The 265,475-nt window shown below is 43.4% G+C and overlaps 1 protein-coding gene and 2 gene segments (V, D, J or C); all 3 read right to left on the bottom strand.

The window, feature by feature from the left end:
* Window positions 1-121,356: 121,356 nt before the first annotated feature.
* On the bottom strand, window positions 121,357-121,908 carry LOC136393966 (immunoglobulin lambda variable 1-40-like). The segment is given in 2 exon segments: window positions 121,357-121,751; window positions 121,863-121,908. Coding segments are annotated over 2 exon segments (441 nt in total).
* Window positions 121,909-136,639: 14,731 nt separating this feature from the next.
* LOC136391869 (probable non-functional immunoglobulin lambda variable 5-48) lies at window positions 136,640-137,169 on the bottom strand. The segment is given in 2 exon segments: window positions 136,640-137,019; window positions 137,124-137,169. Coding segments are annotated over 2 exon segments (426 nt in total).
* Window positions 137,170-142,998: 5,829 nt separating this feature from the next.
* LOC136391870 (uncharacterized) lies at window positions 142,999-238,248 on the bottom strand. The gene is made up of 4 exons (XM_066363754.1): window positions 238,175-238,248; window positions 146,251-146,585; window positions 146,000-146,119; window positions 142,999-143,199 (listed from the first exon to the last, which is right to left on the bottom strand). Exons 1-4 carry the CDS (start codon window positions 238,230-238,232, stop codon window positions 142,999-143,001), a joined length of 714 nt encoding a protein of 237 aa, XP_066219851.1. The 5' UTR covers window positions 238,233-238,248.
* Between the last annotated feature and the right edge of the window lie 27,227 nt (window positions 238,249-265,475).

The following is a 265,475-nucleotide window of genomic DNA, read 5'->3' on the forward strand; positions in this document are numbered from 1 at the left end:
GGACTTTCAGTCCTGCTTATGCCATTCAGCTGGTTAGAAACTAGATGTGTCATCTCTCTGTGCTTCCGCTTTCCCATCTGATAGGACGGTTACACATAAACAGTTACGTAAGGTCAGAGAGCCTGTGACCCAGTCACGTGGACTCTCTCCACCAGAGTGTGGAATACAATTTGTGGCCAGACTAGATGGGATTGAGACCCAGGAAAGAACAGTAGCATAGACAAATGCATAATAATGTTCTTTCTTTCACCAGCATGCCAGGTTCAAATTTTAGCTGTGCCTTTATTTGGCTCTGTGAAAATTTTGGTCCTTAGACCTCCACCGTTCAGTATGGTCTCCACTAGCAGAATGTAGGTATTTATGCTTAAATTTAAGTTGATTTAAATTGAGTAAAATTAAAATTCTATTTCTCACTAACATTAGTTGCGCTTCAACTGCCTAATGACTTTCTGTGCCTCGTAGCAGCCATATTTGAGAGTGCGGCAGTAGAACTTTCCCACCATGGCAGGAAGTGCACTGGACAGTGTTGACTTGGACAATCACTTACCATTTTCTTTACTCTGTTTCCCCACCTGTAAAATGCAAACATGTAAAACTCCACCACTCTTCACAATCTCTATCACATCTCTCTGTGGGGGTATTATATTGTACCTCCCCACCACACTGAACTCAGGTTGATGTGTGACTAGCATTGGCCAATGACATGAGCAGAAGTGACCAATGTCATTAATGAGCAGGAGATGAAGAACTAGCATGAGCTTTGCCAAGTTCTCTGGTCTCTCTGCTGTAAGGGCAGCAGCGTTTCTGTAAAATCTTCTTTGTCAGCTCCATCCTGGGATGACAATTACGTGGAGCAGAGCCATGACCAGCCAGGGGTGGTCATGGTGCGTAGTGAGAAGTAAATTTTTGTTTTTGTACGTCACTGAGATTGGTGTGAACTGTCATAACAGTACAACGTAGCCCATCCTGACTGCTATAGGGATTAGGATCAGAAAATGGGTGATGTAGCTTCAAAAATAATTAAATAGATAACGTTGACTTCTGTGCTGGACAGTGAACAAGGAGTAGATGTCTATGGAGGTAACAGATATGCTTTTCCATTTTATTCATTGGCATATATTTAATTGTTATCACCTGTAAAACACAGGAGAAGAAAAATAACATCAATGAGCTGATGGCTGTGGGTTAAAAGGTTGGAAAACCATCTAGAACCATGAGTCAATCCCCACTGGAGAAATTTTATAACTTACTACTCTTCAGAAATGTGCTTAGAAAAGAGCTGCTTCTTTCCCAAACAAGAGAAAAAGCAAGAGAGTCCAGAAGTGATACAGCTGTGAAGACATATTATTCTCAACCCCATACATGTAAAGATCAATGGGAAATGCTGTGTGTTAAACATTCACTGTCCAAAGGGAGGTGCATGGACATGCCTGAGTTCACCGGGCAGGGAGCTGTGTCCCACGTGTTCGCTGCTGTCCCCTGTCCTGTGCTCTGCCCCACTGTGCACTCCTTATCTTCTTACTTCCTCACTCCAGGGTCCACTGCAGGCAGAGTCTACCTAACAGCTCTCAAATCCACCCTTTCCTATGATTTTTCACCTAATTCTTACCTTCTACCTTCTTCTCAGTGGCCAGCGCCCTCCCTCCCCGCACCCCTCCTCCTCCTTCTCATCTCCTCAGAGGCTCTGCATTCTGGGAACCTCCTGTGCTCTTTCCTGCTCTGAGACAGGGTCCTTCTTTCTCTTCTTAAAATGCCCCTCCTTCTCTCTCCACTATGATGAGAACCACTCTCAGCTTCCTTTGAAAATACTTTGAAAAAGCCCCTTCTATGAGGATTTTCCTAAAACTCCAAATTATGGGAATTTCTAAGGCTACCCTTCTGCCCTATGGTACTTTATATATTCACCGTGTTATTGATTTCTTGTAAGATTTTCTTTTGAATTGCAATGCCCTCAAAAACATGGACAATCAGCTAGTCTTTGTCATAGTGACCCGAACCCAATGCTTGGCTCACGATGTCTCAGTCAGTATGTGTGGAATCCCAGGTGCAAGATGAATGACAGAGACTCAGGCCCTGGGGAAGAGACTGAAGTTTTTTTATGGTTGTCAGGGGGCATCATGAGACAGTTAGTGGAGGCCCATATAGGGTGAGCACAGATGGAGAAGTTCCCCCAGGGCTGCAGGGCTGGGTGGAGGGAAGCAGGGCGATGGACCCCAAACTTACAGCTGTGTCCTCTCTGTGTGTCCCAGCACTTGTGCTATTGCAGCCCTGCCCATCAGAGAATTCACTATCTATGGGTCACAGACCCTGTATAAGGCATATCAGGGTGGTGACACCTTTGCATGAATTACTCCTCCATTGTGATGCCAATGGAGAGGGGATAAAAGAGGCCTGGGGCAGCCCAGCCCCACTGAGGGCTCAGGGTTGTGAGCACCATGACCTGACCTCTCTTTTCCTCGTGCTGCTCTCTCACTGCGCAGATAGGGACAGGTCAGAAGACCAGGCCTCAGTTCTGAAATTTATTCCCTTCATGCTCACTCTCCTGAGAAACTTCCTCTGGTCCCTCCCCATCACTGACAAGTGTCTGTGTCTGCAGGTTCCCTGTCCCAGCCTGTGCTGACTCAGCCGCCCTCCCTCTCTGCATCTCCTGGGGCATCAGCCAGACTCACCTGCACCCTGAGCAGTGGCTTCAGTGTTGGGGGTACTGGATAGTCTGGTTCCAGCAGAAGCCAGGGAGCTCACCTCGGTATCTTCTGAGTTACAAGTCAGACTCAGATAAGTATCAGAGCTCTGGGGTCCCCAGCCGCTTCTCTGGATTCAAAGACGCCTCGGCCAATGCGGGGCTCCTGCTCATCTCTGGGCCCCAGCCCGAGGATGAGGCGACTATTACTGTGAGACCTGGCACAGTGGTGCTTCGCACAGTGACACACATAGATGGGGAAGTGGGACATAAACCTCCAAGCACCATAGGTGTTGGCTTATGCTTCTTAGTTTGTTAAAGTTGAAATATACCTCTTATTATAAAAACCAAACCAATTTTTAAAACTCTATTCAGAAATCTCTCCCATTTTTATTTTCAAGTAAATATAAAGGCTCAGAACAATAGTTTTAAAGGAACATAGTTAGTCCATAGCCCGAATCTGAGCAGGTTATCTGCAGGTGGACGAAGGCGGTGCTGCACGTGGAGAGCTGCCTGCAGTGTTCTGCACAGTCAGTGAGTGAGTGGCCACCGGGCCTCCCTCAGGCCTCTGTTGCAGAGTCCCCAGTCAGCCTCAAGGACAACTTCCTGCCCTTCCAGGGTCCCCAGAGTGACAGCAGCAAGGATGGCCTTGCCCATGGCATTCTGGGAAATGGAACAGTAAGTACCAAAGTTTAATTTTGAGAATGGGCATAGGAGGCAAAATAAAAACCAAAACCAAAAAACAACAACCCTCCTCTTCAAAACTGTAGCTGTGGAGGTTGGAAATGATGGATGTTGACACCCAAGTTTACAGAGTTAAGGAGAGTTCAGGGGTCCGAGGAGGGCCACTGTAGGTGGAAGATTTTCATGTCTAGTTAAGCATGTAGGATACCAGCGATTGCACTTCACCTGTCATCAACACTTGCTGTTAGTTATTGAATGGAATTTAAGTTTAAATATATCATGCAAAGAGGAGAGATACTGTTTACTTGTGTTGTAAACTTAATTATACATTAAACTTAATCACCACAAGCCTGATCAGGAGGTGGTGCAGTGGATAGAGTGTTGAACTGGGATGTAAAGGACCCAGGATCAAAACCCCAGGGTCGCTGGATGTGTGTGGGCTCACCAGCTTGAGTGTGGGGTTGCTGGCTTGAGCAAGGAGTCACTCACTCTGCTGTAGCCTCCTGGTCAAGGCACAGATGAGAAAGCAATCAATGAACAACTCAGGTGCCGCGATAAAGAGTTGATGCTTCTCATCTCTCTCCCTTCCTGTGTGTCTGTCCCTATCTGTCCCTCTACATGTCTCTGTCAAAAAAAAATTAATCACCATGGAAAAGTACTGAACTTTTGCTCAATAAAGTGAGGAGTGGTCTTAAAACAACAGGTTATTTTCCCATTAAGTTTATTCTTTTTCTTGATTTGAAATATCCAAGAAGGATGAAGGTAATATTTATTGTACATAAATTATGATTCTAAAATGTTGTAGATTTCCCCCACACTTAACTAGTGGTGGAGACTGTAGTAGTTGGACTTCCAATCTCTAATTTCCTAACTCACAGAAACTATGGAATCATGTAAGTTATTTTAAGGTTCCAAGATTTGGAGAAATTTGGTGAAAAAGAGCAGTATGATGAATACTTTAAGAGAGGGGAGGCGCAACGTGGAGGGTGTAGACATTGGTGGGGTTAGATCTTGATGTCTGCTTTTCGTAAAACGTGATGAGACCACACAGGACTCCCTCCCTATGCGTGATTTCAGTGGACCATATAAGTCTTACGAGGGTTTCTTATGATTTATTGCTTCTTTTTGCATTTTCCACAGGAATTATGCACATTCATTATGTTTTGTCAAGCTTTCTTGTGTAAATCTTTGACTATAAATTAATCGAAGGACATGGGTGTCTTCCAAACCTTGATGATGTTCAATATGGAAATCCTTAACACAAGGGACTGCCCTCCCTTTTATTTGTATTGTTTACGCTCTATCTTTATCAGAAGTAAAGACTCATGTGGACAGTCAACTCTTATGTTCCTTTGAATAATAAACAGTTCCAATGTACATTCTGCCCCTTAACTAAAAAGCTAGAGATGCTGCTTTAACAAGAAGGCTGCCTGATAAAAATGAGATGAAAAATCTCTACAGCAGTTCCTAATTCAGTAAAGTATGGAGTGAAGTGAGCGTCCCATACTACATTTTAGAGGAGCAGTCATTTTTGTGATACCTAATGAAGAGAAATTCAAGTGTTGGACTTTGACCGAATGTCCACAATAGGAGGAAACCTAAGATGTTAGAGCAGGGGTCCCCAAACTATGGCCTGCGGGCAGCATGCGGCCCCCTGAGGCCATTTATCCGGCCCCCGCCGCACTTCCAGAAGGGGCACCTCTTTCATCAGTGGTCAGTGAGAGGAGCATAGTTCCCACTGAAATACTGATCAGTTTGTTGATTTAAATTTACTTGTTATTTATTTTAAATATTGTATTTGTCCCCATTTTGTTTTTTTACTTTAAAATAAGATATGTGCAATGTGCATAGGGATTTGTTCATAGTTTTTTTTTATAGTCCGGCCCTCCAACGGTCTAAGGGACAGTGAACTGGCCCCCTGTGTAAAAAGTTTGGGGACCCTTGTGTTAGAGCTCTTCAGTGAGTGTGGTGTTGAAGCCCCTCTGCAAGCTGGGTTGCCAGGGGGGAGGAAGCAGGAGAGAGCCTGGCTGTTGGAAGTGCTCCCACAGAGACAGTGGTTAGCTTTCACCTGGTGAACATCCGGGGACTGATGAAGTGAACTAATGAATGAACTGTGTCCTCAGTTGACAGAGCCTAGTAATGCCCCTGGGACATCTCCTCCCCTGTCCTCTAACCCCTGCCTCAGCCTGAGCAGGCTTTTATCGTCCCATCTTTCACATCTCTGTGGTAACAGCTTGTCCTGTGCTTTTCATCGATAGCTCTGAAACGCTGAAACGATGGAAGTATTTTTGATAAGAAGTAGCCATTATGCTGAACTTTCAAGGTTCTTTGTCTAGGATGTGCTGACCCATGGTGTGTGTCAGGGTGTCAGGAATAGCGTCTTCTGATCAGGAGAAGCAGCAACAAAGAAGCCTGGTGTGACCTGACAACCAAGGCCTCCAAAAAATGTGAGACCCAGGAATATGAGAAGTGTGGAGGAAAAAGAATAACCTCACAGTGTGATCTGATCATAAAATCCTAACTCTGCAGGTCATGGTGGGTTGTCACTCCAGTCATATAAATTCTGTAGTGAATGGATTACCTTTGCCTTGAGCAAGATCTCTCCATTTTCCATTGTTTCTGTGGCTCTAGGTTAACACACTTAGAGCTTCTATTACCTCTCCTATTACTCTCAAGAAAGCACATGTCATAACTATCCCATAATCTGATCCCCACCTTGCTTTCTCCCACCTTCATATAATTTTCCTTACATCTCTCTTGAAAATCAAATGCATAAAAGAAACTGCAAACTGTTATTCTAAGAAGCATCTGAGACCTTGCTTCCTAGCAATTGCCATCAGTTTGGTGCAAATAAACTCTTATACAAATTCTGTACAAGTTTGGATGTTTCTTACTTTCATAGAAGTTTTACCAGTTCCCAACACTTTACACTATTTGATGTCTCTGAATATTTGAACACTTTACCACATCTCATTTTCTTTATTTGTCCACCAATAGGACCATCAGTCTTTATACAAACCTAGATTACTGAGTCACCTCTGCCTGTTGAATGGCTGCTCATGTCTGTTCCTAGAGTCCTCTGTATACTCGCTTCACGGCAGCCTTGGTCACATGGCATGGTGCTCAAAAATTTCACATTTTTTTATGTAAAAATCTACAAGTCAATTACCACAAGACACTAAAGTTCATGGTCAACAGATGTTTCTGGAATGACAATGACCAGTCTCCCTGGCCAACGCCATTAACATTGTTTCTAGGGAGAAACTGAAGTTCTTCCAGTGGACAGCAGGAGGCGCTGTGGGTCTCTCCCAGGATAGGCACCGTGGGTGCCCGCTGCTGTGAAATCTCCCAATGCCCCAGGTCTAGGGTATTGATGCCTGTATTTTCTGGTGGGGACTCAGCAGCTGTTTCTTCTCTGGGTGGGGCAGTTTCTGGTTCACAGGTCTGTGTAAGGTCCCAGCAACTGATTCCTTTCGAGACCCTCCCACGGGGCAAACTCTGAGACACACCTATCAGCCTCCTTTGTCTAACGAACCTAGTTGCAGACTTCAGCTAGTTCTGTAGGTGGAGCAAAGATCTCTAGTAGGGAAAGCAAATTTACAGGAACAGCCCCTCCTCCCTGAGGTCACTGAAGGAGATAAGAGGTGCCTGGGGCAGCCCAATTCCAGCTCAAGAGGACTGTTCTCACCACGGCCTGGACTCCTCTCCTCCTCATGCTCCTCTCTCACTGCAGAGGTAGGGGCATGCCTCATAAACTCAGAGCAGCTATGCAATCTGTGTTAGTCTCTCTGGCTCAGAATCTCAGGTCAGCTCTGGTCCCTACCCCAGCACCCACATGTATCTGTGTTTGCAGGTTCCCTGTCCCAGCCAGTGCTGACTCAGCCGGCCTCCCTCTCTGAATCCCTGAAGGCATCTGCGAGACTCACCTGCACCCTGAACAGTGGCTTCAATGTTGGTGACTTCTGGATACGTTGGTTTCAGCAGAATCCAGGGAGCCCTCCCCGGTATCTTCTTACATTCCACTCAGATTCAGACAAGCACCAGGGAACCGGGGTCCTCAGCCAATTCTCTGGATCCAGTGATGTGTCAACCAATGCTGGGATTTTGCTCATCTCTGGGCTCCAGCCTGACGACGAGGCTGACTATTACTGTGCTACATATCATGGCAGGTCAAAGGCTTTCACAGTGCTGCAGACTCATGCAGAACTGAAACAAAAACCTCCTCATTGCTTTGCTCTGCTCACAAAAATGCCTGGGAGGTTTCTCCACCTCCCTCAGCGCTGATGGGCTCTCAGACCTTAACAGAGTCTCATAGACATTCCCCAGGCCTGGGAAAGAGACCCGTAGGCTCAGCCACATCCAAATCAGCGGAGATGCTGGCCCCACAGACTTTATCCCCTTGATGACCTGAGTTCACTTCCCAGTTCCAATAAGCACTTAATCTTTGAGTCCTCACCTGTGAAAGGAAAATCAGAACATTATTTATTTCACAGGGTTGTGGGAGGATTAAATTAAATTATAATATCTATTCATTATAGTGTGTGCCTAAGAATAGCTGCTGTGATCATTGTTACCACCAACTCAGCTTATTCTAGGAACAGATACCTCAGACATTATCTTCCTCTTTCTTCTCTAGCTCTTGCTCCTCCCCTTCTTTCCATTTCCAAGATTCACCCATTGATGGAGAAAATTTAAAGAGACCTTGTTTTCCATTTGAAAAATGTAAATCGAAAACCTGGATGTTTTAAGTACTAGATATACATCATGGACATGTTTTGGAATTTTTCTGTGTCAGTATCATTACCTGCAGCACTGGACATACAACATTTACCTTATCAACTGTAAAGCCAGTAGCCACGGCCAACATCACAGCCTCCTGGCCCATGCAGGTTCACATTAGATTTGAACAGACGTTAATGAAACAATGGAGCCAAAAACTGGTGGGCCATTAGCTTTAATCCTAGCTTGCACCCGGTGGGCAAGAAATACACACAGTGAGAAAACACTTCCCTTTACATTCAGGGCTCCCAAAGCCACTGACTTATCCAAGTTTCCTAGAATCAAAGGTTTCTAACTCACCAGTCTTATTCACCTCTGTTCCTCATCTCCTTCTCTCTGCTCAAACTCTGTATGTACTGGCTTCTCCTTCAGCACTCAGCCATCTTGGCTGCCTCTCCTCTCCTCCACGTGGCCTTACTCTGCTCTCGTACAGCATGGGCTCCTCCTAGAACGTAATCACTCTTCTCACCAAACAACGAACAATGTGATCTCTCTTCCTTTTAAAACATTTTGGTGCGAAAGCCCTCTCCCAACACACATTAATACAATCACACCCATCCCAAGCAATCACCTGGGCAACGGGCTTCCACGTGGGCAGTGCCATCTTTAACAAAGTGAGCATAATATATTTTATCTGCCCAACATTAACCTTGTGGGTACAGTACATGGGATGAAGGAAACAACTCATTGAGTGCAATCTGTGTTGTAAGGTACCAAAAAGCTAAAAATTAATATTGATATTCTAGGAGGAAAGGTCAGGTTTTTATGTCAGGCTTTCCTGTCCCATCCTTCCTTTGGGGAGGGGAGGGAGAAGAATGTAGAAGTTTCTGGTTTGCAAGAACAATGGGTCATTTACTTTTAAATCTAAAATAAAGGTTTACCGAGAAACTTCTTCTCTTTCAATGGGAAACAGAATTGCATTGACTGTAGTTCCACCCCCTTCCTGGAATCTTGAGAGTAAAATACCTCTAGGCTAGTGAGGGAAGATGAACCCTAAAAGATTTGTAAACATCTTTGATTGTGTTACCTTGAAAGTCTTAATGTTTCTGTGTATCCCCTACACAAATGTTGTCAGCTTGTGCTATGACATCATGCTCTCTCCAGCCCATGTGTGATCAAGGGTATATAAACCAGCCCCTGAAATATATTGGGGACTGCACGATTTGGGTCTGCTGCCCTGTGTCAGCCATATGTGGCTGACATATTTAATAAATCTCCTCCTTTAATAAAACTCTTCAAAATTCATCTGGACTGGGTGTCTCTACATAAACCCAATGGAGTGAGGTACGCTGCCTTTCAGAATCTGGAGTATGGTACTTTATAACATCTAGGCATAAGGCAGTGACAAGAATGGGCTATGCTGTCCCCCTTCATGACCACAAAAGGTTGCTGGACGCTTATGTTTAGCCTGAGTAGCCCTAGCTCTGTTATACAGAGAGCCTGGAGGAAGTAATTGTCAATAATACATTTTGGGCTCAGAAGGGAGGTTTATTTGAATGGATAGAGGAACAGAGTAGACATTTGTGCAGATATTGATGAGGTTCTCATATAACCCATGATCTCCTAGGGGAATTCTTTTTTGTATTTTTCTAAAGTGAGAAGCAGGGAGGCAGAGAGACAGACTCCCACATGTGCCCGACTGGGATCCACCCAGCATGCCCACTAGGGGGTGATGCTCTGCCCTTCAGGGCATTGCTCTGTTGCAACCAGAGCCATTCTAGCACCTGAGGCTGAGGCCATGGAGCTGTCCTCAGTGCCCAGGGCCAACTTTGCTCCAGTGGAGCCTTGGCTGCTGGAGGGGATGAGAGAGAGAGATAGAGAAAAAGGAGAGAGGGAAGGGTGGAAAAGCAGATGGGAGCTTCTCCTGTGTGCCCTGGTCAGAAATCAAACCCAGGACTTCCACATGCTGGGCCAACACTCTACTGCTGAGCCAACTGGCCAGGGCTCTTAGGGGAATTCTAACAGGTGCAAATACAGATGAAAACCCACAGACCCCGTTATCTCTGGAAAGATAGAAAGCCATCTCATCTTCTACAATCTATGTCTTTAGTGTCCACTGTATTCCAGACCTTCATCTGTGGCGGGAGTAGTGGTAGTGGTGATGGGGCAGGAAGGTCTGGTTACTTAATAAGGAAAATGGTTCTTACTTTGAAGAAGATAGACTATTCTGCAACTGGAGCAATGAGATTTCTTAAGGGTTTTACCATTTTTAAATGGGTGGTAGAAAGTAGAGAAATGAGATTTGCAATATATTGTTTATTTGTATTTATGTAACTTCCTGCTTAATAGTCCCATCAAAATGTTACTTAAAAGACTTTCAGACCTGACCAGGTGGTGGCACAGTGGATAGAGAGTTGGCCTGGGATGCATAAGACCCAGGTTCAAAACCCCAAGGTTGCCTGACCAGGCGGTGGCGCAGTGGATAGAGTGTCGGACTGGAATGCAGAGGACCCAGGTTCGAGACCCCGAGGTCACCAGCTTGAGCGTGGGCTCATCTGGCTTGAGCAAAAAGCTCACCAGCTTGGACCCAAGGTTACTCAGTCTGCTGAAGGCCCCGGTCAAGGCACATATGAGAAAGCAATCAATGAACAACTAAGGTGTCGCAACGAAAAACTGATGATTGATGCTTCTCATCTCTCTTCGTTTCTGCCTGTTTATCCCTCTCTCTGACTCTCTCGCTGTCCCTGTAAAAAAAAAAAAAAAAAGTACACAATGACAAATGTGTTTAGAATCTCTGTTTGTCTCTATGATGATGTGTTTGCCCTTCTTTTAACAAATGCTGAAATTTGACAATCCTTCCATCATGAATTCAAGTTGAAGACCATCTACTTCAAATAGCCTGAAGAAGACCTAATAGGAAGCTCCCAGAAGAGACAGAGCTCAGAGTTTCTGAGAACAAAGGAGGAGGGAGGGCAGGGGGCGGGGCTGCCAGGAGGGTGTTGAGGGGCGGGGCAGACCATGAAAGGGCAAGTTAGTAGGCTAATGTGTTGGATTTTATGCAGAAAAAATCAGGAGCAACTGAAGGATTTTCAGCCATTGAATAACCCTCCTATATGGACAAGAAAGATCTCTCCGAAGGTTCTGAGGAAACAGTGTATTAAGGAGCAGATGATTCCACTCATACATTATTGCTAAAAGTTCTAGAAGTCTGCAAGCATTTCTACAGTTTATGCAGTGTACATACTGGGCACATCAATGAAATAGAAATTTTACGCAGGTATATTCAGGCATCAACACATATGCTGTATGACCAAAGAATATATACTGATATTCCTAATAAACTGAAAATAACTAATAAGAAAAATGATGATAAAATTACAACATAAGCAAATTGTATAATACTTAAGATAAAATCCTAATAAAGCCCTGGCCGGTTGGCTCAGCGGTAGAGCGTCGGCCTAGCGTGCGGAGGACCCGGGTTCGATTCCCGGCCAGGGCACACAGGAGAAGCGCTCATTTGCTTCTCCACCCCTCCGCCGCGCTTTCCTCACTGTCTCTCTCTTCCCCTCCCGCAGCCAAGGCTCCATTGGAGCAAAGATGGCCCGGGCGCTGGGGATGGCTCTGTGGCCTCTGCCCCAGGCGCTAGAGTGGCTCTGGTCGCAACATGGCGACGCCCAGGATGGGCAGAGCATCGCCCCCTGGTGGGCAGAGCATCGCCCCTGGCGGGCGTGCCGGATGTATCCCGGTCGGGCGCATGCGGGAGTCTGTCTGACTGTCTCTCCCCGTTTCCAGCTTCAGAAAAATGAAAAAAAAAAAAAAATCCTAATAAAAAATATATGAAACAATTATGCATAAAGTTGCAGATTATACTTAAAGATAAAATTAACTTCAAATTAGAGGGGAAAATAAATGTTACACAGTTCACTGGCAAATGTTAATTTTCCTAACTTAACTAATTCAAATTGTGTGTTTACAAAACTTACCAACAATTGTGAATCTTTGGCAATTTTTGCAGAACTGTTATTTTTTGAACATGTGTATTTTACATTGTTCCCCTGAAAAGCCCTTGCATGACATTGATAAACAGATCATCTGTCCCCTGGTCTGTTCTCTGACACCTGGCCTGAGGTAAAGGTGAGCCATTTCACTTTTCTGAGAATCTACTGTGTGTGGGATACGGGAGGGAATAGAGCTGAGGATGACAACTTAAGTGTTTATATATGCATATATTTACAAATCTGAATGAACAGGACTATTTCTAGGAGAGAGAAGATACAGAAATTACTTACAGTGTATCAGAATCATAGTTACTGTAAATCAAACAGATGTGTAAACAGAGACAGGATCCTGGTGAGCTGCAGAGATCATCTGGGCTTTCAAAGCTTAGGGCCATTGGGAGGTGTGTGCTCTGTGATCAGCAGGGGGCGCTGTGGGACTTCTGTAATGCCCCCACTCAGCTCTCAGTGAGAACAATTGACCAGTGGAGCTGGGGCTGCAGGCTGGGCCATGTTCTCCCTGATTGTAATTCAGCAGCTGTGTCCTCTCTGTCCTGGCAGAACCCCTAGAGCAGGGACCTTCGTGTTGTATCAGCAGGTGCTTCCTCCCAGGGTTCTCCCAAGGGGTGAAGCCAACCTCCATCCTCCTCAGTGTGGGGTGTGAGCTGAGCTCAGCCCCAGGGTTCAGGTAGGGACTAGGCAGTCACTGAGGAACACACATTTACATGGACAGCCCCTCCTCTGGCAGAGCGGGGAGAAGAAAAGGAGGCCTGGGGCAGCCCAGCCCCACTGTGGGCTCAGGGCTGTGAGCACCATGGCCTGGACCTCTCTCCTCCTCGTGCTCCTCTCTCACTGCTCAGGTGGGGACAGGCTTTGAGGATCAGGCCTCAGTTCTCAAGTTTATTCCCTTCATGCTCAATCTCCTGAGAAACTTTCCCTGGTCCCTCCCCATCACTGACAAATGTCTGTATTCGCAGGTTCCCTGTCCCAGCCTGTGCTGACTCAGCTGCCCTCCCTCTCTGTATCTCCTGGAGCATCAGCCAGACTCACCTGCACCCTGAGCAGTGGCTTCAGTGTTGGCAGCTAAACTATAGCCTGGTTCCAGCAGAAGCCAAGGAGCCCTCCCCGGTATCTCCTGTTCTACCACACCGACTCAGATAAGGACCAGGGCTCCGGGGTCCCCAGCCGCTTCTCTGGATCCAAAGACGCCTCGGCCAATGCGGGGCTCCTGCTCATCTCTGGGCTCCAGCCTGAGGACGAGGCGGACTATTACTGTGCTACAGCTCATGGCAGTGGGAGCAGCTACCCTTACTCACAGTGTCTCAGATGACGAGGAAGTGAGACAAAAACCCCTGGACCAGAGACTAAGGCTCTGAGCCTTACCGAAGTGAGAAGCTCTTATGGAGGCATCTGCAGGGGAAGCTCCTCTGCAGGAAGATACACCCATGATAGGGGGAAAGGGTAACACACTGTGACAGGTGACAGCCCTGGGTGTCCCAGGGGAACACACACTGATGTGGTAATAGAGCCCAACTAACTGCCCATAGTGCCAGGAGTAAATTTTAACAAAAATAAATTTATCTAATAAAAATCTCAGTTTTTTCCTACTCTTGTCTCTTTTCTACTCACACAGATCACTTCTGACACTCCTGGTACTAAATGTATGAGGATCTTTCTTCACAACAAGCAATGATGCTCTGCTATTCCAGCTGGCTGTCCTACAACATGACTCAGTTCTAACACTGTCTGCTCGGAGGGTCAGATGCACAGTTTAAGGCCTCAGGCCAAAGAGACTTGTGCTCTGCAGGTGCCAAATGCAAGTGGAAGTCCCCAGGTTTCACACAATTGAAGGTTACCATGATCCCTTCCTTGGTTTTAATTCATTTGCTAGATTAATTTGTTAATTCCACCTGAGGCCGTCTCCTTGCTGAAGAAAATGAGGGGACGGTTTGAATTTCCAAGTTTCTATTGACGCCTTGGTCTTTCTAGTGTCCAGTCCCCATCCAGGAACCTACCCAGAGTCACTTCATTAGAATGAAAATCAAGCAGAAAATCACCCAGGAGATTACAAGGGTTTCAGGAGGTCTGTGCCAGGAATCGGGAGCAGAGAACAATATATATTTTCTATTATCTCCCAGTACTGTGTGTGCAACTACAAACGATGACCAAGATAGTCCTGGTCACACACTAATTAATGCTGGAAGTGTAAATCTTGTGTTACTAATGATATATCATATTTGGTATATTAATATTCACCCCGGTCATAGATACAATTTCTTCCTCTGAAGAAACCTAGGAAAAGTTGGTCACCAGAGCAGAGTGTGGCAGTTGGAAGCTGGTGAGGCAGAGCTGTGATGTTCAGATTCAAGGGCCTTGTGCTGAAGCTGGAGCCCAAGGAGATGAAATGGAAGATGTGCATGGATGTCATCTCCTCCGTGGGGCACTTCCTCAGCCTTGCAGCCCCGCCAAGCGTGACTGCTTTATCTTAAAGAAACCGGACAGCATGTGAAGATGGGACACCATTTGTGATCGCAGGATATGAAGAACCTGGATACAGTCTCTACTCTTCAAATGAATAGGCCTGGAAATATGTAAGAGACTCTTTGATTGAATAGACATTCAACTTTTTATTTGTGAAGAACAGGTTTGGTCGTGGTAACTGACCTTCACAGCTAAAATAGGGAACTATTTGGGAAGTATGAAAAAGACCTCTTATTCTCTCGGTACACCCTTATTCCTGTGATACTCAGCCTCCATGAATGTTGGTGTAATTGTAAGTAATGTCAAACTCCATTTTCTAGCAAGTATCAGTTATATAAGGGAATATGTCTGCAGTGAGCCTGTCTTGTCAGTCATTTCCATTGACCTTCTTGCTTCTGTTGGACCATATTTGTTGAAGAGCTCCTTAGGATTAGTTAGGTTTTATGGGAGCCAGCACACATCCACAACAGCCCTTAATCACAGGATCATTAATCTAAAGTTTTAATAAATATACCAATTAAGAAAAAGAAGTTGGTCACAAATACTTCAGACTGTCACTGACAACACCCCCCACTCTGTCCCTCCTCTTCTCTCCTCTGCTCACCCTCTTGATTTTTTTCTCTGGCTCTTCAGGGACCAGATGAAGCGTCCCCTTGCCTGTGACATCACAGGTCACTGTGCATTTACTTTTGTAATATCATCACTGGAGGGGAAAACTACTGAATTTGTCATTTATGTACATTTTGTACCTCCCACAGATGGGGACTCCTCCTGGGAGTGAGATACGACAGTAATCACTGCACTGTATCAGAATCACCGTGTCTGGGAAACAGACTAGAGGTAGTGATCTGCTGAGCTGCCCAGACCAGCTAGGCTCTCAGGGCTTTGGCCATGGGGAGGTCAGTGCCCTGCCATCAGCAGGGGATGCTGTGGAACTTCCCTGTTTTCCCTCCGTAGCTACTCATTAGGGACCATTCATGCATAGGAGCCTGGGTCAGAGGGCTAGGCCCTGTGCTCACTGATGGGGACTCAGCAGCTGTGACGTCTGTGGCCTAATAAAGTTCCCAGAACAGAGACCATTCTGCGGCCTCGGCAGCTGCTTCCTCCCAGGGTTCTCCCAAGGGATGAAGTCAAGCTCCATCCTCCTCAGCGTGGGTTGTGAGCTGAGCTCAGCACCTGAGCTCAGGGAGGGGCTGGGCTGTCACTGAGGGACACACATTTGCATGGACAGCCCCTCCTCTGGCAGAGGGGGGAGAAGAAAAGGAGGCCTGGGGCAGCCCAGCCCCACTGTGGGCTCAGGGCTGTGAGCACCATGGCCTGGACCCCTCTCCTCCTCGTGTTCCTCTCTCACTGTGCAGGTGGGGACACGCCTTGAGGATCAAGTTTATTCCTTTCGTGCTGAAACTCCTGAGAAACTTTCCCTGGTCCCTCCCCATCACTGACAAGTGTCTGTATTCACAGGTTCCCTGTCCCAGCCTGTGCTGACTCAGCCGCCCTCCCTCTCTGCATCTCCTGGATCATCAGCCAGACTCACCTGCACCCTGAGCAGTGGCTTCAGTGTGGGCATTTATACTGTACACTGGCTCCAGCAGAAGCCAGGGAGCCCTCTCCAGTATCTCCTGTACTACAACTTAGACTCAGATAAGCACCAGGGCTCCGGGGTCCCCAGCCGCTTCTTTGGATCCAAAAATGCCTCGGCCAATGTGGGGCTCCTGCTCATCTCTGGGCCCCAGCCTGAGGATGACGCTAGCTATTCACGTATGATCTGGTTCAAAGATGTTGTCACAGTGACACAACACAGACAGGGGAGAGAAACAAAAACCTCAGCCTGCTTATGGCCTGAAGTAGGAAGGAAGGATCATTACAGAAGGAGGAATAAAAACAGCAGGAGAAATGCCTCTGCTGAGCGCATGCCCAGTAGAAGTAGAAGTGAATGAAGATGGCACAGGGGGAGGTAGCCAAGATATTGTCCATAGAGGGCTATCTGTCTAGCCTGGGGAAAGGACTGAACTGGATAAGAGACCCAGAAACCTAGACTATCGAGGTTATGGGTTGGTTAGGGGGAGGATTCAATGCAAGCCTACAAAGATTGCAAAGTTGATTGGTTATTTTGAAAGGGTGGCTTGTCCTTACCAGCCGGAGATAGTATAAACAAAGGTTAAAAATGAGCTCGAGTACTCTAGCTTCCTGTTGCCCGGTAAAATGCTCTCACCCCTTCATTTGTGTGCTCTCTCTCCATAGCGGCCACGTTGACTTCAAATGCTGGCTCCAGGCGAGGACCTGGGTACTTCCCCAGTGAAAGTGCCCCTGGGAAAACAGAAGCTAAGCTGGCCAGATGGGGACACACAAGGACGGAACCACGGCACTGAATTAATGGACACTGGTCTTCCTCCTGGGCCTGATGAAGACAAGGCTGGACTTTTCCCATAACAGGACAGACAGAGATTAGATATTGGGAACTGGGGGGGGGGGGGCAGCCTTCTATTCTACCACATTAGAACATACCACTAAGCCTCAACCTCCGAGGTGTGAGACTCCTGAAATGCTTTTCTTGTGATTCCGTGAAAGGACCTCATGTCCAACAACATCAGTTATGTGAAATCTTTAACGAGACCTACACACTGGTATTATGTTATGATGCCAAGAACCAATGAGGTCACAGTGTGGCGTTCTGTGAGGCTGACACAGGCTTCTCCGCGGGCCTCCGCCCGGTCCCATCACTGGAGCTCTTATGCTGGACAGCTGGAATGTGTTTGCCCTTTGTAGGGCCAGGGACATAGTTTGTGGGCCCATGAAAGTAATGTGGGACCCCTTAGGAGAAGCGTAAGGAATAAAGAGCTCTTAAATGTAATACAGGGATTTTTCCTTTAAAATATTTTATTACAAAGCATTAGAGTGAGAGTAAAGATACATAAAAACATAAACTCACACATCACAAATTAATACTTATGGTGTCATACTATGTAATACAATAAATATAACACTATTAATTTTATATCTGATTGATCATACAATTAATTTTCTTTTAATGCATTAAATTTTTTTTTTTTTTACAGAGGTAGAGAGTCAGAGAAAGGGACAAATAGGAACAGACAGACAGGAAGGGAGAGAGATGAGAAGCATCAATTCTTCATTGCTGCACCTTAGTTATTCATTGATTGCTTTCTCATATGTGCCTTGACAGCAGAGCAAGTGACTTCTTGCTCAAGCCCGCGACCTTGGGTTCAAGCCAGTGATGTTGGGCTCAAGCTAGTGACCTTGTGGTCACATTTATGATTCCACACTCAAGCCAGCAACCCCGTGCTCAAGCTGGTGAACCTGTGCTCAAACTGAGACCTCGATATTTTGAACTTGGGTCCTCCGCGTCCCAGTCTGTTGCTCTATCCACTGTGCCACCACCTGCTCAGGCTCTTTTAATGCATTTTTTACCTTAAAATTTTATAATTCTAGTAAACTATATTTAATAATATAATTAAAGCCAATGCTTGTGACTGTTGCTAATACAAGATTTCAAATAATCTTTAAATTCAAGAAGGATGCAACTGTTATTAAAGCTCATTAGAGCATGCTCCAAGCTGTGAAAATATTGTGATGAATTTCTGATAATTCTTTGAAATGTAAAATGTTTACAAGATTTGCTGGTTCTTTCTCTTTTTTCAGAGACAGAGAAAGAGTCAGAGAGAGGGACAGATAGGGACAGACAGGAAGAGAGAGAGATGAGAAGCATCAATCATCAGTTTTTGTTGCGACACCTTAGTTGTTCATTGATTGCTTTCTCATATGTGCCTTGACCATGGGGCTACAGCTTTTGCTGGTTCTTGGCGAACAATTTTTTTCTAAAACAATTTAATTCTTCAAACACATAGATTGCAAGTAAGTCTAAATTTAATTTTTTTAATAGCATTTTAAATGAAATGTATTGTGGTGAAGTTGGTTAAATTCACAGTGGCCAAGACATGGAAACAACTGAAGTGTTCCACAATAGATGATTGAATAAAGATGTGAGTTTAATTTTAAATATGAACTTACAAAAGTGCATTTTATTCTCTTGACATTTTCTGTAACTTGTGGAGGTTGTACAGGTAACCAAGTTGGAATCTGGATTTGCGTATAATGCAAAATACCTGTTTACTTCTTAAATCACTGTTATCTATAATTGTGACTGAAATATTGTTTTCCTCAATTGGTCCGAATCTTAACATTAAAATAAATATTCCTGTTTGCTTACTACATTGATCTTTATATTTACAATACTGTTTATTTTTTATTGAAGTCATTTTTTATTTTCATTTACAGTTGACATACAAGGTTATATTTGTTTCAGGTATCCACCTCTATAATTAGACCTTATGTAAAGTACTAAGTCTTCTGTTGCTAGCATTACCTGAACACTGTGGGTTTGGTCACCGGGCCTAACCACTTGCTAGGGACCTGCAGTCCCTGACATGACCAGGGATGCACATACACACCAGGTAGCCAGGCCCAACCCCCTGCTGCAGGATGCCCTCTGCCTGCTGTGCCTCGTGCCTGCACTCACAGGTACACAGAATGCTACCTGGATCTCTCCCTTGCTCATGCACATGATCTATATATAGTTCCATCATATTTCAATGCAAAGCAAGAGTCCACAGATGAAAATTAATGTATAGATGCACAATTTGCATATCCATGAAGATAGCCCCACCCATCGGTCCCACAGGCTTCCTACTGTAGTTCTAGGAGAGAGACCTGATGTCACACCCACTGGCCTGCAGATTTATAGAGAAGGATGGCCACATACTCTTGTCCTGGGGCCACTCAGGACTCAGTCTGGGTGGATGAGGAGCAGGTGGAAACCTCGCCCATCATTGCCACCTCACCCTTCACAATATATATACCACCTGATTCTTGGCCCTAACTCTTCTGTGTATTAAGTTCAGAGGTTTCATGCTGATCAAGGGAAGACATACAACCACAGCACAGAGGCAGTTAACACACAACAGAATTTACGTGGTGTCCTCTGACAGATTTGCATGGGGGGATGGTCCCTCCCAGCATGACATCTTCTACATCAACAGAATGAGGTCCCTATCTGAAAAGGAAATGGGCAGGTAGCTCCAGGAGAAGGGAATTGGTCAGGGGCCTGCGGTGTCTAGTGATTTTGCTCAGCAGCACGGTGAGGGGACTCTGGGTCAAGGAACCCAGAAGGGCTGCGTGGGTCGACTTTGCTCAGACCGCTGGGTCTGTCTTATCCATGGTCAGAAGATGGTGGGGCAGGTTTTACACTACACAAAGCAGGCAGACTTTAAATGGCTAAAGTGTGCTTACTTCAGTGACAATATAAACAACTGTTTAAGAATTGAAGTTGGGTTGGGTAGTTTTTGAACAAGTGGTCCAGCCTGCTGTACAACAAAACACCCAGGACCAGTGATCAGGGCAACTTTGGTTCATTTATGTAAAACTCTGCTCAGATATACTTCATCTAGTTTATCTTTCTCCACTGAAGAACCAATAATCTGTTGTCCTTGTCACTGGTTTACCTACCTTGGGGCAATCAAGACCACCAGCCTAATATTTGCAAAAGAAATGCAGGCAAAAGGCCAGAGTCAGGAAAAATTCTCCAACCTGACCAGTCTCCTGCTCACTTTCCTCGACCAAATCTCACTGAGGTCCCCTGGGAAAAACAAGCACTCAGGCACTTCCCCTTACACACACACACACACACACACACACACACACACACACACAGACGTGTATTCAGGGTCGGATCATGAGCCCTTTGCATGATCAGGGGACCGCATCAGTGACCAAACTGTCTGCTTGGCTCTCAAAGTCTCTCAGAACCCAGAACATTCCAAACCAACTGTCACCAACTGTCACATGAAAGTTCTGCCAAGAATCAGCAGTTACTTCAACTGACCAGCCCTGGATGAGCAACACACTGGGAAAGCAGCTACTCGGGCAGGGGCTTTGGTGGCTTCGTGAGTGAAGTCTGCAGGCCCGGGTGTGGGGCTGGCCCATTAGTTCAGCTCCTGTTAGGTAGGGTCAGCCTTGTTGAGACGTGCCAAGCCTAGCAGTGGCTATATTCACCCTTGTCTTTTCTTTTTTTTTTAAATGTAAACAACTTTTATTTATTAAAATATAGCATGCCTTGGAAAAAAAAGATAAAATAAGAAAACCACACCTAAGAGCTCCTTCAAAAAAAAGAATGAAAAACACCCCCCAAAATATCACCAAATAAAAATAATAAAATAAAAATTGAATCATGACATGGAGAAAAGAACAAGATAACTTCAGAAAATAAAACCCAAAGGTTAAAGAAGAGAGTTAAAACAGATTCCACCGATCTCACAGGGACAGCTGGCCCTGACCAATTAATTGTCCGGAAGAGGCTCCTCTTCTCTGGCAGCGATCAGCGTGGGGTTGGCAGAGGGTTCTTGAGGCAGTGGGTCTAGGACCTTAGTGAGGTCGGGAGATGCTGCACAGACCAGCCCTGGCTCCATAGCTGCAGTTGGAGTGTCTGCCAGAGGCGGCATGACTGCTGGATTTGGGCACAGCACCCCCTAAGCACCCCCCGCCCCAGGTCTGCCCTGGCAGCAGCTTCTTGGGAAGTACAACAGGGTTTGAAGCAGGGGCTGGCTCTGCCTCCTAGACTGGTGCTTTGGACTCTGCATCTTTGGGCTCCAGGTCCTCTGGCCCGATTTGTTTAACTTGGGCAACTTGGGCACAGTGTTCCAGGGTGGATTTGGAAATCGTGAGCTGCCTGTGGTGCCTGGGTGGCTTCAGAGGAGAAGTCCCTCTCCAGCCCACCACTGGCCCTGCTTCCCAAGACCCCTTAGTGATCACACTCATTGTGACCTGTTCTGGCCCTCGGTGGTGTGGCGCACCTTACCTTTCCTCAGAAGATACGTAGGGAGTTTCCTTTGACCAGCTGCTGATTTTAATGTCCTGGCTTGAGCTCTGCAATGACAGTGACCTGCAGCAGGTTGGGAGGCCTCAAGCTTTGCCCGTTTCTAGTTACTGCTGCTTCTGCCCATTGCACTTTCTGCTCTATATTAGGATTAGCCCTGTGACTGCACAGACTTCATCCGGGGGAATGCGAGTCACCTGCAAGATTCGGCATAAACCTCAGGCAGAGGGCATTGCCCACACTTCATGTCTCTCAACACACCCTCATTCTCATTTCAGGACCCAGAGTTAGGGTGGCTATAGAAACAAAAGCCCACACACATTTTCATTCAGCGAGTGAGAGATCCCAGAATATATACAAATATTCCTGATGCTTGAGGCATTGACATGCAAATTTACAAGGTTCTGCTTCTCACAAATTATGAATTTTAAAAAAGTGGGTTTAGGTGTTGACTTAAAGGTAAAAAACTCCCAAAAGCCAAGTTTAGAAAAATGCACTTAAGAGGTGGGAGCCTTTCCTGGAGCATGTAGCTTGAGAGCATACTGGGATACCAATTACACAGTTCCTAAGCCGAGGAGAGAAATTGGTCCTGAGTGGGGCAAAAATTGCCACCCAGCTTATACAGGAGGCTCTCATTTTAAGATGATTTCTATTAGCTATCAGGTGGTCAAGACCCACAGTGAAGACCAAGCCACCACATTATGGTTGCTTTGTATGTCATGTATACCAAACATTGTCAGATTCTCACATCTGAATTGAATAATTAAAAAAGTACATAACATAAATAAAGGGACATTGCTTGGGCAGCAGATGTTTTGATTTCAAAAAGTGCCTTTAGCAGGAACTCAACTGTCAGCACATGGGTGGGTGCTGTCCACAAATTAGTCATGAGTCCTTTGGGAGACGTGGCCAAGGGGCCAGAGGGCGCGGAGCTGGTTAGTTCACAAGGATGGACTGAGCCCCTGCTGGGCCATCCTGCTGGGGGAAGATAGGTGACAAGGGAGAGGAGAAAAACAGAATACAAAGTATCTGTACAGTTTTTTCTTACATATCAGAAATAGAAAAATATGCAATTATTCATTGTGAATCGAATTAATATTTGAATTTTTACAGTGCCTTCAAACATAGGTTGAGTGCATTGTGTTGTGTGGCAGGGCATGAGTTTAATAAAACCACTGCTGCTGTTTTCTGTCTGCTCCTGGCAAGCCTCTCAAATTGGTCCTACTTGGAATGCTGCCATCCAGCAAACCAGGCGTTGTCACTCACGCTCTCCAAACTCTTCTCTTTTGGGACACAGACTTTAGGAAGAAAGTTATGAGGGAAAGGAAGTCACTCTTTTACCCAGAGGCCAGTGAGGCTGGGGTGGCTGATACCAGCTGACATTACTCTTTCTTCTTCAATTGTAGCACTTCTCTAAGGACGTGGAGGTCAAAGAGCTATACTTTTCAAACCCTTTTCCCTCACCACACTTCTCACATGACCAGTTCAGGACCCAGAATGAGGGTGGCTGCATAGACAGAAGCTAATTCTTTTCTATTTTATTCAGTTAGAGAGTGATTCCAGAATTCTTAACAACATCACCAATGCTTGAGGCATCTGCATTTATATATACACAGACACACACACGCACACACACACACTCCTGAGCGTCAGGTCAAACTGTGCAATTTTACACAGATCTGTTTTTGCCCTTGGTGAATTAAAAGAAAAATAACACACCTAAAACAAGTTTTGAATCAAAGATCAAAGACCAAAAAAGCAAGTATAGATAATGACGCCTGCTAAAAGGGCGGTTTTTTTTCCTGAGCATGTACTTATCAAGTTCACTGGGAAGCCAATTAGGAAACACTTAATTCAAGGTGTGAAATTGCAAGGGAAAGACTCCTCCATCCAGTTTATAATGGATGCTGTCTTTTTACAAATGTCAGATATCAAGTAGAAAAAGACACAGGTCAATCAACGTCAAGCTAGAGCATCAAGGGCATCAGACGATTAGATTTTTATATCTCAATTGAGAAGGAAAGAAATGGTTAGAACATTTCTATACACCCTCAATAAAGAGGGCTTACCTGAACCACAAGTGTTTTGACTTCAAAAGTTGCATTTAACAGGGTTCTAAATAAAGCTAAGGTGGGGGGGGGGGACACACAGTAACTGTCAGGACCTTGGTGATTGCTAATTCTGAAATGTTCGTGGAGCTCCTCTTGGTTTGGACAAGGGGCTAGAGGGTATGAAGGTGGTTAGCAAGTATGGACCGAATTGCTCGGTGGTCCTACTGGGTAGAAGATGGATGAGAAAAGCGAGGGGCAGAAAGGAAATGACAATAAGGGTCTTTGCACAGTTTACACTTACACATGGAAAATTGAAATGCTGGACTGCATAGGAAGGAGTGCCAGTTTCTGTTGGCATCATCTGACACCTAATTCCATTCTTGTCTCCTTGGGATACCGTGTTTTCCTGGTTTCCCGCCCAGCCCCTAGTGGAAGCTCTCTTACCTCTGCCCATTCCACATCTGCCCCAAATGCTGCCACTTGACCTCAGCACTTAATTCTTTTAGAATTCACTATTATAGTATAATTAACCCTTATTGTCCTTGTAAGCATCACATGCATTATCACATATGCCTGTCTGCCTGTTGAAATCACATGTACATGGTCTAACAGGTGGGATCCTGGATGCAGATGGTTGGTCCCTGCGTCCTCACTTAAGAGAACCACTGGGGTCTCCATCTGTGGCACACGGAGATCCTTGCACCCATGTTAGCAGCGGCTCAGCTTCACTCCTCCATGTGACTCTGGATAAATATAATCCCAACCTCTCTACATAAATATTAGCGTTTCTTTGCCAATTCCTGGCTATTTCACCAGTGCTCTGAGAACCTTGAAAACACATCTTTAAAAAATTGTGAAATTGTACTCGTGGGGTATCGCCCTAGGGGAGCTCTGCCAGGGGACGGTGGGCACGGTGGGACTGGGATGGGCTCTGCACGTTGTCCTCCAGAAGGCGGGGCCTTTCCTGCTGCCCTGCAGGGGACCTGCTGGCCTCTGTTTCCTCACTCGGGTCACCTCCTCACTTGAAGCCTGCCGGTCAGATCCACTTTTTCAGTGTGTTGTGTTCCATAGAGGACTTTCCCACTGGTGAGGTCGGGCGTCTCTGACATGTACTGGCGTGTGTCTTGCCTGTCATTGAGGTACACGTGTTTGGCCATTGTCCCTTTGTAAAACATCGACCTTCGAGAGTTTTCTGCCACACAGAATGTTAAGCCTTTCTCTGGCCTTGGGGTTGTGGGGAATGCTTTCCAGTGTGTGGTTTTTCTTTCCTTTTCATTTTCAGTTACTCTGCAGTTTTCTTATTTTTGTTTTGGGCACAGAGAGAACCAGCCGTTCCCTGTCTGGCTCTTGGCTCCGTGGTCACGCTCATCACAATAGTCTCTGCCTGGAGATCACACACGTGCTAACTAAAGTCTCCTTTCTCTCTCTGTAATCTTCATCCTGGATTTCCCTTTCAAATAACAAAAATGCTGGTTCAGATAAAAACAGAAAATGAATCAGTGCTGTTTAAAAATATGTGAGCAGCCACAGAAAGGCAGCTGTGGTAAGATCCCATTCGTAGGAAACATCCAGACTGGGTAAAGAAACACAGAGGCTGCCAGGGGCCGGGGTGGGGAGGAATTGGGTGTGAGTGCTTTTGCTAAATGATTTCCTTTTGGGGAGATTAAATATTCTGCAAATATATTTTGGTGACGTTTGCACAGCTTTGTGAATGTACACAATTCTCATGACTCGCACAATCGAAAACAAAAACATTTTATGATATGTCATTGACAAGTTGAAAAAAAATGAAAACATATATAAAACAAAAATATAAAGTATAAGTAACACCAAAACAAAAAGCTCAAAGAGGGAAGGCAACAGAGTTCTGGTGGGGGTGCCGGTTGAAAAAGAGGCTTCATAGATGGCATTGAGGAATTTTCTAAAAGTAGCTCTTTCTTCAAAGGTGGTGTGTAATGTGCCAGTTCCTGGCCTCCTGCAAAATCCAGTGTAGGTGCCGATGATGTTTGTACTTGTGAGGAGTGGGGGCTGGGTAATTTTCCATCTCTTGGTGTTGTGAATGTGCTAGCTCTTAGTCTCTTGCCGAAGCCATTGCTGGTGCAAGAGATGGCTCTGGCAGAAGGGATGCTGGAACCCTGTGCCAAACCCGGTCTCCTGCAGTTCCAGAGCAGTGGCAGGGGATCATTCAGTTGGCAAGGGCGCTGGTTCCTGTGACACTTCAGGGTACAATGGAGGGGGGGCCAGTGCAGGTGCAAGTGGTGATTTTATCAGCAGGGAGGGGCGACAGGTTCGAGGCCAGCTCCTGGTCGCCTGCAGGAGTTATGGCATGTGCTGCCTCTAGCTCCTGAGCTGCTGTTGGATTGGATGTTGGTGTTTCCTGCAGCTCTGGAGTGGCCGGAGGTGGACTTCTCTGGTTTTGGAGCAGTCAGAGGTGGCCATTCCTCTGGTTTTGGAGCAGCAGGAGGTGGCCATTCCTCTGGTTTTGCAGCATCCTTTACTTCTTCCCTGATTTCTGCACCCCCTCCCCACCCCTCAGAGGCAGAACACAGCCAGAGCCTTCTAGAGAAGCCTCAGCCCGGGACGCACCACAGGACACCACTTCCCTGCCTGCAGTCCACCAGATGGGTGGTCTGAGGCCAGACTTGGCCCCTGGCCCGGTGCCAGCCTCCAGGCTCCTCTCTTGTGTCCAGCCCTGGCCCTTTCCTATTTGCTCTCACATACCCCGCCCACCCCTGGCTCCCCATGTTTGGCCTTTGCTTCTGAGGGCTCCCGGTTCTCCAGCAACTCCACGGGAACAGACACAGTGTCCAGGTCAGGGCTGCATGTGAAGAAGTGTGCACACAAGGCAGCCAGCCTGGCACTCTCTGCTGCCTCTTCATCTTTTCTCTACCATGCAAGCCGTTCCTCCAGGAAAACAGAACTGGCTTCACTGTCTATACTTTGCCCAAAGCTCACTTTCTATACTTTGCCCACTCTAGCAGTACTGTGGATCTTGCCCAGATCTTTGTTCCGATGTGGTACCCGCAATCTCTGTCTCCCAAGCTGCTCCTCCTCGGGGTGGTGGAGGAGCCGAAGGGTAACATAGCTGCCTCCCCTGGAAGGTAAACGACTCCTTCAAGGAAGAGAGTCTGTAGGCTTCAGAGAAACCTCTCCTTTCCCTCCATTTTTCACACCTCCTGAGTACAATTCTTTCTTTTTATATAAGCCAACCAACTAATGACACAACTTTCTAGGTGGACAGTTGTTAGTTTAGTATCTCTCTGCCCAGAATCATTAGTAAGCAATGTCGCTAAACACAAATGTGCATGTACCTGCCCCTGTCTCAGCTGCTGACAATATTGCACATGCTCACAGAGGCCCACTGGTACCCAGAGCGCATGTGCCAGGCCCAAGGGTCTCATAGCTCTGTGGTTGCTTGTGGGCAGCACTGGTGGGAGACGGCCAGGGTTCACAGACCTTTGGAAGTTAGACTCACCCCAGTGGAAAAATGACCTTTGCCTAGAACTGGGGCTAGAGTGGCGTGCAACTTCAAGATGTCTAAGCCCTCATCCCCAGAAAGCTCCTTTTTGTCCCTGAATTCCTCTTTCCCTCTGGACTCAAGCCAATCTCTAGGGAACTTAGTGGATGCAACACAGAAAGATGTTTTCATAGTTTCAGATTGTGGCAATATGTGTCTACAAGTGCAAATTTATGAGAAACCAGTGCATGTTCTCCAGATGAAAAGAGCATGCATGTTTATATAGTAGAAGAGTATGGAACAGTGAAATAGAATAAATGGATATAGCTATATATACACATTTGTAGGCATGAATATCAAGGTCCCTCTATTATAAGGGGGAGGTGTTGATTGCATTTATAAAATATTTCAGAAGTCAAAACTAGAAACATTTTTTTTTAAGATACAGATATTAAAAAAAGAAGAAGAAACAGAAGTTCACATAGACCACGGATGGGACCCTGGGAAGCGGCGGGGCAGCATCTGAACCATGTCCAGCCACACCCGGACCCTGTTTCTGGAGACTCCTCAGTGGTCACAATCATCCCAAGCCTTCACGGGCCCTTGTTAGTTGTGTGGCGCACCTGTCTTTCACTAGGGGAGAGAAAATGGTTGTTCCCACTGACCCATTTCCTGGAGGATATCTGATGGCAGCATTGCAATTGGAGCCCCTCTGAAAGCCTCAAGCCCTGCTGGGCCATCTGTCCTGCTGTTTTGCCCATTTGACCTTCAGCTCCCAGATTAGATCCTGCACTTTGCTCGCTTTGTCCCACCTGGGGGACATGAGATTACCTTCCAGGGCTCAGGATAAACTTCAGGTAGAGGGCACTGCCCCTACTCCACATCCACCCAGCCAGCCTTGACTTGTTGTGTGAACATGACCAGCCTACCATGCTTCTGCCACCTCCTCAGACAGCCCTTTTTAAGGGCAGACCCTCCCTGTGTGAACCCTTCCCCCTTCACACACATACGGGGATGGACATAGGGATGCCTAGGTAGAATCTGAGTGGTGGCCTGGCCTGAACGGGACCACCCTGGGCCTCTGTGTGTTCCCTGTGGGTCCCTACAGGAAAAAGACCAGAGAGTTTTGGGGTGTGATCTGACCCCACATCTGCAGCTTCTAAAGAGGCTGTCCTTATAGGCTTTCCTGAGGTAACGGCCGTGTGGTATGGGCATACAACAGGAGAACATGTTGCTCTGTCAAGTTCTCTAGCCAAGTGAGCTTAGTAGTTGCTTATCTACAATGTGGCTGCCTGGTTACCCGGCTTCCAAGCTCTATTGAGGTCCATCATCAGAAGAGAGGTCACTGCCTGTGGTTCCTCCTCAGACAAAGGCTCCCTGAAGGGCTCTCTGGGTTACTGATTACTCACTCACCTTGCAGCTTGGGCCATACACAGTTACACCATAACTGTCCATACGCAGAGTGTGACAAAGTGAAGGGCTCAGTTTATTTCCTTCCCTTAGTTGCTGTCGTTTGTGCCCTGCCATTAGAGAACCATGGGGGCTCCTCTGTGACACCCTTGTCAGGGTGACAATGTTGAGGGATGCCCCTCAGCCCCAACCCCAGTGCCATCTTTCACGCTTCAGAGTGAGAAGCTCATCAGGCAAAAGCCACAAGAGAATCTTCAAAGGGGGTTTGCACAGCCTCCTCCTTCACACCTGTTACTGCTGAGGCCATTGCGGGGTGTTCTCAAACCAGTCTGCAGATTAGCTGGAGCCTTGGGAAGTGGGCGCCTGCCCCCTCCTTGAGACACAGTGTTTCAGCGATTAGAAATCAATTACCTCTCTGTCCCTGCATCAGTGAGGCTGCTCTTCCGTGAGGTCTGCTCCCCACGGAGGCTGAGCTGACAGGCAACGAGCCAGCCAATGGCTGCACACCCAAAGACAAAAGGAGATGGCCACGCACACGGGATAACAGAGAGTTAGATAAGCATCCCTAGATAAAAGCATCTTAGATTTGCATTCAAAATGGAGAGAGCTGGCATAAAGAATGCTGAATGTAAGGCATGGTTAATTCCATTTCAGACTAGCAGGCCAGTGGGGAGGATTTAGCCATCCCAACCTATCACTCCGGCCTCCTCTCCTGTCTCCGCCCTACAGTGTTTTCTCCTATTATCTAAATTCGACCACATCAACAAGGACAATGTTCTCAAAATTGTAATGCCTTTGTTTTCCTTTCTTTTTTTTTTTTTAGTGGGAGAAGAAAGCATTCATTTACTTTTCTGACCTTCCCTGAAAAAGCAGGCCTTCTATAATTTAGCCTTATTTTGAATTTTCAGCCTCTTTTCTTACTCCCTCAGTATGGTCATATATGTTACATTTTAGCAGCACTGAGCTACTTGCAGGAGCCCAGACTTCACGCTGTTTGATGCACCCATGTTCCCTTCTTTCTAAACTCCCTTAAATGCACCATCCTCCACCCTGGTGCTTGGCCACCTAAGAGGAGTTTAAAGCTAGAGAGATGCCAAGTTCAAGGGCCTGGCAAAGGCCTCAGGCTGTCCTCTGAAACCTCATAAGTACCAGGGCTTAAGGAATAAAGACAGTTTATCCTGACTAGGAAATATTTTCTAGGAAACACAGACACAATGGAAACAGCAAAGTATAAAATTGAACCTACAAAATCAAGCTGATTTGCCGTTATTTTAAGATGAAAACACAACTCTCCTCATGGGAACATAACAGAATGTCAGCTTTTCTTTCTTTCTCTTTTCTTTTCTTTTCAGAATCCCAAGTCTTTATAATGTAACATTCACAATAAAAAATTCAGAGATATGTGTGACAAAAAAATGTAATCCCATAGTCAAAGATAAATAAATTCACAGAAATAGACCTACAAATCACCCAGAAAATGGAACTGGAAGGCCAGGACTTTAAAATATGAATGCTAACTACATTTAAGACTATCCAGAAAAAACTATATACAACGGGCAAAGAACTTGAAATTTTTTTAAAAAAAATGTGAACACTGTAAAATAAAAATAACCAAGTAAAAATTCTGCAACTGAAAATTACAATCTGAAATTTAGACAATACATATTGGTTTATATTAACAGGTTGGATGTAATAATAAAAACGGGACTGGTAAAAAACAATTTTTTAAGTCATCCTCCGTTCAAGAAGCAGGAGACCTATTTCTTGTTCTCTTACGTGTTTTGTATATTGCAGCAAGCATGCCCTGTGTGACTCCACAAGACTTAAGAATTGAGCATGGCTCATCTCTAAAAGCAATCTGACTTGTGTGCTTGAGTTTCTCACAGAAGGCATCTGGGAGTTTGGTCTCTGGTACCCCCTGCCCACCCCGGGACTTAGTGTCCTTGTCTGTAATTTTTCATGGTAGCCTTGGTCTCTGATGCATGCTCTAAAGCAGTGGGTGCTTAGCTCTAGAAATGCTGCTGGTGCTCATTTGATAGCATCAGTACCATGCTGCTTTTGCATAGAGAAACCACTAGGGACCCGTCTGTTGCTCCAAACTCCTTCCATGCTCCGCGGAATTTTGGAATTTCATTGATCGCACCTGGGATCAGTATCAGAGTTGAGTCAAGTTCTTTAAGAATGGTGTTGTCGTAAGGGCTGTCATTTGCAACCATGCGAACCTGGGCCAGACCTTTACTTGTGATGATAGTGTATCAACTAGAGCCTGATGTGCCCAATTGCATGCTGCCATTTAAGCCATAGAAGCAGACATTTCTAATTGGATGTTTGTAGCGTGTGCTCTATTTAACCCAGCAGCTGCTTTAAAGGCCCTGAACCTGTTAACGGTGGTACATATGTATGAGTTGTCTCATCAGTCACTGTACAAGGCTACCATAATGAGCATGGCGGCATGGCACAAGCGGAGTCGATGAGGAGCATCATCGGGTGCCACAGGCACTGAACGCAAGTTTGATCCATAACCTGGTAGTAACTAGGAGTCACTTGTTCCTTCTGTTATTTTCATATACCTCTCTCCTCTGAAATGTTCACGGAACCCAGGACAACACTGCACAGTATTGTAGTGCATACTGTTAGCGGGGTAAGCCTCTCACGAATATCGTTATTATAAAGGAGTAGTAATGCAGGCCCATGGCCCCCGGAGGTCAGCAGAGTGACACACTGCGGCTGCAGTCTGTAATTGGGAGACTGATATGTCTTACTGACCTGGCCTTTGGCTCATCCCCTGATGGGTAGCCTTGAAAATACATCATTAAAAAATTTTGCAACTGTTTCTGTGCATTATCACATACGCCTCTCTGCCTGTTGAAATCACATGTACGTGGTCTAAACTCGGGCCCGCCCACCAATTTTGTGCGGCCCGCAGACTGGCCCGCAGACTAATCCACGAAGTTTGATTAGTCTGCGGGCCGCACAAAATTGGTGGGCGGGCCGCATGTGGCCCGCGGGCCGAGAGTTTGAGACCCCTGGGTGGGATCCTGGATGCAGATGGTTGGTCCTGCGTCCTCACTTAAGAGAACCACTGGGGTCTCCATCTGTGGCACACGGAGATCCTTGCACCCATGTTAGCAGCGGCTCAGCTTCACTCCTCCATGTGACTCTGGATAAATACAATCCCAACCTCTCTACATAAATATTAGTGTTCCTTTCCCAATTCCTGGCTATTTCACCAGTGCTCTGAGAACCTTGAAAACACATCTTTAAAAAATTGTGAAATTGTACTCGTGGGGTATCGCCCTAGGGGAGCTCTGCCAGGGGACGGTGGGCACGGTGGGACTGGGATGGGCTCTGCACGTTGTCCTCCTGGAGGCGGGGCCTTTCCCGCTGCCCTGCAGGGGACCTGCTGGCCTCTGTTTCCTCACTCGGGTCACCTCCTCACTTGAAGCCTGCCGGTCAGATCCACTTTTTCAGTGTGTTGTGTTCCATAGAGGACTTTCCCACTGGTGAGGTCGGGCGTCTCTGACATGTACTGGCGTGTGTCTTGCCTGTCATTGAGGTACACGTGTTTGGCCATTGTCCCTTTGTAAAACATCGACCTTCGAGAGTTTTCTGCCACACAGAATGTTAAGCCTTTCTCTGGCCTTGGGGTTGTGGGGAATGCTTTCCAGTGTGTGGTTTTTCTTTCCTTTTCATTTTCAGTTTCTCTGCAGTTTTCTTGGGTTTTTTTTTTGTTGTTGTTTGTTTGTTTGTTTTGTTTTGTTTTGGGCACAGAGAGAACCAGCCGTTCCCTGTCTGGCTCTTGGCTCCGTGGTCACGCTCATCACAATGGTCTCTGCCTGGAGATCACACACGTGCTAACTAAAGTCTACTTTCTTTCTCTGTAATCTTCATCCTGGATTTCCCTTTCAAATAACAAAAATACTGGTTCAGATAAAAATGGAAAACGAATCAATGCTGTTTTAAAATATGTGAGCAGCCACAGAAAGGCAGCTGTGGTAAGATCCCATTCGTAGGAAACATCCAGACTGGGTAAAGGAACACAGAGGCTGCCAGGGGCCGGGGTGGGGAGGCATGGCGGTGAGTCTTTTGAAAAATGTTTTTATTTGAAGAGTAAACTATTCTGCAAATTTATTTTGGGGGTGTTTGCACAGCCTCGCAAATGTACATAATGCTCATGACTGGTACAATTTAAAAAAACTTGTGTTATATGTAAAATACAACTTGAAATAAATGAAAACATACAATGTAAAATATATAAAATAGAGATAATATCAAAGTAAAAGCTCAAGATAGAGCAGAAAGGAGTCCTGGTCAGGGAGGAGGAGGACGAGGAGGCTCCGGACCTGGCGTTGAGGGGGGTTCTAACACCTGCTCTCCTCTCAGGGGTGTCACACAAGGTGCCCGCTCCCCCTTACTGCACATCCGCTGTGGATGCAGGTGCTGGCTCTCCCCGCAGGGAGCTGGGAGTTCTCTGGTACAGGTGCAGGTGATGGCTGGTTCAGACTGGGTGCTGTGGAATCTGGCAGCTCATGGTCCTTTCCAGGATCAAGTGCAGTTGCAGGTCATGGTTTTCCAAGCAGGGCTGGTGGGTCCTGTGTCAGCTCAGGGTCCCCTGTAGGGACAGCTCCTCATACTGGCCTCAATCCAGAGCTTCTGATGGAATCGATATTGGTGTTGCCAACAGCTCTGGAACAGCTCCTGGAGGTGGACATTCCTCTGCTACAGGAGTAACATTTATTCCTGCACTTGTTTTTGCCCCTGTGCACAGCGCCTCAGGATGTGCGGGCACTGCAGCTGCAGCCGGCTCTGCTTCCTCGGCTGGTGTTGGAGCTGAGAGGAGAGAAGGTTACCCATGTGCCTACCTTTCCATGTGGCTCCAAAGACAGAACACAGACAGAGTTGTCAAGAGAAGCCACAGTCCGGGACCCACCAGACAACATCTTCCCTGACTGCAGTCCACCAGATGGGTGGTCTGAGGCCAGACTTTACTTGTGGCACAAAGCCAGTATCCAGGGGTCCTCCCTGTGTGTCCAGGCCCAGCCCCTCCCCATAGTCCCATAAGACTCCCCAACCCCTACTGCCTTTCCACCATCAGCCTCTGCATCTAAGGACTCCAGATTCTCAGGCCAAGTCCAGAGGAATAGACACAGCACTCCAAGTCAGAACTGCATATATAAGAGTGGACATAGACTCTGGATAGGACCCTGGGATGTGGCTGGAGTAGTTTTTGGGCCAACTGAAGCCAACCCTGGCCATTTCTGGAGAACCCTCAGTAGTCATCCTGAGCTGCACGGGCTCTTCCTGGTGGTTTGGCACACTTGCCCTCACTCAGGGAGATGGAGTGGTTGTCTCGATCACCATCACTGATCTTCTGGGCGGAGCTCTGCAATGACAGTGATGGGCAGCGATCTGGAGGCCTCAGAGCCCTGCCAGTTCTCCACTGCTGCTGCTTCTGACCATTTGAACTTCTGCTCTTAGATTAGCCCCAGCCCTTTGTCTGTAAATCGTCTACCTGAAGGGAATGAAGTTCACCGCCAGAGATTGGGATCAACCTTAGGTGGAGCGTGCTGCCCTGCACTCCTCGTCTATCTACCCAGCCAGCCTTGATCTGTGGCGTGAGCACAGCTGGCTCACCAGACTTCGACCCCTCATCCTGCTCTTGCTCATCAAAGGCTCTCCCTCCTCACTCACAAGCACAGACATTGGGTGGGGACAGAGGGATGGCCAGGTGGGATCAGAGTGGTGGCATGGCCTGAACTGGACCACCCTAAGCCTCTCTGTGGTTCCTTGGTGTTCTTGTAAGAAACATATCACAGACTTTTGGGGTGAGACCTGACCCAATATCAGCAATGTCTAAAGAGACCGCCTTTGCCAGTTTTCCTGAGACCACAGAATTGTGACGCTGGCATACAGCAAGCAAAGATCTTGTTTCCAATGTCTGCAATCAAGTGAGCTGGATAGGAGCTTCTCTGGAAAGTGTCTGCTTGGTTACCAGGGTTCCAAGTTCTGTTGAGGTCTGTACTCAGGAAGTAGGGTCATGCCTGGGCTTCCTCGCCAGACAAAAGCTCTCCAAGAGCCTCTCTGGTCTGCTGATGCTCACCCTGCACCCCACATCATAACTGTCTCTGCAAAGAATCTGTTCAAGTGAAGGGCTCACTTGACTTTTCTTACTTTGCTGTCCTTTAACCCCTGCCATTAGAGAACCATGGCCCTTCTTCTGTGACACTCTTCTCAGGATGACAATGTTGAGGGATGTGCCTGCATCCCATCCCCAATGCCATCTTTCATGCTTCAGAGTGAGAAGCTCATTGTGCAAAAGCCATAAGTGAATCTTCTCACACACTGCATAACAGAGAGTTAGATAAGCATCCCTAGAGAAAAGCATCTTAGATTTGCATTCAGAATGGAGAGATTTGGCAAAAAGGATATGGACATTTGCATTCAGAATAAATGCTGATGTCCAGTAATGGGTAGTTTTATTTTAGATAAGTAGGACAGGGGGGAGGAGTTGGTCATCCTGACTCCTCACTCCAGCCTCCTCAGCTGTCTCTTCCCTACAGTGCTTTCTCCTATCATCTAAACTCAACCACATCACCAGAGAGAATGTTCTCAACATTGTTAGGTTTGGGTCCAGGGCCCCTTAACAAAAGGCTCAACTAGCCAGGTTGAACTTTAGGTGACTCGATGCCAGGGCAGCTCCTGTGGCTCTCCACTTGAACAATTCTGATTCATGTCTCAATTCTGTCCGACGCTCAGACATTCTGCCAGCTAGTCAGCCCCTTTCACTTACAGGGGGTTCTTGGCCATTAATCAGCATCCTCTCCATTGTTTAACCGCCACAGGTAACAGAAGCTTTTGCCCTGCAGTGAGAAATGCAGCCAAACTCAGTCCTGTATAGGCTGAGGCTTTTCATCCTCTCACTGCTGACGCCACTAAGGTCTCAGCCAATCTGTGCACAGATGCATAAATACATTTCTTAAAAACTCATCAGAAGGCCTTGGCCAGTTGGCTCAGCGGTAGAGCATAGGCCTGGCATGTGGAAGTCCCGGGTTTGATTCCCTGTCTGGGCACATAGGAGAAGTGCCCATCTGCTTCTCCACCCCTGCATCTCCCCCTTCTCTCTTTCTCTCTTCCCTCCCTGCAGCCATGACTCAACTGGTTAAGCAAGTTGGCACCGAGCTCTAAGGATGGCTCCATGGCCTTGGCCTCAGGTGCTGAAATAGTTTGGTTGCTAAGCAACGAAGCAGTGGCCCCACATGGGCAGAGTATAGCCCTGTACGGGGCTTGCCAGATGGATCCTGGTTGGGGCATGTGCAGAAGTCTGTCTCTCTGCCTCCCTGACTCCCCACTTCTCAGTAAAAAAACAAACAAAAAATCTCATCAGAAAAAAAAATCTCATCAGGCCTTGTTCATCCCACCTTTGGTGACCTAACAAACATTATGCCATCATTTCTTTATCTTTTTTCTTTTTTAAAAAGGGGGCCAGAGGACATTCAGTCGCTTGTGTGAAAACAGCCCACCAAAATAAGAGGCTTTTCATAATTTAGCCGTTTTCTGCATGTTTCAGTCTCCTCACATACTCCCTGAATATGGTCACGTATGTCACATTCCAGCAGCACTGAGCTAGCTATAGGAGCTCAGACTCAAATCTATGCTCCCTTCTTTCTAAATTCCCTTAGAAGCAGCACATCCAAGCCTGGTACTCGGGGGGAAAACTCTAGGTGCCAAACCTGACTACTCTTACCTGCTAACCCAGATTCAAGCCATCTGTTTGAATCTGGTCCTGTTGATGCTCCTGGTCTATTTCAAGCCATCTTCCCTGCTGACAGCCGGATCCACAATCCTGCCACCGACACAGGACCAGTCACTTCGTGACACTGCACTGACTCTCTAAGGAGTCTCCCCTTTGCCACTGTTCTCCCTAGAATCCTCTGGGCTCCTACAACTGGATATCAGATCATATTAATCCTCTTAAGACTTTCCAGTGGCTTCTCTTGTTCTCATACTGAAATCTTTTTTTTTTTTTTTTACCATGTTTCACAATATTCACCTCTGCTCCCACCATGCAGTCTTCTTTTGTGGCCTCTTCTTTGGCTTCAGAGTCAGCAACGGTGGTCCGCATCCTTATTCTTGAAATCTTTCAATGCCCCGAAAGTGGTGTCCTCATGGGCTGGGAGATGGTCTGTGGAAAGGTGTTTGACGTGGGGCCCCAACACAGCAACCTCTCCTACATCAGCCAGGGTGTCTATGACATGGTGTGATGAGTATGCATGCTGACCTAGACACCTCCCAGGGCCACAGGCCATGCTTGGCCCTCCCACGCAGGCCCCCTCGCTGGGGCTCCCCATGTTCTCTGCTCTGGGACTGATGGCTGTGGCTGATTGGTGGAGGTTTTGGCATTCCTTGAGGACTTCAAGTTCAATGATTTTTCTTCAAAACACCCCTTCAAACAAAACAAGAGAAAAAAATCAGGAATTTTAGTGAAAAGTCACAATTATTCTTCTTCCTTCTTGATGAAGATAAAAAATAAAGGCTTGCCTGACCTGTGGTGGTGTAGTGGATAAAACATCAACCTGGAAGGCTGAGGTCACTGGTTTGAAACCCTGGGACTGCCCGGTCAAAGTACAGACAGGAAGCAACTACTACGAGAAGATGCTTCCCGCTTCTCCCCCCTTTTTTTTACATTCTCTCTCTCTCTTTCTCAATCTCCCCCTCTCTCCAAAAGTCAACAAAATCTAAAAAAAAGAAGAAGAAATATAAAAGGCCTGATCTTAAATTCAACATTCTCACAGCTAGATTTAAGTCTGAGCTCCTATAGCTATCTGGGTGTATTTCCAACACCTATTTGTTCAGGAGAAGGGTGGGCTCAGGGGCTGCTCTCCCTGGGCCTGACACACCGTTGTACTGTTGATGTTCACACCCTGTGCCCTGACCCAGGCCGAGCTTCCCTGTGAATGTTTTTGTATCTAGATTTCTGAACATGAGATTTAATGTTGTGAGGTAAACAGGCTATTACTTATGTTACATAATATGCAGGACTGAGATTTTTGTTATCTTTTCTGTTACTTTAAGCTTTTAAAAATATTGAGTTTTTGAGGGGTGACATTAGTTAATAAAATTATATAGGTTACAGGTGTACAGTTCTATAATACATTGTGTATTGTGTGTTCACCACCTACGTCATCTTCCATCACCACTGGCCCCCCTTACCCTCTTCTACCTCCCCCATCACCCTGAGGAAATGTTAAAGTATTTAGTTTTACTGAGAAGTTAGCGGGAGTGGAAACACATACCCTATATTTTCTGCTCAAGATACTCTTTTTGAGTAAAACAGTATTTCAAAAAGATCAAAAAATGGGCTTTAAATTTAAGAGGACTAGAGTCTAAATTCCTATTGCCTTTTTTTTTTTAATTTATAAATTAGCCTGACCAGGCGGTAGCGCAGGGGATGGAGCGTTGGACTGGGATGCGGAAGGACCCAGGTTCAAGACCCCGCGGTCGCCAGCTTGAGTGCGGGCTCATCTGGTTTGAGCAAAGCTCACCAGCTTGGACCCAGGGTTGCTGGCTCAAGCAAGGGGTTGCTTGGTCTGCTAAAGGCCCGCAGTCGAGGCACATGTGAGAAAGCAATCAATGAGCAACTAAGGCGTCGCAACGAAAAACTGATGATTGATGCTTCTCATCTCTCTCTGTTTCTGCCTGTCTGTCCCTATCTGTCCCTCTCTCTGACTCTCTCTCTGTCCTTGTAAAAAAAAATTATAAATTAAATTTAATAGGGTGACGTTGAACCATAGGAGTACATAAGTTTAGGGAAACATATCTATAGCATTTGAACTCTTGATTGCGTTACGTGCCCCTCACCCGAGGTCAAATTGTTTTCTGTCACCGTACATTTGTCCCTCTTGATGCTCCTTCCCTTTATCCCCCTCTCCCTGGTAACATTTTTATCTATGACCATGAGTTTTAGTTTTATATCACACCTATGTGTGAAATCATATAGTTCTTAGCCTTTTCTGATTTACTTATTGCCTCTTGACAAATAATGGGTGAAAGGAACAGAGATAGTAAACTCATCATTTGTCTGCTGCTAAAATTCGTAATAGGCAACTACTCAAGAACAATTAAAAATTAAATGCACACGGTGCACGATAATCATTGCAGCATGCATATATTGCAAGAGTAATAGCATGTTTTGAATACTTACTAAGTGTGCTAGGCCTTCAAAACACTTCACTTATTTTAAGTGATTAAGCTTTAAAATAAACCCATAACACATCCTCATTTTATAGACAGTCATCATGATGCTATTAAATAGCAGAGCCAGAACTAGGTCCCGGCAGACTGACTCTAAACCCTATGTTCTTCAGCATGATACTTTGTATAAACATACTTCCTAAAAAATATAAACACCATACAAGTGTGCTCTATATATTTACACACTTTAAGTAGGATCAGGACTCGTGGCTTATCATGACCAAAGCTGAGATGGATTGTTTGTTCTATGAATCAAAAAAAGATGCATTTGTTACCCTAGATAGGTAAACATTTACACTTCTCACTTGGGTAGGGAAAAACTTTTCTAATTTTTGTTCACCTGGCCAATGCCTTCTTACCATTAGATATAGGAGTAAAACAGCTGCAATCAGAGGCCCAAGGTGGCCAGAAATAGATTTTATATAATTATACAATGGGACCATTGTCCACTTCGCAATGACGCTATTCAGGGATCCCACATAATGCTGACAGTTGGCATCGAGGAAGGTTCTAAAAGCAGCTCTTCTTTCAGGGGTGGTGGGCAATGTGTCAGCTCCTGGTCTCCTGAACAAAGTGCAGGTGTAGGTGAAGATCCTTTCAGAGATGGTGTGAGTAATATGCCAGGCACTTGTGTCCTGCAAGAGCCAGTGCAGGCGCAGTTGATGGTTCTCCCTCTGGGGTTACTGAGTAATGTGCCCGCCTCTGGTCCCTTTCAAAAACCAGTGTGTGAACAGGTGATGTTTCTATCAGAGTGGATGCTGGGGAATGTGCCACCTCCTGGTCTGCAAAGAGCCAGTACAAGTGCAGGTGATGGCTTTCACAGCAGGAATGGTGTGTCTGGTGCCAGCCACCTCCGGGTCCCCTGCAGAAGCTGGTTTGGGGCCAGGTGATGCTTCTTGTCACAAGGGTGGTGTGTAACAGCTGCTGGTTCCCTGCAGATGTTATTCCTCATGCTGCCCAGGCTTCAGAGCTGCTGATGGAATGGACATTGGTGTTGCCGGCAGATCTGGAGCGGCTGCTGGATGTCTGGATGTGGCGATGTTTCCAGAGAAGACTTTACTTTTGCACTGGCTTCTGCACGTGCACCTGGCTCGTCAGGATGTGCGGGCACTGAAGCTGGAGCTGGCGCTGCTTCCTGGGCTTTAGCTGGAGCTGTGAGAGGAGAAAAGATCACCCTCCTGTCTGCCTTTCCATGTGGCCCCCAGAGGCAGAACCCAGCCAGAGCCCTCCCATGAAGCCACCGTGCAGGATGCACCACAGAACCTCTTCCCTGCCTGCAGTCCAATGGATGGGTGGTCTGAGGCCAGATTTTGTTCCTGACCCAATGCAGCCGTCAGGGGTCTTCCCTATTTGTACAGGCCTCCCCATCCCATCCCTTCTTTCTCACTGCTGATTTCTGCCTCTGTGGGCTCCAGCTTTTCCAGCCCGGAGGAGTTGAACACAGTGCTGCAGACCAGGGCTACATATGCTGGACCGCAGGTGGGAACTGGATGGGACCCAGGGAAGCGGCCTGCCAGGCCTGTGGGCATCTGGCCAAACCTAGACCATGTTTCTGAAGACTCTTCAGGAGTCACACTCACCTCAAGCCTGCACTGACCCTTATTGGTGACCTGGTGTACCTACCCCCTCTTGAGTGTCCCCATGCACCATCTCCTCGATGTCCTCATTGGATCTCTGAAATGAGAGTGACCGTTAGCTCATCTGGAGGCTGCCAGGCCAGCACTGATGTCTCTTCTGTCCACTTGACCTTCTGACTTCAGCTCAAGCCCAGCTCTGCCTCTGAACAAAGCCCTACCCAGGAGGAAGGGGGTTCCCCTGCAGGGCTCAGGGCCAACCTCAGGGAGAGTGCAATGCCCACGCTCTGCATCTACCCAGCCAGCCTTGAACCTTGATCAGGGGTTTGAACAGGCTCGGCCCACCCTATTTCTGACCTTTCCTCTCAGCCCGCTCTCGGTCAGGGCGGTTCCTCTCCTTGTGAATGCTGCCTCCAGGAGGTTACATAGGGCTGCTCAGGTGGGGTGAGGGGTGCCCCGGCCTGAACTGGACCACTTGGGGCCTCCTTGTGTTATATTTAGGTCCCTCTTGAAGGAAATGTTCAACTCATGTTCTATATTCTTCAACTAATTCCCAATTCTTTTTATTTGGGTTCCTCTGACCAGGGACTAGAATGAGAAATAACTGACTTGTTTACCAATCCCTCAGCCCCCTTTGCTCTTGCCATCTGAGCTTTTTTTCCCGACCATTCCCCAATCCCCTTACCTAGTTAATGGTATCCCCATCTCTCCCTTCCACCTTGGCGTGGCCATTTAAACTAGCCAATTGAAAAAGAAAAAGATTGTATGGTAAACACTCCAGCTAATGGAGCGAGACCCAGCATCCTAGGGCCTGCGTTAGGGATAAAAACAGAACTTGCCCTCTGCTCACCTGCTTGCTGGCTGGTTTTTAATAGCGGCAGCATGCCTTCTGCAGAAGTTATTAAAGTTGACTTGCCGAGGGATTTTGTTTCCACAAGTCTCGCTTAATTCCATCTCTAACATTCTGAGAAAAGGGCCAGAGGCATCTGGGGTACAACCTGACCCAACGCCTTCAGCATCTGAAGAGCCTGTCATTGTGGGATTTCCTGAGTCCGTGGCCTGGCTAACTGGGGAGACAGCAAGTAAACATGTTACTCTCTCTAGTGTTGCTAACCAAGTGAGCTGGGTAGAGGCTTCTCTGGAGAGTGGCTGCCTGGTTACTAGGGTTCCAAGTTCTGTTGAGCTCCATCACCAGGAAGTGAGGTCACTGTCTGGGGTCCCCTACCTGGACTCCTTCCTCAGATAAGAGCTCCCCAAAGACCCCCTCTAGGCTGCTAATTGTTTACCCTGTACCCCACACCAGACAGAGTTATACCACAAGTGACCACACACATTTCCCCCGACATAGACCTCCCTTAGCCACGGGGAGACCTCAGTGCGCCAGGACCCCCGCTGTGAAGACACGGAGCTGGGTCAGACCCAGTGCTGCCTCCTGACCAGTGATGAGACTGTAAACAAGCCATGTTTTCTCCAGGTTTCCCCAGTGTCATCAACTTCACATGGGGGTCTTTCTAGCATTTACTTCCTAGGGCAGGGGTTGAGAAACTTTTTGGCTAAGAGAGCCATGAATGCCACATATTTTAAAATGTAATTCTATGAGATCCATACAATGACCCATGTACATTATGCATTATCCAATAAAAATTTGATGTTGTCAATTGGCTCCAGCCACCTGCAACCATGAACATGAGCTGTAGGAAATGAATGGATTATAATACATGAGAATGTTTTATATTTTTAACATTATTTTTTTTATTAAAGATTTGTCTACGAGCCAGATGCAGCCATCAAAAGAGCCACAACTGCCTCACGAGCCATAGGTTCCTGACCCCTGTCCTAGGGTATTATCTGTGGTCACTGGAACAATTAGAATGGGGAAGGACAGGCAGGAGTCATTCTGGGCATCCCCCTGCCCTCAATCAACACACCAGCTCCACAATGTGAGATGCTCTGTGGCAGGAGGACTCCGAGACCCTCATTATCCACTCAGCTATGTGCATCAGATCTTGGTTCTGAAGCCGGTTCTGATGTGGTTCGTGTATGGTGTCACAAAGAAAGCATTTTACTGGTCCTGCACTTGGATAAGCTTAGGCTCTTGCAGTAAGATTTATTTGGGGTTGAAATAGAATGTTGCTTACTGGCTTTCTGTGTCCCATCTCCTGTCTCTCCAAGGAAAAAGTCCTGTCTTATCTTCATTAAGCCCAGTATAAAGACCAAATCCAAATAGTTTGCACTGTGGTTTAACCTATGTCAAAGCTCCATCTGGTCCAGGTGCTGCTCAAAGCCCATACTTGGGAGATCTTCAGGTTGTCTACCCATGCAACATGGCTGCTGCTTGGAGACCCCGTGAATGAACAAGCAAGAGAGCAAGCTTGTTTCCAAGCAGAAGAGATCAAACTTTACTAAGCCTGTGTTTATATTTTAGAGCTGGAAAAACCTAGTCTTAAGTTAACCAATCAATTTCTTTAAAATGTTGTGGCCTTGCTTTGGTTCCGCCCACTAACCCATTCAGTCCTGCTTTTAGGCTAGACTGAGAAGCCCCAGTAGTTCCCGTTCTGGCTTCCACTGTGCATGCCTTCAAGTGGAAATAAAAACAACACTTTCTTTCCTAAACAGCTGGCAGTGTCTTGGAGAGATTCCTCCCAAACCTGAGTCTGCAAGGCTGAGGCACAAAGGACCTGAGGGCACAATGAATTCCTGAAATGTGCAGTTGAACCAATGAATTCTTTGGTCTTCTAGCAAAGTAAGACACATAGGATATTGCGGCTTCCTACTGAAGCAGGCTTCCCAGGTTCTATGGAATATTATGTCCAGCCTCCTTTGTTTTCTTTCCCTATCAATGTCTAGCTACCTCCCTACATTAACACATGCAGAGTTCACCCTGAGCAGGGGCCGTGCTCAGTCTGGAGTTGATGCTGGCAGGACTCACAGGGTCCCTGCCCTCTAAGAGTTCATCCTGCAGGGGCAGGTAGACAAAAACACAATAGCAGACTCACGTGGGAGAGGGAAATGAAGTAGGTGCTAGAGAGAGGGAGGGCAGGACCCTACGTGGGGTCCACGAGACCTCCATGGTGCCACTTGTGCTGTGAGCAGAAAGATGAGTGCGAGAACACCTGCACGCGTCTGGGAACGGTGTGTCTGGGAAGCTCAAAATTGCAGAGATTCAGGGGCAGAAAATAATTCAGCCAGGGACTTCAGCCAGCTCTCTGGAGAGACCTGGGGATGGGTGAGGGGAAGAGTGGGAGGGCCCATCAGAAGCTGGTTAAGCAGTCTTACATGTCATCTACATAATGTAAACACAAAGTTGTGATTCAGTGGCCACCAGGGGGCTCTGTGGATCTGTGAAAGTTTGAGAGACTGGTTCTCTATCTACCCTTCCCTCCACCCTCACCACCCTCTTGGGGGCAAAGGCTGAGCCTGCTGTAATGGTCCTGGGAGCAATAAACTTCACCCATTGTGTGACTCTCTTGCAGTCGTTACTGCTCTAACTCCATCGAGAAACAAGATGGTCTCCTTCAGCCCAAGTGCAAAACCTGGGTCCTCTCTGCCTTCTCCACGTAACAAACACCATCACACAGCCAAGTCATTCAGGAGCTGGCATGGGGAATGGCAGGAATATATTTGCATGGATTGTTTCCATTTCCCAAAATTAAGAGGAATAATAGGAGAGGCTCAGTTTCTCTGGTTTCCATGCAAAACACAGGAGTCATTACTGTGCTTCCTAAGTAGTACCAGCTTCCTGTAAAATAAGCGGTCCCCATGAGAACACTGCCTGCTATGCAAGTGTGGCTCAGAGATAAGTTCTCACTCACCTGCAATGAAGTGGCTGCCCTCATGACAAAATGTCAGGGAGGGTAGATGGGGACAGGGCTCCTCTTTTGGGAAGGTGAGCTGTGTTCACCTGCGACCCTCAGTGGTTGTTCCCCAGGGTCACCAGCAAGCAGCCTCCCCCTTTCTGGCCATGTCACCTGCTCTGACCTCTGACTCAGGGCTCTTCCCCACTCTGCCAGGGGGATCATCTGACATCCTCCCGATCTGACTGACGCGGCACAGCTTTGATTGAGCCTCTCGGGCCCGCCTCCCGCATGCGCACCCCCACATGCGCCAGGGAAACCATCACCGTATGTGTTCCTGTTGCACCTGTTACCTGTCCTGTTACCTATATGCTCAGTGCCTGGCACAGCAGACAGTGTTGGAACTGTACGGGTACAGTGGACAGAGATCGACATTTTGAAAATATTTTTCCATGGAGATAAATATCCAAATGTGAGCATATCTCTGTTCCCACAGTGACTTAGAAAGGTCTTTTCTCATCTCACTTTAGTGAGAGGAACAGCAATAAAGACTGCTGTAAAAAGACCATTCTGTGTGGTGTGTTTCAGGACATCAGCGTGGCTGGAGGATGTGGGCCCTGTGACCAGTAGGGGGAGTCATACAGTGTGTCAGAGTGTGGGTGCTGGGCCAGACAGGTGGTAAACAACACATCACCTTCTAGAGAAGTTGGGCAATCAGTGTTTTCACTCAAGTGTGACCCCCCTCCCTTTCTCAGACCCCTTTCCCCATTTCTCTATGAGCTCCTGGGTCTAGCTCCCACTCCTCAGCGCTTCAAATTTGGGTCAGCTCCCTCTTTTTCAATTTGGAGATTTTGGCCAAATCTGGGACAGGTTGGAGCTTAAAGACATGGAGAAGCCAAATGCCTTTCCAGGAGGAAGTCAGCTTCAGAAAAATCTACTCAGAAGGTAAGACTCAGTTGCGGGTTGAACCTCACTATGGAGCCCCAGGAGACAGAGCTCTGAAGTGTCACCATCCTGTCCTGGAGCCCCTCCTTCTCAGTGCTTACAGAGTGAGCCTTTGTCAGGTTAACAAAAAGAAGCCCCTGAAGACACAAAGGACCTGGATTCTCAGTTCCACAAGGAGCAGATACTGTGACACCAGACTCACAACCTTCATTCTCAGCACGTTGGTCACGTGGGCAGAAAGTCACCCCTTTCGTCACTGGAAACCTTTGCCATGGGGATTATTCTGGACTGAAATAGAAGCTTCATAAATGTCATGCTGACGTCACACAGGGTGCAGCCTGATTGGGAGGCAGGTTGTTACTTCAGACCTGGGTGACGGCTCAGACTTACATCATGCTCCTCACCCATGGGCACATGGGCCAAGCCCTTTTCTCTGCTCCCTTGACTCTGCCCATTGCTCCATTGTCACTGACTGTGACCAGGACTAGTCACAGCGAGTAGCTGGTTGTTCACTGGGGAATCTCTGCTGTCACTTCTGCGCCAGCACCAGAAAGTCTAAGGCCATATTGTGCATTTGGATCTTTAAAAACTTTGACTGGTTCGTTCTCATCAATGCCAAGTCCCAACTACTATTTTCACTTGTTTGTTGAATTGTCTGACACTCACAGAGTAATTTTGAATAATAATAAAGGTAAAAGTCACCTTGCTTATTCTTGATTTTTGTGAAAATGTCACCCTTCACCATAACATTTCTCAGTTGTTGTCCTAAGAATGAAACTCTGTAAGATAGCATTATCTAATTTTAATGTTTTTATTTTATTTTTTTAGTGAGAGAGAGAGAGATAGCAGACAAGGATAGTCAGGAAGGGAGAGAGATGAGAAGTATCAACTCATAGTTGTGGCTCCTCAGTTGTTCATTGATTGCTTCCTCATATGTGCCGAGACAGAGCACAGGTCAGGGTGAGTGACTCTCGCCGAACCAATGACCCCTTGCTCAAGTCAGCGCCCTTGGATTCAAACTAGTGGTCTTCGGCTTCGAACCAGTGACCTTTGGGCTCAAGTCTATGATCACACCCTTAAGCTGGCTACCTGGGTGCTCAGCATCCCAGAGTGACGCTCTATCCACTGAGTCACCGCCTGGTCAGGCTTTAATCATGTATTGTTATGTTGTATTACATAAAGCAACATGTTATAATTGTACATCAACTTAATCTGGCATTGGAATGTTTTAGTTAATATTTAATTTAGGACATCTGAATCAATTTATTGGTCTGTAAGATGTTTTCTATAATTTTCAGGTGCATTTGACAAAGTGAAAACAGCTTTTAAAACAACTTGGACCATTTACATCATTTAAAATGTTATAGAAAAAGTAGGATGACCTGACCAGGCGGTGGTGCAATGGATAGAGTGTCAGACTGGGACATGGAGGACCCAGGATCGAAACCCTGAGGTTACTGGCTTGAGCATGGAGTAACTAGCTTGAGCCCGGAGATGCTGGCTTGAACATGGGATCATAGACATGACCCCATGGTAGCTGGCTTGAGGACAAAGGTTGCTGGCTTGAAGCTCAAGGTAGCTGACTTGAGCCTACGGTCACTGCCTTGAGCAGGGTGTCACTTGCTCTGCTGTAGCTCTCCTGGTAAAAACACATATGAGAAAGCAATCAATGAACAGCTAAGAAGACTAAGGTGCTGCAATGATGAATTGATGATTCTCCATTTCTATGACTGGGATCAGGGTGTATGGTTATACCACTAATGATAGCAACCCTGTAGCCATGTCTTCATCCCTCATCACCCACGTGTTAGGGAGGGTGGATGTACACTCTTTTTTTTTGTATTTTTCTGAAGTTAGAAGCTCGGAGGTGGTCAGACTCCTGCATGCACCAGACCGGCATCCATCTGGCATACCCACCAGGGGGCGATGCTCTGCCCACCTGGGGAAGTGCTCCATTGTGGCCAGAGCCACTCTAGTGCCTGAGGTAGAAGCCATGGAGCCATCCTCAGCACCTGAGCCAACTTTGCACCTATAGAGCCTTGGTTGAGGGAGGGGAAAAGAGAGGTAGGGAGGAAAGAGAAGGGGAAGGGTGGAGAAGCAGATGGGTGCTGACCAGGAATTAAACTGGGGACTTCCATATGCCAGGCCAATGTTCTACCACTTAGACAACTGGCCAGGGCTGGATGTACAGTTTTAAAAATATGTTTAATGAATTATTTATATTTCCAATCAAAAATACTTTTTACTGACTACTAAGTGCCAAAACTCTCCATGGTGTGGGTTCCACAGCCGGGAGACTATATTGTAAATGTCATGGACATCCTGTGAGTTTTAGTCTGACTCAGTGTTAGAGACACTGATATGATGTCGTCTGTGAATCATTCAGATGAACACACGAAGTCCAATAGCAATGAGTGCAGAAGTCTGAAGTGGAAACGCAAGAGTTTAGCTAGAAAGTGTATATAATTGATTACAGTTTACTAATGCCATGTGAGTACATGTGTGGATTAGGTCTCTGGGGAAAAGAAATGTTAATATTCATAAAGCAAGTAGAATAATACCCACCAGAAATGCACAATAGATAAAATAGTTGACTATGATTAGTTAGTGGGCTAAGGCAGGAATTCTGGAACTCTGTCATTTCCCTTGTTGCTTTTCTTGTCACTCCAGCCAGTTTGCACCCCCAGACCCAACAGCACCATGCAGCCCACCCCTCCCTGTGTGGAGACCCATTCCCCTGGTGTCCACTCTAGGGCTGTGGATTTCGGCTGCATCCCGGAGCGGGTGTTCTTGATCATCTTCCTCATCTTTCTCCTTTCCTGTCTCTCTGTCTCTGTATGTCCTTCTCTCTGTCTGTCTCTGTCAAACACACAGAGAAAATGTTAAAAAAGAGAGTTTTCAGATGGTTACTCTTCCACAAGCAGAGACTTTACATTGAGGACACAGATTCCTTCTGGATAATACATGGAAGGGTCAGTGGGAGGCTGATGACAGTGTCCTCAGCTCATAAATTCAGAGACTTTCAGAATCTGACCAATAGGGAACCATGTAATCTGATCTCAGGGCTTTGTCATTAGCCCACAGCTGTGAGTACTTACCCCCATCTGCCCCCAACCATGGCCTGCTGGCCTCTTCCTGTCCTACTGAGGTCATGCATAGCCACCTTCCTTCCTGGCATGTGGGGTACAGCTCCTGCTCTAGGAAAGTGTGCTCCCTGTACACCCCCCCCCTCAGACAGCAGGCCCTGCTGGAAACATAGCTCTTCCTGCAGAATCGGAAATCCAGGGGGAGGCGTGTCTGAGAGTCACAGGAATCAACTCTGCTGGAGGGAGGGACCATGATGACTGTGGGTCCATGTCCTCAGTGCTGTGTGCCCCAGACCTCACACTCAGTCAGAGTCACAGTGTATGACTCTATCCAGAGCAGGAGATGTCGGTGACAGCTTATGAGGGCAAGAAGTGACTGTGAGCTCAAGAATAGACTCCTAGGGGGACCCATTGCTCATGGTATGAGGAGAGCTATGGTTTTCTGTGGTTGAGGACATTCACAGACAATAAAGACATGAACAGCATGGCCACCAAAAATATTTCTTTTAAGGCTAAAAAAAGTGAACATGGTGATCAAGTATATTTTGATAAGATGCATGAGGAAATGGTTGTAGAATCTGAGGGGTCTTCTTCTGATGCCAAGCAGTCATTAACCCCTCAGCAGTTTAGCCAAATTAAATGACTTAGTAAAAATTACATAAGAATTGTCCTCGACCTTCTGAAGTATGAGGAGCATAACTGGATCATTTGTGTGGATCTTAAAATGGTAAATTTCCTGCTAGGACAACAGAGGTTTCATGAAGTAGCCTTGCTTTCTGTGTTTGTGGGACAGCTGAGCTCAGGAGAAACACTGGACACAGAAGGAGTGGCCAAAACGTGAAGCTCTGGAATTAGGGATGCAAAATATTGTGAGTTAACCTGTAGTTAATCAAGACAGGATCATTTTCCCCCCACTTCCCATCAAACTTGGCTTAATGAAGCAGTTTGTTCAGGTTTTGAATAGAGAACGTGAATGCTTTCAACATATCATTTCTGCTTTTCCTGCCGTGTCTTTCGAGAAGATAAAAGCAGGTGTATTTGATGGACCTCAAATTCAAACCCTCATACGTGATGAAGAATTTGCCAGGAAGATGAATAAGGAGGAGAAAGCAGCATGGCAGTCTTTTGTAGCAGTTACAAAGAACTTCCTTGGCAACAAAAAAACAGAAAACTATGAACTTCTGGTTCAAAGGATGCTGTTGGCTTTCCGTGACATTGGATGTAACATGAATATTAAGATTCACTTCCTGAACAGTCACCTTGACAAGTTTCCCAAAAATCTTGGAGCAGTTAGTGATGAGCAGACTACTGCTGAAGCATCAAACAAGATTTCCTCAACAAGTACACAAATGCAAGAGCTACAAATGCAAATTTTAGCCTGAATAGAATTTAACTAAGTTTTGCGCAAATTTTATAATTAAAATAAGTGTTTTAATATGTTCCATTTTGAAATTGAAGACAAATTCTGATACAATCATATCCTTTAGTGTATTAGTGTATTTACTGCATAATATAAATTATTATATTTTCACAAAGATGATGCCCAAGAAGACATTCTACTTCATTATGTTAAACTAAATGTTAAAAATTTTACAATAAGAGGAAAACATAAAATCTTGAATTGCAATAAAACTGTAGCTTACAGAGAAAAACTAATGTTAGATTTGAGATCAGCACACTCAGATTAAGTAAGAACAAGTGTCTTTGTGGATGCAACAAAAATTTTGTTTCCCAGTGTTATTAAAGACAAAGCACCTCGGTGTGAGTACTTGTCTGGAAGGAAAACCCCACATCCATCCTGCTGCCCCTGGTGTCACCCCGTCTGCTTCATAGGAGGCTCAGGAGAGGGTAGAATAGTCTTGGATTTTGTTGAAAACTTTCCTGTAATTTTCCCCAGTAAGCCAGATGGGGGACAGAACATGACATTGGGGTGTTGGCTTTTGCACATGGTGCCAGATGAGGATGATCACCCCTCCTTAATCTTGGGACGGGGTGGAATCTTACATCTGAGGTCTTTGAAGAAGGTGTAACAACTTGGGAATTAACAGTCATTTGCCAACCTCAATCCACCTAGCAATTAGTAGCTATTAATTTGATTTTTATTTTTACATCTTTACCTATATTGTGTATTTCACATAAATAAAGCTATATAAAATGTAGTTCTTTGTGAATATTTTCCTTCACTTAGTGCTTTCACACAATAATTTTTTAGTCCACCATGTTGTGGAGGGGTAATGTGTCTCTAATATGAGCACACACTAACATTGGGATATAGGTCTCAAATAAATCATACAATTTGTCTTGGTTGTATTCAACTGATTAGAAGGGTGGGAAAGAGTTCCAGGAGGTGCCCCTCGAGATGAGCTGTGCTGTCTAGAGAGGCAGGTGGAAGCCAGATAATCACAAAGACACTTTTGTTTTGACATCAACTTTCCAGAAAATTCTGAGAGATGTGTTAAAGGTAAAACAGAATGGAAAACTTTGACAGGGATAGAGGGTATTAGACTGTTGTCATATTCCAGGGCAAGATGGCAGTGTCTGACCTCAGGATAGAGTGATGATGAGGAGAAGAAAGAAGAGTCAAGATCCGTTTTGTTGTAGAATCAGCAGAATGAGGGATTATTGGAGATTTGGGTGAAGAAGGTGGGTGTCTTTTGCATGACTCCATGTGTGTTGGGGGCGGGCTGTGGGCAAGCAGAATCCTTATAGCCTGGGGCTTGGTTTTAGGACTAAGCCTTTCCCACTCTTTTTGATGTGGGGTGGTGCAATCCCATCATGTCTCAGATAAGTGACTTTGTATTAGAGACTTCCCTATTTTGTATATTGGATTAAAGGTTTTGGTTTCTACACTATAAAAGTGGGGCAGACCAGGAGCTCGCTCTCTCGGTTCCTGAGATTAGCAATAGAGGAGAGAACAGAGAGGAGAGCAGAGAGAGGCCATGTGGAGGAGGCCAGGAGAAGCAGCCAAGATGGCGAAATGCTAGAAGAGAAGCCAGTTTGTGCAGGGAGAAGGAAGGAGATGGGGAACAGAGGTGAATAAGTCTGGTGAGCCAGAAACCTTTGATTCTAGGAAACTCTGATGAGTCAGTAGCTTTGTGAGCACTGAATGTGAGTGGGTTTTGAAGCCCAGTGTGTGTTTTTACTTGCCTGCTGGGTACAAGCTAGGATTAGAGATGATAGCCCATCAGTTTTTGGCTCCATTGTTTCTTTACCGACTATCCGAATTCAATGCAAACCTGCTTGGGCCAGGCTGCTGTGATGGTGGCTGTGGCCACTGGCCTTACACCCATACACCCGGTTTCAAAAAATCCCTCTGGGTTCATGGGTGGCAAGAAAATGAGAACATGTTTCACATCTGTTACCTGTTTCCCGGGGCCATCTGCTCCCAGGTGAGCACTCAGAGACCACAGGGTATAAGGAAATACTTTATTGAATGTCAGTGCCATGTTTGAGAAAATGTACTTAAAATTAAATTTGAACAGCCTCTTTTATTTATATCTTAAAATACATCACCTTAAATAAAACAATGAATTTGTTTCTGAAGATGAAAACTCCATTTATTTAAAATCTACAATGATATGTATAGTGCTAACTTGCTATTTTGTATATTTTAAATAATATCTAATGTTATAAAGTATCATACCCCAGATTCTGAAAGGCACTGTACCTCATTTCATCAAGTTCACGTAGAGACACCCAGTCCAGATAAATTTTGAATAGTTTTATTAGAGGAGAAGATTTATTAAATATGCCGGCTGCATATGGCTGAGAGGGGGCATCTGCAGGCCTAAATCATGCAGTCCCAAAAATAGTTCAAGGGCTGCTTATATACCCTTTGTTAAGCCTAATTCGGAGGGACTCAAAACATTTAAGACATGAACAAAATCCATCCATTTCACACCAAAGCTTGGCCAAGCGGCAGCAACTCCAACAGAAATCTGAGGGAGAGCATGCTGGCCCTTTGTTCTACTTAGTTTTTATAGTTTTGCAAGCAGGGGTGTGGGGGGGGTGGTATAGAAGCAAAAATTGCAATTAGGTGCCCTTTACCACTATTGGTTATAGTCATATGCCCTTTAACATGATAGGACCATGTTCAATTTGCAAGTCATACATCATTTTGGAGAAAACAAAATTCATAAGTCAACACAATGATATAAAGATGTCTCTTTACATATTAAGAGACATTCCTATATTTTCTAATGTTTATCTGCCATCTCTTTGTCCAGAGTCACACATATTAACTATATGCATTCATATGGGAGGGGTAGTTTCTGTGGGGACAAATGCCCGCAAATGGCTTATTACTATAAGAAAAGGTTTATTTTGGCTTTTCTCTTCCTGCACCTGGCTAGCCATTCACCCCTTTCCCCACAGGTGTGGTGGAATGTCAGGGAATCCATGTTTTTCTTCCCTTTGCATTTACAATACAATGCCAAGGGCCATCCTGGTTTTATGCCAATCACACAATACAGAGATTATTCACAAAATTTCTCTGCACACCTTAATCCAAATTAATAAAATGTTCTTTAAGCCTCTTAAAATATTAATATCGATTCTGTAGCTTTTGGTACTTTACAACACCTGCGGGTGAGGTGGCGCAGTGGCTCCTCAGGGCTCCTCACTCTTAATCACACACAGGCAGGGGGGGAGGGGGGAGCATGACATCAGGGTACAAGCTGGCAACATTTGTATATGGGATAGACAGAGACATTAAGACTTTCAAGGTAACACAACCAAAGATGTTTAAAAATATTTCAGAGTTCATCTTCCCTCACTAGGCCAGAGGTATTTCACCCTCAAGATAACAGGGAGGGGGAGGAACTACAGTCAATGCATGGTGGTATGTAAATTCTGCCTCCTATTCAAAGAGAAGAAGTTTCTAGGTTAACCTTTATTTTAAATTTAAAACTGAATGACACATTGTTCTTGCAAGCCAGAAACTTCTACATTCTTCTCCCTCCCTTCCCTAAAGGAGGGACAGGACAGGAGAGCCTGATAGGAAAGCCTGACCTTTCCTCCCAGAATATCAATTTTTAGCTTTTTGGGACCTTACAACACTAAGAAGCTGAGACATAAATTGTTTATTCCAATGTTTGGTATTACATATTTTAAGTACTTTATTGCTGTATTTTCAGACTTTCCAAAAACATAAATAGTGACTCAGGTTGACTTTGTTCATCTGAGCTAACATTTAAGTGGGAAATAATAATTATTGTGCACACAGTTTTGATTTGTTTTGATTTTTAGTGTGTGTGTGAAAGAGAAAGATGGAGAGACAGACAGGGACAGACAGACAAGGGAGAGAGATGAGAAGCATCAACTTTTAGTTGTGGTACCTTAGTTGTTCATTGATTGCTCTCTCATATGTGTCTTGCCTGGGGGTCTCCAGCTGAGCCATGACTCCTTGCTCGAGCCAGCGACCTTTGGTCCAAGCTGGTGAGCTCTGCTCAAACCAGATGAGCCCGTGTTCAAGCTGGCAACCTCAGGGTCTTGAACCTAGGTCCTCTGCATCCTAGTCCAACACTCTATCCACTGTGCCACCGCCTGGTCAGGCTTTATTTTTATTTTTTGTGTGATAGAGACAAAGAGAGGAACAGATAGGGACAGAAAGAAAGGAAGGGAGAGAGATGTGAAGCATAAATTCTTTGTTGTGGCACCTTAGTTGTTCACTGATTGCCTTCTCTTATATATTTTGATGGAGTTTGAGGGTTGAGGGGGGGCTACAGCAGAGCTAGTGACTTTTTGCTCAAGCCAGTAACCTTGAACTTAAGCCAGCAACCTTGAGCTTCAAGCCAGCAACCTCTGTGCTCAAGCCAATGACCATGGCGTCATATCTATGATCCCATGCTCAGGTTTGCGGCTTCACAATCAGTTGGTGACCCCGTGCTCAAGCTGGCAATCTCGCGCTCAAGCCAGTGACCTCAGGGTTTTGACACTGGGTCTTCTGCATTCCAGTCCGACACTATTTACTGTGCCACTGCCTGGTTAGACGAGTTATCCTTTAATATCTGGTAACATAGCATATAATTGAGCTGTCTAGAGCTCATTAGTGACCTGTAAAAATTAATGACTCAACACCAACATCACAGCAGGAATGTACTCATTCTACTGCCCTGGGTAGTGACATTGGAAAGATTCAACGGCAAAGTCAGGGCCCTTCCAAGAGAGCTGGGTAGTGTGAAATGGGCTGCAAGATATGCGTTCTCAGACAAGCAGGGGGCGCTGGTGGACTGCACCTGAAAGCTCAGGGTTGTGGTCCAAGCAGGCTAGGAATGTTCTCAACTGGCTCTTGCACACTTGGGCAGGCAGTGGCCTCACTGAAGTGTGACTTGTCTTCATCTGGTGCCTCAGAAGTCACGTGAGCACTCAACTCTGACTCACATATTTGCCTCATATTGTATCTTCTCCTTTTATGAAGTCATTGCCCCAGTTGTATTTACAGGAATGATAGAAAATGACCCACTAAAACTAAACCTTTTTGTAAAGCCAGGAGCCGCCATCATGGCCATTCACATGCAGGTTCGCATTGGATTCGGACAGTCGGTAAAGAAAAAGCGGAGCCAAAAACTGATGGGCCATAGACTTTAATCCTACCTTGCACCCGGCGGGCAAGTAAAAACATACACTGGGCTCCAAAACCCAGTCACACTCAGTGCTCACAAAGCCACTGAATTATCCGAGTTTCCTAGAATCAAAGGTTTCTAGCTCACCAGCCTTCTTCTCCTCAGTTCCCCATATCCTTCCTTATCCCAGATACAAACTCTACACAAACTGGCATCTCACTCAGCACTCCGCCATCTTGGCTGCTTCTCCTGGCCTCCTCCACATGGCCTCCTTTAGCTGCTGGCTCTACTCTCTCCGCTCTCTCATGCTAACCTCAGGAACCAAGAGTGCAAACTCTCGTTCCGTCCCCATTTTATAGTGTAGAAATCCAAACCCTTAATCCAATATACATAACAGGGAAGTCTCTAATACAAAGTCACTTCTCTGAGGCATGATAGGATTGTACCACCTCACACCAAAAAGGGTGGGACAGGCTTAATCCCAAAACCAAGGCTACAAGGATTCTGCTTGCCCCTAGCCCACCCCAACACACATTAATATCACCTGGGTGACTGCCTCCTCGTGTTATCTTTAACAAAGTGAGCATAATACATTTTATCCGCCCAACACTTTTGAAGAACCATGATCCACAGTCCTCCGTAGGCAAAGGAGGAAACACCTAAGGAGGGATTTTCCCAGTGACAACATTAGGCCTCAGCAAGCAGAGCTCTGGGCTCTGTCATGGCCCGGGTTCCTCGCCTCCCCTCCTCACTCCCTGCACAGGGAGTTTCCTGTGGTGGAAAGTGAACCTGTATGGGGGAGGGACATCGCTTTCTCCTTCCACCAGCTGCACACAGTGGGGCTGTTCCATTAGCTATGAGGGTGCTCAACCTGCTTCCAGGTCCTTGGGCCAGAAGGTGCTGGGGCTGTCACTGTCATCCTCAGTGTCTAGATCTCTATATATAATAGAATATAGATATCTATAGTTATATAATTATATATTTATACATATAATTATATATGCATGTGTGTATATAGTACTAAATTTTAATTAGTACCTAACTTTCTGTGAAGTAAAACTATACATAAATATATAATAGTGTTGACTTAATTATAAAACACAGGGATGGCCTGACCAGGTGGTGGCACCATAGATAAAACATCAGACTGGGACTCAGAGGACCCAGGTTCGAAACCCTGAGGTCACCAGCTTGAGCTGGGGCTCTTCTGGTTTGAGCAAGGCTCACCAGCATGGGCCCAAGTTCACTGGCTTGAGCAAGGGGTCACTCAGTTTGCTGTAGTCCCCGTCAAGTCACATTTGAGAAAGCAATCAGTGATCAACTAAGGTGCAGCAATGAGGAATTGATGCTTCTCATCTCTCTCCCTTCCTGTCTGTCCCTATGTGTTTCTCTCTCTGTCAGCCACATATGGCTGACACGGGGCATAGCAGACCCAAATCGTGCATGCCGAGTATATTACATAGGCTGGTTATATACCCTTTGGCCACATACAGGCTGGGGAGCATGACAGCATGACACAATCATTAACAGCATTATAACATTTGTCTAGGGGATTTACAAAAAACGTTAAAACTTTCAAGGTAATACAATCAAAGACATTCACAAATCCTTTTAATGTCTATCTCTACTCCTTTGCATAGAGGTACACATTAATCTCAGGATTCCAGGAAGGGAGGGAGAGCTAAGATCAGTGTAGGGTGGTATGTGAATTTTGCCTCTTATTGAAAGTGAAAGGGTGTTCCTCAGATAACCTTAATCCTTTCAGAGAACTAAAAACCAAATGACCCTAGTCATCCTTGTAAGTCAAGAGACTTCTATATTCCTTTTTCTTTTCTTTTCTTTTTCTATAGAGACAAAGGGAGAGTCAGAGAGAGGGATAGACAGGGACAGACAGACAGGAACAGAGAGATGAGAAGAATCAATCATTAGTTTTTCGTTGCGCATTGCGACACCTTAGTTTTTCATTGATTGTTTTTGCATATGTGCCTTGACGGCGGGCCTTCAGCAGACTGCGTAACCCCTTGCTCGAGCCAGCAACCTTGGGTACAAGCTGGTGAGCTTTTTGCTCAAACCAGATTAGCCCGTGCTCAAGCTGGCGACCTCGGGGTCTTGAACCTGGGTCCTTCGCATCCCAGTCCGACGCTCTATCCACTGCACCACCGCCTGGTCAGGCTTCCATATTCTTTTTCCTACATTTTCCTAGAAAAGACAGGAAAGCCTGGCCTTTTCCTCCTAGAATATTGTAAAGCCAGTATCCAGGGCTGCCACTATCAAAGCAGCCTGGCCCATGCGGGTTCGTATTGGATTCAGACAGTCGGTAAAGAAACAATGGAGCCAAAAACTGGTGAGCCATCTTCTTTAATCCTAGCTTGCACCTGGCGGGCAAGTAAAAACATACACTGGGCTCCAAAACCTACTCACGTTCAGTGCTCACAAAGTTACTGACTTAGCCGAGTTTCCTAGAATCAAAGGTTTCACCAGCCTTATTCACCTCTGTTCCCCATCTCCTTCCTTCTCTTTGCACAAACTCCACACAAAACTGGCTTCTCACTCAACACTCTGCCATCTTGGCTGCTTCTCCTGGCCTACTCCACATGGCCATTCTCTTCTCTCTGCTCTGCTCGCTCCTCTAATCTCAGGAACCAAGAAACCAAGCTCCTGTTCTGCCCCCATTTTATAGTATAGATTCAAAACTTTTAATCCAATGTACACAATAGGGAAGTCTAATATCATACAAAGTCACTTATCTGGGGCATGATGGGATTGTACCACCCCACATCAAAAAGGGTGGGAAAAAAAAGGGTGGGAAAGGCTTAATCCCAAAACCAAGCCCCAGGCTACAAGGATTCTGCCTGCCCACAGCCCGCCCCCAACACACATTAATATCACCTGGGTGACAGCTTCCATGTGGGCAGTGTCATCTTTAACAAAGTGAGCATAATATATTTTATCTGCCCAACAAATATCAATACTAATTTTGCTGCTTTTTGGTACCTTACAACACTACTTTTTATTCTTTATTAATTCTCATTAGTGCTATCAACAAGACCTCCCTCAGATGCCATTAAGAAAAAGGAAATCAAATATCATGGATACAAAAGAAATAGAAGTAACACAGATAGATGTGGAAAAATCTATAAAGAAAAAATTTAATATATTTGAAACATTGGAACTAAATGGCAGAGAATTTAAAATAGAAATCCTAAAAAATACTCAGAGATAAACAAGAAAACACAGAAAGGCAATTTAGGGAGCTCAGAAAACAACTCAATGAACACAAAGAATATATTACCAAGAAAATTGAAATTATAAAAACAAATCAAACAGAGATGAAAAACTCAATTCATGAACGGAAAAACGAGGTAACAAGCTTAGCTAATAGAACAGGCCAGATAGAAGGTAGGATTAGTGACGTAGAAGACAAGCAACTTAAAGCACAACAGAGAGAAGAAGAGAGACACTCAAAAATTTAAAAAAAAATGAGAAAGCCCTAGGAATTGTCTGACTCCATCAAAAACAATAACATAAGAATAATAGGTATATCAGAGGGAGAAGAGAGGGAAAATGGAATGGAGAATTTATTGAAACAAATAATAGACGAGAACTTCCCAAGCCTGTGGAAAGAACTAAAGCCTCAAATTCAATAAGTAAACAGAACTCCGAGTTTTCTTAACAATAACAAACCTACTCCAAAGCACATCATAATGAAAATGGTACAAGCCAACGACAAAGAAAAAATTCTCAAGGAAGCCAGGGAAAAGAAGAATACAACATATAAAAGAAGGACTATTAGATTATCATCAGATTTTTCAGCAGAAACTCTATAAGCTAGAAGAGAGTGGACCCCGATATTTAAAGCCCTGAAAGAGAGAAACTTTCAGCCAAGAATACTATACCCATCAAAGTAATCCTTCAAGTACGAAAGAGAAATAAAAACATTCACAGATACAGAAAAGATGAGGGAATTTATCATCAGAAAACCCCCACTCCAGGAAATACTAAAGGGGGTTTTCCAACCAGATCCAAAGAACAAAACAAAACAAAACCACAAGTAAAAGCTCCATGAAGAACACAATAAAACTAAATTTAAACTGTGACAACAAAAGCAAAAAAAAGGGGGAGAGGACGAAGATTAACAGTAGCAAAGGATAATGAACTGCAGAAACACTCACAAGATAGGGTACTACAATGAATATGGTAGGTACTCTTTTCATTACTTAATGGTAACCACCCTTGAAAATACCACCACAGAAGCACATGACTTAAAAAAGGTAGCAACAAAGGAAAGAAGTATGGAACACAAACAAACAAAAACAAATGATAAAAAAACAAAAGAAAAGAATCAAACAAGACACAAAACTAACAGAAAGCAATTTATAAAATGGCAATAGGGAATTCACAAGTGTCAATAATTACACTAAATATAAATGGATTAAACTCATCAATAAAAAGACACAGAGTAGCAGAATGGATTAAAAAAGAAAATCCAACTGGATGCTGCCTACAAGAAACACATCTAAGCGACAAGGATAAAAACAAATTCAGAGTAAAAGGCTGGAAAACAATACTCCAAGCAAATAACATCCAAAAAAAAGGAGGTGTAGCAATACTCATATCTAATAATGCTGACTACAAGACAGCAAAAGTACTCAGAGACAAAAATGGTCATTTCATAATGATTAAGGGGACGCTGAATCAAGAAGACATAACAATCCTTAATATATATGCACCAAACCAAGGAGCACCAAAATATATAAGACAGCTACTTAATGATCTAAAAACAAAAACTGACAAAAATACAATCATACCTGGAGACCTCAATACACTGCTGACAGCTCTAGATTGGTCATCCAAACAGAGAATCACTAAAGATATATTGGCCTTAAATGAAACACTAGAGAACCTAGATATGATAGACATCTACAAGACATTTCATCCCAAAGCGACAGAGTATACATTTTTCTCTAGTGCATATGGAACATTCTCAAGAATTGACCATATGTTGGGCCACGAAAACAACATCAGAAAATTCAGAAAAATCGAAGTTGTACCAAGCATATTTTCTGATCACAAAGCCTTGAAACTAAAATTCAACTGCAAAAAAGAGGGAAAAAATCCCACAAAAATGTGGAAACTAAACAAACATACTTTTAAAAAATGAGTGGGTCAAAGAAGAAATAAGTACAGAGATCAAAAGATATATACAGACAAATGAAAATGACAGTACAACATATCAGAATCTCTGGGATGCAGCAAAAGCAGTAATAAGAAGAAAGTTCATATCACTTCAGGCCCACATGAACAAACAAGAGAGAGCCCAAGTGAACCACTTAACTTCACACCTTAAGGAACTAAAAAAGGAAGAACAAAGACAACCCAAAAGCAGCCGAAGAAAGGAAATACTAAAAATCAGAGAAGCTATAAATGAAATAGAGAAAGAAAAACTATAGAAAAAATTAATAGAACAAGGAGCTGGTTCTTTGAAAAGATCTACAAAATTGACAAACCCTTGGAAAAACTCACCAAGGAAAAAAGAGAAAGGACTCATAAACAAAATTCAAAATGAAAGAGGAGAAATCACCACAGACATCATAGATATAGAAACAATTGTTGTAGAATACTATGAAAAACTATATGCCACCAAATTAACAATTAAGAAATGGATAAATTCCTAGAACAATACAACCTTCCTAGACTGAGTCATGAAGAAGCAGAAAGCCTAAACAGACCGATTAGCAGGGAGGAAATAGAAAAAGTTATTAAAAACCTCCCCAAAAATAAAAGTCCAGGCCCAGACGGTTATGCTAGTGAATTCTATCAAACATTGAAAGAAGACTTGGTTCCTACTCTACTCAAAGTCTTCCAAAAAATTGAAGAAGAAGCAATACTTTCAAACACATTTTATAAGGCCAACATAACCCTCATATCGAAACCTGGCAAGGACAGCACAAAAAAAGAAAACTACAGACCATTATCTCTAATGAATACAGATGCTAAAATACTAAACATAATATTGGCAAATCGAATACAATAACATCTTAAAAAAAAATACATGATGATCAAGTGTGATTCATCCCAGAATCTCAAGGATGGTTCAACATATGTAAAACGGTTAACATAATACACCATATCAACAAAACAAAGAACAAAAACCACATGATCTTATCAATAGATGCAGAAAAGGCATTTGATAAAATACAACACAACTTTATGTTTAAGACACTCAACAAAATGGATATAGAAGGAAAGATATCAACATAATAAAGGCCATATATGATAAACCATCAGCTAACATCATATTAAATGGCATAAAACTGAGGATTTTCCAACTTAAATCAGGAAAAAGACAGGGTTGTTCACTCTCTCCACTCTTTTTTTTTAATAGGGTGACATCAATAAATCAGGGTACATATATTCAAAGAAAACATTTCCAGGTTATCTTGTCATTTAGTTCTGTTGCATACCCATCACCCAAAGAGAGATCGTCCTCCATCACCCTCTATCCAGTTTTCTTTGTACCCCTCCCCCTCCCCTTCCCCCTCTACCCCTTCCCTTCCCCCACCCCCCGTAACCACCACACTCCTGTCCATGTCTCTTAGTCTCGCTTTTATGTCCCACCAAAGTATGGAATCCTGCAGTTCTTGATTTTTTCTGATTCGTTTAGTTCACTCTGCATAATGCTACCAAGACTCCACCATTCCACTGTAAGTGATCCGATATCATCATTTCTCCTAGCTGAATCATATACCATGGTGTATATGTGCCCCATCTTCTTCATCCAGTCTTCTATTTTTTTTTACAGTGATTAAAAGCCTTTAAGCAAACTCTTGGCCAATACAGCAAGAATCCATAAAAGAGTAGTGTCCTTAACATGTTCACCAAGTCCAAGTTGGCCCCATCACCATGCCAAATCCCTGAAAAATGCAACCCAACCACAGTTCAGTCTGTTAGGAGCTGTCACAGGGAGCAGGAGTACAGGACAGTTCCCCACAGGAAAAGTCCACATGGCACTGGAATTGTTGTCACCATTCTATACTTTGCAGCTCATGTCCAAGTCCCAATGACCGCTGCTTCTAGCTGGTAATGATTCAGGTAGACTGGAAAAGCCATTTGCAGCATGCATGGATATGGAGCTTCTGTTCTCCTCTTCCTGGAGAGTTGAGACCAGGTTGCTTTTCCCTGGAGCTCTGTGACTGTGGCATGGTAAAGAGAACCTTGGGATACACTAAGCTGGGTGGAAAAGGTAAATTCATAATACAAGTTGGCAAAAGGAGGAAAGAGAGCTCTAAATTAGGAGTAGGACCCAGCCTGAAATATGAGTGGGGCATTGAGGTAGGAGGGATAAAGGAAACACTATATATTAAGCAAAGCAGCAGAAAATAGGACTATCAACATCCATAACAGAGATCTTTGAGGGAAGAATAAAAAACCTGACTATTCAGGCAAAACATAGTTAAGTGGCCCTTGTGCAAATGAGATCAGTTTACCTGCTTCTTGGAAGAAATACCCTAGACTCGTCCACAGTGTCGTAGATGGGGCCGACAGCCCTGGGCACCTTCAGCCTTCAGTGGTAAACCCCAGTATTCTGGGCAAGGATAGGTCATAGGTGGCTGGAGCAGGGCTGGAAGAGACTGAACCCTCCCTTAGAGGAGCAAGGGGGAAGCCCACCTTCCAGTGTGCCTGTTTCCTCACAGCAGAGGCATGTAAGCCTGGCAGGCTTTAGCTCAATGACCTTCCTTTCCACTATTGAAGCAGGACCCAGATGGCATCCTATGAGATGCCTTTGGGGCATTGGAGCCTTTAAGGGTGTATTCTAAAAGCTGGTAGTTCCCCTGATCTCTATTGGGTTTTTTCTGCCTCTAGGTATCTTAAAAGCCATTCTCAGAAGATCTCACTGAGGAGTTTGAGGATCCCCATTTGCCTATATAAATCTTTTCCATATATCTGGAGCTATTTGGAAAAAGACAAAACAGTGTTATTAGCTATATCTAATAAAGAAGGTAGTAGTTTGCAGGCGAAAAAGATTTGGTGTCTCCTGTATATCAGCATTCAAAAGAAATGTAAATTTTTTTTTTTAAGTAAAAAGCATGATATGGTAGACCCGTCGGAGTCATTGGCCTGGTGTGCAGGATTCCCGGGTTCGATTCCTGGCCAGAGCATACAGGAAAAGCGCCCATCTACCTCTCCACCCCTCCCCCTCTCCTTCCTCTTCATCTCTCTCCTCCCGCCCACAGCCAATGCTCCACCGGAGCAAAGCCACCCCGGGCACTAAGGATGGCCCCATGGCCTCCACCCCAGTCGCTAGAATGGCTCTGGTTGTAACAGAGGAACACCCCAGATGGGCAGAGCATTCCCCCCTGGTAGGCATGCAAGGTGGATCCCAGTCAGGCACATGCAGGAGTCTGTCTGACTGCCTCCCCACCTCCATCCTCAGAAAAATACAAAAAATAAATAAATAAAAGAAAAATACTACAAAATAAAATTAAAAAGGGGGGGGGCATTCCCTTGTGCTAAAGCTCCAGGGAACATGGAGTGAGCTTGAGTATGTCCTATGAAACATGGAGCTCTATGTTGACATATAAGTCTTTGAAGAAGGAGGAATTTCTGAAATAGTTTATCAGCATTTGTCCCTAAGACAGCAGTCTTTATAGTGGGAACACCATAAGTAAATATTTGCTGTCTGTCTATAGATTAATTGGGGAATATGGCAAATGCTGAAAAGCCATGATCATTGTGCCCCTCCCCTTCCCCAAACTCCTCCCTCTCCTCCCCCCACCCTGTAACCCCAACACTGTTGTTCATGTCTCTGAGTCTCATCTTTATGTCCCACCTATGTATGGAATCATATAGTTCCTAGTTTTTTCTTATTTACTTCTTTCACTCAGTATAATGTTATCAAGGCCCATCCATGTTGTTGTAAAAGATCCTATGTCATTATTTCTTATGGCTGAGTAGTATTCCATAGTATATATATACCAAAGCTTTTTAATCCACTCGTCCTCTGATGGACACTTGGGCTGTTTCCAAATCTTTGCTATTGTGAACAATGCTGCCATAAACATAGGGGTGCATTTCTTCTTTTCAAACAGTGCTATGGTGTTCTTAGGGTATATTCCTAACAGTGATATAGCTGGGTCAAAAGGCAGTTTGATTTTCAATTTCTTGAGGAATCTCCAGAATGTTTTCCACAATGGCTGCACTAGTCTGCATTCCCACCAGCAGTGCAGGAGGGTTCCCTTTTCTCCACATCCTCGCCAGCACTTATTCTGTGTTGTTTTATTGATGAGCGCCATTCTGACTGGTGTGAGGTGATAATCTCATTGTGGTTTTAATTTGCATTTCTCTAATCATTCGTGATGTTGAACATTTTTTCATATGCCTGTTGGCCATCTGTGTGTCCTCTTTGGAGAAGTGTCTATTCATTTCTTTCACCCATTTTTGGATTGGATTGTTTGTCTTCCTGGTATTAAGTTTTACAAGTTCTTTATAAATTTTGGTTATTAACCCCTTATCAGACGCTATGTCAAATACATTCTCCCATTGTGTAGTTTGTCTTTTTATTCTGTTCTTATTGTCTTTAGCTGTGCAGAAGCTTTTTAGTTTGATAAAGTCCCACTTCTTTACCCTGTCTTTTATTTCACTTGCCTGTGGAGACAAATCAGCAAATATATTGCTGCGAGAAATGTCGGAGAGCTTATTGCCTATGTTTTCTTCTAAGATGCTTATGGTTTCATGGCTTACATTGAAGTCTTTTATCAATTTTGAGTTTATTTTTGTGAGTGGTGTAAGTTGGTGGTCTAGTTTCATTTTTTTGCAGGTAGCTGTCCAGTTTTCCCAAAACCATTTGTTGAAGAGGCTGTCTTTACTCCATTGTATTGTTTTACCTCCTTTTTCAAATATCAGTTGACCATAGAGCTGTGGGTTTATTTCTGGATTCTCTGTTCTGTTCCATTGATCTATGTGCCTGTTCTTATGCCAGTACCATGTTGTTTTGAGTACAATGACTTTATAATATAACTTGATATCTGGACGTGTGATACCTCCGGCTTTTTTCTTCCTTTTCAAGATTGCTGAGGCTATTCATGTTCTCTTTTGGTTCCATATAAAATTTTGGAATATGTGTTCTATGTCTTTGAAGTAAGTCATTGGTATTTTAATCGGTATTGCATTGAATTTATGAATTGCTTTGGGTAATATAGACATTTTAATGATGTTTATTCTTCCTAACCATGAGCACGGTATATGCCTCCACTTATTCATATTTTCCCTGATTTCTTTTATCAATGTTTTATAATTTTCCGAGTACAAGTCTTTAATCTCCTTGGTTAGATTTATTCCTAGGTACTTTATTTTTTTGGTTGCAATGGTAAAGGGGATTGATTCCTCAATTTCTCTTTCTGACAGTTCATTATTAGTGTATAAAAATGCCTCTGATTTCTGAGTATTGATTTTATATCCTGTCACCTTACCAAATTCATTTTTCAGTTCTAGTAGTTTTTTGACTAAGACTTTAGGGTTTTCTATATACAATATCAAGTCATCTGCAAATAATGATAGTTTTACTTCTTCTTTTCCAATTTGGATGCCTTTTATTTCTTATTCTTGTCTGATTGCTGTGGCTAGGAATTCCAGAACTATGTTGAATAAGAGTGGTGAAAGGGGGCACCTCTGCCTTGTTCCTGATCTTAAGGGGATAGCTTTTAATTTTTGCCCATTGAGTATGATGTTGGCTGTGGGTTTGTCATAGATGGCCTTTATCATGTTGAGGTATGTTCCCTGTATTCCCACTTTGCTGAGAGTTTTGATCATGAATGAGTGCTGGACTTTATCAAATGCTTTTTCTGCATTTATTGAAATTATCATGTGGTTTTTCTCCTTTCTTTTGTTTATGTGATGAATCACATTGATTGATTTGTGAATATTGTACCAGCCTTGCCTCTCAAGAAGAAATCCCACTAGATCATGGTGTATGATTTTTTCCATATATTGCTGGATCCGGTTTGCTAATATTTTGTTGAGAATTTTTGCATCTAAGTTCATCAGGGATATTGGCCTATAATTTTCTTTTTTTGTGTTGTCTTTGCCTGGTGTTGGAATCAGAATTATGCTCGCCTCATAAAAGCAGTTTGGAAGTCTTCCTTCCTCTTGAATTTTTTGAAGTAGCTTGAGAAGGATAGGAGTTAGTTCTTCTTTGAATATTTGGTAGAATTCACTTGTCAAGCCATGAGGCCCAGGACTTTTCTTTTTTGGGAGTTTTTTGATAGCTGTTTGAATCTCATTTGTTGTAATTGGTCTGTTTAGGTTTTCTGATTCTTCCAGATTGATTTTTGGAAGATTACATGATTCAAGGAATTTGTCCATTTCATCTAGGTTTTCTAGTTTTTTTGCCGTACAGTTCTTCATAGTATTTTCTTACAATATTTTGTATTTCTGTTGTGTCAGTTGTTATTTCTCCACTCTCGTTTCTAATTTTATTTATTTGAGTCCTCTCTCTTTTTTTCTTGGTGAGTCTTGTTAAAGGTTCATCGATCTTGTTTACCTTTTCAAAGAACCAGCTCCTGGTTTCATGATCCTCTGTATTTTTTTTTTAGCCTCTATGTCATTTATTTCTGCTCTGATCTTTATTATTTCCTTCCTTCTACTAGCTCTGGGCTTTACTTGCTGTTCTTTTTCTAGTTCTTTTAGATGCCGGGTTAAGTTGTTTATTTGAGCTTTTTCTAGCTTCTTGAGGTATGCCTGTAATGCTATAAACTTCCCTCTCAGGACTGCTTTTGCTGTGTCCCATAAATTTTGAGTTGATGTATGCTCATTATCGTTTGTTTCTAGAAATTTTTAAATTCCTTCTTTGATCTCAATGTTAATCCCTTCATTGTTTAATAACGTGCTATTTGGTTTCCAAGTGTTTGAATGTTTTTCAATTTTTCTATTGTGGTTGATTTCTAGTTTAATGCCATTGTGATCAGAGAAAGTGCTCGATATGACTTCAATCTTCTTAAATTTGTTGAGCCTGCTTTTGTGCCCTAACATGTGGTCTATTCTAGAAAATGTACCATGAGCACTTGAAAAGAATGTATATTTTGCTATTTTAGGGTGAAAGGTTCTGAAGATATCTATTAAATCGAGTTGATCTAATATGTCCTTTAAGTGTGCTGTTTCTTTGTTAATTTTCTTTCTTGAGGATCTATCTAATGATGTTAATGGGGTATTGAAATCCCCTACTATTATAGTATTGCTGTTGATCTCGCCCTTTAAGTCCATCAAAGTCTGCTTTATATATTTAGGTGCTCCTATATTAGGTGCGTAGATATTTATAATGGTTATATCTTCCTTTTGGATTGCTTCCTTTATCATTATATAGTGACCTTCCTTATCTCTAACTATGGTCTTTGTTTTAAAGTCCATTTTGTCTGATATAAGTATTGCTACCCCAGCTTTTTTTTCATTTCCATTTCCATGAAATATTTTTTTCCATCCTTTTATCTTCAGTCTGTGTGCATCTTTTGATTTAAGGTGTGTCTCTTGTAGACAGCATATGTATGGGTCCTGTTTTCTTATCCACTCAGCTACCCTTTGTCTCTCGGATCATTTAATCCATTAACATTTAAGGTTATTACTGATATGTAATTGTTTATTGCCATTTTTTTTCTTTAAGACTGTATTTCTCTTTTGCTATATTCTTTTTTTCCTTTGATCTGTTTACAACATGTCCCTTAGCATTTCTTGCAGCCGTGGTTTGGTTGCAGTGAATTCCTTGAGTTTTTTTTGTCTGTAAAGCTTTTTATTTCTCCTTCAATTTTAAATGATAGCCTTGCTGGATAAAGTAGTCTTGGTTGTAGGTTCTTGTTCTGCATTACTTTGAATATTTCTTGCCATTCCCTTCTGGCCTCAAGTGTTTCTGTTGAGAAGTTAGAAGTCATCCTTATGGGGGCTCCTTTGTAGGTGATAGTCTTTTTTTCTCTATCAGCTTTTAATATTTTCTCTTTATCATTTAGCTTTGGTATTTTAATTATGATGTGTCTTGGTGTTGGTTTCTTTGGATTTCACCTTAATGGAGTTCTCTGTGCTTCCTGAACATGTGAAATGTTTTCCTGCCTTAATTGGGGGAAGTTTTCTGCTATAATATGTTGGAACAAAGTCTCTATCCCTTGTTCTTTCTCTTCTTCTTCAGGAACCCCTATGATGTGGATGTTATTTCTTTTCATGTTGTCACAGAGCTCTCTTAGAGTTTCCTTAGACTTTTTGAGTCTCTTTTCTTTTTTCTGCTCTGCTTACATGCCTTTATTTATTGTGTCCTCTAACTCAGTGATTCGATTCTATGCTTCATCCATCCTGCTTTTAATTTCTTCCATTGTATTCTTTATTTCAGATATTGTATTTGTCATTTCTCACTGATTCTGTGTTATTATTTCAGTGTCCTTTTTCATATTTATTATCTCTTTATTTAGGTTTTGGTAATGGCCATCTATGGTTGTTCTAATATCTTTGAGCATCCTAACAATCGTTATTTTAAACTCTGCATCTGGTAATTTGGTTATATCTGATTCACTTAGGTCCTTTTCTGGGGATTTCTCTTGGTTTATTTGTGTTGTATTTCTCTGCCTCTGCATTTTCTCTTCACAGGAGTGGCTGTGATCATGTGCTCGGGTGCACAAGGGTTGGTGGCCTTGGCCTTTGCCCCGCCCCCGTGTGTGAGGTTATGCTCGGTCCTGAGGACACTGGCGAGCACCTTTGCTCAGCTGCGGGTCTCCGCCTGTTTCCAAGCTTTCGCCCTGCCCTTGCAGGAGTATCCCACTCAAGGAACAGCTGCTAGCCTTGGCTCTATCGCCAGGCAGGACTCACTCTCTCCACTCTAATTTAACATGGTGCTAGAAGTTCTGGCCAGAGCAATCAGACAAGAGAAAGAAATAAAAGGCATCTATATCAGAAAAGAAGAAGTAAAAGTATCACTTTTTGCAGATGATATGATCTTATATATCGAAAACCCCAAAGACTCCACAAAAAGATTACTAGAAACAATAAACTAATACAGTAATGTCGCAGGATACAAAATTAACATACAAAAGTCCATAGCCTTTCTATATGCCAACAATGAAATATTAGAAAATGAAAAATAATCCCCTTCATGATTGCAACAACAACAAAAAAATACCTAGGAATAAACATAACAAAGAATGTAAAGGTCCTATATAATGAAAACTACAAAGCATTGTTAAGGGAAATCGAAAAAGATACAATGAGATGAAAAAATATTCTTTTTTTGTGGATAGGAAGAATAAATATAATCAAAATAGCCATATTACCCAAAGCAATATATAAATTTAATGCAATTCCCATCAAAATTCCTTTGACATTCTTTAAAGAAATGGGACAAAAAATCATCAGATTTATATGGAACTATAAAAAACCCGATTAGCCAAAGCAATCCTAAGGAAAAAGAATAAAGCTGGGGGCATTACAATACCTAACTTCAAACTATATTATACGGCTACGATAATTAAAACAGCATGGTATTGGCAGAAAAATAGACACTCAGACCAATGGAACAGAATAGAAAGTCCAGAAATAAAACCACATATATATGGTCAAATAATTTTTGATAAAGGGGCCAACAACACACAATGGAGAAAAGAAAGCCTCTTCAACAAATGGTGCTGGGAAAACAGGAAAGCCACATGCAAAAGAATTACACTCGACTACAGCTTGTCCCCTTGTATAAAAATTAATTCAAAATGGATCAAAGACCTAAATATAAGACCTGAAACAATAAAGTACATAGAAGAAGACATAGGTACTAAACTCATGGACCTGAGTTTTAAAGAGCATTTTATGAATTTGACTCCAAAGGCAAGAGAAGTGAAGGCAAAGATAAATGAATGGGACTACATCAGACTAAGAAATTTTTGCTCAGCAAGAGAAACTGACAACAAAATAAACAGACAGCCAACTAAATGGGAAATGATATTTTCAAACAACAGCTCAGGTAAGGGCCTAATATCCAAAATATACAAAGAACTCATAAAACTCAACAACAAACAAACAAACAATCCAATAAAAAATGGGAAGAGGACATGAACAGACACTTCTCCCAGGAAGAAATACAAATGGCCAACAGATATATGAAAAGATGCTCATCTTCATTAGTTATTAGAGAAATGCAAATCAAAACTACAATGCGATACCACCTCACACCTATTAGATTAGCTATTATCAACAAGACAGGTAATAGCAAATGCTGGAGAGGCTGTGGAGAAAAGGAACCCTCATTCACTGTTGGTGGGACTGTAAAGTAGTACAACCATTATGGAAGAAAGTATGGTGGTTCCTCAAAAAACTTAAAATAGAACTACCTTATGACCCAGCAATCCCTCTACTGGGTATATACCCACAAAACTCAGAAACAATCCCTCTACTGGGTATATACCCACAAAACTCAGAAACATTGATACGTAAAGACACATGTAGCCCCATGTTCATTGCAGCATTGTTCACAGTGGCCAAGACATGGAAACAACCAAAAGCCCTTCAATAGAAGACTGGATAAAGAAGATGTGGCACATATACACTATGGAATACTACTCAGCCATAAGAAATGATGACATCGGATCATTTACAGCAAAATGGTGGGATCTTGATAACATTATGCGGAGTAAAATTAGTAAACCAAGAACTACATGATTCCATACATTGGTGGGACATAAAAATGAGAATAAGAGACATGGACAAGAGTGTGGTTGTTATCGGGGTGGGGGGGAGGGTGGCGCTGGAGGGAAGGAAGAAGATGAAGGGGAAAGGGGAGGGGCACAAAGAAAACTAGATAGAGGCTGACGGAGGACAGACAATCTGACTTTGGGTGATGGGTATGCAACATAATTGAATGACAAGATAATCTGGACATGTTTTCTTTGAATATATGTACCGTGATTTATTAATGTCATCCCATTAACATTAAGAAAAAATTATCTGTTAAAAAAAAAAAGAATCTCCAGACCAGTTAGAGATCTATATGATGAGGATAATCTTTAACTGGCTGATCCAGTCATTCCTGCAGAGTCCGTCTGCATTCGTCTGGTTTCTTCCCTCTCAGTACCATGATCCTTTAGGCCTCTTAAGATTCCTGGCAAAACCAAAAACTAACCTCACTTATTACTAAGCTGATACCACCCAGGAATATATGTCCTTATATTTGTTTTACCTCCTTTCCTGAGTCATTCTGTGTTTTCTTTGAGTCTGACCCACTAAGATTGTATTATCCAATAAAATATGGCCAGATGTGCATTGTTTCCCAGGAAAACACAGAGCTAATACTATGACAGAGTAAGCACTTTTCTAAATGATTACATATTAGGATATATATTAATATCTGCTATATTCATACATCAGAGAGAAGAAAAAATCCATAGTAATCTCTCAGTGAATGTCAAATTCAAATTCAGTAAAAGTCAATATATTTATGTATAATGAATTACATAAATAATTTAAAATTCTATCAAGAGTTTTATTTTTATAAATGAAAAAAATTGTAACTCTACTGCCAGCATAATTTTAAAACCAGGACATATTAAATCATTCTTATTCAAATAAAAGCCAACACTGGATTGCTTGCATGTATAACCATGTAACATTTTAACATCAGTTCTTGCTAATGAACTCATAAAGAAAAGCAAATGAGTATGGCTGTATAGATTATAAATTATATACTTCATAATATTTAACAAAAATCACTAAATTTATAGTATCACTTAATCAATTAATTCTATGTTTGGGAGGTTATCATTTGGATATAAATAGATTTGTTGCCAGAGATGCACAAGCCAGTAGAGTTTTTATTCCATTAAGGCAGGGATTTTTATATTTTGTTAATGGTGCATTGCCAACACCTATCATCATGCTAGCCAATGACTTTGTTAAAAGGCCAGGCATTTTTCTAAGAACTTTATAGAATTAATACATCTGATTTTTAAAACAATCTTAATGCTAGATGTTATTATAAATGTGAAACTGAGGCTAATAATAATTATACGACTTGTCTAAGATTAAACACAGTAAGTGATAAGACAGCAATTTAAATTCAGACATCTAATTCAAACCTTGTATTGATCACTGACCTCTAATGTTTTTTAGATAGTGAAATCACATAGTTGTTCTAAGGTTGTTTTTTTAACTATTGCATGTGGAATTAATAAAATTATGTATTAAAATTATTGAATGGATATGCTAATTGTTACTAATTTACAATATTGAAAACTAGAAAACAAGTTAAATACAGCAAATGCTAAGAGATAGTCTGATTAATTAAACATTGGTACATTCACATAAAGGAATCCATGAAATCATTAATGATGAGTGTGAATTAGGTAAGGGAACATATAGTGACAAGCAAATACCAAGAGTGTTATGCAGGCCTGACCAGGTTGTGGAGTAGTGGATAGAGCATTGACCTGGGATGCTGAGGACCAATGTTCGAGACCCTGATATTGCTGTCTTGAGCGAGGGTGCATCCGACTTGAGCACAGGCTCACAAGTTTGAGCATGGGGATTTCAGTTTGAGCAAGGGGTCACTGGCTCAGCTGGAGTTTCCAGGTCAAAGGTCAAAGCAGGTATAAGAAAGCAATCATACTACTCAGCCATAAGAAATGATGACATCAGATCATTTACAGCAAAATGGTGGGACCTTGATAACATTATACGGAGTGAAATAAGTAAATGAGAAAAAAACAAGAACTACATGATTCCATACATTGGTGGAACATAAAAATGAGACTAAGAGACATGGACAAGAGTGTGGTGGTTACCAGGGGTGGGGGGAGGGAGGACGCGGGAGGGAAGGAGGGAGAGAGTTAGGGGGAGGGGGAGGGGTACAGAGAAAACTAGATAGAGGGTGACGGAGGACAATCTGACTCTGGGCGCGGGGTATGCAACATAATTTAATGACAAGATAACCTAGACATGTTTTCTTTGAATATATGTACCCTGATTTATTAATGTCATCCCATTAACATTAAAAATAATTCATTAAAAAAAAAAAATCTGGCCAGTTGGCTCAGTGGTAGAGCGTCAGCCTGGCGTGTGGGGGGACCCAGGTTCGATTTCCGGCCAGGGCACATAGGAGAAGCGCCCATTTGCTTCTCCATTCCCCCCCCCCTTCCTCTCTGTCTCTCTCTTCCCCCCCCCCCCCACAGCCAGGGCTCCATTGGAGCAAGGATGGCCCGGGCGCTGGGGATGGCTCCTTGGCCTCTGCCCCAGGCGCTAGAGTGGCTCTGGTCGCAGCAGAGCGACGCCCCGTAGGGGCAGAGCATCGCCCCCTGGTGGGGCGTGCTGGGTGGATCCGGGTCGGGCACATGCGGGAGTCTGTCTGACTGTCTTTCCCCGTTTCCAGCTTCAGAAAAATACAAAAAAAAAAAAAAAGAAAGCAATCAATGAACAACTACAAGTTGATGCTTCTCATCTCTCTCCTTTCCTGTCTGTCTGTCCATCCTGTCTGTCTCTCTTGCTAAAAAAAAAAAAAAAAAAAGAAGTGATGTGCAGAATAACAGCCCCTCAATGCTGTTAGCCCTCAGAACCTATGCATACTATTCTTTATGACAGTGTGGAAATTAAGGTTGTAGGTAGCATTACAATTGTGAATCAGATGACCTTAAAATGAGGAGATGGTTGTGGATTATCCATGTGGACTCTATGTAATCAAAAGGGTTCTTATAAATAAAAGAGTTATGCTGGAGGCAGAGAGAGAATGATCTGAAGATATCACACTACTGGCTTTGAAGATGGAAGGGCCCCAAGCAAAGGAATGTCGCTAGCCTAGAGAAGCTGGACAGGTCAGGGGAAACTCCCAGAAAGGAAGTAGCCCTGCCAACAACTTGGGCCCAGGGAAACCCATTTTGGACTCTGGGCATCTAGAATTGTAAGATAAATTTCAAACCACCAAGTTAGTATTAATTTGTGACAATGGTTATAAGAAACAAATGCACCAAGTATGAGAGGTATAATTTTATTTTTATATAGAAAAGCACATATAGTTAAGGGTGATAATATTATAGGCAATTTTAAAATTCTACTTTTTTTTAGGTTTATCTGTATTTTCTCATTTTGTATATTTGTAATACATCTACATCTCTGTAGTATAATGTTGGGAAATAAAAATTATGTAAAATATTTATGACATTCAGATAGAAAAGTGGACACAAAAACATTTATAATTGCAACATTGAAATGTGGAGAGATAAACCTAGAGAAGTTTAAAGGTGTACTAAAGTTAACTAATTTTTTAGTAATATCTTCAGATAAACTATATTTTTAATCCTAAATAACTTAGTTTTTTAAAATTTTCAAAATTTCTACAGTATGCCTGTGATACATGCAAAATGCTCAGAGAAAGTAATAAAAATTATTATTTCAACTCTAACTTGGAATTCATAGACTATTTACAGATGGTGATGCAAGAAGCATTAATAAATAACTTTTAAAATCAAAGAGTGAAGTTGAGCCTTAGTAGGGAAGACACAATATCCCTTCATGGCAAGAAAGTTAAAAAGGGTAGCTGTGTGTCTTCTTGAGGCAGACAGGGAGGGACTGCAGAGAAGTAGGTCATCTACACATTGTAAGAGAGTACTAGTCTCGAGATCGCATGCAGCTAAATCCCGAGCCAGCGCCTGTCCAAACAAGTGTGGGCTGTCTCTGAACCCCTGGGGCAGGATGGTCCACATAAGCTGCTGGGCTGCATTAGTGCCCGGATCAGTCCAAGTAAAGGCAAACAGAAAGTAATAGTCAGGGTGTAGAGGAATGGTAAAGAAGGCATCCTTGAGATCTAGGACTGATGGAATGTGTGAGTAGTGTCTGATGGAATGTGTGACAGTAATGTGTAAGGATTAGGGACTACTGGATGGAGGGGAACTACTGCCTCATTGATTAGGCGTAAGTCTTGTACGAGGCGATAAGCTCCTGAAGGTTTTCGAACAGGAAGGATGGGGGTATTGCAGGGAGAGTCTGTGGGGATGAGTAAGCCTTGGTTTAAGAGGTGGGTAATTATGGGTTTAAGGCCCTGGCGGTGACTTGCTGAAATAGGGAATTGGGACCTAGATGGAAATTGGGAGGGATTCTTTAAGCGGATGTGTACAGGTGGGTGGTGGGTTGCTACCACAGGGGTAGAAGTGTCCCAGACCTGAGGGTTGACAACATCTGGTGGAATAGGAGGTGTGACTGGGTTAGGGTGATCTGTGGTAGTGGGAGAGTCTTTAGTCAGGAGTGGTAGGAGTAGGTGGGAAAATGCTGTCAGCTGGATAGTGGCTCTGAGACTGTGTAGAATGTCTCGACCCAGAAGGGGTACAGGGCACGATGGCATGACTAAGAACAAGTGTGAAAAGGGGATTCCATCCAAACTGCATGTCAGAGGTGGTGTGCAAAGAGGAGAAGAAAGGGTCCCATCCACTCCCATAACCGAGACCTGTGAAGGAACTAGAAGTCCAGAGTATGAAGGCAAAACAGAGAAGGTAGCTCCCGTGTCCACAAGAAATGATATGGACTTACCTGCTACCTGTAGCATCACCCTTGACTCAGAGAGAGTAATGAGGGTCTCTGAGTCCAGACCGCATCAGTCGTCTGCGAGGCCTAGGAATTCAAATGATGGCCCCCGCCTGGCTGGCTTGGCCTCCCATCTGAGCGGCCTGTCCTCCACATAGAGACATCGAGGATGAGCCTGCTGCCAAAAGGGGACAATCGCTCCGCCAGTGACCGGGCTGCTTGCACTTAGGGCAGGGCTTAATGAGCGGCCTTGGGCAGGGGCACTGCCAGGACCAATGACCCTCCTTGCCACACTTAAAGCAAGCTCCTGGTGGGGATCCTCTTGGCGGCCCGGACCTAGGTCGAGCACCCTCTGTGCCTTGCCCTTGTTGCTCTGGCCTTAGGGCTGCCACAAGAGCCTGGGTTTGGAGTGAAACCTTCTGCTGCATGCAGGCCCAGCATTCAGCCTCAGCCTGTTCCTCTCGACTGTTAAAAACTTTAAATGCCATGTTCATCAGGTCTTGGATAGGGGTCTGGGGGCCCTCTTCTGCCTTTTTAAGTTTCCTCCGAATGTCTGAGGCCGATTGGGAAATAAAGTGGGTGGCTAATTCAGTGGTCCCAGCATTGCAGGTAGAGTCTAAACGAGTGTGGAGGACCATAGTGTCAGTGAGGCAATTTAAGAAGAGAGCCGGAATTTCCTCAGGTCCTTGAGTAACTTCCCTTAATTTGTCATAGTTAACTACCTTTTGTGCTGCATCCTGCATGCCAGCTACAAGACATTCAATCATTTGGTCTTGTTGTCTCCTACCTGTTTGTTCTGTCTGGTAATTCCAGTTAGGGTCCATGTCAGGGACCACCTCTGGGCCTACAGGCATTTGAGGGTTTGAAGCGTGGACCTTATCTGCATGAGCTCACGCCGCCATCCAGATTTGGTCCCGTTCATTGGGGGTAAGGGTAGAAGACATAATAATATAGAGATCATGCCAAGTGAGGTCATATGCCTGAGTGAGATATTGGAATTCCTTGGTATAGTTGGTAGGATTAGAAGAATAAAAGCCCAAATGCTTTTCGATTGCAGACAGATCAGAGAGGGAGAAAGGCACAGGAACCCAAACAACTCCTTCTGCTCTGGCCACCTCGCAGAGAGGGCATAGGAGGTTGGCTTCCTCTTGTGGCCTGGAGTGAGATCGGGTGTGAGCGCTGACTGGAGAGGAGAGAGAGAGAGCATCATCTGCAGGTGGGGAAGCAGGATCTAGCAAAGAGGGGGGAGGAGTCCGATGGGACCGAGGGAGCTGAGAGAGTCTTGCAGGAGGGGAAGAGAGTTCCTCGGGGGAGTCGGAAAAGGAGGAGGAATCTGGAGTGGAGGGTTTAGCTGAGGTTTCTCTGGCCAAGAGGACATGCATTGTAGAGCAACCAGCACAGAGTTTAGGACGGGAACACAGATGCCAAAACCCCTGAATATAAGGGATTTCTGACCACTTTCTAGCCTCCTGGCAATAATTCCATAAATCAGTAAGGATATTAAAATCGAAAGTCCCTTCCTGAAGCCACCTGGTCTGGTTATCCAGCAGGTATTGTGGCCAGGCTATGCTACAGAAGAAGATTAGTTTCTTCTTTTTCAGGGAACGATCAATGTTTGAGAGATTCCGGATTAGGCACCCCAGGGGTGTTTTAGAGTCAGGTTTGGATCCCTTTGCCCCCATGGTCACCCTCAGTTCTCGGAGTGTTCAGACTTGAGTATTAGCATCCTAAAAATTCAAGGTCTGGCCACGAACAGAAAAGGTAAAGTGGAAATGCTCCAGATGTCTCCAAAGCAAATGCACTCGTTGGAAAAAGAAGTCCCTGACGCAGCTGCGGTTTCAGACAGGGATTCTCGGAGGAAAGAACTGAGGTGGGGGGAGGCTGGAGATGGGGAACTTACCACACCATGCGCTGAAGTGGGTGGAAGGTCGGAGGTCCTGGTTCTTTCTCGGAGGGAAGGGGAGAGGAGCAGTCTTTGCAGACTTTTGACCCTCCCAGGTTTTCGGCACCAAAATGTAAGGTATTTTTCCCCACCAAGAAGGAAGGAACAGGTCTCGGAGCCACCAAGTGTGGTAAGTTCAAAAGGCTTTATTTAGTACAGTGTTCCTCGGACGAGACTCACTGACCTGGCAGATGGAGGTCAGGAAAATCACGCACTGAGAGACCGCGTGGGTAAATTTAAAAAGGGGTCCCTCTAGGGAAGTCGGGCTAATATGATGTAATGAAATCTCACTGGCTGTCAGTCACTTTTTTCCCAAGGACTCCTAGGAAGTTTCTTTAGGTGTGTTTGGCTGTGGGCAGTCCTAGCCAAAGTTCGCGGGCCTAGGTTCCCCACGTGACCATCCCTCATTATCCACCAACCTTACAGTTGTTGTTGTTGTTATCATAGTTTGAAGAACTAATATTTAAGATATTAACTTAAATTCTTGGGTTGATTCCTTCCTAGAACAAAATATATTTTGTTTTAATTATCTGTACCTTTTAAGTGAAATTATTATTTGACCTTAGGTATCAAGATCATTGCTTTAAATACCATTTGAATCAACTAATTTGTTTTTCAGGATAGCTAGTATTTTCTAGCAATTTTTTTCCCAAAACAATTAAGATCCCATGGGGCATAATACAAGGCACTTCTTTCTCACTGCCACATCCACATTCCTTGTTGTCTGAAATCTACCATGTCCTTTCTACCAAAAACTTCAATTTTTGCATCTCAGTCATGGCCTCTTAGCAGGAAATTTAAAAGGTTACAATAGTTTTCTTTTTCCCTTTTGTACTTCAGAAGTATCAGACACAGAATGGATTTTACTTCAAATGATTAAAAATGTGATATTTAATCTTAATTCCAGGTGAAGTCACTCTAAGTTCTTGACAAGAGAAACTATATCTTTGTAATTTAGCATTGCCATTTAATATTGATGTTTTTCACAATGCCAAATTTTAAGACAGTATCATTACAGTTAATGTTTAAGGATATTTGAGTCTCATAAAGAAATATCAACTGCTATTAATTATAATAATAACAGATTGTACGGTGGCATGAGCACTGGAAAGGAAGTCAGAAACCTGAGTTATATTTTCAACTCTTTCAGGAATTGATAATACTATCTTTGGCAGGACATTTAATTTTTTAAGTGGTGTCTGACCTCTCACGTGCAGAGGAGGAACCTGGACCATATAATCTCTAGATGCAGTCCTGAAATTGAAAGAAAGAGAGAAAAGAAGAGATTGAAAGAAAGAAGAGTGGGAGAAAGGACATGAGTAGCATTGATAAAAATCGTGGTTTGTATTGCAATGTATTAAGAATTAGATGTACCATCAGAACCCTATTCTTGTTTCTTCTACTTCTCCCATGCCTGCAATGCCAAATCAGCCCTCTTGCTTTGTTTCTTTAGCACAAAGAACATAAGAAGAAAATCTTACCAGTGTTTGAGCAATGGAGTTCCTTAGGTGCTGCCCTTTTCTCCTTTGCTCTCCTTTTGCTATTTTTTGGTTTGCTGGTTTATTTCAATCCCCCAGCCAGTTTCCCTTCTCTTTTTCTTCCAACATAAATAGAAAGAGAACTCAAACACATATACTTGGGTCCTCTTTTCTCCCAACATAAAAAGATCTGAAGAAGCAGGCTGCTGTAGTGAATAGTGAGTGGCTTTGCTCATCAACATGCACACTCGTGTTCCTCTTTAACTCTTTGCACACTGAATGCTGCTCATCACAAGGCATTGGGTGAGTTCATGAAAGCTAATGGAAGCAGGCAGCATCAATCATCTGGCTTCCAGCTCCCTGCTCTGTTGCAATGAGCCACATTTTTCTGCTGCACTTGAGAGACTCAGTTTTTATTGACTAAAATTGTTCTTCGCATCAGAGCATGCTAAACTGCCTTAGAGGGGAAAAGTAGTTTGATTGTTTTTCCCTTTTATGCAGCTTTTAAAAAGATATACATGACTGGTTTTTCTTTCTTCATATCTTTTTTCCAGGGGAGTCCATTAAAAATGTATATAATCTATATAGATACTAGGTAGTTACATGTTACTTAAAAAATAAAGGAGCCTGACCTGTGGTGGCGCAGTGGATAAAACGTCGACCTGGAAATGCTGAGGTCGCCGGTTCAAAACCCTGGGCTTGCCTGGTCAAGGCACATATGGGAATTGATGCTTCCAGCTCCTCCCCACCTTCTCTCTCTGTCTCTCTCTCCTCTCTCTCTCCCTCTCTGTCTCTCTCTCTCCCTTTCTCTCTCTTCTCTAAAATGAATTTTAAAAAAAATTAAAAATAAATAAATAAATAAATAAATAAATAAATAAAGGAAAGAAACAAATTGAAAAGACAACAGAGCCTTTATAAGTACATCCATTAACAGCAGTTCCCAACCCCTTAAAATCTATCAGTTAATAATGGGCACTGCATCGATTTCAAATATGCAGAACAGAAAAAGAAGACAATAGAGTTTTATGTCCTAATTAAGTATTGAAGGTGAGAAAGAAGAGTAACATAAACAGTGGTTCCTTTTTGATTAAATGGAAACATTTTTCATCTGAAGAAGTCAAGTATTTCAAAATACTTGGAGATAAGTAAATCTCTATCCTAGAAAAAAAATTTGCTTAGTGAAAGATATTCTTCTTCTGTGAATGATGATGTTGTAAGCTGCATTAGTCAGCCTGTTGTGTGATATTGATTCACATTCAAAAAAAAAGGAGAAGAGGGGAGAAGAAACTTGGAAGTAAAGGAAGACTGTATGCCTGAGCCAGAGCCACTGAAAAGCTTGAAGCACAGCCAATATGTATGCTATTTCCAGATTTCTCATGCAAAAAAACAAGTTATGAAAATAGGATTTATTCACCAGGATGAACATGCAGATTGTCAGAAAAGCAATAACTTCATTGAAAGCCATTGCTACAGATGAAAGCTTCTAATCCAGCTCTCATATTTTTCACTGGGATCCATTGACACCTAAATGAAAATCTATTCAATAGAAACTGTCAACACTTTTTATCCTGAAAAACAAACACATGGGCATCATAATAATTGTTTCTAAAGCAGTTTCTTTCCCTAAAGTGAGAGAAATCCAAACTAAAAACACAAAGAATATCAGCACCAAAATTATTATGGTCTAGAAACCTTTGACTTATTTCTGGGTTGGTTAAATATGGTTTATTTTATTAATTTATTCACTCTGGTTTCCACAAATATTCATTAGCCCTTACATTGTGTCAAGAATTGTTTTAGTATTGAACAATTGTACAATGCTTAATAAGACATGTTCCTGTCCTCTTTTCATTCTAATAGAGGCAAATAAAAAAGAAACACCAAACAAATAAACAAACAATAATTGCTCGGTGTTCACTGAAGTTAAGAAAAATGCTCTAGGTACTTTAAATAGAAGAGGTATGAGACAGACTTAATAGAGAAACTACATTACAAAATAGGTCAAAAGGCTAAAGAAATGAAGGTCAGAGTCCTGCCACTGGTGTTCTTATGTTCAACAGCACTTCCCTGTTGCTTGACTGCACTCAAGAAGCAGGTTTTGCATCACTGTTATCTCTGACATTCATGAAAATAGAGAGCATATTCTGAAACACAAAATGTAGTCTTCAGAATATTGTCTGGGCATTTTCATCTCTACTACCTTGCTTGTCAACAAAAGCAGCAAGAAGATATTCTGTACCTGACTTCTACTTCCCAAATATCACAAATTTAGTTTCATCTAAAATCCTATTGCAAAAGATCCTAGGAACTGTAAATGTCAGTGTACCAGTCTCTGTGGTATCGGAAGGTGAGCTAAAGGGAGGCTGAGTGGACCAATCCATAGAGCCCATCATACTGCAGGTTGAAATAAATAATTTGAGGTAACTGAAGTGATGTGAGAGAGTATAATGTTAGTATTAGTAGTTTACTATGAAAGACTGGGTAGAGAGGACTCTTTGAGGACCTCATACCCGATCAGAGAGCTGAAGAAACATGCTAATGTCAATCATTTGAAGAGCTGGTAAAAGAAATGCAAAATAATGAGCAAGCGCAAAGACACTGTTGGGAGGCCGTATGTGCAGAAAGAAAGAAATGCTGGTGGCTCAAGTTAATGAAGTGGGAAAGTGAGGCACACTAGTATGAGAGGAAGAGGGAAAGGCAGATATTAAAGTGAAAGGATGTTGGACCTTACAAGCCATAAAAAAACAACTAACAAGTACTGAACATTTCAAAGCAGAATAACAAAATGATCTGGTTTACTTTCTAAATATACACTGAAAGGGCTGTGTAGACCATGTACTGAGATAATTCAATAACAGAGTCTGAGAAACAAGGCTCACGTGATATTCTTTTGTGACTTGGATTGATAGCTTTGTAGGTCAGTTGGAGAAAAACAGTTGTATTTGAGACATAGCCCAGAGTGGACCTGGAAGAAGATGATGATGTATTTCATGGAGTGAGGTGGTGGTATTGAAAAGAGGGGATCAAATAATGGGTGTGATAATGCACTTCACTTACCAGTTTGGTCTACATTGTTGCTCCTGACCTTTAGGACTCTTTCCTTCTTTTCTTTCCCTATACTCAGCCCTTGAACCTGACACCTGATATCTATCTCTCCTTTCATTCTGTCCTTGGTTCTCTTTCAGGACTACAATTGTACTTACCCTTTGGATTGAAAATGCTTCTAAGGTATGACAATAATGACCTAGTTTTATCTAGTTTCCCACTTCCTCTCACCCTACCCCCATGTGAACCCATGTGAACAGTCATTTGGCCAACCAGAATTTTCATTCTAACTAAAGCTGATGAAGAAAACAGATATTATGTTGACCTCAATTCATCCAAATGAAATAACTAATTTGCTTACCATCTTATAATACTTTCAAATGACCCCTGAGGAAGCCAGGAATGGAGTGAATATGTTAACCAGGTCCTTCCCCATTTTAATGAGTGCCATGGACCAGCACAGCTAATAACTGTCCAGGTCTTGGGTGAGAATGGTGCAGAATGAAAAAATAAACTCAAAGAGAAAAAAGATGGGATCAGAAGCAATGCCTTTAGCTTGCAAAAAAATGAGTCTTCATCCCTAAATCGCTTTATTTATAGGGCAGAGTAAAGTCATTAGCAAATCAAAGAGATCTTTAAAACAAAGTTACATTTCCAAGGCAACCCAAGAATTCTCCCAAGTGCAGAAAACCCTCCACCCTGGATAATATCTTAACTTCACAAATAAAGAATAAAAAGGAAACTGCCTCCAGTCTCTCCAAGGGACGAGGGGGATGGGACAAGTAGAAACAATTCAGCATCACAGCTAACATGGAGGTGTGGGGAAAAACTTAGCCTTTAGCAACTTAAAACAAGCAAGTGAGGTGGGGGTTGGGCGACTGTCAGCTTACTGCCAGTCCCCCACACCTCTGTCCCCCAAAAATCTAAACTGCAAGGACCCTGTCAGCTTGCAGTCCCCAACAAATGAGGTACAGTTTAATAGAACAAAAGCACTCCCCCTTGAAATGCAAAGAAAACAATGCTGCAATAACGTTAGCATAATGCATGGTCCCAGATGTCAGTATTCCTAGGGAGCAAACTGATATGGGGAATGACTACATTCATTTTTCTCTTCACTTCACTGCTTGATTGAAACACATAGCCACTGGAAATTCAGCTGACAGGCTGGATGGTTTTCCATCAGTTAGGTTGGGTTATGGCATTATCAGTTATACACACGATTCAGATCAGAAGCTGAGGGTCTTCAGAGTTGACACTCTTGCAAAAGGTCTAGATCCTCACATGCAAACCTGTAGAAGTTTCAAGCAGTCATAGTCTTCAAGTTTAAAAAACATATTAAATTACTTGTCTGGAAAGAAGTAAATGCCAGGGTTTTTGTGATTTTTGTCTGTTCATTTAAACTCCTGAGTCTTAATTTCCTATTTTGTATAAATTATATATTTAATAATTTTTAAAAAGAGCAACTAACAGTAATATATGTACTGTGTAACGATTTGTTAGGCAAATAAGTTTGGGAAATCTGTATTTTTAGGGTTTACTCATTTTTATTGTTAAAAATGGCCTCTGCTAACGTGATGATGCTCCCACGTGATACAGCTACTTATTTTACTGCTTGGAAAGGGCTTGGTTATGCTAATGTGTGCTGGAGGAGGGATTGTCCCCCAGAAAAGTTTTAAAAGGAGGAGCTAGGAGGCCATTTTGGGAGAGAGGCCACATGGTGGGTGGAGGAAGAAACAGCCAAGATGGAGGCGTGCTGAAGGGGAACAGAAGTGAGGGGCTTTGTAAGTTCCGCTGAACTGGTGAGGGCCTTTGATTCTAGAAAACTCAGATGCATCAATGGCTTTGGGAACCCTGAATCAAAAGGAAAGTGTTTTCCGCGCTGTGTGAATTTACTCACTTGCCGAGTGCAAGGCTAGAATTAAAGGTAATGGCTCACCAGTTCTTGGCTCCATTGTTTCATTACAGTATATCCGAATCTAATGCAAACCTGCATGGGCCAGGCAGCTGTAATGGTGGCCACGACTACTGGCCTTACACAGTTCTTGCTACCATGATAGGCACATAAAAATTTAGTGTCTTTCTGCCTTGGTAGGAAGCACAAGTTTGGGTGAAGGAGCAGGCATTTTAGAATTTAAACCACCAGTTTACTAAGGGTCAGACCATAGCCAAGCTATTTAAAGTACTAACCTCAGTTTCCTGAAAGGTAATTTTAACTTCTGAGCTCTTACAATATAGAAATATTTTAAGTATTAGTTAAACTGATCTATACAAACTTAACATTATACCTGAGTAAATATTCAAAAAAATTTTGTTAAAAGAATAAATAAATGAATGAGTACATGATACCAATATTTCAATTAGAATTTATATTTAGCTATTTGGATCATGCTAACACTTCTGCTCAATAACATGTATTACCACCTCTGAGCCTCAGTTTCACCATCTATAAAATATGGGATTTGAACTAGATGATGAACAATTCTCAAGCTCTCGTGAGTAAAAAAGCCATCCAGAGACTTCATGAAAAATTAAGATTCTAGGCCCCATATCAGAGGAGAGTTTATTAGAAGGCCTATGGTGAGGCCCAAGAATCTGCATTTTTAAAAAATATCACAATTGATTGTGGTGCAGAGAGACCAAAGACATATATTTTAAAAAATAAAATCTAGAATAAGGTGTCTTCTGACTCAAATATTTCCTGATTTATTTTCATTTCCCCAACTACTGAAAGTTCTCACCAATGTATTGGTAGGTTCTTGGAAACTGTGACTTTAAATGAAATAATGAGTAAGGAAATCAATTTTATGATAGGCTAATTACCAAAATGAGAATTAGGTTCCACAACATATTTCTGGTCACAAAAACATAACCAAACTTCCAAATAAACACCAAAAACTTTTAAAATATTAAAATAAATGTGAGCTATACATATATTTAAGAAAGATGAATAAAAATAAGTAGGATAATTATTTTCCAACCCACTTATTCCAGTTTAGGGTCTCAGGTGTCCAGAGCCTATCCTGAAAACTCAGAGCACAGGGCACACCCTACACACACCCATAAACACACACACAAATCACAGAGGATGCCATTTCATCACACGGCAAACTTACCCACACCCTCCGTCAATGAGACTGGGACAATTCTGACATGCCAACTCTTCCCAGTACACATCTTTGAGATGTGGGAGGAAACTGGTGTTCCAGGCGAAAACGCACACGGACATGACAACGTGCATACTTCCAAATAGACGGGGGCCCCTCTGGGAACTGATTGTTTTTTTCATCAATGTTGTAACATGAGGTTAAATAAAATGAAATTATTTGAGAACCTCCTGTATATAAAAAAATCCTTCTGAAATAATTTAAGATTATTTCTTTATTCCTAAAATAATTCCACTATCATAGATATGTATGTATATGCATATGCGCACAGGTACATACTCAGCTGAACACTGTTGTGGAAATTCCCCTCTTAGATTTTGTCTATTACTCATTAAAATAATAAATTTTGAAAGATGGAAGAGTAACTATGATGTTGGGTTGCCACATTGGAAAATTTCTGGAAGCATCATTCACATTGGTCTGCCAGTTTAGTCAGCTCAGATAAGAAATCTCTGATTCCAAGTGCCTAAATGATTTTCTTAAAGTCACGCAGCTGAACTGAGACTACAACAAAAATTTCAAGATTTCTAACCTTATTACATTTACCTGCCTTCCAGAATATGAATTCTGTAAATCCTTAAAGAATTTGTGAGAAACCTAATGCTTGAAATCATACATACTCATCTTTGTGTCTCCAGAACCAGCCCAGGTTTGTGGTTAGGGCAAAAGGATGTAATTTCATGAATATTTCTCATACCTTTTAAATATCTTCAAATGTTTTCCATAGAGAGGCAGATATCTGGTCATTGTAAATTGAAGCCACAGCATAGACATGATTGGGAATAAACTCCAATCACTTCACAATCAGAGCATAAAGAATTCCATCACCGCAACAGCAAACTGCTTCACCCCTTGAGCATTTTTCTGTAGAGTTATTTTGTGAATAAATCTTACCCATTGGAGGAGCATATTCCATTAGGTCGTGAGGCTGAGGAATGAGAGGAGTCAGTGCTGTGTGAAGAGCACTCAGTTCACACAGCCTCGCGACTAGCACCTTCTCTGTCTTTCCTTAATGGTTCCTTCTGGGGAAAGTATCTACCTTTTATATAGAAACAAGAATACATTCCATTTCTTCTATGATTTTGACCCTAGAAATAGAGAATAGAAAAACTATACAGTAAAATGTGTTTAAGTGGAAGAATGAAAAGGAATACCAGGTTCTCTGTCTAGTTCTTATAATTGACTTCAGGGTAATTTTCAGCCTCCACAGTTATTGGGTACAAAGTTTTAACCTAAAGTCAGTAACACAAACTCATACATGCAAGTACATATTGTTACAATATAAATGTGTGATGCTCATGAGAATGGCCCTTTCAAATCTTCAACTGCAGAAAGTGCAATTGACCAAGGACTCCAGCTGCCGCCTATAAACCTATGGCAATGTTTGTGTGGCAGTCTCATTACCTTTCCATGACTGCTTTCAGCCAATGACTGAATATGGTAGAGATACTAATGCAGGCCTATCCCTGGAGGAGCTGGTCTTCTTTAATGGCAACTTTGGTTCTAGGATTCACCAGTTGATTTGCCACCATTTCTTTAGAACAACACTGAAGCCTCAGATGCTTCCATCCACACTTCTTTCCTGCCTTCTCTATCTTTATCACTCAAGGTCATGCTTGTGAGATGGTCTGATGGATTGCTCAGTGTCTCCCAGATGCCACCCTGCTTTATCTCACCGGGTTTTTTTCCATAAGTTTTTCTACAAGTAACTCCCTCTTTGTTTCTGCTTAGCAAAGAACCTATAATGACATAAAATATTTCTTTATACATACTTCATTAAATCCATCATTCATTTATTAATCAGAATAAGAGTGTGGTTTTAGTAGGAGAAGGATCAAAGAAGTTTTGTTCTATACATTAGATCTGCCTACTCTGTACAAATATTAAAGTAATTCCCCTCCACTTCTCGTTCTGGTATTAGCAATCTTTTTTCTTTTAAAATGATAGAGAAAAGCCTGACCAGGCAGTGGTGCAGTGGATAGAGTGTGGGACTGGGATGCAGAGGACACAGGTTCAAAACCCTGAGGTCATCAGCTTGAGTGCAGGCTCATTTGGTTTGAGCAAGGCTCACCAGCTTGAGCCCAAGGTTGCTGGCTTGAGCAAGGGGTCACTCAGTCTGCTGTAGCTCCTAGGTCAAGGCACATCTGAGAAAGTAAGCAGTGAACAACTAAGGTGCTGCAACGAAGAATTGATGCTTCTCATCTCTCTCTCTCTTCCTGTCTGCCTGTCCCTATCTGTCCCTCTCTCTGTCTCTCTCTGTCTCTGTCACCAGAAAAAAAATTAAGAAAAATATTTGAAAATAATAAGGAAAAAGCAGATGGGATGGTTTGGCATGTGGGGGTTTGTGATCTTATATACTTATATTTAAATTTGATTACATGTTTTTTACCTAACATGTATGAGGAGGTTTCATAGATAAATTGCTACCATTATTCATTGAATTGCCCAGTGTCACTTTTCCTACAACAAATATGGCATCATAAAAACATAATGGTGTTACTCGGCCATCTAAGAGGAAATCAGGATGTGAACTATGATGAACTGTTTTCAAAATACAAAGTTTCTTATAAGTAATACATTTTTAAATAAATTTCTGGGGAAATTTAATGTACTACATTGATAAGCCAAGTGAATTATTCATTGTACTCTAGATTAATTCCTTTTTTAAAAGATTAAATAACAGTTGAAGCTTACACAATTTACTTTTAATATTAATGAAGAAGAATCAGTGACGAATGAATAGGAATAACAATTATCCTCTGGAATATCTCTTCTTTAAAAACTAAAGAAAATCTACTATACAATATTATTATAAAAATTTAATGAAATCACATTTGAAAATAATTGTGTAAATTTGTTACTATTATTGCTATTGTTATTATTATTATTAATCCTATGCTGTTAATGTTTGCTAGAAGGAGCAACAAATAATTTTTAAAAAACTAGTTGTGAATAGTAGTAGTTTCCCATCTCCATCAACAAAAAAGATTCTCTAAGAGTGAAAACTTTAAAGTATTATCCTAATTAGTAAATCAATAGAAGAATTCAAAGTCACATTAAATACCTAATTTGAATATTTCATAACTCATTGCTCTCAATACTTGGTATTATATTTGAAATTGGCCAATTTTAAATTCAAATGAAAATTATATATAAGTGTCTTAAGAAAATACAATTCCCACAGTGAAATATAGTAAAACCATGGAATTTGGCATTAAGTAAATTAATTAGTATGGTGTGATAATGGAATATCCATCTTAGAGGATGATCAGCAAGACAAACATAAGCAAAAACTATCTTATTATTTATTAACTCCTGTCATGCCTCAAATGGAAATTTCCTTTTTAAAAAATTATTATTAGAAAGAAATATTAAAAATTGTTAATATAAAAGTTGCTAGTAGAATTCATATATGTTACTCATGTTAATGGTACATAGCTTTACACCCATGTCAGGTGTCATTCATATGCAATATTTTTGGATCACAACCTGAGAGAGCAAAAACTGGGTCCTAGAGAGTCCACTCTGTTGGCTAACAGCATGACAGGAAGATATAAAACCATTCACCTCAACAAAATAGGAACTCATACTTGTGAAGAAGATAATTCCCCCAAGATAGTAAAGAAATGAAAGTGTCTGTGAAATTAGATGACATCCAAATATAGCAGAGGTGAGAAAAATATGGTTAGCAGAAAATTCAAATTACATTTATTTCTTAAATATCTCAAAGTGCAATGTACTTTTATTTCTGGGATACTATCTTCTGAAACAGTTATAGATTATCTGCAAGGCAGAGACTAGCACAAGCTTTTAGTCTTTTAGGTCAACAGTTTTCAAATAAAAACATGACAACAGCCAACACAACAATAGCTATTTAGTGTGAATAAACCAAATTAAACTATTTTTTTGTCAGATAGGCAAAAAAATGTATTTTTTGATGTGCCACAGAATTTTAGTAATTGGTTTATATTTTCAATGATATGAAAAAGGTTGAAAGTTGCTGGTTCAGGTTATCTGCTTTGAGAATAATTAAAAAGTATTGACCTTTCCAAACCAGTACATTCATATAAGAGTTTTAAAATATTATGTCTTAATTATGCATTAAATATTTAAGATATGCAAAGCTGCTCATTAAAGTAAAATTTCATGTTAATTTATTTTTTCTGTAGTATTTTGAGAAACTCATTTAAATATACAAGGTTTAATCTGTCTTACATATTAAATTATCTTCCTTTCTCAAAACAATTTACTCCCTCTGCAGAAATCTTTCTTAAGTGTACACAGCGTTGTACTAAACACTATTAGAGTAGGGCAGTCTGTAAGAATTGCCTATCACCTACAGCTTGCAGCCCAGTGAAGAAATAGGAATAACATCCCAGAAAACAAAAGCAAACTATGAAGGATAGTGTGTTAATAAATAAATAACAAATTAGTAAGTAAATTCTGTTCCACAAAGCCCAATTCAAGGATCCAAAGTTAATGAGATAAATATCTCACAGTGACTCCAGGAGTTTACTCGCTATTTGGAGAGATAGATTGATATGCAGATCATTCTGGTGTTAGGCAGTAATTTACATGACAGTGGTGATCACCATGTAATAAATCTTCTATTTACTGGATGCTTTCTGAGGATTTATGAAGATATAGCTCTAATTTACGCACTAACATTTGTGAACATCTTAAAATGAAAGCAGAGTGTGTTGTTAAGATCGCTGGCCTTGGTAGGAGAAGATGGGATTTCTGTTAATTACAATGCTTCCACCTAAGATTTATGAGGTACTGGGCGTGCTGCTGTAACCTTCTATCATTCCTTCACACCTTAAAGGAAAGGTCTCACCAGATAAGGTTCTAAATCTGAGATCCATCAACATACAGGGAGTTTTGTGGAATTCACAAGGCCTGTGAATGTGAATGGGAAAAAATCTCATTCACTAGCTTCTAACACAAATTTAGTATGTCCTTTATGAATATAGAAGATACATGGAGATAATTATAGATATAAGACAAATATATAGATACACATAAATAATTGCAGAAGTATTAAAGACACCTTCAAATCTGATATCATGAGAAATCACAGTTATGGATATTTTTATATTACATTACAGGTGTTTCAGATATCTCAAAATATTATTGACATAATATTGTCATTGTCATACATAATCTCTAGGATCTAGTACAGATATAATTATTTTAAGCATCTGTCAGAGCGCATCCTGTTCATGAAGCGAGTTGTCAGAGCCCACCTGCTCTGCAAGGGATGATTCAGGCAGTGAGATTCCCAAAGTGAAGAAAGCATGAGGAGTCAGAGAAATATGAAACGTGCTGCAATGCTTTATTCCATGCTGTATTCCAAGCAATCTTGCAGTCCTGCAGTCCTGCAACTGCATTCCATGCTATCCTCACCCCCAGTGATGGTATGGTAGATACAGTGCTTAGGAACAATATTGCCATGGGTCCAACATCACATCAACGCAATGATATCAGTTGCTGAGTCAGGCAGCCTGAAAAGGCATGTATGGCTGCCTTAGAAAAGCATAGGAACCAGAGCTGAGTCAGGCACCCCCAAAAGGTGTTGGAGCTGGAACTGAGGCAAGCAGCCCAGAAAAGCATGGGAGAGAGACTGCCTTGGCAGTCTATGTGGTTAACCAGAGCTCACATCCTGGGTCTTTCTGTCAGGCCCCCAGAGCATCTAATTATTATTTAGGAAATTTACAATGTTTTATTCTAACATTGCAATGATTTCTAAGTGTATGAAGGCAAAAAAGAGATTAGTAAAGACAGAAGCATAGCAGGAGTTTTTCAGTACCTTTAATACACTCTAGGGGACGAAAACGTCTGAATAAGGAAATTGCAAACAATGGCAAGAAAGACTAGCAAAAAGCAACTTCAACTGCACTTTGTGGGGGTCCTTTGTGGGCTTTTCATAAGCTTCTTTTGCTGATTTAGATATTTGTTTGTCTTTAATATATTTTGTTTTTCTGACTCCCAGTCCTGGCTTCATCAATGTTCCTGTGACCACTTGCTCAATTTCACCTTCGGAACCACTAGTTCTTGACACTAATTCTCAAGTCGTTTGACAACAAACTTAAATAAAAATAATAATACAAGAGAGTTTGAGAGTTTTATACCATCTGAGAACTTGAAAGTAGAGTCTTGAAAGAGCAGTAGTATTTGGAGAACTGAACAATAAAGTACAGATATCCCAGCTGAGAGGACCAGAGCTAAGGAGTACATATATGTTGAAAAGAGTAAAAACAATGGTTTACCCTGAGAATATGTTATGTGTGTGTGTTTTTGAACACAGGTATGCGTGTTTGGGGACAAAGGAAAATTATCAAGGTAATCATGTAAGCCTATATTAGGATAAGTCAAGAAAACAAAAATTTAGAAAAGATGTAGAGAGAATGAGACCAAAAGAATACTGCTTTAAACAAATTAAATGAGAAATTATAATTAGAATCATTCTGTGTTTTATATTAGATTTTTCTTTCATACTACCCGTCTTTTCTCTTAGAATCAAAGATTCAGAAGACATTTTCTTTTCTGTATAATTTGAGCCTACTTTTCCATTATTTGTACAGTTTTTATTCTGACCATTAGAAAGCATAGTGCTGTTCATAGCTCTGCTCCACAAAAGCCAAAGAAACGGAAAATGGGAGAAGGATCAGATAGATTATATTCACAATACACTTGGGGAAATGGTCTTTTCTCTCTACGGATCCTTTGGGAATGTGTTTCCTTCTTTTTTAGTCAGCCTTAGTTCACTCAGCTCTTTTCTTCTTTCATATCCTTTATTTACTCACCAATACAGTAGATAAATAATTTTGTTGGATCCCCATCGGAAACTTATTGAGCTTTGAGAAAGTAAATTTTTTAGAGGTTGTCTGATAAAAGTAAATAAACAAGTGCATTTCTGAATGACCCTAGCAGCTTAAGTTACAATATCTAAATAAGTTTTACTAAAATAGAACAAAATTAATGCTATTCCTGAAAAATCAAAAGTTGCAATATAAAGATAAGTAAATCTAAAAATATACCTCTTCTAAAATTACTAAGGAATCTGGTTAAAAGATGAAAACATTTACAGAAAGTTTTGATCATATCTCATTACTTAAATGCTTCATAAAGTATTTAGACCACAATTTGATTTCAGAGCAGTAAAAAGAAATTCTAATTCCTACAATTTTCAAGTTTTTTTAATAGTTACATTCAGGGATTTCCTGGACTCACAAGCATTGCATTGATTTGCAAGACACCGACCAAAGGCCTCAGGAGTTTTTTTCATGTTTACAGAAAACTCTGTATAGAGATCTTTAGATTGGCCTTTAAGAATAGGAATATAGACATGCTTTAAAATCAAAGGATCATCAAAAGGAATCTGGCTATTCTATGACTTGTATAGTCTTTTCAATAACAACCTACTCCCTAAAACCTCAAAAATAGTCATGGTATAGTAAAGATTCTAAACAGAGGGAATGTGAGAGAAATAACAAGAATGGAAAGAGTTTGTTTCTGAGCTAATGATGAGTTGTACAGTTGCTACTCACAGGTGAAAATAAACAAAATGTGGCTAAAAGGAATTGTGTCTTTTGTAGCCAATCCACTTCCATGCACCAGGATGAACCATCTGAATTGATTAATCAAAGGGTATACCAGAATGATTCCAGAAAGAATCCTGTGTTCACAAATAAATATTTACACTATTGAGACATTAGAGTATTTAGACTAGATCTTGATATCTAGAAGTCTTAGAAGTCATGTCAATCTTTACTGGTAGTTCTGCTTCTATGAGTTGGTAGCTTTCTAGAATAATATTGACATAGGTAAAACTTATAGTAATTTAAATCTTTGCTCCTTTTGAGGATTATGACCAATTTTCATTTTTACCATGTTAGAGTAATAGAAACATTTTTCCTGGGAAAATAAATGCTATAAACAAGGTTTACATTGCACACTGCCTAGCCTGCTTAAGATTCTAATTGCTTCAAAATCTATTGAAACTATTACAGTTTACTCATTTAAATATATAAAATTTTCAATTTAAGAAATATATATACCCTATTTTTAAAATTTTTTTAGAATACCTACTTGATTATGAGTTTATTAGCTGGTAATCTCTTAAAATATAGAATAAAAAATGGCAAATGTATAATACTTGAAAGTAGAAAGCTGGCTTATAATGTTGGCATATCACTAACTTTATGAAAAACTGCCAGATGTTTTTCCAGGTAGGTGCACCATTTGACACTCTGCAAAGAATAAAAATTGCTCCATATAATCATTAATACTTGGTTCCCTATGATATCTCTATTTGAACCATTTGCTTGGTTGGAGCTGTTATCTTCTAGTGAAATGACATCCATCTGATGAATAATGATGGGTAACATCTTTTTATGTGATAACTGATCATTTTTATACATTTATTTGGGAGGTACCTTATCAAATATGTGTTTCTAATGTAATTGGGTTGTTGGTTTTCTATTATTAATTTACACTGTTTTTTATATATTCTAGATGAAAAGTCTTTGTTAAATATATGTACTGAGAATAGAATCTTTTCTTCCTGTCTGGTTTGCCTGATCATTTTTTATTGTCTTTTTATAGGGTGATATATTGTTTTGATGAATTTTAATTTAACATTCGTTTCCTCTATTATGGATAGTGCTTTTTCATTCTATATAAGACATCTTTATTTAAGCTACAGTTGTGAATCTATTCTGCTATTTTCTTATAGAAAAATTATTACTGTATCTATGATTCATCTGTCTATTACTTATCTCAAATTAAATTTTGTCTATCAAATAAAATAGAAGGCAAAATGTATTTCATTCCATATGGATATCTAATTGTTCCAGTAGTGTTTGTTGAAAAGACTCTCCTTTTCTCATTGAATTTTATTGTCCCATTTGTCAAAAATGAATTGCCTGTATATACGAGATTTTCATTTCTGAACTCTCTTCTTGCCCTGTTTCTGATCTTTGAGGGAAAGCGTACAATATTTCAGCATTAAGTACAATGTTATCTATAGATTTCTTTTTATAGAAGTCTATTATAAGATAGAAGAAGCTATAATCTATTTCTAGTTTACTAAAAGACCATTGCAATGAATAGGTAAAAAATTTTATTAAATACTTCCTCTGCATTTATTGATTAATCATATGATTTTCTCATTTAGTCTATAATGTGATAAATTCATTGATTATTTTTTTAATGTTAAAGCAGCCTTTTCATCCTGGGAAAAATATACTTGTTTATCCTTTTTATGTTAATAAACTCAATTTTTTATTAAGATTCTGTGCACAATTGTTATGTTGATGTTCATGAAGCATACTTGTCTGTTTGTTGTTTTGTTCTTATAATGTCTAGTTTTCTAGTTTTGGTATTGGAGACATGGTAACTCATAAAATGAATAAGAGAGTGTTTCTTCATCTTTATTTTCTGTAAGAATTTGTGTAAAGTTGATATTATTCCCCCTCTTTAATTTTTGATAGAGTTAATTGACTTTATTTTTTTTCTTTTTCTTTATTTCTTTATTTATTTAATTGTGTTTACATAGATTCTAGGGTCACCCCGAATGCATCCCCCCTCCCCCCAATTCTCATCAACATCTTCCTTGCCCTGCTCCCTACTGTGCCCTCCCCCCTTCCCTTCAGGTTTATCCCATCCTATCATCCCCTTTCCCTCTTTCCTCTTTTCCTCTGGTCCCTTTGATCCATCCTCTGTCTCAATTCTATTCCTCAGTTCTCATTATTCCTTGGATTCCTAAAATGAGTGAGGTCATATGATATTTTCTTTCTCTGCCTGGCTTATTTCATTCAACATAATAGTTTCCAGGTCCCTCCATATTGTTGCAAAAGCTAATATTTCCTTATTTTTCATAGCCCCATAGTATTCCATAGTATAAATGTACCAAAGCTTTTTAATCCACTCATCCACTGACGGTCACTTGGGTTGTTTCCAGATCTTTGCTATTGTGAACAATGCTGCCATAAACATGGGGGTGCTTTTTTTTTTTCAGTTGGTGATATGGTGTCCTTGGGATATATTCCTATAAGTAGAAAGGCTGGGTCAAAGGGCAGTTCCATTTCCAATTTTTTGAGGAATCTCCATACTGTTTTCCACAGTGGCTACACCAGTCTGCATTCCCACCAGCAGTACAGGAGGGTTCCCCTTTCTTCACATTCTCGCCAGTACCTATCGTGTGTTGTTTTGTCAATGAGTGCCATTCTGACTGGTGTAAGGGGGTATCTCATTGTGGTTTTAATTTACATTTCTCTAATGATTAGTGATGTTGAACATTTTTTCATTTGTCTATTGGCCATCTGTATGTCCTCTTTGGAGAAATGTCTATTCATTTCTTGTGCTCATTTTTTTATTGGATTGTTTGTCTTCCTGGTGTAGAGTTTTATAGTTCTTTATAAATTTTGATTATTAATCCCTTATCAGATGTATTTTCGAATATGTTCTCCCATTGTGTGGTTTGTCTTTTTATTCTGTTCATATTGTCTTTAGCTGTGCAAAAGCTTTTTAGTTTGATATAGTGCCATTTGTTTAACCTGTCTTCTATTTCATTTGCTTGTGGAGATAATTCAGCAAAGATATTGCTACAATAGATGTCAGTGAGCTTACTACCTAACTTTACTACTAGGATACTTATGGTTTCACGATTTACATTTAAGTCTTTTATCCATTTTGAGTTTATTCTTGTGCATGGTGTAAGTTGGTGGTCTGGTTTCATTTTTTTGCAGGTAGCTGTCCAGTTTTCCCAACACCATTTGTTAAAGAGACTGTCTTTACTCCACTGTATGCTCTTACTTCCTTTCTCAAATATTAATTGTCCATAAAAATGTGGGTTTATTTCTGGGTTCTCTGTTCTGTTCCATTGATCTATATGACTGTTCTTATGCCAGTACCAAGCTGCTTTGAGTACAATGGCCTTGTAGTATAACTTGATATCAGGAAGTGTGATGCCTCCCACTTTATTCTTCTTTTTCAAGATTGCTGAGGCTATTTGTGTTCTCTTTTGGTTCCATATAAATTTCTGGAATATGTGTTCCATATCTTTTAAGTATGTCATTGGCATTTTAATTGGTATTGCATTGAATTTATAAATTGCTTTGGGTAATATAGACATTTTAATTATGTTTATTCTTCCTAACCATGAGCACGGTATATGCTTCCACTTGTTTGTGTCTTCCTTGATTTCTTTAACCAATGTTTTATAATTTTCTGAGTACAAGTCTTTAACCTCCTTGGTTTAAATTTACTCCTAAGTACTTTATTTTTTTTGTTGCAATAGTGAGGGGCTTGTTTTCTTAATTTCTCTTTCTGACAGTTCATTGTTTGTGTATAAAAAAGTCTCTGACTTCTGTGTATTAATTTTATATCCTGCCACCTTGCTCAATTCATTTATTAGGTCCAGTAGTTTTTTGACTGAGATTTTAGGGTTTTCTATATACAGTATCATATCATCTGCAAATAATAATAGTTTTACTTTTTCTTTTCCAATTTGGATGCCTTTTATTTCTTCTTCTTGTCTGATTGCTGTAGCTAGGACTTCCAGTACTATGTTGGATAAGAGTGGTGAAAGGTGGCACCCCTGCCTTGTTCCTGATTTTAGGGGAATTGCTCTTAATTTTTTCCATTAATTATAATGTTGGCTGTGCATTTGTCATAGATGGCCTTTATCATGTTAAGGTATGTTCCCTGTATTCCCACTTTCCTGAGAGTTTTGATCATGAATGGGTGCTGGATTTTATCAAATGCTTTTTCTGCATCTATTGAAATTATCATGTGGTTTTTCTCCTTTCTTTTGTTTATCTGGTGAATCACATTAATTAATTTATGAATATTGTACCATCCTTGCCTCCCCAGAATAAATCCCATTTGATCATGATGTATGATTTTTTTCATGTATTGCTGGATCCAGTTTGCTAATATTTTGTTGAGGATTTTAGCATCTAAATTCATCAGGGATATTGGCCTATAATTTTCTTTGTGTTGTCTTTGCCTGCTTTTGGAATCAGAATTATACTTGCCTCATAAAAGGAACTTGGAAGTGTTCCTTCCTCCTGAATATTTTGAAATAGCTTGAGAAGGATAGGAGTTAGTTCTTCTTTGAATGTTAGGTAGGATTCACCAGTGAAGCCATCGGGCCCAGGAGTTTTGTTTTTTGGGAGCTTTTTGATAACTGTTTTGATCTCTTTTGTTGTAATCAGTCTGTTTGGGTTTTCTGATTCTTCCAGATTGATTTTTGGAAGATTATATGTTTCAAGGAATTTGTCCATTTCATCTAGGTTGTTTAATTTTTTGACATACAGTTCTTCATAGTATTTTCTTACAAGATTTTGTATTTCTGTTGTGTCAGTTGTTATTTCTCCACTCTCATTTCTAATTTTATTAATTTAACTTTTCTCTCTTCTTTTTTTGGTGAGTCTGGTTAAAGGTTCATCGATCTTGTTAACCTTTTCAAAGAACCAGCTCTTGGTTTTATTGATCCTCCGTATTGTATCTTTAGCTTCTATGTCATTTATTTCTGCTCTGATCTTTATTATTTCCTTCCTTCTACTACCACTGGGCCTCACTTGCTGTTCTTTTTCTAGTTCTTTTAGATGAAGGGTTAGGTTTTTTATTTGAGCTTTTTCAAGCTTCTTAAGAAATGCTTATAGTGCTATAAACTTCCCTCTCAGTACTGCTTTTGCTATGTTCCATAAATTTTGAGTTGTTGTTTGCTCATTATCATTTGTTTCTAGGAATTTCTTTTTTTGTATTTTTTTGAAGTTGGAAACGGGGAGGCAGTCAGACAGACTCCCACATGCGCCTAAATGGGATCCACTCGGCATGCCCACCAGGGGGCGATGCTCTTCCCATCTGGGGCATTGCTCTGTTGCAACCAGAGCCATTCTAGTGCCTGAGGCAGAGGTCATGGAGCCATCCTCAGTGCCCAGGCCAACTTTGCTCCAATGGAGCCTTGGCTGTGGGAGGGGAAGAGAGAGACAGAGAGGAAGGAGAGGGGGAGGGGTAGAGAAGCAGATGGGCACTTCTCCTGTGTGCCCTGGCCAGGAATTGAACTGGGATTCCTGCATGCCAGGCCAACGCTCTACCACTGAGCCAACTGGCCAGAGCTGTTACTAGGAATTTTTTTATTTCTTCTTTGATTTCATTGTCAACCCATTCGTTATTTAATAAATGCTATTTAGTTTCCATGTGTTTGATTATTTTTCAGTTTTTTTTTGTTGTGGTTGATTTCTAGTTTCATGCCATTGTGATCAGAGAAAATGCTTGATATGATTTCAATCTTTTTAAATTTGTTGAGACTTCTTTTGTGTCCTAACATGTGGTCTATCTTAGAAATGTACCATGAGCACTTGAAAAGAATGTATATTCTGCTGCCTTAGGGTGAAAAGTTCTAAAGATATTTATTAAATCCAGTTGATCTAGTGTGTCCTTTAAGTCTGCTGTTTTTTTGTTAATTTTCTTTCTTGAGGATCTATCTAGTGATGTTAGTGGGGTATTGAAATCTCCTATTATAGTATTGCTGTTGATCTCACCCTTTATATTCATCAAAGTCTGCTTTATACATTTAGGTGCTCCTATATTAGGTGCATAGATATTTATGATGGTTATATCTTCCTGTTGGATTGCTCTCTTTATTATTAGGTAGTGACCTTCTTGATCTCTTACTATAGTCTTTGTTTTAAGGTCCATTTTGTCTTATATAAGTATTGCTACCCCAGCTTTTTTTTCATTTCCATTTGCATGAAATATTTTTTCCTTCCTTTTACCTTCAGTCTATGTGCATCATTTGTTTTAAGGTGTGTCTCTTGTAGACAGCATATGTACAGGTCCTCTTTCCTTATCAAAGCAACTACCCTATGTCTTTTGATTGGATCATTTAATCCATTTACATTTAAGATTATTACTGATATATAGTTGTTTATTGCCATTTTATTCTTTAAAGCTGTATTCCTCTTTTGCTATATTCTTTTCCCACTTTGATCTGTTTACAACAGGGCCCTTAACATTTCCTGCAGCATTGGTTAGGTTGTAATAAATTCCTTGAGATTTTTTTGGACTGGAAAGCTTTTTATTTCTCCTTCAATTTTAAATGATAGCCTTGCTGGATAAGGTAGTCTTGGTTGGAGGCTCTTGTTCTGCATTGCTTTGACTATTTCTTGCCATTCCCTTCTGGCCTCAAGTGTTTCTCTTGAGAAGTCAGATGTCATCCTAACGGGGGCTCCTTTGTAGGTGATAGCCTTCTTTTCTCTAGCAGCTTTTAATATTTTCTCTTTATCACTTAGCTTTGGTATTTTAATTATGATGTGTCTTGATGTAGGTCTTTTTGGGTTTCTCTCTAATGGAGATCTCTGTGCTACTTGAACTTCTGAGACCCTTCCTTACATCAATTTAGGTTAGGGAAGTTTTCAGCTATGATTTGATTGAATAAAGTTTCTATCCCTTGTTCTTTCTCTTCTTCCTCAGGAACCCCTTTGGTGTGGATGTTATTTCTCTTCATGTTGTCACAGAGCTCTCTCAGAGTTTCCTCAGACTTTTTGAGTCTCTTTTCTTTTTTCTGCTTTGCTTTCGTGCCTTTGTTCATCTTGTTCTCCAATTCACTGATTCAATCCTCAGCTTCATCCATCCTGCTTTTAATTCCTTCCATTGTGGTCTACATTTCTGATATTGTATTTGTTACCTCTGACTAATTTTTTTTTTAATATTTCAATATCCTTTTTTATACTTGCTATCTCTTTATTTATGTGTTTGTAACGACCATCCATTTTTGTTCTAAAACCCCTAAGCATCCTAACAATCATTATTCTAAACTCTGCATCCAGCAGTTTGGTTATTTCCATATTACTCAGTTCCTTTTCTGGAGGTTTGTCTTGTGGTTTCATTTGGATTGCACTTCTCTGTCTTCTCATTATGTCTGTGTGTTTGGGTGTGTTGTCTGTAGGGTTGGTTGAGTGTAGGTTTGGTGTTGTCTGTCTCCAATTTTCAGTTGTTTTATTTCTAGGTCTTCTTGAGTTGGCTTCAGCTGTTATTTGTAATCCACTTTCATATTTGGGCTGCTTTGATGTCTTGATTTGTTTGTTTTTTTCTCAGGTGTAGTCTTGTTTACTGATCTTAGCAGGGAGCTTATTTGAAACTGTATCCAGGAATGGGGTGGGTGTAACCTGAGACTCTGAAGGCCTTATCTGCCAGTTACTCTCTCTAGGGGTGGGGTGCTTTCTCCACTTCAGTAGGGGTAGGTGTATCTCAGATCTCCATGGAGACCTGAGTTACTGCCTCTTCTCTCCACTTCTTGTTTTCAGCTGTGTCTTGTTGTGCTGATTGGAGCTAGAGATGTCTGGAGATGTATGATCCAGAAGCACTTTAGTCTTGTGTTATGTGGAAAGATCAACCCCTCCCCCAGCTATGGCCACCTCCAGCACTGGATGAGTCAGCTTCTAAGGTCCTCCCATGCATTCCTCTGCCAGTCACTGTCTGTCTCTCTCTCCCCTCTTTCCTTTTGAAAGATAAGCCAGCCCTTTCAACACACCTTGTTTCCAGGTCCCCAGACAAGTGGCTGTGAGCAATATTTACTACTCTTTTCCTTGGAATGAGAGGCCTTCTGGACTCTCAGCCTCACACCCCCTTTTTTCCTGTAAGAAGGGGAGACTCACCACTCCTCGGCACTCCCTACCAGGCTCAGTGTGGCTTCTTTGCTCCTTGGGTTTTTTTTTTTTTTTGTATTTTTCCGAAGCTGGAAACGGGGAGAGACAGTCAGACAGACTCCCGCATGCGCCCGACCGGGATCCACCCGGCACGCCCACCAGGGGCGACGCTCTGCCCACCAGGGGGTGATGCTCTGCCCCTCTGGGGCGTCACTCTGCCGCGACCAGAGCCACTCTAGCGCCTGGGGCAGAGGCCAAGGAGCCATCCCCAGCGCCCGGGCCATCTTTGCTCCAATGGAGCCTCGGCTGCGGGAGGGGAAGAGAGAGACAGAGAGGAAGGAGGGGGTGGGGGTGGCGAAGCAAATGGGCGCTTCTCCTATGTGCCCTGGCTGGGAATCGAACCCGGGTCCCCCACACGCCAGGCCGACGCTCTACCGCTGAGCCAACCGGCCAGGGCCGCTCCTTGGTTTTTGAGAGCTGGTCTTGTAGTCCAGAGTTGGTTTTTCATGCTGATTGTTCATAAATTAATTTGTAATCCAGTTTGATGGTGTGAGCTGGGAGTCTGTGCATCTGCCTACTCTGCTTTCTAGTTCTCTAGAGTTAATTGACTATATAAGCCACCTGAGATCTTGTTTTGTTTTCCAATAGTGAAATTCTTATTAATAATGCAGTTTTTTTAAATAAGGAAATTTTCCATTTGTTTTTGACATTCAGTATATTGTGATAACTTGTCCTTAATATATTTTTTTATCTGAGGTCTGTGTAATTTGTAGTCATGTCCCCTCTTATTGTTGATACTGCTATTTATACTTTCATTTTTCATTATTTGATTCATTTTACAATGAGTATAAGAATTTTATGAATATTTTCTATTGTATTTTACTTTTGTGTATCTCTTCTCCATTTTATTGATTTTTACATTTATATTTCTTCTTTCTTCTATTTACTTTGGACTTAATATGCTTTTTGCCCTCTAGTTTTTTAACCTAAAAGCATAAAATTTTGTATTTAAAATAACATCTTATATAACCTTTTAAGATAAAAATGTACTTTATAAACATGCTATTAAGGACTGAATATTTGTTTTGTTGATGGAGATCTCTGGAATCCTAAGAAATTATGACAGTCACAATTTTATTTCTTCCAATTTAATAGAGGCCATCCTCACCATTTAGAGTAGCAAGTTGTTGCCCTAGAGTAACAGCTGAAAATTTATACTTGTTTATAGAAAGCAGCAGTCAATTGAGATACCTAATTTTGGAGTTTAAAACCGCAGTTCAACAAATTTTAGCTAAGTCTTTGTATGACATATATTTATAAGTAGGCAAAGATCGTGATGGGTTGACACTGTGCTATGAAAAATTGGAATGGTATTTTAAGTATTTTGGTTATTTCTTAGGTACAGAAACAACTGGAGACCCCTGAAGAATAATGGAAATCTTTATTTTCTAAATCTTAAGGGTCAATATATTGAGGCTTTAGCTTAAGTGCATTGTCCTGAAAGCCTATGCAGGGTAAGGCTTGCTGGGGCTGCAGTGCATCAAAGAGATCTGCAGCAAATGAGAGGTAGAATAAGTGACAGTAGTTTTGAAAGAGACAGAATGCAAAATTAACCAACATTTTCATAAAACATTTTTTCTAAAATGGCAAGAAAGAAAATGATTTTCTTATGAACATTGGGATGGAAACCAGAGATTACCAAGAAGCCAGCATGTTAAAAGCAGAGAATAGGGACTGATCAGAATGTGGTGCAGTGGATAAAGCATTGACTTGGAATACTGAGGACTCAAGTTTGAAACCTGAGGTCCTGGATGAGTGAGGGCTCATTGGCTTGAGCACGGGGTTGTCTGCTTGAACATGGAAGTATAGACATGACCCACAGTTGCCACCTTGAGCCAAAGGTCACTGGCTCAGCTGAAGTCCCCTGGTTAGGCCCTTATGAAAAAGCAATCAATGAACAACTAAAGTGCCTCAACTACAAATTGATGCTTCTCATCTCTCTCCTTTCCTGTCTCTTTTTCTGTCTCTCTTTCTCACTGGGATGAATGCTAACAAATTTGCCATGTCTCCATGTTCACTGAATGCATCATAATCTTTCTACCTTCATGCCTGTACTACTTCTGCCTAGAATAGCTTCTCACCTTACTTAACCCTTACCCTCACCAACTTCTTTTCAACTGTTATAATTCTGCTTAGATGATGTCTCAAGGAGTTTCATTTGATTTGGTGATTCTTATTTGTACTTGCTCAGTTTTCAGATTCTTTTACTTTCCCCTATAGGATAAAAAGTACCCATACAGCAAAGTTTACATCTTATTTGATTTCTCTCTTCTTACCCATGGTAAGGTCCCTGATACATAATGAATGCTTAGAAATATTTGTTGAATGAATAGAATAATGATTAAATTAATGGAGAAAGTAATTGTGTGGTTACGTGATTTTCCCCTCTCAGAAAAGTTTCTTTTTAAAGGGAAGAACTGTCAAGTTTCTTCTTCAGAAAGAAATGAGAGGCTTAAAGCAAGCAGAAAGAATTAGTCAAGAGTTGTGTTACCTCAAAAGTACCTACCCCACAGGCCTTTCTCTGCAGGACTCTTGCTCAGATCAATTTGTTGTTATAGGTACTTTAGTATCCCCATTGTGAGGATGACAGGACACACCAGATCTAGGTGAGGGGAGATCCCTATGTCCTCTTCTCTCTTTCTGCTATTTATGAAGAGGAACTTCAGTGCAACAAGCCAATTGTTTCACCAGTTATCTAAATATTCTCCTATAATCAAAGTCATGTGAGACAATATGAATCTCCTCTCTGTGTATAAGCCAAAGATTTATAACTCAATTGCCTGATATTCTCAAAGACTGGGAGATGTTTTTCCTCATCACTTTATTATGAAAATTTTCAAACATACAGAAAATTTGAAGTGAGTATAATATGCATTTTTGCAGGGGGTGAGGAGGAAGAAGTCTGGGATCAACTTGGGGAAAAATTTACGCTCAAGAAGGTGATCTCTATAAACATTGAAAATAACTATCAAATGCAATGTATCTCACTGCTTATGCTCAGTTAAGCTGGGAAAACAAGTAAATTCTTTTTTTTTAAGCTTATATCAAAAAAGATCCTGAATCGCATAGATATATTTTTTAAAAATAAGGAAAATTAAAGCTATAAATGCCAAACCAGATAAAATTGGATATAGAGTGATGAAGCAATAATAGTGAATTTAGTAAAACAACAATGTCCTCTCAACAACTTATTATTTACTAATATTAATACTCATAAAAAAATCTTAGGAATGCTGGTTATTATTCCTATTATATACTCAAGAAATCTAAGATTCCAAAAAGCTAAACAAGTTGTCCAAGGTAACTCAAGAAAGTATATATTTATATTTAGGTTTATTTGTTTTTAATACTCATTCTCCTTTTTAAATATTCCTTACTTACTGCGTTGTGGGTTACTTATTCCAATCACAGTGTATATATGTTCACACTTGAGGAGTTAATAATGAATACATAGTATAGAATGGTGTGTTATATACATTTGGATTTCCAAAATTAGTAAGATTCCTATATAAGATATATTTCTACATAAATATATACAGTGGTACCTTGAGATACAAACAGACCAACATACAAATTTTTTAAGATACAAGCTGCAACTCGGTTTGTATTTTTGTTCAAAATCCAAGCGAAATTTCAAGATACAAGACATGATTCGGGAAGCTGCCACCAGTTGGCGCATTGGCTCACGGGTCCAGTATCAGCAGTTTGATATACGAGTTGACTGACTTACGAGCTCATTACAGAATGAATTAAATTTTTATCTCAAGGTAACACTGTATATAAAACAATTCTATTAGTGACATCCCTTTATAGAAAAAAGATTTATTTTCAACAGGAAATTAAAAAAACAAAATACATTTGTCAAAAAAAAAGAGTGTCCTTCCAATGGAAAAAGAGTCACCTTATAGATTCATTAAGAAATTTATTCTATACAAAATATACAATGGTAAATATTATACACTTAGCAAAATATTCTCTTTCCACTTCAAAATGTCTCTGAAGCAAGGGATGAGATAACTTTGTTTCCATGTTTGGAATACTCTAGAAATCAGTTCTCTGGTCCTTTTTTATCAATATTCAGTTGCTTTATGTCTCAACCAAACCTATGGCTTTAACAGCTATATATCAATTGCTTTCAAATTTATATCTTCAGTTCAGATCTCACTCCCAAATTCCAGGATCATAGATCCCATGTCACCTCAGCTGCTCCTTTTGAATATCTAATTAAAAAGTAGCCCCAAACTAAACTCCTGATCTCCTGCCAAAATATCATATTCCTCTTATAGCTATCCTTATATATTTTATAACTGATTAGGTTGGATCAAAAACATTAAATTGCCCTTAATTGTTTTCTCTCAAATCTCATATTTCTTTAGAAAATCTTATTGATTCTGACTTAACAATATGTTCAGAATCCACTTATTTCTTGTCATCTCTACTGCTACTAACTGAAGCCGCCATGATCTCTTCCCTGGATCATTGCATTAGCCTTCCAACTATTCTAACTTTTTACTCCTGAGTACCTCATTTATTCTATACACAGAAGACCAAATGACCTTTGTATTCTCCACCATATGATATCACTACTCTGCTCAGAACGCTGCCATTGTCAAAGTCCATGAAACAGGGAAGATGTTTATAGAATCTGGCCTCCTGGCCTCTCTGGCTTTGCCTGTTACCACACCCTCCAGCCACACTAGATGCCTCCTTACAAGTCAGCTACTGTTTTAGACCCCTGTTCTAGCTGTTTTTACCAGATGGAAAATTTGTCAAGATACATGAAGTGGCTAATTTTCTCACATCTTATAAACTTTTCTTCAAATTCCTCTTCAATGAAGCTTAATCTGATGCTTTAATTTAATACTGAAACTTCTGTCTCTTAAAATTTTTTTCATAGCACTTAGCAACTTTTAATAGATTACTTAATTTATTTTTCTATTGTATTTCATTTTATTATCTACTCCCACTCCAAAATATCAACTCCACAATGAAGGTCTCTGTCTGTTTTGTTCATTGTCACATTCTGAGTACATAGAACAGGATCTGGTACATAGGAAGGACAAATGAATACTTGATAGATTAATATTTCATTGTCTCAGGCCTCTAATGATATGACATTCCAGAGACTACTTCAGATATAACTACACATCTCAGTCTTTATAAATTAAACTTATGTCAGGTTGATAAAAATCTCTAAATTAGCATACAGATGATAAGGAAGGTATATATTAAGAATTAACCAGTCCAATTACAAAACTAAAGATAAAAGAAAATAAACCTGTTATTATTTTGTCATTATTCACATCTGAATCTAACTACCAGTGTGTAACTTCATTTCAGATTCTGGTTAATTTCCTTGACTTAAATCAAACTTATTGCTTCAAATATGTTTTTGAAACAGATAACTGTAAAAATAAATAACTGTAAAAATTCCTGTAATTTGGCAATATTTATAGCAATGTCGCCTTTAAATGTGTTCTAGTAGCCTTTAAATCCCATCAACAACTGATCAACTGTTTATTTTAGTTCTCTTTGTCATGCTCACTCACCTATCTTCAGAAGTACAATATGAATTGTCTCCTACATGTCCATCATCTCCAGATACATTGATAAAGTCTCTGTCTCAACAAAAATATTGTTCCATCCTGAATGTCTACAGAATACAAAGTCAAGAGAGCATAATTATATTTATGATAGTACTACTGTACTGCCTTGAGCAATTCAAACAACTTTTCAACAAAAATAAAACAGCTATTGAATGCATGTTATGACAGTACTTCATAAACCCACCTAATGGAGTGCCAGCATTGTTTTAAATACAAGGCCCTATCACTATATCACTCATTGTCATGTAATACAGAATTCATTCAATACTTCTTGAAAAATATCTGTTAATGCTACTGAAAAAAAATTTAGTCACTTTCCAAGTATCAGACACAATTCTATTTTCCTTTATATATTATCTTAATCACAATATCATTGCAAAGTGAGAATTCTTAGTCACATTAAGAAAATTAAATATCAAGACATTATTACTTTACCAAGGTCATGAAGCTAATAAAGGACAGATAATCTAAGACTTGACCTCCAGTCTCTGCCTCAGAGCCTTGGCTGTATTTTAAATCTACTTCCTAACACTTTGGTGAATGACAGAAATATTGTATTAAATCTTTTTAAAAATTTTTGTTTTTTAGACAATCACTGAGATTTGTTTTTGTACCAGACAGCTACATAGTAAAAGAGGCAATGATAGTAGACTCTGTGGTTGTTCTCCATGAGGTTATAAGGTAAGAATTTAGAGAGTCAAGGTGTAATGTTTACTCCAGAGTTCTGTTTGTCAGAACTTACTATTTTGTTTATCCCCAGGGACATACTGAGTCCTAACTATGTTGTAGACATTACTTGCTAAACTTATAAAATGAAGTAATAAACATGATTTCAGACCATTAAGCACAGAAGAGTTAGAACACTACTGCCAGAAAAGATATGAAAGTAGAATATTAGAAAATCCATTTGGGTCAGTATCTGTCCCTAAATAAACACTATGCAGAGGCATGGATAATATGTTTCAACATTTTAAGTCTTATAGTAATCACAGAATCATATTGTTCATATGTTTTTATTCATTATAAATCAAAACAACGTCGTGATAATACTTTAAAATTTCCTTAAGTAATGATCTTTCTGTGAAATTGTTTATCTTCATTGTCAGTTTCCTTTGCATTTGCCATAAGTTGTTTATTTTCCATTTCTTCCTGCTTGCCTACTTATTAAGATATAGCTTTGTTGATCTCTGAATCTCAATCATCATCTGATACTGTATTGCTTCACACCTCTTTTGAACTTCAAAAAGTTTTTCCTATTCATTTTTATGACATTCAGTGTGTCTTTACATGATGTCAATAGAGTCATTTTAACAAAAACTAAAAGTTTTATAGCATCCTGAGAACAACACACTTAAATAACTGGTTTAATTTTTATCACATTTAAACAAGTATTTTGGTTTCATGTAGGCATAACCAATGAGTTATAAAAATAAGAATTTTTAATTTAAATAGTTTTTAGTCATTAGTTTTATCATTTTTCTAGCTTTCAGTGCTACAGATGAGAAATCAATGTCCTGGGGTCTTATTTCTCAGCAAACAATGTATTATCTCTGTAGCACATTTGTAAGTTGGCAAATTTTTCTCTTTATTTTTAAGAATCAGAAGTATCTCCAGCATATACACCAGGAAATTTCACATGATATAGACTCAGAGAGAGAGTTTTAAATTGGTATTTAAGTTAGGAAAATATTTATAATACATACTAAAATTGTAATAATTCATTTTCTTCTATTTTTCCCTTTTAACATTTAAAATTTTTAATATTTAAATAGTTTACATGATATTTCCTACAAGTCTTTGAGTTTTTACTTCCTTTTTTTAAGTGATCTGCTGTGCTTTTTTTTTTTTCATTTGATATTCTTGGATTTTAATTGGTTCTCAGCAGTGATTCTCTCTCTCTCTCTCTATGTAGATATGTATGTGTGTGTGTTTATGTGTATGTATATATCTAGGTGTATATATCTATATGTGCATATATATGTAAACATTGAATATACACATATTTAATGTATACATTTGAAAATGTTTTTAGACCTACAAATTAAGTTTTGTGTTCTAATTGCATCACTTTCATGGTTTCTTTTTGTTGTTGTTGTTGTAATTTGTTTTGGTCTTCTATTAATTTATCATTAAATGTCCCACCTGTTCTAGTTGGGCATCTTGAATTTGATCCTTTAATAGTTCAAGCTTTCTAAAATAATTATACATCTGTGGTCCAGATTTAAGAATGTATATTTAATGTATGTTATTACACATAAATATATTATAAAGATATATAAATATACTCATATATGTATTTCTTCAGCATGCATACACATCATCAGACTCTTCAGGATAGTGTCTTATGTAATAAAATGAAAGATACACTGTGGTTTCATCTGCCTGTTTGCCACTGCTTTGTATATATGTATTTGCTTGTTTATTTATTTAGTGGACTCGTGTACCTTTTGCTAAGGCATCAGGGATAGGCTTCACTATTCTCAGTTTTTTTCTCTAGAAGGCAAGGAGAAGGCATTCTCATCCAAGCCCATGTATTGGTACCAGTTCAATTAACATGAGCAGTTCACCTCTAGATCTACCAGTGTTAGCAAATCAGCCAGGTTCTCCAAATTAGTCCTGCAACAAACCATATGGTACAAACTTGTGAGCCAATCTAAAGGCCCCTGGCAGCTAGAATTTTCAGGGAGCTATAAATTTCCTGGTTTATGTCCCAAAGCACAAGCAAAAGTTTTCTGATGCTGGCCCTGTGCTTCTCATCCAACACCCTTAACATTAAGTCTCACAGTAGAAAAGTAAAAGAAAATGCTGCTCTGTTAACCTGCCTGGTGGGGAGAGATATTAACACAGTTCCAGTTACATACCATTTAGACCACACCATCTGCTGGACTGTGATAATTAGCCTGGCTTGGATACTGAAATTTGAAACTGTAAATTTTGGATAATGTCAAGAAAAGGGAGAGAAACCAAGAATCAAACCCAGGAAACATATTCTACCAAAATATTTGAAAGTTAAATAGTGAAGGCCAGGGCCGTATTCAAAATTTTTCTAAAGACTGTATGCTTTTTCTTGGTAAATTTTTTTATTTAGAGATTATACAAAGTTCCAAATTTTCATATTACATCTACTGGGAAAAACATGTTTTGATTTCACTTTTCTCAATATTTTATTTAGGAAATGAATAGTTCAAAGAAATTTTACTGGTGATGAAATAAGTTAATAGAGAAAGTAATGATCAGTTCCTTAGATCTAGTCTCCTGTTTCTTCATCTGTTAACATAACCACCTTAAAATGAAATATAAAATACACTTAATAAATAGGAATCACATGTTTACACAAGTCATAACTTGCTCTCTCATATGTACATGTTTTATGAATGATTGTAGAAAAATTTATATGACCAAATTGTACAAAATGGCTCCTTTGCTGGTTGGTATAGGACAGCTTCGTACCTTCCATTCCAAACATATCAAATTTAGTGTGAAGCTTTAGATGGCTATTTTAAAACATAAATGTAAACAATGTAAAACACCAACTTTTATATTTTGAAATTCCATACCAATATAAATATAGATAGTGTTGAGAAATAAAACTTTCCTATAGATAGTGTTGAGCAATAAAACTCTCAAGAGCTTCAGATTTGAAGAATCTAGAGCTGAAATCCCTGCTTTACTGTTCATATAAAGATTGGTTGCATATTTGTATAGGATATAGATTCTTTGCCTCATACCAGTCATATGTCATACATATTTTGATTCAGTTGATGTAGGTCGGGACATTAATGGACCATGGAGAAGTGACCATATAATTTATTGTTTGATCTGGGTTGTTTTGAAAGTGAAAGGAGAGTCATTAACATTTAAGCTCAGATAAATCTGGCTGCATGGTCATACAGGGACTACAGGTGAGAAACCTTGCCTTACTAATTTTGAGATCTCAGGCAAGGCATTATAAAATGAAAATGCTAGGACCTGACTCAGAGTTTTATGGCAATCAGATTTAGAACTGAGTTGTAGAGTATTACTGATGAAAACAAAATAGAGTTTTCAAATGTTTCTTGTTCATTTTTCTCTTCCTGTCCTGAAATAAGCAGAAGTAAATAGAGTGTACCACCCACGTTCTTACACAGAATAAGTCTGCTCCAGCTGAATGCTGCTGGATACTCTTCTTTCTGTTATGTGCTGAGCACCCACCTAACCCGCAGCTCCTTTCTGGGAAGTGACAAATCTGAGCATTTTTGCACTGCTGTGTTATCCTCACTGTGACTCAGAAGATATGCATTGGTCCATAGAAAAATGGGGAGACTATCTCTCTGCTTTTCTCTTGGTCACCACAGCCCCAAAGGAGCCCTGAATGGCCTCACCATTAGTAAGTCTTCTGTGATAGCAAAGCCCTTTAAAGAGATGGAAGAACAGGTTTAGTGCTTTCCCTTCTATCTCTTTTCTCCCAGAAGACCCATATATATAGACTACCTAATGCCACTGCTTTGTGCAAGTAAAGTGATTTATGAATATCGTACCATCCTTATCTCCCCAGAATAAATCTCACTTGATCATGATGCATGATTTTTTTTCATGTATCGCTGGATCCGGTTTCCTAATATTTTGTTGAGGATTTTAGCATCCAAATTCATCAGGGATATTGACCTATAATTTTTCTTTCTTTGTGTTGTCTTTGCCTGGTTTTGGAATCAGAATTATGCTCACCTCATAAAAGGAGCTTGGAAGTCTTTTTCTTGAATTTTTTGAAATAGCTTGAGAAGGATAGAAGTTAGTTTTTCTTTGAATATTTGGTAGAATTCCCTTGTGAAGCCATCAGGCCCTGTGCTTTTGTTTGTTGGGAGTTTTTTAATAACTGTTTCGATCTCATTTATTGAAATCATTCTGTTTAGGTTTTCTGATTCTACCAGATTGATTTTTAAAATATTATATGTTTCAAGGAATTTATCCATTTCATCTAAGTTGTCAAATATTTTGGCATACAGTTCTTCATAGTATTTTCTTACAATCCTTTGTATTTCTGTTGTGTCAGTTGTTATTTCTCCATTCTCATTTCTAATTTTATTTATTTGAGCCCTTTCTCTTTTCTTCTTGGTGAGTCTAGTTAAAGGTTCATCGATCTTGTTTACCTTTTCAAAGAACCAGCTCCTGGTTTTATTGATCTTCTGTAATGTTTCTTTAGCCTCTATGTCATTTACTTCCGCTCTGATCTTTATTATTTCTTTCCTTCTACTACCTCTAGGCTTTACTTGCTGTTATTTTTCTAGTTCTTTTAGATGCAGGGTCAAATTGTTTATTTGAGCTTTTTCTAGCTTCCAAAGGTATGCCTGTAATGCTATGAACTTCCCTCTTAGTACTGCTTTAGCTGTGTTCCATAAATTTTGAGTTGATGTATGCTCATTATCATTTGTTTCTAGGAATTTTTTTATTTCTTCTTTGATCTCATTGTTAACCTATTTGTTATTTAATACATGCTATTTAGTTTTCAAGTGTTTGAGTATTTTTCCGTTTTTCTGTTGTGGTTGATTTCTAGTTTCATGCCATTGTGATCAAAGAAAATGCTTGATATGATTTCAATATTCAATATTTGTTGAAATCACTTTTGTGCCCTAACATGTGGTCTGTCCTGCTTTATCACGCTTTTTTTTGTGCTCATAGTTGAAGACAGTGATTCGTCATCAGAGACAGATGAGGACAAGCTAATGGATGGGAGTTTTGACAGTGATGATGAGCTGTATAAATTTTATGATGAATAAAACTTGAGTTCCATAACTTTATGTAATAATTTATTTTTTCAAGTTTCAGGCCCCAAAATTAATGTGCATCTTATACATGGGGAGATATGGTAGCTACTGGTTATAATTTTGTACTATACATATGTATGTGTGTGTATATATATCATACACACACACACACACACACACACACATACACACACACACACACACACACACACACAGTGTGTCCGTAAAGTCATAGTGCACTTTGAACTGGTCACAGAAAAGAAAAAAAGACGATAGAAATGTGAAATCTGCACCAAATAAAGGAAAAACCCTCCCAGTTTCTGTAGGATGATGTGACAGCATGTGCGCATGCGCAGATGATCACATAACACCGAGTATACAGCAGAGAAGCCCACGGCCATGCCAATCGAGATATAAACAGTACAGAGGAAAGTTCAGTGTGTTCTGTGGCTCGCTAAATTTGAATCCGTGACTAAAGTGCAATGTGAATTCGGTGCATTTATAACAAAGCGCCACCACATAGGAATAACATTACTTGGTAGGATAAGCAGTTGAAGGAAACTGGCAGTTTGGTGGAGAAACTCCATCCTGGTAGGCCATCAGTCAGTGACAAGTCTGTAGAGGCTATACGGGATAGCTACCTAAAGAACCCTAAAAAATCTGTGCATGAGCTCACATTGAACAACACTGAATAGGTGTGAAACTGGGAGAGTTTTCCTTTTATTTGGTGCAGATTTCACATTTCTATCATCTTTTGTTACTTGCCTGTGACCGGTAAAAAGTGAACTATGACTTTATGGACACACTGTGTATATATACACACATATATCATATACACACACACACAGAAAGGGACAGATAGGGACAGACAGACAGGAAGAGAGAGAGATGAGAAGATGAGAAGCATCAATTCTTCATTGTAGCACCTTAGTTATTCATTGATTGCTTTCTCATATATGAGAAAGCAAGGTGACCCAGGACTACAACAGAGTGAGCGACGCCATGCTTAAGCCAGCGACCTTGGGCTTCAAGCCAGAAACCTTTGACTCAAACTAGTGATGACAGGGTCATGTCTATGATCCCATGTTCAAGCCAGGGGCCACGCACTCAAGCTGGATGAGGCCATGCTCAAGCTGTTGACCTTAGGGCTTCAAATCTGGGTCCTCCACTTCCCAATCTGATGCTCTATTCACTGTGCAAAAGCCTGGTCAGGCTGTATATATATATGTTTTTTTATATATATATAATATAATACATCTAGGCACTGAGAATGGCCCCAACAGCTCCAGAACCTTCAGACCCAAGGACCTGGAAGCAGGTTGAGCACCCTCACAGCTAATGGAACAGCCCCGCTGTGTGCAGCTGGTGGAAGGAGAAAGCGATGCCCCTCCCCCATACCTACTCACTTTCCACCACAGGAAACTCCCTGTGCAGGGAGTGAGGAGGGGAGGGAAGGAACCCAGGCCATGACAGAGAGCGCAGAGCTCTGCTTGATGAGGACTAATGTTGACCCTGGAAAATCCCTCCTTAGCTGTCTCCTCCTTTGCCCACAGAGCACAGTGGGTCGTGTTTCTTCCAGAAGATGTGTCATTTTCTATCTATCTCTCCTGTAAATCAAGCCTGGGCAATGACTTCATAAAAAGAGAAGATGAAATATGAGGCAAATATGTAAGTCAGAGTCGAGTGCTCATGCAACTCCTGAGGAACCAGATACAAACAAGTCACACTTCAGTGAGGACACTGCCTGCCCACCTGTGCAAGAGCCAGTAGAGAATCTTCCTAGCCTGCCTGGCCCAGAACCCTGAGCTCTCAGGCACAGTCCACCAGCGCCCCCTGCTGGTCACAGAACACACAACCAGCCGCCCATTTCACACCACCCAGCTCTCCTGGGAGGGCTCTGGTTTTGCAGTTGCATCTTTCCAATGAGCCTACCTGGGGCAGTAGAATTAGCTTATTCCGTCTGTGATGTTGGGGTTAAGTCATTGATTTTTCCTAATCACTAATGACCTGTAGAGAGCTCTATAAAGTACTATGTCACCAGATATTAAAGGATTACCTGACAGTTGAGTTACTTCTACCTGACTCCTGCACCCATTACTGGAGCATGACCACATTGTTTCTTCCTAGCTCATGGACTTTTTAATTATTGATCTTAGAGATAAGGGAATGACAGAAACATCAATCTGGTCCTGTTTGTGCTCTGACCAGGAATCAAACCCATAACCTTTGCAGCTCAGGACAATTCTTTAACTAACCAAGCAATCCAGCCAGGACCATTGAGTCAAGTCTTAGACTTAAAGTTCTCCATTAATCCCATTAGTTCATACCTGGTAATAATTCTACTGGGATGATCCATATGGGTTAAAATATGTGTTTGTTTTGCTCTTGTTAGTTGTTTGTCGTGTTTCCTGTTAGATCCCCAGCCCCCAGTGGACATGCCCTGACTTTTTTCTTTTATGCGTCCTTTGCCATGAGAACACATTGCTGTCAGGGAAAAAATGTCTTATGTTTTTCATACTAATGCAGGTTCTTATTTACCCTTGAATGTGATACAAATAATACTTCCATTCTTCTGATTCTTAAGGTATTTAAGACATTTTTTCTATTTACGTAATTTTTCTCAGTACAAAAATTGATATAAAATATTATTATGAGTAAAATTCTACCTGTTTTAGAAGTTCTTCCTTCATCATGAGATTTATAAACTCTATATTTTCTATTTTCAGTCTTCATTTGCCGGGCTCATGCTCATTTGTTAAGGGCCCTATGGATTTAATGGGGGTTGGATTAAAAAGGTTAAGCATAAATTAATTGATATTTACTCCATATCATTCTAATACAAGAAAGCATAGGAAATGTAGAATGGGTCACGGGGTTAAACTAGAAGAAGTGAACAGGAGACAGGCCTCAGAGCCACGCTGTTTCTGGGAAGGAGCTCCCAGGGCCTGGAGGTCAGGAGCTCCTCAGAGTGTCATCTCAGAAGACAATAACACCCAGCTTCTCTCAGGTGTCAGTGTTCAGAGAATGAGCATCAAATCATAGGCCAGGAGCAAGGAGAGCCATGGGGTTGGGAGATGCCACCTGGGTCTCCCAGGTCACATGTCTGGGGTTTCTGTTGTCCTTGTCACACCATCCAGAAACTCTGAGGGATATATTGTATCTGGGTACAAAGTGATTCTGTTTGAATTGAAGAGCAATAAGAAATAGAGTTGTTGTCGGTGAGTCCTAGATACAGGCCAAGATAAAATCTTAAGACCTCCTGGTTTCAAAGCCAAAGTGTCAGGAGAGGACAAGACCTGAGCCAGGGTGGTCACAGTCAGGAACAGAGCAGTGATGGGTCCCAGGGGAAGGAGGGTAGATTTTCACCTCACTTCTCTATGGCAGGAAGTTCTCTTTGGCATCGAGCTGTGTTCAGTCTGTGGCAGTGGTGATCAGCCTCCTCATCATCTGGAGCCTGGGGGTCAGGGAGGCCGTGTGCACACACAGGAAACAAAGAAGAGGCAGAAACCCTGAGGGTCAGTCTCCCCTGTCTGTGTCACAATGTAAGAGATCTGCCCAGGAGCCCTGGCAACCATTGCCATGGTAACCCTTCATGTATGTGCTCGCCTGGGGCAGGAGAATGCTACATCAGGTCTGGGCTCATCAAGAGCTTCACGGGGTGAGTGACACAGGCACACACTGGGGAGTCCCTGCTCCTGATGTCCCACGGTCCAACCCACACCCTGGATTGTTGGAAAACTCCCATGGTGTGTCAGAGGAGAGAGGGCTCAGTCAGTGCTTGTGGGTTCAGGTCACCCACTGAGGGGAGTCTCCATGACCCTGAGTGCTGTTATCTCATCCATAGACTCACCTCACTCCCTTTTGTGAAGCAAGCTCTGCATTTTCCCAGCAACGGTGGAGTGTCACCCATCCCCTCAGGTCCCATAGAGAGATGTACTGGACTCAGACTACAAAACTCATCTCCTCTTGACTACCATCTCCGGGACATCACACCTGAAGGCACAGGTACCTGTGAGAGTGCAGGTCAGCTTTGTGACTGAATTCTTCCTGAGCCTGTGTCCTCACACAGCATCTCACGTTGTGGTGCCTCGTGCCCGCATGGCGGTTGGCAGTGAATTCCAGACCAAGCTAGACAGCTCCACTTCAGCCTCACGGTGCTGATGCTGAAGGAGGGAAGTGTATGCGGGCCTCTCCATCACCTATTACACTGGATACAAGGATGCCAGAGAGCTCGCTGCTTCCCACAGGAGGCTACAAAGGTATGAATGTGGGTGGGGCCATGCAGGAGCAGGAATCAGACACAACTTGAGAGCTGAGGGGACATGGGCATGACGTGAGGATCCTGTGGGTCTGGGTGAAGATGTAGAGAGATTCACAAGGTGATAAGAAGAAGGAAGACAGAAAATCACATGACCCAGGGGAGGGGAATGGCCAGGAAAAATGATATTACAGTAGAATTCTGAAATGCAAACTCACAGGGGAAGAGCTTCATGGCCTCAAAAGATGCACTTTGGTTCGTCAGGTCACTGAGCTTGCTGGCTGGTTGAGGCTCCTGGAAAGGAAGAGTGGTAGCAGCCATGTGTCAGGGGGTGAAATGTGAAGAGAGGGTGACAAGGTGGACAGAGGGACAACAGAGTCACTTTAGGACATATCAGATGGCAACTCTAAGAGAACATCCAAAGTCTAGATGTCCTTCTTTGGATGTTCTGTATAAGAGGAATCATGGTGATTTGTAGATTTGGTCACAGAAGAAAATAAACCCAATGCTTAGCATTTCATTACCCTTTGCAACATTAATCATTTTTATTTTCAACACACACAATTTGCATCATTGGCCATATTTTAGCATAATAAAAACAGTAAGATTTAAAAATATTCCCTAAAAGTATTTAGCATCTTAATGGTGTCTAAGGTAAAATATAAGTTGAACAAACTTTTTGAAACATGTTCCTGCCCTGTTTGTGTGAGAGTTATGTGCATAACTTTTTAAAAATTATTTTGTGACATGTTGACGTTACTTAGTGAGATAGCTAAGTGTATTATTATTCATAATCTGTCTATACTGTTGTGACTGAGTACCAAGTAAAACCTCAGTAAATTACTTTTTTAGGATCCTTGAATATTTACCAAGAGCTACTAAAATTTTCTTTGCTGACCTCGTGTTTCAGAAACTTAGAGCCAGAGACTCATCTTTGTGACAATGGGCCGGAGTTGATTCTTTGTGTTCATTAGTTGATTGGTAGAGGAAGATGAGAACATAGAGACTAGAATTGGAAAAAATAGCTGACCTTTGGCCTATGCGCATAACATAACATGATAGATACAGATGGATGGTTCCATAAGGACAGTGACAAGGACAGCCAAGCTGGGAAAACCAGGAGAGTTTACCTGTGGCTCTCATGATTGGCTTATGTCCTGGAGAGGCATAGTCACAATGGAATCAGTCAGGCTGATTCTGATGTCATCTGTGACCAGGCCCCTGTGAGGTGGACATTGTCAGCAATGGCACAAAGGTTGTAGAGGGAGAAGTTGTTTTGTTTGGGGATCAGAAGGAGCCCCAACATAAAGTATGTAATAGAAGATAGTTTTTGGTGCTGGATTCAGTCTGGGTCTCACCCGACAGAGTGACAGGTAGAAGAGAGATGCCAAGGTGTAGTGTGGAGGTAACCACCACTGAAGGTTTTCAACTTTTGTTAACTTCTTACTACCTCAGTTAACATGAAGCAATCTTTCTATTTCTCAAGAGATTACCTGAATTTCAGTTCACTGTATCTCAGATCGGAGTGCTGGCCCAGACTGGTCAGTGCAGGGATATCTGAATGGCCAGGGAGATGAGCTGCAGTTCATGAGATGGGAACAGCCTGGCTCGTGTCCCATGTCCGATTCCAGTGTCCACCGTACATGTCCCAAAGAGAACTAATGAAGAGATTGGGAGGAAGAGAGTTGAGCATAGGGAGGAAATATTAGCTGAAATTTCTATAATTTTCATTTCATATATGGACCCCAAATCTCAGTGAAACATGGTTGAATTGTGACTAACCCCAGTTCTAAATGGACAGATTCTACGTTACCTAAACCATTGAGACAAGCCCTTTCTTTTTTTTTTTTAATACATTTTTATTTTAATGGGGTGACATCAATTAATCAGGGTACATACATTCAAAGAAAATATTTCCAGGTTATCTTGTCATTTAGTTCTGTTGCATACCCATTACCCGAAAAGAGATCATCCTCTCCATCCAGTTCTCTCTGTACCCTTCCCCCTCCCCCTCTCCCTCCTTCCCTCCCCCCACCCCCCATAGCCACCACACTCCTGTCCATGCCTCCTAGTCTCGCTTTTATGTCCCCCCAATGTATGGAATCCTGCAGTTCCTGTTTTTTTCTGATTCGCTTATTTCACCCCCACAATGCTACCAAGAGTCCACCATTCCGCTATAAGTGATCCGATGTCACCATTTCTCCTAGCTGAATAATATACCATGGTGTATATATGCCCCATCTTCTTCATCCAGTCCTCTATTTTTTTTACAGTGATTAAAAGCCTTTAAGCAAACTCTTGGCCCATACAGCAAGAATCCCTAAAAGAGTAGTGTCCTTAACATGTTCCCCAAGTCCAAGATGGCCCCATCACCATGCCAAATCCCTGAAAAATGCAACCCAACCACAGTTCAGTCTGTTAGGAGCTGTCACAGGGAGCAGGAGTCCAGGAAAGTTCCCCACAGGAAAAGTCCGCATGGCACTGGAATTGTTGTCACCATTCTATACTTTGCAGCTCATGTCCAAGTCCCAATGACCGCTGCTTCTAGCTGGTAATGATTCAGGTAGACTGGAAAAAGCCATTTGCAGCATGCATGGATATGGAGCTTCTGTTCTCCTCTGCCTGGAGAGATGAGACCAGGTTGCTTTTCCCTGGAGCTCTGTGACTGTGGCCTGGTAAAGAGAACCTTGGGATACACTAAGCTGGGTGGCAAAGGTAAATTCATAATACAAGTTGGCAAAAGGAGGAAAGAGAGCTCTAAATTAGGAGTAGGTCCCAGCCTGAAATATGAGTGGGGCATTGAGGTAGGAGGGATAAAGGAAACACTATATATTAAGCAAAGCAGCAGAAAATAGGACTATCAACACCCACAACAGAGATCTTTGAGGGAAGAATCAAAAACCTGACTATTCAGGCAAAATATAGTTAAGTGGCCCTTGTGCGAATGAGATCAGTTTACCTGCTTCTTGGAAGAAATACCCTAAGCTCGTCCACAGTATCGTAGATGGGGCCCACGGCCCTGGGCACCTTCAGCCTTCAGTGGCAAACCCCAGCTTTCTGCGCAAGGTTAGGTCATAGGTGGCTGGAGCAGGGCTGGAAGAGACTGAACCCTCCCTTAGAGGAGCGAGGGGGAAGCCCACCTTCCAGTGTCCCTGTTTCCTCACAGCAGAGGCGTGTAAGCCTGGCAGGCTTTAGCTCAATGACCTTCCTTTCCACTATTGAAGCAGAACCCAGATGGCATCCTATGAGACCCCTTTGGGGTGTTGGAGCCTTTAAGGGTGTATCCTAAAAGCTGGTAGTTCCCCTGATCTCTATTGGGCTTTTTCTGCCTCTAGGTATCTTAAAAGCCATTCTCATAAGATCTCTCTGAGGGGTTTGAGGATCCCCATCTGCCTATATAAATCCTTTCCATATATCTGGAGCTATTTGGAAAAAAGACAGAACAGTGTTATTAGCTGGATCTAATAAAGAAGGTAGTAGTTTGCAGGCGAAAAAGATTTGGTGTCTCCTGTTCAAAAGAAATGTAAATTTTTTTTTTTTTAAGTAAAAAGCATGATATGGTAGACCCGTCGGAGTCATTGGCCTGGTGTGCAGGATTCCCGGGTTCGATTCCTGGCCAGAGCACACAGGAGAAGCGCCCATCTACCTCTCCACTCCTCCCCCTCTCCTTCCTCTTCGTCTCTCTCCTCCCGCCCACAGCCAAGGCTCCACTGGAGCAAATCCACCCTGGGCACTAAGGATGGCCCCATGTCCTCTGCCCCAGTCACTAGAATGGCTCCGGTCCTAACAGAGCAACACCCCAGATGGGCAGAGCATTCCCCCCAGTAGGCATGCCAGGTGGATCCCAGTCAGGTGCATGCAGGAGTCTGTCTGACTGCCTCCCCATCCCCATCCTCAGAAATATACAAAAAAATAAATAAATAAAAGAAAAAATACTCAAAAAAAAAAGGGGGGGGGCATTCCCTTGTGCTTAAGCTCCAGGGAGCATGGAGTGAGCTTGAGTATGTCCTATGAAACATGGAGCTCTATGTTGACATATAAGTCTTTGAAGAAGGAGGGACTGCTGAAATAGTTTATCAGCATTGAGACAAGCCCTTTCTTTATCACAAGGATGTTGACAGGGGGATGGTGTGAGTAACTGGGTCCAGTCACCTTGAAAGCTGAATTTCTGATTAATGGTCAGGGAGAGACCGTCTTTCCATCCCTGGGGTTTATTGTATATATTCGATGCCTGTGACTGCAGAAACATTTTGTGCCCATGTAGGAAACCAGCCAGTAGAAAGAATATTTCTGCTTGTTTGTGCCCACTCATCCCCAGACAACATCATCTCCAACAGTGTGCTGAACATTCCTGCCATGTCCACATAGCACCCAGAGTCCCTAGACCTATTTCCAGCATGTGGTAGGTGTTGAGCAAATGGGGTAGATGCACATCATCTGGAAAGTCAACTGTCCTGGATTCTGAGCCCCTGGTTCTGCCCTCACCCCTTGATATAAATGTAACCGTGTCATCTCAATATCATGTGGTAAAGCCCAGCCACAACGTGACTGTCTTTGGAGAGAACACATTGTAATTAGGGTAAACAAGGCCATATGGAGGGAGTGCCCAAATAAAGTAGGGCTAGTTTAACATAAGAAGAGGCAGAGAAATTTGCAGGGAGCACACACAGAGAAAGGCCATGTGAAGACTCAGCCACAGTGCAGCCCTCTGTCAGCCAAGGTGAGAGGTCTCAGGAGAAACAAAACCCACCAACACCTTGATCTTGGAATTCCAGCTTTCAGACCTGTGAGAAAATTTGTTTCCGTTGGATAAGCTGCCCAGTCTTTTCCTTATGTCACAGTGGCCCTGCGCTAATGTGTTCTCATGGACCCAGGTCATCTCCCCCTGGCAACCACGGATTTCTGCTGAGTTTGAAAAAGTCAGACTATGCATTGCCACCAAGGACAGGCTTGAGAGCAGAATCTGAGACTATGAGGGCACGTTCTGGGGACAAAGTCTCCTGCAGTGGCTCTCAAACATCAGTATTTGTCCAAAGCGAAAAGGAAGAAGCTGTATTGGCAGAATATGGGTCTCTCACGGAGGCGTCAATGCAGGGAGAAAACAGGATTGTGTCTCACTTCCCCACTGGCCTGGAGCACGGTGCCAGCTCTGAGAGTGTCATCACAGGACTGCGCTGACAATAAGTCTTGTCCTCAAGCTGAAGCCCAGTGATGGTCAGGGAGCTGGAACTGCCAGATGGGAGCCAGAAAATCAGCTGAGGTCTCCTGAAGGCAAACTGCTATCTTAAAAGAAGGAAGCAGCTCCTGTCAGAGGAGTGGGGACTGCCCAAGGGGACCTGTTGTGGGAGACAGCAGGTTGTGTCTCACTTCCCCACAGGCCTGCAGCACTGTGCAAGCACTGAGACTCCTGTCATAGGACTGGCAGTAATAATCGGCCTCGTCCTCAGCCTGGAGCCCAGTGATGGTCAGCGTGGCTGAGCTGCCAGACTTGGAGCCAGAGAATCTCTCGGGGACCCCCGGGTCACGAGAGCTACCACCATAGATAAGGAGTTTGGGGGCTGTTCCTGGGAGCTGTTGGAACCATTGCACAGGGTAACTATCCCCAACGTTGGAACTACTCTCAGTGCAGGAGATGGTGACCCACTGTCCTGGGGCCCCAGACACTGAGGGCGGCTGAGTCAGCACAGCCTGGACCCAGGATCCTGGAAGAGGGAGAGACACAGAGATGATGATTCTGGGTCAGGAGGCAAGAGGACAAAGCAGACCCCATCTCTCTTCCCAAGGTCCCTTCCCTTGTCCCCTTATCCAGTCACCTGTGAGGTGAGCAATGAGGGTGAGCAGGAGAGGGGACCTGGCCATGGTGGGGAATCATCCCTGAGTCCTGTCTCTGTGACCCCACAGCTGAAGCAGAGCTTCCCCCACATCTCTCCCTGCCCCTCTTCATGCTCTGCAAGGGGGAGGGGCCACTCATGCAAATGAGACCCATCCCAGATTTTTTATTCCTCACTGAATTGGGGTCACATTCCTGTGCCTGAGGATGTTAGAGAGTGGATTGTGGTAGGGCTCTGTATTGCCCAGGGGGTGACAAGGTGACAGCTGTGAGCCCTGAGCAGAGAGCCTCAGGCAATGCCAAGTAACAGGTCCCAGCACTGATTCCCCCCAGACCTTCAGGAAAGGTCCTTGTGCGCCCCCTGGTGCCCAGGCCTAGGTACAACATGGTGTAAAGTGGTGAGGAAGGTCCTTCAGAGACAGTTCCTGCCTCCCACAACTATGTTGTTGTAGCTGTCTACTTACCTCAAATTGGGCAGAGGTGACATGCCAAGAGAACCCCAGGAAGTCAACCCTAATGTGTTCGAACAGCTATAACTCCCCTTGAGCAGGATCATTTCCTGAAGGTAAACTTCTCATGATGGGTGTCTCTTGACCTGGTGGGGCTGCCCCTGCAATAATGAGAAGAGTGGCCACTGCCGCACCTTGTCCCCCAGGGATTCAGACAGTGTCCCCGTTCAGGACAGAGCAGAGCACAGAAGTGATGAGTCATGTTTACACTATCAACACAGTTCCCTGACCTTCAAGTCATCATGTCGAGGTTGGTGCTTCTGCTATACTTCCAACTGTTGTGAACTTGATGCCCTCAGCCCTGTCACTGGCTGTGCTGTCCCGCTGTCCTATGTCCTGAGGCTGCTGCAACAAAGTACCACACACTGAGTGACTTAGAGCAAGAGGCGGAGAGCCAAGAGAGCCTGCAAGACAGCCTGCTGGTGTAAAAAAGGTTAATAATGTAAAAACAGTACACACACCATACACACAATACTGTGTAAGTGTAAGGTGCTTTGTGTGTAATCATTACACAGTACACAAAGCAGCTTACACTTACACAAAGCACCATACATTTACACAGTGTGAACTACATTGGTCTTATACTATAAGAGACCACTATAAGATATAGTTCACACTGTTCCTCAATGTATAATTATCTCCCATATCTCCCACTATTTTCCCATATTCTGAATGAGGAAACTGCTGAAATCAGCGGTTTCCGGCATTGAATCTGCCTCCTATTGATTTCATTGGGAGTGCGGAGGATTTTGTGGAAGAGAGCTCCCAAGAATCTCTGGTTACCACACAATCCACTGCAGCCTCCTTTTGATTTCAATAAGAGGTGGAGAAATGACAGTTTCCGACACATTTCTTCCTCTCCTATTCAAGTCAATGGGAGGCCGCAGCAGATTTCGCTCAAATATAGAGCATGTTGCTTAATTTTTTCACGCTAGAACTTTTCCTAGAGCAGAAAAATTCCAAAGGTGGAATCCGCCACCCCCAATAGACTGAAAGAGACCTCACACTGAGGAATCTGCTGTGCGGATTCTGCAGTGTAAAAGATCTGCCTCATATAGAAGTCTGGCTCAATGTCATGTTCCTCAAAGAAGGCAGATAATGTAGGAAACATGTAAATTTTATTTTTATCCAATTTATTTTTCCAAAGCTGAAGTTTCATTTGAAGATTTAATTGAGGCACGTTGCATTTGGTCCTTGCAGTGATAAATTTAAGTCATTCAAGATGACAAAGATGTCCACCAAGTAAGCTATTTTCTGCAGCTCAGTTTTATCGCTAAAAAGTGCTTCGAATTGCGGTCTTGCTTTCTGATTAAAAAATATTTTCAGTTCATCACGAAGCTCAAAGACACATTTTAAAACTTTTCCTCTTGACAACCATCTGACTTCAGTGTGAAATAACAGAGCATTGTTTGGCGCATCTAGCTCGTTGCACAGTTGCGAAAACAGCCGACTGTTTAAGGCGCTCGACTTCTGTGAAAGAACATTTGCACATGCTTGCAGACGAAATTTCATCATACTCTCCTAATCTACCTGACACCCCATTTGCACTTGCCAGAAGTCCATTCACAGTGAAAGTTGAAGATGTTCCGGAGACAGCGCAAGAAGAGTTCATTGACCTAATTAACAATGATGCAGCGAGAACAGATTTCTCTACGATGCCACTGACAAAATTCTGGATTAAGTGTTTACAGTTATATCCTATTCTGAGACTGTGCTGAGCCTTCTTCTTCCTTTTCCAACAACATATCTTTGCAAAACAGGGTTTTCCAGCTTGCTGGTAATCAAGTCTAAATACCGAAGTAGCCTTGTTGTGGAAATGATCTTCGCTGTGCCCTTGCAAAGACTGCCCTAAGAATTTCTGAATTGGTAAGCAAGAAGCAACTACAACCATCTTACTGAATTTGGCAGCATACTGTTGTAAAATATTGCACTGTGGTTTACTGTTATATTATTGCTGTAATATTTAAATGCTATGCCATGGTGAAATGCTATTTATTGGAATTAGTAATAAATATTTCTCAATATATAATTAAATATTGTTTTTGTGATTAATCACTATATTTATATTATGTTTGATTTGTAGCAATGAGAATACATAATGCATATCAGGTATTTACATTCCAAATCATAACTGTAGCAAAATTACAGTTATGAAGTAGCCACCAAAATTATTTTTTGGTTTGGGGTCACCAAAACATGAGGAACTGTATTGTGGGGTCACGGCATTAGAAAGGTTGAGAACCACTGATCTAAAAGATCTTCAGGGAGCAAATGATTTTGATTTACTTTCATCCTAGTTTTTCTATAACATTTAAAAATATGTAAACAGTCCAAGTTCTTTTAAAAAGCAATTTTCACAGTGTGAAATGAACCTAAAAATTAAAGAAAACATAATATTAGTGACCAATAATGTTAAATTTTGATTTGGATGTTCTAAATAAAATATTAACTAAAACGTTCCAATGCCAGATTAATTTGATGTACAATTATAACGTGTCACTTAAAGTAGTACAACATAATAATAATACATGATTAAGCCTGACCAGGTGGTGGCGTATTGGATAGAGCTTCGTCCTGGGATGCTGAGGACCCAGGTAGCAGGCTTGAGCATGAGATGATAGACTTGAGCCCAAAGGTAACCGGCTTGAAGGCCAAGGTCGCTGGCTGAGCAAGTGGTCAGCGGCTTGTCTAGAGCTGCCCACCCTTCCCTGCCCCCATCCAGGCACATATAAGAAAGCATTCAATGAACAACTAAGGTGCCACAACTATGAGTTGAAGTTTCTCATGTTTCTTCTTGTCTGACCTTGTCTGCTTTCTCTCTCTCTCTCTCACTATAAAAAAAAGGTAAAACAAAATAAAGAAATTATAATTAGATAATATTTTCTCACACAATTTCATCCTTAGAAGAGCAAATGAGAAATGTTATGGTGAAGGTTGACATTTTCACCAAAATCAGGAAGAGGCAAGGTGACCTTTACCTTTATTATTATTCAAAATTACTCTGCAAGTGCCAAACAATTCAACAAACAAGTGAAAACAGTAGTTGGGACTCAGCATTGATGGGAAGGAAGCAGTCAAAGTTCTTAAAGGTCCAAATGTACGATGTGGCCTTAGACTCTGGTGCTGGTGCAGAGGTGACAGCAGAGACCCCCCAGTGAGTGACCAGCTACTCGCTGTGACTAGTCCTGGTCACAGTCAGGGACAATGGAGCAATGGGCACAGTAAGAGGAGCAGAGAAGCCTGACCTGTGGTGGCGCAGTGGATAAAGTGTCGACCTGGAAATGCTGAGGTCGCTGGTTCGAAACCCTGGGCTTGCCTGGTCAAGGCACATATGGGAGTTGATGCTTCCAGCTCCTCCCCCCTTCTCTCTCTCTGTCTCTCTCTCCCTCTCTGTCTCTCTCCTCTCTAAAAACAAATAAATAAAGTAAAAAAAAATCTTAAAAAAAAAAAAAAAAGAGGAGCAGAGAAAAGGGCTCGGCCCACGTGCCCGAGGGGAAGGAGCACCGTGTACGTCGGAGCATCACCCCGGTCTGAAGTAACAACCTGACTCCCATTAAGGCTGCATCCTATGTAACTTCAGCATGACATTTATGGGGCTTCTGTCTAAGTCTAGAATAACCCCCATGGCAAAGGCTTCCAGGGCAGAAAGGGGTGACTTTCTGCCCATGTGACCAACATGCTGAGACTGAAGGTTGTGAGTCTGGTGTCATAACACCTGCTCCTTGTGGAACTGAGAATCCAGGTCCTTTGTGAGTTCAGGGTCTCCTTTCTGTAAACCTGACAAAGGCTAACTTTGTAAGCACTGAGAGAGAAGGACTCCATGACATGATGATGACACCTCAGAGCCCTGTCTCCTGGGGCTCCATGGGGGGATTCAGCCCACAACTGAGTCTTACCTTCTGAGTAGATTTTCCTGAAGCTGACTTCCTCCTGGAAATGCATTCAGCTCCTCCATGTCTATAAGCTCCAACCTGTCCCAGATTTGGCCAAAGACTTAAAATTGAAAAAGAGGGAGCTGACCCAAATTAGAAGTGCTGAGGCATGGGAGCCAGACCCAGGAGCTCATAGAGAAATGGGGAAAGGGGTCTGAGAAAGGGAGGGGGTCACACTTGAAGGAAGACACAGTTTGCCCAACTTCTCCAGAAGGTGATGGGTGGCTGACCAGCTGTCTGGCCCAGCACCCACACTCTGACACACTGTATGACTCCCCCTGCTGGTCACAGGGCTCACATCCTCCAGCCACTCTGATGTCCAGAAACACACCATACAGAATGATCTTTTTACAGCAGTCTTTATTGGTGTTACTCTCACTAGAGTGAGATGAGAAAAGACCTTTCTAAGTCACCGTGGGAACAGAGATATGCTCACATTTGGATATTTATCTCCATGGAAAACCATATTTTTCAAAATGTTGATCTTTGTCCACTGTACCCATACAGCTCCAACACTGTCTGCTGTGCCAGGCACTGAGCATATAGGTAACAGGACAGGTAACAGGTGCAACAGGAACACATAGGTGCCATTTTCCCTGGCGCATGTGGGGGTGCGCATGCGGGAGGTGGGTCCAAAAGACCTGATCAAAGCTGAGCCGTGTCAGTCGGGATTTGTGGGATGTCAGGTGATCCCCCTGGCAGAGTGGGGAAGAACCCTGAGTCAGAGCAGGTGACCTGGCCAGAAAGAGGGAGGCTGCTTGCTGGTGACCCTGGGGAACAACCACTGGCAGTCAGAGAGGCGGATCTTCTGAGCATGTTTGTTCAGCACCTGTTAATGGAACTGAAAAAATCTGAGAAAATAAATATCCCCCTCTGTAAATCTTGAAATCCATTTTTGTTACTTTTTAAAGTATGTGAACGTTTGTTAACATAACCACAGAAGTAGTCACCATTATGTTGCCTAAATAAATTTGCCAATTGTACAAGTATATTTTGGGAGTTGTTGTTGTTGTGTTCACTTAAATTATCCTTAATAGTACTGAATTATACACACTGTTGTCAGTGGGAACCCAACCTGCATCCTTTCCTGGGACGGTTACATGGTGCTCTTTGAGGACCCCACATGCAGGGTAAGGATGGACCCGCTGTCCTGGAGAACCATGTTATCAGAGAGGCTGCTGTCCATGCTGAGCTGTGAGCCTCAGCATCAGGCTGGAGCCCAGCGATGGTCAAGGAGAGCAAGCTGCTGTCCCAGAATGAATAAAATGATCAGCCTCAGGAGCAGCCTGGAGTCCAGAGATGGTGGATGGGACAGAGCTGCTGACGGAGAGCAGAGACTCACTCTTGGGCCCTGAGACTGAAACCCATCCCAGCAGAGCAGGTGCTCAGGGCATTCCCTGGCTGCCCTGTAACAGGACCCCAGCCACGCTCATGTCACTGCTGGTTCCTGCTGATGGAGAGTCTGCCTCTTGGAGATTGCTTTTTAAATTTTTTTTATTTATTGATTTTAGCAAGAGAAGGAGGGAAGACAGAATTAGACATAATGTCAATCTGTCCTGTTTGTGCCCTGACTGGGGGTTGAACTGACCACCTCTGTGCTTCGGGACAACGCTCCTGTCAACCAGGCTGTCCCACCAGGGCCTGTTAGAGATTTTAACACTGAGAATAGTGGGTCAGCACAGGCTGAGCCTTAACTTCTGGAGTACAGAACACCTGAGAAATGCAGAGTCCAGAACAGTATGCACTTAGAGCGGGGTGTGTGTGTGTGTGTGTGTGTGTGTGTGTGTGTGTGTGTGTGTGTGAGTGTGTGTGTGTGTGTGTGTGCGTGAGAGAGAGAGAGAGAGAGAGAGAGAGAGAGAGAGAGAGAGAGAGAGACTTTGCCCCATGGACCTTCAGGGAGCCATTTCCTCAGCATGAGGACGGGTGGCCTCCTGTTTCCCTTATACTCGCTCTATCCCCTGAGGGTGGTTCTCTATGCAAATCCATTCCTGGGACTGGTCCTCTGTAAGACTCTGGCAGAAGGGATGAACATGTGTAACTGTGCAGTCTCCCCTCAGTGAGGTGTCTCCATAGAAGTTTCTCAGTATAAGAGGCTCAGAAATAAGGTGTGATTGCTTGAGGGTTTTTATCTCACTTCCTCGTCATCTGAGACACTGTGAGTAACTTCCGCTGCTCCCACTGCCAAGATCTGCAGCACAATAATATAGTTTGCCTCATCCTCAGGCTGGAGCCCAGAGATGAGCAGGAGCCCCGCATTGGCCAAGGTGTCTTTGGATCCAGAGAAGCGGCTGGGGACCCCGGAGCCCTGGTGCTTAATTGAGTTTGAGTAGAACCACAGGAGATACTGGGGAGGGCTCCCTGGCTTCTGCTGGTACCAGGCTATAACATATTCATCAAGGTTGAAGCCACTGCTCAGGGTGCTGATGCTCCAGGAGACACAGAGAGGGAGGGCAGCTGAGTCAGCACAGGCTGGGACACAGAACCTGCAAACACAGACACATGTCAATGTTGAGATAGAGACCACAGTGAAGTTTTTCATTAGACTAAACATAAAGGGAATGAAGTTGAAAAATGAGACCTGGTTCCTGAGTTCTGACCCCACCTGCGCAGTGAGAGAGGAGCATGAGGAGGAGAGGGGTCCAGGCCATGGTGCTCACAGCCCTGAGCCCACAGTGGGGCTGGGCTGCCCCAGGCCTCCTTTTCTTCTCCCCCCTCTGCCAGAGGAGGGGCTGTCCATGCAAATGTGTGTCCCTCAGTGACAGCCAGCCCCTCCCTGAGTGCTGGTCTGAGCTCAGCTCACACCTCACACTGAGGAGGATGGAGGTTGGCCTTATTGCTTAGGAGAGTCCTGGGAGAAAGCACCTGCTGAGGCAGAAAAAAAAAAAAAAAAGAAAGGTGCCTCCTCATAATACTTCACCAGGACAGAAATCCATCACATGGCAGCTGAGTCTCCATCAGTGATCACAGGGTCCAGACTTGAGGGCCACAGTTATTTACATATTTATATTTTAGTGAATGATCCTCACTGAGCAATTGTGTCAAGACCACAGGGCAATCCAGCAGTGCCCACTTGTTCAAACATGTAAGGATGGAAAATTTATAAAAATTAATAGATAATCTCTATTAAAAATAAATAATATACACACTTTCCTGAAACATATTAAATTTGCTCTAGTAGAAATATAGTAAAAAACAAAACAATTCTTTTTGTGTGTGACAGAGACAGAGAGATGGAAAGAGGGACAGACAAAGACAGACAGAGAGGAAAGGAGAGAGATGAGAAGCATCAACTCTTGTTGTGGCATCTTAGTTATTCATTAATTGCTTTCTCATATGTGCCTTGATCGAGGGGCTACAGCAGATCCAGTGTCCCCTTGTTCAAGCCAATAAACTTGGGCTTCAAAACAGCAATCTTTGGGCTCAAGACAGCAACCATGGAGTCATGTATATGGTCCCATGCTCAAGCCAGAGACTTCACGCTCAAGCTGGATGAGCCCGCACGCAAGCTGGTGACCTCGGGGTTTCAAACCGGGCCCTCTGCGTCCCAGTCTGGCTCTCTATCCATTGCCCCACAGCCTGATCAGGCAACAAAAGAATTTTTAGTAGAAAAATTTTAAATGTAATGAAATTATTCCACTGAATGCCATAAGATACATATATTTTCACAGGGAATCTCAACCAAACCTTCAAAGATTAGATGGTTCCAATTATATTCTTCATATTTTTCCATAACACTCAAACATATGTAGGCTGTCATAGTTTTCGGTTATAATATTAATAAACACATCTTACACATAAATTAGGCAAAAAGAGAAATTTCATTTTAATACCATTAAATATTAATACAAATGTATAAAATAAAATTAAAAAGCCCATTAACATAAATAATTCTATACACTTTTATGAAGTATGATTTATTCTGATGATACAAATTTTGTTTAACCCTTAGAGTAAACCCTGATTTTCATCCTGACAATCAGGTGAGAAGTTTGTCTTTTTTTCAAAAACTAAAATTATTTCCAGTTCCAGTTTTTTTTAACTTAAAATCATGTTTGATAATCAATTTATGGAGAAAAAAAACATACATTTGCTTTTTTAAAATGCTGCCTTACACAATTTTAAAATAAATCGATTGTACTCTGGATGGTCAGGAGGCACAATGATGTACATGAACTTTTGTGCTACTCAAAGGGTTAATAATAGAAAATATTTCAATATAAAACAAATACATCAATAAATATGATTATAGTGTCTTGATTGATGCCAGTAAGGCCCTTTGCAAATATTTAACACCAACTCCTTAAAAGCTATATAAAAATACAAGTGGCCTTGGCTGGTTGGCTCAGTGGTAGAGAGTCGGCCTGGCGTGTGGGAGTCCCAGGTTCGATTCCCGGCCAGGGCACACAGGAGAGGCGCCCATCTGCTTCTCCACCCCTCCCCCTCTCCTTCCTCTCTGTCTCTCTCTTCTCCTCCCGCAGCCAAGGCTCCATTGGAGCAAAAGATGGCCCAGGCGCTGGGGATGGCTCCTTGGCCTCTGCCTCAGGCGTTAGAATGGCTCTAGTCGTGACAGAGCGATGCCCCGATGGGCAGAGCATCACCCCTGGTGGGCGTGCCGGGTGGATCCCGGTCGGGCACATGCGGGAGTCTGTCTGACTGCCTCCCCGTTTCCAGCTTCAGAAAAATACAAAAAAAAAAAAAAAAAAATACCAGCATATGTATTTATAATATGGTAAAAAACACTGACACACATGTGTATAACTTAGCAATAAATGTATATCTTAGTTAATGAAATGGGGAAGGGGCATTTCCACAAAAATCAGCAACAGGCAAAGGTGACCTTTATCTCCATCATTATTCACAGCATTCTGCAAGTACTCCTGCCCTCCATGCCCGGGGTCCTCACAGACCAGAAGGAGAAGGAGGAGGAGATGGACCCGGGGCAGAGGCACCTGGCTCTTGATCAACATGGGTCCTGGTGGGACAGCTCACCCACTGAGCACACTGATAGCCAAGCTCCCGGGTGGCCCTGAGGGAGCTGCCAGATGATCGGAGCAATCTCAGGATTGTCACACACTGTCCCACTCTGCCATCAGACCCTAACCCCACCTCTCCTCTCTGACACACCAGGCCCTACAATAAAAGAGCACTGGTGTCCTGATCCTCTTTCCTGAAGCCCCTTGTGATGTCACAAAAGGCCCAGAACAGCTGGGATTGTAGAAAAAGGGGGTGTGGGGCAAAGGGTGCCCCTCTCACTATTAAGGGGCCTCAGAGACCTTGTCTTTCCGGTTGATCAACAAAACACACACAGACACTTATTACATCATTCATTTCACCTCCAAAAAGGAAGACTATTTTCTCCTCAGTGTTTCACAGTCCAGATGCCCCAGTTTAAATCACTTCCTTTCCCAACACTCTCATATCTAATAGCTGGAAACCCAGGCAAGACCTGAGGCTGCTGTGTTCGATCAAGTGCAGTCTCTAAGTTTTTTCCCTGACATGGGTGGGATCAGCCTCTTCTGTCCCACTGCTGTCTGTCTGTCTGGGCCCACACTGTGCCCTGTCACAGGAGACCCGTCATGTGTGGTCATGACCGGGCAGTGCAGGTGCCATTAGGAATGTCTAGATGGGGACAGAGAAGGGAACAGTCTTGAATAAACAGACAAATGAAAGGGCATTAGATCACCTGGTGCTGGTGACAGAGGTGACAACAATCACAGAGGGATCAGTGTCTGCTCAGGGGTCTCAAAGGGGGTTTATGTGTCGTTTCCTCCTGAGCACACAGCACTGTGTGCATTGAGTTTCATCATCTGTGGGAATGTTGTCATGACTCCATCCTCAGGCCTCCCCCTTGCTCATATACTGAGTGATTTGTGCAATTATAGGTTATGATTATAAATGAGACTGGCTTCTAACCTTCAAACCTGATACTGGCCCTGTTGGGTAGGGATCCTTTGATTTGCTAGAAGGAGAAAATGAGTTTAGGATGCATGAGCTCATTTTAGTAAATACTTTTCAACACATGTAAACAAAGACTTTGATACTGTGGATGGCAGAGCCAGCAGCATCTGACCCGGCCCCTGGAAGCGGGTTAGACGGAGGCAGACATCCTGGGTGATGAGCACCGGTGCCAGATGATGGCGCTGAGGAGTGCGAACGCCCGCTCCTTCCATTCCGTCTCTTTCCTGTGAAGGAGACTCTGTACAGGGAGAGACAAGGTAAGAGGAAATCTTGACCTTGTTCATGAATCCCCAGAACTCTGTGTGCTGAGGCCTAACTGTTGGCATTAAGAAAATTCCTGCTTCGGGGTCTCCTATCCTGTGCCCACAGAGCACTATGGCTCGTGTTTGCCAGCAAATACAGTTTGGTTGTTGTAAAGTTTGGGTTCAGGGTGCTTTTAAAACGAGATCCCCCTTTAAAGCTAAAATTCCCTTCACCCCATTTCTTAGCCAGACTCAAAGCAGCACCTTTTCCTCCTCTACTGTGAGGTTGCAGTGAATTGGCTTGCTATTCTTCTGCTTAATGGCCTCCTGGCCTTCACTTTGAAATGTAACAAAAAAGTTTTATCTTTACAAAACTCAGGGAAAACTTATACTGAGAAGGGACCTGACAATTAGAGGAGTTTAAATCACAATATAAGCCTAGCGTCAGGCCCAGAGGAGCTGTCTTCAGATAGCAGTAGGGGATCAGCCCGCCCCCATTCCCAGGGCAGTACAGAACAGTGGGAGCAGTGGGGACTGGCTTACTTGAACCCTGGGCAAGGCAGGCCGGCCGGGACCTGTTGAACTAACACAGGCCTTCTTTAAACAATTGAGACGGAGATAAACATTTTGTAGAAACGGTGGCGCCTCTCCAATCCACACAGGAAAAGATATTATGTTGTACCTATAGAGGCAGTGACATCAGCCACTTTTCCCAAGACCCCTGAATAAACTATAAATACCCAGTTCGAACCCTCCCCTGGCTGATACAGCTTGTCTGTCTCGGCTGCCTGCACCAGGCTTTTTAAATAAATTTTCTTTTGGAATACACCAGCCTTGTGTTTTCAGTTCAGCTCTCCCGGTGCCCACCCATAAACCCAGGAAGGAGTTCAGCCTGTCAGCTATCTCATACGGGATAAGGTGGTCTGCTGGAGTTCTCTCCGGTTCTGACCTAGTTGGGGGTTTATACCGACCTGCCAGTTGCCAGGAGAAGCTGAAAGGAGGCTTTCCCTTTCCCCAGTGAACCGGCCCTCCTACAGCTTCAACCTAACAGCTGTATTGTTTTCTACCTATTTTGAGCTGTTCATCAGGCCTGGACAACTGAATCCATGAGGGGAGGGGGTTGAGATATGAGGTAAGTGTGTGAGTCAGAGCTGACTCCTCATGTGCCTTTCTTGAATCTACAAGTACAGGAAAGTCACACCTGAGTGAGGACACTGCTTGCCCAAGTGTGCAAGAGCCAGTAGAGAACTTTCCTCGCCTGCCTCATCCAGAAACCTGAGCCTCAGGCGCAGTCCACCAGCGCCCCCTGCTGGTCTCAGAACGCACTTCCTGCAACCCATTTCACAGCACCCAGCTCTCCAGGAAGGGCTCAGGTTTTGCAGTTGGATCTTTCCAATGTCACTACCCAGGACAGTAGAATCAATAGGTCCCTTCAGTGTAGTTTGGAATTGAGACATTAATTTTATAGGTTGCAAATGATCTCCAGACAGCAAAATGAAAGCAATGTTACCAGATATTACAGGATTGTTTATATTTGAGATTGCTTCTATCTTGCCTCTGAATTCATTACTGGTATGTGACCAATTTGTAACAAGATCCTGGATTAAAGTTCTGTGGAGAAGAAACCTGTTGGTTCCTACCTGGTGATTACTGGGTGAGCATTGCTGGTGGATTGATTTGGGTGCTGGGGTTGTTGTAGGGGCTCCCATCAACCTCCCTAACCTCACTGCACACATCTTGGCTACTTATCTATGTCTTTGCCATGAGAATATGATGTTATTGGAGAAAAAAAAGTCATTTGTTGTTAATTATTTCCATGTGTTCTCATTTACCCTTGAACTCATCCTGGAAATCCATATATACAGGATGGGGATGGGGGCAAAAATAAGTTAAGAGCTGCAATACAGAAAAATAATATAATAATTAATAAATAATAAAAACATAATAAATAATATCACAGGTGTAAACTCAGTGTTACTTTTGCACACACTTGAATGTATAATATATATATATATGATAAATTTTAGATTTTTATTGTCTAGTTTGTAATTTTCCTCAACATTACTCTAAAAGAATACCTCATTTCTTTTCAAAGATCCTCAGGGCCTACTGTACTTTAATCAGCTTTAGCCCTGATAAAGTTCATTTTCAGTGTTTAGTAATTTTAACGGGGTTGGATTTATGAATTCTAGGTTAAAAAAATAGGTATCTGTTCATTGTCACACCAAACAAAGAACCACAGAAGGAAAGATATGACCGATCATGTGGTTACAGTGGAGGAAGTGAGCAGGTGACAGGCCTGAAAGCCATGACCTCACAGGGAGGGTCTCTCAGAACCTGAAGATCAGGGTCCTCAGAGGGTGACACCCGGGAAATAGAGAAAGCAGCTTCCCTAAGCAGAGGTGGATTAAGGTTGGTTGAGGTCCTGGGTGCAGGAGAAAATATTGGGTCCTTTAGAAAAAGAGACAGGGATAATGAAAATGCATGTTAACCTCATTTTTAAATAAATAAAAAATACTATGTACTATTAATGTTAAAATTGCACATATATTGAATAAAACCAAACTTGGTGTCATTAGAAAAAAGTGTAAAGTTAGGGTATTGAGGGGTCCTTCGAAATTCAGGGCCCAGGGTGTGTGTCCAGTGTACCCGCCATTAAATCCACTTCTGTGCCTAAGTGGTGAGGGTGCAGGGGATGGGCATCAAGCCCAGGCCGGGAGCAGGGCCATGCAGGGAGGCAGGAGAGGGCTCCCGAGTCTCCCAGGGCACAGATGCCAGACTTGTGCATTTCTTGTCACCTGCCCAGCAGCTCTGAGGGATATTTTGTATCTCAGTGCAAAGGGACTCAGCTTGAATTGGAAGGCCAGTAATAAAAGTAAATATTTTATTGATCGTTAAAGACAGACCGAGGCAAGACCATGAGGCCGCCTGGTTTAATAGCCCAGGTGACAGCACAATCTGTCTTGTGACTAAGGGGTGTTGGTCCCAACCAAGGACAGAGAAAGAGTGGGTCATGGAGAGAAGAGGGCTGTGATTAGTCCAGTTTCCCTGGGCACAGGTGTTCCTTGTGCATGGGGTTGTACTTATCTAAGTGACAGTGATAGTCAGCCTCCTCATCAGGCTGGAGGTCAAAGGAGGTCAGAGAGGCCATGTGCACAACCAGGAGCCAGACAGGAGGGCTGGACCCCTGACTGTCAGGCACCTGACCTAGGTCACATGGTAGGATGGATGTGCTGGCTGGGTGCTCACTGTGTTTGCTGCTCCATGCTCAGGAGAAGGTGACCTCAGATCCTGGTTCATCAAGGGCTTCACAGGGGGAGTGACAGACACTGGGAGTCCCTGCTCCTGTTGTCCCACAGCCCACCATCACCCCGGATTGTTGGAAAGCTCCAGTGGGGTGAGAGGACAGGACACAGTCAGTGCCTCGGGGCTCAGGAAACTCCCTCTCAGGAGTTCCATGGCCCTGAGTGCTGTCAGCTCTAAGAGCATCTCATCCATGGACCCACCTCACCCCCTTCCCTGGAGCGGGCTCCGCATTGTCCCACCAATGGTGGAGCATTCTCACCCTATCAAGACACTCAAAAAGATTTCTTGGCTCACAAATTTCTCTCTTGGTAACCCCTCTCTCCTGATTGAACACAGGCTCAGGAACCCCGTAGAAGCTGCACCCAGCTCTGAGCTGGAAGTCCTCCTGGGCCACAGTCTCCACCGGGGACCCCACATCGAGGTGCCCATCCATGGTACTCAGAGCTGTTCCTCCGCCTGTGCACAGGAGCCTGGGAGGGAGGGAAGGTCACTGCTCTGACCTCTCACAGGAGGAGTCCTGGATGTAGAGGACGGTCCACCTGCGGGAATGGTCCCCGAGCTCTGAAAAACAAAAAAATATATTTTCTAATTTCAAGAGAAGAGCAGCAGTCCCATAAGCTCTGCCTTATTACACAGGGCTAACAGGCAAAATTTCAGTTACATAATAAGTAACACATTTTTTATTTTGCTTTTCTATTCCTGACACTTAAGAAACATGGAATAAAAAGTTTATAGTAGAAATTCTAAACCAGAAATTACTTCCAAATATACTTTGCACATAGAAGTTACTTTAAAATGTTCATTTGTTGTGAATTAAGACTGTGGTAATTGAGGTTTTTGTCCCACTTCCCCTTGGGTGTGTGTCACTGTGGGGGCGTTATTGTGTCCGATGTGACAATAATAGTCTGCCTCGTCCTCAGGCTGCAGCCCAGAGATGAGCAGGAGCCCCGCATTGGCCGAGGCATCTTTGGATCCAGAGAAGCGGCTGGGGACCCCGGGGCCCTGGTGCTTATCTGAGTCTGACTTGAACCTCAGGAGAAACCGGGGAGGGCTCCCTGGCTCCTGCTGGTACCAGTGTATGAGTTTTCCACCAACATCAATGTCACTTCTCAGAGTGCAGGAGACTCTGGCTGTTGATCCCGGAGATGCAGAGAGGGAGGGCAGCTGAGTCAGCACAGGCTGGGACAGGGAACCTGCAAACACAGACACTTGTCAGTAATGGTACGGGGATCAGGGAATATTTCTCATGAGATTCAGCATGAAGGGAATAAACTTGGTCCTCAAGGCCAGTCCCCACCTGTGCAGTGATAGAGGAGCACGAGGAGGAGAGGAGTCCAGGCCATGGTGCTCACAGCCCTGAGCCCACAGTGGGGCTGGGCTGTCCCAGGCCTCCTTTTCTTCTCCCCCCTCTGCCAGAGGAGGGGCTGTCCATGCAAATGTGTGTCCCTCTGTAACCGCCAGCCCCTCCCTGAGCCCTGGTGCTGAGCTCAGCTCACACCCCAAACTGAGGCGGAAGAAATCTGGCTTCACCCCTTGGAAGGGCCCCATGAAAAAGAATTGCTGAGACCACATGGAGGTGGTCTCTAGGCACTCTAGAAAGTCAGAGTGAGAACAGCTGCTGAGTCCCCATCAGGAAGCACAGGCCCAGCCCTCAGACCCAGGATCATTTGAGTGAATGGTTCTTACCAGCTGTGGTGGGAATTCAGGACAGTCCCACAGCGCCTCCTGCTGGTCATAGGGCATACACTACCTCCTTGGGCCCTAAGGCCTGGGAACCCTGCTGGTTAATGCAGCTCACCAGGTCACTGTCTCTATTCACAACCCCATGGTCTGACTCCTAAAAACACACAACCATATGCTTTAGCTATTCCACCTCTGGGTATTAATTGGAACCTAAGAAAAATAGTAACTCAAAAGATACATGCACCCCCATGCTCATGGCAGCATTACTTACAACAGACAAGACAGAGAAACAACCTTAACGCTTATCAAAAATTAAACACATACAGTATATGAATATACATGAATATTATGAATTTCTAAAAATAAACCTTTTAGACAATGAGCTAAGTGAATTAGTCTGACAGAGAATGAGAAACACCATATGATCTCACTGATAAGTGGAATTAAACCATAACCAGGAGATCATTTGCTCTATTCCCTAGTTTTGTGTAAATTTTTAAACTTTTCTTTACTATAAATTTTAATTTCTAAATTATATAACTAGTAAGTTACAAAATTTGAATTAACTTCATTAACACAGAGAATTCTCAGACCTCATGAATTGAAATTATATAGTAGTGAGAAGAGCAATAACAGTAATATACTCGCTATTGAGTTAGCATCAATTATAGAGGTAAAGTTATCCTTTTAGTAATTTTTGTTTATTGACTTTAGAGAGAGGAGAGAGAGAGAAAGGAGATGAGTGGAAAACATCAACGAATAGTAGTTGCTTCTTGTATGTGCCTTGACCAGGTAAACCGAAGGTTTCGAACCAGTGACCTTAGCATTCCAGGTCAACTCTTATTCACTGCGCCACCACAGGTCAGGCTTGAGGCAGAATCTTTACTTCTCCGTACTCTGAGATTCTCCTGCCCATGACAGTCATGAGTTGGGTGTGTGTGCAGGTGTAAGTGTATGTACTGTTGGTATGTGTATGTGTGCTTAAGTATGTATGTATTTATGTTTGTGAGTCCATCCCTGTGGTTTTTACAAATAAGTCAATAACACTATTATGTATTTACATATAGTTTTAACATCACAAAAACTTACCGTATTTCCCCATGTATAATATACATTCTTTTTCAAAAAATTTGAGGTCTAAAAACTGGGTGCGTCTTATATATAAAATGGTTGTAGATTTTTTACTTGCATTTCCTGCTTTTTCACACTTTTTTTGTGCTCATAGTTGAAGACAGTGATTCATCATCAGAGAGAGATGAGGACAAGCTAATGGATGGGAGTTTTGACAGTGATGAGGATCTGTATAAATTTTATGATGAATAAAACTTGAGTTCCATAACTTCATGTAATAATTTTTTTTCAAATTTCATCTTATACATGGGGAGATATGGTAGCTACTGGTTATAATTTTGTATTATACATATGTATGTGTATGTATATATATCATACACACACACACACACACACACACACACACACACAGTGTGTCCGTAAAATCATAGTGCATTTTGGACCGGTCACAGGAAAGCAAAAATAGATGATAGAAATGTGAAATCTGCACCAAATAAAAGGAAAACCCTCCCAGTTTCTGTAGGATGATGTGGCAGCATGTGCGCATGCACAGATGATGACGTAACACCGTGTATACAGCGGAGCAGCCCAGGGCATGCCAGTCGAGATGTAGACAGTACAGAGGAAAGTTCAGTGTGTTTCAGTGTGTTCTGTGGCTCGCTAAATTTGAATCCATGACTAAAGTGCAACATGAATTTGGTGCGTTTATAGCGAAGCACCACCACATAGGAATAACATTACTCGGTGGGATAAGCAGTTGAAGGAAACCAGCAGTTTGATGGAGAAACCCCGTTCTGGTAGGCCATCAAGTCAGTGACAAGTCTGTAGAGGCTATACGGGATAGCTATCTAAGGAGCCCTAAAAAATCTGTGCATGAGCCCACATCGAACTGCACTGAATAGGTATTAAACTGGGAGAGTTTTCCTTTTATTTGGTGCAGATTTCACATTTCTATTGTCTTTGTTGCTTTCCTATGACAGGTCAAAAGTGAACCATGACTTTATGGACACACTGTATATATATACATATATCATACATATATATATATATATATATATATATACATACATACACACACACATTCACAGAGAGACAGAGAGACAGAGAGACAGAGAAAGGGACAGATAGGGACAGACAGGAAGAGAGAGAGATGAGAAGATGAGAAGCATCAATTCTTCATTGTGGCACCTAAGTTATTCACTGATTGCTTTCTCATATATGAGAAAGCAAGGTGACCCGGGACTACAACAGAGTGAGCGACGCCATGCTTAAGCCAGCGACCTTGGGCTTCAAGCCAGAAACCTTTGACTCAAACTAGTGATGACAGGGTCATGTCTATGATCCCATGTTCAAGCCAGGGGCCACGCACTCAAGCTGGATGAGGCCATGCTCAAGCTGTTGACCTTAGGGCTTCAAATCTGGGTCCTCCACTTCCCAATCTGATGCTCTATTCACTGTGCAAAAGCCTGGTCAGGCTGTATATATATATATGGTTTTTTTATATTATATAATACATCTAGGCACTGAGAATGGCCCCAACAGCCCCAGCACCTTCTGGCCCAGGGACCTGGAAGCAGGTTGAGCACCCTCACAGCTAATGAAACAGCCCCGCTGTGTGCAGCTGGTGGAAGGAGGAAGCGATGCCCCTCCCCCATACCGGTTCACTTTCCACCACAGGAAACTCCCTGTGCAGGGAGTGAGGAGGGGAGGGGAGGAACCCGGGCCATGACAGAGAGCCCAGAGCTCTGCTTGCTGAGGCCTAATGTTGACCCTGGAAAATCCCTCCTTAGGTGTCTTCTCCTTTGCTCGCAGAGCACAGTGGGTCATGTTACTTCAAGAAGATATAGTTTTGTTATGTCATTTTCTATCTATCTCTCCTGTAAATCAAGCCTGGGCAATGACTTCATAAAAAGAGAAGATAAAATATGAGGCAAATATGTAAGTCAGAGTCGAGTACTCATGCAACTCCTGAGGAACCAGATACAAACAAGTCACACTTCAGTGAGGACACTGCCTGCCCATGTGTGCAAGAGCCAGTAGAGGATCTTCCTAGCCTGCCTGGCCCAGAACCCTGAGCTCTCAGGCACAGTCCACCAGCGCCCCCTGCTGGTCACAGAACACACAACCAGCCACCCACTTCACACCACCCAGCTCTCCTGGGAGGGCTCTGGTTTTGCAGTTGCACCTTTCCAATGAGGCTAACGGGGCAGTAGAATTAGCTTATTCCCTCTGTGATGTTGGGGTTAAGCCATTGATTTTTCCTAGTCACTAATGACCTGTAGAGAGCTTTATAAAATACTATGTCACCAGATATTAAAGGATTACCTGACAATTGAGTTACTTCTACCTGACTCCTGCTCCCATTATTGGAGCATGACCACATTGTTTCTTCCTAGCTCATGGACTTTTTAATTATTGATCTTAGAGATAAGAGAATGACAGAAACATCAATCTGGTCCTGTTTGTGCTCTGACCAGGGATCAAACCCATAACCTTTGCAGCTCAGGACAATTCTTTAACTAACCAAGCAATCCAGCCAGGACCGTTGAGTCAAGTCTTAGACTTAAAGTTCCCCATTAATCCCATTAGTTCATACCTGGTAATAATTCTACTGGGATGATCCTTACGAGTTGAAATATGTGTTTGTTTTGCTCTTGCTGGTTGTTTGTCATGAGTGTTTCCTGTTAGGTCCCCAGCCCCCAGTGGACATGCCCTGACTTTTTTTTTATGCGTCCTTTGCCATGAGAACACATTGCTGTCAGGGAAAAAATGTCTTATGTTTTTCATACTAATGCAGGTACTTACTCACCCTTGAATGTGATACAAACAATACTTCCATTCTTCTGACTCTTAAGGTATTTAAGACATTTTTTCTATTTATGTAATTTTTCTCAGTACAAAAGTTGATATAAAATATTATTATGAGTAAAATTCTACCTGTTTTAGAAGTTCTTCCTTCATCATGAGATTTATAAACTCTATATTTTCTATTTTCAGTCTTCATTTTCCGGGCTCATGTTCATTTGTTAAGGGCCCTATGGATTTAATGGGGGTTGGATTAAAAAGGTTAGGTATAAATTAATTGATATTTACTCCATATCATTCTAATAGGAGAAAGCACAGGAAATGTAGAACGAGTCACGGGGTTAAACTAGAAGAAGCAAACAGGAGACAGGCCTTAGAGCCACGCTGTTTCTGGAAAGGAGCTCCCAAGGCCTGGAGGTCAGGAGCTCCTCAGAGTGTCATCTCAGAAGAAAATAACACCCAGCTTCCCTACGGTGTCAGGGTTCAGAGAATGAGCATCAAATCATAGGCCAGGAGCAAGGAGAGCCACGGGGTTGGGTGATGCCACCTGGGTCTCCCAGGTCACATATCCGGGGTTTCTTTTGTCCTTGTCACACCATCCAGAAACTCTGAGGGATATATTGTATCTGGGTACAAAGTGATTCTGTTTGAATTGAAGAGCAATAAGAAATAGAGTTGTTGTCGGTGAGTCCTAGATACAGGCCATGATAAAATCTTAAGACCTCCTGGTTTCAAAGCCAAAGTGTCAGGAGAGGACAAGACCTGAGTAAGGGTGGTCACAGTCAGGAACAGAGCAGTGATGGGTCCCAGGGGAAGGAGGGTAGATTTTCACCTCACTTCTGTATGGCGGGAAGTTCTCTTTGGCATCAAGCTGTGTTCAGTCTGTGGCAGTGGTGGTCAGCCTCCTCATCATCTGGAGCTTGGGGGTCAGGAAGGCCGTGTGCACACACAGGAGACAGAGAAGAGGCAGAACCCCTGAGGGTCAGTCTCCCCTGTCTGTGTCACAATGTAAGAGATCTGCCCAGAAATCCTGGCAACCATTGCCATGGTAACCCTCCATGTATGTGCTCCCCTGGGGCAGGAGAAGGCTACTTCAGGTCTAGGCTCATCAAGAGCTTCACGGGGTGAGTGACACAGGTACACTCTGGGGAGTCCCCGCTCCTGATGTCCCACAGCCCACCCCACACCCTGGATTGTTCGAAAACTCCCATGGGCTGTCAGAGGAGAGAGGGCTCAGTCAGTGCTTGTGGGTTCAGGTCACCCACTGAGGGGAGTCTCCATGACCCTGAGTGCTGTTATCTCATCCATGGACTCACCTCACTGCCTTTCGTGAAGCAAGCTCTGCATTTTCCCAGCAACGGTGGAGTGTCACCCATCCCCTCAGGTCCCATAGAGAGATATACTGGACTCAGACTACAAAACTCATCTCCTCTTGACTAACTACCATCTCCGGGACATCACACCTGAAAGTACCTGTGAGAGTGCAGGTCAGCTTTGTGCCTGAATTCTTCCCGAGCCTGCGTCCTCACACAGCATCTCACGTTGTGGTGCCTCGTGCCCGCATGGCGGTTGGCAGTGAATTCCAGACCAAGCTAGACAGCTCCACTTCAGCCTCACGGTGCTGACACTGAGGGAGGAAGGTGTATGCAGACCTCTTCCTCACCTTCTACACTGGATTCAGGGATGCCAGAGAGCTCGCTGCTTCCCTCAGGGGGCTGCAAAGGGGTGAATGTGGGCGGGGTCATGCAGGAGCAGGAATCAGACACAACATGAGAGCTGAGGAGACATGGGCATGACGTGAAGTTCCTGTGGTTCTGGGTGAAGATGTAGAGAAGATTCACAAGGTGATAAGAAGAAGGAAGACAGAAATAAATCACATGACCCAGGAGAAGGAAATGGCCAGGAAAAATGATATTACAATAGAATTCTGAAATGCAAACTCACAGGGGAAGAGCTTCATGGCCTCAGAAGATGCACTTTGGTTCGTCAGGTCACTGAGCTTGCTGGCTGGTTGAGGCTCCTGGAAAGAAAGAGTGGTAGCAGCCATGTGTCAGGGGGTGAGATGTGAAGAGAAGGTGACAAGGTGGACAGAGGGACAACAGAGTCACTTTAGGACATATCAGATGGCAACTCTAAGAGAACATCCAAAGTCTAGATGTCCTTCTTTGGATGTTCTGTATAAGAGGAATCATGGTGATTTGTAGATTTGGTCACAGAAGAAAATAAACCCAATGCTTAGCATTTCATTACCCTTTGCAACATTAATCATTTTATTTTCAACACACACAATTTACATCATTGGCCATATCTTAGCATAATAAAAATAGTAAGATTTAAAAATATTTCCTAAAAGTATTTAGCGTCTTAGTGATGTCCAAGGTAAAATATGAGTTGAACAAACTTTATGAAACATGTTCCTGCCCTGTTTGTGTGAGAGTTATGTGCTTTGTGTGAGAGTTATGTGCATAACTTTTTTAAAATTATTTTGTGACATGTTGACGTTACTTAGTGAGATAGCTAAGTGTATTATTATTCATAATCTGTCTATACTGTTGTGACTGAGTACCAAGTAAAACTTCAATAAATTACTTTTTTAGGATCCTTGAATATTTTCCAAGAGCTACTAAAATTTTCTTTGCTGACCTCGTGTTTCAGAAACTTACAGCCACAGACACATTTTTGTGACAATGGGCCAGAGATGACTTTGTGGTCATTAGCTGCTTGGTAGAGGAAGATGAGAACATAGAGACTAGAATTGGGAAAAATAGTTGACCCTTGGCCTATGAGCATAACATAACATGATAGATACAGACAGATGATTCCATAAGGACAGTGACAAGGACAGCCAAGCTGGGGAAACCAGGAGAGTTTACCTGTGGTTCTTATAGTTGGCTTATATCCTGAAGGGGCACAGTCACAATGAAATCAGTCAGGCTGATTCTGATGTCATCTGTGACCAGACCCCTGTGAGGTGGACATTGTCAGCAATGGAACAAAGGTTGCAGAGGGAGAAGTTGTTTTGTTTGGGGATTAGAAGGAGCCCCAACATAAAATATATAAATAGAAGATAGTTTTTGGTGCTGGATTCAGTCTGGTCCTCACCCGACAGAGTGACAGGTAGAAGAGAGATGCCAAGGTGTAGTGTGGAGGTAACCACCACTGAAGGTTTTCAACTTTTGTTAACTTCTTACTACCTCAGTTAACATGAAGCAATCTTTCTATCTCTCAAGAGATTACCTGAATTTCAGTTCACTGTATCACAGATCAGAGTGCTGGCCCAGACTGGTCAGTGCAGGGATATCTGAATGGCCAGGGAGCTGAGCTGCAGTTCATGAGATGGGAACAGCCTGGCTCGTGTCCCCTGCCCGATCCCAGTGTCCACCGTACATGTCCCAAAGTGAACTAATGAAGACATTGGGAGGAAGAGAGTTGAGCATAGGGAGGAAATATTAGCTGAAATTTCTCTAATTTTCATTTCATATATGGACCCCAAATTTCACCGAAACATGGTTGAATTGTAACTAACCCCAGTTCTAAACAAACAGACTCTACATTACCTAAACCGTTGAGATAAGCCCTTTCCTTATCACAAGGATGTTGACAGGGGGATGGTGTGAGTAACTGGGTCCAGTCACCTTGAAAGCTGAATTTCTGATCAATGGTCAGGAAGAGACCGTCTTTCCATCCCTGGGGTTTATTGTATATATTCGATGCCTGTGACTGCAGAAACATTTTGTGCCCATGTAGGAAACCAGCCAGTAGAAAGAATATTTCTGCTTGTTTGTGCCCACTAATCCTCAGACATCATCATCCCCAACAGTGTGCTGAACTTTCCTGCCATGTCTACGTAGCACCCAGAGTCCCTAGACCTACGTCCGGCATGTTGTAGGTGTTGAGCAAATGGGGTGGATGCACATCATCTGGAAAGTCAACTGTCCTGGACTCTGAGCCCCTGGTTCTGCCCTCACCCCTTGATATAAATGTAACTGTGTCATCTCAATATCATGTGGTAAAGCGCAGCCACAACATGACTGTCTTTGGAGAGAACACATTGAAGGAGGTAATTAAGGTAAACAAGGCCATATGGAGGGGGTGCCCAAATCAAGTAGGGCTAGTTTAACATAAGAAGAGGCAGAGAAATTTGCAGTGAGCACACACAGAGAAAGGCCATGTGAAGACTCAGCCACAGTGCAGCCCTCTGCCAGCAAAGGTGAGAGGTATCAGGAGAAATGAAACCAACACCTTGATCTTGGACTTCCAGCTTTCAGACCTGTGAGAAAATTTGTTTCCATTGAATAAGCCACCCAGTCTTTTCCTTATGTTACAGTGGCCCTGCGCTAATGTGTTCTCATGGACCCAGGTCATCTCCCCCGGAAACCAGGGATTTCTGCTCAGTTTGAATAAGCCACACTATGCATTGCCACCAAAGACAGGTTTGAGGGCAGAATCTGAGACTATGAGGGCACGTTCTGGGAACAAAGTCTCCTGCGGTGGCTCTCAAACACCAGTTTTTGTCCAAAGCGAAAAGGAAGAAGCTGTATTGGCAGAATATTGGTCTCTCAGGGAGGTGCCAATGCAGGGAGAAAATGCAGGGAAGTGAGGATTGTGTCTCACTTCCCCACTGGCCTGGAGCGCGGTGGGAGCTCTGAGGTTGTTGTCAGAGGACTGGCGCTGACAATAAGTCTTGTCCTCAAGCTGAAGCCCAGTGATGACCAGGGAGCTGGAACTGCCAGACTGGGAGCCAGAGAATCAGCTGAGGACACCTGAGGGTGAACTGCTATCTTAAAAGAAGGAAGCAGCTGCTGTCACAGGAGTGGGAACTTCCCAGGGGACCCATTGTGGGAGACAGCAGGTTTGTGTCTCACTTCCCCACAGGCCTGCAGCACTGTGGAAGCATCGAGATTATTGTCATAGGACTGGCAGTAATAATTGGCCTCATCCTCAGCCTGGAGCCCAGCGATGGTCAGCGTGGCTGAGCTGCCAGACTTGGAGCCAGAGAATCTCTCAGGGACCCCCGGGTCACGATAGCTATCACCATAGATGAGGCGTTTGGGGGCTGTTCCTGGGAGCTGTTGGAACCACTGCACATCATAAACATCCCCGATGTTGGAGCTGCTCCCAGTGCAGGAGATGGTGACCTTCTGTCCCAGGGCCCCAGACACTGAGGGCGGCTGAGTCAGCACAGCCTGGGCCCAGGATCCTGGAAGAGGGAGAGACACAGAGATGGAGATTCTGGGCTGTGAAACAATAGGACAAAGTAGACCCCATGTGTTATCCCAAAGTCCCTTCCCTTGTCCCCTTATCCAGTCACCTGTGAGGTGAGCAATAAGGGTGAGCAGGAGAGGGGACCAGGCCATGGTGGGGATCATCCCTGAGTCCTGTCTCTGTGGCCCCACAGCTGAAGCAGAGCTTCCCCCACATCTCTCCCTGCCCCTCTTCATACTCTGCAAGGGGGAGGGGCCACTCATGCAAATGAGACTCCACCAGATTTTTTATCCCTCACTGGATTGGGGTCACGTTCCTGTGCCAGAGGATGTTAGAGAGTGGGAAGTGGTGGGGCTCTCCGTTGCCTAGAAGGGTGACAAGGTCACAGCTGTGAGCCCTGAGCAGAGAGCCTCAGGCAATGCCAAGTAACAGGTCCCAGCTCTGATTGCCCCCAGACCTTCAGGAACAGTCCTTGTGCACCCCCTGGTGCCTTGGCTTAGATACAGCATGGTGTAACATGGTGAGTAAGCCCCATCAGAGACAGCCCCTGCCTCCCACAACTATGTTGCTGTAACTGTCTACTTACTTCAAATTGGGCAGAGGTGACATGCCAAGAGAACCCCAGGAAGTCAACCCTAATCTGTTAGAGCAGCTATAACTCCCCTTGAGCAGGATCATTTTCTGAAGATCAATTTCTCATGATCGATGTCTCTTGACCTGGTGGGGCTGCCCCCGCACTGATGAGAACAGGGGCCAGTTACGCACCTTGTCCCCCAGGGATTCAGACAGTGTCCCCGTTCAGGACAGAGGACAGCACAGCAGTGATGAGTCATGTTTACACTATCGACACAGTTCCCTGACCTTCAAGTCATCATGTCGAGGTTGGTGCTTCTGCTATACTTCCAACTGCTGTGAACTTGATGCCCTCAGCCCTGTCACTGGCTGTGTGCTGTCCCGCTGTCCTATGTCCCAGGGCTGCTGCAACAAAGTACCACACGCTGAGTGACTTAGAGCATGGGACATGAATTCTTTCTTAGTTGTGGAGCTAAAGTCTGATATTAGAGTCCAAAAACATTAAATATTGCTATAAATATTTAAAATAAAATAGAGCTCAATAACATTAATAATTCTATACACTTTTATGAAGTGAAATTTATTCTAATGTAGGAATTGTTTAATAGTAAGAAATATTTTAATATAAAACAAGGAACCTCAACCAAACCTTCAGAGATTTGATGGTTCCAATTATATTGTTCATATTTTTCCTCAATAACCAAAACTATGTAGACTGTAATATTTTTGGTTACAGCATTGATAAACACACTTATTCATAAGTTACTCAAAATGGAAAACCACAGTCCAATCACATTAAATATTGCTACAAATGTTTAAAATAAAATAAAAAAGCTTAGTAACATAAATAATTTTATACACTATTATAAAGTGTGTATTATTCTAATGACACTAATTTTGTTTACTGTTAGGAAATATTTTAGTATAAAACAATACATTAATACATCAATAAATATGACCATTCTGTCTTGATTGATGCTGGCAAAGCACTTTGAGGTTTAACACTAACTTCTGAAAAGCCATATAAAAATAGCAACATAGGCATTTATAATGTGGAAATAAACACTCACACACGTGCATAACTTAGTATTAAATGCAGCATCTTAGTTACTGAAATGGGGAAGGGACATTTCCACAAAAATCAGCAACAGGGAAAGGTGACCTTTATCTCCATTGTTATTCACAACATTCTGCACATATTCCTATCCTCTGTGCCCAGGTCCTCACAGACCAGAGTAGAGGAAGGAGGAGATGAGCCCGGGCCAGAGGCCCCTGGTCTAGATCACCATGGGTCCTGGGGGGACAGCTCACCCAGTGAGCACACTGATACCTGAAGCTCCCAGGAGACACTGAGTGTTGAGCCAGCTGGTTGGAGCAATATCAGGATTGTCACACACTGTCCCACTCTGCCCTCAGACCTCAACCCCTCCTGTCCTCTCTGACACACCGGACCCTCCAGTAGAGGAGCACTGCTGTCCTGATCCTCTCTTCTGAAGCTGCTTGTGACATCACAGAGGGACCCGGAGCTGCTGGGATTGTAGACAAAGAGGGCATTGGGTTAAGGTTGTAACTCTCGCAACTAAGAGGAATCAGAGACCTTATCTTTCATGCTAGTCAGCAATACACACTGACATCATTGATTTCACCTCCATAAATATAGACTGTTTTCCCTTTATTTTTTTTTATTTTTTTTAATAAATAAATTTTTATTAATTTTAATGGGGTGACATTAATAAATCAGGGTACATATATTCAAAGAAAACATGTCCAGGTTATCTTGTCATTCAATTATGTTGCATACCCACCACCCAAAGTCAGATCATCCTCCGTCACCTTCTATCTAGTTTTCTTTGTGCCCCTCCCCCTCCACCTTCCTCTCTCCCTCCTTCCCTCCCCCCCCCCCATAACCACCACACTCTTGTCCATGTCTCTTATTCTCGTTTTTATGTCCCACCTATGTATGGAATCATGCAGTTCTTGGTTTTTTCTGATTTACTTATTTCACTCCATATAATGTTATCAAGATCCCACCATTTTGTTGTAAATGATCTGATGTCATCATTTCTTATGGCTGAGTAGTATACCATAAACCAAATGCCCTAATTATTCTTTTTCTTTAAATCTCTTTTATTTTACGTAGAGACAAGGACACAGAGAGACAAACTCCCACATGTGCCCCTACTGAGGGCTGCTCTGTTGCTCAGCAACCAAGCTATTTCAACACCTGAGGCGAGGCAATGGAGCCATCCTCAGAGCTGGGGCCAAATTGTTTGAATTGAGCCATGATTATCAGAGAGAGAGAGAGAGAGAGAGAGAGAGAAGGAGAGAGAGAAGAGAGAAGAGGGAGGGTTGGAGGAGCAGATGGTTGCTTCTCCTGTGTCCTGACAGGGAATCAAACCAGGGAATTCAACACACTGGCTATGCTCTACAACCAGCCAGGGCTCAAAAGCCCCAATTTAAAACACCTGTTTTTCCAACACTCTCATCTCCAGTGCCTGGGAACCCAGGTAAGATCTGAGGCTGCTCAGGGGTCTCAAAGGGGGTTTATGTGTCCTGCTTCCTCCTGAGCACACAGCACTGTGTACATTGAGTCTCATCATCTGCGGGAATGTTGTCATGACCCCATCCTCAGTCCTCCCCCTCGCTCATATGCTGAGTGATTCATGCATCTCTCAGTTATGATTATAAAGGTGACTGGTTTCTAATCTTCAATCCTGATATTGTCCCTGTTGGGTAGGGATCCTTTGATTTGCTAGAAGGAGAAAATGAGTCTAGAATGCATGAGCTCATTTTAGTATATATTTTTCAACATATGTACACAAGGACTTCCATACTGTGGATGGCAGAGCCAGCAGCATTTGACCTGTAATCCGGAAGCAAATTAGACGGCGGCAGACATCCTGGGTGATGAGCACCGGTGCCAGATGATGGAGCTGAGGAGTGCGAACGCCCGCTCCTTCCATTCCGTCTCTTTCCTGTAAAGGAGACTCTGTTCAGGGAGAAACAAGGTAAGAGGAAATATCAGCCATGCTCACGAATCCACAGAATTCTGTTTGCTGAGGACTAATGGTTGGCATTTAAAAATCCCTGCTTTGGGGTCTCCTATCATGTGCCCATGGAGCAGTGTAGGTTAAGTTCTTCAAGAAAATATAGTCTTGCCCTGGCCGGTTGGCTCAGCGGTAGAGCGTCGGCCTGGCGTGCGGGGCACCCGGGTTCGATTCCCGGCCAGGGCACATAGGAGAAGCGCCCATTTGCTTCTCCACCCCCCCCCCTTCCTCTCTGTCTCTCTCTTCCCCTCCTGCAGCCAAGGCTCCATTGGAGCAAAGATGGCCCGGGCGCTGGGGATGGCTCCTTGGCCTCTGCCCCAGGCGCTAGAGTGGCTCTGGTCGCGGCAGAGCGACTCCTCGGAGGGGCAGAGCATCGCCCCCTGGTGGGCAGAGCGTAGCCCCTGGTGGGCGTGCCGGGTGGATCCCAGTCGGGCGCATGCGGGAGTCTGTCTGACTGTCTCTCCCCGTTTCCAGCTTCAGAAAAATACAAAAATAATAATAATAATATATATTATTATTATATATTTATTATATATATATTTATATATATTATATATATATATTATTATATATTTATTATATATATATGGTCTTGTTTTCTTGTTTCCTATCTCTTTTAAGCTATCAACCAGACCTGGACAATTGAATCCATGAGGGGAAGGCACTGAGATATGAGGTAAGTGTGTGAGTCAAAGTCAAATGCTCATGTGCCTTTCTGGGTCCTCATGTGCAAACAAGTTACACTTCACTGAGGACATTGCCTGGCTAAGCATTTAAGAGCCAGTGGAATATTTTCCCACTGGAACTGGCCCTGAATCCAGTGCTTTCAGGCACAGTTCACAAGCGCCCTCTGCTGGTCACAGAACTTATGTCCTGCAGCCCCTTCCAAACCATGCAGCTCTCTGGAAGGACTCTGGTTTGGGCAATTGGATCTTTCTGATGCCACGACCCAGGGCAGTAGAATCAATAGTTCTCATTGTAGTTTAGGGTTGACACATTTATTTTTCTATGTCACTAATGATCTGCAGAAAACAATAAAATGCAATGTTATCAGATATTACAGGATTGTCTGAGATCTGAATTTGCTTCTATCTTGTCCCTGGGTTCATCACTGGTATGTGATCACCCTGTACAAGGTCCAGGATTAAGGTTTATGTGAAGAACTTTGTTAGTTCCTGTTTTATCGGAACAGTGAGAAACAGACATCTTGCCACACAATTAAGTAACCAAATTAAGGAGTCTTTATTTTAAAGCCAGCGACCTCATGGAGACCTAAGTATTCAAATCTAGCAGCTCCAAACACAATCTGGGGTTAGTTTTTAAAGTCAAAATGACATACTGACCGGGGATTGGGGAGGAGCAGAAGCAAGCAGTAAGAAAAAGCAGTGAAACATGCTCTCTTACAATGTTTATCTGTAAGATTAATTCAGGGAAAAACATTCCAGACACATCTGCAACCTTGCGGAACTATCCAAGGCCACAGCCTGGGAGACCAATCTCAAGGCCCGGGGAAGGGAGTTTTTAAGAAATAGTAATTTCTGCTGAAAGTCTTTTTGTTTTAGAGAAAGTAAGTTCTGCCAAAAATTACTCATGCTAAAAGCCTTTCTCTCCTATATTTCATTCCCTACTGGTTTTGATTAAATTTTAATCAAATCATTGATTTATTTTTGTTGCTATCTTCTTGTATAGGTATATATTGACTTCTGATTACTATTAATTTGATAGAGTATATCCTTTCTCGAACAAACCTTGATATAAAATTGATTAAACATGGTCCTAATGTTAGACAGGATAAAATAAAGAAGACCAATTTCAGGAAACAGGGTAGTTAGCCATGGTGACCAATTAAACATTCTCTGGAACCAATTCTCCAATTGTTCAAATTATTTTCTTCTTTTTTCTATGTTTGTCCTAACTAAAGATAGACTTTCTTTAATTACACCAGAATTATTAACATAGAAACAACAAGTTTCTCCTAATGCTGCACATAAGCCTCCTGGTTGAAGAAAAAGTAGGTCTAAACCTTTTCTGTTTTGTAAAACTGTTTCAGCTAAGGAATTTACTTGAGCTTCTAAATTGGAGATAAATTGCTTTAAACTTTCTAAATCATAATTGATTAGACTATTTAACTTCCCTATTTGTATTTCTCCTGTTATTAAGGCCGTAGTCCCAATTACAGCTGTTTCTTGCTAATTTTAATCCTACTAGTAAGGAGACAAGAACTGGGACTTGTTTCCAACAAGACAACATGCTAGGTGGTTGCATTAATAGCCTTCCTTTATTTCCTTTATACAAATAAACTTGAACCATAATATATATCAGAATATACAATAGAGGCTTATTCTGTTCTCTAAATGTCTTTTTTTTTTTACAACCTGCACAAACCTTCTGCAACTTACATAAACCCTCTTTACTATTCAGAAATAACTAGCTTTCATAACAACTTATTTTCTCCCTTTTTTCTTGCAAAAGCATTTCTATACCTTATACCTTTCATTATTAAAACTATACAACTCCTTCCTAATTAATCAGAACTCTTAATTTCTAAAAACCTCAAAATTCAGTGACAACCAAGCTAGCAACAAGCAACAAGTATCTTTTTTTCAAAATATACTTCCTTTTGGAGGTGCCCTCCCCTCAAGTAGCCCATCAGACACATGACTAATATTTACAAGTCACTTTACAGGCATAGCTATGAGCATATATGTACTTTTCAATTACCTTGTAGCTCATCTCCCAGCTGTGGGACCTATACCCCCTCTTCTGCATGACCCACAGCAGCATACACATTAAACCTTAAGATGACTTGCTCTGCCCGTCACCCGACCCTAGCCTCCCCCCCTCCCTTTCTAAAGTTCAATAATAAGGAGTCCCATAGCGAGGTTCCTCAGGCTTCTGTGCTACAGAGACTAGAGAGCTTCCAGTTTGTGGCTGGAGCAAGGCATATTGTCCTTCTTAGGGTCAACTTACAGGGGTTAGTGGGATCCATCTGCACCATCTATGAGGGGGTCTCCAACGAAGCTTAGGGAGAAGGGGTGTTGCCCTGCTTAATACAATTTTATACAGGGTGAATCCTGCCCAGTGGGGGGTGCATTGTGTTTTCAAAATAGCAAAGGTAAGAAGACTGACCTAGTTTTCATCTTTCTCTAAAATGAATTTAGTCAGGACTTCTTTCAGAGTTTGGTTCATTTTTTTTACCTGTCTCAATCTCTGAGGCTTGTGAGCACATTGTAATTTCTAATTAATATTGAGTGCCTTTCCTAATAGCAGTGAGATTTTGGACCCAAATGCAGGTCCATTATTAGACCCAATATCAATAGGCAAGCCAAATCTGGGAATAATTTCATACAGCAATTTCTTAACAACTGTTACTATGGTCTGAGTTCCAGTAGGGAAAGCTTCTACCCATCCTGAAAAGGTGTCAATAAAAACTAATAAGTACTTATATTCCTGTGCTGGTGGCTTTATTTCACTAAAAGGTCTCCCTTAATGTTCTTCTGAGAAAGCTCTTCATTCCCTATTTCTTTTTAAAACTTCTCTACTCTGCTTAGCATTTACTTATATACAGACTAAACACTTGGACACTACGCTTTCTATAATAGATTCTAAGCCTGGCAAATAGTAATTTTTCTTAAATAATTCTCTTAGCTTAGTTTGGCCTAGATGATTGGCTTGATGTAGCTGCCGATAATCTCTCTGCCTAGGGCTTCAGGTAAGCAGGGCCTTTGTCTTGTAACTCTAACCACCCTTCCTTATTTCTAGACGTTCCTCTTCTTTTAGCAAAATCCTCCTCTAGTTGGCTATAAAAAGGTGTCTCTGGCACCAAGGGTTTCAGTAAAGTCACTGAAATTTCTAAAAGCCCTACGGGTTTTAGGGCTACTTCTTTGTCTGCTTGATCAGCTACCCAATTTCCTTTGCCTCTATTGAGTCCCCTTTCTGGAGTGCTGGGCAATGAGTAAGGGCTACAGTCTCTGGTAACCAAATGGCTTCCAGCAAGGCTAAAATTTCTTCTTTGTTTTTAATGTCCTTACCAGCAGACATTAAAAATCCTCTCTCCTTATAGATTGCTGCATGAACATGGGCAAAAGCATACCTACTGTCAGTGTAAATAGTGACCTTTTTTTCTTTGACCCAACTTAACACCTGTGTGAGAGCAATCACTTCTGTCTGCTGAGCCGAGGTCCCATGGGGCAAGACTTGGGCCTATATGGTAATATTAGGAGTCACTACAGCTGCTCCAGCACGTTGAACCACATCTAGGACAAAACAGCTTTTATTTGTGAATAGCTGTTCTTCCACATTAGGAGGGGGAACATCAGTAAGGCCTGGACTTGCAGTTGAACAGAGTCCAGCACCTCAGAGCAGTCATGCTAGGGGATGCTTGAATCGTCATCAGGCATCAGGCTTGCTGAGTTGATAGCCTGCATCCAGAGAAACTTAATGCGAGGCTGGTCTATGAGCAGAGCCTGATACTGTGTGATCCTAGCATTACACATTCACCTTTCTAGAGTTCCTCTAAGTAAAGTCTCTACTGCATGTGGGTCCATCAGGAACAGTTATTTCCCCATAGTCCATTTATTTGCATCTCTCACTAGTATGACAGTGGCAGCTATTGCGCTGAGACAGTTCTAAAGCTTCTTGTTCTTTATCTGTCCAAATTAACTGTTGGGTTCCTGCTGTACAGGAGTATAAAGGCTTGGCTATCTCTGCAAATCTAGGGATCCACAACCTGTAGTAGCCAACTGCCCTTAGAAATTCTCGAACATGCCTCTGTTAGAGAAGGTTGGGATCCGAAGGATTGCCTCTGAGTACACTTTCCCTCCTCAGTGTGGACACCTAGATAGGTCACCTTGGAGGTGCAGAATTGTGCCTTTTTAGCTGACACTCGGTACTCAGAGTCTGCAGTGTTTGTCAAAGACCCTCAGTGACTGTCTGGCAGCTTACCTCTGTATCCACAGCTAGAAGCATTTCATCTACATCTTGTACCAAAGTGCATTCAGGATGTTCCTGGCAGAAGGCGAGCAGGTCCTGATGTAGTGCCTTATCAAAGAGGTCGATGAATTCTTGAAGCCCTGTGGCAATCTGGTCAATGTTAGTCTGGTCCTGAAATGCCTGCCTCTGGGTCATTCTACTTGAAGGTGAAGATGGGCTGACTTATAGGGGCTAAAGGAGAATATTGAGAAATCATCTTTTAAATCTAAGACTGTGTAAAATTCCAAGTTTGGTGACAACAGGCTTAAGAGTGTGTAGGGGTTAGGCAAAGTTGGGTGTATTGTTGCAATCTGCTTATTTACTTCCTGTAAGTCCTGGACTGGATGATAGTCTTTGGTGCCTGACTTCTGAACAGGCAGTAAGGGGATATTCCATTTAAAGTGACAATGAAGAGGAATACTAGCTTCTAACAGTCTCTTAATATAGGTACTTGCTCCCTGAGAGCAGTCCAAAGAGGGGAGTGAGAACAGATTGAGAAGCTCAGTAAGGAAGTCTACTGGGTATTCCCCTACTTGTAAAGTTACCTTGGGCTCCTGGGGGCTAACGAGTATGGAGCCGTGGCCCCATTAGTGCTCCTGTAAATTAAGGACTCCTGGGGTCTGCTGCGACTTTCCTTTCATTTTTGGACAGTCTTTCATCTAATGTCCTTCTTCTTTACAATAAGCACATTGATTTTTTTTTTCTTAACTCAGGCTTTCCTCCCTTTTTGTTTTCTTTTTTCTTTTTTATTTTTTATTCTGGTGTTCTAAAGCAGCTGCAACTACTTTAGTCATCCTCTTAGTCTGTTTCTTCTCAAGGGTGCCTCAATAATTATAAACTTTCTGGGCTATTTCTAACAATTGGGAAATTACCACCACTGGGAAACCCTCTAATTTTTGTAGCTTCCTCCTAATATCTGGAGCTGACTGGGTACACAGAAGCTAAGTTAACTGCCCTAGCATTTTCCAGCAACTCAGGGTCTAGAGGTGTATAGACCCTGTAAGCTTCCTGCAGTTTTTCTCAGAAAGCTGCGGAAGTCTCCTGAGGACACTGAACGACTTCTGACACCTTAGACAAGTTCATGGGTTTCTTAGCAGCTCCCTGATCCCAGCTAACAGAGATTGGTGAAAAGTGTTCAAAGCTTCCTGTCCTGCTTTTGCATTGAGGTCCTATTTGGGCTGGACAATAGAGAATACCGTCTCAAGGTTGTCCTGATTGTCAGAGCCATTTCTCCCTAGCATGACAGCTTTTCTTGCCTCTGATTTGATTCTTTCTCCTCAGTAGTGGCAAAGGTGACTAAAATCTGCAGATAATCATCACAAGTGAGGCGGTGTTTACAGCACCAATTCTAATCGTCCTGTAAGGGCCTGAGGCTTCTATTCTGAGTTTTCTAATTCTGTAGGTCCCTTGAGAAAAGGGGACATAAACCTTGAAAAGTTGCCTCCCCTGCAGTAACCCATCAGCAGGCATGGCTTTCCCAGGGTTAAAATGGATTTAAAAGGGACAGTATTCCTTAAGTGTTCCCCTTGGGTTTGGCTCTATGTATGAGGCAGTGAGAAAGTGACTTCCTGATTATTCCCTGGAGTCAAAGCAGAGGAGATAGGGGGGGGGCTGTAGCAAGGGGGTAGCATTCTGAATTCCTCTGGTGGTTTACAATACAGGAGGCTGTTTGAACATGCAAATGCCCTTGGCTGACCTTGCCACTAAAACCTTTTGTCCCAATCAGCTGGTGCAGCCCTTGAGCTAAGAAAGAGGGTTCTTTATGAGAACATGCTACTTGGTCAATATAGGAGAATTGGTCAGGGACCTGGGATTCCCAGTGTCTGAGGGGGAGGGACCAGCACCACAAGCTACATGAGGAGCTGCTACACCAAGCGACACCATGGAACTCAAGTGAGTGCTGTGCAAGCTCCTCCGCCCCAACACTATGGAGGTGGCATTGCCCTGGCTGCCATTTTTACTTTCTCAGCCTCAGCTGTAGCCACCTGGCCACCTGCTGCAGCTCGCACTCTGCTGCAGCCCAGTCTCCCACCATGGATAGGCCTACAGGGACAATGGCCTGTGATGGTGTTATAGACTGCCCGGGCTTTCTCTGGGTCTAGCAATTCTTCACTTGGTCATTCTGCTCTAAAAGTTGGCCACTTTAATTCACAGAGTTTTCAATGTACCTTTAGATAACTTTTACATTATAGTTATCAAATAAATTGTAATTCTTAAGCATATACTCAAGAGGAGTTTAACTCTTACTTTGCCCTTCCCCTATTGTTACAAACAATATTACCACAAATGAGCTTCCTAAGATCATGAAAGGGATGAAAAAGTTTGTACTAGTTTTCTAAAATGTTCCCCATTGGGTCATGTTCTGGAGAACTAAAGGACAGAGAGTTTTCAGACAAAGGTTGACATACAGGGGAAGGGGATGCCCCATGAAATGCCTCAAACTGGAAACTCAGGTGCAGGCACTAAACTCTTTATTCACACACCATTTACTCAGGCGTTTTTGGTGTAGAGATAAAATAACAAAGCAAAAGCAAAGAATGACATCTTAGCAGGAGAAAAATCAGAGAGGGACCTTTGAAAATAAAGGTCCTCTAGGACAGCATGTAAAAATACACAAAAGCAACAAAGCAAGCAGAGGGTAAGCATATAAGAGAGCAAATTCACATGTGTCCCAGGACTCTTTTACAAAAACAGACTTCTTATTACTCTCCACTGACATCTTGGCCCTGGAGAGCCTATTGTGTGAGTGTGATTACATCTGATCCTTGATCACAATAGTTTCAAACTGGCTAGACACAGACAAATTACAGGTTGAGCAAATTGCAAATTTGCTCTACTCACCTCTGGAGGCTTTCCTGATGACTTCAAATGGGTGGACAGGCATTCTGATGTCCATGGCTGACAGTTAGCCAGGCAGAAAAGCTCAGCCTAAGGTGCTGGCCCTGGAAAGTCTCAGGTGGCAGTTCCTCTGCTGGAGTTCATTTCCTGGAAGTAAGGCTGAGGAGGCCAGTGGCCCTGCTTGTGTGTGGCAAAGACAAAGGTGTCCAGAGGACAAGAACTCGCTGGGGCCTCCAAAATGTTGTATCACAACAGTGAGAAACAGATGTTTTGCCACACCAAATTAAGTAACCAAATTAAGGAGTCTTTATTTTAAATCCAGCAACCTCACAAAGACCTAAGTCTTCAAATTCAGTGACCCTGAACACAGTTTGGCACTAGCTTTTAAAGACAAAATTACATACTGATTGGGGAATGGTGAGGAGGAGAAGCAAGCAGTAAAACAAAGCAGTGAAAAATACTCTTTTACAATGTTTATCTATAAGATTAATTCAGGGAGAAACACTCCAAACACATCTGCAACCTTGCAAAACCATCCAAGGCCACAGCCTGGGAAACCAACCTCAAGGCCAGGGGTAGGGATTTTTTTTTTTAGAAAAAGTGAGTTCTGCTAAAAGTCTCTTTGTTTTAGAGAAAATAAGTTATGCCAAACATTACTCATGCTAAGAACCTTTCTTTTCTATATTTCAGTTCCTACCTGGTGATTACTGTACTTGATGAGCCTTGTCACTGGATTGATTTGGAAGCTGGGTTGTTGTCAGGGCTCCCGTCAGCTCCCCGTCCTCACTGCACACATCCTGGCTCTTTATCTGTGTCTTTGCCATGAGAACATGGTGTTGTCAGAGAAGAAAGGACTTTTGTTGTTCATTAATTCAGTTTGTTCTTATTTACACTTGAACTCACCCTAGGAATAAATATATACACCCTGGGGTGGGCAAAGGTAGATTTACAGTTGTAATACAACTAAGTAATACAGTAATTAATAAATAATAACACAAGGTGAAATGTTGTGGTTTATGAACTCATAAATGTTAACATACTTTTGCTCACCCTTGAATATACATATATAATATATAGCTATCTGATAAATTTAAGATACTTTTTGTCTAGTTTTGTAATTTTCCTCAACATTGCCATAAAAACATATCTTATTTTTTTTCAGAGCTTATTTCTTCATTTATGACCTAAATTGCTCCTGCCCTGTTGTGTCCTAATCCACATTAGCCCTGATAAAGTTCATTTCTCATGAGTTCAGAAATTGTACTAGGGTGAGATTTATAAATTCTAAGTTCAAAAAATAGATATTTAGCCTGACCAGGCGGTGGCGCAGTGGATAGAGCATCGGACTGGGATGCGGAGGACCCAGGTACCAGACCCCCGAGATCGCTAGCTTGAGCACGGGCTCATCTGGTTTGAGCAAAGCTCACCAACTTGGACTCAAGGTCGCTGGCTCGAGCAAAGGGTTACTTGGTCTGCTGTAGCCCCATGGTCAAGGCACATATGAGAAAGCAATCAACGAATAACTAAGATGTTGGTTGCAGTGAAAAACTGATAATTGATGCATCTCATCTCTCTCCGCTCCTGTCTGTCTATCCCTCTCTCTGACTCTGTCTCTGTAAAAAATAAAAATAAAAAAAATAGATATTTATTTATTATCACACCAAACAAAGAACCACAGAGGGAAAGGTATGACAGGTCATGTGGTCACAGTGGAGGAAGTGAGCAGGTGACAGGTCTGAGAGCCATGTCCTTACAGGGAGGCTCCCCCAGAACCTGAAACTCAGGGTTCCTCAGAGGGTGACCTCTAGGAAACAAAGAAAGCAACTTCCCTGAGTGGTGAGGGGGCAGGGGGCAGGCATCAAGCCCAGGCCAGAAACAGGACCATGCAGGGAGGCGGGAGAGGGCCCCCAAGTCTCCAAGGTCACAGATGCCAGACTTGTGCATTTCTTGTCACCTGCCCAGTAGCTCTGAGGGATATTTTGTATCTGAGTACAAACTGATTCTGTTTGAGTTGGAAGGCCAGTAATAAAAGTAAATATTTTATTGACCACTGAAGACAGACCAAGACAGGAACATGAGGCTACCTGGTTTAATAGCCCAAGTGACAGCAGAAGATGTCTTGTGACTAGCAGGTGTTGGTCACAATCAAGGACAGAAAAAGGGAGCCACAGAGACCTGCTTTCTCTGAGCTTTAGGAGGAAAATGACAGTCCCCACAGATAGGTCAAAATGAGCAAATGTAGAGGGAAGGTGACATAACCTTTGGAGCTGATCCCCCAGAGATACTGAGTGGTAAGGTTGACCCAGTGATTGACCAGAACCACTAGGACCATGCACACTGGTGAGTCAGACTTCAGCCCTGGGCTGGGCTTGGGTGAAGTCAGACACCTCCTTCCTCACCCCCAATGGGAGGAGCACAGCCCTAAGACCTGGTGTAAGCTTGTGTGTCCATGATCAGGGTGAGAAGGTGTTAGCAATAAATAATTGAACATTCTGACTAAGGAAAATGAGAAGACATTAACTAAGGAAAGAAGAAGACATCAGCACACCCACAGGAACAAGAAAAAGAGTTGCTGACTAAAGAGGTGACAACACATGTCACCCTGTATTACACTTGGTTCCAGGGTAAGCAATGCTGTCAGCTCCAGGCAGGGAGAGCACAAAGAGGTTTTAGTCTCACTTCCCCGTGACTCTGGAGCACCGTGTAACTCTTACTCTTGACGTCCCATGCATTACAGTAATAGTTTGCCTTATCCTTAGGCTGGAGCCCAGAGATGAGCAGGAGCCCTGCATTAGAAGATGTGTCTTTGGATCCAGAGAAGCGGCTGGGGACCCCGGGGCCCTGGTGCTTAGTTGAGTCTGATTAGAAGTTCAGAAGATACTGGGGAGGGCTCCCTGGCTTCTGCTGGTGCCAGAATATCCTGTACCCACCAACATTGAAGTCACTACTCAGGGTGCTGGTGAGTCTGGCTGATGCTCCAAGAGATGCAGAGAGGGAAGATGGCTGAGTCAGCACAGGCTGGGACAGGGAACCTGCAAACACAGATGGCACATGCAGCAAGATCTAAAGTAGAATTCCTCAAGGTCTAAATCAAAGTGAGTAATCCAGGTTGGACAGCTGCCCTTGTCTGTGAGGTTTGTCTCTACCTGCACAGTGAGAGAGGAGCACTAGGAGGAGAGGGGTCCAGGCCATGGTGCTCACAGCCCTGAGCCCACAGTGGGGGTGGGCTGCCCCAGGCCTCCTTTTCTTCTCCCCCCTCTGCCAGAGGAGAGGCTGTCCATGCAAATGTGTGTCCCTCAGTGACGCCCAGCCCCTCCCTGAGCCCTGGTGCTGAGCTCAGTTCACACCCCACACTGAGGAGCATGGAGGGTGACTTCACTCTCTAGGAAGCCCTGGGAGGAAGCACCTGCTGAGACCACACAAAGGTCCCTGCTCAGGGGACTCTGCCAGGACAGACAGGACACAGCTGCTGTGTCTCCATCAGTGAGCACAGGGCCTATTCTGTGAGCCTCATATTTGTTCAAGTAAATGGTCCTCAGTGAGCAGCTGTGTAGGGACCACAGGGTTCCTCAACAGTGTCCCCAACTGGCAAATATCTAAAAATAAAAAATTTATAAAAAAATTCAGAGATAGCCTCTATTAAAAATAGATGAAATGCACATTTTCATCGGAAGACACAGATTTGGCTTTAGATGAAATAAAGAAAAAGAGAAATTTTAGTAGAAAAATTAAAATGTAATGAAAACTACTGTACTGAACAGCATGAGATACAGACAATTCACAAGGAAATACGACCAATTCTTCAGAGATCAGACAGGTCCCATTTAGTTGCTCTATATTTTCCATCATATTTAAAAGTAGGTAGCATGTCATAGTTTTTGGTCAAAATATTGATAGAGTTACTTGACATATAAATTACACAAAAACAGAAATTACAGTATAATAACATTAAATATTGCTACAAATATTTTAAATAAAATATTAACCTATATCTCAGTATCAGATAAATAACATTATACACTACTACAAAGTGTGATTTATTGCAATGATGCAAGTTTTGAGTTATATTAAGAAATATTTATATTTTCATATAACACAACGTATTCCTACAGCAATAAATATGATCATATTGTCTCTATTGATGTAGAAACATTTGAGAAAATTAACACCAACTCTGAAAAGCCATATAAAGAGGAAAACATGCATTTATAATATGGTAATAAACACTCACACACTTGCATAACTTTGTACTAAATGAAGCATCTTAGTTAATCAAATGCAGAATTGGCACTTCCACAGATATCAGGAACAGGCTAAGGTCAACTTTATCTCCATTATTATGCAAATATTAAAAAATAAAATTATTTGACATTTGATTATGCTGCATACCCCTCACCCAAAGTCAAATTGTCTTCCATCACCTTCTATCTGGTTTTCCTTATGCCTCTCCCCTCTCCCACCCCCTCTCTCTCCTTCTTCGCCCCATCTCCCCCATACCCCCCCTTTACCATCACATTCTTGTCCATGTCTCTGAGTCTCATTTTTATGTCCCATCTATGTATGGATTCATATAGTTCTTAGTTTCTTCTGATTTACTTATTTCACTCCATATAATGTTATCAAGGTCCATCCATGTTATTGTAAATGATCCGATGTCATCATTTCTTATGGCTGAGTAGTATTCCATAGTATATATGGACCAAAGCTTTTTAATCCACTTGTCCTCTGACGGACACTTAGGTTATTTCCAGATCTTTGCTATTGTGAATAATGCTGCCACAAACATGGGGGTGCTTTTCTCCTTTTGGAGCAGTTCTATGGTGTTCTTGGGGTATATTCGTAAAAGTGGGATAGCTGGGTCTAATGGCAGTTTGATTTTCAATTTTTTGAGGAATCTCCATACTGTTTTCCACAGAGGCTGCACCAGTCTGGAGATGTTCTCTCTCAACATATGTACCCTGATTTATCAATGTAACTGCATTAAATTTAATAATAAAAATATGTATATATTTTTATACATAATATTATTTTATATATAATAAAATAATAATATTTTATTATTAGCCCTGTGGTCCCTACACATAAAAGCAGTGGTACATATATACAATAGAATACTATGGGGCCATAAAAAAAAAGGAAATCTTACCTTTTGCAACAACATGGACGGACCTGGAAACTATTATGTTAAGGGAAAAAAGCCAGGCTAAGAAAGAAAAATATCATATGACCTCACTCATTTGAGGAATCCAAGGAATAATGAGAACTGAGGAATGAAATTGAGACAGAGGAGGGACCAAAGGGACCAGAGGAAGAGAGGACAGAGGGAAAGGGGATGATAGGATGGGATAATCCAGAAGGAAAGGGGGAGGGTTCTGTGTGGAGGGGGGCAAGTGCGATGTTGGGGAAATACGGGGGAGGAGGGATGCTTTCGGGTAACACTAGAATTTAAGTAAATAAAATAAATTAAAATCAATTAAAAAAAAAAAACAAAACTTAAACAAGAGAAATCTATATTTAGGTCTCAGCTTTGAGGGGAACAGCCAAGTAGACATTCTTGAAGATACAAATGGAAGATATGGCCTTAAACAATCCGGTGCTGGTGCAGAAGCAACAGCAGGGACCTCCCTGTGACAAGTATTAGTGACAATGGGTGATGGAGGCATAATGAGTGAAACAAGAGGAGCGAGAGGTGACCTTGGCCCCCTTCCCAGGGGGAAGAGCAGGTTGAGAAACCTGAGGCAGAGCCCAATCCGATGTCACAATTTTCCATTCACATGGGCTGAATCACATTCATGGGGCTTCTGTCCCAGAGCCAGAACCCCACACTGCAGAGGCTCCCATTGCAGATGGGAGAGCTTCTGCCCAAGGGACCAACACATTGACACAAAAGGATGTGAGGAAGTGAGTCTGGTGTCACAGGACCTGCTCTGTATGGACCTGGGAGGTCAGACCCTGTCCGAGCCCAGGTGCTTCTCTCCCTAACTCTGACAAACATGGGAAGACAGCTCAAAGCTCTGTGTCCTGAGTCCCACAGGGGAAATCCAAAAACAAGCTGATTCTTATTTTTTACACAGACTTTTCTAACAGCCCACGTCTTCCTCAGAATTGCATTCTGGGTCCTCGTTGTCTATCAGCTCCAACATGTATCAGATTTAGCCAAAGATCCCATAGAGAACAAGTAGATAACAGCAATTTAAAACCATCTGCTGAGAGAGCCAGACCCAGGACGTCATAGGGTGATGAGGACTTCACAATGCCAAGAATATCACCCATCAATGAGCACAGAGTGTATCCAACTGCCCTAGAGCCCCTGAGTGGATCACCTGCAGTCTGGCATTGCTCCCCCTACTGGCCACCGGGCACATCCTCCAGCCACTTGATGTCCCTGAGCACACCAGGCAGAGGGGTATTTTTGTAGGAGTCTTTTCTACATCTTAGATGTAGACACTCTCTACATCTAAGAGAGTGAGGGGAGAAAGGACCTTTCTAAGTCTCCATGGGAACAGGGATGCTTTAACACTTGGACTTTTATCTCAATGGAAAAATGTAATTTTGTTTTCAAATTCTCAATCTCTCTCCACTATACCACTGCAGCTCCTAATGTATCTGCTGTGCCAGGTACCCCACGTATGTGTGGTAAAAGGTAACGGGTGACACATGAACACACTAATAGCAGCAGTGCCTGAGCATAAGTTGGGGATACAGAGGGAGCTGACCCCAGTAGCCTGAACAAATCTGAGGTATGTGAGTTGGGACCAGTGGGAGAGTCAGGTGATTCTCCCGGCAAAGGGGGGAGAGCGCTCACTCATGTCAGGGGTCAGGGCCGGTGCAAATGAAAGAGAAAGGGGGAGGCTGTTGGCTGCTGATGCTGATAAATGGCCAGTTGAGACCTGAGAGATAGAGCTTCTGACGATGTGTATCTGCCATCTCCACACTGTCTGTTCCTGGACTTTGTGGCCGGGGTCCTCGCAGACCAGAAGGGGAAAGAGGAGAAGCAGATGAACCAAGGGCAGAGGCACCTGGCTCTTGATCAGCATGGGTCCTGGCGGGACAGCTCACTGAGTGAGCACACTGATAGCCAAACTCCCAGGAGACACTGAGTGATGTGCCAGCTGGTGGGAGCAATCTCAAGATTGTCACACACTGTCCCACTCCGCTCTCAGGTCCCAGCCCCTCCTGTCCTCTCTCAGACACCTGGCCCTCCACTGCTGTCCTCATCCTGTCTTCTGAAGCCCCTTGTGATGTCACAGAGAAACCCAGGCCTGCTGGAATTGTAAACAAAGGGGATGTGGGGCTAAGGGTGCCCCTCTCACTCCTAAGGGGCCTCAGAGACCTTGTGTTTCAGGTTGATCAGCAAAACACACAGACATTAAATACTCATCCATTTCACTTCCAAAAATGAAGATTATTTTCTCCTCAGTTTTTCACAGTCCAGATGTCCCAGTTTAAATCACTTCTTTTCTCCACTCGCTCATCTACAGTTGCAGGAAACCCAGGCGAGACTGAAGCTGCTGTGTCCGGTCATGTGCGATCTTTTAGTCTTTGCTCCTGACATGGGTGAGATCAGCCTCCTCTGTCCACTGGGGTCTGTCTGGGCACACACTGTGCCCTGTCCAAGGAGCTCCGTCCTGTGTGGTCATGACCGGGCAGTGCAGCTGCCACTAGAAACAGCTAGATGGGGACAGAGAAGGGAAAAGTCTTGAATAAACAGACACGTGGAAGGACATCAGATCACCAGGTGCTGGTGACAGAGGTAAAAACAGTCACAGGGCAATCATTGTCAGCTCAGAGGTCTCAGAGGGGGTTTATGTGTCTCGCTTCCTCCTGAGCACACAGCACTGTCCGCATTGAGTCTCATCACCTACAGGAATGTTGTCATAACGTCGTCCTCAGGCCTCCCACTCGCTCGTATGCTGAGTGGTTTGTGCAACTATCAGTTATGATTATAAATAAGACTGGCTTCTAATCTTCAAACCTGATACTGTCCCTGTTGGGTTGGGATCCTTTGATTTGCTAGAAGGAGAAAATGAGTTTAGAATACTGTAAGGTCGGTGGATAATGGGGAAAGCCCAGGACCGGGAACTTTGGCTAGGACTGCCCACAACCAAGCGCACCAAAGGAGGCTTCACAGGAACCCTTTGGAAAACAGCGACCGTCTGCCAGCCAGTGAGATTTCACCACATCATATTAGCTTGACCACCCTAGAGACCCTTTAAATATCTCCCACGTGGGTCACCACTTTTGACTTCTTTGGCCTCCATCTTTCCTCGGGGCCAGGGAACCTCGTCGGGCGGGATGCATGTTCTGTACTCAATAAAGCCTTTTATTATTCCACACTTCATGGCTTTGGCCCCCTTCCTTCTTTCTTGGTGGGGAAAAATACCTTATATTTTGGTGCCAAAAACCCGGGAGTAGTTTGAAGTCCACAAGGACCGCTCCTCTTCCCTTCCACTCTGAGAAAGAATCAGGATCACTGACCTTCCACCCATTTTGGCGCACAGTGCAGTAAGTCCCCTGCCTCTCCAGCCTTCCCCTCAGTTCTTTCCACCGAAACTCCCTGTCCGAAACCATAGCTACGTCAGAGAAGTCTTTCCGTTCCAAGTGCTTGTGCTCATGGAGACGTCCTGAGCACATCCACTTTACCCAGGGGTCCCCAAACTACGGCCCGTGGGCCGCATGCGGCCCCCTGAGGTCATTTATCTGGCCCCCGCCACACTTCCAGAAGGGGCACCTCTTTCATTGGTGGTCAGTGAGAGGAGCACATTGACCATCTCATTAGCCAAAAGCAAGCCCATAGTTCCCATTGAAATACTGGTCAGTTTGTTGATTTAAATTTACTTGTTCTTTATTTTAAATATTGTATTTGTTCCCATTTTGTTTTTTTACTTTAAAATAAGATATGTGCAGTGTGCATAGGGATTTGTTCATAGTTTTTTTTTTATAGTCAGACCCTCCAATGGTCTGAGGGACAGTGAACTGGCCCCCTGTGTAAAAAGTTTGGGGACCCCTGACTTTACCTTTTCTGTCCATGGCCAGAGCTTGAGTTTTGGGATGCTGATACTCAAATCTGACCACTCCGAGGACTGAGGGCAGCCGTGGAATCTCCTTACCTAAAGAAGAAGGAACTGCTCTTCTTCTCCACTGTGGCCAGGCCACAGAACCCACTGAATTAGCCTCCTGAAGGGACTTTTGGTTTTAATACCCTCACCAATTTATCACTAAAGAAAAGCTGGGAGCTGATTGGAGATCCCTTACATACATGGCTTCTAATTATTTGCGCACCTGTCCTTAACCTCTGTGCCACCTGTTCCACCACGCAGGCTTTTTTCTGGCCAGAGGAACCTCACCTAAAACTTCCGATCCTAATCTTTCCTTCTCCGCAGACTCCCAACTCTCTTTCCCTCCTGCCTGACCCCCGGGGTCGCCCCCCTCTCTCGGGACTTTTCTCTTGTCCCTCTGCAGATTTTTTTTGCTTGGGTCTCTTCCCTATGAGAGCCCCCTCCCCTCCCTTTGCAAAAACCTGTTTCTTATTCACCACTACCATTCTCTCTTTCTCCTCCCCTGCTGGCCAGGGGCCCCTCCCTTCTCCACTGTGTTCTTAAGTCCCTCCTCTGTCAGGCTATTCTCCACTTACTATTGGCTCTTACACTGGTTTGCAGGACCCCAAGGCCCAACTCCAATTTTCTTGCAGGAAGTTCTGGCCCTGTCCTGCCTTTGGCTCCAGCGTTTCCTGCCGAATCTGGGTGCCAGGCTCCCCACGAGCCCCCATCCTCTTATTCTCAACCCCAAACCCCTATCTGGAACCTGTGAACATGGCATTTAAAGTTTTTAATGGTCCCAACTAGTAGAAACAGGCCAAGGCTGTTTGCCAGGCCTGCATGTAGCAGAAGGTAATGCTCCAAACCCAAACTCTTATGGCAGCCCTGAGACCAGTAGAACAATAGAGGCAAGGCACAGGAAGTGCCTGACCCAAGTCCAAGCTGTGAAGAGAAACGCCACCAGCAGCTTGCTTTAAGTGTGGCAAGCAGGACCACTGGTCCTGGCAGGGGCCCTGCCCGTGGCTGCCCACTCAGCCCTGCCCTGACTGCAAACAGACCGGTCACTGGTGGAGTGATTGCCCCTTTGGGCAACAGGCTTTTCCTCGGCGCCTCTACATGGAGGACAAGCCGCCCGAATGGGAGGCCAATCCAGCCAGGTGTGTGCATTGCTTGAACTCCTAGGACACGGCCTGGATACAGAGAACCCAGGGTATGCTGCAACTAGTGGGTAAGTCCATCTCATTTCTTGTGGACATGGGGGCTGCCTTCTCTGTTTTACCATCATACTCTGGACCTCTAATTCCCTCACAGGTCTCGTTTATGGGAATGGATGAGACCCCTTCCCTTCCCCTTTTACGCCACTCCTGACATGCAGTTCTGCCTCAAGCTTACCTCCTTACAGGACCATTGGCAGTTGGAACCACTGGACTTCATCTATCTCTGGCTCACCAAAAGGCTGAACCCTACAAATCCCCCTATTACTCCTATTTTTTAAAAATTCTTACAGGACCGCATCTGCGAAGTTTCTCAACTCACAGTAAAACAGATGTTGCTCCTGACACCCCTCAAAACCACCACCTTTCGATCTCCCCCTCCCTACGATGCCCCTAATCAGCAGGAAGTAGCCAGACGAATAAATGGCGCCCCTATTCTATTTAACACAAAAGGTCAGAATGTAAAGTTGGTAGATAATAGGGAAAGCTCAGGCCGGGAACTTTGGCTAGGACCGCCCACAACCAAGCACGCCAAAAGAAACTTCCCAGGAACCCTTTGGAAAACAGCGACCATCTGCCAGCCAGTGAAATTTTCCCACATCATATTAGCTCGACCACCCTAGGGACCCTTTAAATATCTCCCACGTGGGTCACCACTTGCGACTTCCTTGGCCTCCATCTTTCCTCAGGGCCAGGGAACCTTGTCTGGTGGGATGTGTGCTCTGTACTCAATAAAGCCTTTTATTATTCCACACTTCATGGCTCTGGCCCCCTTCCTTCTTTCTCAGTGGGGAAAAATACCTTACAGATACATTTTAGTAAATACTTTTCAACACAGGTAAACAAAGACTTCGACACTGTGAATGGCAGAGCTAGCAGCATCTGACCCGGACCCCAGAAGCGGGTTAGATGGAGGCAGACATCCTGGGTGATGAGCACCAGTGCTACATGATGGCGCTAAGGAGTGCAAACGACACTCCTTCCATTTCATCTCTTTCCTGTAAATGAGACTCTGTTCAGGGAGAAACAAGGTAAGAGGAAATATCAACCATGCTCATGAACCCCCAGAATTCTGTTTGCTGAGGCTTAATGGTTGGCGTTAAAAAAAATCCCTATTTCAAGGTCTGCTGTCTTGTGTACACATAGCACTGTAGGCCCTGTTCTGCAAAAAATATATATATATACTTTTGTTATGTTGTTTTCTCTCTATTTTGACCTGTAAATCAGGCCTGGACAATTGAAATCATGTGGGGAGGGAGCTGAAATATGAGGTAAGTGTGTGAGTCAGAACCAACAGCTCATGTGCCTATCTTGGCCCACAGGTGCAGACAAGTCACACCTCAGTGAGGACACTGCCTGTCCAAGTGGGCAAGAGCCAGTAGAGAACATTCCTAACCTGCCTGGCCCACAACCCTGAGCTCCCAGGTGGAGTCCACCAGCGCCCCCTGCTGGTTACAGAATGCACATCTTGCAGCCCATTTCATACCAGCCAGTTCTCCTGGAAGAGCTCTGGTTTTGTAGTTGAATCTTTCCAATGTCACTCACTACCCAGGGCAGTAGAAGGAGTAGATCCCCTCTGTGATGTTGGGGTTGAGCCATTAATTTTTCAAGGTCAGGAATGATGTCTATGCCACTCCATAAAATGTTGTTACCAGAATTACCTGATACTTTTGTTTACTTCTGCATGACCCCTTCACTCATTACGAGTGCGCGATTGGTTTTTTTGTTTGTTTGTTTGTTTTTTGCTCATGGACATTTTTTATTATTTATTTTAGAGAGAGAAGAATGACGAGAGTAAGAGACAGAAACATCAATCTGTTCCTGTATGTGCCCTGACCAGGGATTAAGCACACAACCTTTGCATATTGGGAAAATGGTCTAACTAACCGAGCTATGCAACCAGGGCCACGATCACACTGAGTCAAGGTTTACTCTGAAAGTTATCCATTAATCCCAATAGTTCACACCTGGCAATAGTTTCACTTGGATGATCCTTACAGGTTGTAATATATAGTTATTATTGCTCTTGTTTGTTGTTGTTGTCGTGAGGATTTCCTTTGGTTCCCAGGACTCATGGGTGTGTCCTGACTTTTTTTTATGTGTCCTTTGCCATGAGAACATAGCACCATAAGGGAACAAATGTCTTGTGTTCTTGATGCTTCTGCAGGTTCTCATTCCCTTTAAATGTCATACTGACAAGACTTCCTTTCTTCTAACTCTTGAGGAATTTAAAATAGTTTTGTCCATTTGTGCAATTTTTCTCAGTAGAAAAATTAATTTAAATATTATGCTAGGAATTGTACCCATTTTAGAGGTTCTGTCTCCATTGTGAAATTTATTTATTTTCTGTTTGTACTCCAATCTTCATTACCAGACTCAAGTTCATTTGTTAAGTGCTCTATGAATTTAATGGGGATTGGATTAATAAGGTCCAGGTCCATATCAAGTAATATTTATTTTATATCCTCCCAACAGGAGAACCCACAGGGAAAGAAGAATGGACCATAGGGTTAAAGTAGAGGACGTGAGCAGGAGACAGGCCTCAGAGCCACGCCCTTTCTGGAGTGGAGCTCCCAGGGCCTGGAGGTCAGGAGCTCCTCAGAGTGTCATCTCAGAAGCAAAATGAAACCCCAGCTTCCCTCAGGTGTCAAGGTTCAAAGAATGAGCATCAAATCATAGGCCAGGAGCAAGGGCAGGCATGGAGTTGGTAGACTCCACGTGGACAAGAGTGGCTTATTTCAGGAAATACCTAGGTGTGCAATATCTGTACTGTATGTATCACATAAGAGTAGGTTTAGCTTTGTAAGAAACTGATAAAGTGTCTCCCACAGTGACGGTGACATTTGATTTACTGGAGCATAAATGAGAGTTCCTGCTGCCCTGTGTCCTGGGATCATCTGATGTGGTCGGTGTACTGACTTCAGGAGGGAAGGATGGATGAGGGAAGAAGAGCCTCAGGGGGGACAATGATGGTGGAAAGAGACTTGACTTTGAATGGTGAACACACAGGACAGTGTACAGATGATGTGTTATAGAAATGGGCACTTGAAATCTGCATAATTTTGCTCACCAGTTTCAACCAATAAATTCACTAAAAATTATTTAAAAAGAAAGAAGCATTTTCAGAGTCCTTTTGTGAGAAATGGAGCATGTATAGCAACTTAGACCCACCCCGTAGATCCCCACTCGCCTCTCCCCATTATAGAACTGTTTGTCCAATGCTAACCACGGTCAAGCCATTACTTCCTCCATTTCCAGATGTCACCTGAACTCGTATTTATTTAACACCTTTCTTTAAATAAACCCTGTTTATTTAACTATATTTGTGTTAAAAAAAAAAAAAGATGCTCTATCACCATGGTAAACAGGACACCAGAAATAGTACACAAACTTACAAATCTAAACACAATGCAGATAAAGCAGTGCTGGTCCATTCTACCCAACACGGCTGCCTGGAAGAGCCCATGAACTTGAGGTTAGGAGCCATTACTGAGGGAGATCAGCAGGTATGAGAGAGGCATTAGAGACCCACTAGCCCAGAAGGAGACTTTCTCCTTCTTGTAACCAGACTATTATGAGATCACTGGAAAAGACACTTGTGTTCTCGGCCATGTATGCAAAGGTGTGCACTGGCCCCTCTCTCTGTTACCTTTCCCGTCACATGGCACTGAAAAACTAAAATGCTGCAACACTCCAAAAGATATATTTCTGGCTGCTCTGATGAATAAAAAAAGGTATAATTTTGATTCATTCACACTGCACAACCATTGTTGCATCGACTGTTATCATTTTTTTTGTTTGACAGTCTAAGGGAAAAGAGGTCAGTACTCCTGACTCAATAGTCAGTGCATGTTTGAGATGTTCTTGCAGCACACTGGTTAAAAATCACTGGCTCAGGAAAATAATATTGCTGCCATTATTCATTTAAAGTGTACTTAATGTAACTCTCCCACGTGCCAGACACTGCTTAAGGTACTCAGGACAACACAGTGAACAAACTTGTCAAAAACCTCTTAATTTTATGAAATTTACTAACAACATTGGTCGGTTCACATTATTCTGCTGACCCCAGGGTGACGTGGAAACGGGAGTAGTCACGGATCCAGGCTGGTCCAAATGGGTCAGGTTTCTCTTTCCCGAAGTAAGGGACATAAACCCTGATGGTCTTAGAAATTATTTCCCGTGATGCATGGCCATACACTAAATTATAGAGTAAGTTGCTATTCTCAGATGACCACACGAGAAAGTCTCAGTAAGGTGCTAGGATACCTTCAGTACCTACGGGTAAAGCTTGGTGGTTACAACAGGGACTCCAGGCTGCCCTGATCCACATCCAAGCTGGGTACCTCCGTGTTAGTCAACTTGGGCTTCCATAACAAGGAAAGACTATTAGAGGCTTAATCAACACAAATTGATTTTCTCATAATTACAGGTCTTCCCCACCACACATTTTTGAAATTTTAATTAAGTCATAGAATGTGCTCATGCAATCTTCGTCTTGTGGCTGTCAGAGTGTGTGTGGGCCGTGAGGATGGTGAAGACGGCGCTGTGTAAGAAGGGGCTGCAGTCAGATTCCCTCTGGGCTGTGCTTCCCAGTGGAGGGGCCTCAGCTGAGACTTCAGAAGATGCACAGTAGTCAGGGGTTCTCCTGGAGCATTGATGAAGAGACAGACATGGTCAGAATGCAGACTTTACAACAGTCCCAAAGAAGAAGCATGCCCATCCCAGCTTGTATCCACAGTACATCCTGTCTCTGGTCCTCCCATGGGAAGGTGGCCTCATACTACTCATTCCATTGTCTCTGAGAGTAATTATATTTCTGAACAAAAATTTTCTGCTGTGTAGAGGTGAGCACAGGCTGAGTGTGTGATCTCAGCAATCATTCAGTTTATAGATTCATAAAGTCAGTGATTCATGGGCTCCCACAGAGCCTGTTCTTTTTATCACAGGAGGAGAACGATATGGCACATGACAGGCTAACATCCTGACCACGAGGGACAATGCAAGTCACCCTGCAGTGAGATATCACTCCTCCCAGACAAAAAGAGCTGTAATCAAAATGAAAAGTAATATCTATTGTTCATGCAGGCATGGTGGAAATGGAATCTTTATACGTTGTTGGTAGAAATTTATCCCGTGCGGTCATATTGAAAAATACCTTATAGTTCCTCAAAAAATTTAATGTGCCATTACCATAATGACACATAAATCCCAATCCTATATTTTGGTCCAACAGCTGAAAACCTCAATTTGCAAAATTAAATACAAAACATAAAACTTGCACACAAATGTCCCAAGAAAATGCATGCATGTTTCAAGCAGCACTATGTACAACTGACAAAAGATGACAATGGACCCAACATCGCGTGACGTGGTGGGACATAGTGAATGAAACATCGGCCTGGGAATCTGAGGACTCATGGTCCAAACCCAAAGGTTGCTGGCCTGAGCACAGGATCATAAATATAACCCCATGGTCCTTGTCTTGAGCCCAAAGGTCCCTGTACTAAATTCTAAGGTTGCTATCTTGAGCACAGATCACTGGCATGACAAAGGGGTCACTGGCTCAGCTAGAACCCCCTGTTCAAGGCAAGTATGAGAAGCAATCAATGAACAACTAAAGTGCTGCAACTATGTGTTGAAGCTTCTCATCTGACTCATTTCCTGTCTGTCTGTCTGTCTGTCTCTCTCTCTCTCCCTCTAACTCCAAACCCAAACAAACAAACCAACAGAAAACAACCCAATGATGGTCAGTGGATGGGCAGATGGATGGATGGGCAAACTGAACTGTGTTCATACAATGCAGTGTTACATGGCCATAGAAATGAACAACTCATCATATCACAACATTGATGGATCTCAAAAACAAGACACAAACCAATTAAGTAAAATAGAATAGTCATAAAATTGCCCCAACCCTTTGCATCTGACCTAATGAAATGTCCTCACGAGGGAAATTTATACAGAGGAGAAGAGGATCAGCAGTTACCCAGAACTGAGCAGAGTGGACGAGGACTGATTTGCAAATGGGTGGAAATTTTTTTGAGGGACGATGAAATGTTCTAAAATTATACTTTGGCAATAGTGCAAAATGCAGTAACTATATTCATAACAATTATATATGCTTTAAACAAATAACTTTAACATATGCATTTTGTAATTTTACAAACCTGTTAAAAAGAACATGTGAGTGTCACTGCCCCTTTAAAGTTCATCTGTACTTGTAAAGTGGGCCTCTGACACTCTCCACCTGCTACAGTCACCCTCTCTGTTGTTTGTCACAGTCTCAGGAGAGATCACGAGGAACAGGGGCAGGTTTTGGTCTGAGATTCACATGGGTCTGAATCACTGTGGTACCACCAGTAGTACCATCGTATGCTGAGCAGTAATAGTCGGCCTCGTCCTCAGGCTGGAGGCCAGTGATGGTCAGAGAGGCTGTGTTTCCGGATTTGGAGCCAGAGAACCGATCTGGGATCCCCGAGGGCCTAGAGCTTCCAATCATCACAGCTTTGGGGGCAGCACCAGGGAGCTGTTGGTACCAGGCTGCACCAAGTATTCCAACATTGTTGCTGCTCCCAGTGCAGGAGAGAGTGACCTTCTGTCCCACAGACCCTGACACCGAGGCTTCCTGCCTCAGCCCAGACTGCGCCCAGGACCCTGCAACAGAGTTGTAGACACACAGAGATGTGAGACTGGGGTTATTTCTCACAGCTCATTCTCAGTAAATAAGGAAAAATTGTGTTCCCCATCATCACTCCCACCTCACCCTCAGTCCATCACCTGAGCAGTGAGCGAGGAGGGCGAGGAGGAGAGGGGTCCAGGCCATGGTGGAGATGCCCACACTCTGCTTCTGAGCCCCACATGTGAGAGAACTGCACACGGTCTCTCTTATCTTGTCCCCTCAGGGGAGGGCAGGGAGGAACCCTCATGCAAATTATTACCTCTCTTGGGTGTTCCCAGGCTATAATTTGCTGAAAGCTGAGTATGGGGAGCATCTCCTGGGCACTGGGAGGTTACAGCTGCTGGTCCCAGTGAGCACAGAGCAGAGAACAAAGGTTAGGGCCCCAGGGCTTGTTCCCCAACTGAACCCCCTCAGCCCTCCCTCTGGGACAAGCCCACAGCACCCCCTGCTGTCTGAGAGTGCAGACTCACTTGTAACTGGGAAGGAGAGACAGGAGCAGAGCAGAGAGGGACTGAGACTCTGGTCTTCAGCCCCTCTTTACACATCACACATACCCACAGGGCCGGGACTTCCCATCATTCAGGGGCTCCTTACTGTGCTGCAGGTGTCCCCACACCTCACTCCTTACTTCAAATACATTGACTCCTCAGCATGAAGTCATCCCGTGCTCCCCTAGTGTTTAGATCATTATTCTTAGGAGGGCCATTAGGTGACTAATGACCCAGAAGCAATGCAACCTGCACCCAGTGAGAGAAAGGAGAAGATATTGACACCCCTATACACCCTCTCTGTGCAAGGGGGTGGAGACTGAGGAACCAGACCCCACCCATCACATTTCAATTCCCTCCTAGAAGACAGATGTCCATAACCCTCAACAAAAATAGATAAAGCGGTCCTTATCTTTAAACTTAAGTAAGCAGGATCCATGAATACAAATGCGCAATAAATTCTCCCAGAACAGATCTGTATTATTTAGAAAGAACTGCTTCTCTGTGGCCCCTCCGCCCTGAGGAAGCTGATCAAGGACACCCGTCCCAGATGCAACTGGAACCCACAGCCCTAGAGTGGACACCAGGGGAACGGGTCTCCACACAGGTCAGGGTGGGCTGCACGGTGCTGCTGGGTCTAGGGGATGCAGACTGGCTGGAGTGGCAAGGACAGTGACAAGGGAAATGACACAGAGTTCCAGAATTCCTGCCTCAGCCCACTAACTACTCACAGTCAACTATTTTTACTATTCCACACATCCTCCTGTGGGATCTGCTATGGTGGATATCATTCTAATTGCTTTTATGAATATTAATATTTACTTTTCCCAGAGACTTAATTCACACATGTAGTCTCAATGGCATTCATGAACTATAATCAATTATACAAACCTTTCTAGCCAAACCCTTGCATTTCAACTTCAGACTTCTATACTCATTGTTGTTAGAACTTCATGTGTTCACCTGAATGATTTACAAATGAAATCAAATCAGTGTCTCTAACACTGAATCAGACTAAAACCCACTGGATGTCATGACATTTACAATCAGGTTTCCTGGCTCTGGAACCCAAACCATGGAGAGTGCTGACACTTAGTAGTCAGAAAAAAGTATTTTTGAATGAAAATATAAATAACTCATTAAACATATTTTAAGTGACCATTCAAGCCTGACCTGTGTTGACGAAGTGGGATAAAGCGTCAAACTGGAACACTGAGGTCACCAGTTCGAACCCTGGGCTTGCCTGGACAAGGCACATATGGGAGTTGATGCTCCTCCCCCTTCTTTCTCTCTCTATCTCTCTTTCTCTTTCCCTCTCTCTCTCCTCTCTGAAAATTGAATAAATAAAGTCTTAAAAAAATTGTGGTAAAATATAAAATGCCCATTCACCCTCTCTAACACACGGGAGATGAAGGATGAAGACACGGTTACAGGGTTGCTGTCATTGGTGCTGTAACTATACTCCCTGATCCCAGTCATAGACATGGAGTTATGCTAGAGACACCCACCTTCCTCACCTAAATCTCCAACAACCCCTCACTCTGCTGATTCTACAGCAAAAACAGATCTTGACTCTTCTGAGTTTTCCTCATCATCACTCTATCCTGAGCTTGGACACTGCCTTCTTGCCCTGGAATATGACAACAGTCCTACACCCTCCTTCCCTGTCAATGTTCTTCATTCCATTTTACCTTTAATGCATCTCCCAGAAATAGCTGCAAAGTCTTCATCAAAACAACAGTATCGTCTGACCAGGCGGTGCGCAGTAGATAGAGCATCGGACTGGGATGTGGAGGACTGGGGTTCGAGACCCCAAGGTCGCCAGCTTGAGCGCAGGCATATCTGGTTTGAGCAGAGATTGCCAGCTTGGACCCAAGGTCTATGGCTTGAGCAAGGGGTTACTCAGTCTGCTGAAGGCCCAAGGTCAAGGCTCATATGAGAAAGCAATCAATGAACAACTAAGGTCTCTCAACAAAAAAGTGATGATTGATACTTCTCATCTCTCTCCGTTTCTGTCTCTGTCCCTGTCTATCCCTCTCTCTGACTCTCTGTCTCTGTAAAAAAAAAACAAAAAAAAAACACCAAAAAAAAAACCACAACAGTGTCTCCTGTAACTCTTTCCCACCCTTATAATCAGATGAATAGGACAACGACAAATTTTATTATTTATTTGAGACCTATATTTCAATGTTAGTGTGTGCTCATATTAGAGGCAATATTTGTCCACAACATGATGAACTGAAATTTATTGTGTGAAAGCATTAAATGAAGGAAAATATTCACACAGGACTACATTTAGCTTTATTTATTTAAAATGCACAAAATAGGTAAAGATATAAACATAAAAGGGAGAATAATGGCAACTAATTGCTGGGTGGACAGACGATGGTGAATGACTGTTAATCCCTGAGTTGTCTCTCATTCCTCAGAGGGGTCAAATGTAAGATTCCACCCAGTCCCCAGATTCACGAGGGGTGATCATCCTCATCTGCACCATGTGCAAAAGCCAGCACCCCAATGTCATGTTGTGTCCCCCATCTGGCTTTACTGGGGAAAATTACAGGAAAGGTTTCGGTAAAATCCACAGCTCTTCTACCCTCTCCTGAGCCTCCTGAGAAGCAGACGGGGTGGGACCAGGGGCAGCAGGATGGATATGGGGTTGTCCTTCCAGACAAGTACTCACACCTGACATTATGTGTCTTTAATAAATAAAGTGGGTGAGAGGACATGACGTGAGACCTGGAGAAGGAGACTCAGCGGCGGCTCCGAGGAGATGTGTGGCCATGATGGATCCACGTCCATGGCACTTGGAGACCTGGGGAGTTAGGGCCCAGAGGAGGCAGAGATGGCAGTCTGACCCAGCTCAGGCAGGGCACCCTGAGAGAGACTTGGGAGTCACCTACATATAGACAACAGACTAGGGACAGGAAAAGAGGGACAGGGACTCTGTCCTAGATGACCATTTCCAGAATGCCCTCAGCCCTTCACCTGTGCAGAGAGAAAAGTGAGGAGAGAGGACCTAGAGTGTCTCCAGAGTTGGGACCCTACAGCTTCCCACAATTTCATGATCCTCCTTCAAAGCTTTGTGAGCTTCAAAGTGATGGATCTCCATCACTTGATGTTCCAAAATTTTAAATGTCCCCAGCTCCCTTGACATCTTGACATAAGCTTCAGATCATGTTGAAATGGGGAAGAGAGGGAACCCTCACAGAACCTGCATGGATGTGAGGAAGCTGACACTGGTGTCCCTTGTGCAGAAGGAGGTCACACACAGTCACATCTCGTTCTTGAAAATACTTTTTACTAGCATCCTTTGAGCCACAGACCTACTTTCTTTGAGCCTCAGGAGGAGAATGATGGTCCCCACAGACGGGTCACAATGAGCACATGTACAAGAGAGGTGACATAACCATTGGAGCTGGTCCCTGGGAGATGAGCGAGGGGAAAGCTCGACATAGTGAATGATCAGACTCACTCAGACCACCCACAGTGGTGAGTCAGACTTTTTTTTTTTTGTATTTTTCTGAAGCTGGAAATGGGGAGAGACAGTCAGACAGACTCCCACATGCGCCCGACCGGGATCCACCCAGCACGACCACCAGGGGGCGATGCTCTGCCCCTCCGGGGCATCGCTCTGTTGCGACCAGAGCCACTCTAGTGCCTGGGGCAGAGGCCAAGGAGCCATCCCCAGCGCCCGGGCCATCTTTGCTCCAATGGAGCCTCGGCTGTGGGAGGGGAAGAGAGAGACAAAGAGGAAGGAGAGGGGGAGGGGTGGAGAAGCAGATGGGCGCTTCTCCTGTGTGCCCTGGCTGGGAATCGAACCCGGGACTTCTGCACGCCAGGCCGATGCTCTACCAGTGAGCCAACCGGCCAGGGCCGGTGAGTCAGACTTTGACCCTGCGTTGAGCATGGGTAACGTAAGACACCTCCTTCCTCACCCATCAACCCCAAGGGGAGGAGCAGAGCGCTAAGACCTGGTGATGTCTCTGTGCACATGATCAGGGTGAGAGAGTGTTAGCAGTAAATGAATGAACATTCTGACTAAGGAAAAAAAGAAGACGTTTGCATACTATGGGTGCAAACAGATTGACTGAAGAGGTGACAATAGATTTCACCCTGCATTACCGTTGGTCCCAGGCAGAACAAAGTTAACAACCACAAGCAGGGAGAGCATTGCATCCTTTTAGTCTCACTTCCTCGTGACTCTAGAACACTGTGTAATTCTTACTACCATCATCCAATATATCACAGAAATAGTCCGCCTCGTCCTCAGGCTGGAGCCCAGAGATAAGCAGGAGCCCTCACTGGCCGAGGCGTCTTTGGATCCAGAGAAGCGGCTGGGGACACCAGAGCCCTGGTGCTTATCTGAGTCTGACTTATAGTATAGAAGATACCGAGGAGAGCTCCCTGACTGCTGCTGGTGCCCGTAAATCTTGTACCCACCAACCTCAAAGCCACTGCTCAGGGTGCAGGTGAGTCTGGCTGATGCTCCAGGAGATGCAGAGAGGGAGGGCGGCTGAGTCAGCACAGGCTGGGACAGGGAACCTGCAAACACAAATGGCCCATTGGACAAGGACCAAGGTAATGTACCTTAGGGTCTGAAGAAATGTGGCTGATCCAGGATGAACAGCTGCCCTGTGTCTGTGAGGCCTGTCCCCTCCTGTGCAGTCAGAGAGGAGCATGAGGAGGAGAGGGGTCCAGGCCATGGTGCTCACAGCCCTGAGCCCACAGTGGGCTGGGCTGCCCCAGGCCTCCTTTTCTTCTTCCCCCTCAGACTGAGGAAGATGGAGGATGACCTCACCCCTTGGGAGAGCCCTGGGAGGAAGCACCTGCTGAGACCACACAAAGGTCCCTGCTCAGGGGACTCTGCCAGGACAGAGAGGACACAGCTGTTGAGTCTCCATCAGTGAGCACAGGGCCTATTCTGTGAGGACCAGATTTTTTCAAGTTATTGGTCCTCGGTGAGCAGCCGAGCAGCTGTGTAGGGGTCACAAGTCTGCCCCACAGTGCTCCCACCTGGCAATATCTAAAAATGTAAAATTTATAAAAATTGAGAGATAATCTCTATTAAAGATAGATAAAATATACACTTTCATTGGAAGATAGAAATTTTGCTTTGGATAAAATAAAGTAAAAAAAATAAATTTTAGTAGAAAAATTTTAAATGTAATGGAACTACTCTACTGAACAGAGTAAGATACAGACAATTCGCTGAGAAATTTGACCAAGCTTTCAGAGATCAGAGGGGTCCAATTTAATCGTTTCATATTTGCCATCATATTGAAAAGTAGGTAGGATGTCATAGCTTTTGTTACAATATTGATAGTCACTTTACTTATATATTACACAAAAAGAGAAATTAAGAGTGTAATAACATTGAATATTTCTACAAAATATTTTTTTAAAAATATTAACCGTTATCCCAGCATCAGTTAAACAATGTGATACACTACTATGAAGCATTATTTATTACAATAATGCAAGTTTTGAGTCATATTAAGAAATATTTTTATATAACACAACATATTAATGCAGCAATAAATATGATCATACTGTCTCTATTGATGCAGAAAAAGCCTTTGAGCAAATTAACACCGATTCCAAAAAGCCATATGAAAAGGCAAACATGTGCATTTATAAAGTGGTAATAAACACTCTCTCACACACAAGCATAACTTTGTGCTAAATGCAGCATCTTAGTTAATCAAATGGGGAAGTGGCATTTCCACAAATATCAGGAGCAGGCTAAGGTGAACTTTATCTCCATTATTATGTAAGTATTAGACAATGAAATTAAACAAGATAAATCTATATTTAGATCTCAGCTTTGAGGATAACAGCCAAGTATACATTCTTGAAGATCAAATAGAAATTATGGTCTTAGCCAGTGTGGTGTTGGTGCAAAAGCGACAGCAGGAACCTCCCTGTGACAAGTATTGGTAAGACTGGGTGACAGAGGCGTAATGAGTGGAACAGGAGGAGCGAGCGGTGACTTCGGCCCTCTTCCCAGGGAGAGATCTGAGGCATTGCCCTGGTCCGATGTCACAATCTGCCATTCACACAGGCTGCATCACATTTATGGGGCTTCTGTCCCCAAACCAGAATCCCTGCACTGCAGAGGCTCCTGGTGCAGACAGTGGGAAGCTTCTGCCCAAGGGACCAACATGCTGACACAGAAGGATGTGAGTCTGGTGTCACAGGACCTGCTCTGCATGGACCTGGGAGTTCAGATCCTGTCCAAGCTCCTTTCCCTCAGTCTGACGAACATGAGGAGACAGCTCGAAGCTCTGTGTCCTGAGTCCCACAGGGGAAATCAGACAACGAGCTGATAATTGTTTTCTGCACAGACTTTCCTAGCAGCCCATGTGGAAATGCATTCTGGGTCCTCGTCTATCAGCTCCAACATGTATCAGACTTGGCCAAAGATCCCACAGAGAACAAGTAGATGACAGCAATTCAAAATCATCTGCTGAGAGAGCCAGACCCAGGACGTCATAGGGTGATAAGAACCTCACAAGGCCAGGAAAGTCACCCATCACTGAGCACAGAGTGTATCCAACTGCCCTAGAGCCCCTGAGTGGATCACCCTCAGTCTGGCATTGCTCCCCCTACTGGCCACCGGGCACATCCTCCAGCCACTTGATGTCCCTGAGCACACCAGGCAGAGGGGCATTTTCACAGGAGACTTTTCTACATCCAAGAATGAGGGGAGAAAGGACCTTTTTAAGTCTCCTTGAAAAGTGATACTTTAACACTTGGACTTTTATCTCAATGGAAAAATATAATTGTGTTTTCAAATTGTCAATCTTTGTCTGTTGTAACACTGCAGCTACTAACATGTCTGCTGTGCCAGGTATCCCACGTATGTGTGGTAACAGGTAATAGATGACACATGAACACACATATGCCAACACGGCCTAAGCGCAGGTTGGGGATACAGAGGGAGCTGACCCCAGTAGCCTGAACAAAGCTGAGGTATGTGAGTTGGGATCAGTGGGAGAGTCAGGTGATTCTCCCGGCAAAGGGGGGAGAGCGCTCACTCATGTCAGAGGTCAGGGCTGATTCGAAGGCCAGAGAAAGGGAGAGGCCATTTGCTGCTGACGCTGGTAAATGACCAATGGAGACCTGAGAGATAGAGTTTCTGACCATGTGTATCTGCCATCTCCACACTGTCTGTTTCTGCCCTCCACGCTCCGGATCCTCACAGACCAGACAGAGAAGGGGGAGGAAACTAACCTGGGGCAGAGGCACCTGGCTCTTGATCAGCATGGGTTCTGGTGGGACAGCTCACCCAGTGAGCACACTGATGGCCAAGCTCCCAGGTGGCCCTGAGGAAGCTGTCAGATGATCGGAGCAATCTCAGGATTGTCACATACTGTCCCACTCCGCTCTCAGGTTCCAACCCCTCCTGTCCTCTCTGACACACCGGATCCTCCAATAGAAGAGCACTGGTGTCATGATCCTCTTTTCTGAAGCCCCCTGTGACATCACAGAGGGACCCAGGGCCACTGGGATTGTAGACAAAGGCGGTGTGGGGCTAAGGGTGCCCCTCTCACTCCTAAGGGGCCTCAGAGACCTTGTCTTTCAGGTCGATCAGCAAAACAAACACAGATGTTTATTAATCATCCATTTTACCTCCAAAAATGAAGGCTATTTGCTCTTCAGTTTTTCACAGTCCAGATGTCCCAGTTTAAATCACTTCTTTTCCCAACACTCTCACCTCCTGTAACTGGAAACCCAAGTGAGACCTGAGGCTGATGAGTCCGGTCAAGTGCAGTCTCTAAGTCTTTGTTCCTGACATGGGTGAGATCAGCCTCCTCTGTCTCCCTGGTGTCTGACTGGGCACACGCTGTGCCCTGTCCAAGGAGCTCTGTCCTGTGTGGACATGACTGGGTGGAGCTGGTGCCATTAGGAACAGCTAGATGGTGACAGAGAAGGGGACAGTCTTGAAAAACAAACACATGAAAGTACCTCTGATCCTTAGGTGCTGGTGACAGAGGTGACAACAATCACACAAGAATGACTGTCTGCTCAGGGGTCTCAGAGGGGGTGTCCATGTCGCTTCCTCCTGAGCACACAGCACTGTGTGCATTGAGTCTCATCACCTACGGAAATGATGTCAGAACGTCGTCTTCAGGCTGGAGCCTAAAATGCTTATGAGGCTGTGTGAGGCCTTGGAAGCAGAAAATCAATCTGGAATCAGTGATGGCCTAGTCCTTCCTAGAGTCAGAGATTAGGGGCAGCCCCACTTTGAGCTGGAACCTGTATACATTATAGGATTCAATGTTGCTGCTGCTCCCAGAGATGACGTGATCACTGGGTTAGAGTCCCCAACAACCAAGGGTAACTGGGTCAGCAAACAGGATGCCAAGTGTAAAGCCAGTAGTGACGACCACCATCACAGCTGCCTGGCCCATGCAGGTTCGCATTGGATTCGGACAGTCGGTAAAGAAACAACGGAGCCAAAAACTGATGGGCCATTACCTTTAATCCTAGCTTGCACCCGGCGGGCAAGTAAAAAACACACACTGGGCTCCAAAACCCACTCACATTCAGTGCTCACAAAGCTACTGACTTATCCAAGTTTCCTAGAATCAAAGGTTTCTAGATCACCAGACTTATTCACCTCTGTTCCCCATCTCCTTCCTTCTCCCTGCACAAACTCTGCATAAACTGGCTTCTCACTCAAACTCCGCCATCTTGGCTGCATCTTTTGGCCTCCTCCACATGGCCTCTCTCTGCTCTCCTCTCTGCTCTCTCCTCTAATGCTAATCTCAGGAACCAAGAGAGCAAGCTCTCGTTCTGCCCCCATTTTATAGTGTAGATTCAAAACCTTTAATCCAATATACAAAACAGGGAAGTCTCTAATACAAAGTCACTTATCTGGGGCATGATGGGATTGTACCACCCCACATCAAAACGGGTGGGAAAGGCTTAATCCCAAAACCAAGCCCCAGGCTACAAGGATTCTGCCTGCCCACAGCCCGCCCCCAACACACATTAATATCACCTGGGCGACGGCCTCCACGTGGGCAGTGCCATCTTTAACAAAGTGAGAACATAATATATTTTATCTGCCCAACACCAAGGACCCTGAAATGAAGGAAACAGTCACAGAGATAGAGTCAAGGTCCCTGCCCACAACTCAGGCTAAGCACCATGGAGCAAGGCCAGGGGGCCCAAGCAAGGGCTGGGACAGGCCTGGAGTTGTCAGTTTAGTCTTAACAGACAGTTCACTTTTCATCTAATGGACAACAAAATCTTTATATTGCAATACTCATAGCTATAGTATCTTCATTATTTTACCTCCATGTCATAACTCTGAGGCTGAATTATGGTGTTAGATTTATATTTTCCAGAATGGTGCTGGTCAGGGGAGACTGAAGAGAGCTCCCTGAATTCTGCTGACACCAGCATATCCTGTGTCCCTGACACTGACGTCACTGCTCTGGGTGTATGGGGTGTCCCAGCAGGTCAGGGATGCAGAGAGAGAGGCTGCTGATTCAGCACAGATTGGCAATGGAAACTGCAAACACAGACATGAGTGTATAGTTTTTAATATATACATATATATAATGTATATAATTATATATAGGTAATTAGATAGAAGATAGGTAGATGGATGGATAGATAGATAGATGTTACCAGGCAAACAAAGATGCTCTCCTCCAAAAGGTCTTTTGTGAGCTCAAAAGAAGCTTCCCAAGAACCACAGGAAAGACCAGAGTGTGCCCTCCTATGAACTCCAGACCATCTCAGTGATGGCAGCACCACACGGAGATAGAGCTCCCAGGACAGAGCGACATGGGGTCAGGGGTGGGCACTGTTGGGCAGATAAAATATATTTTGCTCACTTTGTTAAAGATGGCGCTGCCCACATGAAAGCTGTCACCCAGATGATATTAATGTGTGTTGGGGGCAGTCTGTGGGCAGGCAGAATCCTTGTAGCTTGGGGCTTGGTTTTGGGATTAAGCCTTTCCCACCCTTTTTGATGTGGGGTGGTACAATCCTATCATGTCTCTGATAAGTGACTTTGTATCAGAGACTTCCCTATTTGTATATTGGATTAAAGGTTATATATCTACAGTATAAAATGAGGGCAGAACAGGAGCTTGCTGTCTTGGTTCCTGAGATTAATATTAGAGGAGAGAGCAGAGAGAAGAGCAGAGAGAGGCCACATGGAGGAGGCCAAAAGATGCAGCCAAGATGGTGGAGTGTTGAGTGAGAAGCCAGTTTGTGCAGTTTGTGCAGGGAGAAGAAAGGAGATGGGGAACAGAGGTGAATAAGTCTGGTGAGCTAGAAACCTTTGATTCTAGGAAACTTGGATGAGTCAGTAGCTTTGTGAGCACTGAATGTGAGTGGGTTTTGGAGCCCAGTGTGTGTTTTTACTTTCCCGCCGGGTGCAAGCTAGGATTAAAGAAGATGGCCCATCAGTTTTTGGCTCCGTTGTTTCTTTACCGACTGTCCGAATCCAATGCAAACCTGCATGGGCTGCTGTGATGGTAGCCGTGGATACTGGCTTTACAGGTGCCCCTACAGCTCTGCTCCTTTTGTCCAGCATTTCAGGATAGAAAGCTTGTTTATTCGGTCACTCAAGAAATGGAACAATCAATTTGAATTACCAATGACCAATTGGATCCAATTTTTTTTTTCTAAAGACCCATGGATCACTCATGGAAAGGTAGAGACAAGGGCAGACTGTGTGCCTGAAGTAAGAGCCTGTGACCTGGGTTGGGACAGGAGATTTTAGCTGAGCTGCCAACAAGATCTGTAAACTCACTCTTGGACCTGAGTGTCACACCCATCCCGGTAGAGCAGGTACTCAGGCATTTCCTGGCGGCTCTTATAACCGGACCCCAGCTACACTCCTGTCTCTGGGGTTCCTGCTGAAGGACAGTCTCCCTCCTGACAATTCTGACCCTGAGGATGCTGGGTTAGCACAGACTGATTCCTGAGTTCTGGGGGGACAGGAGCCTGAGAACTAAAGAGCACAGGGGGATGTGCACTCAGAGAGAGGAGGAGGATGTGTGTAAGTGTGGGTGCATGAGTGTCTGACTGTGCCCTTAATCTGTGGATCTGACACTATCTTCACAAAATAGTGCTTAATTGTGTCCCAGAGCAGGAGAGAGAGATAGGTGTTTATGTCCAATGCACCTCATGGAGACATTTCCTCAGAGATCAAGCATGAGGACAAATGGACTACTGTCATTCTTGTTGTCTTTCAGTCCTGTGAGGATGGTTCTTCATGCAAACGCATCCCTGGGGCTGGTTCTCTGAAAAACCTCCTAGGTCCCGGAGGCTGCAGCTGAGAAAACAAGTGTGTAAGAAGGCACTTCCCTTGAACTAGGATGAAATTTAGGCAAGGAGGAGGAATTTGGTGCAGATTAGCTCTGACAACAATTAAACTTAATCAGCATTCCAGGTCCTGCAGAGTCAGGGAAATCTGTCCATGTTCCTCCTGCAGGCCAAGGACCCTCAGTTGTGGGGTCTCAGGTCTCAGGAAGCACAGGGTGGGGTGACCACATAGCCCCCTTCTTCCTGCCCGCACACCACAGCCGTGCCCAATAGTCAGCCCTTCCTTTGTTTATGCCCAGTTTCAGCCCTCTGCTTATACTACTTTTATCTGATGTGTCTTATACCTTGTGAGTCTGAACCGTAAAGAAATCATAACATTGCATAACTGAGTTACTCATTCATGTCCACGAGAAGGTCTAACTGTGGTGTCTCCCCTCAGTGAGGCATCTCCACAGCACATTCTCAATAAAAGTGGCTTAGAAATAATGTCGGTGTGCCCAAGGGTTTTTGTTTCACTTTCATGTCATCTGAGACACTGTGAGTAATTTGGCTGTTCTCACTTTTATGACTTATAGAACAGTAATAGTCCGCCTCGTCCTCAGGCTGGAGCACAGAGATGAGCAGGAGCCCCGCATTGGCCAAGGCCTGTTTGGATCCAGAGAAGCAGCCGGGGACTCCGGAGCCCTGGCCTCTATCTGAGTCTAACTTGAACCTCAGGAGATACCTGGGTGGGTTCCCTGGCTTCTGCTGCAACCAGCGTATAGTATACACACCAACACTGAAGCCACTGCTCAGGGTGCAGGTGAGTCTGGCTGATGCTCCAGGGGATGCAGAGAGGGAGGGCAGCTGAGTCAGCACAGGCTGGGACAGGGAACCTGCAAACACAGACACTCAGAGATTAGGGATCACAGACACAAGTAAATATTATCAGGATGGTGAACAAGGTAAGGGTGATTTTTGAAAATACCCTGTGTCCCTAAGACTGGATCCTACCTGTGCAGTGAGAGAGAAGCATGAAGATGAGAGGGGTCCAGGCCATGGTGCTCACAGCCCTGAGCCCACAGTGGGGCTGGGCTGCCCCAGGCCTCCTTTTCTTCTCCCCCCTCTGCCAGAGGAGGGGCTGTCCATGCAAATGTGTGTCCCTCAGTTACTGCCCAGCCCCTCCCTGAGCCCTGGTGCTGAGCTCAGCTCACACCATAGACTGAGGAGGATGGAGTTTGGCTTCACAGCTTGCGAGAGCCCTGGGAGGGAGCACCGGCTGTCACCACACAAAGGAGGGGGCAGGGAACTCTTCAAGGTCAGAGTGAGAACAGTTGCCGAGTCTCCATCAGGGAGCACAGAGCCCAGCCCCCAGGCCTAGGCTCTATTGTGTGAATGGTTCTCACCAGCTGTGACTGGAATTCAGGACTGTCCTACTGTGCATCCTGCTGGTTGCAGGTCACACACCTCTTCATATCCCAAGTGCCTGGATTTCAGGTGGTTAGTGCAGTTCACCAGGTCACTTGTGTATTCACACCTCCATGGTCTGACTCCTAAAAATATACTACCATCTGTTTCAGCTATTCCACCTCTGGGTATTATCTGCACCAAAGGAAAAAAGTAACTCAGAAAGATACATGCACCTCCATGCTCAAGGCAGCATTACTTACAACAGACAAGATTTGGAAACAACCTAAATGTTCATCAATAAATGAATATATAGCCTGACCAGGTGGTGGTGCAGTGGATAGAGCATCAGACTGGGATGCGGAGGACCCAGATTCAAGACCCCGAGGTCGCCAGATTGACTGTGGGCTCATGTGGTTTGAACAAAGCTCACCAGCTTGGACCCAAGGTTGCTGACTTGAGCAAGGGGTCACTCAGTCTGTTGTAGCCCCCTGGTCAAGGTACATATGAGAAAGCAATCAATGAACAACTAAGTTGTGGCAACAAAAAATTGGTGATTAGTGCTTCTCATCTCTCTCCGTTCCTGTCTATCCCTCTCTCTGACTTTCTGTCTCTGCAAATAAAAAAAAACAAAACTTAAAATAAATAAATTAATGAATATATGTTATATATATGAATATACATTAAAATTATTTATTTCTATAAAAGGTTAGTGTAAGGTATTTTTCCCCACCGAGAAGGAAGGAACGGGCTAGAGCCGCAAAGTGTGGAATAGCAGACGGCTTTATTGGGTACAGAGCGCACATCCCGCCCGGCAAGGTTCCCTGGCCCCGAGGAAAGAAAGATGGAGGAGAGATGGAGGTCAGGGAAGTTGCAAAGATTAAACCGCATGGGAGATATTTAAAGGGTCCCTCTAGGGAAGTGGAGCTACTATGACATGGTGAAATTTCACTGGCTGGCAGACGATCGCTTCTTTCCAAATGGCTCCTGGGAAGCTTCCTTTGGCGGGCTTGATTGTGGGCGGTCCTAGCCAAAGTGGGCTGGTCTGAGTTCCCCACATGACCATCCCCCATTATCCACCGACCTTACATTCTGACCTTTTGTGTTAAATAGAAAAAGGGGTGCCGTTTATTTGTCTGGCTACTTCCTGCTGAATAGGGGCATTGTGGGGAGGGGGAGATTGGAAGGTGGTGGCTTTGAGGGGTGTCAGGAGGGACATCTGTGTGGCTGTGACTGGAGAAACTTCGTGGATGCGGTCCTGTAAGGATTTAAAAAAAAAAGAGGAGTAATAGGGGAATTTGCAGGGTCCAGCCTTTTGGTGAGCTGGAGATGGATGGAATCCAGTGGTTCCGACTGCCAGTGGTCCTATAAGGAGGCAAGCTTGAGGCAGAACTGCATGTCAGCAGTGGCGTAAAAGGGGAAGGGAAGGGGTCCCATCCATTCTCATAACCGAAACCTGTGAGGGAACTAGAGGTCCAGAGTATGAAGGCAAAAACAGAGAAGGCAGCCCCCATGTCCACAAGAAATGAGATGGACTTACCCACTTGTTGCAGAACCCTCGGTTCTCCGAGTCCAGGCTGTGTCCTAGGAGTTTGAGCAATGCACTCACCTGGCTGGATTGGCCTTCCATTTGGGTGGCTTGTCCTCCACGTAGAGGCGCTGAGGAAAAAACCTGTTGCCCAAAGGGGCAATCACTCTGCCAGTGACTGGGCTGCTTGCAGTCAGGGCAGGGCTCAGTGGGCAGCCACTGGCAGGGGCCTTGCTGGGACCAGTGGTCCTGCTTGCCACACTTAAAGCAAGCTGCTGGTGGCTCTGCTGGTCACAGGGCTGCCACAAGAGTCGGGGTTTGGAGCGTTACCATCTGCTGCATGTGGGCCTTGCAAACATCCTTGGCCTGTTTCTACTAATTGGGACCATTAAAAACTTTAAATGCCATGTTCACAGGTTCCGGATAGGGGTTTGGGGGTTTGGGAATAAGAGGAGGGGGGCTCGTGGGGAGCCCGGCACCCAGATCCTGCAGGAAACGCTGAAGCCAAAGGAAAGACAGGGCCAGAACTTCCTGTAAGAAAATTGGGGTTGATTAGATTATCATCAGATTTCTCAGCAGAAACTCTACAAGCTAGAAGAGAGTGGACCCCAATATTTAAAGTCCTGAAAGAGAGGAACTTTCAGCCACGAATACTATACCCATCAAAGCTATCCTTCAAATATGAAGGAGAAATAAAAACATTCACAGATACAGAAAAGATGAGGGAATTTATCATCAGAAAACCCCCACTCCAGGAATTACTAAAGGGGGTTCTCCAATCAGATACAAAGAAAAAAAAAAAAAAAAAAAACAGAGCCACAAGTAAAAGTTCCAAGAAGAACACAATAAAACCAAATTTAAACTGTGACAACAACAAAAAGAAAGAGGGGGAGAAGATGGAGATTAACAGTAGCAAAGGACGATGGAGTGCAAAAGTACTCACAACATAGTTCGCTACAATAAACAGGGTAGGGACCCTTTTCATTACTCAAAGGTAACCACCATTGAAAAAACCACCACAGAAGCACATGAGATAAAAAAGATAGCAACAGTGGAAAGATGTATGGAATACAACCAAATAAAAACAAAAGATAGAAAAACAAAAGAGAAGGATCAAACAAGACACAAAACTAACAGAAAGCAAGATATAAAATGGCAATAGGGAACTCACAAGTATCAATAATTACACTAAATGTAAACGGATTAAACTCACCAATAAAAAGGCACAGAGTAGCAGAATGGATTAAAAAAGAAAATCCAACTGTATGCTGCCTACAGGAAACTCATCTAAGTAACAAGGATAAAAACAAATTCAAAGTGAAAGGCTGGAAAACAATACTCCAAGCAAATAACATCCAAAAAAAAGCAGGTGTAGCAATACTCATATCGGATAATGCTGACTACAAGACAGGAAAAGTACTCAGAGACAAAAATGGCCATTTCATAATGGCTAAGGGGACACTGAATCAAGAAGACATAACAATTCTTAATATATATGCACCAAACCAAGGAGCACCAAAATATATAAGACAGCTACTTATTGATCTTAAAACAAAAACTGACAAAAATACAATCATACTTGGAGACCTCAATACACCGCTGACGGCTCTAGATCGGTCATCCAAACAGAGAATCAACAAAGACATAGTGGCCTTAAACAAAACACTAGAGCACCTGGATATGATAGACATCTACAGGACATTTCATCCCAAAGTGACTGAGTATACATTTTTCTCCAGTGTACATGGATCATTCTCAAGAATTGACCATATGTTGGGCCACAAAAACAACATCAGCAAATTCAGAAAAATTGAAGTTGTACCAAGCATATTTTCTGATCATAAAGCCTTGAAACTAGAATTCAACTGCAAAAAAGAGGAAAAAAATCCCACAAAAATGTGGAAACTAAACAACATACTTTTAAAAAATGAATGGGTCAAAGAAGAAATAAGTGCAGAGATCAAAAGATATATACAGACTAATGAAAATGACAATACGACATATCAGAATCTATGGGATGCAGCAAAAGCAGTGATAAGAGGGAAGTTCATATCACTTCAGGCATATATGAACAAACAAGAGAGAGCCCAAGTGAACCACTTAACTTCACACCTTAAGGAACTAGAAAAAGAAGAACAAAGACAACCCAAAACCAGCCGAAGAAAGGAGATAATAAAAATCAGAGCAGAAATAAATGAATTAGAGAACAGAAAAACTATAGAAAAAATTAATAGAACAAGGAGCTGGTTCTTTGAAAAGATCAACAAAATTGACAAACCCTTGGCAAGACTTACCAAGGAAAAAAGAGAAAGAACTCATATAAACAAAATCCAAAATGAAAGAGGAGAAATCACCACGGACACCATAGATATACAAAGAATTATTGTAGAATACTATGAAAAACTTTATGCCACTAAATTCAACAACCTAGAAGAAATGGATAAATTCCTAGAAAAATACAACCTTCCTAGACTGAGTCAAGAAGAAGCAGAAAGCCTAAACAGACCTATCAGTAGAGAAGAAATAGAAAAAAACCATTAAAAACCTCCCCAAAAATAAAAGTCCAGGCCCTGATGGCTATACCAGCGAATTTTATCAAACATTCAAAGAAGACTTGGTTCCTATTCTACTCAAAGTCTTCCAAAAAATTGAAGAAGAAGCAATACTTCCAAACACATTTTACGAAGCCAACATAACCCTCATACCAAAACCAGGCAAGGATGGCACAAAAGAAGAAAACTACAGACCAATATCTCTAATGAATACAGATGCTAAAATACTAAACAAAATACTAGCAAATCGAATACAACAACATATTAAAAAAATAATACATCATGATCAAGTGGGATTCATCCCAGAATCTCAAGGATGGTTCAACATACGTAAAACGGTTAATGTAATACACCATATCAACAAAACAAAGAACAAAAACCACATGATCTTATCAATAGACACAGAAAAGGCTTTCGATAAAATACAACACAATTTTATGTTTAAGACTCTCAACAAAATGGGTATAGAAGGAAAATATCTCAACATGATAAAGGCCATATATGATAAACCATCAGCTAACATCATATTAAATGGCACTAAACTGAAGGCTTTCCCCCTTAAATCAGGAACAAGACAGGGTTGTCCACTCTCTCCACTCTTATTTAATGTGGTACTAGAGGTTCTAGCCAGAGCAATCAGACAAGACAAAGAAATAAAAGGCATCCATATTGGAAAAGAAGAAGTAAAGGTATCACTTTTTGCAGATGATATGATCCTATACATCGAAAACCCCAAAGAATCCACAAAAAGACTACTAGAAACAATAAGCCAATACAGTAAGGTCGCAGGATACAAAATTAACATACAGAAGTCAATAGCCTTTCTATATGCCAACAATGAAACAACTGAGAAGGAACTCAAAAGAATAATTCCCTTCACGATTGCAACAAAAAAAATAAAATTCTTAGGAATAAACATAACAAAGAATGTAAAGGACTTATATAATGAAAACTATAAACCATTGTTAAGGGAAATCGAAAAAGATATAATTAGATGGAAGAATATACCTTGTTCTTGGCTAGGAAGAATAAATATAATCAAGATGGCTATATTACCCAAAGCAATATACAAATTTATTGCAATTCCCATCAAACTTCCAATGACGTATTTTAAAGAAATAGAGCAAAAAATCATCAGATTTATATGGAACTATAAAATACCTCGAATAGCCAAAGCAATCCTAAAGAAAAAGAATGAAGCTGGGGGCATTACAATACCTGACTTCAAACTATATTATAGGGCCACGACAATCAAAACAGCATGGTATTGGCAGAAAAATAGACAATCAGACCAATGGAACAGATTAGAAAGTCCAGAAATAAAACCACATATATATAGTCAAATAATTTTTGATAAAGGGGCCAACAACACACAATGGAGAAAAGAAAGCCTCTTCAACAAATGGTGTTGGGAAAACTGGAAAGCCACATGCAAAAGAATGAAACTCGACTACAGCCTGTCCCCGTGTACTAAAATTAATTCAAAATGGATCAAAGACCTAAATATAAGATCTGAAACAATAAAGTACATAGAAGAAGACATAGGTACTAAACTCATGGATCTGGGTTTTAAAGAACATTTTATGAACTTGACTCCAATGGCAAGAGAAGTGAAGGCAAAGATAAATGAATGGGACTACATCAGAATTAAAAGTTTTTGCTCAGCAAGAGAAACTGATATCAAAATAAACAGACAGCCAACTAAATGGGAACTGATATTTTCAAACAACAGCTCAGATAAGGGCCTAATATCCAAAATTTACAAAGAACTCATAAAACTCAACAACAAACAAACAATCCAATAAAAAAATGGGAAGAGGACATGAACAGACACTTCTCCCAGGAAGAAATACAAATGGCCAACAGATATATGAAAAGATGCTCAGCTTCATTAGTTATTAGAGAAATGCAAATTAAAACTACAATGAGATACCACCTCACCCCTGTTAGATTAGCTATTATCAACAAGACGGGTAATAACAAATGTTGGAGAGGCTGTGGAGAAAAAGGAACCCTCAATACACTGTTGGTGGGAATGTAAAGTAGTACAACCACTATGGAGGAAAGTATGGTGGTTCCTCAAAAAACTGCAAATAGAACTACCTTATGACACAGCAATCCCTCTACTGGGTATATACCCCAAAACCTCAGAATCATTGATACGTAAAGACACATGTAGCCCCTTGTTCATAGCAGCACTGTTCACAGTGGCCAAGACATGGAAACAACCAAAAAGCCCTTCAATAGAAGATTGGATAAAGAAGATGTGGCACATATACACTATGGAATACTACTCAGCCATAAGAAATGATGACATCAGATCATTTATAGCAAAATGGTGGGATCTTGATAACATTATAAGGAGTGAAATAAGTAAATCAGAAAAAAAACAAGAACTACATGATTCCATACATTGGTGGAACATAAAAACGAGACTAAGAGACATGGACAAGAGTGTGGTGGTTACCAGGGGTGGGGGGAGGGAGGACGCAGGAGGGAGGGAGGGAGAGATTTAGGGGGAGGGGGAGGGGCACAGAGAAAACTAGATAGAGGGTGACGGAGGACAATCTGACTCTGAGCGAGGGGTATGCAACATAATTTAATGACAAGATAACCTAGACATGTTTTCTTTGAATATATGTACCCTGATTTATTAATGTCATCCCATTAACATTAATAAAAATTTATAAAAAAAAAAAAAAAAAAAAAAAAAGAAGTCAGCACTGTGTTAACTCTAACTGCCTCCCTTATCCAGGTAAATGACTGGGTAGCAGGAAAGTTCCCCTCATGAGGAGGACATTAACACCACCAGGCCACATAGGACAGGGTCTCAACATGGTGACAGGTGTTGTACAGTGTTTGTACCAGAGCTGGTGAAGAGACAGATAGCGCCAATAATTTAGCATAATTGGATTTTAAACAGAAATTTTCAGGAATAGTTTTATATTCACAGAAGTAGAGGTACTTCTGCCTGACTAGGCAGTGGCACCGTGGATAGAGCATCAGCCTGGGATGCTGAGGACCCAGGTTTGAAACCCCAGGTTCCTGGACTGATGTCGGGAGCCGATCCAACCTTGCTGTCTGACACAGTCAGAGCAGGGAGGGAGCATCTGCACTTCGGGTCTTGTCTGGGCATTTCCTCTGATAATATTCCCCCTGCTGGGATTTTGTGCCATAACCATAGGGACGGGCCCACTGGATCATTCCAATAATACTGAAGTCTCCCAACTTATTTGAGACCTAGAAATCAACCAATCTACAAATGTATCTCTCCTTAATGACTCTCATATTAGCCACACGAATATCCCCTTGACAACTCGAGCCCCCTGTGTTCCCTAAAGAAAATTTACTAGCAACTCCATAAACAAGAACTAGAGGCAATGATCAAGTACTTCCCACTATCGAAACACAAAAGCACCTTTCAGCCTTTACTGAACCTTTGCTTAACCCCCTAGCCTTTTGATACTATATAAGAGTAGAAAAACTTTCCATTCCTCTTTCATACCTGATCTTCAGGTAGTGGAACACTCTGAGAAAAATTAAATCAAAATTTAACCAGTAGATGAAAGTAGTAGTCAAACATAATTTTACTAGACAATAGGCCATTAAATAAAGCAGAGTTATTAATCAATAGTGACCCTTTAGAAGCCTGAATAAGGCTGACACCAATATTGTTACTGCTCAAGGTATTGTGTACTTAGAATGGCTTACCACCTGATTTATAGCTCAAAGAAATGTACTAACCTCTTCCTGGAATATTTATCCATATTAAAGCAAAAATAACTATTAATCAATGTATTCTGCATGTCATGTGATTATAACTTAGTGTATAAAAATAAAGCTATACTAGCCATTGGCAGAGATGCCTGGCACTTGATTCAAAGAGCAGCTCTCTCATCTCATTCTTTGCTGACATTGTTCTTTCCTTTGGGGACCCCTGGACCAGCTGGAGTGGGATTCCAACAGATTGAGTTTGGGATCACTAGCCAATCCTTTAGGTATTAAAACTTGCATGATTCATTCTTTTTCTCTTCATGTGTGTTTGAGCCACAACCCATAAAATAGAAAAAATTTATAGTAAATTATTTTCTTATTATACAAGCATATAGCTGGTAGTGTAAAGAAATAGAGAAAATTTAGTATCAAATTGAGAGAGGAAGACTATTAACACTCAAGAAAAATAATTAGGCTTGACCAGGCGGTGGCGCAATGGATGGAGCATTAAACTGGGATGCGTAGGACCCAGTTTCGAGACTCTGAGGTCGCCACCTTGAGCGCGTGCTCATCTGGTTTGAGCAAAGCTCACCAGTTTGAACCCAAGGTCGCTGGCTCAAGCAAGGGGTTGGTTATTCAGTCTGCTGAAGGCCCTCGGTCTAGGCACATATAAGAAAGCAATCAATGAACAACTAAGGTGTCACTATGAAAAAGTGATGATTGATGCTTCTCATCTCTCTTTGTTCCTACCTGTCTGTCCTTGTCTGTCCCTCTCTGTGACTCTCTCTCTCTGTCTCTGTTAAAAAAAAAAAAAAATAGAAAGCTGAAAATACAAACTCTCTCTTTCCATGAATCAATATAAAATGCTGAAGCAAATGAGAAGTACAGGCAGTAATAACAGCCAACATGAAGCAGATGAAGGGCTAAAGCACTTGAGACACAGTCCGCCATGAAGACCCTTGTGCAGCAGGGATCCCTGAGGTCGGCCGCTCCTCATACCGTCACAGGCATTCTCCAGGCCCTGTGCTCAATTAATATTTCCTGTGGGGCAGATCTGGTGAGAATTAGAAGCCAACTAATTTTGAAAGAATTAGGAGTTATTGATACTATAAATTTGAGAGAAACACCCAGGGTGTGGCATGGGCAGGGGGAATACCCCTATTCTGCAGGAAACAGACAGAGCAGAGTCCCTGTGGGTCCTGTGGACACTGTCTGACCCAGAGGAGCTTCCTCTGGGTGGTGCCATTTTTTTAATATTTTTCCCCCAGAAATACTTTTTATTTTTATTAAGATTTTATTTATTCATTATAGAGAGGGGAGAGAGAGAAAGAGAGAAGGGGGGAGGAGCAGGAAGCATCAACTCCCATATGTGCCTTGACCAGGTAAGCCCAAGGTTTTGAACCGGCAACCTCAGCGTTTCCAGGTTGACGCTTTATCCACTGTGCCACCATAGGTCAGGCCCTGGGTGGTGCCTGTATCTCTGAGAGAACAGTGGCTGTGTGCTGACAACACCTCCTCACATCTGCTCCCCCCAGATCCCAGGGCCACCATCTCCCAGGGAGGGCTCATATATTCTATATTGACCTAGTCCTTCCTGAGGGGGAAAGAGAAGTTTTCTTGATATGATATGGATTGTTCTTGCTCATAATTGAGTCATTTGTGCAACTATTCACTATTATCATAAGTGATATTTTGGGCGCAGGTAATTTTCTATTAGTTCCTGGTGTGTTAAGCTCCTTTAACTTGCTAGAATAAAAACAATAGCTTAACCTACATCCTCCCAACCCCCCACCTTTCTGTATAGCCTAGATAGCACCATTTGATCCAGCACCCAGGGAGCGGGGTTAGAAGGTAGTAAAATACATGGGACAACTCACCAACTGGGCACAGATGGCAAGAGCAAAAGGCAGTGCTAATGTCCCCCCACGTCCTTTCACGGTCCACTAAAGAAACTCCCTGTGCAGGGAGTGAAGAGGGGAGGGGAGGAACCGTAGCCATGACAGAGAGCCCAGAGCTCTGCTTGCTGAGGCCTAACTCTTGGCATTGAGACAGTCCCTCCCCTGGTGTCTCTTATTCATGCCAGGTAGCACTGAAGGTCACATTTTATTTCTTCCAATCAAATTTACTTTTTGTTTTGTGATTATTTATCTATCTTTGGTTTAGATCAGGAATAAACAGTGACTCCATGAAAGGAAGATTAGACATGAGGCAAGTGTGTACATCTGGCCCTAATGCTCATGTGGCTATTGGGGACCAGGTGCAGGAAAGTCACACTTCAGTGAGGACACTGCCTACCCAAGTGTGCAAGAGCCATTAGAGTATTTTCCATGTCTGCCCAGCCCAGAACCCTGAGCTCTGAGGCACAGTCTACCAGCGCCCCCTGCTGGTCTCAGAACTCATCCTCCAGCGTGCCCCACCATTGCTTTCATTATTATTATTTTTTACCTTCCATCCTTTCTGTAAGGGATTTCTTATTTTTGCATTTGCATCTTTCTGGTGTCACTAAACCAGGGAGGTTTTTGTCTTGGTTCCCCATCTCATTCTCTCACTGTGCCAAGCACCACTGTAGTGTAGCCAGCAGTGGTACTCAGCCTCATCCTCGGGCTGGGCCCCCGAGATCGTCAGGGCAGCTTTGCCCCCAATGATGGAGCCTGAGAATCGGGCGGGGGTCCAGGATGGTTTATTGTTTGTATTATAAATCAGTGTCCTGGGGGCTTCGCCAGACTTCTGCTGGAACCAGTATGGATAGTGACCACTGGTGACGGCTCCAGTACTGGAGCCACAGGTGAGAGTGACTGTCCCTCCTGGGGACACGGTCATAGAGGGCTCCTGAGTCACCACAGCCTGAGAGTTGCACCCTGAAAACAAAGTAAACACATGTCAGGAATAAAGAACCAGACAAGAGGATCCCTCCAAAGGCTGGCGTGTGACGTCTGTATTCACCAGGACAGTAAGCGAGGAGGAGGAGGAAGAGGGTCCAGGCCATGGTACAGACAGCAGAAGGACTCTCTATCCCTGAGCTGGGGCGGGACTCTCTGATGCCTCTTTATTGTCTACTGAGCTTGCTGTGAAGGGGTGTGTTTAAGGATTGCATTATGCAAATCTGAGCCTAGTATGCACTCCCTTCCTCTACCCAAGTCCTCAGCCCTGAGAGCAGCTACACTGTCAGGGGGTGAACCAGGGCTGGCTGTGTGTAATCTACTTTGTGGGAGGAGACAGCTGCTCTAAGATATTATTTAACCCAGTGGGCAACTGTTCAGTTTCCATAAAATATCAATTGTTTGAGTTTCAAGTGTTCTGAGAAAATCCATAGCGCCACCTGGTTGCCTTTGAGTGCTGGAGGAGGTGTGGACTCCGATTAGTTATTTAAGAAATAATTACTGTACTCATCTGCTGTACACTAAGTATTTTATTTGGATGTAATATTTTTTAATATGTTTTAATTAATATTTTAGGCTAAAAATGCTTATTTTACTATAAAAATAATTAATATAATAAATACATAAAAATATCTATATACCACAAATCTTGCAATATAGCAAAAAATCCGCAATACAAGATTAGATATATACAATTTAAAAATCCTCAATAGAGTGAGACTACGAAAAGTAAACCACAATATGGGAAGGGGCGACTGTATTGATTTATCCTTTGACATCACCACTGTATTTCCCAGGGTATTCCACATTCATAGCCTGTCTCTTCCTGATCATTTCTGTTTGTATTTATTGTCTAGTTGTTATTGAAATCCCACCCCTGTGACAGTTTTAGTGTTACCTGGGCTTAGTTATTTTTTACTGATTTTTTAGAGAGAGGGAAAATGAGGGAGAGATAGAGATGGAGAGAAAAAGATAGTGAAAGAGAGAGAAAAAAAGAGAGATGCTTTGTTGTGTTGTTACAATTATTCATTCCACCAATGCTAGTGTCTTGTATGTGCCCTGACAGAGGATCAAGTTAAAACCTCAGTACATCAAGATGACTCTCTAACCAATGGAGCTACCTGACTAGGGCCTGGGCTTCGTTTTTTATTTGAGTGTTTTGAATGATTATTATTTATTTATTTATTTATTTATTTATTTATTTATTTATTTATTTATTTTTTGTATTTCAGACAGACTCCCACATGCGCCCGACCAGGATCCACCCGGCACGCCCACCAGGGGCGACGTTCTGCCCACCAGGGGGCGATGCTCTGCCCCTCCGGCGCCTCGCTCTGCCACGACCAGAGCCACTCTAGCGCCTGGGTCAGAGGCCAAGGAGCCATCCCCAGCGCCCAGGCCATCTTTGCTCCAATGGAGCCTTGGCTGCGGGAGGGGAAGAGAGAGACAGAGAGGAAGGAGGGGGGGGGGGTGGAGAAGCAAATGGGCGCTTCTCCTATGTGCCCTGGCCGGGAATCAAACCCGGGTCCCCCGCACGCCAGGCCGACGCTCTACTGCTGAGCCAACCGGCCAGGGCGAGTGTTTTGAATGATTAAAAGAACTATTTCATGACCAACTGACTCTATTAAAATTCTTTATTTTGAGCTTTGCATTGAACACAGGCTGTTTTAAGTCATAATTATTTTAATAATTTGTGTTTTAATAATTTACCTTAGAAAATTTTCAAAAACAAAATGACCAAAAACTGAGAGTTAAATGTTTTACTGGCAATTTGATGAAGACTAAAGTCAGCCGTGTGAATGCCCAGCAAAGTCTACATGGACTCTACCCTCAACGACCCCTCCCCCTGCCTCCAATAACTTTGGACACTGAGCTGGGTGAACTTTCCTGGGAGGCAGTAATTCATGCAGAGTGTGACACGTTGGTGCCAGGGCAGTTAGCATTGTCTGTGAGTTACTCCCCTGGGAGAAGACAATGGGAAACTCACACTTGAAATTCTTCTGGACCCTGCCTGTGTGCCTCAGCCTTTGACTAATTTTAATCTGAAGGTATATATTTTAAATTCCAAGCTTCAGGTAATGAAAAATAGAATAGGGCAAGGATTACTTCTGATAGTTTCCTTTAGGGAACACTACCTGGTTAATACAGATACATGTTCCCCCTGAGATGGAGAGTAAGGTAAATGCTGTCCTCCCTCATCTCTCTATTCAATATTGTACGGGCAATTTGGCTCCAGACAAACAAGCAAAATCCCAAGAATCTGGAGGAAAAGATTTTGAAAACTGGTGTGTTTAGTGCTTTTACAGTGTGCAAAAAATATATAGAAGCCAGTTGTTATTTTGTTGATCACTATAAAGCCTATATAATGGTAAGCAACAATTAAAATTTGAAGTAAATAAATGCCATTTTTATTATCACCAACATGAACTACTTAGACATAAATCTAAGAAAAATATGTATAAAAACCTTCAGCGTACAAAACACTGATCAAAGACACGGAGGAACTCAACAAGGAGTGGAAGGTTCAGTGTTAATGGATTTGAGGACTCAGTATTGATAAGATGTCCATTATCTGTTCGTTCAGTGAGATCTCAATCAAAATCCCAGTCAGGTTCTCTTTTTGTTTTTATACTTAGACCTTTCAATGATTAATACATTTCATCTTCATTATCCAATTTATGGCCATAGGATTGTATATAGCAATTTCTTATTTCGCTTTTAATATCTGAGGGAACAATAATGATGTCACCTCTTTCATGTCTGGTATTGATTACACTGGGAAACAATGGTTCGTTTTTTTTTCCTTTTCTGTTGTATGAGATTTTAGAACTTTTTCTATATATTTCTGCATTGCTGATTCCAAATCTGAAATCTGTTTTTTGGTACATGCTCTGGTTTTGGGGTTTTTGTTTTTTTTTGCAATTTTAATTTCTTCTTGTTACAGTTAATGGCATGCACTGGTTTTTAAATTGGAGTTAAAGGGCAATGACTCTTGGATTGAACATAACCACAAGGCAATTAATGTTTTACAAACATCACTTTTGCATAACATCACTTTTACATAGTTGTTTTAAATGTTAAAAATTATTATCTGATAAACACACCCTTTTATTTTGTTTTAAGATTGAATCATGGTTTCTTCGAGTAGGCATAAATGTAAGAATAGTCTTGACACCTTCTGTTATATATGCGGCTGTTACACACTTCAGCATCAAAGGGGCAATATTTCATCATTTGTGACATGTGCATATATTGTCTATTTTCAAGTTCCCCTTGGTGAAGAAGACAAGAATTAGGCTCCTCATATTGTGTGTCATAATTGTGAGGAAATGCTTTGTGACTAAACAAAAGGAAAACTCAAAGCAGTGCCTTTTGGTATTCCTATGGTTTGGTGTGAACCTAAGGACCACAGCAGTGACTGTTACTTCTTTCTGATCCATACAAAGGGCATCGGCAAGAAAAAACGGCATATGATTGCATATCCTAATATTCCTTCAGCAATACGACCTATCCCACACTCTGAAACACTCCTGGTTCCAGTTTTGAATGGTTTTATTTCTTCTAAGGATGAAGAAAGCGAACATGGTGATCAAGTGTATTTTGATAAGATGCATGAGAAAATGGTTGTAGAATCTGAAGGGTCTTCTTCTGATGCCAAGCAGTCATTAATCCCTTAGCAGTTTAGCCAACCTGCATGGAATGACTTAGTAAGAGATTTGGGCCTATCAAAGAAAGCAGCTGAGTTATTAGCCTTCAAGTTTCAAGAAAAGAATGTACTTCACCGGTCAGCAAAAGTATCCCATTTCAGAAAGCTTGAACAAATTTTTGTGGACTTTTTCCGAAGAGAAACAATTTGTTTACTATCATGACATCAGTAGTCTTCTCAGCCACCTGGGTGTTACCACTTACAGTGCAACAGAATGGCAGCTATTTATTGATAGTTCTAAATGGAGTGTGAATTGTGTTCTACACAACGGTAATGTTTATGCAGCAGTTCCAATTGGTTATTCAACTCATCTGTGAGAAGATTATAATAACATAAAAATTGTTTTGACTTAGAAGTATGAGGCACATAACTGGATCATTTGTGTGGATCTTACAATGGTAAATTTTTGCTAGGACAACAGAGTAGTTTCACAAAGTAGCCTTGCTTTCTGTGTTTGTGGGACAGCTGAGCTCAGGAGAAACACTGGACACAGAAGGAATTGCCAAAACGTGAAGCTCTGGAAGTAGGGATGCAAATTATTGAATGAACCTGTAGTTAATCGAGACAGGATCATTTTTCCCCACTTCACATCAAACTTGGCTTAATGAAGCAGTTTGTTCAGGCTTTGAATAGGGAAAGTGAATGCTTTCAACATATTATTTCTGCTTTTCCTGCCTTGTCTTTCGAGAAGATAAAAGCAGGTGTATTCAATGGACCTCAAATTCACACCCTCATATGTGATGAAGAATTTGCCAGGAAGATGAATAAGGAGGAGAAAGCAGCATGGCAGTCTTTTGTGGCAGTTACAAAGAACTTTCTTGGCAACAAAAAAACAGAAAACTATGAACTTCTGGTGCAAAGGATGCTGTTGGCTTTCCACGACATTGGATATAACATGAGCATTAAGATTCACTTCCTGAACAGTCACCTTGATAAGTTTCCCAAAAATCTTGGAGCTGTTAGTGATGAGCAGACTACTGCTGGAGCATCAAATGAGATTGTCCTCAACAAGTACACAAATGCAAGAGCTACAAACACAAATGTTTGCCTGAATAGAATTTAAATAAGGTTTGAACAAATTTTATGATTAAAATAAGGGTTTTAATATATTCTATTTCAATATTGTAGACAAATTCTGATGCAATCATATCCTTTAGTGTATTAGTGTATTCACTGCATCATATAAATTATTATATTTTTGCAAAGATGATGCCTAAGAAGACATTCTACTTCATTATGTTAAACTAAATGTTGAAAATTTTACAGTAAGATGAAAACCTAAAATCTTGAATTGTAAAAAACTCTAGCTTACAGAGAAAAACTAATGTCAGACTTGAGATCAGCACACTCGAATATGGTAAATACAAGTGTTTTTGTGGACGCAACAAAAATTTTGTTCCCCAGTGTTATTCATGCCTTCCCTTCTTTCCCTCTATTTTTCTTACCAGCCTGGCCAACAGTTTATTCAGCTTTCTGAAAAATGAGTTTTGATTTCATTGATTTTTCTCTAGTGTTTATTTGCTTTTGTGTTCATTGAATGCTATATGCAGTGTTTCTCTTTTCTGATTACTTTAGATTTGCTATGCTCTTCTTTCTCTAGTTTCTCAAAATGGAAATTTAGGTGGACAGTGTTATTTTGTTGTTGTTGTTGATATTATTGAGAGAAGAAGGAAAAGAGAGAGAGGAAGGAAGAGAGCAAGAGGAGACACTGATTTGTTGTTCCACTTATTTATGAATTTATTGGTTTATTCTCATATGAGCCTTGACAGGGAATGGGACCTGCAACCTTGATGTATCGGGACAACACTCCGATCAACTGAGCTGCATGGCCAGGGCAAAAATTTCTCCTTTCAAGTGAGATCTGGGAAGCCCATTCCTGTGTTCATCAAGACATGAGTGGGACACAATCAATGAAATACTTCACTGATGCATGGGACTTGAAAGTCTATTTGCTCCTATTATAACTCGTGATTAGGACACCTAGTTCCTTTATGATTTGCACACAACCCCTTGGAAACTGAACCCTGTGTTTTCTAGGATTCAATAGGTAAAATCTGGCTCATAACTCATCCTCCTTGGCAAAAAGTTTTCAGAATTTCCATTCTGTCATGTTCATTTGCAATGAGGGAATTGTTTATGTCTTCAGTGATTCAAAGAGGTTTTTATTTTAAGATCTTATTTATTCATTTGAGAGAGGAGATAGAGAGAGAGAGGAGACACAAAGGGGGAGGAGCAGGAAGCATCAACTCCCATATGTGCCTTCACCAGGCAAGCCCAGGGTTGTGAACCAGCAACTTCAGCATTCCAGGTCGACACTTTGCCCACTGCGCCACCACAGGTCAGGTCTCAAAGTGTTTTGATATCTCCGTTCCACACTTATTCTCCTGTCCAAAATTTCTTGATATCTTGTTATTTTATAATTTGAAACATTACCTTGCAGCTCTTTATAAAGAATTTTTTGGGGGGATCTGCTTGATCATCTACCCAATTTCCTTTGCCATTTTGAGTCCCCTTTCTGGAGTGCTGGGCAATGAGTAAGGGATACAGTCTCTGGTAACCAGATGGCTTCCAGCAAGGCTAAAATTTCTTCTTTGTTTTTAATGTCCTTACCAGCAGACATTAAAAATCCTCTCTCCTTATAGATTGCTGCATGAACATGGGCAAAAGCATACCTACTGTCAGTGTAAATATTGACCTTTTTTTTCTTTGGCCCAACTTAACGCCTGTGTGAGAGCGATCACTTCTGCCTGCTGAGCCGAGGTCCCATGGGGCAAGACTTGGGACTATATATGGCAGTGATAGGAGTCACTACAGCTGCTCCAGTATGCTGAACTCCATCCAGGACAAAACTACTTTTATCTGTGAAATAGCTATTCTTCCACATTAAGTAGGGGTTCATCAGTAAGGCCTGGTCTTGCAGTTGAACAGAGTCCAGCAGCTCAGAGCAGTCATGCTAGGGGATGCTTGAATCGTCACCAGGCATCAGGCTCGCTGGTTTGATAGCCTGCATCTGGAGAAACTTAATGCAAGGCTGGTCTATGAGCAGAGCCTGATATTGTGTTCCTAGCATTACACATCCACCTTTCTGGAGTTCCTCTAAGTAAAGTCTCTACTGCATGTGGGTCCATCAGGAACAGTTCTTTCCCCATAGTCCATTTATTTGCCTCTCTCACTAGTATGGCAGCGGCGGCTATGGCTCTGAGACAGACCTAAAGCTTCTTGTTCTTTATCTGTCCAAATTAACTCTTGGGTTCCTGCTGTACAGGAGTATAAAGGCTTGGCTATCTCTGCAAATCTAGGGATCCACAACCTCTAGTAGCCAACTGCCCTTAGAAATTCTCGAACATGCCTCCTGTTAGAGAGGGCTGGGATCCGAAGGATTGCCTCTATACGACTGAAGGAGAGAGTATGCTTCCCCGCCTCAATGTGGTGTCCTAGATAGGTCACCTTGGAGGTGCAGAGTTGTGCCTTTTTAGCTGACACTCGGTAACCCAGAGTCTGCAGTGTTTGAAAAAGACCCTCAGTGGCTCTCTGGCAGCTTACCTCTGTATCCACAGCTAGAAGCATTTCATCTACATACTGTACCAGCGTGCATTCAGGATGTTCCTGGCAGAAGGCGAGCAGGTCCTGATGTAGTGTCTCATCAAAGATGTCGATGAATTCTTGAAGCCCTGTGTCAATCTGGTCCATGTTAGTCTGGTCCTGAAATTCCTGCCTCTGGGTCGTTCTACTTGAAGGCAAAGATGGGCTGACCTATAGGGGCTAAGGAGGAATATTGAAGAAATCATCTTTTAAATCTATGTCTGTGTAAATTTCCAAGTTTGGTGACAACAGGCTTAAGAGTGTGTAGAGGTTAGGCACAGTTGTGTGTATTGTCGCAATCTGCTTATTTACTTCCGGTAAGTCCTGGACTGGATGATAGTCTTTGGTGCCTGGCTTCTGAACAGGCAGTAGAGGGTATTCCATTGGGATTGACAACAAACAAGAATACTAGCTTCTCACAGGCTCTTAATATAGGTACTTCCTCCCTGAGAGCAGTCCGAGGAGGGCAGTGAGAACAGATTGAGAAGCTCTGGTGTCAGTAAGGAAGTCTACTGTGTAGCCCCCTACCTGTAAAGTTACCTTGGGCTCCTGGGGGCTAATGAGTATGGAGCCCTGGCCCCATTAGCCCTCCTGTAAATTAAGGACTTTGGGGTCTGCTGTGACTTTCCTTTCATTTTTGGACAGTCTTTCCTCTAATGTCCTTTTTCTTTACAATTAAGCACATTGATTTTTTTCTTAACTCAGGCTTTCCTCCTTTTTTGTTCCTTTTCTTTTTATTCTGGTGTTCCAAAACAGCTACAACTACTTTAGTCATCCTCTTAGTCTGTTTCTCCTCAAGGGTGTCTCTATTATTATAAACTTTCTGGGCTATTTCTAACAGTTGAGAAATTAGCATTCCTGGGAAACCTTCTATTTTTTGTAGCTTCCTCCTAATATCTGGAGGTGACTGGGTACACAGAAGCTAAGTTAACTGCCCTAGCATTTTCTGTCACCTCAGGGTCTAGAGATGTATAGACCCTGTAAGCTTCCTGCAGTTTTTCTCAGAAAGCTGCGGAAGTCTCCTGAGGACCCTGAACAACTTCTGACACCTTAGACAAGTTCATGGGTTTCTTAGCAGCTCCCTGATCCCAGCTAACAGAGATTGGTCAAAAGTGTTCAAAGCTTCCTGTCCTGCTGTGGCATTGGGGTCCTATTTGGGCTGGACAATAGGGAACACTGTCTCAAGGTTGTCCCATTTTTAGAGCCATTTCTCCCTAGCATGACAGCTTTTCTTGCCTCTGATTTGATTCTTTCTTCTCAGTAGTGAACAAGGTGACTAAACTCTACAGGCAATCATCCCAACTGAGGTGGTGTTTACAGTACCGATTCTAATAATCTTCCTGTAAGGGACTGAGGTTTCTAAGTTTTCTAATTATGTAGGTCCCCTGAGGAAAAGAGGACATAAACCATGAAAAGTTGCCTCCCCTGCAGTAACCAACCAATCAGCAGGCAGGACTTCCCTCAGGGGGAAAATGGTTTTAAAAGGGACAGTATTCCCTAAGTCAGTGGTTCTCAACCTTTCTAATGCCGTGACCCCGCAATACAGTTCCTCATGTTGCGGTGACCCCAAACCAAAAAATAATTTTGATGGCTACTTCATAACTGTAATTTTGCTACAGTTATGATTTGGAATGTAAATACCTGATATGCATTATGTATTTTCTTATGGCTTTAGACGACCCCGCTGGGTTCGCAACCCACAGGTTGAGAACCGCTGCCCTAAGTGTTCCCCTTGGGTTTGGCTCTAGGTATGAGGTGGTGAGAAAGTGACTTCCTGATTATTCCCTGGAGTCAAAGCAGAGGAGACAAGAGGGGCTGTAACAAGGGGGTAGCAGTCCAAATTCCTCTGGGTTGTTTATAAGTCAGGAGGCTGTCTGGAAATGCAAATGCACCTGGCTGACCATGCCACTAAAACCTTTTGTCCCAAGCACCTGGTGCAGCCCTTGAGCTAAGAAAGAGGGTTCTTTATGAGAGCAAGCCACTGGTCAATATAGGGGAATTGGTCAGGGACCTGGGATTCCCAGTGCCTGAGGGGCAAAGGGAGCTGCAGCACCAAGCAGCACCATGGAGCCCAACTGAGTGCTGTGCAGGCTCCACCACCACAAACACTATGGAGGTGGCTTTGCCCTGGCTGCCACTTTTACTTTCTCTGCCTCAGCTGTAGCTGCCAGGCCACCTGCTGCAGCTCCTGCTCTGCTGCAGCTTGGTCTCCCCCAATGGGTAGGTGTGCGCGGGCCACAGGGACAATGAATGACCAATGATAGTATTCTAGACTACCCACCCTTTCTCCAGGTCTAGCAATTCTTCACTTGGCCAGTCTGCTTGAAAAGTTGGCCACTGTAATTCACAGAGAGTTTTCAATGTACCTTTAGACAATTTTTCATGATAGTTATCAGAAAATCTAATTTGTAATTCTTAAGCATATACTCAAGAGGAGTTTAACTCTTACTTTGCCCTTTCCCTGTTGTTACAAACAATATTAGCACAAACGAGCTTCCTAAGATCACGAAAGGGATAAAAAACTGAGGTTTGTGCCAGTTTTCTAAAATGTCCCCCATTGGGTCATACACTGGAGAACCAAAGAACAGAGAGCTTTCAGACAAAGCTTGACATACTAGGAAGGAGATGCCCCGCAAGGAGCCCCAAACTGGAAACTCTGGCACAGGCACCTAAACTCCTTATTCACACACCCTTCACTCAGGGATTTTCAGTGTGGAGATAAAATAACAAAGCAAAAGCAAAGAATGACATCTCAGCAGGAGAAAAATCAGAGAGGGACCTTTGAAAGTAAAGGTCCTGTAGGATAGCATGTAAAAATACACGAAAGCAACAAAGCAAGCAGAGAGTAAACATATAAGAGAGCAAATTCACACAGGTCCTGGGACTCTTCTTCAAAAACAGACTTCAGATTACTCTCCGCTGACCTCTTGGCCCTGGAGAGCCTATTGCGTGAGTGTGATCATGTCTGATCCTTGATCACAGTAGTTTTAAACTGGCTAGCCACAGACAAATTACAGATTGAGCAAATTGCAAATTTGCTCTACTCACCTACAGAGGCTTTCCTGATGACTCCAAATGGGTGGACAGGCATGCTGATTGTCCATGGCTGACAGTAGGCCAGACAGAAAAGCCCAGCAGGGCCCTCAGGTGGCGCGTCCCCTGCTGGGTTTCTGTTCCCAGAAATCAGGCCAAGGAGGCCAGTGGCCCTGTTTGTGTGTGGCAAAGACAAATATGTCCAGAGGACAAGATTTCACTGGGGCCTCCAAAATGTTGTATCACAACAGTGATAAACAGATGTCTTGCCACACAATTAAGTAACCAAATTAAGGAGTCTTTATTTTAAAGACAGCACTCTCACAAAGACCTAAGTCTTCAAATCTAGCAGCCCGAACACAGTTTGGCACTAGCTTTTAAAGACAAAATGACATACTCACTGGGGAATGGGGAGGAGGAGAAGCAAGCAGTAAAACAAAGCAGCGAAACATGCTCTCTTACAATGTTTGTCTATAAGATTAATTCAGGGAGAAACATTCTGGACACATCTGCAACCTTTCAGAACTATCCAAGGCAACAGCCTGGGAAACCAACCTCAAGGCCAGGGGTAGGGAGTTTTTTTTAGAAAAAGTGAGTTCTGCTAAAAGTCTCTTTGTTTTAGAGAAAAGAAGTTCTGCCAAAAATTACTCATGCTAAGAGCCCTTCTTTTCTATATTTCAGTTCCTACCTGGTGATTACTGTACTGGGTGAGCCTTGCCACTGGATTGATGTGGGAGCTGGGGTTGTTGTCAGGGCTCCCGTCAGCTCCCCGTCCTCACTGCACACGTCCTGGCTCTTTATCTGTGTCTTTGCCATGAGAACATGACGTTGTCAGAGAAGAAAGGATTTTGTTGTTCATTAATTCATTGTGTTCTCATTTACACTTGAACTCACCCTGGGAATAAATATATATACCCTGTGGTGGGCAAAGGTAGGTTTACAGTTGTAATACAACTAAATAATGCAGTAATTAGTAAATAATAACACAAGGTGAAATGTTGTGGTTCATGTACTCATAAATGTAAACATACTTTTGCTCACCCTTGAAGATAGAGATATAATATATAGCTATCTGATAAATTTAACATACTTTTTGTCTAGTTTTGTAATTTTCCTCAACATTGCCATAAAAGCACATCTCATCTCTTTTCAGAGCTTACTTTTTCATTTCTGACCTAAACTGTTCTGCCCTGTTGTGTCCTAATCCACATTAGCCCTGATAAAGTTCATTTCTCATGAGTTCAGAAATTTTCATAGGGTTAGATTTATAAATTCTAAGTTCAAAAAACAGATACTTATTCATTCTCACACCATACAAGGAACCACAGAGGGAAAGGTGACAGGTCATGTGGTTACAGTGGAGGAACTGAGCAGGTGACAGATCTGAGAGTCATGTCCTCATAGGGATAGTCCCCCAGAACCTGGAACTCAGGATTCCTCAGAGGGTGACCTCCAGGAAACAGAGAAAGCAGCTTCCCTGAGTGGTGAGGGGGCAGGGGACGGGCATCAAGCCCAGGCCGGGAGCAGGGCCATGCAGGGAGGCGGGAGAGGGCCCCCAAGTCTCCCAGGTCTCAGATGCCAGACTTGTGCATTTCTTGTCACCTGCCCAGCAGCTCTGAGGGATATTTTATATCTGAGTAAAAAGTGATTCTGTTTGAGTTGGAAGGCCAGTAATAAAAGTAAATATTTTATTGACCACTGAAAACAGACCAAGTCAAGAACATGAGGCTGCCTGGTTTAATAGCCCAAGTAACAGCAGAAGCTGTCTTGTGACCAGCGGGTGTTGGTCACAATCAAGGACAGGAAAAGAATGGGCCATGGGAGAGAAGAAGGCACAAAATTACCTCTCTTTTCCTTGGCACAGGTGTCCTTTGTGCATGGGGTGGTATTTATCTAAGTGACAGTGATAGTCAGCCTCCTCATCAGGCTAGAGGTCAAAGGAGGTCAGTGAGGCCATGTGCACAACCAGGAGCCATAAAGAGGGCTGGACCCCTGACACTCAGACACTTTTGTCCCAAGTCACAGGTGCAGAAGTGTGCGCTTGCTGGGTGCTAAGTGTGTTTGCTGCTCCCTGCTCAGGAGACCATGACCTCAGATCCTGGCTCATCAAGGACTTCACAGGAGGAATGACAGAAGCTGGGAAGTCCTTGCTCCTGATTTCCCTCAGCCCAGCCAACACCCGGGATTGTTGTAAAGCTCCAGTGGGGTGAGAGGACAGGGCACAGTCATGGCCTCAGGGTTCAGGAACCCCCCTCTCAAGAGTCCACACAGCCCTGAGTTGTGTCGGCTATAAGAGCGTCTCATCCATAGGTCAATTCACCCCCTTCCCTGAAGCGGGCTCTGCATTTCCCCAGTAAGAGTGGAGCATTCTCACCCTATCAGAACCCCCAAATATTTCTTGACCTCAGCCACAAATTTCCCTCTTGGTAACCCCTCTCTCCTGATTAAACAGCAGGTGCAGGTACCCAGCAAAGGTTGCACCAGCTCTGAGCTGGAAGTCCTCATGGGCTGAAGTTGCCACCTGGGACCTCACATCATGGGGCCTCGTCCACGGTACTCAGAGCTCTTCCACCGCCTGTGCACAGGCGCTTGGGAGGAAGGGAAAGGTCACTGCTCTGACCTCTGGAAGGGCAGAGTCCTGGCTGTGGAGGACGGTCCACCTGCTGGGATGGTCCCCAAGCTGTGAAAAATGAAAAAGGAGTCATTTGCTTATTTCAAGAAAAGAGCAGCAGTCCCACAAACTCTGGTTTACCACACATGACTAACAGGCAAAATGTCAGTAACATAATGAGGAATTTATTTTTGATATTGGTTTTATTTTCCTTAGACTTCAGAAACATGAAATAAAAAATGGGTAGTAGAGATTCTAAACCAGAAGTTACTTCCAAATATAGTTTACATGTAGAATTGTTTTTAGTGCTCATTTGTGGAGGTGGATGTTTATGTCACACTTCCCCATCTGTGTGTGTCACAGTGGGAAACACCACTGTGGCTGGTCATACAGTAATAGTTGGCCTCGTCCTCAGCTGGAGCCCAGAGATGAGCAGGAGCCCCGCATTGGTTGAGGTGTCTTTGGATCCAGAGAAGCGGCTGGGGACCCCGGAGCCTTGGTGCTTATCTGCGCCTGACTTGTAGTACAGGAGATACCGGGGAGCACTCCCTGGCTGCTGCTGGTACCAGTATATACCATAGCTGCCAACACTGATGTCACTTACATCAGCCTTAGAGCCAGGCTGGCGCCCTCAGTTAGCTCTCTCTTTGCTTCAGGGCAGACTTTGTGCTCTACACAGACATTTCAGGGGGTCTTCCAGGTCCTCGTTGGCTGCTCAGTGGTCAGGAAAGTAGCAGTGTGTCTCATACACACTCCTCTTAGATCAGGATCAAGTCCAGAGCAGTGACGTCCCCCATAAGGACAGGTTCCCTTCTGTGCAACAGGGATTCTCTGCTCTACATCATTTCTCCCTGTGGTCAGGCTCTCCCTGTGGATCCCACAGCCGTGAGGAGGTGGGGCTCTTCTCTCTGGGGATTGTGAGGGGGCAAAAAAGGATGCCCTTGAATTCCTAGTGCCTTATGTTGGATGAATAAATTGATACACATTAGCATAAGTGGTTATTACAGTCTTTCAAGCTGGTCTCTATATTAGTCAACCCATTACTATTATATATCATATTCATAGATTAACGGATAAATTCATTTTATCTCAATATATTCTAAAAGACCCTTTGAACAAATTTAAATGATATTTCTGATAAAAACACATACAGATAGAAACAGACATACATATTTTTAATATGGTAACTTACACTCTCTCCACACACACAGAACATAATTCTACAGCCAGCGTCTTAGCTAACAGGGTGGGGAGACAACATTCCCACAAAGATCAGGAACCGGCCAGTGTGATTTTAACACCATGATTATTCAACATAATTCTGCAATTTAGACAATGCAATTAAGCAAGGACATCTCAATGAATAGACCTTAGAACTGATGGGAATGGACAGGGATTCATCCCAAACCCCATGTGTGTGACACAGCACGGGGTGCTCTTGTGTCCCCGCAGCAGTGACAGCAGAAACCTCCTGTGAATGAGAAGGACAGACATTCGTGGAGAAGACTAAAAAGAGAATCATAGAGCTCTGGAACATCTGGAACTAGGTAAATGGCCAACGATGGGGATGCTGGTTACTTGTCACCTTTGTATAATTCCTCCTTTTTAGCCAGAGCTCTCTTTCCTGTGGAATCCCCACAGGCCTGTGAAGACAGGGTGCTATTCTCTCTAAGGGGTTAGAGGTTGAGAAAAGGAAAGCTCTGTGCAAGTTTCTAGTGCCTGATGTTTTGTGAATCTTCATTGTCTGTCAGTTTCCAGGTGAAACAAGTTTGCCCCCCACTCAGAGCATGACACACTGTTAGGGTTTTATTCTCTGATCACAGTCATTGGTCTGCAGCAAACTTGCAAAATAACCTTGTTTACTTTTCCATAAGATCAAAGAGGGAAAATGTGCAGGACATTCTAGAATAAAATAAGATAAACTGTCAAATTGGTCTCACAAGGATTGATTAAAAGAGTTTTTATATATTTGTCACCACTACCCCTCAGTGCACTTTAAAAGGATTCATGTTGCTTTATATAAAAGTCACCTTCATAAGGTTGATTTTAAATCAATGATATTGAATATTGATAAAAATAGTGCTTCAAAAGATGGATGTGCCTGGCCAGTGGTGGCGTAGTGAGTGAATGGATTGTTGACCTGGAATGCGAGGTCACCAGTTTGAGGCCCCGGGCTTGCCCAGTCAAGGCAAATATGACAAGCAACCAATAAACAATTCAAGGGAAGCAACTGTGATTGATGCTTCTTGCTCCCCACCTTCTCTCTGTAGAATCAATAAAAAAAAATCTTTAAAAATATGGATGGGAAAATGAATGAAAGTAATGCCTTCTGTTCTTGTTTGTATAGGGGCATATATTTTCCTCCTAAAATCACTATTTATTTACTTATTTGTCTATTATGAAATTTACAGTGCAGAATGGTCCTGTAGGTAGGAAAGCCACACTATGTGCTGAATGAAACACCCGAGTGGCTTCTTCCTATGAAACTCAGAACCATCTTAGTGATGGAAATTCAAACATGGAGAGAGGGGCCAGTGATGGTGCAGGCAGGTAGCTAGTTATTAATATGAAAAGGGAGCAAAGGGAGGCTGATAGTGAGCACAACAAACTAGGAAACTGAACCAAATATTAAGCTTAACAAACTGGGAAGCTGAATCAGATATTGGGCCTGCTGCATTAGGAAGTTACAGCATTGCATTTACCTTGATTACTAGGAAGCCATAGTTTTACAGGCTCATTCATGCGCTCCAGGAGACTGCTGTGCTCCACCCTCAGTATTATAAATTCTGGAGGAGGACAGGAAGAGTTTCCCCAGGGTGCAGCTGGAGCCCACACCAGGATTATGGAAGGGAAGAGGAGGGACATTTCCTCTGCTGTGCACATGCGCAGTAGAAACCAGATGATGACAGCAGAGCTTTTGGACATGAGCAATCAAGACAGGATGATGCAAGGGTGGGGGTTCTACTTTGAGGAGTGCTCAGTAGGAATTAATATGACGATGTGAACTGGTGGAATCTAGCCTGGGAAGATCTGGGGAAAGAATCAGATTGGATAGGGAGTATGTGACCTCAGTAGGTCCAGGAAGGAAATTGGTTAGTGGGAGAATCCAGCTCAGGTCCAGGAAGAATCAGGAGATGGGTTGGATGATTTGAATTACATCTTGCTTGTTACCAAAATCCAAGAAAATATGTGAAGGATTATCAGAAATGTCAGGGCAGTTGCTGCTAGAGCCTGGCCACCCTCTATATCAGGGGCCGGGAACCTGTGGCTCTTAAGCCAGATGTTGCTCTTTTGATGGCTGCAGCTGGCTCGCAGACAAATCTGTAATAAAAAAAGTAATAACATTAAAAATATAAAAACATTCTTATGTATTACAATCCATTCATTTCCTACCGCTCATGTTCATGGTTGCGGGTGGCTGGAGCTGATCATAGCTGTCCTCCAGGACAACACTAAATTTTTATTGGATGATGCGTAACATACACGAGTCATTGTATGGCTCTCACAGAATTACATTTTAAAATATGTGGTGTTCATGGCTCTCTCAGCCAAAAAGGTTCCCGACCCCTGGTCCTGGAGGGTGTGTTATTTTCATTCACTCCAATAAAATGTTACCACTGCATTTAAACTTCTCCTGCATGTGCCCTTTGAAATTCCTTTCTTACAACACCACACAAGTTTTCTGAAAGAATCAATCAGGGTCCAAAAGACCAGTGTAATAGGCTTTAGTAAAGGAAACCTGTTGGGCTGTCTCGTCAGGAAGAGCAGCAGGGGTTACAGACTCAGACCAGGCTTTAGGGTTAGGGTAGGGAAGAAGGGTGGAGGGGCATTTGCTGATTGGCTGCCGCTATCGCTGGGCGCAGGGGTGCTTTTCACCAACTATGGATGTTGGTGGATTTTTAATCGTCAGCAGTTTTATCCGTCCATGACTTCATTGGAATTGTGACATCGGACATTCCTTTGTGGTTGGTCACCTGCCGCAAGCCCTGAAATGAAACTCGTGCCGGCAGAATTAAAGAAATGAAACCTAAGATTTTCACTGGCAACAGTTCTAATTTGGCAGTTCCTTCTGGCCTATAAAGTAATTGGATTTTACTTTGCCTGAACAAATTTTTCCCAAATTTTTCACACATTTTCTACAAGATTCATAGAGTAATGAGGTCAAGTGAGACCCTTTCCTTCACACTCTCTGTGAGTAGTCAGCAATTAGTCTGAGCTGGCTCTCGGGTGTCTGGTCACGTGATCCCCATGTCAAGTAATCATATTTGTATCCACACTGTAAGAGGCAAAGTTTTATCTCCTGGTTTCCCATTTGGGTCTCAGACTGTACCGAGCATCACTGCAGAGTAGTCTATAGTAGTACTCAGCCCTGACCTCTGCCTGGGACCCCAAGAGGGTCAGGGCAGCTTTGCCCCCAAGGATTATACCTGAGAACAAGCAGAAGAACAGGACTGTTTATTGTTTGTGTTGCAAATCAGTGGCCTGGGGACTTGTCCAGATCTCTGCTGAAGTCAGTGTGGAAAGTGACCTTTGGTAACCATTCCGGTGCTGAATCATGGGTGAGAGTGACTTTCCCCCCTGAGGACATGGTAGTTAGTGCTCCTGAGTCAGCACAACCTGAGCACTAGACTCTGAAGTAAAAACAGACACAGGTCAGGCATGAAGAATGCAGACAGAGGGATCCCTCGAAAGGCTGAAATGTCCATGAAGCTGGGCAGTGAGTGAGAAAGAGAGGAGTCCGGGTCATTGTGAAAACTTTACAAGGCCTTCTTGCCTCACGCTTGTGGTCTCCAGGGAGTCCCCTTATATTCTCCTCAGCTCCCTGGGCAAAGTGTGTGTTTGCTGGGCATTATGCACATATGAGCCTACAGTACCATCCCATTCATGGTCCTCAGTCATTTGAAGGTTCACTCTCAATAGAAATCTGTGGACTCTGTGACTGACCTTTGAGAGGAAGCACCTGCTGTCACCAGCCATGAGCATGGTTCAGAGAGCATTCAGTGCCAACCATTTGAGTTAGATTCAGACCTTGCAGTTCTGAGAAGATCCACAGTGCCCCCTGGTAGCGTCTTCTATAGAATGTTCAGGGTGGTGAGAACTACATACAGCAGTGATGGGCAATGTTTTGAGCTTGATGTGTCAAAATTCGCCAAAAAACCGAGCATAACTCGGGTGGTGTGTTACTTCGAGAAAAACGGCCTAACCAGAAGTCCCAGAACTAGACGCTCTGTGCTGCAGTTCTGTTGTTTTGGCCTACAGACCTCTGGCATACAGTGTCTACACTACAGCAAATGTTTTATCCTTGGCTACTGCACCTGGCCGTGCAGGAGAGGAGGATGAAACGTCCTTCTCGGCATGCGGCCCCATACTTCTCTGGTATGCGGCCGCATGTGGCTGCGTGTCATCAAATATGGCTACACATGTCAGTGCTTACATGCGTGTCATAGGTTCGCCATCACGGACATACAGTATGTAAAAGAATGGTATAGCCTTTATTTTATTAACTAACTAAATAAACAAACAATAAATGTTACCTATTCACGAGTCCTTGCAGAGTTTTCATTTTAAATTTTATCTATTGCATTTTTAGTTCCTTAATTACCATTTGGTTTGTTTTCACAACTTCTACTTTAATTCTGAGTTCATCTCATTTTCCATATGTACCAAAAACACGGTAGCTTCTCATGAAATAAATACTATACTTGCTGTCTAAAAGTACCCCTGTAATTTAATTTTGTCATCAGTGTTATGTCTGTGTTGGTGTCAGTAGATTCTATTTTCTCATTCAAGTTTTTATTTTACTGGTTCTTGGTATGACAAGTGGTGTTTCTTTTGTGTTTGTTTGTTTGTTTGCTTGTTTTACTGGACTCGGGACATTTGGGAAATCACATTAGGAACCTCAAGGTCAATTTTTTTTTCTCTCTAATCAAGCCACCCTCCAGCCAAGCTGCAGCAGAAAGTGTGTGGGGGTGTTCAGCCCCCGCTGGTCCCATCAAAGGTGAAACACTTACTTTCCCCCCACTCTGTGCTGATGACACCTTTCTGGGGACAATGAGGTGGGGATTGTTACCAGCTGGTTCCCATCAGGTGGGGTGTCCCTTGCTTTGGCGGTGCTAATGTTAGGAAAGGAAGTAGAGCTCTGAGTGGAGGCCCTGGGCTCAGTTCCCCACTGGGATCCTTTGGCCTCGCTGACACCAGGGAGGGGAGAGGCACCTGCAGATCCAACTCCCTAGTCTCTCATCCCTTAGTCAGGGCTGTTACAGCAGGCGGGCAGTCAACACTCATCCCTCACTGGTCCCCAGAGTTGCCTGCAATGGGAACAGGTTTGCAGACAAGCTCTGCCTTGCCCACCGCATTCAATCTCATGCTGAGGAATTGGGTTAGAGATCAGCTTTCTGCTGGGTTACCAGGGTCATAGATGGTACCGCGGTCATTACTGTTAACTGTTTTCTCTGACTATATAAACACAAAAAAATGACCTCTTGGAATATTTTGGAAACTGTTCCTTCCTCCTCTCTTTTCTTTAAAAATTTGCTGTAGAATATTTCCTATTTAAGCGTTTGATAATCCTGACCGGTTGGCTCAGTGGTAGAGGGTTGGCCTGGCGTGTGGAAGTCCTGGGTTCAATTGTCAGTCAGGACACACAGGAGAAAAGACTATCTACTTCTCCACCCTAGCCTTTCGCTTCTCTCTCTTTCTATCTCTCTTTCTATCTCTCCCCCTCCCGTAACCATTGCTTGAATGGTTCAAACAAAGTTGTCCCCTGGTGTTGAGGATGGCTCTACGGTCTCAACTCAGGCACCAAAATAACTCGGTTGCCAAGCACCGGAGCAGCCGCCCTGACAGCAGAGCATTGCTGGGTAGGGAGCCTGCCAAGGGGATCCAGTTGGGGCGCATGCGGGAGTCTGTTTCTGCCTCCCCACCTCTCACTTTGTTAAAAAGAAAAGTTTGATAAAATTAACCAACAAGATAACTTGAGTCTGGAGGTTTAAAACTACACTGATAACTACTGAAAATAGGAAATTACAAACATGGGATTAAACAGAACTAATTTCTCAATTCATTAGACAATATTTACATTATACAAAAAGGACAATTTTTCAATAGGTGGTAATTTTACATTCAATGTTAATATCATAGTGGGTTTAAAATAAATCTTATTTTTACTTTTTGAAGAAGAGTAGTTTAGTGATTTTAATAAAGGTAATGTGTTTTGAAATAAAAATAGTAGAAACTGACCAAAGTCAATTTCAATTATTGTGGAAACTTCATCTCATGTGTGGCACTGACAAATAGTAAAGTATTTCCTATACCTTGTGGTCTCCTGGTGCTCACCTGGGAGCAGGTGCCCCAGGGAAACAGGTCACAGTTGCTGGGTCCTGCTTTCCTTCTCATTCTAACAAATGTCTCTGAAGAATATTTCAGGAAGTGGTTACATGGTGATTCTGTTTGCATTAGGGAGACTAGGAAGAAGTGAAGATATTTTGTTGACTCTAATAATAAACCAAAGTGAGAACAACAGGTCTCTTGATATTTAAAAATATTTTATTTATTCATTTTAGAGAGAAGAAAGCGTGAGACAGAGAGATGGACAGAGAGAGAGAAGGTTAGAAGAACAGGAGGCATCAACTCTCATATGTACCTTGACCAACCAAGCAGGGTTTTGAACCAGTGGCCTCACTGTTTCAGGTCGACACTTCATCCACTGTGCCACCACAGGCCAGGCCCAGGTCTCCTGATATATAGCCAAGTGATAACAGAAGTTGGCTATAAATAAAACTATAAAACTTGATCTGGTTTGGGGTTTGTCAATTTTATTGATCTTTTCAAAGAACCAGCTTCTTGTTTTATTAATTTTTCTATAGTTTTTCTGTTCTCTATTTCATTTATTTCTGCTCTGATTTTTATTATCTCCTTTCTTCGGCTGGTTTTGGGTTGTCTTTGTTCTTTTTTTTCCAGTTCCTTAAGGTGTGAAGTTAAGTGGTTCACTTGGGCTCTCTCTTGTTTGTTCATATAGCCTGAAGTGATATGAACTTTCCTCTTATTACTGCTTTTGCTGCATCCCAGAGATTCTGATATGTCGTATTGTCATTTTCATTTGTCTGTATATATCTTTTGATCTCTGCGCTTATTTCTTCTTTGGCCCATTCATTTTTTAAAAGTATGTTGTTTAGTTTCCACATTTTTGTGTTTTTTTTCCCTCTATTTTGCAGTTGAATTCTAGTTTCAAGGCTTTATGATCAGAAAATATACTTGGTACAATTTCAATGTTTCTGAATTTGCTGATGTTATCTTTGTGGCCCAACATACGGTCAATTCTTGAGAATGTTCCATGTACACTAGAGAAAAATGTATACTCTGTCACTTTGGAATAAAGTGTCCTGTAGATGTCTATCATATCCAGGTGCTCTAGTGTTTCGTTTAAGGCCAATATGTCTTTATTGATTCTCTGTTTGGATGACCGATCTAGAGCCGTCAGCGGTGTATTGAGGTCTCCAAGTATGATTGTATTTTTGTCAGTTTTTGTTTTTAGGTCAATAAGTAGCTGTCTTATATATTTTGGTGCTCCTTGGTTTGGTGCATATATATTAAGGATTGTTATGTCTTCTTGATTCAGTGTCCCCTTAATCATTATGAAATGACCATTTTTGTCTCTGAGTACTTTTTCTGTCTTGTAGTCAGCATTATTAGATATGAGTATTGCTACACCTGCTTTTTTTTGGATGTTATTTGTTTGGAGTATTGTTTTCCAGCCTTTCACTTTGAATTTGTTTTTATCCTTGTTGCTTAGATGTGTTTCTTGTAGGCAGCATATAGTTGGATTTTCTTTTTTAATCCATTCTGCTACTCTGTGTCTTTTTATTAGTAAGCTTAATCCATTTACATTTAGTGTAATTATTGACACTTGTGGGTTCCCTATTGTCATTTTATAAATTGCTTTTTGTTAGTTTTGTATCTTGTTTGATTCTTCTCTTTTGTTTTTCTATCATTTGTTTTTGTTTGTTTGTATTCCATACTTCTTTCTTCTGTTGCTACCTTTTTAAAGTCATGTGCTTCTGTGGTGGTTTTTTCAAGTGTGGTTACCATTAAGTATTGAAAAGGGTACCTACCATATTCATTGTAGTACCCTATCTTATGAGTGTTTCTGCGCTTCATCGTCCTTTGCTACTGTTAATCTCTGTCCTCTCCCCCCTTTTTTTTTCTTTTGTTGTCACAGTTTAAATTTGGTTTTATTGTGTTCTTGGTGGAGCTGTTACTTGTGGTTTTGTTTTGTTTTGTTCTTTGAATCTGGTTGGAAAACCTCCTTTAGTATTTCCTGGAGTGAGGGCTTTCTGATAATAAATTCCCTCATCTTTTCTGTATTTGTGAATATTTTTATTTCTCCTTCGTACTTGAAAGATAGCTTTGATGGGTATAGTATTCTTGGCTGAAAGTTCCTCTCTTTCAGGGCTTTAAATATTGGGGTCCACTCTCTTCTAGCTTGTAGAGTTTCTGCTGAGAAATCTGATGATAATCTAATAGCCCTTCCTTTATATGTTGTATTCTTCTTTTCCCTGGCTGCCTTGAGAATTTTTTCTTTGTCATTGGTTTGTGCCATCTTCATTATGATGTGCCTTGGAGTAGGTTTGTTGTGGTTAAAAAAACTCTGTGTTCTGTTTGCTTCTTAAATTTGAGGCTTTAGTTCTTTCCACAGGCTTAGGAAGTTCTCCTCTATTATTTGTTTGAGTATATTCTCCATTCCATTTTCTCTCTCTTCTCCCTTTGATATACCTATTATTCTTATGTTATTCTTTTTGATGGAGTCAGACAATTCCTGTAAGGCTTTCTCGTTTTTTTTTTTTTTATTTTTTGAGTCTCTTTCTTCTCTCTATTGTGCCTCAAGTTGCTAGTCTTCTATTTCACTAATCCTACCTTATATCTGGCCTGTTCTATTAGCTAAGCTTGTTAACTTGTTTTTTAGATTGTGAATTGAGTTTTTCATTTCAGTTTGATTTGTTTTTATAGTTTCAATTTCCTTGGTAATATATTCTTTGTGTTTGTTGAGTTGTTTTCTGAGCTCCCTAAATTGACTTTCTGTGTTTTCTTGTATATCTCTGAGTATTTTTAGGATTTCTATTTTAAATTCTCTGTCATTTAGCTCCAAGGTTTCCAATATATTAAATTTTTTCTCCATAGATTTTTCTACATCTATCTGTGTTACTTCTCTATCTTTTTTATCCATGATATTCGATTTCCTTTTTCTTAATGGCATCTGAGGGTGGTCTTGTTGGTAGCACTAATGAGAATCAATAAAGAATAAAAAGTAAAAAAAATGGAAAAAATTTGGAAAAAAAAGAAAAAAAACACACAAAAAACAATAATAATTTATTGTTTCCCCCCTTTTTCTTTCTTCTCTTCCCCTCCTCTCCCCTCCTCCTTAGGAAAATATTGTGATGACCTGTGAATTATATTATGCTAAATGGAACAAAAACTGCCTATAACGGAGGGCCTGAGTTGGGGCGAAGTGTTCAAGGAGCAAAAAAGGAAGTAGGAACCTACAAAATGCAAAAAAGTAAAAAATCTTGGTCAAGTATAAAATGATTTGCTTGTAAGTGATGGTTGACTACAAGATATAATGAGAGGAATAAGAGGGAAACAGAAAAAAGGAGAAAAAAATATTGTATTAAGTGGAGCAAAGACTAAATAGAATGGAGATCCTGGGTTGGAAGGAATGCTAATGAGTTAAAAACTAAGTAAAACACACCCAAAATGCCACACAAAAAAAAAAAACTTGAGTTCTAAATTAAATAATTTGTTCGTGATTGAGGATTGAATGAGAGGAAAAGTAAAAGGAGAAAAGAAGAAACTAATAGAAAGGGAGAAATAAGAAAAAGGGGGAAAGGAAAGGAAGAAAAAAAGGAAAAGAAAAAAAAACAAAAAGAGAGAGAGAGAGTTAAGGGTTTTGGAGTATAACCCTCATGGACAGTAAGGAAGAAGAAAAGAAATAAAATGTAACACTTATGGGTAGTGTAGTTCAAGAAAAGGAAAGAATAAGATGGACAGAGAATAAAAGGACCAAAGTGGAGGAAATAGAAATAATAATAATAAAGGCAAGAAGATAAAAGTAACAAAAAAATAGTGGAACAAGTTATAAAGTCTGTGGATTTTTCTTGATTTTGAGAGGTTAACTTCTTCCTTTTTCTTTCCTCTCCTTCTTCCTGGTCAGTGACTCTGTACCCCAGGCTCTGCCCCTGTGTCATGCTTAGGTAGGGATTTGCAGTTGATGAGATTCTACGGCAATGTCATATAGTTGGCTTCAGTCTCGTTGGTAGTCAAGGCTTGTTAGCGTTTGCAGGCTCCGACAATGAGAGAGTCTGTTTTCCCGGAGGCTCTCTCCTAGTCTCCCCTTCCTAAATTAGCAGCCTGGTGATCCAGCTATGAGGCTGCTGCTTCCTCTGCCTGGGGAGTAAGAGGCTCCAAGAGCTGGCAAATCTGCTCTCTAACCCCACTCAACACAAGGCTCTGGGTAAGGCTCTGGCAGTTAGAGCTGCCAGAGTAATCAGGCGGGGCTAGGAGCCAATTGCTCTCAAGGTGACTTTCAATGAGCCTCCAGGCCTGTTCAGCACGCCTAGCACTCTGTGGGACCACTCTCCCCAGGCTTTCCACACTTTGTAGCCTGTTTTGGCTGGAAAGAAGATGCCCTATTCACTGCCTGCAGTACAGGTCTTAACATCTGCCAAGTCCCTCTTTTTAGCGTATATCCCTGAGTATGAAAGCTCTGTCAATCAGAAGTTGCCCGACCCCTTTAGCAAGGGGCACTAAAGAATATCACGCCTCTTGTCTTAGATTGCTGAACAGAGAGAGATCTTGTCAATTAGAGCCCCGTAGGTCAGTTGGGAGGTGTGAAGACTGTGGGTTAAGCTAATTTCAGTGATTGGATCCATAGATGTGCTCCAGGACGGACTGCAAGCTGCCTGTGCACCCCTCCCCTGACGCTTGATTGTTAGCTTGAATGGCTGGGTGAGGTGCCCCGCCTGCAGAGAGAAGCTCGGCGTAGGGAAGTTCACTTTGGTGCACTCCTTGCTTGCCGCTGGCGGTTGGGGTGCTCTGGGCGTGCCCGGGGCTAGGGACGCTCTGGCGCACCCATGGCTGGGCACACTCATGGGGAGCAGGCTGCTGGGGAAGCCCGTGGCACGCAGGGTTTCTCACACACCCGGGCGGCTGTTCATGGAGTGCGGGCGGGCAGTTGCTCTTGTGGGTTGACTCACCACAGACACACTCCCCCCTCGGCTTTAATGAACGTCCGTGCCGCAGTTAGCTTCTTCCACACCCTCAGCTCCCTTCCGACTCTCAGTTCCAAGTGAAAGCAGCCCTTTCGCCTTCAGTGTGTGTGGAACTCCCGGATGCTCCAAGGATAGATTTTTCTCTGTCTAGTTGATGAATTTGTTGAAGTTTTGGGGAGATCTGCTGGATGCACTGCTAACGGCACCATTTCCATGATGTCACTCTAACAGGCAACATTTCAGTGTGACCATAACTATTTTATTGTTGTCTTTGTTTCTGTTTTCCAGAGACTTCAGAAATGTAAGAGATAAAATTGACAGTAGAGCAAGAATAGATTAAAAGGTATATTCAAGTATAGTTTGCATAAATACAAGTGATTTAAAAATGTTCAATTCTCATAAACCAAAACTCCTGGAGGTTGAGGTTTTTGTTCCTCTTCTCCATCCTGTGTGTCACTGTGAGAAACCAATGTGACCAATCAGACAGTAATAGTCTGCCTCGTCCTCAGGCTGGAGCCCAGAGATGAGCATGAGCCCCGCATTGGCTGAGGCATCTTTGGATCCAGAGAAGCGGCTGAGGACCCTGGATCCCAAATTTGTACTTGTGTGGTAGCGCAGGAGAAACCGGGGAGCACTCCCTGGCTTCTGCTGGTACCAGTGTATTTCTTTACCATCAACACTGATGTCACTCCTCAGGGTGCAGGTGAGTCTGGCTGATGCTCCAGGAGATGCAGAGAGGGAGGGCGGCTGAGTCAGCACAGGCTGGGACAGGGAACCTGTGAACACAGTCACTCATGAGTAATGAGACAGGGACCCAAGTCAGTATCTTCAGAATTTCGAGCAAGAGTGGACTGATGTTGGGGGATAACCAGGGTCTCCTGGTATTGTCTCTACCTGCACAGTGAGAGAGGAGCACGAGGAGGAGAGGGGTCCAGGCCATAGTGCTCACAGCCCTGAGCCCACAGTGGGGCTGGGCTGCCCCAGGCCTCCTTTTCTTCTCCCCCCTCTGCCAGAGGAGGGGCTGTCCATGCAAATGTGTGTCCCTCTGTGACCGCCAGCCACGCCCTGAGCCCTGGTGCTGAGCTGAGCTATCACCCCAGACTGATAAGACTGATTGGCCTCACCCCTTGGGAGAGCCCTAGGAAGAAGCACCTGCTGAAACCACACATAGGTCCCTGCCCACGGGACTTTGCCAGGACACAGGGGTCATAGCTGCTGTGTCTCCATCAGTGAGCACAGGGCCCAGCTGTCAAGTCCAGTTTTGTTTTGTTTTTTTTTTTTGGATTTTTGGGTGGTTTTTTTTGAGTGAATGGTCCTCACTGAGCAGTTGTGTGAGGTTCACGGGGCCACCCAACATTGCCCCTTTCTGGACAATCATGTAAAAATAAAATAATCTTTTTTAACTTATTAATTTTTTAGAGAGGAGAGAGAGAGATAGAGAGAGGAGAGAGAAGAAGAAGAAGAAGAAGAAGAAGAAGAAGAAGAAGAAGAAGAAGAAGAAGAAGAAGAAGCAGCGAGAGAGAGAGAGAGAGAGAGAGAGAAGGGGTAGAGAAATAGGAAGCATCAGCTCCCATATGTGCCTTGACCAGACGCCCGGGTTTCAAACCAGCGACCTCAGTATCCAGGTCCACTGCACCACTACAGGTCAGGCAAAATGAAAAATTTATGAGTCTGTTTCTGTTTTCTTTGTTAATTTGTTTTTTGTTGTTCATTAGATTTCACATGTAAGTGAAATCATATGAAACTTGTCTTTCTCTGACTTTTTATTCTTCTATTTTCAGTGAGTAGTTCAAGTTTAGCAAACAGCCTGAGTTTACTGAGGCATCTCTGGACCCTGAGAAGCAGCTGGGGCAGCAGCGCCCTGGCTCCCACTGAGACTGAGAAGCATCTGAGACGGTACTTGGGAGGGGCCCTGGCCTCTGGTGCTGCCGGTGATACTAGTTTCACCTGCGCCAGGGAGTCTCTGCACCTTCTGTTCACACCTGCTGCAAACAAAATACTTCTATAACAAATCAAGTCTAATTAAAGAAAAATAAAGAATGAGAACTCTTTAGAAACCATATTGTAAAGAGAAAAGTAGTCAAGAGGGATCACTGACAGTTCTGCCAGATACAAGAGAAGAAGAAGAAAAACAACAACATTAAGAAAACAACATCATTAACAAAACAACATCCTGTCATTATAATAATGTAACAATAAATGAGGGAGACATTAGAAAAACAGTAGATCTGACTGACATATGAAACCTAATTTTCAAATGACAGAATAGAACAACCACTCACTGAATTTTGAATGAAAATGGATAATGCACAAATACACAAAATAAGAAGTAACATGTGGAAGCAATACTTTCTTTAAATATGTGTTAAACTTCATTAAACCAAACAATAGCATATTTTCCACTTAACTTAAAATAATTGCCTCTATCACAAAAATGGGTAAAGAATCATATTTTAAGATAAAATAAGAATATTATTATAGAACTATTTCACAAAGGCATAGGATACAGCTAGCTTCACAGGAAACACTAAGAAGATTTCACAGGTCAGATAGATCCATTTGTTTGATTCATACACATTTTTTTTCTTTCAAAATATTAAAAATATAAAAAATTTTCCAATTTTAGAAAGGAGGTGTGATAGAAATATATCCACTTGAAAATTAAACTAAAGGGGTCCTCAGATAACCACATAGATCTGTTCCTGCAGCAGTGACGTAACCCAAATGTTGGTGTAAGTTGAAACACACCCTAGCCTAAGTCACTTACCTATCCTAACACAGTTGTACAATCATAATCTAGAAATAAAAGCACAACTAATCCACAAAAAAAGGAAAAAGACACACACACACACACATATATATATATACTGTACAGTGCACTGTACTATAGTAACAGAAAAAATGATGTATAGTTCATAAGTATGACACTAACAGCATAAACTAAAACATTACAGTCTCAATTTATTTAAGCTTTTATGGGAGTGAATGTAAACTCGAAACATTGTATGTTGACCCCAGGACCCCGCTGCAAAGAAAAATAAAAATTATAGACCATTAACATGAACTATTGATGCTAAAGTTCTAAAAAAATATCAACAGAGATCCTAATCTGAGATTAATAAATTAATACACCAGTACCCTAAGTTATTTATCACAGTATTTCAATCTGGGCTTCATACTGATCATCCTTTAATATTATAGATTATATTAATGGATCACCAGATAAACTCATATTATCTCAGTGGATTCTGAAAAGATTTTGATCAAATGGTAAAAGATCTTTCTAATAAAAAACACATACAGATAGAAACAGACAGATGCGTTTTTAATATTGTAATTTACACTCTGTCCACACACACAGGACTTAATCCTACAGCCAGTGTCTTAGCTAACGGGCTGTGGAGAGAACATTCCCACAGAGCTCAGGAGCAGACCTGACCAGGTGGTGGCGCAGTGGATAGAACCGGACTGGCATGTAGAGGACCCAGGTTCGAATCCCTGAGGTCACCAGCTTAAGCGTGGGTTCATTTGGTGTGAGCAAGTTTCACCAGCTTGAGCCCAAGGTTGCTGGCTTGAGCAAGGGGTCACTTGGTCTGTTGTAGTCTCCCGGTCAAGGCAGATATGAGAAAACAATCAATGAACAACTAAGGTGTCACAATGAAAAATTGATCCTTCTCATCTCACTCTCTTCCATTCTATCTGTCCCTGTCTGTCTCTCTGTTTCTCTCTGTTTCTGTCATACACATAAAAAAAGATCAGGAGCAGGCCAGTGTGACTTTAACGCCATTATTATTCAATACAATTCTTCAAGTTTAAACAATGTAATTAAAAAAGGAGAAATTTATGGTTAGTCCTTAGCACTGATGGGAATGGACAGGAAGTCATTCCAAGCCCCACATGTGTGACACAGCCCGAGGCGCCTGTTGCCCCCACAGCAGTGACAGCAGAAACCTCCTGTGAGCGAGAAGGACAGACCTTCATGGTGAAGATTAATGAGAGGATGACAGAGCTCTGGAACATCTGGAACTAGGTCAATGGCCAGTGATGGGGATGCCGGATTCCTCATCATAGTCCAGGTCAAGATGACCACAGCTGGAAACCCCCTCAGGCCCTGAGCTTTAATGCATATTGTCTGTGTCCAGAGGTGACAGGAAGGTGGGCCTTCTGTTTCCTTTGAGTCCTTTTGTCTAGGGATGGGCTGTGATGAGTGATCTGAGGACAGAGGGAGATGAGGAACCTTCACTCCCAGGTGCTGCCCCTGGATGGAGCTGGCCCACGGTGACAGCAACAGAGGCAACAAAAGTCACCAGCTGAGCCTGAGCCAGAGGTTGCTGGGTTGTTCCTCCTCCCAGTAGGTGATCAAGGGTCACTGGTGGCAGTTCCCACAGGCTGGCAGCCTTGTGGACACACTGAGGTCACCTGCTGTCAGAACAGTCACACTGAGAACCAGTCTCATACTTGGGTCACTCCAGCGATGGACAAGGACTCCCACTTGCCAGATTTGAGCCGGAGAACCAATAGAGACCCTGAGGGTCTAGTCTATATAATAGCTGAGGGCTTTGGGGTTCGTCCTGGGAACTGTGGTACCAGGACACATACTGGACTCTATTGATGCTATTGATGTGTCCTGACTCAGACACAGCTGGACTCCATGTCCCTGGTTCTGCCCTGACACATCATGGGCTCTGTCCTCAGAGCTCCTTGCCCCATCATCCAGGAATTTCTGCTCGGTTTGAGAAAATCACACAGTGGGTTGCTTCCAAGGACAGAATTTAAAGGACGTACGTAGACAGACTATGTAGACAAGCTGAATGAAGTAGCTCTCAGACCTTAGTACTTGGCCACACAAACCCAGGAAGCAGCTGCTGTTAGAAGAGTAGGGTCCGCCCAGGGAACCCCACTTCAAGAGGGACAGCTGGTTTTTATCTCAGTTCCCCACAACCTGCAGCACTGTGCGACCACTGAGACTACTGTGGTAGTCTCAGCAATAATAATCGGCCTCATATACAGCCTGGAGCTCAGTGATGGTCAGCGTGCTGAGCTGCCAGACTCAGAACCAGAAAATCTAATGGAGACCCCTGGGTCACGATTGCTATTACCCCAGATGAGGAGTTTGGGGACCGTTCCTGGGAGCTGTTGGACTACTGCACACTATTACTCCTGATGTTGTCACTGCTCCCAGTGCAGGAGATGGTGACCCTCTGTCCCAGGGCCCCAGACACTGAGAGCCGCTGAGTCAGCACAGCCTGGGCCCGGTATCCTGGAAGAGGAAGAGACACAGAAATGGTGATTCTAGGTCGGAGGCAAGAGGACAAAGCAGACCCCATGTGTCTTCCCAAGGTCCCTTCCCTTGTCCCCTTATCCAGTCACCTGTGAAGTGAGCAATGAAGGTGAAAATGGCACCAGGCCATGGTGGGGATCATCCCTGAGTCCTGTCTCTGTGGCCCCACAGCTGAAGCAGAGCTTCCCCCACATCTCTCCCTGCCCCTCTTCATGCTCTGCAAGGGGGAGGGGACACTCATGCAAATGAGACTTCTCAGTTTTCTGATTCTCACTGGTCTCTGGTTCATGTCCCTCTGTCTGAGACTGTCACGGGGTGGGGACAGGGTTAGGGTGACCTGGGGTCAAAGGATGGGGAGCTCACAGCTGTGAGTCCTGACAGGGGGCACAGGCAGTGCCAGGTGGCTGGTCCTAGCTCTCATTACCCACAGACATCTCAGGAACAGACCCTGTGTGATCCCTGGTGTTCAGCAGAGACACAGCATTGTTTGATGTGGTGACCAGAACCAGCAGATACAGTTCCTGCCTCCCTACTGCTCTGCCCCGTCCTGCTCCCCTGCCTTAGAGCCAGGCTGGTGCCCTCAGTTAGCTCTCTCTTTGCTTCAGGGAGAACTTTGTGATTTTCTCAGACACATCAGGGAGTCTGTCCAGTTGTCCTTGGCTGCTCAGTGGTCAGGAAAGTAGCAATGTGTCTCATACACTACTCTTAGATCAGGATCAAGTCCAGAGCAGTGACCTCCCCCACAAGGACAGGTCCCCTTCTGTGCAACAGGGATTCTCTGCTCTGCATCATTTCTCCCTGTGGTCAGGCTCTGATCCCTGCGGATCCCACAGCCGTGAGGAGGTGGGGCTCTTCTCTCTGGGGATTGAGAGGGGGGTAAAAGGAGGCCTCTGAGAGAATTCCCAGTGCGTGGTGCTGTGTTAATAGTTTTCTGTCAATCTTTTCATGTGAAACACGTTTGCCAGGTACTCCTAGTGGGACTCACTGTGAGGAGTTCCTTCTGAGATCAGAGTCATCAGTCTGCAGGAGCCTCACACAATGACCTTGTTTATCGCTTTTCCATAAGGTCAAAGAAGGCAAAAAGCCAGTTACTTATAGAATACAATGAGGTAAATGTCCAAATTGCCCTGATAGGGATGATTAAAGAGTTTATATGTTTTCATCACTTTCCCATCTGTGCACTTAAAACAGATGCATGCTATGTTGTATAAAAGGAACTTTCATAAGATTGATTTTAAAACAATGATGGTGAATATTAATATAAATTCTGTTTCAAAACAAGAAAGAAAGAAAGAAAGAAAGAAAGAAAGAAAGAAAGAAAGAAAGAAAGAAAGAAAGAAAGAAAGAAAGAAAGAAAGAAAGAAAGAAAGAATATTATATGGTCACAGTGAAGAGACTGGCTGTGGGTGGTGGAGAGTGAACAACTCAATGGGGAGCTGACAATAGGAAATAAACGAAGAATGAATTTATGCTGGTCTGCTATCTGTCCATCCTCCCTGTAGCCAGAGCCCACCGGGAATGAAGACCAACAGCAAGATTTTGCCAGTTTCTCTGGAACTAACATGGGGATGGTGTGAAGACTGGAAGGGCCAGAGGGAGAGGCCAGGAGAAGGATAGTCCAGCAGCAGAGGAGAGACAGTAGAACAGAATGAGGGGCTGTCAGTGATGGTCTGTGGATCTGGGTCCAGGTAGACTTGAAGGCTGATTCAGAGGAAGAAAACAGTGTCTGTGACCAGTGTGAGTATTAACACAGCACTGTGGACATGTCATTAGCAACACAATATTGATGCTTTGTGGCATAAGTTTTGTGGGTGAACATGACTGACTTGGTCGTCATGTGTAGTAGACACAGACACAGTGTTAATTTGTTTACTTACTACTACCCTGTGGGCAGTTGGGCTCTATTACCTCACCTGCAATGCACTGCACTACATAACGGAGTTACTCATTCATGTCCATGAACCGGTGTAACTGTGAAGTCGCCCCTCAGTGAGGCGTGTCCAGAAAAGATTCTCAATAAGAGAGGCTCAGAGACAAAGTCGGTAAATCCAGGGGTTTTTGTCTCACTTCCTCGTCATCTGAGACACTGTGAGTAATGGAAGCTGCTCCCACTGCCATGGTATATAGCACAGTGATAGTCGGCCTCATCCTCAGGCTGGAGCCCAGAGATGAGCAAGAGCCCTGCATTGGCTGAGGCATCTTTGGATCCAGAGAAGTGGCTGGGGACCCCGGAGCCCTGGTGCTTATCTGAGTCTGAGTAGTAACCCAGGAGATACCAGGGAGCAGTCCCTGGCTTCTGCTGGTACCAGTATATAGCATAGCTGCCAACATTGAAGCCACTGCTCAGGGTGCAGGTGAGTCTGGCTGATGCTCCAGGAGATGCAGAGAGGGAGGGCGGCTGAGTCAGCACAGGCTGGGACAGGGAACCTGCAAACACAGATGGCACATGGGACAAGGACCAAAGTAACTGTGAGGGGCTGAATCAAGTGGCTGACACAGGTTAAGTGGCTGCCCTGTGTCCAGAAGGGCTGTCCCTACCTGCTCAGTAAGAGAGGAGCACGAGGAGGAGAGGGGTCCAGGCCATGGTGCTCACAGCCCTGAGCCCACAGTGGGGCTGGGCTGCCCCAGGCCTCCTTTTCTTCTCCCCCCTCTGCCAGAGGAGGGGCTGTCCATGCAAATGTGTGTCCCTCAGTGACCGCCCAGCCCCTCCCTGTGTCCTGCTGCTGAGCTCAGCTCACAACCCACACTGAGGAGGAGGAAGTTTGACTTCTCCCCTTGGGAGAGCCCCGGGAAGAAACATGTGCTGAGAACACAAAAAGGCAGGGACAGGGGACTCTACAGGGTCAGAGTGGGAATAAGAATAGCTGCTGAGTCTCCATCAGGGAGCACAGGACCTGGCCCTCAGGCCAAGGCTCTATTGAGTGAATGGTTCTCACCAGCTGTAGTGGGAATTCAGGACTGTCCCACAGCGCCTCCTACTGGTCACACAGCACACATCTCCTCATGGGCCAGGGGCCTGAAAGTCTGGAGGTTACTGCAACTCACCAGGTCACCGTGTCTATTCACACATCCATGGTCTGATTCCTAACACTACACTGCCATACGGTTCAGCTATTCCACCTCTGGGTATTATCTGCACCAAAGGAAAAAAGTAACTCAAAAATGTACATGCACCCCATGATCATGGCAGCATTACTTACAACAGACAAGATGTGGAAACAACCTAAATGTTTATCAACAAGTAAATATATATTATGTATATGAATATATATGAAAATTTTTCATGTCAAAAAATGAATAGACCTTTTGTAGAACAAGGTAAGTGAAATAAGTCTGACAGAGGATGGCAAACACCACATGATCTCACAAGAGAAATTAAACCATAACCAGGGGATCACTTGCTCTATTCCATAATTCACATAAATTTTTTCACTTTTTTCTTGTAAACTTTTATTTCTAAATTATAATACATGTACTAAAAAGTTACAGAAACTGAATAAACTGAGTTAACGAAAAGTATTTAATAAGAGAGCATTCTTGGCTCTCACTAAGTGAATTTATAAGGCAGTAACAACAATAACAATAACAATAGGACACACAGGGCTGAGTTACTATGAATAATGAAGGCAGAACCTTTGCTTCTCTGGACTTGGGAGATTCTCTTTCCTGTGATAGTCATGAGCTGTGAATGTGTGCATGTATGTCTATATGTAGTGTTTGTGTGTGCATGTATGTTTATCCATGTATGCATCCATGTTTGTCTGAATCCAACCCTGTGTTTTATACATAAGTCACCACTACTATATACAGTGTGTCTGTAAAGTCATGGTGCACTTTTGACTGGTCACAGGAAAGCAACAAAAGACGATAGAAATGTGAAATCTGCACCAAATAAAAGGAAAACCCTCCCAGTTTCTTGAGGATGAATATGGCAGCATGTGCACATGCGCAGATGATGACGTAACACCGTGTATACAGTGGAACAGCCCATGGCCATGCCAGTTGAGATGTGAATGGTACAGAGGAAAGTTCAGTGTGTTCTGTGGCTCGCTAAATTCAAATCCGTGACCAAAGTGCAATGTGACTATCGGCGTGTTTATAACGAAGCGCCATCACATAGGAATAACATTACTCTGTGGGATAAGCAGTTGAAGGAAACTGACAGTTTATTGGAGAAACCCCATTCTGTTAGGCCATCAGTCAGTGACGATCTGTATAGGCTATATGGGATAGCTACCTAAGGAGCCCTAAAAAATCTGTGTACTGAATAGTTATGAAACTGGGAGAGTTTTCCTTTATTTAGTGCAGAATTCACATTTCTATCGTCTTTTGTTGCTTTCCTGTGACCGGTCAAAAGTGCACCATGACTTTACGGACACACCGTATTTATGTTTAGTTTTACTTTACAAAAACTAAGGTACCGATTATAGCTTAGTACTATATACACACATGCATACATAATTATATGTATAAATATATAATTATACATATCTATATCTAATTATATATAGAGATCTAGACACTGAGGATGGCAGCGACAGCCCCAGCACCTTCTGGCCCAGGGAACCTGAAGCAGGTTGAGCACCCTCACAGCTAATGGAACAGCCCCACTGTGTGCAGCTGGTGGAAGGAGAAAGCGATGCCCCTCCCCCATACTGGTTCACTTTCCACCACAAGAGACTCCCTGTGCAGGGAGTGAGGAGGGGAGGGGAGGAACCCGGGTCATGACAGAGAGCCCAGAGCTCTGCTTGCTGAGGACTAATATTGACCTTGGGGAAATCCTTCCTTAGGTGTCTCCTCCTTTGCTCTCAGAGCACTGTGGGTCGTTTTTCTTCAAGAAGATTTTATTTTGTTGTGATACTTTCTATCTTTCCTGTAAATCAGACAGGGAGATGACTTTATAAAAGAAGATAAAATAGGAGGCAAATATTTGAGTCAGAGTTGAGTGCTCATGTGACTTCTGCCGCAACAGGTGCAGGCAAGTCACACCTCAGTGAGGAGACTGCCTGGCCAAGTGTGCAAGAGCCAGTAGAGAACTTTCCTAGCCTGCCTGGCCCAGAACCCTGAGCCTCAGGCGCAGTCCACCTGCACCCCCTGCTGGTCTCAGAACATACATCCTGCAGACCATTTCACACCATCCATCCCTCCTGGAAGGGAGCTGGTTTTGTAGTTGAATCTTTCCAATGTCACTACCCAGGGCAGTAGAATGAGCAGATCTCCTCAGTGATGTTGTGGTTGAGCCATTAATTTTTCCAGGTTGCTAATGAGCTCTGGACAGCTCAATAATATGCTATGTTACCAGAGATTAAAGGATTACCTGATAGCTGAGTTTACCTCTGACTGGTCCCTGTGCTCATTACCATTTCATGACCACATTGTTTTTTCTTGTTCATGAGCTTTTTTTATTATTGATTTTAGACAGAAAGGAAGGGAGAGCGACAGACAGAAACATTCTTCTGTTTCTGTATGTTTCCTGACTGGGGATCAAACCCAAAACCTATACATATTGGGAAAATGCTCTGAGTAACTCAGCGATCCCAGCCAGGGCCATGACCACAGTGAGTCACATCTTAGGCTGAAAGTTCCCCATTGATCTCATTAGTTCATACCAGGTAATAATGCTACTGGGATGATCGTGACAGGTTGAAATATTTGGTTGTTTGGCTATTGTTTGTTGTTTGCTGTGAGGGTTTCCTGTTAGGTCCCCAGCCCCCAGTGGACATACCCTGGCTTTTTTTTTTATGCCCCCTTTACCATGAGAACACAGAGCTGTCAAGAAACCAGAGTCTTGTGTTCTTGATACTTCTGCAGGTTCTCATACCCCCTGACTGTGAATATGATAATACTTTTTTCTTCTGACTTTGTGTAGTTAATATATTTTTGTCCATTTATACAATTTTTAAGTATAAGAATTGATATAAATATTATTATGAATAGAATGTTATGAATTCAATGTGGATAGGACGAATAAGGTCTAGGTCCATATCAACTAACATTTATTTCATATCATTCCAACAGGAGAGCCCACAGGAAAAGTAGGACAGGTAATGGGGTTAATCTAGAGGAAGTGAGCAGGAGACAGGACTCAGAGCCATGGCCTTTCTGGAGAGGAGCTCCCGGAGCCTGGAGGTCAGGAGCTCCTCAGGGTGTCATCTCAGAAGAAAATAACACCCAGCTTCCCTGAGGTTTCAGGGTTCAAAGAATGAGCATCAAATCATAATACAGGAACAAGAACTGGTATGGGGTTGGTAGACACTATCTGGATCTCCCAGGTCTCATATCCTGGTTTTCTGTTGTCCTTGTCACTCTGCCCAGAACTCTGAAGGATATGTTGTATCTGGATACAAAATGATTCTGTTTGAATTGAATACCTCTAAGAAGTGGAGATGTTGTCCCTGACCCGTAGAATCAGGCCAAGGTAAGATCATGAGACCTCCTGTTTTAAAGCAAAAGTGTCAGAAGAGGCTGAAACTTGAACAAGAATGGTCACAGTCAAGGACAGAGCAGTGACGGGTCCCAGGGGAAGGAGGGTAGACTTTCACCTCACTTCTCTATGGCGGGAAGTGCTCTGTAACATTGGGTTGCATTAATTTGTGGCAGTGATGGTCAGCCTCCTCATCAGCTGGAGCCTGGGGGTCAGGGAGGCCGTGTGCACACACAGGAGCCAGAGCAGAGGAGGAACCCTGTGAGTCAGCCACCCCTGTCTATGTCACAATGTAAGAGATCTGTCTGGTGTCTGGGATTCCTTGGGACCATTGCCATGGTAACACTCCATGTATGTGCCACACCCTGTGGAGGAGAAGGCTACCTCAGGTCAGGACTCATCAAGACACTGGGGTGTTCCTGCTCCTGATGTCCCAGGGCCCAGCCCGCACCCTAGATTGTTGGAAACCTCCATTGGGGTGAGCGGACAGAGGACACAGTCTGGGCCTGGGTGCTCAGTAAACCCATCTACAAGGAACCCCATGGCTTTGAGTGCTGTCAGCTGTAAAAGGGTCTCATCCATGGTCCCACCTCATCCCCTTCCATGGAGCAGGCTCCGCATTGTCCCAGCAGCGATGGAGTGTCCCGACCCCCTCAGGTCCTGTAGAAAGATGTGCTGGACTCAGACAGCAAACCACATCTGCTCTTGACTCACTACCATCTCCTGGACATCACCCCTGAAGGGACAGGCACCTGTGAGAGTGCAGGTCAGCTTTGTCAGTATTCTCCCCGAGCCTGGGTCCTCACACAGCATCTCACATCAGGTACCTCGAGCCGGGGACACAGCGCTCCTCGGCCGCCCTGCGCACAGGAGCCTGGGAGGGACAGGAAGGTCACTGCTCTGACCCTGAAGGAAGGAATCCACACTGTGGATGATGGAGCTCCCACTGGGATGGCCCTGGGGACCCGATGAAGATAAATGTTAATGAATCTCACTTCCCTTGTGTGAAGACAGAGGGCGGCTCCACAGGCTCTCGTTTTATCACATTGATAATGAGGCAACACCAGTTTCGGGTTATTTTATTCTTGTTTTATTTTCTCTGATAGGATTTCAGAAACACTGAATGAAAAAAAACATGAATAGACACATTATGAACCAGAAAGTACTTGCAAGTACAGTTCGTGTATATCTAAGTAATGTAAAAATGATTAAATTGTCATGGTGCAAGATTATAAACAGGCTGATGTTTATGTCCCATGTCCTCATGTTATGTGTCACTGTGAGTAGCATTATTGTGCCCAATCACATCACACAGTGACAGCCTGGTCCTCAGGTTGGAGCCCCGCATAGATCGAAGCTCCTTTGGATTCAGAGAAACAGCTGGGGACCCCATTGCCCTGGTGCTTATCGGAGTCTGATTTGTTATACAGAAAAGTTCTAGGGGAGGGGAGAGTTTCAGGCTTCTGCTGAAACCACTATATACATTTACTGTCAACACTGATGTCACCTCTCATGATGCAGGTTCTTTTCATTGAATTCCCAGAGATGCAGAGAGGGAGGCTGGCTGAGGCAGCACCGGCTGGGACAGGGATCCTGCGAACATACATGGCACAGGGGACAAGTAATTCTAAGGGTCTGAGTGAAAGAGCTCAGGCTGAATATTTGCCCTGTGTCTCGGCCTGTCCCCACTGTGCACTGAGAGAGGAGCACAGGAGCACAGGGGTCTGGGCCATGGTGCTCACAGCCCCTTCTTAGGACACAGAGCTGGGGCTGGGCAGCCCAGACCTCTCTTACTCCCTCCCAGCTGGCCTCACAGAGGAGGGACTGCTCATGCACATAGGCCCCATCCTGCCCCTCTTCTAGGGGAGCCCAGTGATGGTCAGGGAGTCTGAATTGCCAGACTCAGAGTCAAAGAATCAGCTGAGGACTCCTGAGGGTCAACTACCATCCTAAGAGAAGGCAGCAGCTATCCTGTCAGAGGAGTGGGGACTGCCCAAGGGGACCCACTGCAGTTGTACAGGAGGTTTGTGTCTCATTCCCTACTAGTCTGCAGCACTGTGCGACCACTGAGACTCCTGTCATAGGACTGGCAGTGATAATCGGCCTCGTCCTCAGCCTGGACCCCAGCAATGGTCAGTGTGGCTGAGCTGCCAGACTTGGAGCCAGAGAATCGGTGGGGGAACCCCGGGTCACGATTGCTATTACCCCAGATAAGGTGTTTGAGGACTGTTCCTGGGAGCTGTTGGAACCACTGCACATATTCACCAGCCCCGATGTTGGAGCTGCTCCCAGTGCAGGAGATGGTGACCCGCTGTCCTGTGGTCCCAGACACGGAGGGCGGCTGTGTCAGCACACCTGGGCCCAGGATTCTAGAAGAGGGAGAGACACAGAGATGATGATTCTGGGTCAGGAGATAAGAGGACAAAGCAGACCCCATGTGTCTTCCCAAGATCTTTCCCTTGTCTTCTTACCCAGTCACCTGTGAAGTGAGCAATGAGGGTGAGCAGGAGAGGGGACCAGGCCATGGTGGGGATCATCCCTGAGTCCTGTCTCTGTGGCCCCACAGCTGAAGCAGAGCTTCCCCCACATCTCTCCCTGCCCCTCTTCATACTCTGCAAGGGGGAGGAGCTACTCATGCAAATGAGACTCCACCAGATTTGTTACCCCTCACTGGATTGGAGTCAAGGTCCTGTGCCAGAGGATGTTAGACAGTGGTTAGGGGTGGGGCTCTCTGTTGCCCAGAAGGGTGACATGGTCACAGCTGTGAGCCCTGAGCAGAGAGCCTCAGGCAATGCCAAGTAACAGGTCCCAGATCTGATTCCCCCCAGACCTTCAGGAACAGTCCTTGTGCACCCCCTGGTGCCCAGGCTTAGATACAGCATGGTGTAGCATGGTGAATAATGCCCATCAGACACAGTTCCTGCTTCCCACAACTATGTTGCTGTAGCTGTCTGCTTACCTCAAATTCGGCAGAGGTGACGTGACAAGAGACCCCGAGGAAGTCAACCCTAATGAGTTAAAGGAGCTAAAACTCTTCTTGAGCAGGATCATTTCCTGAAGGTTAACTTCTCATGATGGGTGTTTCTTGACCTGGTGGGGCTGCCCCCACACTGATGAGAAGAGGGGCCAGTTACACACCTTGTCCTCCAGGGATTCAGACAGTGTCCCCGTTCAGGACAGAGCACAGCACAGCAGTGATGAGTCACATTTATACACTATGGACACAGTTCCCTGACCTTCAAGTCATCATGTCGAGGTTGGTGCTTCTGCTATACTTCCAACTGTTGTGAACTTGATGCCCACAGCCCTGTCACTGGCTGTGTGCTGTCCTGCCGTCCTATGTTCCGGGGCTACGGCAACAAAGTACCACACACTGAGTGACTTAGAGCACGGGACATGAATTCTTTCTCAGTTGTGGAGGTGAAGTCTGAGATTAGAGTCCAATAACATTAAATATTGCTATAAACTTTTAAAATAAAATAAGAGAGCTAAGTAACATAAATAATTTTATACACTTTCATGAAGTATAATTTATTCTAATGTAGAAATTGTTTAATAGTTAGAAATATTTTAATATAAAACAAGAAAACTCGACCAAACCTTCAGAGATTTGACGGTTCCTGTTATATTCTTCATATTTTTCCTCAATACCCCAAAGTATGTAGACTGTAATATTTTTTGATTACAGCATTGATAAACAGACTTATTCATAAGTTACTCAAAAAGGAAAATCACAGTCCAATAACATTAAATATTATTACAAATGTTTAAAATAAAATAGGAAAGCTTAGTAAAATAAATAATTCTATGCAGTATTATAAAGTGTGTATTATTCTAATGACACTAACTTTGTTTACTAATAGGAAATTTTTTAATAGAAAAAATACATTAATACATCAATAAATGAGCATTTTGTCTTGATTGATGCTGGAAAAGCACTTTGAGGTTTAACACCAACTTCTGAAAAGCCATATTAAAATAGCAACATATGCATTTATAACGTAGTAATAAACACTCACACACGTGCATAACTTAGTATTAAATGCAGCATCTTAGTTACTGAAATGGGGAAGGGACATTTCCACAAAAATCAGCAACAGGAAAAGGTGACCTTTATCTCCATTGTTATTCACAACATTCTGCACATATTCCTATCCTCTGTGCCCAGGTCCTCACAGACCGGAAGGAGAGGAAGGAGGAGATGAGCCCAGGCCAGAGGCACCTGGCTTTTGATCACCGTGGATCCTGGGGGGACAGCTCACCCAGTGAGCACACTGATACCTGAAGCTCCCTGGAGACACTGAGTGATGTGCCAGCTGGTTGGAGCAATCTCAGGATTGTCACACACTGTCCCACTCTGCCCTCAGACCCCAACCCCTCCTGCCCTCTCTGACACACCGGACCCTCCAGTAGAGGAGCACTGCTGTCCTGATCCTCTCTTCTGAATATGCTTGTGACATCACAGAGGGACTTGGACCACTAGGATTGTAGACAAAGAGGGCATTGAGTTAAGGTTGTAACTTTCACTACTAAGGGGTATCAGAGACCTTATCTTTCATGTTGCCCAGCAAAACATACACACTGATGTTTACTACATCATCCATTTTACCTCCAAAAATATAGACTGTTTTCCCTTTATTATGTTATAGACCAAATGCCCAAAATATTCCTTTTCTTTAAATTTCTTTTATTTACTTAGAGGCAGGGACACAGAGAGACAAACTTCCACATTTGCCCCAATCAGAATACATCCAGCAAGCCCCCTACTGGGGCTGCTCTGTTGCTCAACAACCAAGTTATTTCAATACCTGAGGCGAGGCCATGGAGCCATGTTCAGAGTCAGAGGCCAAATTGCTGGAATTGACCCATGGCTACAGGAGAAAGAGAGAGAGAGAGAGAGAGAGAGAGAGAGAGAGAGAGAGAAGGAGAAAGAGAAGAGGGAGGGTTGGAGGAGTAGATTATTGCTTCTCCTGTGTGTCCTGACATGGAATCAAACCAGGGAATTCAATACACTGGCTATGATCTACAGCCACTCAGGGCTCAAAAGCCCCTATTTAAAACACCTGTTTTCCCAACACTCTCATCTCCAGTGCCTGGAAACCCAGGTAAGATCTGAGGCTGCTCAAGGGTCTCAAAGGGGGTTTATGTGTCCCGCTTCCTCCTGAGCACACAGCACTGTGAGCATTGAGTCTCATCATCTGTGGGAATGTTGTCATGACCCCATCCTCAAGCCTCCCCCTCGCTCATATGCTGAGTGATTCATGCATCTCTCAGTTATGATTATAAATGGGACTGGCTTCTAATCTTCAATCCTGATATTGTCCCTGTTGGGTAGGGATTTTTTGATTTCCTAGAAGGAGAAAATGAATTTAGAATGGATGAGCTCATTTTAGTAAATACTTCGTTATTATATGTGGCTTAAGTGTCTGTTTGTCGCCGATAGCTTATTGGTTGCTTGCAGAACTGTACTAGCCAATGGGGTGAAGTTGCCACGGCTGAACGCAAATTGAGTGTGTCAGGGGGAAGGTGAACATTTGTTTGCATTGGCAATCATCTGTTTTACATAAAAACTACGTCTTAACGTAATTTCTTTTAAGAATGCCTCCTAGAAAATACAGCACTGAAGAGGAGAGAAAAGGAGCTAAAGCTGCACAAAAATGGCTTTCTTGACAAAAAGAAACCACTGAGCAGAGAAAGACAAGGCCTGCTTCAGTCGCAGAGCAAATGCGTCTTTCTCGGCAAAATGAGACTGATGAGCATAGAGAAACAAGGCTTGCCTCAGATGCAAGACAAAAAAGCCTGTCTGACAAAATGAGTCCCTTGAACAAAGGCAGGAGAGAAATGCAAAAAAACGACAGAGTAATGCTGACCAAAACGCAAAAAGGATTAAAACAGTTTCAAACGGAGAAACTTTAATTTTTGAGCATTCCTCTGGTGACATGAATATTAAATGTGAACACTGTCAGTCCTTAAACTTCAAGTTAGAAACTAATCGATTTGACCGTGGCAATTAAGCAAGTAGAAGGGGGAAACCCCGTGGGGCACTAAGCAAAGGGGCGTCCTCGCCGCCTGCCCTGGGTAATTCAGTTTGAATTAGCAGACACCTTTGCACAAATCATTTTAATTACAATTTATAATATCTAGAACAGTGGTCATTTCGTATGACCGCCGGGCTTTCTAGTTTCAACATATGTACACAAGGACTTCCATACTGTGGATGGCAGAGCCAGCAGCATCTGACCCAGCCCCCAGAAGCGGGTTAGACGGGGGCAGACATCCTGGGTGATGAGCACCTGTGCCAGGTGATGGAGCTGAGGAGTGCAAACGCCCGCTCCTTCCATTCCGTCTCTTTCCTGTGAAGGAGACTCTGTTCAGGGAGAGACACGGTAAGAGGAAATACCAGCCATGCTTATGAATCCCCAGAATTCTGTTTGCTGAGGACTAATGGTTGGCATTTAAAAATCCCTGCTTTGGGATCTCCTATCCTGCGCCCATGGATCAGTGCAGGTCAAGTTCTTCAAGAAAATATAGTTTTGTTTTGTTGTTTCCTTTCTCTTTTAAGCTCTCAACCAGGCCTGTTCAACTGAATCCATGAGGGGAGGGGGCTGAGATATGAGGTAAGTGTGTGAGTCAAAGTCAACTGCTCATGTGACTTTCTGGGTCCTCATGTGTAAACAAGTCACACGTCACTGAGGACACTGCCTGCCCAAGTGTGCAAGAGCCTGTGGAGTATTTTCCCACTGGGTCAGGCCCTGAACCCAGAGTTTTCAGGCACAGGTCACAGGCGCCCCCTGCTGGTCACAGAACTTATGTCCTGCAGCCTTTTCCAAACCACCCAGCTCTCTGGAAGGACTCTGGTTTGGGCAATTGGATATTTCTGATGTCACTACCCAGGACTGTAGAATCAATAGTATATAATGTGTGCAGTGCCCGTACTCACAGCATGTGACACAGTAGAAGAAAAAAGGTCAAATGGGACCACAAATCTTGACAATCATTTACAGGCTTTCATTATCTACTTCTTTCAGGTCAGAAGCTTCTCTGTCCACAGAGCTCACAAACCCAAACATCTTTTTCCCAGAGATTTGCAACAAGATTCTTTCTGAGATTTTTGCTTAAAGCATCAAATATTAGTATTTCTTGATCATGGGGTGAACTTTGAGTTTTACATTTGACGTTTTGTGGACAAACGGCTATCTTCCAGTTAGTTGTTTAAGTGAAACATTAGCAGATGTTCATACAACTTACTGTACTTTGCAGGTCATTTTTCCATGAAACTTGTGTCCCGTGCTCAGAATTTGCTCTGCCATCCACTTGTTCCCCGTGGCTTCTTTACTTGGTACCTGGAGGACTATCATGCCCCTTTCACTGTCACCCTATGAACCCTGGAATCCAAGTCCGACCCATGGTCCCCGTTCCCAGCCTGTAAGCACTGCAGTACATGTAGCCATGGAGACCTGGCAACCATCTAGACCTCAAAATTGTGACCTTTGTCTGCTGCCAGTTTCAACATGTCCTCTAGAATGACAAACCAAGAAAGAACAATGAAGACAGGCTAGTCTTTTAATGACCTAATATCACAAGTGACGTCACATCACTTCTGCTGTGTCTATCTCTTACAATGTTAGAATCAGAATCAGAATGAAGAGCTATATATCATATATGTATTTGTACACCTCTCCATTTTGGTCACTATGTTGTTATTTCTTTACAGGAGGCTGGGATTATTAGTGTTAAATTCAATTTTGTTAGACACCAACTGGTGTCAGTGGAGCCCAGTGGAGATTATTCTAAGCCATGCAGAGCCCGACTGCTTTGCATTGCGTACCCTATAAAACTGCACTCAACACCCACTCGCCACTGACAACAAGCCCTAAGCCCATAACAGACCTCAGACTGCTGCTGCCCTTGGAGCTCTCTGCCCCAGAGAGTCTCCACTTTGCTGCTGAGTGACACCTTCAGGGCATGTTTGTCCCTCTTCATCTCCCCCTTCCCAGGGAGTCCCTTTGCTCTCCTCACTGGAGACTGTCCCTGTAACAACCTGTCCAGGTGCAGCCCGAAGAAGCTCCTGCTGGGCTACTGCCATGGTGTGGTCACACCTTTTCATTGTCCCAGCCCGAAATCCTCAGACTCATCACCCAGGCAGCCCAGCCCACAGTCCAGGGAGGGCTCACACAGGGCCTGAGCACCAGGAGGTGGGGAGTCACAGTGGTTGTTTACACAGTCTGCCCTGTGACCCCCAAAGATTCACATTTCTCTCACACACCAGACACACTTCTGGGCCTTGTGTTCAGCTTTGCAAACGCAGAAAGGGGCAGAGCTGTGGCTGAGCCTAGGGTTTTTGTCCCAGTTCCACACACGCATCTGTCACTGTCGAAATGGGTGCTGTACCACAGAGCACAGTAATACTCAGCCTCATCCTCAGGCTGGTCCCCCGTGATAGTGTAGGCAGCTTTGTCTCCAGAGATGGATCCAGAGAGGCAACCAGGGACCCCTGTGGGTCGGCTGTTTGTGCTGAGGAGGAGAGTGTGGAAAGCTTGGCCCGGGGTCTGCTGGAACCAGTTGGGGTAGTTCCCAGTAGAGATGGACCCAGAGCTGAGGCCACAGGTGAGTGTGACTGTCCCTCCTGGAGATACTGACAGTGATGGTTCCTGAGTCACTGCAGTCTGAGCATCCACACCTAAAATCCACAAGGAGACACACGTATTATGGGAGTCAAGTTCACCCTGAGAACCTGATTTTATGTGACCCCCAAAAATGCAGAGTCCCTTCCCCTGACCTGAGCTATAAGCGAGGAGCCCGAGCAGAAGCATTGTCCCGACCATTGTGGGGACTCTCCGGATGCCTCTTCAGGCTATTTGGTTGCAGTGTGTGTCCCTCGGGGACTTTATATGCCTCCAGATCATGAGAAAGAAAAGGTGTTTCATGCAAATCAGCTTTTTATCTCATGTCCCTTGAGCGAGATCTTGAAAGAAGCAGAGGCTGGAACCTCACATCGACCAATGACTGCACGGTGACTGAGACACCGAATAAGGTGATTTGACACCTGTCACCAAATTAGTAGCCCCACATTCCTAGTGTCTGAATTCTGAATTTCTTTTCTGGAATGGCTGTGGAGTGCATAATGAGATGCTTGTGTTTGCCTCCTGGACTGAGAAATCTAGTTCATCCCAATCCAACCCCATCCCTGGGAACATTTCTTCTCTCCTTAGGGAAATCCCTTGTTGTCTTCTATGGAGGAGCTGAGCAGTCAGTCCACCCACCAGCAGTGAGTTCTCTGGGAATTCACAGATTTCATGTGTAGGCTATGGAGGGACAGGGGTTTCTCCTTGATGCAGTCCTCAGCCCTGTCCCAGTGGCAGTAGTTGGGGGACCAGGGCTGGGGCTGCTGACACAGAGCAGTGCTATGAGGAGGGATGGCAACTCTGCTTTGTTCTAAGAAGACATTAATTGTATGGAGTAGCTTCAAATGAAAGGTGGTTGAGGAGAAAATGTTACAGTGTTACCATGAAATTATGAGATGTGTATTAACATCTGATATAACAAAATAGGAACAGATATCTCATTAGCAGAAGTGAAACAACACTATGTGAACAAGTTGATGTGAATATCATAGAACTTTTTTTTCTTTTAAATGAGAAGAGAGGAGATAGTAAGACAGACTCCTGTATATGACCTGACTGGGATCCACCCATCAACTTCTATGTAGAGCTGATGCTCGAATCAAGCAAGCTATTTTTAGCGCTTGAGGCTGATGCGCTGAACAACAAAGTCACTGGTTTGGGAGGGTAAAAGGGAGAAAATGGAGAGGGAGGGTGGAAGAAGCAGATGGTCATTTATTTTTTGTGCCCTGACCAGGAATTGAACCCAGGACATCTATATGGTGGGTGATGCTCTATCCACTGAACCAACTGGCTAGGGCCTCATAGAACATTTAAAAACTCTTATTCCCTTTACACTCTGCCATGGAGCAGAAGGAATGGAAAGAGTGAACAAGGGATCTGGGATGTAAGGGGATGAGCAGGGAGATGGAATGCTTCTAGTAACTGGGGAGATATCACACACAATGGGTGCTCATCAGAGTGTGGAATAAAACTATGAATTACAGTATTTATTTTGGAATCAGTAGCCAATACTCTGTGTATTAAAGCTGTCATGATTCATTCTCATTCTCTTCATATGTGTTTAAGAGCCACAACTCATGCCCTAGAAAAATTCATAGTAAGTTTTTATTCCTATTATACAAACATAGAGCAGAGAATGTACAGAAATAGAGTAAGTTTAATATCTATCAAATTTTGAGGTAAGGCATATTAACACTCAAGAAAAAAAAGAATTAGAAAACTAAAAATGCAAACTATCAGTTTCCATTAATCACTATAAAATGCTGAAATAAATGAGAAATAACAGACAAGTAACAATAACAGCTAATATGATGCAGATAAGGGACCAATGCACTTAGGACATATACCATCATCAACACATTGGGAGTTATGATAGCAACATGGATTCCTGAGGTCGGCCACCCTTACAGACTGCCACAGGCATCTCCTGGCTCTGGGGGTCATAGCAATTTTCTCTGTGGGGCAGATCTGGGTGGGAATGAGAAACCAACTAATTCCCATGAAATTAGCAGGTATTGAAAGTCTGGATTTGGGAGACACAGCCCTTGGGAGAAGAGCCCTTCAAATGCAGGAAAGAGACAGAGCAGTGCCCCCTGTGGGTCCTGCAGGACACTGACAGGTGCTTTCATGTCTGAGAGAACAGTGGCTGCAGACTGACCACGCCTCCTCACATCTGCTCCCCCCAGATTCCTGGGCCACCATCATCCAGGGAGGGTACACATATCCTACCTAGGCTCAGTTCTCCCTGGGGGTCAAAGAGAATTTTTCTTGATATGACATGGATTCTTCTTGCTCATGTAAAGAGGTAGTTGTGCAACTATCAACTATGATCATCAATGAGATTTTTGGGGTAATTTTCCAACATGGTACTGTTTCTCTTGGGTTTGGTGCCTTTAATCTGCTAGAATATCATCATTAGTTTCAGCTACATGATTTCTTTCCTCAATCTCTTTCTCTTTCTCTCTCTCTCTATTGGAAGAGACAGCACAATTGGATCATCGGATCCAGGGCTCAGGGAGCAGGGTTAGAAGGTGGCAGAACAAATGGGTTAACGGACCAGTTGTGCCCAGATGCTAGGAGCAAAAGGCAATGAAATGCTCCCCTGCCTCATAAGTTTTTACTTTCTACTAAAGGAAACTCCCTGTGCAGGGAGTGAGGAGGGGAGGGGAGGAACCTGGCCAGGACAGAGAGCCCAGAGCTCTGCTTGCTGAGGCTTGTTGGCTTTGAGATAATCCCTCCCCAGGTGTTTCCTATCTTCCCAGAAGCACTGTAGGTAAAATTTGCTCAAGAAAATGTATTTTTATTGTGTGATTGTGCATGTATCTTTTTCTGTAAAACAGGTCTGGGCAGTGACTCCATGATGAGAGAAGAATGAGAGAAGAGACATGTGTGTACGTGTGTCAAAGCTCAGTGCTCATGTGGTTATTGGGGGAGCAGATGTAGGAAAGTCACACTTCATTGAGGACACTGCCTGCCCAAGCCCACAAGAGCCAGTAGAGCATTTTGCTCCCTTTTGTGGCCCTGAAGCTCTTAGGCGCAGTCCACCAGTGCCCCCTGCTGGTCTCAGAACTCATGTCCTCCAGCCTATTTCACACCACCCAGCTCTCCTGGAAAAGCTTTCTTATTTTTACACCTGGATTTTTCTGAAGTGGTACCCAGGGCAGTAGAATGAGCAGGTCATTGGGGTCAAGGCTTTATTCTTTCCTGGTCACTAATGACCTCCAGACAGCTCATTAAAATGCTACGTTATCAGAAATTCAAGGATTACATGACAGTTGAGTTTACTTCTCTCTGGCCCCTGAGTTATGTAAATACTGGTACATGATCACTTTGAGTCTCTTTTGATGCCTGTAGAGAGCCCCGTTAGTTCACACCAGATAATAGGTCTACCTGGGTGATTTTTACAGGTGATACTTGGTTGTTGTTTTTGCTGTTTGCTTTTGTCATTGTGAGGGTTTCCTGTCAGGTCCCTGGTCCCAAGTGGACATGTCTTGGCTTTTTATGTCCCCTTTGCCATGAGAACACAGTGCTGTCAGGAAAAAAATGTCTTGTGTTCCTGATACTTCTGCAGGTTCTCATTTATCCTTGAAGGTGATATGGACAATACTTCCTTTCTTCTGACTCTTTAGGTAGTTAAAACATTTTTATATAGTTTTGTAAATTTTTTTCAATACAGGGATTGATATAAAAGAATATTATTATGAATAAAACTCTACCTTTTTTTTTTGAGGTTCTTCCTCCATTATGGGACTTACAAACTCTCATTTCCCGTTCTCCAATCTTCATTAGCCCTGATCAAGTTTATTTGTTAAGAACTCCAAGCATAGAATGGGAACTGGGTTTATAAGGTCTAGGTAAAAAACAACTAATATTTATTGCATATTTTCCCAACCAAATATCCACAGAGCAAAAGAGAGGAGAGGCCAGTGGGATGAACTGGAGGGTCTTCATGTGGAGGAACAAGTGTTTGGAGGTCAGAAGCTCCTCAGCCTGTGATCTCAGGAGAAAAGGACCCCCAGCTTCCCTAAGGTGACAGCACTCAGAAAATTGACATCACAGCCAAGGCAAGGAGCAGGGCACAGGCAGGAGATTGTCAGAGGCCACCTGGGGCTCACAGGTCACATATCCTGGATATCTGGGGTTTTTTTATTTAAATTTCATTTTCAATTGCAGTTTATATTCAGTATAAGTTTGCATTAGTTTCAAGTGTACAGATGTACAATATCATTCACAAATATTTTCTCTCATTCAGTGATGGTTTTCTTTGCTGTGAAAAACACTTTAAATTTGATGTACTTCCTTTTGTTTATTTTTCCTTTTGTTTTTCTTGCCTGTGAAGTTATACAGTATCAGAAAAATATATTGGTAAGAGAAATGTCAGAGATTTTACTGCCTATGTTTTCTTCTAAGTTTTAAATCTTACATTTAATTCTTCAATCTATTTTGGGTTTGTTCTTGTGTATAATTTAACAAATTGGTCTAGTTTCTTTTCTTTTCTTTTCTTTTCTTTTTTTTTTGCATGTGTCTGTCTAATTTTTCCAACACCATTTATTGAATAGATTGTGCTTAACATATTGTATGTTTTTGGATCTGAAGGAAGGGTTTAACTCAGGTTCTTTTTTTCAACTAATTCCCAACCCCTTTCATTCAGATTCCTCTAACCCTGGAATAGAATGAGAAATAGCTAACTTGTTTACCAATCCCTCAGTCCCTATGTCCAGTCATCCAACCATTCCCCAACCCCCTTACCTAGTTAATGACATCCCATCTCTCCCTTCCACCTGGGTGCAGCCATTTAAACTAGCCACTGAGAATAAATAAGACTGTATGTTCAACACTCCAGCCAATGGAGCAAGACCCAGCATCCTAGGGCCTGCATTAGAGATAAAATCAGAATTTGCCCTCTGCTCACCTGCTTGCTGGCTGTATTTCTATAGCAGCTGCACACCCTTCTGCAGAAGTTATTAAAGTTGCCTTGCCAAGGTATTTTGTTTCCATAAGTCTTTAATAATTTCACCTCTAACAGCTCCATTGTCAGATATTAACTGACCACATGGGCATGAGTTTATTTCTGGGCGCTCTATTCTGTTTGCTAAGCTCTGTTTTTAAATGTGAGCTCACTTAGATACAAAGAACCTTCTTAGTAGTTATCTTAGTTCTTGGGGTTCTCAATTTAGCTTTATTTTTAGGAGTATAATTTTTGTCATCTTTTTCTCTGGAAAACTCTAACAGTCTGAAAACTTATGCTTTTGCCAAACAAATGAACAGGATCCAGCAGACGTGGTGGCCGATGGGTGGAGCTGGACAGCCTGCACATGCGGGAGTCAGCCCCACTGGCTGGGTTCATTGTGTGAGCACGGAGGCTGCTGTCCCATGCTGCGTAATGATAATCAGCCCTGTCCCCAGGCTGGAGCCCAGAGATGATCAGGGAGGCCAGTTCTCCTGGCCTTCCTGAGAATCTGGGCAAGACACGTGGGGCCAACCATTGTCCACACACTTGAGAACTTTGGGGGCACTTCTGGGAGCTGCTGGTAACAGGACACACCACACCCCCAATGTCCTCGCTACTCCCCTGCAGGAGCTGGTGACTTCCTGCCCCTTGGACTGGGGCCCTGCAGACACCAGAGACAGCGCCAACTGGCCCAGGAACCTGATGGTCATGAGAGAGACACAGAGGAAGAGCAATAATGGTCAGTGAGCAAGGACAGGCTCAGGGCTGTTTGGCCCTTTCCCGCCCAGCCCTGCTACTGGCCTACGGCCACCTGTGCAGTGAATGGAGTGCCGATCAGAGGCTCCCAGGTCAGGGTGGAGACTCCAACCCAGCTCTGTCCCAGACTCCTCAGCTGGCTCTGGGCTCCCCATGTCCCTCTGGTTACTTTCTGCAGCTCAGCTTGAAGGAGGGGCCATTCATGCAAACCAGCCCCTGCCTGTGGCTGTCTAAGGTCATCCTAGAGCTTGAATACTCCCCTGCTGCCTGGAAACTTATCCTGGGAGGGGGTGGAGCTGGGGCAGGGGACCTGGTCTGTGACTCCCCAGGGACCTGTGAGAACACAGTTGCAGGGTTCCCATGAGCACAGAAAAGAGGGCCCCAGACTAGGGTCAGGTGTTGGCTCCCAGGTGGGATCACAGCGCAGACCTCTCGGGTACAGGCCACAGCACTCAGTGACACATGACACGCAGACACACTGGTAGGCTCCATCTTCCTCACTGTCCACTTACCCTCCCCAATGGATCCAGCTGGACAGCCTCCATGCACCAGGCATTTCTCATTTCTTCTCCCAGCTCGACTCCACTGTGACTTACCTGCTCTGCACACAGGTGTATAAGACAGTCCTGGGATCTGGGCTCCCTAATGGAGTCCTCTGGGTGTAGCAGTGCAAGAACCGCAGTGGGGACTCAGCAGCCTCCCTCCACCTGGGCACCAGGATAAGCTCCCTCCAGCCTCTCCCCCTGCCAGACCAGAGCCTCTCCCCAGATCCGGGCTCTGTCCTTGGAGCCTGGACTCTCCCCATCCGGGTTTCTTCTTTCCTCAGCCCTCCTACCTCCGTCTTCAGTAGATCCTGAGTTCTCGACTCTTGGCATATAATAATAAAAGGAGCATGGATTTATTTGTAACCCACATATTACACACCTGATTCAACAGTAAATTCACAGAGGGCAGCATCAGTGTATAAACCATGTGGTGGATGCATTTCCTCCACTGAAACCTTCCCTCCTTGGGTTAAGAATTTTGCAGCTGGCAACCACTAAGGACCCAAGTGACAGACTGTCCAGGAGAAGCTCATGCCCTTCTCGCTCCTGTGTCTACACTTCCTTCTGGGGCCACTGAGTGTACTGCAGTCCCTTAGAGTCCCAGGAGAACACAGGACCTGCGCCCACAGCACACACGTGACCTGACCCTCAGAGTGCTCTTGTCTGTCCTCACACGTGGTCTCTAGAGGAAGCTCACATGGTCCCCGTTCTGGAATCACTCGCTTGGTGAGAAGAAATCGAGGTGGTAGGAAAGCAGGGCTCTGCTGCTGGCTGTCGCCTGGAAGGCCACCCTGACGGTGGGGTTCCCTCAGGAATGAGACTGGAGGAGCAGTGACGGAGTGAATTTCCAGGTAAAGGACCTCACCTGTCTTTCAACAGCACTTTTGCTCTTTCTGGGTGGTGTGGGCTGTGTGCACAGGATGGGTTGTTTCTATTGATGTGATTCTGAGTGTTCATATGTGTGTGTTTTCCTCTAGAATTATGTCCCTTAAATGGTATATTTGCCAGTGTTGATCTCTAAATAAATTCTTTTTAAAAACCCTTATGCTCATGATTACTATATGTCTATTTCAAAATTTACCATATTTTACACTTTCAATGTGTATGGTTTATAATATATGACTATAACTGAATACTTTACAAAAAAAAATTATCACCACCTGGGGACATGCTCACAGGCTCTAAGTAGACAAGCTGTGTTTCAGAATCACCACTCTATTTGGTGAGTAACAGGGACACTTACTCATGACCGTAGCGCCCTGCAGGCCTCTGTCCTTCTGCACCTCAGTCTGACCAATCACGATGGAGAAAAGCAGCTTCACTGTCTCATTTCTCATGTGACAAAGATTGAAAGTTGGGTGAATCAAGCAGGGTTGCTCTTTCTGTGACAGGGAGCCGGACATGTGCAAGTACAAACTCTCATTTTCAAGAGTAGCTGAGAAGACATTTTATAGCCAGGGGAACATTCTCTGAGTAATAAGAACAGGTAGGTTGTGCAATGGCAAACGATCCTCAGGGGGCTTGAAATCTCCAAAATATTTGGAGAGTTGGAAACCTTCAGACAGGTCAAAAGGCTCCCTTTGAACTGTGAGCCTGACAAACAGGAGGGTGGTGGGGACAGGGCGGGTGAGTGGAGGTTTCTGCCTCACTTCTCCTCTGCTGGTGTCACTGTGGTTACACAAAGGTTCTCCCACTGACGTGCCTTGCTCCACAGAAGTAGTCAGCCTCGTCCTCTGCCTGGATGTTCTGGATGGTCAGGTACCAATCCAAGCCAGAGCCTGAGCCTGAGAAGCGATTGGGACCCCATCTCCCTTGGATCCGGAGACACCCCTGGTGCCCACTCGCATCAGGAACCGGGTGCCCTTCCCTGGGCCCTGCTGGTACCAGTCCACATTGTAGCGGCTGTAGCCACTGCTCAGGGTGCAGGTGAGCTTGGCCGAGGCTCCCAGGAAGGCAGATGCTGATGGTGGCTGGATCAGCACAGGCTGGGAGAGGGACCCTGAAACACAGACACCCATTATGCCCTAGAGGAAGGACAATGGAGAAGGACATTTCCAGCATGTGATGGGAGGGGGTCCCAGAGAGCTGGGGAGTCAGGACACCAAGGATGTCTTGACCTGTGCAGTGAAGGAGTGTGAGGAGGATGTGTGGAGTCCAGGCCATGATGCAGACACCACAGAGCTCTGCTGAGGTGACATCCTGCAGGTCTTTTTTAACCCCTGTGACCCAGGAGAACTGGGCCTTCCATGCAAATTAATTTATCTCTTCCAGCACAGAAAACATCTCCCTGCATCCTGTGGGTCTTCCCTAGTTACTGAATGTCAAAATATAAATGGGTTGGCCTTACTGGGCCTGGCCTGTGGTTTTCCAGGGGCCTAGAGAGAACACAGCTGCTGGGCCCAGTGAGCACTGAGCAGAGACCAGGGGATGGCCTGGTGTTCCAGCTGAGAGCATTTCCCCACTCTGTCCTCATCTCCCCCTTCTTAACTGTTGGCATTGCTGTTGCCCAATTGATGAAATCATAGAACCCAATATTGATAAACTATTTTGATACATTGTTTTTAACTAAAGTCCAAAATTTACCTAGAGTTGACCACTTGAGTTGCAAAAGACTACGGGTTTTGATAAATATGTGTGTCATGTCACTGTCACAGTGACATAGATTAGTTTTATTGCTTCTTGTCCTTTTGGTGAAGATCAAGTGTGAAGAATAGTGTTTTTTTCTTCTTTCCTTTTTGATAAAGGGAGATAGTGTAGTGGAATAACCCATTGCATGGCCTTGGATGGGAACACAGCCAACAAGAAAAGAATGTTTTGCCAAGAGAATTGTTTTGTGACTTGAAGGCACAGGTCACTGAAACAGGTCTATGTGACTGAAGGCAGTTGCTGGGCTTTTTTCTCAGTAAAACATTCTCATAAGATTTCTGTTCCTTTCAAGGTTATCCCTTGAGATAAAGAGAGGTTGCCCTGGCTGGTTGGCTCAGCGGTAGAGCGTCGGCCTAGCGTGCGGAGGACCCGGGTTCGATTCCCGGCCAGGGCACACAGGAGAAGCGCCCATTTGCTTCTCCACCCCTCCGCCGCGCCTTCCTCTCTGTCTCTCTCTTCCCCTCCCGCAGCCAAGGCTCCATTGGAGCAAAGATGGCCCGGGCGCTGGGGATGGCTCTGTGGCCTCTGCCTCAGGCGCTAGAGTGGCTCTGGTCGCAACATGGCGACGCCCAGGATGGGCAGAGCATCGCCCCCTGGTGGGCAGAGCGTCGCCCCTGGTGGGCGTGCCGGGTGGATCCCGGTCGGGCGCATGCGGGAGTCTGTCTGACTGTCTCTCCCTGTTTCCAGCTTCAGAAAAAGAGTGAAAAAAAAAAAAAAAAAAAAAAGAGAGGAATGTTGTGGGACCATAGAAGCAATAGCAGTTAATGCCTTTTGATAGTATGTTGTTATTAAGCTATCATGCAGGTGTACTCCATGTATCTTTAAGTAAAAGTTATGCTTGATGTTATGTCAATTTCTCAGTAAACAAGCTTTCTGAAGTCTTTTGAATAAAAATAGTACACAGCTGAACTCGGGGCCATTTGCCTGAGTGAGTGGTGGTCCTTTGCTAGTCCACGATGATTTCATCTGCTGATCTCTCTCTCTCTGTGCCCCCGACATATACAACGAGATAGAGAGACAGACTCCTGCATACACCCCGACTAGAGTCTACCTATCAATGCTCATCTGAGGCTGATGCTCAGACTGACTGAGCTATCCTTAGTGACTGGGTCGACATTCAAACCAAGTGAATCACTGGCTGTGGGCAGGGAAGAAGGAGAGTAGGGTGAGAAGGAGGGCGAGAGAAGCAAATGGTCACTTCTCATGTGTGTCCTGAAAAGGAATTGAACCTGGGATGTCTATATGCCTGGCTGATGCTCTATTCAGTGAGCCAATTGCCAGGGCTGAAGAATAGTTTTACTGCCCTAAAAATCCCCATTTTCCATTATTCATAGCTCTTTTCATACATCTGACCTCCTGGCAACCACTAATCTTTTTATTATCTGTATCATTTGCCTTTCCTAGAGTGTCATGTTGTTAGAGTTGTATAGCAATTTTATTTTTCTTCTTACAAATTGCCTTCTATCACTTAACAACATAATATTAAGGCCCCCCACCCATGCTTTCTGTGGCCTAATAACATGTTAATCTTTATCACTGAATCATACCTTTATCACAGAATCAATCGTAGGATTTACCATAGTTTGTATCTCCATTTGGATATTACAAGGTATTTTCTTTGATTCCAAATATAACAACTATGAATAAAGCTACTAGAAACGTGTGTGTGCAGGTTCTGGAGTGGACACGTCTTTTCACTTCATTTGGATAAGCACCTGCTATGATTGCTGCATCTTATGCTATGAGTGTGCTGAGCTTTTAAAGAAATTTCCCAGGCTGTCCTCCAAAGGGGCCGACAGCATTTTGCATTCTTGTCAGCAGTAAATGATGGTCACTCATCGGCTCATGTATCTCTATTGTTGGTTTATTCAGTGTGTTTAACAGAGGCTCTCCTCCACTCTGGCAGATTAGAACTCAGACGTCCTACATATGCTTTACAGAATTCTTAAGGTCAAGTCTAGATCTAATCAGTCTAACCCACACAGCTCTGCTATTTTCTCAGCCTGGATGGTGGGCTGTTTGACGGTGCAAACTTTTTAATCAAGGAATTGTTACAGGCTGTGAGTATTGCGATATTCATACACTAACCTTGAAATATCTTCCCTCCAGATTTCTAGGCTAATTCAGATCTTGTCTTGTTAATGACTTTCTGATTGTTTATAAAAGATGATCATTTAATTTGTAATTACAATTTACTAATTGTAATATATATATAAGATCATCTGTTATAATTCTCAGCAGATTAAATTATTTTACCATTCAAAAGTTACATTCCTGGCACACCATTTAAAAAAATTATTGATTGATTTAAAGAGACAGACAGAACCATTGACCTGTTCCTCTATGTGCCCTGATGAGGGATCAAACCCACAAGCTTTATGTATGGGTTTGACAATCTAACCAACTGTGCTGTCCAGCCAGGGCTCCTGTCACATCATTTTGAAGACATATCACAGTCTAGAATGAAAATCTGGTCTCTATTTCTGGACCTTAGTCTCTGGGGCAAGGAACACAAAGACATCACAAAGTTTATCCCATTCCTTGTCCCTGGCTGATAAACAATCATTGTCGTCTTCTGTTAGAAGTCACTCCTGTGTTAACTCTACCTGCAGCCATAAGTCCAGGACAAATGGCTGGTGGAAGGGAAGTTCCACTCCTGATGAGCACACTAACACCACCTGACTACACAGGACAATGTCCCATTATGGTGACTGCTCCTGTGAGGTGTTTGTGCTAAATGCATAAAAGGTCATTCTATGGTGTCACCTGAGCCCTGCACCCCCCAGCAAGTCACTGAGCAGTTCAGTGCATGATGACACTCTGCTCCTGCTATGAGGACAGCGGCCAGCATGAGAGGATTTTGTCACTTCCTTTATAAATTTAGAACCCAAAGGAAGTTCAAAATTGTTAGGAGCATCTAAGAGATGAAATCTGCACTTTAACCAGGGTCGCCCTGCATAACTAAGGGTCTAGGAATCGGTGATACTGGACTAATCGGTGATTAATCACATTGCCACATCATCAGGGACAGTTGCTATCATAAAATGTGTCCCCAATAAAAGAGGTGTCTTTCTGCTACAGAAAGGCTCAGCTGGTCCGAGCTTCTAGAACCCAGATTCAGGAGGGGTGACTGTCCTCGTCTGGCAGCAAGTTGCTGAGGCAAACACCATGATGTCATGTGGTATCCCCCATCTGGCTTTATTGTGGACATTTACAAACATGTGCTCAGCAGATCCACAAACCCTCTGCCCTCTCCTGAGCCTCCTGAGAAACAGACATGGGCGTGGCCAGGGGACCTGGGATGGATTTGGAGTTTTCTCTTGGAGCTCCAGCCTGAAACACTCTCACTGTAATAAATGAAGTGGTGGGAGGTTTTGCAGGGAGATGCGATGGTGGAGAGTCAGCAGCAGCTCAGGGGAGGAGTGACTGATGTCTGTGTTCATGGCACCTGGAGACTTAAGGGAGTTAGGTCAACAGGAGAGGCAGACAGCATTCCAGGCCAGCTCAGCTCAGCCACACTGATCGAGAGTTTTGAGGCACCTACAGAACATTGTTTCACGTATGTAAGATTTGAAGCCAGTGCAATAGCCAAACTGTACTAGCGGACAGAAAAGAGAAACAGGGATGATGCTTCTGCTGAGCCATCACCAGCAATCTCTCACCCCATCTCCTGTGCAGAGAGAAGGGTGAGGAGAAGAGAACTCCAGGCCAGAGTTGGAGTGTCGTGAGAGTTGGGTTCCTGACCCATTAGTGTGTGACATAACTCTCCCATGAATCCTTTGTCTTCAATCAAATGTATTAAGGATGCATCTTCTTCAACTGAAAGTCCCCAAACTCTGAATGTCTACAGCCTCACTGACATCTCGGCATGACCTTAAATCACGTTGGGATGAAGAAGAAAGGTGTCTATTACAAATCCTGCCTTAGAGGTGAGGGAGCCTTTGCTGATATCCTGGTGCACACGGAGAGGTCACACTCAATCGTATGTCAGTGTGGAGAAGATTCTGTTTGCTCAGCATCCATGGAGTCACAGAGACTTGCTTCCTCTGAGCCTCAGGGGGAGAAAACAGTTCCCAGAAAGAGGCCACAGTGAGCACGTGCAGAAGGAAAGTGAACTCACTCCTCAGCGGTTTTCTGGGATTTGGGCTTGGGCATGGGGGACCCAGGGACCCACCAGGAGCACTGAGACCACCCACACCTCTGATTCAGGCCTGCCCCTGGGCATCGTGGGTTCAACCACCTCCTTCCTTGTTTATCATCCCCCTGGATGGTTATGTAATCTTTAGTCCGGTTTTATCCCTGTGTAGACATGATCAGGCTGAAAAAGATGTTAACAATGGATAAACAAAAATTTTAACTCTGTATGATAAGAAAAAGTTTAGACCTCTATGGGTCCTAGAAAAAGAGTTACCAACTAAAGAAGTAACAACAGATGTCACCCTGAGTTAGGTTTGGCCCCGGGCAGAGCAGGGGTGACAGCCCCAGGCAGGGAGTGATTTTAGTCTCACTTCCTGGTGACCCTGGAGCACTGTGTCAGTACTGCTGATGTTTTGCCATGTGTAACAGTAATAGTCACCCTCATCCTCAGGCTGGAGCCCAGAGATGAGCAGGAGCTCTGCATTAGCCGAGATATCTTTGGATCCAGAGAAGCGGCTGGGTACCCCGGGGCGATGGTACTTATCTGAGTCTGACTTGAATCTCAGGAGAAACCGGGAAGGGCTTCCTGGCTTCTGCTGGTACCAGCCTATATGGTAAATTCTGAACAACAAAGCCAGTGCTCAGGGTGCAGGTGAGTCTGGCTGATGCTCCAGGAGATGCAGAGAGGGAGGGTGGCTGAGTCAGCACAGGCTGGGACAGGGAACCTGCAGAGAAAGACACTTGTCTGTGATGGGCAGAAACCAGGGGAAGTTTCTCAGGAGAGTGAGCATGAAGGGAATGAACTTGGGAAATGAGGCCTGGTCCTCAAGGCCTGTCCCCACCTGAGCAGTGAGAGAGGAGCAGGAGCAGGAGAGACGTCCAGGCCATGGTGCTCACAGCCCTGCTGCAACCCCGGAGCTAAAGTTCTGTTGCCCAGGCTTCTTTTATCTTCTTCAGGCCTCAGAGAGAAGGGGCTGCTCACATATATTTGTTTTCCTTTCTGGAGAGTCCGCACCACACTGACCACCCCCTGCTGTCTGAGCGTGGTTATTTACACAAACTCAAGTCTTAGGCTGAGTATCAGTTTCCCCCTGGGAGAGTTGAAAGGAAACAGATGCTGGACCTTTCACAGACCTGTGAGCCAGAGACGCTACCCAGCCCAGGGGGCACAGCCCCTGAGTCCCCACCAGCAAACGGACACCAATGCCTAAACAGTGTAGACAGAGTTCAGGGGATTGCAAGCAGGGGGCACCATGACCCTGGGGGAGACACACTGCGCCCCCTGCTGCCCACTGATCTACTTCAGATCTTTATGGAAATGATGGTAGAGATGCAGGTCTGAGAGCCAGGGTCACAGTATTCCTCCACCATCCATGGGCCACAACCCCTGCTCTGTTCCAAGGTAACTGATATTAATAAACAGCCCTTTCCATTGAGGGAATTCTTAAACTACTGCGAGTGAGAGAGGTGGAGAAGGTGAGCACTGCACTAGACAGGACTAAAGGGGGTGAGAATGCAGAGGGCTCTGGGATCATAGGCCTGAGTGGACACAGGGAGGACGTGACTGGCCATCTGGGTCTGAATCGGGAGTGAGGATCCTGCTGGGGGACAAACAAAGCACCTGATATTCTGCGAAGATGTGAGGATTCTTATAAGTTTAGCAGAGTTTGCAAACACTCGGGGACATGAAATAGAATCGGTTTGGGGGGTTGATGGTGGATCGTGCAGGTGTCCACTGCACTGGCCTGATGGCGTTAAAGCCTCTGGGTGGGTCACAGGAACTGTAGACAGATTGGAGACAACTCTTTCTGTCCTCAGGTGGGATTGAGATATATAATATTTAGGACAACTCACGTGTAATTTTAATATAATCAACCGCCCTTAATTAATTGTGCAATGTGATAAGTTAATCAAGTGTCTGTCACCACAAAAGCATTCACTTTACCCCTTTGAAGTCTTCCCTCCTGCCACCCAGTCCCCAAGTCCAGGGCAATCCCTAATCTTCTCTTATCATTTAAAGATAGTTTACATTGCATAGAATTTTAAATACATTGAATCTCATTTTTTTTTTCTGATTTTCTTAATTTAGCATATTTCTGAGGTCTCGCCATGGTTTGCATTTACTGGCTCTTCCTCACTAAACAGTGTCCCCTCAGACCGCTATCCCACAGCGTGCGTACCATCCATCTGCTGACAGGCATTTGAATTGTGTCCACACTGGACTACAGTATAAATAAACACATTCATGCATATGTGTTGCTATATATCTACTAATAACATAAACATTTAATATGTTCATTAGTGAATATAAATATTAATATATAAATTCATATATGTTATAAATAAATAATATTGCTATACATATTTGTGGACAAGCTCTTTGCATAGACATGCACTTTAAATTTTGTGGGTAAAAATGAACAGCTGAATTATAAGGGAAGCATACATTTAAGTTATTAAAAACTGTTATACTGGTATATTTTAATTTATCTATTGATTTGAGAGAGAAAAAGAGTAAGAGAGACAAAAGCATCCTTCTTTTCCTGTATGCGCCCCTGACCGCAGGTCTCACCCTCAACCCTGGCGGATCAGGATGGTGTGATAACCAATCACACTCTCTGGCCAGGGCGTGTTTTCTAAAGCACTTTATTAATTTTTACATTTCAACCTGAGAATTATTAGGTCGCATCTCCTCTCAAAACTGGTCTGATCAGAATTTTATTTTTGCAAAATTCTCATACACATGTAGTGATTGTTTTGTTTTAATTTCTATTTTCCATATTATTAGTAAATGATTCTGAACATCTTGTCATGTCCTTGTCATCATATATTATCTTTGGTGAAGTTTTGCCCAGATTTAAAGAGAATTGCCTTCTAAGTATCAACATGTAAGAATTTTTTATATATTATTGATGTAAGTCCTGTATCGAAGATTCAGCTTACATATACTATATACCCTACAAGTGTCTCAGTTGCCTTATGATCACCTTAACAGTACCCTTCAAAGAGCGGGGGATGAGTCTAATTTATCAATTACATTTTTATGCATGGTGCATAGTATCTCATTGTAGTTGTAATTTTCTTTTTGCTAATAACATATTGTTAACAAGTTTTTTCTTCAGTTGATTATTGACCATTTATAAATTTCCTTATATGAACTGTTTGTTAAAATCTTTAGCCCATTTTAATGTGTCATTTGTCTTTTTATATAAACTGCAGTAATCTTTGATGTACTTTTTTACTTTAAATCTTTTATCAACATGGTTGTTGTCTTTTAACATGTGCACACGCTAAATGATCTGTCTGCAGAAAGAGATTTTGTACATGCAAGCAAAAAATAAAAATTTAAAAAGACTCTGTGGGTTTTTTTTATTATAAACAATTATATCTACATTACTTACAAACTTATTGCATACTCTGTCCAAAGAAACATCATGAGAGGTAAAAATATCTTGGGGAAGTTCTGGCCTAGTAGCTCACTTGGTTAGAGTGTTGTCCCATCATACAAGGTTATAGTTTCAATCCCTGATCAGGGCAACATACAAGGAAACAACCCATAAATGCATAAATAAGTGGAACAATGAATCAATGGTTCTCTCTCGTTCTTGTTTCCCCTTTCTCTACTCAAAAATTTTTAAGAAAGAATATTGGGGGAAATTTCAACATTGGCATAGCAGAGCTCTCATTATGAGAAAGCTAACAGAATGTGGACTTTTGCTGTGAATTTTGTCTGCAAAATACAGGAGAGAGTTTTTTCAATGGGCAGAAAGTGAGAAAGCAGGCTCCATGACGTAGGCTTTGGCGGTCATATTCCCTACAGCGATATGCAGGGTCATCGAGAAAATGTGTCGTCTTTCTCTGAGAAGCAGTTTCAGAACTTTTCCAATAGCAATGACCCTTACCCTCATCTCTTAGTTAAAGTGACCCATGTCAGGGAAGCCTTTACAAGTCTTGAGGCAGAAGCCTTCATGCAGTCTTTATATGAGCAAGCAGACTTGAGCTTGTTTCACAAAATGAGGTCGAGTCTCACTTTTCCTCCTGGTTTTTGTCAACCACGCAAATCAAGGCTGTCACTCTGACTTCCTCAAAGGCAGCAGCCACAGTGTAACCTGGCCAGATGGTGGATCTGTGCCCTGTACCACTATGTGGGCATGAAAGGTACACCAGAACGACAAAGATGACTAGGAGCACAGAGTATGGCTCCAGGAGGAAGCTCCTCTATTGCAAGTCCTTCCAGTCCGATTCTGAGGGTTTCACCTGGGGCTACGAACCCGTTTCAGCACCATCAGAATGGACTCCAAGAGCCTACCACAGTGTGCTTATTTGGCATCTCTGCCAGCTGCAGCTTTTACAACAGATCCCAATTCCACCTTTCCAGAACCGCAGTGCCCAAATCCGGTACTTATTCCAATGGGCAGCCTGATCGGTGCAGCAACTAGTTTAGTGAAGTTCGGCAAGTTATTCAGATATGGAATAAATGGTAATCCAATGTAACAAGGAAAGAAATCTGATTGGTTTCTTTCTTTCTTTTTTATTAAGTGAGAGAAGGGGAGATAGAGAGACTGACTCCCACATAAGCACAGAGTGAGATTTACCTGGCAACCTCTGTCTGGGGCAGATGTTCAAATCAATTGTGTTATCCTCAGCATCTGGGTGAGGCTAGAACTAAGCTACTGGCTGTGGGAGGGGAAGAGGGAGAGAGAAGGGGAGAGGGAGGGGAAGAGAAGCAGATGGTTGCTACTCATGTGTGCCTTTACTGGGACTGAACCCAGGACTTTTGCAGCTGTGCTGGCACTCTATCCACTGAGCTAGCTGGCCAGGGCCAATGAATTGTTTTAAATAGAAACCAGCACATAAAACTGAAATAAAACTGAAAGACGAGTGGTCATCTATCATCTATTTAAGAATTGGCTGAAACTGAACTGTGGGCGCTGCATCATTGCTTTCGTGCATTTATTATTCAAAGGAGAATCACTTCAGAGAATGTGGAGGCATTGTTGCAAACTCTTTTGTTTTGAAATTAAACCCAAGTGCAGATTTTAGAATCACGGAGCTGAAATTTCTTGAAGGTAGAGTAATCTTTAAGCAGATTTTACAAACCATGATAAACTGGATTTATTGTTCGCAGGTTCTATGATTTTTGGGTGTTTTCATTTGAAATTAAGATAATGATCTCTTAGGGACAAGGATATTTATTTTAAGTTCAAAAGCGGTGTCAAGTCCAGTAAAGCACAAATTTTAAAACTTCCCATTTTTCTTTATGAGAAATACAGTAATTTCTAATAGAAATGTGCCTTCAGAATTCGGTTACCCACATAACTATTTTGCTATTCTATAAAATGAAGAAACAAAAAATTTAAATATATATATTTAAAAAACACAAATGTGTGAGTGCCAGTCTGCAAAGCTACTAATGATAACATGTATAGTCTGACCCAGTGATATCATTTATTCCAAGCAAAGCATTCACAGACCAAACAGACCTCTCACCATCAGGCCCTCTGGCTGGCTCCTGGGGGGCCGGCACTGATCTCTGATAAATATTACTCTTGGAGGAAAGACATGTCAGACAGGTTGCTGTTTGTGGAGCTGACTTTCTCCTTTGGAGACATAGGAAGAGCTTTGGGCTGTGATTATCATCTGGTTACATCCTAGACAGACTAATACACACAACACACACACACACTACACAACACACATGCGTGCTGGTGTGAGCATCATATTCCCCAAAATACATTACGGCACTATGGATTTTCATATGATGGATTTCACCTCCTGTTCCATTACTTTTTACTCTTGGAGAGGTGTTCTCTTTTCTGCCTCTGACTGTCCTTGTTGTTACTATATTGGTGTAGTTTTATGTTTGTTTTACCCTTTTCAGGCAGTGAATATTTTACATGAAAATCAGAAAGCGGTATAGTGTTGGCACCATTGAATCAGAAGCCCCTGGGCTCAGGTCTATTATTATCATTAAGTTCTTCCCACCTTTAATAAATGTGCCAGAAACTTGGACAAACATCGAGGCCTCGGGGTTTTTTTTTTTTTTTCAAACTTCTGCATCTGTGTGTGTCTGTGAGGACCATCACTGTACCCGATCTGACATTAATAGTCCACCTCGTCTTCTGCTGCAGCCCAGAGATGAGCAAGTACGCTGCTATTGGCTGACTTGTCCTTGGTTCCAGAGACTGGTTGGGGCCCCGGGTCCAGCTCATTGCTTGAGTCTGAATAGTAGTACAAAAAGTACCCAGGAGAGCGCTCCCTGGCTTCATGCCTGGTACAAGTAGATGCTTTTACCCTCCAACACTTTGTCACTTCTCAGGAGTGCATGGGAGGCTGGCTGTTTTGCTCAAATGAGGCCCGAGAGGGAGGAGGGGCTGAGGTCAGCTCAGGCAGGGACCAAGGGAACCTGCAAACAGACACATCAGAGTGAGTAGAAGGGTCAGGGTGCAGGTGCTCTGGGTCTCTGGGTGCTGTCCCCACCTATGCAGTGAGAGAGGAGGACGAGGAGCACAGGGGTCCAGGCCATGGTGCTCACAGCTGCTCCTTACTCCACAGAGCTGGAGTGGGCTGCCTATGCCTCTTATTCCCTCCCAGCTGACTTCACAGAGGAGGGAGAGCTCATGCAAATATGTCCTCTTCCTTTCTCCTCCTCCAGTACACTGACAGGGTCTATGCCCTGTCAGAGGGAGGCCAGCCTGTTGCACTAGTATCATGGGGCTGGGAGAAAGCCGGTGCTGGGAGCACACACAGGGTCACATGCAGGGCACTTGGCCATGCCCAGAGAAGTCATGTCTGGTCAGTCATAGAAAAGAAAGAGCCCAGCCTTGGAGCCTCCAGTCACTGGAGTGCTGCCCAGCTGGGAGCTCTTGTTTTGCAGAAACCCTCAGAGATGGTCTTGAGGCGCCCTCTGCTGGTCCCCGGGCAAACCGGCTCCCTCTTTAAACACTGAACATCTACCTTCACCCTGTTTTCTTGAACTCTCTGTGTTTTCAACACGTTAGATCATCATTACAGGGCGGAGGAATGCAAGTGTGGTAGCTGGTTATGACCATCGTTGGATATCTGCCACACGTGAATCCTGATCTAGGCGAGCCTGAGGACTTCCGTGTGGAGCTAAGGAACACAGCGAGGGGAGCAAGAAAGCAAACAACAAACAACAAAAACCATAAGTCCCCATGGTGGGAGCTCAGAGACTCTTTCTCTGGAGCTGAATGTGAACAGATGCTTAGTTCAGGGAAAGAGATCCTCACAGAAGATTGACATAGAAGGTGAAAACAATATTCACCCTACGGTGGCAGGGGTGAGGAGACCTGCAACACCATGTGGGTTCTGCAGCGCAGGACTGAGCCTGGCCTGGACATCCAGAGGGCCACTGCGGCCATCCTGAGACTTTGCCTTGTGTGCAGGGACATTATTAATCTGGCTGTGCTGTCCCAGTGCTTCAAATTAAAGGTTTAGGTCTGTGGATCGTTCTAGGACTTTGCAAGGGGACATCCTGGGGCAGCTGGAGGAAAATGACAGCAGAGAAAACTGGGAAGGACTGGAATGGCTCATGGCACGAGTTAGGACACGGGGAGGTGACTGATTGAACCCCAATCTGGGGAAGGGGGACAAACGGGCCACAGTATCAGGTAGATGAATAGTATCCCTGAGAGAGGCGGGGATGCCCCACCGACACCGGTGCTGTTGGGTAGAAGGGCAGGTGCGAGGGCTGTGTGTCAGGTTTGTGGTCCATTTGTCACATTGAGGCCAGGCTCTGAAAGTGTAGATGTGTTAGGAAGATTTAGAGACAATCAGTGCTGCAGAGACTGGAGTCCTCCTCTACGGGAAGATTGACGGTATAAGAAGTCATCAATTGCTAGCAGACTTTGGATGTGTCATTCATGCATTTATTCATTCATAAAGTCATCCTTTAAACCAGTGGTAGTCAACCTGGTCCTACCACCAACTAGTGGGCGTTCCAGCTTTATGGTGGGCGGTAGCAGAGCAACCAAAGTATAAATAAAAAGATAGATTTAAATAAAAGTTATAAATTTAAAGTAGATTAAGTTGTTTTATCAAGGTATTTTCTGCCCAAACTTAGCAAAATTCCAACATGAAGTACTTGGTAAGTAATTATTA

This window comes from Saccopteryx leptura, chromosome 2 (assembly GCF_036850995.1).
Source record: "Saccopteryx leptura isolate mSacLep1 chromosome 2, mSacLep1_pri_phased_curated, whole genome shotgun sequence".
In the NCBI taxonomy this organism is placed as follows: Eukaryota; Metazoa; Chordata; class Mammalia; order Chiroptera; family Emballonuridae; genus Saccopteryx; species Saccopteryx leptura.

Bases quoted from the DNA above. Each gene is read 5' to 3' on its own strand.
- LOC136391870 (XM_066363754.1), bottom strand. From the start codon at position 238,232: ATGATCCCCACCATGGCCTGGTCCCCTCTCCTGCTCACCCTCATTGCT. The intron at 146,586-238,174 runs GTGACTGGGTAA...TCCCTCTTCCAG, and splicing joins CCTCATTGCTCACTTCACAG to GATCCTGGGCCCAGGCTGTG. The intron at 143,200-145,999 runs GTGAGACACAAT...ATCTTCACCCAG, and splicing joins CGCTCCAGGCCAGTGGGGAA to AACCACAGGAACTTCACGTC.